We start from the raw sequence: 288358 nt of genomic DNA, 5'->3' as shown, positions 1-288358 counted from the left end.
CCTGTGGCCTTTTTGAAGGAAGTATGTCACAGTGAGGGGTGGGCTTTGAGATCTCCTTTGCTCAAGCTACTCTCAGTGTGGAACACAGTTCACTTCCTGTTGCCTGTGGATCAAGAGGTAAAACTCTCAGCTCCCTCTCCAGCACCATGTCTGCCTGAGTGCCACCATATCCCACCATGATGATAATGGACTGAACCTCTGAAACTATAAGCCAGCCCAGTAATGTTTTCCTTTTAAGAGTTGCCATGGTCACAGTGTCTCTTTACAGCAATAGAAACCCTAACTAAGACACTCTAGCCCAGGATGGTCTGGAACTCACTACATAGCCCACACTAGTTTTGAACTCTTTTATCTCCCTGTGTCTGCCCAGTAGGTGCTAAACTTTCCTACGAGTATGAGCCGTCATGCCTGGTCAAATATAAATTTTTATAAACAATCAGTGTGCATCACTACAATTTATATTAAAAGTCTATCAGGTTTATTTAAACATGGATTATGTGTCTGTATAACTCATCTGACATAACATGTTTCTCATGTGAAGTGGGGAAAGGAATGGATTTGCAACAGCTTTAGGCTGTTTTGGATTCTGAAAGTGCTCGTACCCCCATCTCTTAAAATCAAGTGCATCTGAAAAAGATGATTCCAGAACATAGTTTAAATTGCACATATTCTCTTGTTGAATTTTTTCCTCTACAAAACAACTTTGATGGAAGAAGAGAAAGGGAGAAGGGAGATGGTATGTAAATAATGAAAATATTCAACATACACAGACAGCTAATGAAAATAAGCGGTGTCTTCATTCACTTCACATTCTAAATAATGATTTTTTTTTAAATTGAAAACATCTTCCTGTGCCTGGGAATGTAACTCGGTTATAGAGTGCTTGCCCGATACACACAGATCCTTGGGTCAGAGCCCCAGCACTACATAAACTAGATGTGGTGGTGCATGCCTATAATCCCAGGATTCGGGAGGTGGAGGGAAGAGGGTTGCGAGTTCAAGGTCATCTTCTGCTACATACTGAGTTCAAGGCAGGCCTGGGCTACACGGGACTTTGTCTCAAGACATAAAATATTATCATGCTCTGATTTGTGCAGAGGCCGCAGGTTGATGCTGGGGTGTCCTGCTTAATTTTATAAAACAGGGTGTCTCCCTGAACTGGGAGCTTGCTGGTTTGACCGGTGGCCCCAGGATCCTTCTGCCTCTGTACTCTGCCCCCTGCTTCTAGGGTTATAAACATGAACTGCTGTAGCTGGTTTCTCATGTGGCCGCTGGGGATCTGAACGCAGGTATTCATGCTTGTCTGGCTAGAACTTTACCCAGTCACTCCTCATGCCCCTAAAACTGCCTTTAACCACGAGACATAATGCCTATATAGTGGCAGAGCCAAGTTAACATAGACATGACTGTTCTTTAGGAACAGCTGGATGCTGCTGGGTTAGGTAGGCTTCAGGCTGGAAGACAACATCACTGACAGGGCTGACACCCAATCTGGGCCTTGGGGCAGAACCAAGTTCCCACAGCTTGGTTTGCAGAGGGAAGCTGGTTTTCGTGGCTAGGAGTCATGGGACATTTTCTAGGTTACTAATGCTACAGGAAGAACAGTACCTGGAAGAAACCTTAGCACAAGCTGCGCTTGGCTGGCAGCACGGTTCAGCCTCTCACCATATCTTTTGGCGTGAGAACATCTGGGACAAGGTGAGTGCTAAGTGTGTATTAAAGAGCCGGCTTTAATCTGGACTGTGGGAGTGTGCGCCCTGACTAAAGGGTGAAGGTACAGAAAAATGGTCAGGACAAACCTGTCTCCTCAGCTCCCTTTCTCCAAGACCCTCCAGGTGACCAACTTTCAATCTCTCCTTTCTGAGGAGCTGGCCCATGTGCACTATGGATCGTAAAAGTTGGGTACTCAGTCCTGAGACCCCAGTCAGAGGCCAGCCCAACTATTTGGAGCAGAGACTTATGGGAATGACAGTCTGGAGACTCCTTAGCTCTCAGATGGGACAACATGCTGGCTGTGGAGGGCTACTCAGAGTGCAGAAGGGAGGCCATGCACACTGTAAAGCACTGTGCTCTGTGGGGGTGTGGAGAGGTCTGGCCTGCCTTTCTGAGGTCATCACAGCTGTAGACTCTCTTCTACCAAGGTCTGGTTCGTGCAGAGAGACTGAGAATGAGACAGAGAAGCAAAGACATTTGCTGACGTGTTTTCTTCCTATTCCAGAAGTTTCTCGGGTGGCTAGAACACCTCCTTGACAAAAATAAGTTTCCAACCAGGCAATGACAGAGCATCTTGTGAAACCTAGGGGTCATTCACCAATGGAGATGGCTGGCTCTACAGGGGTCACCTCAGGACCACAGAGGTGACACAGGTAAGGGCCCCAAATAGAAGGCAGATCTGTGAAAGCAGGGGCACCAGGAAGCTGCCTGCAGGTCTCTTCTTTAGAAACGACAAGGGCAAGCTCCAGCCTTAGAAGTGCCTGAACTACGAGGTGAAAATAAAGGAGCGGGGAGGGGACCCAGTTCAGGGGAGTCATGTGCCTGGCTCTGATTCCCGCCAGAGCTTGGCAGATAAAAGGCAGGTGCTAGGACTCCTTCAAGAATGGCTAACTAATGGTGAAGGAGAACTGGTGGAGGAGGAGGAGGGCTGGTGGTGAAGGAGGAGGAGGGCTGGTGGTGGAGGAGGAGGGCTGGTGGTGGAGGAGGAGGGCTGGTGGTGGAGGAGGAGGGCTGGTGGAGGAGGAGGGCTGGTGGTGGAGGAGGAGGGCTGGTGGTGGAGGAGGAGGGCTGCTGGTGGTGGAGGAGGAGGGCTGGTGGAGGAGAAGGGCTGCTGGTAGTGGAGGAGGGCTGGTGGAGGAGGAGGGCTGGTGGTGGAGGAGGAGGAGGAGGGCTGGTGGAGGAGGAGGAGGGCTGGTGGTGGAGGAGGAGGGCTGGTGGTGGAGGAGGAGGGCTGGTGGTGGAGGAGGAGGGCTGGTGGAGGAGGAGGGCTGGTGGTGGAGGAGGAGGGCTGGTGGTGGAGGAGGAGGGCTGGTGGAGGAGGAGGGCTGGTGGTGGAGGAGGAGGGCTGGTGGTGGAGGAGGAGGGCTGGTGGAGGAGGAGGAGGGCTGGTGGAGGAGGAGGAGGAGGGCTGGTGGTGGAGGAGGAGGAGGGCTGGTGGTGGAGGAGGAGGGCTGGTGGTGGAGGAGGAGGGCTGGTGGAGGAGGAGGGCTGGTGGTGGAGGAGGAGGGCTGGTGGTGGAGGAGGAGGGCTGGTGGTGGAGGAGGGCTGGTGGTGGAGGAGGAGGGCTGGTGGAGGAGGAGGGCTGGTGGTGATGGAGGAGGGCTGGTGGTGGAGGAGGAGGGCTGGTGGTGGAGGAGGAGGGCTGGTGGTGGAGGAGGAGGGCTGGTGGTGGAGGAGGAGGAGGGCTGGTGGTGGAGGAGGGCTGGTTGTGGAGGAGGAGGAGGGCTGGTGGAGGAGGATGGCTGATGGAGGAGGAGGGCTGGTGGTGGAGGAGGAGGGCTGGTGGTGGAGGGGGGCTGGTGGTGGAGGAGGGCTGGTGATGGAGGAGGGCTGGTGGTGGAGGAGGAGGGCTGGTGGTGGAGGAGGAGGAGGGCTGGTGGTGGAGGAGGAGGAGGGCTGGTGGTGGAGGAGGAGGAGGGCTGGTGGTGGAGGAGGAGGGCTGGTGGTGGAGGAGGAGGAGGGCTGGTGGTGGTGGAGGAGGAGGGCTGGTGGTGGAGGAGGAGGAGGGCTGGTGATGGAGGAGGGCTGGTGGTGGAGGAGGAGGAGGGCTGGTGGTGGAGGAGGAGAAGGGCTGGTGGTGGAGGAGGAGGGCTGGTGGTGGAGGAGGGCTGGTGGTGGAGGAGGAGGGCTGGTGGTGGAGGAGGAGGAGGGCTGGTGGTGGAGGAGGGCTGGTTGTGGAGGAGGAGGAGGAGGGCTGGTGATGAAAGGTTGTTGGTGGAGCCAGGCTGGGGATGGGCATGACAGACGGTGGCGTTGAGTGGAAGAAATAAGGAAGCAGCCGCAAGAGGCAGTGAGATCCCTAACAGCCTGTCAGAGGGCTCCTGTTCTAGATCACTGGGGCCCAGAACCTGGTGTGGGGGACTCAGGCTGAGGAAGCATGGGCCTCTTGAATATAAACTTAAGCTGCCAGCCTGCCTTCCGGACTGCTCAGCCTGTTCACCCCAGCAAAGCTCTGGAAGAAGATAAGTTCTTAGCTCTTGGGGCTTCTATAACAGGATTCTCCATATCAAGCAGTTTATAGACGACACAGGTCCAGTCCTCACGGTTTTGATGGCTACAAGTCAGAGATCAAGGCACTGACATATTCTGCACCTGGCAAGGCAGAGTCTTGATCCACACATCTCTCTGAGCATGGAGGGAGGAACCAGATATAGCCAAAGTCTCATTAGGGGACTAGTCCCATCATGGAGCCCAGTCTGGTGCTCAACTAACTTTTTTTCCAAAGCCCCTAGAACCATCTGACTTCGGGGTTAGGATCTCCACATGTGAACATGGGGAAACCATGCTTGTTGCATAGAATTTGTCTTGTTTCCTGACCAGGTCTCAGGTAGTCTAGTTGGTCCTGAAGTCAGCTGAGGCTGAGCATGCACTCAAGGTCCAGATAGCACTGGAGTAGCAGGGATCAGGTCTGTGTGCCTCTATTTTTCTATGGTATGCAATGCTGGGGATCTAACCCAAGGTGTCTGGTATGCTAGGCCAGCTGTCAACCCATAGAACTCCATCTATCTCCCAGTACAAGACAGATTATTTCAAAACAAGACACCCATCTGTACCATGCTGATGTGGGTCAACTCTCCATGATTCGTTCACTTCTAGACAGGCTTGGATGATCCCCAGAACAGCTCACTAGGCCTGGATGGGCCTCTGGTTTCACTGTGGCTTTGCATCAGGTTCTGAAGGTCATCATTAGACTGACTGATCAGGTGCCCCAGTCCTCAGTTGTAGCCTGTACAGGGTGTCCCTTGTGTGAGCAAGTGGCCCACAGAGCGCAGTCTGAGGTGGGTGTTCATCAAAAGGTGGAATCACCTTGCTGCATTTTGATCTGTGGCTTCCGAAGGTAGAACGGATGATTGGCTTTCTCTGGGATTCAAATGATAGGGACATCTCAAATGATGGTCAGGGGATGTCCTCTGAAACAACAACCGAAAGGAACCCACTGATGGATCTCTCACCCTCGCTGCTACTGGCAGGTAACCAAGGTCGATTGGTTAGGTAATAGATAAAGCTTGTGGCCACAGAGGACTCAAAAAATTAATCACATTTCATGAAATCGTCCCACAAGCTGCCAAGCCAAGGCAATCCTTTACGGTTGGTTTTCTTCCGTATTTAGACACGGAAGCAGCGGTGTGATGCTTGGGTGGGGAGCCAGGGAAAGGAAGCAGGCTCTCTGTGTGGCATTTTCTGTTTTCCTCGCCCAGAGCTAAGTGGTCTGTGTGCTGGGAGGGATAGGGTGGCATTCATATTTAGCCCTAATGGATTTACACAAGACGGTTGTCTTCAGCCTCCTAAAACCCACACCGTAATTGTCTCCGTGCCTGGGGGACTCAGTGGTACAGCTACAAACAGCACACCACATAACTTTGTTCTGTGAAAATCATTTTCTTTCTAAGGGTAGCATTGCTTTGGCTTGTAAAGTGGGCAGTGCCAGGATTTCCTACTCCACACCTGCCTTTGGAGGGGACTGCATGTGGGGGTTCTGTCGGGCCACCATGGGTGAGTTTGATCTGGGGGTGATAAGAACTGATGGGCTCTCAAAGCTTAGGGTCTCCTCTCCAGCGGCACTGGGGGGACACTGGGGAGTCAGTGTCAGGAGAAGTCGATAGGCTCGCTGTGATGGAGAAGCTGATCCTAAACGGTGGGCTCTTTCTCCAAGAACTCTCTAATCAGAATGGATCTCGCTGTCGGGGGTGGAGGCATCAGAAGTGAGCTACAGCCAAGGCGATTTCCTGGACATGCTGTCCAGGGGAGCTTGGGGCTCTCAGATTGCTTTTTTGGGGGAGGTCTAACAAGAATCAATATTTAAGATTATGCAATGTCCGTTCCAGCCCGCAGCAGCTGCCAACCTGAGGACGAGGGCCGGATAATTTACAATGCAAGGAATCCATTCTTTTTGAGAGGGGGAAGGGAGAAATCAAGATTTAAGCTTCTTATCCCAGGCTGAACTTTTCTCCTCCATTCTTAATGGCACTGGGCGTAAATAAACCATCCATTTTGCTTTGTAGAATGGGCTGGGCTTTGCACAAACCTGGTTGGAATCGACAGCTCAGGTTCAGAACCATACCACAGGTCTAGGCTGTGACCGATTTGTAAACAACACTAATTTGCCTTTCCCCTCTCTCATGTAGCCTCATCAGAGCCCGCCTTTCTATTCTTCTGCCCCCACGACCAGCAGAGAAAGGCTTTTTTTTATTGTCAGCTACTAATGGTTCTTCTGTCCCATATTTTTAATGTGAAGATTAAATATTTATAAATGCCTTGTCAATAGCATCCCATAACCAGGCCCTCCTGAAGCCACAAACCATGGACCCAAGCTCACTCACACGAAGCCAGAGGTCACAGGTCAAGCGAGCAACGAGCCGCGGCCATGGAGCGCATCTGCTGTCACGAAGTCTGGACAATTATTTACGGGGCAGGGCTCTTCCTTAAAAAGCCCACAGCGTGGCAGGGGATGTTTCCTTTGTCTCAGTCAAGCAGTTCCCGGAATCACAGCCTCTCGGCCATGGTGCAGGCAACTGAGCCTGGATGCCACCCACTTTGAAGAGAATCCAGGAAGCACCCAGAAGTGAGAGACACCGGAATGGCACTCCCTGTTGTTCCGGAAAACAGGGGTGATAAAGAAGATGGCACATGTAGACCTGTGCCCCAGGTTATAGACAGGGGTTGGTTGGAAACCAGTAGTGGATTTTAAACAGGGTGAGCGAACCCTCTGTGCGTTTGGACTTAGGTGAGCCTGGGTGGAAAGCGCAGATAGCGTCCCAAGCAGGAGAGGGAGCAGAGTCCAGCAGGAACCTGCTTGTGGACAACAGCAGGTACAGTGTCTCCAAGAGGTGGAGTCAAGAGACATGGACATGGTCACCCCATAGATTTGGTGGGGAGACTCCTTCCAGCTGCAGGTGCACCCGTTGGCTTTTCCATAGAACTGTCCCTGGTCCTTGGGGGTGGACATCTCTCTAGGTGGCTAGAAATTCTGAGTCCAGGAAGGGTGGGGCCTTGAGGAACTCTGGGTGGATAGTTCAGAGCCTGGAAGGGAAATACGGGAGAGTCAGATATGACCCAGCAAGCCACGCAATCTCTTGTGGGGACCCAAGTTTCTCCCTCTGCAAAGAGAGGGGCGGAAGGATTTTCTTGCTTGCTTTAGCAGCGACTGATATGACTTGAGACAGCTTCGACCAGAGTGGCATAAACAAACTGGGCAGGATACAGATGGGGACCGGGTCGGTGACAAAGAGGGTCAGTGTGGCCTGTGTGCTGCCAGCACTGAGGACATAAATAAACAGATGAAAGGGCACCTGCACCTATACTGTTAGCGTGGTGAGGTCACCTAAGAAGCTGGCACATTTGTCCAGCAAATTGGTTTTGAAGTAAAACCCAGTGAAGGCAAAAGAGCCGGGCTTACCCTCCTGCCTGGAATGTTCTTGCTCACTCTGGCAACACGCAGAGGGCTAAAGAAAGTGTATCTCCTTGCTGGCAGAGAAACCGATGCGGGGGTATGGCTTGTTTACAGGCCTCATGGCTGCATTGGTGATCCCAGTTCACATCAGTCTGGGAGAAGCCAGGGTCACAGAGCTGACGAGGTCAGGCCCAGTCTGATACAGGACTCTAGCAATGGTTTCTGTCCTCTAGCGAGCAGGTGACATATTCTCTCTTTCCTCTGGGGAGCATCACTGAGTTCTCATTGGGCAAATGGTGTCTGTGCAGGAGTTTGGCACACTAGAGCACTGCCCAGGTATGGAGAGCCTAGCCTGCCTGATTCCACACATGAAGGGATTACGGGGAGCCTTGGAACTCCTGGGGTCAAGAGCTGCCTCCCTTCCTCAAAGCGTGATGAAAAACACACACACACACAGAGTGGCATAAACCAGCCCCTGGAGCAAAGACCCTTAGCAGGATTCATACAGCCCTTGTATCCCATCAAGACCACAGAGACCCTACAAAGGAAGACAATGAATAGGAGCCCCTGGAATCGAAGGCTCGAGGGCGAGACGACATTTTTCCGAGATACGAACGGCAGACAGCTAAAATGCTCCTGGTGCAGGCGATTCATTGATAAAGTGATATTGATCATTATTGAGACAGAACTGGTAGGCTTTCCACGAGGAAGCACAAAACCTGCAGCCCAGCCTGGGAGCAAGTGTCCCGGGTGGGCAGGGCTCAGGGGAGGAGATGCCTCAGCATGGCCGAGATGATGATGAACACGTATTGATTTCTTTAGTGCCTCTCCTCAGCCCCTGAGCACTCCATGCACTTATTGGAAAGTGCCTGAAACCAAACTGAAGACAGGCCCAATGGGGAGCATCAATCCAACGCCGAGGGCATCGGAGGGCTTCCAGCCAAGGGGGGGGAGCAGGTGCTCAGCTGCCCGGCTCCACACACTTAAGGAAGGCACTCTGCCTCGCTCCGCTCGATAGCTGCGGCCGCCTCGCCAGTAAAACCCAAATTAAGAGGCCAGTGTGGACATACGGATGGCGCTAAGCTCGGCTTATGGGAAAGGAGGGCAATGAAGGAGGCAGGCTGCAGGCTGCGTGCACTAGTGTGTGCCCGACTCCCCTTTTAGAGCACACACGGGCTAGTGCTGGAGACGTGAGCCCAAAGTCTCCCCGGGGACGTGAGGCAGGCTTAGTGGCACCTACGCGGGCTGAGCTCGGTAGCCCTGTGGCTGGGCTGCCCTATGGCCCGGTTATCCACTATCCACAGGATGCTCTTTGAGGCACCTGGGGGCTGCCTGTATGGCTTGAAGGAGGAACATGTGATGCCCAGGTACACAGAAACCAAAAACCATTTTCTAAAGCCTTTTCACTTGGCAATAACTTCAAAGGCATAGGAAAGTTGTGAAAATAAGAGTATCATAGATGGGTGGGGGATATAGTTCAGTGGATAAAATGCTTGCCACACAAGCATAAGGGCCTAAATTTGGAGCTCCAGAACCCTTATAAATGCTTGGTGTGAGGGCGTGCATCTGCAATCTCAGCACTGGGGGAGAGAGACAGGTGGATCTCAGTGGCTCACTGGTCACCAACCTTGCCAAATTGACCTCTCTCTCTCTCTCTCTCTCTCTCTCTCTCTCTCTCTCTCTCTCTCTCTCTCTCTCTCACACACACACACACACACACACATGACTCCAATACCACATACAAGCATACATGTAAACAAACACAGGCACACACACACCACACAATGTACCATACACATCCATGCATGTACCACGTATGCTCATACATACACACACAAGCAAGCACACATGCATCACATATACACACACACACACACAAATAACATTACTAATATCCCATGTCCATCATATGGATTTGTGGTCTCTGGTCATATCATCACTAATACCCTTTTCCACCCAATGCATTTTTCTGGACTGCTTGGGAAACCAAACACAGCTATTTTCACACTTTGTCCAGAGTATGTTTCTCAGGAGGAAGGACCTTCCTTACCCAACCCTGCCACAGGTCCCAGCTCCAGCAAGTGTGATGTGGCAATAGCCTCTCTACCATTTGCGTTCCAGTTTTGTTAATAGCCCAAAGACATCCTTATATTCCCAATGCCAAGCAGGGAGATGCTAATACAATCAGAATATAATGTGTCCTCCTAACAGGCTCAGGTGTTCAGTCCTGGTCCCCACCCTCCCAGTGTTGTTGAGGGGCAATTGGATCATGGGGCTCTGACCTAACCAGGGGCCCACTGATGGATTCCTAATTTGACAGCATCATTGGTAGGCAGCAGGCACTGGGAGGTAGGGACTGGCGATGGAAGTAGATCACTGGTGGTTGTCCCTGAAAGGTCTGTCTTGTCTTAGCCTCCCCATCTCTCTCCACTTCCTGGCCACCATGGGAAAGTGGATTTCCCTATCTCTCTTCATCACAAACCTATAGCATTGGAGTCAAACGATGATGGGCTGGGAACCATTGAGCAACAGAACGTGTTCATTCTTTAGCTAACAAACATATTTCAGGTTTTCTGTCATGCCAAACAAGAAACTGACTAACAAGGCTATCAGTCTCTTTAGTTTTCCTTTATCTGGAACATTCTTATAGCTTTTTAATCTTTTCTGATACTGGAAACTCTGCAGAAAATTCCAACTTGCTTACTGTGACTGCCAGGCTGGAAGAGCCTTGACCTCCAACTGCAACCACACAGTGTTCATAATGGCTGGGATGGCCATGGAGTGCTGACTGGGGGCTTGCTTAAACCTGTGGTTGCTTGTCTGTCTCCTGTCAGGCTTAGAGGACAGTTATAGGCCATTCCTCTCCTATAGGGAGTGGTATTTAGCTGCTTGCTCTATGGCTCACAGATCCAGGATGTATACAATACCTCCTGAGGTATGTAAGTGTTTGTTGGGCCAGTAGTCATCAAAGCTTTGGTTAATCCTGACCTGGTTGGCAGGAGGAGATTAATTATCAACTGGATAAAGACCGATATTAAAAATAGTAATGTTTGTCTGAACAGACAGATCAATTGATAGAGCTCTTGCCCAGCAGGCACATTGCTCTGGGTTTGATACCCAATACAGCATGAACTGGGTATGGTAGTGGGTGCAGTTAGGAGGATCAAAAGTTCATCTTCAGGGTCGTCTTTGGCTACATAACAAGCCCAAAGCCAGCCCAGGCTACATGAGATCCTGTCAAAAAACAAAACAAACAAAAAAAAAACCAAACACCAACAACAAAAACAAACAAGCAAAAAGAAAAGGGATGTTAAAGAAATGACTGAAGAAAAGGGAGCCAGGGGATAAAAACCCAGAACCAGCATTTTATGGTTTATTATATAGAGTTCCTGGAACTAACTTCCTGATAGACTCACATAAACATCTCAGTACTGCTCAGAGCCTGAAGGGGTTTGAACCAGGTGGGTGAGGAAGCTGGGACTAGAAAGAAGACAGGATGAAAGGAAGGGAGAGAGGGAGGGAGGGAAGGAGGGAACAACCTAGCCAACCTTTATACAGCACTCCATTGCCGTTGCTCAATTGTGTATATGGCACAGCACTGGCGTTTAAAGGGCTGGCTGGCTTGTGCAGTAATGAACAACTGAGTAGAACCTGGGATCTGGAGATGCTTGCGTGTAAAATCCTAAAGCCTGCAGAGATAGTTTCAGAATCAGATGTTAGGTTCAGGCGGAAGAGGAGGTGAGCAGATCTGAAGTAGACATAGAAGGGCTGGGAGATGTTAGGAATAAACAAGGAAGGGATGTCATTATGAAGTGCTAGAAGAATCTTAAGTAAGCCTGCGCAGCATTGAACGCAGAACATCAAGAGTGCATCCGAGGCCAATGCAGAGATGGCTCAAAGAGTAAGATCATTTGCTGCTGATGTAGACAGCGTTCAGTCCCCAGAACTCAACTGCCTGCAATTCCAGCTCTAGGGATCTAACACCTTTTGGCTTTGACAGGCATACATATGTGGTATATATTCATAAGGACACAAACATAAATAAAAATCTAAAAATAGATCTTTAAATAAAAAAGGAAGAAACTGTACCCAAGGAACTTGTGGAATGGATGGAGATAGTTTTATTCTCTGAGTGTCAGTTAGCTTCATGTAGCGGATGGTGATGGGAATGTAGCTAGTAGATAACATAGAGGTAGATCTAGGACTAGAGATGGAGAAAACAGAATAAAAACTAGTTTTCCTGTTTTGACGAATGGGGGGAGAGCTAGCTGATGAAGAGCAGGCTTTCATGCTGTCGGTTTCGGCATTCGTAAAAGAAGACACAGTTCCAGAGTGAAGATGGATTCAAAAGAATGACCCTGAGGCCCCATCCTAGCACCTTGGAGGGACAGAAGGGAGTGCTCTATCTACCCTCAAACCAAGAGGAAAAAAGCATCGAGGGATGGGAGTGACCCCATCTCACAGAAGCCTGGCATATCCAAAGCAGTGTATGGGCTGTCTGGAAAAGAATCGTATTTTTTTTTTTACTTCTGGGGCTACAGGAGAATCTGGTGCAATCAGAATCTGGAGACCCAAGAACATTTTAAGAGGATGGTTTTAGTAAGATTACCACTGGTCTTGACTTAAAAAAAAAATGCTGACAGCATCCAAAACTGAAAAGCACTTCGCAGGTAGAGACACAGAAAGCTACCTGAAACATGGGTATCTTCAGAAAAGCCCCTCCAAGAGAAGAGGACAGAATGGAGACTTTAGTAACCACCTCCCGACTCTAGGCTATGTGCTACTGCAGCCCTTCCCAAACTCAGAACTCTAAGAACTGGTGAGGCCCTTGCGTCTCTCTCACCAGCCCTTTTTGATGGGAATGACTGTTGTGGTCATTCAACCCTGTTGATGGGGTGACTTGCTCTGTTAATTCAGAGACCCTTGGGTCAAGAAAAGTCACAGGAGAGGAGCTGTATATGCATGTCCAGGGGGACCCGATGATGGGCCCAGGATCCCGACCCGGAGCTTGACAGCCTAATTGGACATCTCCTAGGAGAGGAGAATTAATATAGTACATTAGCAAGAAAATAAATGATTTGTGGCCAGACTGTGGGATGTGATTGGTTGCTTCATAGCTATAAATTGTCTTTAAGGAAGACATGCCTTTTGCAAGGAAACTTTGCCATGTCTTCTATGGGTTTTTCAGTTGGGTTAAGGCTGGTCCAGTCTTGGTTCGAAGAATGTGGAAGAGGATGCTGTGTGTGTTTGAAGCCTGCCCTAGCTGGCCCTTGGACTTTTATCTTTTTAAACTTCTTGGCATGCCATACTGAGGCATTTATATAAGAAAGGAAAGTGTGTCCAACCTTCAGGAGGTCAAGAGAACACACTCTTGTTAACGCAGGTGACTGGTCATATCACCTCCTTAACTAGGAGGTGTCCTGGTTAAGATTAGTATTTCTGTGATAAAACACCATGACCAAAAGCAAGTTGGAGAGGAATGGGTTTATTTGGCTTTGCCTTAGTTAGTGTTTCTATAGCTGTGATAAAACACCATGACCAAAAAGCAAGTTAGGGCTTATGGTGGTTTGAAGGAAAATGGCCCCCATAGGCTCCTAAGGTGTGGCACTAGTAGGAGGTGTGGCTTTGTTGGAGTAAGTGGAGCCTTGTTGGATGGAGGCAGTGTGCTACATAGGATGGGATTTGAGTTTTTAGAATCTCAGCTCAGGTCCAGTGGCTCACTCTTTCTCCCTGTCGGTCTCAGAGCCAGATGTAGAACTCTCAGCCTCTCTCCAGCACCACATCTGCCTGCACTCTACCATGCTTTCCTCCACGATCACAATGGGCGAAACCTCTGGACTATAAACCAGCCATCAATTAAATGTTCTTCTGCATAAGTTGCAGTGGTCATTGTGTCTCTTCACAGCAATAGAAAACCTACCTAAGACAGGGAGGAAAGGGTTTATATGACCTATACCTCCATAACGCTGTTCATTATCAAAAGAGGTCAGGACAGAAACTCAAGCAGGGCAGGAACCTGGAAGCGGGAGTTGATGCAGAGGCCATGGAAGGGGGCTGCTTACTGGCTTGCTCATCATGGCTTGCTTTCTTTATAGAACCCACGACCACCAACCCAGGGATGGCACCACCCCTAATGGGCTGGCCAGGTCCTCCCAAATCGATCACTAATAAAGAAAATGCCCTATAGGTGTGCCTACAGACCAATTTTATGGAGGTCATTTTGCAATTAAGGTTCCATTCTTTCAGATAACTCTAGCTCGTGTCAAGTCGACAAAAAAACTGAGATAGCTTCACACACAAGGGAGGCAACCTAGACAGTCTAGTCTGCCAACCTCCCAGAGACAGAAAGACAGCTACCTAAGTGAGGTCAACTGCAACCAGTAAAGGAGATGCCCCATCACCCACAGGAAATTGAGGAGGCCTAAGCAAACCATTGTTGATCTAAGCCATGTGTTCTGGGATAACTTGTCCTGCAATAATAGGAGTTGAAGAACCCAGTGCTTTATCCAGATAAAACTAGATGAGCAGGAAAAATGGGATACTGACATCAGAGACGGAAAAGGAAAATGCTTATAGACCTAGTGAGTTACTGGGCACTACAAGCCTCATTCATTGTGGCCCACATTCAGTAACATAGCAGACATTGATAAATCCTGGAAATATAAGACTCTGTAGCTGGTACAAAATAAATAGAAAACATAAACAACCCTGCATTAGTTTTAAAATTGCATCTGTAGTCAAAAGCTGTCCCCAAAGACAGTTCTAGGCTCAGGGGACTTCACGGTAAATTCCATCACATAGCTAAGGAGCGATTGAAACTGATTTCACATGCTCTTTCAGAGAAGACAGGAGGCAGTGATACTTCCTGACACATTTGAAGAGTCCTGCATAAAGCTGAGCATAGAAACTTGAGAATGAAAGAGGGAGAGGAAGCTTTGCCAGTGCCAAAGTCCTTCACCATCTTAGTAAGCCAAGCCAAGCAATGTGTGAGCACACAGCACCATGAACGAGTAAATCTACTTAGAGACTTGGGGCTCTCTCAGTGCCTAAAGGTAGACTGGGGTTCACATTATCTGAGTAATGAGAGTCCTGGACAATGACCCCAACTGAAGACAAACATTCAATAAAATTCAACTGATTCATTCATTTTGTAACCTCCTAGCCAGCCAGGAGTGGAAGAGAATCTTCAATGAGATAAAACAGTGTCTACAGCATGAAAAACTCATGACTGACTTCATGCAAGAAGAGCCTGTAAGCCTTAAGATGAGGAACATGGTAAGAATGCCCATTCTTCTAAGTTATTATCAACACTGACTGCAGATTAAAACCAGGCAGATTTTATCTTGAGTTAAGGCAAGAAAAAGCAATGCAAAGTATCAAATGGGAGAGGGAGAAGGCTCCTTGGTGATATTTTTATATCCAGAGGAAGGCCATATTGCCCAAAGAAGCAAAACTACTAGCCTGGTAGGTTAAAAAATTAAACATCATCTGCCCTTCAGTTAGCAGGACCACATTGTTGCTGGTTTCTTGGTTTTGACGTTTGAATGGGCGGTGGTACAAGAGCTGATGTTATGGGATCAGGATGGGTGAAAACACAGAGGAGCTCTTCGTGCCCATCCTTGCAGCTCTTCTTTGGATCTAAAGCGACATCAGAATAGAATGTTTAAAAATCACAGGGGACAGCAGGGGAGCTTTCTCAGAAGGTGAAGTAGCAGCTGGAGCAGACACACAGCTTGACTCTTGGGGTTTGCATGTCCAGAAGTCAATCCTGGGGGCTCTGTCTCCTACAGCTCCGCCAGGCATTCCTCAGCCACTTGTTACCCAGAATCCAACTTGCTGCTAGCAAAAAGAAATAATAGGGACAGATAGATGGGAGAAAACTTTCCTCACATAAATAACCACAAGCAGAATCATTCGTAGGATACATAGAGAACACTTACAACTCAAAGATGGGCAATCTGCCTCCTTTCTCTCTATATCTCTGCTTGGATTTTCCGCCTGACTTTATTCTACTAAGCCATTGGTCAATGCAGCTTCTTTAGTAACCAATGGTAATAAAACATATTCATAGCATACAGAGGGAAATCCCACATCAGACCCAGATATGGCTCCGAACAACTACAGAAGGTACCATAGCTCTGGGTGGTAGTGCAGGCTACTTAGACCTGCATGGTCCTGGCAGAGGCTTTACCCTCAGATACTAACCCGATCCTATTTGGTATCCCAGGCCCCTGATGTGGGAGTGGCCCTTTGTGGTGCTACAGGCCACAGACATCAATACAGACTCCAGCTGTGATTGAACCATGGACCCAGACATGGTCCTTGACAGCAGCCTGGGTCCAGATGCTACCATGGTCTCAGTTGTCAGTGCAGGTCACTTAGAATGGCATGGATGACCCCTGGTGCGTGCCTAGATCCCAGGTATTCCCACTGCCTTTGATGGCAACAGGAGCCTTAGACACCAGTGCAGGTGTCTAAATAATTAGAAGAGCTTACATTTTCATGAAGATGCCTGGGGCGGCAGAAATCCTGAAGGGTGTGTGTTGCTCAGCTACCTGCATGTGAACCTGAGAACATGCCTGACCACTAGGTGAGTAAGGACTCTATTTTCCCCGTCTCAGTTATTGCATATGCTCGGGAGCTGTGGTTGGGACGGTCAACAGCTCAACTCTTAACACCTGACCTTCGGCTGAGGGCACACCCTATGTGAGCATCTGAATTGGGCTACCACATTCCCTCCAGCTGGATGATGTGCCCTTGAGACAGCGTAGAGCGAGAGAGACTTTCTAGGTGAGGTTGGCTGTCCGCTCTGTAGCCAGTGCTACCTCAAGGTCCCCTGAGCGACCAACTTTCAGAATCCACCCATGCAAGGTGATGGAGGATGGTGCCAATCAGGACAGGCTCACACACAGGGCCCGGGGGGGACTGCTCCTGATCCAGGGTCTTTACAGGGATAGTGCTCTATGCACTCTTCAGGGGCCACCTACCTCCCAGTAACTCCCAGCTGCCTTCTGGGTTTCTCTGCACACCGTTAGGGGTCAGGACCACTCTCTACCCCAAGGTTTGTCAAGTACTCGCTAATTCCGTGGGGCTATTTTATTCTTATAAACAGACCATTCAGGATGGCTATTAGATGTACAAAAAGCATAGTTTATTACTATTGAATTCGTTTGGATAATGATATAACAGCACTCTAAATGTTAAAACCTGCATGCTGGTTTTTTTTAAAAAATATTTTCTATAATATCAAGATATTATTATTGCCATTGATGTCACCACTGTCAGAGAACCCTGGACCATAGCAGCGGCAGGGATTAATTGGAGGAACTTGCACTGTCTGCAGAAACAATCCAAGGACACCTCTGTACATAACAGTAAGAACGCAAGTCTGACTCCAGGTTGTACCACTACTGTAAACCCCAAGAACCTTCCTTGAGGTTGCAGACCAAACTATATGGTGCCCACTTTAAATTCACTAATGACACAGAGCAGGGAAGACACAAAACCATATACTGAAGTTCAGAAACCTGGAGCTCAGAAGCTGGAGCTCAGAAGCTGGAGCTCAGAAGCTGGAGCTCAGAAGCTGGAGCTCAGAAGCTGGAGCTCAGAAGCTGGAGCTCAGAAGCTGGAGCTCAGAGGCTCCACCGGAGGTGGCATCCCCTGGGTACTACCCCCATGCTGTAGGATGAACAACGCACTCTTTAGGTGAGAGATGCAAGTGCTCACTGGCCAGTGGACACTGCCAGATAGAAAATGCACAACCTTGATGGTCGAGGATAGAAACCATTCTCAATCTCTTAAATCTACAGTGGTTGCGGGGTATGGTGCCATAAGAATGGTGGGAAAACCCAGCCTGGTATTCCCTCATTTTTCTTGCCTGGTTATTTATTTTTAAGATAATTGAAAAATATACTTCTAAGCTTTTTCTCTCCCTCAAAATCATTACTTACACGCAGCTTCTTATATGAGCCGGCAGCCCCGCATGCTGCTGCTGTTCAGTTTACTTACTTCTGACTTTCCTGCGAGAGCACAGAGCCTTCAGCCACGCACTAAACAAATGCTGGGCAGACAAAGTTATGGCCTCAGAGAGAGATGTCAAGTGACAGTGTGGACTAAGGAAGCAGTTCAATTATCCCCAGTCATTCCCAGATACCATCTCTACTCAGGGATTCCTCCAGAAGGCAATGGGCAGCTTGGCCATTCACCAGCTGAGGGACAATCCCAAGGGACCACAGCCTAAGACAGAGACACTCAGCTCAACCCATCAGATAAACCCAGTTTGGGGAAGCACCTTATTTCAAGTTTTGTACTTACTGAGACCTTATCCGGGTGTTCTACATATTATTATTATTATTACTGGAGTCGCTAAATTTAGAAAGATCTCTCCTTACGGAGATTTTCAAACCCGTAAACAGAATGATGGAACAAACACAACACACAACAGTCAGCTTCAAAACATGAGCATCTTGTCATCATGTGTGTGCTATCTCTGTGTGTGGGTATGTGTGCGCAGGTTGCATGGGGAGGGGAGTGCGTGTGCACACTTAGGTGCACGTGCCTAAATGTGCAGGTGGAGGCCAGATGACAACCTCCGAAGTCATCAGGTGCAATTCACCTTGCTTTCTGAGACAAGCCTCTCACTGGTCTAGAGTGTGAGAAGCAGGCTTGGGCTGGCTGTCCAGGGATACCTCCCAGTGTTGGATATTATTGTTTTTAAACATGGCTTCCGGAGACTAAACTCAGATCCCTAGGCTTGCAAAGCAAGGGCTTTACCCACTGAGCCGTCTTCCCAGCCCTGTTTGCTCTCCCCATTCTCATCTGGGCTTCCCACCCTACCACTTGTTACCACCTCCTTGGAGGTCGGATTCATGCGCTTTGAAATGCATAAATATTAACTGAACATGTTTGGCAAATACTAGGTACAGTCCCTCAGCCTGTGTGCCTGCCAAGAACGGATCTCTCCATACCCCCAGGAAGTTCCCTCATGTTCCTTCCCAGTTTAGTGCTCCTTGCCACCTGGGCAAGCATCCTTTGGCATTTGTCTTTCCTCATGTAAATAAGGTGAGTGGAAAGAACCTCTACTGCATTTGGCAGCCTGCACTCAGCACCGCGCCCTTGAGAGAGGCCCGGGGCGCACCTGTAGGTAGCTCATTTCTCTTTGTGGTAGCGTAGCATGTTGTTGCACGAATATGCCACAGGCTGTGTGTCCATTTCCTACGGGGTGCCAAGTGAGTTTTTCCCAGTCTTTGGTCACTATGGATACAGCTGTTGGCATCATCCAGTTTTGCCATCTCCCAAGGTTGATGAACTCCCCCACATTCTCCACAGTCATATAGAAAATTCCAACTATTATTTTTTTGTGTGCCAGTTTCTATAAGAAGCCTGCTGGGATGGTGATTGAAATTGTTTTGAAATTTCAGATTGATTTGTAGATAGTTGACATTTTGCCGATATTGATTTTTAAAGCCATGAATATGGTATATCTTTCCAACAATCTGGGGTCTCATGTAGCCTAGGCTGGCTGGAAACTAGCCATGAGCTTCTGATCATCCATGGCTTCACCTCCCAAGTACTCAGATGCCAGGAGTTCCCTATCACACCTGATTTTATGGGTGCTGGGGATCAAATCCACTGGGCAAGCAACCTACTATGTGAGCTCCATCCCCAGCACCTAGGAAATGCTTTCTTGTTCTTGGTTTAGAGACTGGATCCATCCCTCATCATAACTCTTTCCAAGAACATTGATTCCCCTCACTCTTAAACATCTGTGTCCACTTCTTTCCACTTGTCTGCTAGCAGCATGTAAACATTTATCAATTTGGAGCTGGAGAGATGGCTCCGCAGCTACGAGAACTTGCGCGGATACAGACTGGTTTATTCCCAGCACCCACATGATAGCTCACAACCATTTATAACTCTAATTCCAAGAAATCTGAGGTCCTCTTCTGGCTTCTGCAGGCACTGTATACATATGATGCAGAAACATACATGTGGGCAACAACAACACACATAAGAATAAAGATAAGTTGGGCGGTGGTTACACACGGTGTTTAATCCCAACACTTGGGAGGTAGAGACAGGTGGATCTCTGTGAGTTCGAGGCCAGCCTGGTCTACAAGAGTGTTCCAGGACAGGCTCCAAAGCTACAAAACCAAAATTAAATAAATAAATAAATAAATATTTAAAAATCTATTGGGCTTTTTTTGGGGGGGGGAGCATATATTGGATTCGATATGACCTTGCATAATTCATGTTGTCAGATCGACATTTTTTTCTTGCTGAGTCACTGGGATGTTCTAGATGAACAATGTCTTCATCAGCACTTAGGGACACTTCTGCTTTTCTCCCTTCCCATCTTTGTGAGTGCTGCTTTGCTTCATTGCCTAGGCCGACATGTTAGGTTCACCACGTAGGAGCCCAGAGGGAAGGCTTACTGGCTGCCCCATCTCCCAGGAAACATCCCCATGCATAGGGGCTGCCTTGATGTTTTTGGGAAGGATGGTCCCTCTTCTGTCCTTTTATCTGACAGAGGAAGTTCTTTCTTCTTGTTCTTGCTGAGGTTCATTTGTTAGGGAGAATGACCACTGGATTTTACCAAGAGCCCTTGCTAACCTTACTGAGATATAAATTTTTATCCTTTATTGTTTTAAATATTTGGCACACTTTAATGATTTCCAAACACAAAACTAACCTTGCATTCCTGGGAAAAACTCACTTAGCAATGGCTTGATTTGACTCTTTCTGCTAGTATTTTGTTAGGTCTTTTTGTGACTATGATCATTGATGGATATCATTTTTTTTCTCATTTTTTCTCTGGGTTTAAGGCATCAAGGCGGTTGAAACAATGCTTCCAATCTGCTTTATTCCAATGTAATTTTACAAAAGTTAAACATAGACAGCGAAGAGTGGGAGAAGCATCAACTTAGTGGTACAGAGTGGTGATGGGTTTGTGCCATTGAGAACATGGCTCTGGTATCACAGAGAAGAGGGGGTCAGCAAGACCCATAGTGGGGAGCAGAGGCTCAGGGCTGTCAGAGTGCTGGCAGGAGCTCTGGGGGGGGTATATCACCCCAACTATGTTGCCTGACCTTTCACCAAATTTCACTCAAAAACAAACGTAGTACATTTCAAGTAGTAATAGTTTTCCAGTAGCAATGAGAATCAGTGGGAAAACAGATTAAATGTAGAAAATGGTAAAACTGAGGCATATCAAATCCTATATGTAAACGTAGGGAGAAGCGGTCACCATACTTGGGTTACCTCAGCAGACAGCTGCCAGGGACCTGCTTGCATGGGAGGCACTTGCTGCTGGCTATAGACTGAGCAGTGACTGAGTAGATGTTGCACCTGCTGCTTAGAAGCTGGAGACGAATGGGCTGTGGGCTATTGTTAGCGACACCAAGACTGGACTGGAGATGCTTATAAGACTGGAGGACAACACAGGGGACAGGAGCGATTGATCCCAGACACAGAGCAGGGTTGGTGTAGGAATACTGTGACACCTTGTTGAAATGGGGACCTTAAGAGCTGGAGAAGGACTAAGGGATCTTGCCCAACCCCTGGACAAAGTCTACCTGCCCTCTTGACACCCCATCAGGTGGCCCTTAGAGCCACTGAATACAGAGGCCATTAACAACCTTATTAGTTACCATAGAAACCACACTTAAGTATAAATAGCAGAACAAAATGGATTAGGACCTCACTTGGTTAACTGCTCGCAACTGGCCGTTCAGCACTGACAACACTGGCAGATTTCACACACGTATATAGTTTGGGGAACAAATCCCGCAAAGCCAATTTTATCAAGGACTCCAGGTCTCTAGTTTGAATTAAGGTTACTTAATACTTAGGAGCAGGTCAAGCTTAAGATGGGAGGTAGGGACTATCTAAGTGGGATAAAGGACTAAGGGGAAAACTATCCTGTGTTATCTACACTGAGTGTTCTGTTTCCAGAATCTGGATTCCATCTTTGGACTTGCAAGGTAGCAGGATCTAGGAAACTTGCAGAGCAGATCAATGCCCAGCCCTCACCCTCTCCCTTCACTCCCGCCCCCCCTCATCCTCATGTCTCTTTGCTTTTCTGCCCTATTATCTGTACTTGTGGGGACTCTGCTCACGGCTAAGTCTTGAGAGCATGGCTGAGAGCTGGACCCTGGGAGCCTTTCAGCAATACAATGACATCCAAGACTGTCGTGCTGTGTTTCACAGATTTAAGGTCCCTCTGAAAAGACCTGCTTCAACCCCCAAGAAGAGACTGACAGCTCTCTAGGCTTATGGTCCAAATGCCTGATTCAACCCTTCCATTTGTACTCTCTACGCTCCTGGTGAGCTTGATTGAAAACCCAGCCCCAGTCTCTCTGCTATAGGCTGGAAGTCAGAGTCCCCTACCAGAGGCCCTGGGATGTGTGGGGTTCAGTGAGATGTGTCACCCCCTAAGGGAGTGGTTTGCTGGGGGCTCAGAGGCAGTGGTTTTTATTAGGGGATTTTTTTCCCACTTTGGAATAAAAAATAGATTGAATTTTTTTTTTTTTTGATTTTTGAGACAGGGTTTCTCTGCAGTTTTTGGTGCCTGTCCTGGAACTAGCTCTTGTAGACCAAGCTGGACTCAAACCCATGGAGATCCGCCTGCCTCTGCTACCTGAGTGCCACCACTGCCCAGCTGAAATATTATTTTTAAAACACTGCTAACTAACAGTTTCAATAGCAGCTGGTTAGGGAGGAGGGAATGGTCTTCCTGTGTGGAGGCTTTTACCTCCTAGTCCCCGCTCAGCCATGGAAGGAGGCGGTCCACTCCTTCAGGGAGCCAGTCCGCGACTTTGGAGATTTCATTTTCCTCTGAACTACAATTCCCAATGAATTTACCTTCAAGGGTTGGGTTCTCTTTCCTCGATTGTCACTTGACTTTGTCAGCGGGCAGTTTCCTGGGCTCCTTGGGCCGTCAGTGGTCCCGAAGTATGATGTGCCGCATACATATTTAGTACTGGAGGGTGGCGGCTTTGAGGCTTACACGTTGCTCTAAATGAGTCTGCTGATTTTCCATCATCTGCTAATACCTGCCACCAGAGGAAGAGGAAGGCTTTGTCACCCAGACCCTGCTCGACCTCCACATCCCCTCCACTTGAACTTGGATCCAGCATCCCTGTGCTCTCAGGCACACATGGTACCGTTAGACTGACCTACTGATGATACACAAGCTGAGAACTTGGTTAACCCATAGATTTGCCTTCCCCCCAAAGCCATTCTCAGTATCCTGGCTCCCCAGGGTTAGAAATGCCAGGCGCAGCATCTGTCTCGGGGCTGAAGGAGAGCACTAAAGAATAGCATCTATTGTCCTGTTTATCCAACATCTGCAGACAACATAGCCCAGGATACTGTAGGACCCACGATCACCCAGATTTCTGTGCAGTTAGGTGACAAGCTCAGCGGCAGGGAAAGAAGCCACCAGAAGGGCTGGTCCCAGCTTAAACAGTGGTGTCTCTGCACGGTGCCTGCCGAATACCCACTCTCCCAGCGACAGACTCTTGGGCACTGGGCTTGGGTGGCCATTACAAATCTAAAACCACCCTTTCTAGTACCCGTAGGACTACGTATGCACAGCTACATTATGGAAACCTGAAGTATGGAAAGCAACATACTGGTCCTGGCCCTGAGCATGAATCCCTCAGTGGATTTCCCCTCTAAGATTCAGAGTGTAAACAGTGAAACGTGGGGGAGTTTGTAGTTCTCACACCTACCATGATGAGCTGCTGAGTCGTCTCTTTGTTCTTCAATGTGTATGTGCAGTTCCTATGCATGTAAAAGGATGTTCACAGGTATGGGAGATACATGTGCTCCTACGTGTGGAGGCCCAGGCTGATGTAGACGGTCTTCCTCCATCGTTCCCCCTTTTATTTTCTGAGGCAGGGTCTCTCTGGAGCTTCCTGATTCAGCTTGCTCTCGGGAGTGCTGTGCCCATCTCCCATAGGTGCCACCACACCCACTTGGATTTTATGTGCACTGCGGGATCTCAAACTCCAGCCCTCATGCTTACATGGCAAAGGTTTTATCAACCGAGCCTCTTCTCGAGTCCCTATGTCCTCCCTTTGAAGCTCAGAAGTGTTCTGGGCTCCAGGCATCTTCCTGGTCAGGGTGCATGCTCTGGTGATGCCTGCTGCTTCTCCCAGGCCGGTGTGCAGCTGGAAGAGTTCATCAACAGAGCCCAGAACAAAGAACGAAAAGGCCCCAAAGAGCAAGTGTTACATGTCCCAGGAAGGATCCAGGCCATCCCATGAGGCCCAACCACGGAGACACTTGATTGATAGCACCAAATAATTATTCACGGTGTTGCTGTGAGCGCGCCTTCCTAGAAAGCCAGAGATGAATAAAATATACGAGGGTTCATCAAAATATACTGCAAGGACAACATATACAAACAGTACATTAAGCATTATGGAAGACAATAAAGAGAGCTGGAAAAGCAGATCAGAGTTAGCAGCTGGGCTCAGAGTCCACACGCATCCCTGCAAACGGGAAGCAGCCAGCAGACTTCTCTGTGGTCCTAGGGTCCTGGGAATATTCCGATAGTTGGTGAAATGTGAGCGGATCCATTTAAACGGCCTCCTCTTTTCTAAAGAATATGGCCCTGGTCCCCAGCTCAGCGACAGAGTGTGCCTGCCACCAGACTGGGGCTCCTCTCCTTGCAGAGTGCAGTGTCAACAGAAATGCTAGAGTGACATTTCTCTCTCTCAATTACTTGTAGGCTTCTCACCACCCGTATAAAATACATATCGTGCTCCGGTGAGATTCATTGTACCAGGGTCAGCGGGAACTCATTGTCCTTTTGCTGCAGAACAAGACAATACTGACATCTGTTAGATTTGCTGTAAGTAATCCAAGTGGTTCAGGTACAGAATGAGGGGCAGGGGAGGGCAGGAGAGACCAGGCTGGGAAGGAAGGGTGGAGGAAGGGTGGTGCACAGCAGAGGAGGGAGCCAGGGAGAAACCTGGTAGAATTTAGCCGCTATCCATCACCTGCCAGTTCTGAGGCTGCCTGGGGAAGACTTCACGGGGTAAAGAGCACTGTCTAAGAGGGTGCAACGCATTCTTCTGAATCCACACAAGACTACAATGGCCTCGATGCCCAGTGGTGCACCTGGCCTTCATCCCTGGCACAGAGGAGTCAGAAGAGCCAGGCCAGAGGGAGCCCGGTGGCACTTCCTGTGCCCGTCTTCAGTGGAATCACACAGAATCCAGGGGCATGGTCAGGACTTCTAATTGGGATGACAGAAGTCTATGATTCCGATTAGGTGCAATGGAGTTATTTACTTGACAGCTCCAATCAATAAGTTAAAACGGGGTGGGGGTGGGCCATCACCCCGCACAAAGACTCCAGGAGCAGAGAGGCCAGTGGGCGTCTGAGGTGTTGCCCGGCCGCTGGCCTTTTAAGTCAGTGTGTGAGAAAATCAAAAGCATGTTTGACAACCAGTCAGGGGGAAGCTCTTCTCCGAAGGAGAGATTTTTCATGGCAAAGAAAAGTTGGCGACAGGCAAGAGACTGTGCCTGGGATGACAAATGAGGGCAAGGAATCCTATTGGAGGCTCTCGGAGGTCCCACGGCCCGTTTCCTTCTTTACCCGCGTAGGAGGCAGTAGGCATGTATGTGCTGATGTGCATGTGTGGGTACGTTTATGTCTAAGAGGCAGACAGCATGCTTTCACATTGTGTGATTGTACACATGCACACATGCACGCTTGCATATGAGGGAGAGGTATGTTGAGATGCATGTACATGTAGGTGGAAAGACAGCATGTCACTGTGTGTGTGCGCGCGCATGCGAATGAGCATGAGTGTGCATGCAGATGTCGGAGGGGTCAGCTGAGCACGCCTGCACACATGTGTGTGTATCCAATACATCTTCCCAGCCTATAGTGTGGGACCCTGTCTGAGAAGGGATGTCAAGTGCTAGACCTACGTTCGGCTTCCGTCTCCCCTGGTGTCCAGCCACCAGTCACCTCCACTCAGGACATTCTGCTCTTAAAGACAAAGATCTCCCCAGCCTGCACCTTTGATCCCTTCTGTCATCTCCAGAAAGGCGAGCATGTGATTTCAATTTGAAATTAAAAGTCAGTTCTGAATAACAGAACCTCGCTCTCATTTCCTAATGCCCTGCTTTTTACTACTTAGCATTCAACTGTGAAAAAGTCTTTTAAAACTCGGAACAGCAGTAAAACTTGAATGAATTTTTGACCCATTATTGCATAGCGGGTGCGCCTTCCAAGTTGGAGAGACTGCCAAGTTCTCGCCACCTAATATTTCCACTTTAATTGTGCCACTTGAGAAATTTACGTGCCTCAAAATATGGCATGAATCTTAGGCTTATTGCAGTATCATTAGCAGCAGCGTTTAAGCAACATCTGTGTGCTATAGAACTAATTGAAGCAGCAGAAGTGGCAGCTGTAAATCCACAGGAAGATGGCAGTTTGTACCCGGCACTGCTGAGCTAGCGCCTAACCGTCAGCCTGTTCCCGCAATCTGCTGCCGAGCACCGCAGTACAGGCACACAGTGTCCAAAAAAATACAGCGAGGAGGCTAATGACCCTATTAACCACTTTGCTGCACCGATTTGGCTGTTTTTCCAGTTTTCCTGGTTGAATTTCATTATAAATTTTGCCATTTCTGTAAAAATGTCCAGCGTGATGTGCGTGCGTCTGACTTTCCGTGACTTACCTGAGAAACGCTCCTCTGGCCAAGCCAACCATTGATTTTTTTTTTCTGTGATTTGATAATTCTGTACACCGCGCCCATTCTTTTTCCCAGTGCGTAACAATTTGATCACACGTTATTTCCATTAAAACGAAACCACCAAAGATTTAAATTACTCCTAAATGTTTAAAAGCAATGTTTTTTTTTCTTCCCATGGACACAACACGTTCAATAATCAATACAAGATGGCAGCTGTAGTTTATTATCGATTGGGAGTTGAGGAAGAGGTATAGGGTGGTCAGATTATCTGAGGGCCTAGGGCACCTCTCCATTGACTGGCTGGGTCATTCACGACAGCTGAGTGAATCCAGTTACGTACTGGTTTGTTCTGTAAAGGCTTTGACTCTTTATCTTCCTTCAACAGAAAGAGACAGAGAAACGGGATTGAGCTGAGCTGGTAGCGAGAAATGACCCCAGACTCTTCTCTCTGATGGAGATGCGAGGACCTTGGAGCCCTTGCTTCTATTTGGAGCAATTCTTGCAGAGGGCAACAGGAAAAAAAATATCTCTAACATCTGTGAAACTCAGCCCAGGTTTGCTTTAAACTCTGCTCCTGACAGCTTTTGTCTTGACAGTGGATGGATGCTCCTCCCTCGGTGCCTGGCCCGTGCACAAGGATGGAATGGATATCTTTAGAAGCACTTGAGAGTGTTGGAAATACACAAAAGAAGTCCTCCTTCGATATGTGATGACTATGTGTTTGCCAACAACCTGACTTCATTAGAAAATTGGCACGTCCACCCGGCTGCCATGTGACACGCCGTTAACTGTGGACATTTGTCGTCTTAATGCTCAAGTACTCAGGGACTCAACTGATAAGGGAGAAACTGCTTGGAATCCACTGAACCCCACGCCTAGGGTGGCACACCACCTCATGGTATTGAAAATCAATAGCCACGTGACCACTCGGAGGTCAGAGGGTTCCAGAATTAACTTTCTGGTACTAAATTACAATCCCTTGTTTCTTGGTTTATTTCCTGACAATAACACATTTTAAGGGGGGTCTGGTTAAAAACCACTTATGAAACACTCAAGGAAAAAAAACACAGAATTGCTGGTGAACAGTTGCCAGGGTCTCCCGCCAGCTCAGACATCGCTAGGCTGAGAGGAGTGGGTACTGAGAGTCCATCAGTTTGCAGCTAAGCTTTAGTTTCCTAATGTTTCCATCTATCTATCATCTATCTGTCTATCTGTCTATCTATCTATCTATCTATCTATCTATCTATCTATCATCTATCTGTCTGTCTATCATCTACCTACCTACCTACCTACCTACCTATGCTCTTTGGGAACTGTCAGTCTCTCCAATATCAAAATAATGTTATTTGATAGCAATTTGGACATTATTGCCATCCTGGGATGCTGTAGTCTGAGCAGATAGCACAGACAAGGAGATCAGACTTCTGGTATTTCACTTCTGCTGCTCGCAGACTTCCATGCTTTTCTATGGCTATAACTCAGAATAAAATCTGGTGAGCATCTCTTCACACTTACACTCAAACATATTGGACTGCCCGGTCATAGATACCTGACTCCCATCTACTAATGCTAGCATACTGAAAAAAAAATGGAACTGGGGGCTGGTGAGAAGGCTCATTGTGGAAAAGCATCTGCCACACAAGCCTGATGACCTGAGTTCAATCCCCAGAATGCACCTCACGAAGTCAGATGTGGTGCACATCTGTAACTATAGCACTCCTATGACCAGATGAGAGGCAGACAGGAGAATCACCTGGAGGTTCAAAGGCCAGTTAGCCTGAAGCGCACAGTGTGGTGGAAATGAGAGACTCTGCGGTGACAAGGTGGAAAGCAAGAACAGTCTGTAGAAAGTTGTCCTCTGACCTCTGCATAAATGTCATGGTGTGTGCGTGCCCACGCACAGACATACACACTTACAATAATAATAATAATAATAATAATAATAATAATAATAATAATAATAATAATAATGATGATGATGATGATCATGATAAATTTAAAACAAAACAAACAAATGGAGCTGGGAAATCAAAACTACTTAATTCATGTGAAAATAGCAAAGGGCACCAATAATATATTTGTAGTTAAAAATAGCTATTTCCTAAAGAGAGGACATTGAAGCACTGCCTTCCACTCATGTGAGCTGTGAGGCTTGGCTTCACGGGAGAAGCCAGATCTGTACTGTCTCCACATCCAGGCCGCCACGATGAGTCCCTCGGTGGGTGCTGCTGAGGAAGGTCTGCCCTCGCATACCTGTATCTAGGAAAGCCACGACAATGCCAGCATCTTTCGGAAAGCTCTGGGTAGTCTTTGATCTGATGCCTGAACTGGACTACTGTGGCCTTGTTTTGGGTCTGCTGCAGTATGATCTCAGCCTGCCAGGAAAGTGCTCTGTACCTCAAACTCCATGGCTCCATCCTGTATTCAAAAGGTGTTTACCCATGTATGATTTTCTGTACCGTGACTGCCCACGGGAATTGTTGGTTCAAAAGTCTCTCCAGTGTGGACACATTTTACTACAGGACAGACATTTAACACAAACACACACACCTTAGTACAGATGCCTCTAACTACCAGGAAGCTGTAAAACTCACAGAGAAAGACACACATTTTCAAAAAAAATCCTAATTTTTGTTCAAAAACGTTAACTTTTACCAGTGGTAACAAATCCTCCTTGAAGGGACCAATTCCCTTCATATTTCAGCAAATGCCTACTGAGCACGAATCTTAATAACCATGGCCAGATGTTCATCTAACATTGAGACTGTGGAAGACCTTGGCCACATGGAAGGGTGCCAAGACCATCCCCAGGCAGCAGCCCCCTGACTTAGCCCATCCACCCACTAACGCTTCAGAATAATTCTGCCTTTGGCCTGCAGGCCTCCAGGTCGTGGGGTAAGTGACACTCATACCTTTTGCTCTCTGTGTGGCCTTTGCAAGTCATGCGGAAGTCTTGAGCAGACCTGCTCCTGGGAAAGCAGCAGTCTGAGGGTCCCACAGCACTGAAGGAAAACACCAGAGGAGGCTCCGGGAAGCTGCAGAAGCCCAGGGGATTCTCAGTGTGACCCAGGAGCTTGGGGGAGGCTGTCTGGCAGTTTTCCTGGATTTGGAGGATCACAATTTAAAAACAGAAAACAAAACCAAAGGTGTGGTAATGAATGCCTGTAATTCCCTAAACTGGGAGAAGGCTGAGGCCAGATTGTTACAAGTTTGAGGCCCGCCTGGCCTACACAGCAGAGCTCCAGGCCAACTCTGACTCTGTAGTAAGGCCCTGTCTCAAAAGAGAAAGCAAACAAGCACATGACAGTAGCAAATCCAATCCTTTTTAGACACGCATTTTACATGTGGTTTCTGTGAACCCTGCTCCCACAGGGCTGGGTCTGAGGGCTCAGCCACTGCGGTCCTTGGCCGTCTCTAGAAGAGGAAGGTGTCTGCTAATCGTGACACTGCCGATGCTGTCAGCAGCACTGCAGAACTCGGGGCGGGGTGGGGCTGCACCCCTGTGATGTTTCTCCTGGACTTAGAGGTAGCCCTGCTGACTGGCTGCAGTGTACAGGGAGGAAATAAGCTTCTGAGAAGACCCTTAGCCAACCATTCTCCTGCCCCGAAAGGTGCACCTTACCAGGAGCTGGAAAATGGTTCAGTTCCCAGCCCCCATACTAGGCAGCTCAGAGCTCCCTGTCATTCCACTTCCTGGGGCTTTGACACCTTCTTCTGGTTTCACAGGCACCTGCACACACATGGCACGCACACACAAGTAGCACACACATGCGCAATATAAATAAAATTTGAAAAATGTACATATTAGCATCATGGTTTAGGGAAATCAATGGTTTGCCATGGGCTCGGTACATTCCAAGGAAGCTGATACCCTGAGGAGCAGAAGGGAAACGCCATACCCACACGTGGCTCATGTGCCCTTGGATCTAGGGGTGGGCAAAGACTGAGGCTCAGCCTCTTTCTTAAAAAAACTTACAGCGAAGATCTCTTTTTCCTTAAGGAGAATGTACCACCGGCCAGAACCAGCGCCAGCTGGCCAGAACCAGTGACAGGTGTCTTACGACTTACACTTTCCAGGGAACAGCTTCAGACCACCCCACTTCCGAAATGAGAGCCCCGAGGACAACACACACTCGCAGAGCTGTCGCACAGCGTGTAAAGCCCAGCCCAGGGCCGGCCATGCCTGCCATACTTAGTTCCACCAACCCCAAGGAGCGGGCACCTTCCTGTCTCCTGTCACCAGCCCGGCACTTCAGCCCACCCGTACCCCCAGATCCAGCCAGGCCCGCTGCACTGCTGTGACTCCGTACAAGTGTCAGTACCAGGAGGACCCGGCAATTACATTCCACATCTGAATTTCTTCTATTTTCAAAGTGTTCTACACTAATTAGTGCTGTTAGCTCTAAGGATTAGTAGCCTCTCTAACAAGACACACGACATTAAGTGACTTACCTAATTATGTAAAACACAGGGATGGGAGAAGAAAAGGCAGGCTTCCCTCGGGCAGGGCTCAGGCCTACACTGCCCACTGCCGTCCCCACCCGGCTTCTGTTCTCCTGACTTTCCAGAGCCGGAGACAGATGGTGTGGTGTGCCTACCTCTAGATAGGGGTGAGTGTGCTCACCTCAAGGTCCTCCTCAGTTCATCCTTCCTGCAAGGACCAAAAGCGGGGGTGGGGGTGGGGCAAACATTATGTAGATAAAAGTGCTGCCCAGAAACAGAACCTGCCCGAGGAGGGTACAGGTGGTGCAGGATCAAAGGGCCCCCTCAGGTGTGTGGGTGTGGTTTGGTCTTATGTCTTTTGTCTTAGGGGTGCAGAGCTGATGACAGCCAGGTGCTGCTCTCCTCTTATTGGTCATCATCTGAGACAAAAAAAATTCCACATGTCCAGCACTAATGGCCTAGGGTCTACCTTCTGCCTGGCTCCCTATTATCTGCTGGTTCCCTGGTGGCCTCTTGCAGGGCTTACACCAACTCTGTCCTCCTCTTCTCCCTCTAACGTTATTTATCTATTTCTTTTGTATGTCTGTGTGTGTCTGTGTAGGTGTGTGTGTGTGTGTGTGTGTGTGTGTGACTGGAGGTCATAGGGCAACCTGTAGTGGGAGTGAGATCTTTCGTTTCCCACCAGAGTTCTGGGGACCAAACTCTGGTTGCCAGGCTTGGTGGCACGCACACACACACACACACACACACACACACACACACACACACACACCTTTACCTGCTCACTGTCTCGACAGCGTCTGCTCTTCCCAAAGGCTACACTGCCTTCCACTTGCAAGGCCGTCTGTCTTGCTCTGCTTCCACGGCAAGCTTCCAGTCCAGCGGAACAGCTATGCCTGGCCGTCACCTAGAGGCGAGCGGACCCACTTTTCCCTAGTTGTACATTCATTTCAGGAGGCGCTGGGCCAGCCCATGTCCACAGCACACTTACTGTTTCCCGTGAGCTGCTGTCACGTGTGATGGGGGCCAGAGACAGCCTTGTAGTGGCTGTGCCATAGGCTCACGCAAGTGTTCCTGTAGGATTTTTTTTTAACTTTGTTTGTTGTGTGTCTGTGGTGTGTTATGCACATATGCAGTGCATGCCTGTGCAGAGGGGCTTGCAACCCCCGTGTACTCAAATGGCAGCTAAGGCAGGGCGCTGGGCTTTCCAAGCCTGTAGCACTCTCTACCTCGCTTTGGGACAGGATCTCTCACTGAACTGGAAGCTTGCTCTTTGGGTGAGGCTAGCCGGCCACTGAGTTCTCAGGATCTGCCTGGCTCTGCCTCCCAGTGCAGGGGTGACAGCCATGCACAGCCATGCTTTGCTTTTCACATGGGTGCTGGGGTCCAAACTCAAGTCTTCATTCTTGCAGGGTCAAGTCCCCATTCTTGCAGAGCAAGCAGGTGCTCTTACAGCCTCACCTCTCCAGCCCCAGGAAGGGCCTTAAAAATGGATTACTATGGTCTTGGCCCCTTTCTTCCTAATATCACTCCTCTCTCTCTCTATGACTGGACTCCAGGGGTTCAGTCCGGTGCTGCCCTGTGGATCTCTGCATCTGCTTCCATCAGTTACTGGATGAAGGTTCTATGACAACAATTAAGGTAGTCATCAATCTAATTACAGGGGAAGGGCAATTTAGGTACCCTCTCCATTACTGCTTAGATTTTCTTAGCTGGGGTCATCCTTGTGGATTCCTGGGAATTTCCCTAGGGCCTGGTTTCTTGCTAGCCCTATAATGGCTTCCTCTTTCAAGGTATCGTTTTCCTTGCTCTCCCTCTTTGTCCTTCACCCAACTCAACCTTTCGATCCCTCATGTTCTCCTCCCCCTTCCTTTCTTCCCTTCTCATCCCCTACCACTCTCCCTTGTCCCCCATGCTGCCAATTTACTAAGGAGATCTCGTCTACTTTCCCTTCTGGGGCAGGGGAAAATCCACGTATGCCTCTCTTAGGGTTCTCCTTGTTTCCCATCTTCTCTGGGGTCATGGACTGTAGGTTGGTTAGGCTGGTTATCCTTTGCTTTATGTCTAACACCTACTTCTGAGTGAGTACAGACTGTGCTTGTCTTTCTGTGTCTGGTTATCTTACTCAGGATGGCTTTTTCTAGTTCTATTTGCCTGAAAATTTCAAGATGTCCTTGTTTTTTGTTTGTTTGCTTCTTTCTTTGTTTTACCACTGAGTAGTACTCCATTATGTAAATGTAGCACATTTTCTTTGGAAAACCCAGAGACAGCTGACTAGAACAGGTGGGACCTCACAGACCCCGGATTGACAGGTGGAGAGCCTGCATAAGACTGAACGTGGCTGACAGTTGTGTGACTTGGGCAGTTTGCGAGGCCAGTTGCCGTGGAACCAGGATTTATCCCAGGTACATGAACTGGCTCTCTGGAGCCCATTCTCCTTGGAGGGATACCTTGCTTAACCTAGGTACAGGTGGGAGAGCCTTGGTCCTGCCTCAAGTGATGTGACAGACTTTGTTGACTCCCCATGGGAGGCCTCACCCTCTCTGAGGAGTGAATGGGGGTGGGGTGGGGAGGTGGGGTGGGGAGGTGGGAGGATGAGAGGGAAAGGAAACTGGGATTGGTATGTAAAATAAAATTGTTTTAGAAATAAAAAAAAGAAAGAAAAATATGGAATTACTACAGGGCAGTTGACTCATGAATATCACCACTATCTCCACTGATGCTGCAGATAAGAAAATTAGGTATGATGTGCATTTAAACCCTCCCTGCTACAAGACATCTCCTGCTGTGTTAACCCAGCCTGATTCCAGCATGGGAGGGTGTCTCTCCCAGGACCACTTCAGGTAGCATTGTCTATCCAGTTCCTCTGCCGTTCTCAGAGGCTTCGAGGACCGCTTTGCATCTTTGCTGGTGACTGCCCTGTGTGTGTGTGTGTGTGTGTGTGTGTGTGTGTGTGTGTATACATTGTGGCACATGTGTGGAAGTTAGAGGAAAACTCTCAGTTGTCTGTTACCTCCTTAAACCCTGTAACATCTGAGGATGGTAATAGGCTGTCAGGCCTTTGTGCAGGCACCTCTATCCACCGTGATGTTTTACCAGCCTTTTCATCCATTATAGAAATATTCACACATGAAAACCCACTATGCCAGGATGGGGAAACCCACAGAATCAGGTGACACGAGCTAGTGGGAGCTCACTGACTCTGGACTGACAGCAGGGAACCTGCATAGGACCGAACTAGGCCCCTGAATGCAAGTGACAATGGTGTGGCTTGGGCAGTGTGTAGAGCCACTGTCAGTGGGACCAGGATCTAACTCTAACGCATGAACTATCTCTGTGGAGCCCACTTTCTATGGAGAGATACCTTGCTCAGTGGGGGCAGGCATGGTCCTGCCTCAACAAGGTGATGGGACAGATTTCCTTGAATTCCCAGGGGAGGCTTTTACCCTGAGGAGCAGATATGGGGGGTGGGAGGAAGATGGGGTGTGTAGGAGGAGAGAAGAAAGGGAGAACTGGGATTGGTATGCAAAATAAACTATTGTACAATAAAAAATAAAATAAAATCCACTCTGTTAGAAAGGTTGCCCACATTTCCTTGCCAGTGCCTTCCTTGCCCTCTGTCTCCAGTCATCTCAGGTCAGCTGGTTGAGGCTTTTCCCCTACAGCTCTGGAGCTCCTGCTCCTCTCCCCCAGAGACCTCGTGCACACACAGGGCACAGGTATGTTTTCACCCAACATAATACCAGGAAAAGCATGTTCAGATGTCTGAAGTCACCAGATTGGCTTATTTTCTGAATAGCTTGTCCAGCTGTCCTGACTCCCTGCAATCGCGAACTGAATGAAGCACGGTACCCGTCACCCCTTCAGGTCCTCTATGCTGCCAGATGGTTCTGGGACAGCCACACACACAACTCCCCCATTGGTTAATTTGTCTCTTTTAGATCAATCCTGCATGACTTCTGCTATGGCAACTTTAGGATTGGCTTGGTATCATTAATACTAAAACCTAGCGAGTTTGAGCAAAGATGTGTTCCCTAGGAGAACGGCAGGACCAGGCCAGGAGTAGTGTAGCCTTTTAGAATCCTTTTGTTAAAAACAAAACGAAACAAAACAAAACAAAAACAAAAACAAACGTGGCTCACAATCAGAGTCTTGCTAAAACCTCCTGTGTGCCCTGGTATGGACACAACCTCGCATGGCCACTGTGAGCTGTAACACCAGCTACAGGTTTGTTGGACTCAGCTGCGGCCTGACACCCCAGTCCTGGGGACTGTCACAGGTCTATGGGTCACTGTTATTGACCACATTCAAGCCAGAAAAGGAGAAATGGATTCCTTTTCATCCTGGGGTCATCCATCCAGCATCTCCTCTCTAGGGTCCTCTGGCCAGCAGGTGGCCAGGGAGGGAAGAGCAAGAGCATCTTGACATTTGTCCCTCTGGAAGGGCTGAATAGATCACCAAGGGTCCCACAGACAGAAGGCATTTGAACCTGGGCTTGTCCAACTCTCAAAACTGACTTCTCAGCATCTGGCACTCGGTCCATGCTGGGGGCTGCTCCTGGCTCTTGCATTGTGTGACAGGGCAGTGACCTGACAAGGGGACCCAGCTCACATCTTCACCACTGCCCCTCAGAGGCAGTAGCAAGAGTGTCCTGGGGCTGCTGCATCAAGTTGCACACACAGGTTCCAAACAACAGAAGTATACGCTTCCATCTCTGGAGCTCAGACGTCTGAAGTGGAGGTGTTGACAGGGCTGTGTCCCCCGGAGTGCTCTGGGGGCGGGGGCTTTCTGCTCTCTGGAACTCCCGTGCTCCACATGGGGCTGGCGTGAGGCTGCATGGCTCTTCTCTTTCCTCGGTCCTCCCAACACCTCCTCCTTTGTGTCTGTGTCTTCTGTTAATGAGCCACAGGAACACTCGTCACTGGGTCTAGGGTCTACTAGGGTGATGCAGGCTAATTTTACCTGGCACCAGTGTTCAAAGCAGGGTTTACAGGTGGGCTGTCTCTCCAGAGGTCCCTTTCAATCCAGAACGCCAACTATACCCACTGCGCAAGCTCTGAATGTTCGGACCACGGGGACTATTGTGGCCTCTGAATCTTCCGGGCAAGCAAGGGTGGGAGAACACAACACGGAACCAGGATCGCGTGGACACACAGCCCTGACAGCCGCAGGCCTAGCACAGACGCTTCCATCTTGTGCTGATGAGAATCCGCTCATCTACATCTGAGACCAATTTACTGGAAAGTACAGAATGCCTGTCACACTGCTTCCCTGCACAGAAGTGGGATGTTTGCATGCCAGAGGACAGACAGCTACATACCTCTCGGTGCTGTACTATTTAGATCTGTCATTCTGCATCTTGAGCAAGCAGCACCTTTAAATAAATGAGTGTTCTCAGCTAGTCCCCAGCCTGGAAACACGAGAATGCAGCCTTCCTCCTGCAGTGAGCAGACCTGCCCACATGGCTTCCTCAATGACACGCTCAAGTTCAGCACCGAGGTGCCTGCCAGACATGTGTCTCAGGGCTTTTGTTTTCAGTTACTCCAAGCTCTGTGTGTTTGTATGCTCAGGAACTTGGCTATGCCTGGCCTTTGGTTAGAGAATCCAAACACGGAACCAGACAACCACACACACTCAAACACTCACCAATCTTGAACTCTGTGCACACGGCTCACATGCCTTCTCTGGAGAGCTGCTGGGTCTATGCTCCTCTGTGGGTCACCTTTCAGGGAAGGGCAACACTTCTCATCTGCCCAGTTATTTGGGTCCATTGGCATAGGTGAAATGCCAGAATTTGGTGTGAAATCTTTCGCTCTCCCTCTCTCTCTTTTTTTTCGAGACCGGGTTTCTCTGTAGCTTTGGAGTCTGTCCTAGAACTAACTCTTTTAGACCCGGCTGGCCTTGAACTCAGAGATACACTTGTCTCTGCCTCCCGAGTGCTGGGATTAAAGGTGTGCGCCACCACCACCTGGCTTGGTGTGAAATCTTGTGGGAAAGGACACCGGAGTTTTTCCTTCAGGAGAGAGGGTGAGGCTTACCAATGGCAGCGATGCTTAGTTTCTCAATGACACCAGCAGATTCAACACCACTTTATACTAAGTACAACTTGATTTCCTCATATAATGATGCAGTTCACTTCAAAACAATGACCCACTTATGAGCTGGTCACTTCATTGTCTTTGAGTCGTAGAACACAGGCTGTTTGTACCACCATCTCCCCTGCTGTCCACCATTGCCCATGGGCCACGGGCACTGCACTGGCACCTACCAGGGATGGGGTGTGTGTGGTCACTTCTAGACTACATTCCTGTAAGCCTAGGCCATGAAGATCCTTGCCAGAGTGGTGGGAGCTAGAGGAAGTTGCATCAGTTTGCGGAGAAAAGCAAAGAATTCCAAATTGAAGCTTCATTGATGGCAGGGGTTCTATGCCTTCCACAGGCTAAAGCTTCCCCTTCAAGAGGGTAGGGACAGAGGAAGAGAAACTACCCCTGAGCTCATCAGATACACTAAAATTAATGGATCTACAGCTGTGATGCCAGTCAAGGGTTCAATCACATCTGTTGCTGGCTTTGAGGCTGATGGTAACCTGCGACCTTGCCCTATGCGCTAGTCAGGTGGATATTCCCGCTCTCCCTTAAGGCATCATCACAAGGCAGGGATTCCCCTCCTAAGCGCTCTCAAGCCAGCAGAATGCAGCCTTGGTAGGATCTGAAGCAGGGTGGCTCCCCAAAAGAGCCCATGAGAAGGCACATGTGAAACTAAGAGCCATCAGTTAGCCTGTGATTTTATGTGCTTCTCTCGCTTGGCTGGTGGCCTCCAGAGCTCTTAGAGTAACACAGTACCCCAGCTGGCCACAGACGGTGGTAGATATAGCTTGTCCTTGTTGGCTAGTGTGCTAACTGTGACATCTCCTCACTGTCCCTTCCAGAAACACGTGGAGAGACAATGAGGTTGGGGAGCACTGTCTGAACTCCCCTGGCACATTCTGGAATCCAGAAGCCAGGCTCTTAGCAGAAGCCATAGCAATGGCAGGAGCAGTAGAGACGAGGCCAACATGTAAGAGTTGTTGGTGTCCAGTCTCATAGACCCTGGGTAGCTTTGACAATGGGAGGGCATCATTGGAGGGGTGAAAGTCCCTTGTCCAGGATGGCTTGTGGCATGGATCTCTGCCAGCTTCCAGGAAGAGTCGGTCACAACAAGGAGACAAGACTACAGTACAGAACACCTATGTACACACAATTACATGTCCCAGGATGGAAACCCAGCCAGAACCTGTGTCAAGGAGGCAGATTTCTTCCGAGGAGCTTCTATAGCCCCTGTGGGTCTGCTGTCATGCACATGCGTGTCAGGTCATCCAGGACAGAGATTCTGAGAAAACGAGAGGCATCTTCCAGAGATACTCAAGTGAGTTCCACTCTGTTCCCGTGATGAAGCACTCTGATCAAAAGCAACTTAAGGGAGGAAAGGCTTACTTTAGCCTACAGCTCACTGTCCGTCATTGAGAAAAATCAAGGAACTCAAGCAGGAACTTGAAGCAGAAATCATGGAAAAGCTGCTTTCTGGCTCACTGATCCCCAGATCTATGCTGTTAGCTTCCTAATACAACTTAGTACACACGGCCTAGGGATGGTGCTGCCCATAGTGGGCTGGACCTTCTTCCATCAATTAACCACCAAGACAATCCCCCAAAAGACAAGCCTGCAGGAAAATCTCAGCTGGGTAATCCCTCAGTTGAGGCTCTCGTCTCAGGTAACTCTAGGAGGTGTCAAATTTACAGTTAAACCTGACTAGGATATGAACCAACCCCAAGGGAGAACTTACTTTCCTAGGTAGATGATTTGTCTGTAGTCTGGACTCTGGCTTAAAAGTATCCCTTTTCAACAATGTCTTACTAAAAATGTAACCCCCTAAGGGAACATGAGCTTGAAGCTCACACTCCAGGAGCTGTCCAGGCCTAGACGGCCATCCACATTACTTACTGCCAGTCTCTTTAAAGACACACTCATCTTCAGATGAAAATGAGCAGGCATGTCCTTTCTGCAAGGGAAGAGTTCATTTGTGGAGGAGCACAGGCTATCTCACCTGCCTGCCTTCTTACATCAACTTGGTGGTCGAGATCCCATCAGCTGCCTAAGTTGGAGCCCCTCATTTGGATGCTTCGTGGTTCTCATTGCTCCAGAAAGAGAGCAGTGGCTGTGGGAAATGCATGGGTACCACTTCTCCCCGTCACCAGGATTTTCTCTTACAGTGTTGGGCAGCAAGGGGTAGGGGAGCAAAAGGAATTACTGGGGATGGGTCCAGGTCCTCATGTGCCTGTGCAGTACTGGACATTAAGCCCAGGGTCATTTGCCTGTTTGGGAAGTGCTGACCACTCCCTGATATTCTCAGTCTTCCTACTTGTTCATTTTGAGAGTTAGATTTCTCAGGCTGGGCTTGAACTTACGTTGTAGCTCAGGCAAGTTTTGAACTTGCGATTACCCTGCTCCAGTCTCCAAGATACATGAAATGACCAGGTTTATTCACCACAAACAGCTGCACCAATTTTCTTTCCCTCTTTAAAAAAAAGTGCTTTTTAAATGCGCATGCATGATGTGTGTGAGTGTGGGTGGCACCCACATGGAGGTGAGGCTATCTTTTGGGAGTCAGTTCTCTCCATGCACTTGAGTTCTGGGGAACAATCTCAGATCATCAGGCTCGAGAATCACCTGGTGTTTTACTGAGACCTTTTGTTAGCTCTTATCCAATGTTCTTTGCAAAAATGAAGAGTCTGCCTGCTTTCCCTGACCATATAGTACGCATACAGAATGATGGACCATGTGCGCAGTCATGCTTATAGGCATGGTCGGTTAGGTATGAAGAAGGCAAAATTGCCTGCAGAGAGGCCATTAGCTACAGACATAACCACTGTAATCTTCTCTAAAGCCTTATTCAGTGTACACCATCAGAAGCCCACTTGATGCCATCCTGTTCTATCTTCTCCCACTTACCACTATGTAGGATGGGCCTCTTCCTGTGAGGATAGGAAGAGCCAGTTAGCCACACGGCATCCCTCCTATTATTCCAGGTAGACTCACACTGATTCTCACTGATAACTAGGTTAATTCCATTTCCTTGTCTGATAAAGAGAATTCCAGTGGTGTCTGGCTGTGTCTCTTATGACTATACTTTTAACTGCTTTTATCCCTTGTTTCCTTGAGCCTCTGATCTTTGGAGATCTTTTGTTAGCTCTGGCAATACCTGAGACTGTTACCACAGTCTCATTGGCAGGGATAACAAGGACTTTGATGGTGAGCTACTGGGGTTGGGAATCATTCCATCCTTATCACCTAACTATTCTCAGGGAGACAGAAAGATGACCCCATTCCCATCTTAGGAGCTTTTGTACAGGGTGATTACATCAAGGAAATATTGTGAGGAAAATGTTCAGCCTACAGAGGCCATCCTTAAGAGGTGGTAAAAACAACCAGGCTATCTTTGAGGTAACCAGCTTCAACTCCAACCTCCTAGATCCCTTCCATGGTCTTTGGAATCACCAACAGCCAACAATGCCCATGGTTCTCCTTTACAGCTGCCAGACCATTCTAGACTTAATCTCAGACAAACTTTCAGTGCCTCTGTCTTCTTAAGCTGAAAAGTATCTGGGTAAAGGTGGGACAGGGATGTTCCAGAGCCTGTTTTTTTGTTGAAACTCTAGGATACAGATGCCAAGTGTTGTGGGGTTTTTGAGCTGGACATGGAGATACTGGCCAGACCTGACATTGTGAAGCTGGGAAGGTACATGACTGGTTGCATTTGATGGAATGCATCTGGTTCCGTGGGTAAAAATACTGCCTACACACAACGGGTGAGAGCCCAAGACTAGAGCTGGATTGAGTGCACCAATGATATGGGTTTCCCCCCTGAATGCTGTGAATATGTTTTATTTAACCACTGGTTAATAAAGAAGCTGTTTTGGCCAATGGCTTAGCAGAGTAAAGCCAGGCAAAGTAAGGAAAAATAAGCCACATAAAGATGGAATAGACAGAGAGTCTGGATTATGTATACTATTGTGTTTTCTTTGAATTTTCTGACTACAGAGTGATATTTTATTCTGGGGGCTGCTAAGCTAAACCAGCACATATATATTTTAAAGGTATCTTGACTTCAAAATTTGGGTCTTATGTTTCTTTGGAAAAGAGGTTCTGCTTTTTGTGGATTCCTTCCAGGCTAATGTGGCTTGATGAAACAAGATCCCCTCAAAGATCTCCGTGAACCCTCAAAATACTTCCTTCAACAAACAGCAGTAAACAGTTTGAAGAAAACAATGGCCAAATCCCCAAAATGATTGTTTATAAATGTTTGTTTTCATTTTAAAAGGGTTGGTTAAAAAAATAAGGGGGATGTGCTATAGAGATGAATGAATACTTTGCATTGGTATGGATCTTGGTCATTTGATATAAACTTAAGGTTGACTTTGCTATATTGTATTTATGTATTTCTGCTCTTATTTAAGGTATTGTGTTTGCATAGCTCATTTAAAAATGCAATGTATAATTAAGAATTACAGATTAATGGATTAGTTAGGTTTTCTAGATATATATAGATATATTTCAGCTAGATAGGTAATCTTTAACACTTCAAAGACTTACAGAATATGGTATTTAAAATGTTTTAATAACTTAGGATTTTTCATGACAATGAGACACATATGCTCCTGGCAGCACCAATCTACTTCAAGAGGATGATGGGCAATGAAGAGACTTCTTAGAGTTTGTTAGCCATTTGGGTAAGAAACTGCAAGAAATTGCTGGAACTGCTTGATGGTATGTTGTATAAACTGGACATGCAGGACCCACAGAATAATGACTGCTGAACTTCCCAAAAGAGGTGAGATGGTCCTTCAGCGTTCCTGTCGAGAGTCTGCCAGACATTCTGTAGGATACAGAATAAAGTGACTGACAAACTGCCAATATAGGCAAAATAGTCTTTCAAATTTACTGCTTCATGGGAAAGTCTGCAAGATACTATGGGCCTGTAGGCTGAAGATGGATGACCCAATGTTACAGAAGAACTTTGGGTGACTATTCAGGCAGCAAGATGTCCCTATCAATTCTAGAGTTTTGGAAGTTGCTTACAATGCACTTTCTGTTTACTTAGGTAATATATTCTTCTGTAGTCTTTGATGGAGTTGAAGACTAGATAGTTATAGTTTTCCTTAGTTATGATAAAAGATAAATTAGATATAAAACTTTAGTCTCACAAAGATAGAAAATGGGAGATGATGTGGGATTTCCCTGTATGCTGTGAATATGTTTTATTACCATTGATTAATAAAGAAGCTGTTTTGGCCAATGGCTTAGATATATAAAGAGAGCAGGTGGAGTCAGGGAGACACCATGTAGCTGCTGGAGGAGACAAATGCCTGGAACCTTTCCAATAAGCCACAGCCTTGTGACAATACATGGATTAATCGAAATGGGTTAATTTAAGATGTAAGAGCTAGCTAGGAATCTGCATAAGCTATTGACCAAACAGTCACTTCCATGAAATGAGGCTCCTTCAGGGACCTTTGTGCCCTGAGTGGAGCAACTGGTCTGGAAGGAGCCCACTGTCCAGCTACTTCCCAGGAACAACCTACCAGAGGGGAGGACTCTAGTCAGAACTCCATGTCTGCCATCCAGGGTCACCACACAAAATCTTTGAAGTATATTAGCTGCCTGTATTCCAGAAAGTCTGTTCCATAGTAGCCCAACATGATGGCAGAGGAGAAGGTTACTTTAGTGAGAATTCTCATGTCCTGGCAACTAGGAAGGAGCCTTCTTAGGGACAACTTCTTAGACCAGGCAAGTGGGTGCTAAGTGAGGGGTTGGCTGCCTAGCCTCACATACTAGCATGGGCTGACCTTGAACTACAGGATGGAGGGGCTTCAGAGCCACCTTTGCTGGCAGGATTCCCAGGAGTCTTGCTAGCCTGGTGGGATGATTTGGATGTAGAAATATTCTTTGTCTCTCAGAAATTGGACATCAAGGCCTTGACAATGATCCCATTCCCTATGTACACCCTCACTCTGTCAGGCTAGACCCCAGTTCCCTACAGGGCCCAAGAAAGGGAGATTCTAGGGTCAACTTCCACTAGGTGGACTTCCTGATAGACTCCACTGAGTCACCCCACATGCCCCCCCACCCCTGCATAGCATCTGAAAATCTCACACATGCCCTGTAGCCATGACAATCCAACCACGAAAGTAGCACTTCTGCAGTGTCCCACAGCACTGAGTGTTTAGACACTGGTCTCCTCTCCAGCTGGGTTCCTTCTTATAAGTCAACAAATGGACCCAGAGGCACATATACCCCATGTTGCATAGCAGGGAGACCTGGGCTGCAGCTGCGTGTGTGCACAAGGAGAGACACGATTCTTAACCTCGCGGTTCCTTCCTCTGCCGTCCACCTCACTCCAGAGTTGGAATCTCTTGGAGGGTCACACATGTCTTGCAGAGCCAGCTTCGACACTCCGTGGGACTGGCCAGAAGCTCCTGTCACCTGGGCCACTCAATCAGAGATCACGGCAATGGAAAGGTGGAGGCTCCATTCGGTGTCGTCAGTGAAAACAGGTTCCCTGTGAGGCCCACCACCACCCTAGTCCACACAATGTGCCTCCTGCACATGGCATGGGGCTTCAATAACCCAGAAGTTGGCAGCCTGAAAATGAGTGTTTAATAGGGGAGTTTGCTTTCTTCTTTTAAAGGCTCCCAACAGCGCCAGCACCATACTGTACAGGATCGATCTTAATTACCGTCCATGTGGAATTTTTTTTCTTGTGGCTCTCTTCAGTGAAAAAAAAACATTAATGAGAAACTTTAAAGGCTTGTTAACAGTGTCCTCTCATCAATCAGAGGCGCTGTCAGGCTGGGCCCTGCTGTCAATTTGCACCTCCCGGCCCAGCATCCACTTCCTATTTCCTCATCTACTCTGGCCCCCAATCCCACCACAGACTCTTGTTGGAGAGGCCCTGTGTGATGGAGACCAGGCGGTTTTCATCTGTCAGCAGCTGGAGCCATGGGGTCCCGGCATTCTGAAGCCCCCGGATGCCCGTGCTTGGTCACCTGGAGCCATGTCAGAACCTATGGTTTCTCTGGGCTCTTGCTGGCTTTTGGCGATCACTTTCCCTTTGTTTTAGACGGACAGACAGACAGACAATGGGACCTGAAAGGAGCCTTTTACAGAGTCTCATTTAATTTTATCTAAACTGTTCAAGTGAAATTGCTAGGATCTTAATTCTTCAATTTTTTCCTTTGAATTTTTTGGTTGCTGTTTTTCAGTATCTCCCTCTGCAGTCCTCCCTAGCCTAAAACTGGTTAGGTAGACCAGGCTGGCCTCCATCCACCTGCTCCTGAAACTGGCTAAGTAGACCAGGCTGACCCTCCATCCTCCTGCTCCCACATCACAATTGCTTTTTTAAAAAAATGGTATGTAAGACATAGGTCTTTCTAAGCAGCCCAGGCTGGCCTTCAAGTTACCATCCTCCTGCCTCTGCCTCTTCAACAGCTGTAACTACATCCCGTGTGGCCTTCTGCACTCTGCTAATTCTAGACTCTTAAATACAGACTTTGATACAATGTTCATGAAGACAAAGGGTGTACAGAGATGGCTCGGAGGAGATCAAAAAATTTAGCTTCCCACCCAGGGGCCCTATCTGCCCTCTGTGATATAGTTGTGAGACACAGGGACCCAGACCGCTCCCAACAGGAGGAAGCTGCAGAAGTTTTCGCTTCTTGAGTGGACTTCCAGAAAAATCTTCAGGGTAACAGGAAGCGCTCCTTGGCTCGTATAGTAAGCCAACGTTCCTGTCACTCCAGAGTCCTACCATACAATGTCTGAAATCAAAGGAGCACCGGGCTCTCTGGAATGGAAGGGAAAGGAAGGGTTTCACACAGATGCAGTTGCCATCCCCTCATCACTCTGATAGCATTGAGGTCTGAGCTGACACAGATCCACAGAGACATTTTGTTCCTGAGGACTAGACCCTGGCACATGGTGGAATACATGCAGCATTTTACCTAGTTTTCAGTGACCCCGAGAAGCTGGAGATGGTCCGCAACCCCTCCCCTGCCACTGACAACACCTGCTGCGGGCTTTCTTCTCCATGTGCTCACAGGGGAACGTTGTCCTGACAGGGCTAAGGGCTCGGTGTGACTGTATCAGTGCTAGGTACACTAGGTCCCTTCTAAAAAGGGGACTTGGGGCAAAACGGCAGTAATAGAAAGTGGAACCTATGGAAGAGAAAGGTATACTGGAAGACATCAAGGAGTATGGATCTTCTACAGCCCTGAAGAACATTCCAGAAACTCATCCGGTTACCTCCCATGCAAGTCTGTCCTTTCCTTCAAAGTACTCACTGCCTTCACCTGTTGCTTCTAGAATCTCAAAGAACAACCCCTTTATCCAATAAAGTTTTTTTTACAGGAACATGGCTTCCAAACCCTGGACTGCCCTTACTCCAGGCTGGAGATTCCCTTCTTGGGGCAGAAAACAGGTTAAGCTTGCATTTTTGTTTCTTCCTCACCGGATAGGGCCACAGGACATGGGTAAGTGGGCAGTGTGTCTTTCATAATAAAGAAAAAAAAAAAACTCCCTTACTGGGGGAAACACATGCACTTCCGAGTTTCAGCCTTCTTCACAACCAATCTATTCTGCTGTCAGTGAGGTCTGAGTCTTTGGCCACAATGGTTTATGGAGGTGGCAAGATGACAGGGAGGCTGGCAGAAGCCTCGGTGCAGTGACAGCTGACACGCTGCGTGGGCCTCCGCCTCGGCATTCAAAGCGCAGAAGCTCAGGCCATGGAGACTCAATAGGTGAGGGGGACCCGGGGCCAAGGCCAAAGAACACAGCTTTCTTGTTTCAACATTTTCTTTTTATTTGGAAAATATTTTTTTGTAACTCTTTATGCCTTTCCTCTTCCTCTTATTTTCACAAGCTGCGCTGCAACCCTGAGCCGGAGCGGCTCCAGGCGACCGCACCGGCGTTTCATGTCAGCCTCTGCAGAGTTTATCCTTGGAGCAGTACATGGTCACTGCGGTGAGTCCTGCTGCTGTCAACGGCTACCTCGGGGCATCTAGGAACCTGTTATGACAGCACCGAGGAAACCCTCGGAGAGGACAGCAGACACGGCTTTCGTCCTGCTCCAAGGGCAGGCCCAAACACGCCTGCTCGTCATTCCAGGCTACCTGGAGCTGCCAGGTTGCCCTTGCCGCTTTGATGGGGTTGGTGTCCCGGGTGCATGTGGCTGTCCCATGCTGGGGGTTCGGCCGTGGATGTCTGTACAGCCCCAGGCTCCTCTTAGAGCCTGAATCTGTTTGGAAATGTAGCGATCACAAGGAAAGCTCCCATTATGTAGGCCGACCAGGCACAGGAGGCCTATATACAAGGCACTGGCCTGGTGGCCCACATGGCAGTGGAGAGAAGCTGCTCAGAAACCGTTGAGTTCAACCCTGACACCCACCTTTCAAATCCCTCTTAAGCAGAGAGGAGGCTGGGGTCTCCCCAGCACACTGCAGCCACGGTGCCCTCTGTTGGAACACGCACACACAAGGCGCAGGAGGCTGCAGGGCCCAGAGTAGCTCTTTGGTAATTCTGTTCTCTTCAGGACAAAGGCACCAGACAGTGACTTCTCGGTGCCGGAGAGACATCAATGTGGCATCACTCGGATGCAAGGTATTCCAGTCCTACCCACATGTCTTGCTGATCATGTCAGAAAAAGATGATCCTTTTAGAAAAGAAGCAGAAAGTGCCCTGGTGAAGCCAGATGGGAGGATGCCAGTGTGCATGCCCAGCCCTACCTGAAAATGCACAGAATACAGGGCTCACCATAAGAACGTGACCTACTTCGCTTTGTGATGACAGGTGACGACCAAACCCACCAAGTGTGGCATTCGTAATACCTCTTCAGAAACATACCAGAGTTAGTGCCGCTGGTACAAGGACATGATAAGTCGGAAACCAGGCCTGCGGTTTGTTTACGTGGATGCTAAGGTAGCATGCAGTACCAAGCTCATCAATGCAAGCTCCTTAGGGGGCTGTCTCTCCATCTCAGATGACATGGGTGTTTTCCACGCTCAGAGAAGCCGCTATAGAACCTAGCTTTCTGCTCCATGACTAGTGGTTCATTCCTCCAATCTCAGGCTGTTTCTTTATCCAGATTTTCCCCTCACTTTTTAGGAATAGTCCACTTTAGAACTGGAAGGCATCAGAAGGAGCCACGTGGTGGACTGGGCGACAGCCTCCAGTGCTGGCAGTCTCCATGGGATGACCACTATTACTGTGGATGACCTTGAACATACAGATCAACGTGGGAAAGTTGGGACCTTTACTGGTCCCGGATCCTTGACACTCCCAAAAAGGACCATGTCCCTTCCACCTACATATGATCCAGAGCATTTAAAGATGAGGAAAGCAAAAACAGCTGGGATCGGGAAGTGACCTGATGTGAATGCCTATGAGGGCACCAGCCCAGCCAAATTCATGCCCCGTGTGCTGTTCAGTATTCCAAATCATTTCTGGAAGATACTCCCTCCCTCCCCCAATCTCATCATGGTAGACCACAGTGCCACAGAGGATGCAAGACACTTTCCTGGCAGGTGGAGAAACAACGCAGACCCCAAAAAGGTATTTATCTCCTAGCCTGTCCCTCCTCCGGCCAACGAGGGTGGGGTGTTGGGAACGGAGTGGGGCCCGCAATCTCCTCAGGATAGATGGCTTGAAGGATGACTGTGGGGGGGGGAGGCCCCACTAGGGTGGGGTCAGCCGTGCGGTATGGACAGTCTGGGGTGGCTAGCTGTTGTCTGCAGGTGTCAGACGCATCTCCCTTCATGCAAAGGGGCCCTAAGTCTCACAAGGCCTTTCTCACTCTTACCCCCACGTTAATAGGCATTAAAAATGGAACGGTAACCATGTCAGAGAAGGGAGCTGATGACATCCACAAGGGTGGGTCGTTTCAACTCATTCTGCTGGAAAATGTAGAAACAGGAAAGGACAGCCAACTCCCGTCCCCCAGGACACATCTAGCTTTTAATATATTGGGACCACCTCCCCCCCCCCCCCCCGCTTCTGACACGCCTTCCAGTGCTGTCACTCCAACAGCCACTCATTTCCGGCCAGATGGCTGGGAGCTGGTGGAACCACGGGACGGCCTGAGCCAGGTCCCAGTCAGACCCAAGGCCTTGCAGGTTGGCTGCCGGGTTGGGATGCCCTCGTGGGTCAGAAGCCACTCCTTCACAGCCTGCCCTCCTCCAGAGTAATTGCCAAGGGTGCCATTGCTGCAGATCACACGGTGGCAGGGGATGAGGATGGGGACCTGAAAAACAGGAATGCCACTGTCAGTCTGGCTCGAGGCTGAGGTCTCTATGCTACTGACAAGGTCCTGCCTGTCCGGCACTACCAGGCTGATCTCCAGTTAGCAGGTTCCTGGCATGGCCGTCATGCTGATTCCTTCAGTACCCCTACTTTGTACCCTACAGAGGCCCTGAGCGTATCCTTTGTGGGGTGGACATCTGTTCTGAGGTATATGGGATTCTTCGTATCAAGGTTTAGGAGGACACCGAATTGCACCTGAGGGGTGACTGAACATGTGCCCCTACTCAAGTTATTTGTGTGTGTATATATATATATATATATATATATATATATATATATATATATATATATATATATATATATTTGTATATAGTTATATTTATATACCTGCATTTCTGAGTTCCACAAGACTTTCTGATGTCACCAATCTGTAACTAGAATCTTCAGGGATGGTGGCAGGCCCAGTTTACCCAAAGTGTTGGCAAACCATGGCTGTGAAGCTGATGTTACCTACCTTCTGATTTTGTAAATAAAGTTTTATTTGAACACAGCCATGCCTTTGGCTGCCATCTGTGGCTGCTTTGTGAACACACAGACTATTCCCCAGTGGCCCTGCACAGGAAAAGCTGGCCAAGCCAACTTACGCTGTGCCTGTGTATTGGGAGTTTTTCTTTCCCTTTTCTTTGGGATACATGGAATCTCAATGGCACCTGTGTCTATACCTTCCCCCAGACACAGTGCCATTGGCATCACATCCAGTGTCCCAACAAGGTCCGTAGACTAGGAAGTTCTTATCAGGGTTTCTGCGGCCTCCCAACTCAGATGGTCTGAGGTACCCATTTCTGTTAATCTGTGTATCGCCACATATCTGTGGCTTACTGGTTTAAGTTCCAGCGTCTGTCTCCAGGGGCTACATGGCTTCTCTTTGACTCCATCCTTCTTTCTCCCAGCATTCAGTTTTACAACAAAGCGTGGGAGATGGGGACACGATTTCCCACACCTCACACACCTTCTCCTGCTTTGACTCCGATGGCTACCGTGATGACGTGGACAGATGTGGTCTATGAGTAGTTTTAAGGACTACTGGCATGAAAATCAGGAAGGTGAGAGCTGACCATGCACCCGGGGTGAGAAGTGGCATTCCAGGTGTGCGTAGATGACAGCGTGTGACCTTGACCTTGAAAAGAGCCACGACAGGTGTTGAGAATGGAACGTTCTGACTGATTTATATAAGAAAAATGAAATACAATAGTGACAGAGTCAGAAGACTGTGAGGTGACACCAACCCTTCAGCTTTGGTGGAGACAGGCATGCCACGCCATCTGATCTTGCTGACACTGAGATGAATATTCCGCCATTCTACTGGATAGCAGATCTGACCTCTCAGCTTTGACGTTTTTCTTCCCTCTCAAGGGATTATGGGATAACAGAGTGAGCACCAAGCACCTCTCTCTGCTTCCTTCTGTGGATCAACGCAGAGTGGAGGGTCTGCCAGCACAGAATGCAGGTGGATGGGTGACGTACTCACACAGCTCACCTTCAGAAATGGACCCTGCTTCACATCAGGCTAGCAACAGCTCCTTATTGGGGCTCCAGTAAGATTTACTGGGGCTCCATCCATGGCCGTATGTGAAGGACCCGTACCACTGCTGCCCGGTTCTTGACAGCCCCTGCTGCAGGCAATGCGATTGCTAGCGATACTCAAGGAGCCCGTGGTATTACAGCTTCATTGAAATCTTCATGCTGTGAAATCTAATTTGTCCAATACCCGGATCCATCACTCGCGCAAGCCCTTTCTCAACTGCTATAAAACTTCCAAACCCATAGATTTGTCTCCAACAAAAATAACATGAAGGGGCCTTGCGATCGATGATGGAATCCCTCTGATTCTGGAACTGGCTGAATATTTCTTCCAACTTTGCCTTTGTTCTTCTGGGCAGAGGCCACAAGGGAGAAAGCTTGTTTTCACTCGCAGCCTCATCAATACCTAAATCCTGGTGAACGAGTGACACCGAGAAGTTGTAATCAATAGCTCCCGGTGCGTTTTTTTCTTCTGGTCAAATGGTTCAGCTCCACTGACAACCCTGACACTCAGAACATGATGCTAAATCTTTATCAACAGCCATCTGGGTGAATGGCAGAACAGGACTCGGGGGTCATCGGTGCTCACGGCAATCTGCGAATAAACTAACTCCTCAGGAATGTGTTTGTTTAGAAAAAGGTGGGAAACTCCCTCAGCTTGTATTGATCGCCTCTGAACTACATTTAGCAAATTGTGTCTGAGGATGTGGCAGAAGGGGGTTCTGTGAGTGAGCTAGTGTGTGTGTGTGTGTGTGTGTGTGTGTATGTGTGTGTGCACACATGCGTGTGTGCACATGAAAAGTCGTTGGGCCTGGGCATCCCTTATTCAGGGTGGTGTGGCACCCTCCAGAGGTTGCCCAGTCTTCTGGCAGGGCCAGTGAGTCTCACTTGGGAAACTTGGGAGAAGCTGAGTTCCTGGATGGAGGAAACTCCCACCCTGCAAAAGGCATCTCCTGTTCTTGAGGTGGCTAACCCAGCAATGGCCAGTTGTAAGGCCACATGGCATGAGGTTCCTGCCAGCCACCAAAGCAATGATGTGAGGTGAGGCCTCCAGTGCCTGGGGCAGTCTACACCTTCCTACCCCTCTTCTCGCATTTGTGAATAGCACTGCTTAGCCAAACATGAGAACTTTATCCTCCATAAGCTTATGCCAAATTGGCGGCTTTGGGGTAAGGGGGACATATACAGCCACCCCACCTTGGGCCCTGTCCTCAGTGGTGCTGAGGACACCACCAACACAGGCAGCAGGCAGAACCTACCACTGTCCAGGCCTTTTCTCCCTCAAGTCTCAATATCCCCTTCTCATACTCGTTTCTAGGGGTGCTTGATGGAGACTCATCACCAAAGTGGGTACGGTATGTGTCCCAGTGGGTACCCTGGGCAGCTGAGCTTGTTCTTAAAGCACAGATGTTAGCTGCACTCCAAGCAGAAGCTGTGGTGTTGGTGCCCACTGATGGGACCATCTTCATCATCATGTGAGTACACACGGGAAACTTGGAAAACAAAACAACTCAGTTCCTAACTTGAGTGTGGCTAAATACCAAACCGTTCGTCCTGCGGCAGGAGTCACCTGGGAAACGGCAACACCTCTTCCTCAGCCTCAGGAGGGATTCAGACCTGGGAGTGTGGTACAGAGAGACCTACTCCATTCAAAGGCCAGGACGGTTGGTGTGTGTTCAAAACAGTAGCTGCAAGGGTGCAGTAGGAGAAGGGTAGAAAGCGTTGGCCTCCTCTGTTCTCCAGGGGCATTAAACGGAGTCACAGAACAAAAGTGTATTGGAGCTGTTTCTTTGTCTATAACAAAATCTAATGCCTCATGGCCAAGCATGGTGATGAATGGCTTTAGTCCCAGAACTCAGGAGGCAAACACAGGTACCTCTAGGACTTCCAGCCTGGTCTACAGAGAGAGTTCCAGGTCAACCCCAGGGCTCCATAGAGAAACCCTGTCCAATATAAAAAAGAAAAAGAAAAATCTAATGTGTCAAAATCTAGCTGTGGCCCAGCCAGAAATGGTGGTCTACCAAAAGGCAGGAGAAAAGTTTTGCTGGGAGACCTCAAAAGTCATCCCCAAAGCCAGGTGTGATGCATACCCCTTTAATCTTAACAAATGGGAGGCAGAGGCAGGAGGATCTCTGTGAGTTTGAGGATCGCTTGGTCTACATAGTGAGTTCCAGGACTTCCAATGCTATACAGAGAAACCCCTTCTCAAACAACAACCACTACCTACCAAAGGAGGCTCAGACTGCCTGATTCATCAATGTCCCTTCCAGACAGGGTACACTTCTGATCAGGTGGCATTTTTCTGTCATGTTAGAGGCCCACACAGCTTTATCAACATGACAGCACACCTATACTGGCACAGAGAAGCTGCTCGGGACATTTAGGGAACCTGGAGGTAGTGTCTTCTTGCCCATCCAAGGCCCACGGGCCTGCAGGGCCTTGGCCTGGACTTTAGCTGTTCCGGGGGAGCCAAAATACCCACTGCAATGTGGGACCACAGGCTGTCTCTAAAAGCGTCACCTTCTTGTGGGCTGGGAACTTGGAGCTCAATAAACTCTGACAGATTTGCAGGAAGGAACATAAATAAACGCTGATGCATTCTGGGGGAAGAGCCGTTCCCTGTGGAGCTGACACCCAAGGACAGTAGACATCTATGATGCTAGGTGCCATATCTCCTAGGCTCATCATATCCCAGAGACCCAGGGAGATGGGGTTGTACTATTTCACCCAAAACCTTCTCAGAAGGCTGGTGCCACATGGGCAGGCCTCTTGTCTTCTGGACCTACGGCTGCATTTCCAGCGGATGAAAGAATGCTGCCACTCACCAGGCACCCAGTGTGGGGACTAGCCAGTGGGTGGTGAATGAATGGACCGGCTGACCTCTTGTCTGCTTGCCACTCTCCCGGTTTCCCCCTCTCTGGTAAGGGGTTGCTATGACGAAGGACTCATGTGGCCGGGACATGAGGGTCGGTCCCTCTCCCAGGAGTTGCCTCCCGACCCGGCCACACAGCCTCTGAAATACATTTATTCAAATGACACTCGGCTCCCAGAGTGGTTCAAAACCCAGCAATGGCAAATATCTAGCCTGCTGGCCATCTTCGGGAACTTACTGGATTGCTCCTCATTGCTCCTCCTACTGCGCGAGCCGCTTTGGGGTTGCCTGCCAGGGCTGCTAATTGCTGGTAAGAAACCATTTCTCCGAATTTCACAACCTTCAGCAGCTTCCATAACACCTGTCTCGTGAATGAATCTGAAAGAAAGAAAACAGAGTGACGTGATTTGGACCAACGGCTCCAGCGGCTCAGATATAAATAGCTGCCAGTTCCCCAGCAGAAAATACAATGACACAAATAGAGGTGTTACACTCAATTAAAACACAGGCCTCCACACAGCACCCTGTCACGGCGGCGGCATAGGCATAGAGCTGGGAGGGAGCCGGGCACAAAGCAGGTGGGCCTCGGAAGGCTTCCCACATCTTTAATTTCTTTCCGTCTTCCTCGTGGTCCATGTGGAGCTGTGTGGGATGCTCTTTCTGTGAGCAGGCAGGCACGCATTTGCACACAGTTCAATTAGCAAGCATGGGAGCCCCTGCTGGCCCACCTACGTAAAAGCCCTTTGGGCTGCTGGTTCGTTTCCAACTTCAGGTGAGATGCAGGAGGAGGAAGTCTCCAGGGATGGGATGGGACCCTCTTCTAGCTGTCAACACCCAGCAGTGGGCAGGACTATCCCCAGGGCTGCTCTGAATGCCAGTATGCCCAGGTTGGGGTGACCCTGGTTCCAGGCAGCTGCAGGCATCTTGACTGAGCAGTGCTGCAAAAATAAAGCATCTCTTCCCGTTTCCTCTGACCAGCCACATCAAGCGCCATGCATTTTGTGACTGCAGCAGAAATGGCTGGGGCGAGGCATAGCCAGCTCCCTGATGCCTCTGGGTTCTGGAATCATTCCTTACAATGTACCTTAAGGAGGGCAGAAGCCCAGGCAGAAGGATGAGTCTGGTGTCAATGGATTCCTATTGTCTTCCTGAGGGGACACACAGGATGGGGAGCAGGGAGGCCAAGCCATATCCACCATCCCTGGGGCTCCAAGACTTGGGGCAGGAGTTTCTGATGGGAACAACAGAGAGGGGAGGGCTCCAGGGGCAGAGATGACATCAGGGAGTGTGTCCTCCACAGTGCTGGCCACATGTGGTGCCAAGCTGGCGGGGAGTGTGATTCGGTCCTTACAGGAAACACACCCTTACATGCATGTTAAATAATAAAAATCACTTCTTAACTGAAGGGAATGATAATCACTTCACTGGAGGAAAAAAAAACCCTGTTTAGTCTTTATTATAACATTAAGCAAATTAAACATCAGCATAATCCAGGTGATACTAGAAAAGGGTCATCAAAGAAATTAACTTTGTTGTTCATTAATTTACATGGATTAGTAGAGGGCACAGACACAGCGAATGTGCTCTAGTTTTTTTATGATATAATTTCAAACTGTACAGCATTTGTGGCAGGAGGGTGACTTTGGGGTTAATCAGACTGATTTGTCCTTTTAATTGCTTTCTATTCAAAGAAAATTCATTAGATAATGTTCTCTTCAAAATTCATGAATCAATTTAACTGAAGAAACCGCATTAACGGCTCTGGGTTCATTAACACACGCCGTTTGAGTGGCTGGGTGCTGGGAGGGTTTCCTTAGGCAAACAAGCTCTGTTTACTGTCTTGCCCTCTGAAAGGGGCTCCGAATCACCTTGCTAATCGTACTTATTGTTACTGTTGTCTGAGAAAAGCAAAGGAAGCAGGCAGAGGAGGAGAAGGCAGGCAGGCCAGGGCACCCTGAGAAAGGCTTCAAGGAGCTGCGTGGGGAGGGAGCAAAGGAAGCAGCTCCATGCTGCAGGAAGCAGGAGCTGCCTGGCTTTTCTCAGAGGGTGCAGACCCCGTGGGCTCTCGCCAGTGCTGTGGCCCAGAGAGAAGGCTGTGACTGATGCTTCCAGAACAGCCTAGCACTTTAGTAACCTGCTGCGATGAAAGCAAAGGACAGCCTAACTGGAGCAGGTAGGACTGTGAGAGACACTGGCATCTATACAATGCTGGCTCCCAGCCACGGGGTCTCCGACCACGGACTGTCAGGTCACGGAGCATCTTTCTCCCCAGATGGAAAAGCATCTGGAATGAAAAGTCTATGTGTTCAGATACCAGTATAGAATCTCATACATGTTCGGCTTTTTAATACTTGTTTTTATTTTCTATGTAAGTTTACTTGCATGAGTGTACATATACCACATGCATGGCTGGTGCTCATGGAAGGCAGAAAAGGGCATTGGGTCCTCTAGACGGAAGCTGCAGGCTGAGTGTTGGGAATTGAAACTGGGTCCCCTGAAGAGCAGCGGGTACTGTTAACCACTGAGCCACCTTGACAGCCCCAAGTTCAGCTTTACTGTCAGTTTATCACAGGAAACTTTCTGTTTTTATCATTTATCCCAGACTGGCCTTCAACGTGTTAGGTGGCCTTGAATTCCCAACCCTTACATTTCTATCTATTAGTATAGAATTACGACAAGCCCATCACCGCGTCCCATTTTATACTGGGGATTGAACCAGACACTCTATCAATGCAGTTGCATCCCCAGGCCTGGTAACTAGCTCTTAACCAGTCCACAGTTCACACAGGGCAAGAGCCAGGTGGTTCTCAACCTTCCTAACGCTGCAACCCTTGAATACCTCGTGGTGTGCTAACCCCCAACCATAAAATTATCTTCATTGCTACTTCATGACTGTAATTTTGCTACTGTTATTAATTGTGATGCAAACATGCAACCCCTGAGAAAGGGCGTTTGACCCCAAAGGGGTTGTGACCCACAGGCTGAGAACCGCTGCACTAGGCAGTCTGGCTCAAAGAAAGCAGCGTTTCAGAATCAAGCACATCCTTTTTCAAATGTATCTGAAAACGCTTCTTCATGCTGTAAGGAGCAAATGCACTCATTAGTGGAAGCTGCTCTCAGAGACAGGCCTCTAACCAGACCTGGGCGCAGTGGAGATTTGCTTGCATCTACATGCGAGGAAGGGACTGGCACTTTTGCATTAAGAACCGGTTTCCAAATGTATGCGGATCTGCTCACATGAGCTCAATGGGAATGTGGAAAACACAGTTTCTGAAGGTTGATGTGGCCACAATAAACCCTCGGTGGCCGGCCGAGTCATGTTGGGTGACCCAGTGAAATCCAACCTTCCCCTGGGTGGCTCTCCACACAGTAAGTAAGCCAGCAACCCCAGAGCTATGGGAAGGAGTCCCTGCATGTTATAGTGCGATGTTCTTCAAGCTCGCCCGTCTCTCATGGCTCTTCTGAAGACTTCCTCTCTCCAGCACGCTCCTCTGCCCCAGGACTTTGTCAGGCTGATGCAGCCGGGGTCAAAGCTCTGACCAGAGGCTGCCCTGCCTTTCAGAGTCCCTCTCTGAAGGACATGGCTCTGGTGGCTTGTGCATATAATGAAGCCACCTAGGCGGAAATGAGTTATTTATTTCATACCACTTGGACTTGAGCTCATCAGAAGCGTAATGGATGCTGCTTTCCAGAGGGCGCTGTGTTGTAGACACAGGGAGTTTCAGACGTATGCTAAGGGAGTGGGAAGTACAGCCTTAAAAGGAAACACCACCCCCACTCCTGCACTCAGACCCAGAAAGCTCAACTACTTCTGATACGGGAGACCCCACACGGGGGATGTGGTGTGAGGAGGCAGTGGTCTGGCTCCGCCCACCTTCCTTCTGGAGCCCCTCCCTTTCTACCAAGCATTGCAGGTGCTTCTTTGACATCCCAGGTCTCTGTCCTGCACCACTTGAGTACGGGACAATCACAGGGCTGGCCTTCAAGGCGCGGCTTAGGCCCTACCCTTCCCCTGGAGCCTGGTTTATACGGCCAAGGGCAGTCCACACAGCTCTGACTTCCATAGGAGATGCCTCTCTTAGCGATGAGCCTTGAGTTCATCCTGGGCCAAGATATTAGAAGGGCAGAGGCACAGGTGCCATACACAGGGTCCTGCCCAGGGAGTGTTCCCTTGGCAGCAAGAGGTAGCTTGGAAGAGACTCTACCGAGGCTGGCACAGGCCACAGCCATTTGCACTCACAATGCACAAGCTTCAGAGACAGCCAGAGTGAGCTTTTGAGACATGAAGTTGAAATACAGGTTGGAAGGAAGTGGGCTCCAGCTCCAGATCACACTTGCCTGGTCCCTCCTATTCAAAACCTTTCTGGAACCCTGCAGATGTAGACAGCAGCTTAGTGAGGGGGAACAGTGATACTAGAAGTCAGGAGATGGGGAAACATCAAGATAATGAGCTGTTATAGATTCTTTTCATCTCAGGCTAGGCTTGCTATAGTTCCTGCACTGGGGAGAAAGGAACCCATTGACAGCCAGAAGAAGAGGGGGATCACCACTGTCCCCCCAAATGCTATGTTGATGCTGGGATATGGTGGGCCCAGGAACTTGCATCTTGAAAGGCAGTTGCCCCTTTCTGGTGGCAACAGGTATGAAGGTAGGCAAAAGCCCTTGTTTTTCCTTCCTTTTGTCTTTCTGCTGCTCGGCCTGGATCTGAGCTCAGGCATGAGGAGTCTTCAGCAGAACTTGAACAAAGCCCAGCTCAGGTTCTAAGGCACTGAAAAGGGATTCCCAAGAACTGGAAAGCACCAGGGGGACTGTGGAGAAGGTTTTTTTTTTATTCCATTTTATTTATTTATCTGGAGTGCGCCATGGCTTAGCATTTCATCCCATTCAGGATGGCCAGACTGTAATCCAGAATTGTTGAGTATGTGCTCGTGGTTAGAACCATGTCTGATGTCTAGGGAGAGGTGAGCCACGCTGGGGCTGACACCGATGCTGGACTCATTTGACAAAACCTGAAAGGATGTGTTAAAACAGATGCTGCAGGAAGGGGAAAGGCTCTTGAAACAAATGGAAGGCAGAAGGTCTTGTCAAAGAAATAGACGTTCACAAGAATGACCAAGAAGTTTAGCCCCAAAGTGTCAATAACCTGACTTAGAAATTGCTCTTCATGGGACCCGTATGACAGTATGTGAGGAAAAGGTCCAGGATCTGCGGACAAGCCAAGAGCATCCCGACCCGAGCTCTGAGAAATTCTATCTAGAGCAAACACAACTCTCCAGGAAGAACGGAAGATTCATGGGACATGGTCAAATGACCTATTATTCTTGTTTGATTACCACTAGGAGGAGAGAAAATGTGGAACGGAAAAGAACTTAACAGCTTTCAAAGAGCAGAGTAAATAGCAAATAGGACATACTCCGAGAAGCTCAGCTCAAGTATAGCCCACCCAGACTGCTGAATGCTAAAAACAGAGAAGCCCGAGGAGAAAGAACTCATTCTGCACAGGGTAGCAACATGAATGACCATAGGGTTCTATCGGAGACACTGGGTATGAAAGGCCATGAGGTTCTATCAGTCAGAGAACCTGGGTATGAATGGCCATGGGGTTCTATCAATCAGAGACACTAGGTATGAATGGCCATGGGTTCTATTGGAGATACTAGGTATGAATGGCCATGGGTTCTATTGGAGACACTGGGTATGAATGGCCATGGGTTCTATTGGAGACACTGGGTATGAATGGCCATGGGGTTCTATCAATCAGAGACACTGGGTATGAATGGCCATGGGTTCTATTGGAGATACTAGGTATGAATGGCCATGGGTTCTATTGGAGATACTAGGTATGAATGGCCATGGGTTCTATTGGAGATACTAGGTATGAATGGCCACGGGTCCTATTGGAGATACTAGGTATGAATGGCCATGGGTTCTATTGGAGATACTAGGTATGAATGGCCATGGGTTCTATTGGAGATACTAGGTATGAATGGCCATGGGTTCTATTGGAGACACTGGGTATGAATGGCCATGGGTTCTATTGGAGACACTGGGTATGAATGGCCATGGGGTTCTATCAATCAGAGACACTGGGTATGAATGGCCATGGGTTCTATTGGAGACACTGGGTATGAATGGCCATGGGGTTCTATCAATCAGAGACACTAGGTATGAATGGCCACGGGTCCTATTGGAGATACTAGGTATGAATGGCCATGGGTTCTATTGGAGATACTAGGTATGAATGGCCATGGGTTCTATTGGAGATACTAGGTATGAATGGCCATGGGTTCTATTGGAGACACTGGGTATGAATGGCCATGGGTTCTATTGGAGACACTGGGTATGAATGGCCATGGGTTCTATTGGAGACACTGGGTATGAATGGCCATGGGTTCTATTGGAGACACTGGGTATGAATGGCCATGAGGTTCTATCAATCAGAGACACTGGGTATGAATGGCCATGGGTTCTATTGGAGATACTAGGCCAGAGCAGCATTTTCAGCACACAAAAGGGAATATTGACAACTCAGAATTCTTTATTTTAAATGTCCCGAGGAATGAAACTAGCATATAAAGAAGGTTTCAGGTAAAAGAGAAAAGCTGAGATCACCTCTGCCAAGAGCCCCCATCTTCAGTGAAAGGAGGAGACACCGAAGGGAACCTGGGATTATTACAAGGCCAGCAGGATAGCCAGATATGGCGAACAGGCCTGATTCCAGCTAATGAGAAGGCTGAAAGATCCTGGGCTATGCAGCAGGATCACGTCTCAGAATAAAGTAGGAAAGGGCTGGAGGTGTGGCTTGGATAAAGCATTTTCCTAGCATTCAGGAGCCCCACCCCGAGTTCTCTGCCCCACACCATCAATTAACCAGCAATATGCAGGGTGGGGACACAGGGAGCACATGGCTAGACAGCAGACTACTCATTCTTAAGGAGAGTTTATTTATTTATTTTTTTAAAAAAAAACATTTGACAACTGCAAGTATCAATGGTCACAAAGAGCTTTTGACATACCCAGGCATAAGATACAAGACGTTAGGCCACTGAGAAGGTCCTACACCTGTGCTGAGAGGTGACCAGGGCAGTGTGTCTCTTCTGTCTGACCTGGAGCCAAACCCTGTTTTTCCTCATTCCTCAGATATGAGGGTCTCTGTGGGGATGAGGTCTCTATACTCCACTCAAAACAGTAAAAGGTTGATTTTAACTTGACTGGAAATGAGTGTTGCAATCTCTGTAGCAGTCAGGAGAAAAAAAATCTACAAAAAGGAGAGAGAGTAGGAAAGCATATAAACAAAATTAAAACTTTCAGTGTTGGTAAATTAGCCCCAAACGAGGGGGAGAATAGAAAAGGGGTACAAAGAAATCGAGAACAAATAAATGCGGAACCCAAATCCAAACATCACTAACTGCATCAAGTAGATGTGGTTTTAGCACACCAATAAGAAAACGGGTGTGGCCAGAAGAGAGAGCTCAGGGGTAAGAATACTTGCTGCCCTTTCAGAGGACTAGAATTTGGTCCCAGCACCCAGGTCTGATGGCTCACAACAATCTGTAACTCTAGTTTGATGGGATAGGGAACCCTCTTCTGGCCACTATAGGTACATATGTGCACATAAACATAAAAAACATAAATCTAAAAGGAAAGACAGACACTCTTGGTACAAATAAAAGCAGTAATGCCCACTGTCTAACAGAAACCCACTTCAAATGAGAGCCATAGAAAGGACAATGGAAAACAAATGCCAGGACAGTTAGTACAGAACTAAGAAGCCTTAGAAGCAAAGAATGTTTCCAGGGGGAAGTTTTAAAAAGCAACACGAGGAGGCAGCGACCTCCACTGGATCAGATGTTATGACTCAAATGGACTTAACAGACATCTATAGAACATTTCATCCAAAGATTTTAAAAAAGAATATATATTCTTCTCAGCACCCCATGAAACCTTCTCAAAAATTGACTACATACTAGGTAACATATCAAACCTCAACAGATACAAAAAAATGGGAATAACCTCATGTATCTTATCAGATCACCATGGCTTAAAATTAGGATTCAACAGCAACATTAATTTCAAGAAAACCCACAAACATGTGAAGATTAAACAATGCTCACTTGAATCATCAATGGGTCAAGGAAGAAATAAAATACTTCCTAAAATTCAATGAAAATGACCATACAACATACTCAAATTTATGGGATACAATGAAAGTAGCATTAAGAGGAAAATTCATAGCACTAAATGTCTACATAAAGAAGCTGGAAAAATCCCACACTAATGAGTTAAAAGAACACCCCCAAACTCTAGAACAAAAAGAAACAAACTCACCCAGGAGGACTAGATGACAGGAAATAAACAAATTGAGAGCTGAAATCAACAAAATAGAAACAAAGAAAACAGTACGAAGAATCAATGAGACAGAGTTGGTTCTTCGAGAAAACCAACAAAATAACAAACCTTTATCCAAACTAACCTAAAGGCAGAGAGAATATATCCAAATCAACAAAATCAGAAATGAAGGACATAACAACAGACATGGAGGAAATCCAGAGAATTATTAGGTCATATTTTGAAAACTTGTACTCCACAAAATTAGAAAACTTAAAGGAAATGGACAACTTTTTGAATAAATATTACTTACCAAAATTAAATCAAACAAATTAAATAAACCTATAATTGCTAAAGAAATAGAAACAGTAATCAAAAGTATCCTAACCACAAAAAGCCCAGGGCCAGATAGTTTCAGAGCAGAATTCTACAATACTTTCAAAGAAGAACTAATACCAATACTCCTCAAATTGTTCCACACAGTCAACATCAAACTAAATGGAGAGAAACTCAAAAAGGATCCCACTGAAATCAGGAACAAGATAAGGTTGTCCATTCTCCCCATAGTTTTTCAATATAGCTCTTGAGGTTCTAGCTAGAACAATTAAGACAACAAAAGGAGATCAAGGGGATATAAATGAGAAAAGTAGAAATCAAACTCTATTTGCTGATAATATGATGTTTATATAAGGGACCCCAAAAATTCTACCAAGGAACTTCTACAACTCATGAACACTTTTAGTAATGTAGCAGGATACAAAATTAACTCAAAAATCAGTAGCCCTCTTTTACACAGATGATAAATGGGCTGAGAAAGAAATCAGAGAAACATCACCTTTCACAATAGCCACAAATAACATAAAATATCTTCTAGGACGTCTAACCAAACAAGTGGAAGACCTGTATGACAAGAACTTTAAATCTTTGATGAAAGAAATTTAAGAAGACACAAGAAAATGGAAAAAATTCCCATGCTTGTGGGTAGGCAGAATTAACATAGTAAGAATGGCAATCTTACCAAAAGCAATTCAATTCAATACCTGGCAAAATTCTTTACAAACCTCAAAAGAACAATGCTAAACTTCATATGGAAAAAACAAAAAATCCAGGATAGCCAAAACAATCCTGTACAATAAAGAAACTTATGAAGTCATCACTATCACTGACTTCAAACTCTACTATAGAGGTACAGTAATGAAAACAGCCTGGTATTGGCATTAAAACAGACAGGAGGAAAAGTGGAAACAAATCAAGGACCCAGATATCAATTCATACACCTATGAACACCTGATTTTTAACAAAGAAGCTAAACTAAAACATGGAAAAAGGAAAGCATATCCAACAAATGATGCGGGCATAACTGAATATCAACATGTAGAGGAAGGCAAATAGATCCATATCTATCACTATGCACAAAACTCAAGTCCAATGGATCAAAGACCTCAACATAAAATCAACTATAGTGAAACTCATAGAAGAGAAAGTAGAAAGTAAACTTGAATGTATTGGCACAGGAGTTCACTTTATCAATATAACCCCAGTAGCACAGACACTGAGAGAAACAATAAATGGGACCTCCTGAAACTGAGAAGCTTCTGTCAAACAAAGGACATGGTCAACAAGACGAAATGGCAGTCCACAGAATGGGAAAAGGTCTTCACCAACCCCACATCGGACAGAGGGCTGATCTCCAAAACATACAAAGTACTCAAGAAATTGGTCATTAAAAAAGCAAATAATCCAATAAGAAAAAATGGAGTACAGACTTAAACAGAGAACGCTCAACAGAGGAATCTGAAATGGTTGAAAAAAACTTAAGGAAATGGTCAACATCCTTAGTCATCAGAGAAATGCAAATCAAAACAACTCTGAGATTCCATCTTATACCTGTCAGAAGGGCCAAGATCAAAAACACTGATAACAACTTATGCTGGAGAGGTTGTGGGGTAAAGGGAACACTCCTCCATTGCTGGTGAGAATGTAAACTGGTACAGCCACTTTGGATTTCAGTATGAGAATTTCTCAGAAAATTAGGAAACAATCTACCTCAAGACCCAGCAACTTTTGGGTATATATCCAAATGATGATCAATTGTACCACAAGGACATGGGCTCAGTTATGTTTATAGCAGCACTGTTTGTCATAGCCAGAACCTGGAAACAACCTAAATGTTCTTAGACCAAAGAATGGATAAAGAAAATGTGGTATACAATGGAGTACTACACAGCAGGAAAAAATAATGACACCTTGAAATTTGTGGGCAAATGGGTAGATCTAGAAAATATCATATCAAGTGAGGTAACCCAGACCCAGAAAGACAAATATCATATGTACTCATAAGTGGCTTTTAGACATAAAGCAAAAAAAAAAGCTCACAATTTACAATCCTAGAGAACCTAGACAACAAAGAAGAACCTAAGAGAAACATATATGGATCTAATCTACAAGGGAAGTAGAAAGAGACAAGATCTTCTGAGTAATTGGGAGCATGGGGACCATGAGAGAGGATAGGAGGGGAGGGAAAAAGAAGGGAAGCGGGCAGAAAAAAAATATATAACTCAATAAAAACAATTAAAAACAAACAAACAAAAAAGCAACACGCCCATACTGTTTATGAACCTAGTAGCAAAGTTCCAAGATGCATTAATCCAAACCCAGCAAAAGTGAAAGGAGTATTAGAGAAATTCCTAATTACCTTTGGGTACTCAAACACTCTCTCAGTCAACCACAGAGTCAGAAAATCAGCAACAACAAACATCTCAGAAACAGACCCATAACCTTAGTCTTTTTACTGTCTTGATGAAACACTGTGAACAAAAGCAATGGGAGGAGGGTTGGCTTATACTTTCCTATCATGGTCCCCCACTGAAGGATGTTAGGCTAGGAACTCAAATAGCACAGGAGCCCTGAAAGAGGAGCTGATGCAGAGGCCATGGTGGAGTGCTTCTTACTGACTCCTCATGGCTTGCTCAGTCTGCTTTCTTATAGAACCCAGGACCACCCGTTCAGGGGTGGCTCAACCCACAATGGGCTGGACCCTCCCACATTAACACTAATTAATAATAATGCTCTACAGGCTTGTCACAGACCTATCTTAGGGAGGCATTTTCTCAATTGAGGCTCTCCTCCTCTCCAATGACTCTCGTGTGTTATCAAGCTGACATAAAACTAGCCAGCATACCCAGCAACAGAACAATATTTATTTGACATAAATATTATTTGAGACATTTATTTGAGGTTACTGTTGGTAGCACCAGAACACACATCCTTTCCAAGTGTCCACAAAACCATTGATCCAGAGAGAGAGGGCTTGCTATATCCCGCATAATACATTAAGCTGTAATACATGCAGAGTAAATAAAACCAGACAAATTACCTCTCTGACCATTAGAATAGAAACCAATTAAAAGGTAGCAGGAAACGCTCCAAACTACCAGACAGTAAAAATCCCACTTCCACCACAGACAAAAACAGTAAGAAAAATATAAAAAACACACTGGGTAAGATAAAAATGAAATGAAACATTGAAGTTCATAGGATACAGCCAAAGCAACACTCAGATGTCAGCTCATAGTATTCAGCACCCGTGTTTAGAAGAGAAAGAAAGGTCACACCTGAATGATCTCAGCTCCTGCCTTAAGGAACAAGAGTGAAAATAACTCAAACAGCCTGTAAAGGGGAGGATGAAGGTAGAAGCTGAACTCAACGAAACTGGAAATAGGAAGATTGGGAAAATCCAATAAAACGTTTGCTTAAAATAATTGGTAAAACTGAGGAACGTCTAACAAGATGAATGGAGGCCAGGGAAAGAAGGAGGCCCCAGGGGGTGACAAGACTTCAGATAAAGACATTCAACATCAGAGAATGATGACAATTCAGTAAAACTCACAAACTACGGAAGTTCTATAGATGTCAGTCCATTGCATTGTAGAATATTATAGTTGTCCATCTCACATGTAAAAATCAATAATCAGTCGATCAATCTTCAATCTAGCTTAAATGTGTAGGCTTAGTCGTAAAGATACTATAGTTTCTTTTAAAAACTCCATTTGCTAAGAGATTGTTGTATCCCTATTTATACTCTTAGATTAATTTAAATATATTCATTTGGACTTCTCTTAAATCTTAACTATGTTTCAGAATAATTTTTAAATTATCATTATTTTTTTAAGATTTGAGTCTTTTGCTGTAAATAGAGTAAAACAAAATCAGCACCACCAACCCCTCTGGTGCAGAACACCTACCTCTGTGGTACCCATCCTGCTTTGCCTTATTGAACATATCTATGCCCAACACAGCAGCCACTTTCCATCTGGTATCATATGAGACCTGATTACTGGAGCCCACCCTCAATGCTAGGTGCTGTGCGTAGAGCTGAGAATACAAAAGCACTTAGGAAAAGTCCTACTCAGATACATGGTGCATGTAAAACAATCACAGACATACTCTGAGATGGGTGTCTACACCAGGATACAGATCCCTGGGAGAAAAATAAACCCAAAGAAGGGCATCCACCCAGGTGAGGGCCCTGAGGTACCTGAAAAAGTGATGAGGAGATAAAAACACCAAACTGGGCCTGCTGGTCTGTAATCCCAGGGACTAGAGAAGGTGAGGCAGGATGACCCAAGGTTCAAGACCTATCTGAACTAGAGAGGGAGTTCAGGGCTAGCCTGGGCAACTGGGTGAGATGCTGCCTTCAAGTGAAAGTGAAAGGAGAGATGGGAACTATAGAAGCTGAGCGATAGAGTGCTAACTTGGGTCCTAATGCACCCCAAAACCAAAACGCAGAGAAACACACATACGCTGAAGTAGAACTACAAACCACGAGAAATCTACAGTTAAGGAGGTTGAGTTTGTGATTTTAAACCTTCTGAAGATGGCATCTTTAGGACCACTGATTCCTACCTTACGATAAAAGAAGAAACATCAACACCAGCTTCCCAAGGAAACAGAAAAAGATATTCCTAGGTATGAAATGAGCGCATCATGACCTCGAGCAGAGCCAGAAAAAGAAATCAAACAGAAATATTTCCAGTCCCTGAGTCTTGGAGGTGGTGGGATTAATACAGATATTTGGTTTAAGACTGAGCATTCAAGGCTCAGGGAACATCTCAGAAAAGGAGGAAAGAATTTAAGAGCTGGAAGATGGGGAAGAGGCCATGGGCTGTTGCTTTTGGGACATGCTGTGCCATGGTACTCATGAGCTCACAGCAGCCATGGCTACTTGCATATGATCAAATCATACCAAATCTCAGAATATGTGGGGCAGATGAGTTCCAAGGTCCACCCTATACTGAGGAGCTACTGTCAATGGGCAGAGCCTGGGGAAGGAGAATCACTCTCTTAAGGATGTGGCCACTGGTAGGAATCCCATGCTTTGGTGGCTGGCCCCAATCCCATGCACATACGGGCATCACTGGAAAGCCCCACCCTTATGCATGTATGGGCAGCACTAGCTGGATTTAGTGGGTCATAAAAAGAAAGGCATAAAGTTGGAGGGGAGGAGTACACTTGGGGTAATACAAGGGCCATGTGGGTAGATATGATCATATTTCATTTTATATGTGTATGAGTTTCTCAAAAATAAAGAAAAATTTAAAGTACTGGCTATTAATTCAACTATTTCTGTTAAGAACATGGATATAAAAATCCTCAATGAAATATTGGCAAGTCAAATATAGCATCTTACAGACAGAAAAAGACATCAGGATTAAGCAGGGTTATCCCAGGAAAGCAAGGCTGATTCCCCTTCTTAAAATGAATCCATGCAAGGAGCTATGTGAACGGACCAATGTTGGGGTGAGGATAGGTGCATAGGTCAATGAAAGAGACCTACACAATGCGGTCACTGACAGAGGGGCAGAGGCTTAGTGGAAAAGGACAGCCTTTAGCAATGGGCTCTGGACAACCATTAGATGCTTATGTGGTCCATCTGTCCCTACATCTATAGTGTTGGATCTATCCTGTATCATTGTTAGATAGCTCTATTTCCACATCTGTCTTTATATTTATCTATCTGGACACAGACCAGACTTTTTAATCAAAAGGAACCCAAAATGTTCATGGCTACAAACCTGACTCTAGAAGGCACAACTGGAGAAATTTCAGAAGACAACTGTGGAGGAGATACCGGTGACCATATGCTTTGAAGAGTTCATGATCCATGCAAGAAAAAGTTGGGTAAGCTGGACTTTATCGGCATGGTGACTGTCCACACTGTAAAAGTATACTAGATTTCAAAAAACAAAACTCCAGGCTGAGAGGAAGTATCACAAGACACACATCGGACAAAAGCCTTGCATAAGTCTGAACAGACACTTTCCCAAGGCACATGCTATGAATGATGAGTAAGAAAACAGAGAGGTATTTATAGCGTGTCTTTGGAGCTGCATGTTAAACAGTGACACATGACTACACACTCAGGAGTCGAGCTAAAATCCCCTCCCTGCTGATCATTTACTGCCGAATCACGGAGTAAGAGGCATGTTCCTGCGTTGTAGTGGGATCACAGGCATGGTATAGTTGCAATCAAAGACAGTTGAGAACTTCTTTTCTTTTCTCACTTTACTCCTTTTAACTTTTTTCTTTTTTGAGATAGGCTTTTACTACATAGGCCTCTGGCCTTCAACCGACCCTCCTCAGTTGCCTCAGCCTCCAAAGTGCTGGGATTCCACGTACGCACATCATACCTGACCACTTTGGTGTTTTTTAGAACAGAGTTAAACAGAACATTACCATGTGATCCAGCAATTGCATTCCTAAGTATTCGTTCCATCGGCTTGAAAACTAATGTCCTCATAAAAACTTGCCTGTAAACATTTATAGTGGCTTTGTTCATACTGTCACACACTGTAAGCAATCAAACACAAAGTGGTGATACATATGCACAGCCCAACGTTATTCAAGGAGCTAACAGACTGCAGAAAGACACGAAGGGAGCTTCAATGTGGAACTTAGAGCAGAGGAAGCCAGTGTAAAAGGTATGGCCAGTGTGTGATCCTAACCGCAGGACAGCGAAGAAAAGCCCAAAGTACACAGAAAGAAAAATGAGCAGCCGAGTCAGGGCACAGGGAGTGGGGGAAAGGAGGGTGAGTGGGTCGGGTACCAGGGAACATCCAGGATGGGGACATGATTATATATGGTTCTGTCATAATGGAAAATGTTAGGCCATGAATATCAGACCCTATGAAGACTTCAAGCAGTGGCCCTACGCAATGTGTATAAGCTAACAAGGACACAGTGGTGAGGAGATTGGGGTCCTGAATAAGGGTTGACCGTGAAAGGAGAGTCCAGTCATCTTACTGCATGAAGCATCTTCACTGTACTGTGCACAAGGGCCTAGGGACTGAGTACTGAGTTCCTCAAATGGAGCTTTGGAAATAAGTGGGGCCTGTAAGTCCCCACAGACCAAGACTTTCAAAACAAGGGTGGCATACCAGGCTCATGGAATATAACTCTCAGCACTCACAGACTTCAATTCTCTACAAATTGATCTGAAGATTTCCCACCATTCCAACAAAACCCCAAGAGGCTTTATTACAGATTCAGAGCAGTGAATTCTAAAATTTATACAGAAAGGCAAAGGGTCTGAAAAGGCCCAAATATTTCCCAAAGACAATAAAAGTTGAAGTCCTACTGACAGATCTCAAGGCACACTGAACTCTTGCAGTAACTGCAGCATTGAATTTTGACCATTGGCTCAAGTGTATTTAGAATCACTTAGGAGACACACTCTTCATGTGTCCGTGAGAGTGTTTCCAGAGGCTTTCAGCTGAGTGGGTTGGGGTCCCAGAGTGAACAAAAGCAGGAAGTGCCTAGCCGAGCAGCAGTCCTTTCTGCTTCCCGACTGCTGATGCAATGGGGGCAGCTGTCACACCCCTGCTCCAACAGCTAGCAATGCACACACACCTCCTGCACACACTTCCGCACCATCCCCATCATGATGAACTGTATCCCCAACCTGTGAGCCAGAGGAAACCCTTCCTATCTTACCTTGCTTTTGATACAACATGGAGAAAAAGACATTCCTGTGCTAAGCCTTTCTTGGGCCTGTGGAATGAGTTTGTAGGAGGAATATGGAAAAAACTGGGAACTTCGGGCTGAAAAAGCCTGAAAATGCTGTGGGTAGAACTTAAGGGGCCATTCAGACTGGGACTTAGGGAGACCAGGATGCCAAGGGAAATGTGGGTGGGGGAGGCCTGGCTCAGGAGGTTTCAGAGGGAGCCTGGTTGAGAACTGGGCCAGGGAACATCTGTGCTGCACTCCGGCAAGGAATCGGAGTGCCTTCTGTTCAGGTCCTAACGTTTAGAGTGAGGCTGAATTAAAAAGTCATTACGTTATTTGGTGACTGAAATTACAAGACAGCGTAACAGCTAGGCTCTAGCATGGTTACTGCTCGCTGCCCTTAGACTTACAGTGAGAGAAAGAAGAAAACCGCAGTTTGGTCTAAAAAGGAACATGGTTCTCTGAGGGCAAGACCACCCACGGAGCACCAGCTTGTAACAATACAGACTCATGGGAAAGCAGAGAACCTGCCCCAGCAATGCCATACAGCGGTCCTGTCTCAGAAAGTACAAAACAAAAAAAACAAACCAACAACGGCACCCCTGGCAACCCAAGGGAGAGTTTTCTCAATGCCTAGCCTCTTAGGCCACGTGACCATGGGGACTCTTAGAGTCAGAATGAATGCATTTTGCATCATGAGATTCCATGAGTCCACGGGAGTCAGGGATGGAATGTTCGTGTTTTAAAGTGGTGTGTTTTGGTCTAAAGTCCACTTGAGATGGACTTGTCACAACTGATTTCAGTGTCAACTTGTCTAGATTTAGAACCACCTAGGACACTCTGTGAGTGTATGTCTGGAGATATTTAACTGAAGAGGGAAGAGCTCCCTCAGTGTGGGCAGCAGCATCTTATAGGCTGAATGAGAAAGGAAAAAAAAAGGAAAGCTAGCTGACTGCCAGCATCCTCCGCTCTACTGTTTCCTCACTGCGGACACAGTGAGCCCGAACACCTCCCGTCCTGTTCCCCGTGTCTTACCTGTGCGGATGGGCTCTACCCTGTAAGCCTGAACCATGACGAATCCTTCCTTAACTCACTTTTGTTCACAGCAACGAGATAAATGTCAAGCACTCGCAAAGGAGCACACACCCGGATCGACAGGGTAGGACAGGCATTTCTAAAACAGACTCCCATGCAGAAAAATAGCTTTTCTCTGTATAAGATGGGCACATGTGTGGGAGCGTATGACGTGCTCATGTGTGTACGAGTACAGGGGCACACAGGCCATGGCATGCGTGCAGAGGTCAGAGAACAGCACGGGGTGTCAATTGTCACCTTTTTACCTTGTTTGAGACCAGGCCACTTTGCTGCTCACCTCTGTGTACGGCAGGCTAACTGACCTGTGACTCTCCAGAGATTCTGTTTCTGCCTCTCACCTCACCATCGGAACGACGGGATGACAGATGCACAACTTTGCAACCATCTTTGGTCCACCGTTTGTGTGACAAGCACTTTAGACCATCTCCCAGCCATGTTAAAAATATAGTTTTACATGGATTATATTTTCCATGCTAATTTTGACCACAGCTATTCATTCTGTACGTTCAAGGTTGCTACCGTGAAGCGAAGGTAGAAGGTTGAAGAGGAGCTAGAAATATAGTTGGCTGTTGCTTTGCTTTATGAGAGCAGGCAGAGGATTACGTGTCAAATTCTGCTACCTTGTATCCAAATAAAAAATCCAAATGATAAGAAATACTGTTTTTGATGAAGCTCTCCATTTCGATAGGAAAACAATGGTATTTTCAAAAAGCGGTGGGAAATTGGCTATTCACTGACAGAGTTCAAGTCTCTAGATCTCAGGCCTTGTTAAAAATTAACTTAAAATGCATCACGTATCTAAATGTAAAACGTCAAACCAAAACAGTTGAGAATAAAATACATGATGAATCTTGGTGACGCAGGGTAGGCAAGCAGCTTTTAGACATGGTACCAAAAGCACAATTCATCAGAAAACTGGACTTCTTTTCTTCTTAAAAAACAAAAAAGTTCTGTGAAAGTTGGTGTCAAAAAGACTAGCTACAAACTGGGAGAAAATACGTGGAAATAATATATCTAACAAAGGAGTCATATCTAGAATATGTGAAGAACTCTCTAAATCAACAGTAAGGTAACAAATCACCTAATTAAAAGTGGGAAAATACTTAACATTTTTCAGAGAGATATATACACTGGTCAAACACCCCCCTCCCCGCACCCCACACACACTCACTCACTCACACGATACTTAACCAAACTGGCCATTAGGGAACTGTAAGTTTAAAACACCAAGAGATACCATTACATTTCTACTAGAACAATCACAACATAAAACAGACAGGCGTTGGAGAGATAGCTTAGTGGATAAGAACACTGGCTGCTTTTCCAGGAGACCTGGGTTCGAGTCTCAGTACCCACATGTGACTCACAGTGGTCTGTAATTCCAGTATCAGGGGCTCTGATGCCTTTTTCTGACCTTGTAGGTAGTCCACGCACACAGTACCCATATATACAGGCAAACACCCTTACACAGAGATTTTTGTAAATTAATTTTCAAAAAATCTAGATAATTTTGGATGCAAAGATGGTTCAGTGAGGAGAGCACTCGCCTTGTAAGCACGAGGACCTAAAGACAGTGGAGCATTCTGGAACTCTTGTCACTTCAAGTGTCTGGGGGTGGATCCTTGGGACTACAGATGGCCGGATTCTCAGGCCATGAAGACATCTTTGTCTCGATAAAAAAATGGTGACAGCACCTGAGAAATAACAACCAGGGCTGTTCTGACCTGTGCGCTCCCACCCTCCTGCACACGCATACACACACACCCCTGCACACGTGTGTGCACACATAGACACACAACACCAAATAGGTGACTCGAGATCCATTCACACCATTGAGCACACTCTACTTAACAGTTAAAATGTATGCCGCAGACACGTGCGAAGCTTGGCTAAATCTCAGAGGCACTAAGCTGAGTCAAAGGCGGTAAGCTCCAAAGGCTAAACATGGTGACTCTGGGGCTGTGAGTGTGTCAAGATGTAAAATCCTAGTGAAGGAAAACTAGAGTGAGGGAGCTCTAGTGACAGCCACTCTCTGCATGTGGTGGCCACAGAACCAGCCATGCACTAACATCCATACAACTGCCTACCTCAAAAGACAACATCACCATGCTAATAAAAAAAAAAATAAAAACCAAACCAACCAACCAACCAAAAAACTTTAGGAAAGATGAGGTGAAACCGATTTTCCACTTAACTTTCCTCCATTCAAAGAGAGCTTTATCTCAAGTTCAAGATGCGAGGGAACAGTCCTTCCCATTCAAAATGGAATCGGGGCTACACTTTCTGCATGATCTTTTCCTCTAACAGTCCCACCTTCAATGACCTCCCCCAACACTATCATGAGCTGTCTGTCAGATGCAGCTCACTGAGGGCAAAGTGTTGGCCTCATGGGAGTCATCTCAAATGTCAGCTCTGGGAACCAAAATAGGAACTGACTGGATGGGTGAGAGGGTGGTGGGAGGCAGAGGGCACTCACTGGACAGCACTGATTTCTGGAAGAGCAGCCCTGGCCCGGAAGGGACCCCCACACTTGTCTTTATCTTCCAGCTTGACCAGGAAGAAACTGATGGGCCTCTTGCACACACTAAAGGTTGTACATGCCTGAGGATGCCCATGGCTGAGGAGGTGGCCCCATCAGGACCCACTGCTGCTTCAGATCCCTAATGCTGCCACCCACCAAGGTCATTCACCTACCTTCATGGTGTAGGAGCGGCGGGGCTGTGTCCCACCACCTGGCTAGCTTTATACCCGAAATAATTACATGGAAACTGTATGTATTCTTTTAATCACTGCCTGGCCGATTAGTTCTAGCCTCTTATTGGCTAATTCTCACATCTTGCTTTAACCCATATTTAATCATCTGTGTAGCACTACAAGGTGTGGCTTACCAGGAAAGATCTTAACCTGCATCTGTGTCCGGTGGGAGAATCATGGCGACTGACTGACTCGGCTTCTTTCTCCCAGCATTCTGTTCTGTTTACTCCGCCTACCTAATTTTCTGTCCTATTAAAGGGCCAAGGCAGTTTCTTTATTTAACCAATGAAATCAACACAAAACAGAAGACTTCCACATCACCTTCAGCTACCCACTGCCCGGCCCAGTGTTGTCGCCCATGACAAAGTGGAGTTTGAGCAAAGGTACACATTATGTGAAGGATACCTAGGCCTCTCCAAGTGATGGTGTCTTATTACGAGGTATGGTCCGTGGCTACTTGTGGTCATTCCAATCACCACACATCCTTCACCGTGGTACAGGGTAAGGACAGGAGCTTCATCAGACCCTCTGGTCCCTCCTCTATCATGCTATCTACAGGGGGTCCCTCTCTGGCCTTGGCCTATACTCTCTGTCACTGCTGGGACGAGAAGTCCGCACTTGTAACTGTTCTGGGCTGGACACAGCTGGTGAGCGGTACTCTCAAGTTTGAAAGAAGTAGACCCAAAGTGTCTAATGTGCGGCTGATCTCAGAAGCCAGCACTTTCTCTGGGACAGGAACTCAGCGTAGAACTCCACACTCGCTTTCTACAACTGAACACACTGGGCTAGTGGATGATACAAGAATCCTCTCTGAGGACTGTGACTGAAACTGGGGCTGAGTTGGGGGAGACTTGTGGGCCAACATGACTGACCCCACACCAATGGCAATAGTTATAGCATTTCATCTTGGAGACAAAGGTCTAAGCTGGCTGGATTTGGGGTGCAGGCCAGCCAGTACTAAGGGAGGACACAAAATGACGTGAACCTCAGTGGTGCGCATCTCCACAAGGCGCCATCTGTAAACCAGCAAGAGGGACGTCGGCTGTGACGTCAAAGTGTAAAACAGCATTTAAAGGGGGAAGAGCCATGTCTGACATTTAAGAACAGTAGTTCTCAGCACGGTGTGGGGGCCTTGAGGGAGGAGTTGTGAGGTCTAAACTGTCTTCACAGCCATCCCTCTCCCAGTGTGTGGTGCCATCTGGATGCCTAACCTGCCGCCATCACAAGCAGGAGGAAAGAAACTGGCTTCTACCATCAAGTCGGACAGCAAAGATGCTTTGATAAGACCTGCAGAGATGGAGAACAATACAGCCTTTCTCAGGAAGCGAGGGCAAGGAGGACAGCCTCGCAGACATCTACTGGGGAGTGAATTTAGTGCCATTTTAAAATACAGTACATGATTATCAGTTTTTTTGAATATGCTAAATGTACATATATTTGAAAAAAAACACCCTCATTTAAAAAAGCCCCCAGGGCTCCTGAATATTCTTAAAGAGTGCAGTGGACTCTAGAAGAATCCATGGTCTCAAGGTTTAAATTGGGCGCTTCAGTTCTGGCCAAGCTATGCAGAACACAAGCACTCATGGAGGGAGGTGCCCTCTGGCCTGTTCCGTCTGGTCCTGGTGCCCCAGACACAGCGTCTGAGCTCATCTCACAGACAGCTCACAATCGGCCTCTGCCTCAAGGAGGAGCCAGGAAGCAAGGGGTCTCACCTGCAAGCTGTATCCCCAGGAGGTGAGGCAGGACAGCCAGCTCCACCTGGGTGGATGTGCACTTACCTTCCAGCCCCCTGAACATACTTAACAAAAGAATTATGCCTAAGACTTTAAGCGCAAACTTCGGGAAGCCCACAGAGAAATGATTAAGCTGTGACTGTCCGGGTGTGAATAATTATACGTTAACACCCTCTACCACTCAAATAATTGTCATTCAGCTCAACAGCCGAAGGACTGACTTCTGAGCTGGGGTTAATGGCGTCAGAACAGTAGCAGAAATACAGAGAAGGGCATTGGGTGAAACAGTCTAAGAGGGCAGGAGGACAAGGGGGAGACAGGTATTAGAGAAGGGGGACTTGGGGTCGGTACCGCATTACCAAGATTAATCACAAGACAGAGGGAAACTCAAACCAAATCTAAGGTTTGTTGCTGTAATGCCATTTGATGTCCTGACCCCCCTCCCCTCTCTGGAGGGTCTCTGTGGGAGCACATGGCTTCTTTCCCTTCCTTGGGATCCCAGAGTTCCCACAGAAGGATGATGCTTCTTTGAACTCTAAACCGGTCACTCTGGAGGAGGAACTAACTTGCCTTGTACAGTCACTGGTCCATATACAGAGTCAGTGTCCCGGTCCCACCATAACCAGAACAATCTTCTGTAGAACATCTGATTCAGAACAAGTCTTCAACGTTTTCCACCTCCAAGGTTCTTAGCTTCCCCATAGACAATGATAGCAAGGCCAGAGGCCACCATCAAATCATCCTTTGCTTTTGGGGTTTCAGCGTGTTCCAAAGATGAGCACTGAGTACTGACTCAGGAACTTAAAAGGTTTTGAATACACCAATGATGCTGAATGAAGCTGAGGCAGGAGGACCTTGAAGTTGATGTCAATCCAGGCTAGACTAATATCTTCTTTCAAAAACAAAAAGAAAAACCCTAAAATAAAACAAAACCATGTCAATGATTCCCCACCTAGCCCCCCCCCCCCAATATATATCAATTCCTCCCCTTCAATCTCATGCATTCTATCTGCCACCTCTAGAAGCTTCTCTGACTTTGAATTCTGCTCTCCTGGGGAGAAGAGACTGCCACCATTGCCAGCTGGTACCTCATACTGTAACTCCAAGCCTCAGAAGAAGCTTCTTGCAAACTGGGATAGCGTCTGACCTGCTCTCCTGGCCCTAAACACAGACACCTCCCAGTTCATGTCACCCAACTTTATTTCCAGGACACTGACAACCCCAGAGAGGGAGGATGAGTGTCTGGAATGGCCCTGAGGTATGTTGAATAATTTTTCATTGATAATCATGCCGCCGTCGCCATTAGCTAACTTTTGAAGACCAACCCAATGGAAAGGAGCCGGGCCCTTAATTTCTTAATGAATTATTCTTCACCGTAGGATGGGGATTACGCCACGGAGCAGGCATCTCATTACTGACAGAGCTGTCAGAAGGACAGGCGAAAGGAAAACTGGCAGCTCTAATTTCTCTGCAGAGAAATGAGGGGCTCTTTGGGGATTAATCTCAGTACCAACATTGAGCCTCTGCCTCAGGGCAGCTGAGGAATTCAAAAGAAGTTGTGACTGAATTCTGAGCGATGGAAGTGAGCTCAAATGGGGCAGCAGACTTTGGTTTCTCACCTATTCAAATGAGGCAGAGGTTGTGCAGGTGAGGTGGCGGGGAGGGGGCGGTAGCACACAGGGCAGGTAGCTAGCAGGGTGGCGGGCGGCTGGGAGGGGGGTGCACATGGTCTGAAAAAAGCCCACCATGCAGAGGAGCCTGGCAGATACACGGTGGCTGGACTTGGGTCCCTTTACTTCATTGCAGGGATGGGGTGCAAAGGCCATGTGTGGAGGTGACACCCTGGTCCCTTAGCTTTTCTACTAGGCACCATATCCCTTCCGGATGCTGGCCTTCATTGGGGAGGAGGGAGATTCGGAGCCTGGACTTCCTCTTGTGCCCGAGGATGGCATCTTCCGTTCTGTGGGGTCCTGTGGTTTTTGGGAGTGGCTCACGAGAAATGGCCCTTCCCCTGCAGAGGCAAGGGGACTTAATGAACTCATTTCTCAATATCACGTATCAATAAGCATTCTCCGAGTGGCCCCGATATATTGACATCTGACATGTTTCTGCTCTCCCAGAGCTGTGGAGGAGTGGGGTGTCAGTGCTGGAGATCCTCACGACTCAGTGTGCCAGGACCAGGAACTTATGAATGAAGGGATGCTGGGTAGGGGCAAGGCCAGGGACAGTGCTTCTAAGCAGGTAGCCTTGGAGAAGGGACTTGCAGAAAGTGGTGTTGGGAGGGTTAATGGGCCAGAGTGTCACGTGAGGGGAGTAGGTGGGACCTGAGGGTGTGGCAGGTCTGGTTTTCAGTCGGGCTTTTACATAGACAGGTGGTAATAAGAGACTCAGGCGGGAGGGGTTGACGCTCTTATCATACTCAACTGAGGGAAAAGGTTGAATTCACCCATGGTGACCACTGGCTAGGGAAGTCTGCTATGGGAGCCCAGAACCGTGGGGTTCACTGTCTTGTCTCAGCTCTCCAGGAAGAACCACCGTAAGATCAGTTACTGGCCCCACTCATCCCAAGACCACCTCAGGATGCTCCATTTGAGTTAGCATCCCCAGCAGGCTCTCCTTCGGCCTCTTTCCTCTCATTCCTATGGGTCTCTCCATCTTTTCCATGGCACTCACACCTCACATCCTCTCTCTGTCTTCATTATGAGGTGACATGGGAACTCCCAACCACTGCACTGTGGATCTGCAGTGTGTCCCCAAAGGCTCCTGTGTTGCTGTCTTGGTCTCCAGTCTGGCACTACAGGGAGCTGGTATTAGCTTAACAGGTGGGGTCTTTAGCAGATGGAAGTTAAGTTATTGGGGTATATCCCTGGAGGCGAAAATGGGGCACAGCCCCTTCTCTCTTCTCTCATCTGAACCCTCCTTCAATGTTCTTTGTTACTATAGCTCGAGTGACCATGGACTGAAACCCCTGACATTGAGCTAAATGCATCTTTATTCCTAAGTCATCTTCAGTATGTGTTATAGTGTCAGGAAGATGACTCACACAGTAGCTCCATGCCAGTCCTGGCCCAATCCCTCCAGTGTTCAAAGTCCAAGGTACCCCACTAACCAAGCCTGAGCCCAGGAGCAGGAGAGTGAGGCAAACACACTTCTGTCCACACACTGATTCTGTGCAGAGGTTTCAACACGGTGGTGGGAGGATGACCCAGAAAACAAAGTAAGCCAAGTGAAGTCCTGGGAATGTCCAAGGAGTCCTATGTCCTTGGTCTTGGCCGTGAAGGCTTGACTGGTTTCAGTATCTCCTTATCACTATGGGGAAAGCAAAGACAGATGGATGAGTCAGATATGGGTGTGGAGCAGGCCAACGCCAATAGAGAAGGCAATAGAGAAGCAGTCAGATAGCCAAATGTGGCATGTTCAAAAGGTCCAAGGTTGTGCTGGAGCAAGAAGGAGCATAGTGCATGCACGCACGTGCACGTGTGCACGCGCACACACACACACACACAGCACAGAGGGGTAGGAGATGGAGAGATAAACTGGGAAGCACTGGGAAAATGGCCTTTGGAAAGTCAGGAATATGTGAACTCAACAATCAGAAGAAGAGAGTTCCAGAACAGCAGGCGGGGACAATACTAAGACACAGTCCTTAGTAAATGGCCTTATTTGTTTAACTCTACAGCTAGAGACACCGAACCAGCACCAGTACAGGCTGGGCACCTGAGGATGTAGACTGTCCGGGTCCTCTGACAGCAGTGGTCATTGTAGGGAAAGCCAGGGAGCAGTGCCAGGTGAGATGGTGACACGGTCACATACCCCTTACCCAGGCTAACAGAACAGGCTACAAAGAGCAAAGGCCTAGCCTGGCTGCTTCTTCCTCGCCAGAGACCAGCTCAGACTACCAAGTGGATGCAGAAGACCCGGTGCTGATGCTGACCGCCCCAGGGACAGATCCAGTGCATGCTCAGGACCTCTGCTGTGCACCCCAGACACCAGAACCCAAACCTTGACCTCACTGACTCCTTAAATTCCACCCCCCACACTGAAGGCACAGGTGTCCTGCTGCAGCAGGCCCACATGGCACTCAGCCCTCTACCTTTTCAGTAAGTCTCACTTGTTTCTCAAACAGGGTCCTGGCATCTCTGGTATCTTCTGCTCCTTTTTCACAGCCCACAGGGCCCACAGCCAGTGTTTATCTGGCAGTCACGCGCCACAAACACTTAGGCTATGGCACCTGGGAGGCACTCTTCAAAGCTCCTGCCATCTTGTTCTCTCACCTGCTTGGTGGTAGTTGTCCCATTTGGGCCATTTCTAGAAGTCATTATACTTCTCAAACACTTACATCTCCCTGCCCTCTGCCTGGGACTCTCCCCTCCTCGATTTTAGTGTGGCCATTGCCACCACACCCTTACTTCATGTCATCTGTCAGGGCTCTGGCCCTAAGAGGCAGCTGGCCACTCTACCGGACACCTACTTGCTTTCTTTTGTGCTGTTGTGTAGTGTTTTCTGTTCATGTGTTGATTACTGCCAGCACGCTTGGTGGATGAGAGCCAGGATGCTTGGCCACCTCTCCTCCATGCCTGTGACATCAGGGTTGGCAGTAGAGGTCTTCGAGACATATTTCTTTTACAAGTGACTTTGACAAACATGGCCATGCCACACGGACTTCAGTTACTGTCAACACCCGTTTCTGCCACCCATATCTTTAACAGTGCAGCGGGAACGGAGAGAGGTGTGCCAGGCACAGACCTGAGCACAGCTGCTGCATCTTTCCTTGGGAATTGGAAGGCCATGTTCGTTCTCTTTCCCCCAAGTTTGGTATCTAGAAATAGAAGTCCGCGACAGCCCCTTCAAACGCACAGAAGATCTGAGTCTTCCAAGGGTTATGCGCACAGCTCCATCCGACCGTCCAACAGAGCCTGTGCTTGCTCCGCCTCACTCTGGCCACCCACTCTACCTCTCTGCTCACCTTGAAATTTTCCCACGTTTCAAAATCAACTGAAGACAATCAGTTACTCTCAAGTTAGCTCCTATGCCATTAATTAAGAGTTCAATGTCAATTTAGTTCTCTCTCTCCTCAGAGGTAACATTTGTATACATGGAAACACACATCATCAGTGTGTTCCTGATGAGTTCTGACAAATACATGAACCCGTGTAGCCCACGCTGTTAAGAGTTATGCTGGGACATCCCTCAGGCCTCCTTCCCCGGCAGTTGCTGTCTGCACACCCCAAAGGCAGTTACTTCTTTTTCCCCTTGCCCTGATCAGCTTTGCTAATTGTAGAACTTGATTCCGTGAGTAAAAACCAGACAAGCTTTCTGTGCCTGGCTCCCGCGCAGCATACAAGCAAGACAAGCTTGTGTGGCGGGCGGCTGCGGCTCATACTTTCCTGTCATGGGACACGCAGACAGGGACTAGATCTCGGTGGGCATACCTCCATTAATCCAGATTCCCCCACAAATGGACACTGGGCCACCCAGCTGTTGATAATTACAGGTAATGCTACTGTGAACAGTTTTCGTGCATTTGCTAAGAGTGAGAACACAGGGTAAGAAGGCATGCGAGCACACCTTAGCCTGCAGATGTTCTACCACTGGCTCACCAGTGTGCATGGCAGCGGTGCTCCACAGCCGCACAGACATTTGGTACTGTGAGCTTTCATCTCTGCCATCTGGGCCTGGGCACACATCTTTCATAATGGCCTTAATTTGGATTTCGCCAAAGACGCTCAACAATTTCATGCGCCTTCAGGCCAATTTGCACATACTGCTTTGTGAAGACAATGTCCTCTGCGTATATGTTGATGGGGTATATGTTGATGTCCTTGAATTTTCACGTCCTGCTTACAAACTCTCCAATAGATGTTTTCGTAGAAATTTCTCTCCCTCTATGATCTGCACATTCATTTTGTTTTGGTTTAACTTGTTTGTTTTTGAAACAGGGTTTTTCTGTGTAACAGTCCTGGCTATTTTGGAACTCTCTTTATAGACCAGGCTGGCCGTGAGCTCACTGGGATCCACCTGCTTCTGCCTCCCAAGTGCTGGGATTAAAGGTGTGCTCCACCTCTGCCTGGCCCATTCATTTTCTTAATAGTACTTTGACTTGCAACAATGTTAGCAATTTCTTTCAGGACTTTATCTCTTGGGGATACATGAAACACCTGCCTAGCTGGTCCCAGCATTATTCATACTTTTTCTTACAGCCACAGGATGTCAACTTTATATTTAAACCTATCTTAGAGTTTATATTAATTTTTGTATATGGTGTGAATATGGCAGGAACCAAGCTAGGTACACTGCTGAAGAAGGTCATCCAGTTACTTTACTGTTGAGGTGTCTATTTCCCACCTAAAGATAAAATAACTGAAAGACGTATATTTCAATTATGTGTGCATTATGAGTGCTGTTTCTGTGGCGGCCAGAAGATGGTATCAAGAGTTCCTGAAGACTGTGGTGTTAACGGGTGGTGGTTTTGAGCTGCCTGACAAGTGTTCTGGGAACCAAACTCAGGTTCTCCGCCATAGCAGTATGTACTTTAACCACGGAGCCATCTCTCCAGCCATCATGGGTCGCTGTTTTGAGTTTGGATTCCTATCACAGTGTCTTGGACACCATAATTTAAAGGAAGTTTTAAAAAACAGGTAATCCAACTTTACCTTTTGTCTGTCTGTCTCTGTGTGTATGTATGTATTTATGTATGTATGTATCTATCCATCCATCCCTTCACTATTTCGTACATACATATGATATTCTTTGAGGTACCAGAAGAAGAGGAATCAGAGTCCTCATTTTTATTTTCCAAGATTTCTTTAGATAGTGTAAGCTCTTTACAAATAACATTAGTGTTTGTTGGGAGTTTAAAAGCCTTGTTGAGCTGAACAATGAGAACAGCGTAGAGAGAACTGGCCTCTTTGCAGAATTGGCAGCTTTAGGGATAACGTACATCCATTTATTTTCTTGGTTTTGTTTATATAGTTCAGTGGAAAAGTGTTCCATATATTCCATTAATGCCAAATACTTTACACAGGACAATATTATAATTATTTTAAATTTGTTATTAACATTTGCTACCATAGAACTTATAAATAACACCTTGTTGAATTAATGTATTTAATATTTTCAAAACACTTTGAGATAGTCCATGTATCATATAACCTAAAAATAAAGATAGCTACATTTAATTCTTTCTTATATACCCCTTCTATTTCAGTTTTCTATGGTATTATTTCTTTCATATTTTAATGTATGTGTACATGTTCATGCATGTGTAATTATGTGTAAGTACACATACATACACACACACAGACACAACACACGGAGAGGGGTAGGGCCAGAGGTCAACTTTGGCTGACTTTCTCAATCACTCTCCACCGTAGTTTTTGAGACAGAATCTCTCACTGAACTTGGGAGTCACTGATTGGTTAGACTGGCTAGCTAGAAAGCACCAGGAATCTTCTTATCTCTGCCGCTCCAGTTGTGGGATTATATATGCACACTGTAGCCTGACTTTTTATAGCCGAGGGAGGCAGGCAGTTGTGTTCTCATGCTTTCTGACAAAGAATTTACCAATTGAGCTATCTTCTCAGCCTTTCTTTCTTTCAAAGTATGTATGTCTTATAGAAAACATTTAGTAGAGTCTGGCTTTTTTTTTTTAGACAAGTCTGCTCATCTATGCCATTTTACTAGACTCTTATGAACATTTACATTTAATGTAATTATTGACATGGTTGGATTAGAGTCTTCCAACTCACTACTTTTCCATTCTCATTTCTTCTCCATCTTTGGTTTTCTTTTCGATTTGCTTTTAAAATAAGCATTTTGTTTTGAGCTATACATCTCGGTTTTCAGTGGCAGACTAGTATTGCTAATATGCATCATGATTTATCACCGTCTATCCTTAAATAACGTCCCACGTGCTCACAAGAACATAAGAAACATATCACAATGCATTTCCAGTCCCCAGTCCTATCTTCTGTGCTACTCTTGTTACCTATTTTACTTGTACATATATTATAAAACCCCAAATAGGGAGTAATACAAAATAAATTTTACTGTGAGTAGTTGATTATTTTAAAAATAAGAATGCTGAGAAAATATTCACTACCCTCGCCTATATATTTTCTGGGTCTAGTTATGCTCAGTGCTCTGGGAACACTCAACGTTCAGCTTCCCAGTCGCTCTGCTTCTGGCTTCCAAACACACTCGTGACAGTATTCTGCATTAGGCTCAAGGGGACACCAGACTCCTGGAATTCCTTCTCTGCACAGCTCCCTCTTCTCCAGCACTCTGCCCACAGACGGCAGTCAGCTGGGACAATAGACGCATGGCTATAACAGACACAGCGGCCACAGCAGCAGTTTTAAAGGCAAAGCCTGAGAAAAACCCACATGACCACTGACAGTGGACAGGGAGAAAATGATGGACATTTGTAACAGGGATTCTCCATGGTAGCTTAAGAGATGGATGGTCTCTGTAGGACTCCAAATACCTGTTCTCATAAACACATGAATCAGAAGAAGCAACTCAGGAAGACACTGATATTCTACTCATTTAAATGACAGGGAAGGTGTTGGAAAGGGGAGGGGGAGACTGGGCCAGAGGGGGCCTTCATAGCACTGGCTGGTGCATGTGGCTTGTCCTTTGTTGTTTACATCCCGCATGCCCATGTGACTACTCTTTGGCCTGAGGTAACATTTCATAGTAAAATAACAGAAGCACCCATCTCCGACCCACATGCTCTAGAACTGCTCCAGCAAAGATCCCAACACTGATGCTCCTGCATCCTGACAAACAACTACTCAGCAAGCACCTGTGCGACCTCTTTCCTCCCTGTTCAGAACAAGAATGGGGGTATAGAAGAGACACTAACAAAGCTGGTGCCTGCACTCCGGGGGCCATGGGGACAAGAGTCCTGCTGTGTGCTCATCTTCTGGGGACATTACACAGTGTTCTGGGAGAGAGCTGGTACCCTGTGTTGTTCACTGTCAGGTTTACAGCTTCTGCCATGAGTCAGACACTGGGCTTTGTGCTTCGATAGGCAGGAGACCATTTCTAGACATCCCCGGCAGTGGGCAGGCTCCTGGGTTGCAGAGCAGCTGGCAGCACTATGGCTGAGTGAGGTAAAGCTCAGTTGAGGATTACGTGTCCCTCATCACTGCTTCCCCCAACTCAGTCTGTCTAGTACACACTGAAGGATGCCTTACTATTGAGGAACTACCTATGAGGAGTAAACAAAGAACAAAAGGCAGGAGCAGAGAGAGGAAACGTACAGGAAAGGGCTACACACAGGCTGACTGACTACAGGCCCCTGCAGAGTCGGGGAAGAGTAAGTGGGGAAAGTACGAGTGCATGCTGAGTTGGAAGACAAGCCACAGCGGCAGCCACACCAGATCACCTTCCGTGGCCTGCCTAAGGGGCAAGTTCTGACACTTCGAGACCTTCTCATCCTGGAGTCCAGCAGCCCCCTTTTCAAACAGCCACTTACATTTTAGAATTGTATATGCGTCTGCATGCGTGTGTAGGCATGGGCACGCCAGGGCATGAGCGTGGAAGTCAAACAACAACCTGAAGGAGTGGCTTCTCTCCTTCCACCATGTGGTCCCGGGCATCTAACCCAGGTCACCAAGCTTGGCAGCAAGGACGTTTATCTGCCAAATCATCTCACAGGCACTTGGGGAGTCGTTTACTGTGACCTATGACTTTAACAGTATACAGGGAGATGAAGTTAGAGGTGGTGGGGTATTTTTTTCCCCCAGTAAAAGTCATAATCGTTGCCAGTTGAGGGGACTGTCTGCCAATGCTTTCTGCACAGCTGCAGGGTTGTAGAAGTCACATTCCCTATAGCCAATAACACACAGCAAACACAGGAGAGACTTAGGGAGGCTCACTGGAGGCGCTAAACAGCTTCTCAGCATAGACGCTGAGTATTCTCTGCCCTCCAGATCATGTAGACCTTAGTGCTGGGTTTCACCCTTGACTGTGTTTACTGGGAAGGACACATCGAGGTCATTAGCAGGTAGGCCTTGTGCTGGGTCGCCACAGCTTTCCACAGTACAACTACTGCACTCACTCAGGATGTCAGTGACTTGGGAGGTGTTAGGGCTTGAAGGAAGCCCTGCTAAAATGAATAAATCCAAGCCCCTCCCCCAGGACCTCAGAGCAAAGTACATTTGGAGATAGTCTTCTGTGAAGTGAAGAAGTTCAGAGGGTTCTGACGCTGGGCTCTGATCTGACCTGGCTGGTATCCTCAGGAAGTCAGAGAGATACTAGAGACGAGAAAAGATCACAGAAAGATGGCTGTAAAAGCTGGACCTGGGAAGAAACCAGTCCTGCGGACACCTTTATCTGGGGCTTTCAGCCTCCAGAGTTCTGAGAAAATTTCTATCAATCCGCCCAGTCTATGGCACTTTTTATGGCAGTCCAGAGGATAGAGAGATTGCCTGGAGTCATCAGGAGGTCAGGGACAGTGAAGGCACTGTTACCACACTCCACACCACACAGCCTCACCAATGGGTGCAACTCCCAAGGACTTTGCTGAGAAGGGCAAAGGTGGTGTGCTCGGTTCCCAGATATTTGGACAGGTACCTGCTAGGAGAGGTTAAAAAAGAGTGTGTGTATGGGGGCATGGCAAATGCTGTTGCCTGGGCTTCACCTCAAGAGCCAGGCTGTGTACTTCAAGACAAGACAGGAAGTAACAGTGGAGGACTGTAGTTGCAGAGGCAGTGGTTCTGGCAAATGTGTGAAGACTTTTCTGGGGAGGACAAACAAGCGTCTACCCACCCTAGATAGAGTGCCAACAATAAGCCAAAGAAATGACCTCGCTCTAGTCTAGTTCGCTGAACCCGTGATTTGGTGTTGCGTACAGGACCATGGTCTACTTACAAGTGACTCTATTTACTAAGGAAACAGTCTCTGTTAAGCACCATTAACTGTTTCTATAGTCTCTGGCAAGGACAGGCTTTGTGAATGCATTCTTGCTAGCAACCATCAACTGCCTATAGATGATGTGGGATCCCCCTCTGTATGCTATGAATATGTTTTACTACCATTGGTTAATAAAGAAGCAACTTCAGCCTATAGCAGCACAGAATATAGCCAGGCTGGAAGAGATATATATAGAGAGAGTAGGAAGAGTCAAGGAGACACCATGTAGCTGACAAAGGAGAACATTTACTGGTAGGCCAGTCTCATGGTGATACACAGCTTAATAGAAATGGATTAATTTAAAATGTAAGAGCTAGCTAGAAAAACACTTAAGCTGTTAGTCAAACCTTATTGTAATTAATATAGTTTCTATGTGATTATTCAGGTCTGAGTGGTTGAAAAATGAAAAAGCAGTTTCCTTCTACAAAATGGTGCACCTATTTGGAGCAACTAATCCACATAAAAACTCAGAGAGGTTGGGAAGAAATTCTAGACACCAAAGAACAGAGTTAAGCATAGCTTCTTGGTAGCTGCATTTTTTTTTTCAGATAGTCTCTGTTTGCTGGCAGCAAGCAGAGGCTTCTCCTTTATGAGAAGTCTTCCTGACTCATTGTTAACAGGAAAAAAATTGCATGGCTTCTTTAAGATCTGGCTTCCTGGTTCGTGCTGGCAACAAGAACTGGTCTGGTCCTGTTACAGAGCATTTAAATGGGGTATGTGCATACCATGTTACAAATTGCTTAGTGGAGACCTAGACCTGCTGTGTCACTGGAGCTGGGGCAGTGAACATGCCTCTGCCATGTTGTATTAGGCGGAGCAAAAGTCTTTAAAGAGACAGTAAAAGTAATACCAAAGAGTACAGTCATAGAATAAAGGAGTAAAGAAAAATAAGCCACCTAAAGATAGAATATACACAGAGAGTCTAGATTATGCATATTATTGTGTTTTCTTTGAATTTTTTAGCTGCAGAGAGATAAGTATCTGGGAGCTGCTAATTTAAAACAACATAAAGGTATCTTGACTTCAAAATGTGGGTCTAAGGATATGTTTCTTTAAAATAGAGGTGCTGCTTTTGTTTCCACAGAAGATGAGAACCTGCTGATTCCTTCCAGGCTAATGTGTTTTGATGGAACAAGACCCCCTGAAAAGTCTCCGTGAACTAATAAAATACATCACCCTACAAACAGCAAGAAGCAGTTTGGAGAGAACAACACCCAAATTCCCAAAATGAATCTTTATAAATGTTTATTTTCATTTAAAGAGGCTTGGTTGATTATAAATGGTTAAATGGTTCTAGTCAATCTCTTTCTAAAAAAAGAAGGCGGGGAGATATGATATAGAGATGAATACTTTGCATTGGTATGGATGTTGGTCTATTGATACATATTTAAGGTTGATTTTGTTACAGTGTGTATATGTATTCCTGCTCTTGTTTAAGGTATTATTTGTGTAGCTCATTTAAAAGTGTATTTATATAATTAAGAAATACAGATTAATAGACAGTCATCTATAATAGTCAAACTGTAGGCATGTTAGTTAGGTTTCCTAGATATACAGAGATATATTTCAGTTAGACTGACATCTTCAACACTCCCACAGACCTACAGAATATAGTATTTAAAATGTTTTAAGAACTTAGGACTTTTCATGACAATGAGACACATCTGCTCTTGGCAGCACCAATCTATTTCAAGAGGAAGATGGGCATTCTCTTGCCTTGATGGTTTGCTGTATAAACTGGACATGCAGGACCCACAGAAAAGTGACTGTTAAATTTGCCTAAAGAAGGTGAGACAGACCTTCAGGGTTCCTGCTTCATGAAAGAGTCTGTCAGACATTCTGCAGGACACAGAAGACAGTGACTGAAGAGACTGACAATTTAAATTTCTGGCTTCATGGAAAACTCTGCTGGATACTATGGGCCGTAGGCTGAAGATGGATGCTCCAATGTTACAGAAGAACTTTGGGTGACTGTCCAGACAGCGAGATATCCCTCTAAATCTAGAACTTTGGAAGTGGCTTACAGTGCACTTCCTGTTTACTTAGGTGATATTATATCCTTCTGGGGTCTTTAAAGAGTTGAAGAGTAGATAGTTAAAGTTTTCCAGAAATTAAATATAAATATTGTAACTGTAATTCTTGCTTGATACCTATTTTTTTTATATGTAATATTACTATGTTAAAGTTAAAACCTTCCTTTTAATTTAGACAGAAAAAGGGGGAGATGATATGGGATTCCCTTCTGTATGCTATAAATATGTTTTATTATTATTGATTAATAAAGTAGATACTTCGGCGTATAGCAGGGCAGAATATATCCAGGCTGGAAGAGATATATAGAGAACATGGGTGGAGTCAAGGAGACACCATGTAGCTGCCAAAAGAGAAGGACACGCTGACTGGAACCTCACCATCAGTAAGCCACAGCTTCATGGTGATACACAGATTAATAGAAATGGGTTCATTCAAGATATAAGAGCTAGCTAGAAATACACTTAAGCTATTAGCCAAACATTATTGTAATTAATATAGCTTCTGTGTGATTATTTGGGTCTGAGCGACCGGGAAACAAAAGAGCAGTCTCTGCCTACATACAGATCCTTAAGGGAGAAGAGGGGTTTTGTGAGCCCCTCCCTGCTCCATGATAGAACACAAATGGACCCGGTCTTATGCAGGATTTCTATTGAATATTCAAAATGGCCATGGCCATGTCATGCCTAGAGGACAATGTCCTACAATGGGGCAGCAGCTTCCCCTCACCGTGGCACCGTACTTCCCAGTGCCTTTGTTAAACCCTCGCAGCCTCAACATCATGAGGCAGAACTCTAGTATAAGACTGTTACACAGAGCAGGCAACCCCGAGTCTCTCCTTTGCCTTCTGAACCACACCTCACAGCCAGAGTCAAAACCTCCTGTGGATGTGGGGCTGCTCGAGCAGAACAGGAGGCTACGCCGGTCTTGTACTTAAGGGCTCTGTAGAAGCCGCAAGTGTTGGCCTCAAGGCCCATGTGTCATCCCAGAGGCCAACCTAAAGTCAAGTGTTACTTTGTGGGGTCACGAGTGGTCAGGCCGGTCAGCCGGCTAACACAGTTGGTGCATCTCCCTCGATGCACTGGGTTTCCAGGGAAGCCTCCTGAGGAGCACGGCAAGGCTGCTCGGCTGTCAGTTCATGGTCAGCCCCAGGCTACAGCTGGGAGCAGCATCCCCCTGCCTTGACCCTAGCAAGGCCGGCTTTTTAAGACAAATTGGACCATTAACTAATATTGAAATGAATCAGCTTTAACACAAACGACCCCCCCCCCCCCCGCACACACACACCCTGGTGAAATACTGAAAACAAAAGTCTGTTTTCTAAGGAGAGAAGCAGGTATCATGGCCTCTTGCTGTCTTCAGGTGGAGAGGTGATCCCGGCCAGGTGTTCGGTATGAGCCACCATGGCTGGCCATGCAGGGATCCCTGACGAAGGCTGTAGTGCACATCAAAAGGTGTTAATGGTTTCAATATTTATCTGCTGCAGGGAAACACTCGAAAAAGAAGACTGGAAAAATATTCTGCTAATGCCTGTGTCTTTGCCATTAAAATGAAAAGCTTAATGCATCTTATAATCAGAGGACAATTTGCAAATCATTAAGAGAAATGTAAAATTCCATTAAAATACAAATCAAGAGACTCTCCCTGGACTAATAATCTTTTTGATATTATTTTGCATTTCACCATTTCTGTCCCGATACCCGGGCCCCGCAAATGATCAGCTCTTGAGCACACTATTTACCGCCGCCTACTTCTTTAACGAGAGATGGAGGGAAGAGGGATCTGCTATTCAGAGCAGGTACTAATGAAGAATTCCATATATTCTGAAATTTAATTAAAACCCCAAAGATTTCAAATTAGATGCAATTTGAAATGCCTGGGGCAGAAATACATGCACTCGCGTGGCGAGGGTATCACACTGAAAGCTGATACCGTAATTGGTCTTGATGTATTTTTGTGTTGCTGGGCTGAAGCACAGAACTCATAACCATATAAAAATTCTCTGTAGATTACCTGCTCATTGAAAATGCCATCACTCAGGTAGGCCGCTACTAAATTACCGTGCTACTGAGATGCACAAAGTGATTCGCAGAGTACAGTGGCACAGCTGGTCGACGCTGCCAATGAGTTATGCATGCGTCAACGCCGCCTTTTTTCTTAGTAAAATATGCTCAGTTGAATATTAAAATATAATTGGCATTCAACCTAAGTAGCTTAAACCATTTTGTTATCTTCTTTTAAACCGATTTGGCTCCTCCACGGTTATTTTCAAGAATGCGACGCACAAACTAATGATAGCATCGCATTCGGCTAGATTTGTGCTGTTTTACATTCGGCATAAATGGGTACGCTTTCCACAGCCTGCCAGGGCTGGCCTTTAATATTCGCTGCTCTTGAACATCAAAGGCCCAATTCTTGGGGAAGGAAAAGGGGGGGGGATATGCCATTTATGTTCGTTCTTGCATATTTTATTCCGAGAAGAGGAAAGAGATGCGAATTTCTATGAAAAGTGTGTCTTGGCTGCAATAAGCCCGTCTGTCATCCTGGCTCAGTTGCTAGGTCTTCCCAAAGCCATTTACTTAAGGAAGGGCTCAAGAGGAATATCAAACTGCTTGGAGGGGTTACAAGGGGCAGAGGAACCCAGTCCAAGAAGGAGTGTTTGTTTACTTTTTTATTTAAAGGCAGACAAGGTGCACACGTGAGATCATAGCCAAGTTTATGAATGGGTTCCCTTCACACAATACGCATTTGTGCCCAAATTAACAGTAGTCGTCAAGGAAAGAAAAGTAGTTGCCATAGTAACAGACGGGATATGTTCACCCTGGCTGAGGGACAGGGCTCACCTGCGACTCCCAAGCACTGTCAATGCCTGCCTGAACACTGGAGGAAGCAAACCTCCAGGTGAACTGAGCTAACAGCAGAAAGTATTTATGAGCATTTGAAAATGCTTTTTCCCTGTTTTGTCCTTCAACTTTCTTCAGAAGTAATTTACTATACGGCATAAAAACATGGCCCAGGGCAGGACACACCTGGTGAGCTCCCAGGGTCCACAGTCCTGGGGGTTTTCCCAGCATCACAAAGCCGTCAGCCATTCTGGTGGCTACTGACCCTGGGAAGGAGGGATGCTTTTTTACTCTAAAAATCTGACTTTTCCTTCTGCGAGAAGACAGCGGGCCTTTAGATAAGAGACTCATAAATCTCATATTTCAAGACTGAGTGAACATAGGGATTCAGCTAAAACTCAGCAAAACATTTAAATTAAGGAAGAGTTTTCACACTTCTGTCTCCTACCATTAATTTTTTTGACATTATTCTTAACTGTATACCAATACTTAATATATTGATAATGTACAGTCCAGTTCTATATTTAAAATATTGATAATATGTAGCCCAATTCTGTGCATGCTTTAGTAAAATATTCATTTATATAGTTAATATATTCCACTACAATTCCAAAAATTTAAATGACTAAGATTATCTGTAATATATTAACATACAATATTCTAGGATAACGAACTAAAAGATGTGACCAGTCTTTTTGGGAATAGCATATGTTTATCTGGTCCTAACAGCAGGGAATAAAACTTTAAAAACCCCCTTTGAAGTGAAAAGTCTGCCTTGCTTTCAAAAAAAAATAGTGATTTGATAGATCATTTGTGTTTTCAGAGCTCGTCTCAAATGTAAAAACTTCTACAGAATGCAGTGAGACAATGTCTGTCTTTTCATGTAGAAAACTGAACATCGGCTGCCTCTGGAGAAGAGCCACACCCGAGGTCCAGCATCAGGATTCCGCAGACAGTCCCTCTACAGGCTGACATAACCAAAGGGGATTTAATTTTCATAGACACTTTCAGAGATTCACTGAGGAAAATCTAGAGGCAAATTGTAGTTTTTCCACAAAAGTAGCACTCACAATATGACTGGGGCAGGGGTCCTTGGGATCATCAGCTTGAACGTGACTGGCTTTTGCACGCTCTTCTGTACCACCTGCTAGACTTGGTAGGGTTGCATGGTGGAGCCCTGCCTCTTGGGGCAGAGGTCTATACAGGCTCAACCCTCTACTCATGGAGACCTCTGAAGACCTTGGGGATCAAAGCCTGGACTGCATCTTTAGCTACAGACCCAGCTCTCTGGTTGCTAGGTTCCCTAGTGCCTTAGCAACTGCTGACTGGTCATGGGCTCTTGTGCATAGAGGCATCCTGAACCCCCACAATTTCTTGGGGGGTCTGGCTGGTTGTGATTTTGCCCTGAGATGGCATTGAGTGTATGCCAGCCTTCAGTGATCCCAACACTGGGTCTACCTTACATCATATTAATGGAAATCCAGGCTCAGAAGCAGCCTTCCTTCTCTCTAACTGCTTCTGGACACCCCATGATAGTTCTGGTTAGCTGTGGTAACCCTCAACAACTATGGTCTCCTAGTCATGATCTTGAGATTCCCAGGACATCTTCTAAAAGACTGCAGTGACTTGGAAGTAACTGGTAATACACAGTTTACACCTTAGCTAACTGTTCTCAAGACAAAAACAAATACCCATGTCCTTGGTCTGCTACGTGCACACTCCTAGACGTATGTACACACCGCCCAGAGCTTCACCTGTCAATAAATGGCAGCACACCACCCCTTAACCTGCCACTGTTACAGGTTCCAAAAAATTATCAGGGACTATCAATGCAACACAGGGTGAAACATGCCGCAGAAAGAACTCAGGAGACTTGGAAACCATTTTCTTTTTTTGCAGGGGACACTGTTGGGGACTAAACTCATGCCCTTGCCAGATAAACACTGTAGGATGGGCAAAAACTGTATTACTGTACTGAGTCATCTCTATGCCCCAGAGCTAGCTCAACAGTTTCTTGTAGAGCATAATTCTCAGGTATGGTATGTGTTTGTCCATTAGGGCTTTGGTGTCTTCTGGGGAAGGGCAGCCAATGCCGACAGAACTCTGTAAACACGTAGGGAGCCCGAGCAGCCTGTGATCTATAGGACCAGTTCTGCAAAGACACAGCCAGAGGGGATCAGAAGACCCAGAGGCTCTCAGGGATGTCTCCCCTGAAATGCTGCTGATCTGGGATTCCCCTCTGTATGCTGTGTATATGTTTTATTACCATTGGTTAATAAAGATTACCATTAGTAAATAAAGACGTTGCTTCCAGCCTAAGACAGGGCAGAGTAAAGCCAAGTGGGAAATCCAAACAGAGATATATAGAGAGAGTAGGTGGAATAAGGGAGACACCATGTAGCTGTCAAAGGAGGACACACAAGAATCTTTTTGGTAGGCCACAGCCTCATGGCAATACACAGATTAGTACAAATGGGTTAATTTAAGATGTAAGAGTTAGTTAATAAGAAGCCTGAGCTAATAGGCCAAACAATATTGTAATTAATATAGTTTCTATGTGATAATTTGGGTCTGGGCAGCCATGAACAAATGAGCAATCTCTACTTAATGCTGCCTTCTAGCAATACACCTGGGAACTCCAAATCAAGAGAACCCCCTCCCCAACTATCAACACTGGAGCACACTGGGCTGGATGTGACTTGGATACTCAAATGCTCAGATGTCCTGGGCAGTCAGTCAGCCAGGAGAATGGATGGAAGGCTCATGGGGAGGTTGCTACGGGTACAGTCCCAGAATCAGGTACCATCAGGAGCCTCTGGACCAGTGGTTCTCAGGCTTCCTAACGCCACAACCCTTGAATACAATTCCTCATGTTGTGGTGATCCTCTAACCATAAAATTACGTCATTGCTACTTCAGAACTGCAATTTTGCTAATGTCATGAATCATAATGTAAATATATGATTTTCCAGGGTATCTGATAAACGACCCCAGTGAAAGGGTCGTTCGACCCCCTCAAAGGGGTCTCCCTTATCCTTCCTTCACCACCGTATAGGCCAGGCTAGCTGGCTCAGTAGCTTCCAGTAATTCTCCTGTCTCATCAGAGATTACAGGAGCACTGGGATAACAGGTATGAACCACTTCATCTGTCTTATGTGTGGACACTTGGAATCTGATCCCAGTTAGTTAGGCTTGGACAACAAGCACAGCACCCACGGAGCCATCTCTCCAGCCCATAAGTCTCTTCTTCTAAATACAGGTTGAAATGGACAGATCAGGACCAAATCATGAGGAATATGGAAACAAGAAAGCAAAACAAAAATAATCCACAACAAACACTGCTCCTCAACCCCCAAGAAAAAAAGACATGCAAAAGCATAAGACAAATCCAGAAATCAAAATGCACAGAGAATGGAGCAGGTAAAGGAAATTTAATTCCATATCAAAGTGGACCCATTCTTCCTGCTCTGTACAGATTGGTCTAGGGTCCCCCAGGTTCCAGAGGACACTGAGATATCCCAGGATGTTTTTGGTGAGACTTTCCTTCTGCTCTTTTCTTGGCATTACAAGATACAAACTGGACACATGTGGAGTGGACCCAATTAATTCCATGTAAGCCAGGGTGCCCTAACCAACCCTATTCCTCCTTCTCCAGGCTGTAAAATCTGCACACCTGGTCTTTGCCCAGGAGCAAATGACTACACTAAATTAAAAACACCTGGCCTGCACATGCTAGGGCGTGGGAAACCCTGGCCCCCACAGCAGCCACTAACTATCAGGGGCAGGCCTAGTCCAGGCAACCTTGGGAACGGACAGCCTGGGTCTTAGATTCCTAACACACCAGGAGGAAAGAGCCTCCTGCAGAAGAAGCCTTGCCCTATCTAATTCTGCCAGGGCGGATCCTGTCTGTCTGGAAGCGCTCACCTATACTGCAGAGCTGGGGGTGGCCCATGGCTTCACTCTATTCTGATGGTTCTATCTTCCTGGCTCCAAAGATCCACAAGAACCTGCTGGCACAGGGCACTGCCATTGTGTGGGCCTGGTGTGGGCTCTTGAAGTGCTGGGGACATGCTTGGGGATTCTTGGGATCTGGCACCTCAGTCAGGAGTTCACTGATATGCACGGGAGTGGCAGAGAGTGTGGCAGGGCTCCTCTGCATCTCTTACTGCCCAGGAATCCCTGGCTCTTCTAGTGCCACTCTTGGTGGGCACCCTCCACTGACCATGAGATCACACTCACACCACACTTCAGGTCACTGGCCTGGTCTGTGTAAGGGCGAGGTACAATCTGGACCCTGGTGGCACCAGGCCAGCAGACCCCACTGTCTGTCTGGCTTGCCAAAAGTGAGTCATTTCCTCACAATTTTGGCCTCTACAGTTTTCTTTAAGTCATAAAACCATCTCAGGAAAGGTTAGGATTTTACAGGCTCATTCTTCATCTACTACCTCATGGGATTATGGAGATAGCTCTGCCTCTATAAGATAGTTTTCTATCCTGAGACCCTGAACTGTAGTGCGTTCTCTCTCTCTCTCTCTCTCTCTCTCTCTCTCTCTCTCTCTCTCTCTCTCTCTCTCTCCCTCCCTCCCTCCCTCCCTCCCTCCCTCCCTCCCTCCCTCCCTCCCTCCCTGTGCTGGGCAGTTGGACATGTTCAACAGTCGCAAGCAGTCCCTTCAGTCACTGCTCTCAGTCCCCCCACAAAGCGTGGGCAGGTACACAGACAAATTCTCTTCCCCAGTGGGTGAATGATGAAGATGTGGTCACTGGATTCACAGTGTCCTGCAGATACCCATCCACCTCTCCCAGAAACCCTCTAACAAATTCTGGCACCCCTGCTGGGCACAGCCTTCCAAAGACAATCCTAGACAACACAGGGGTGAACAAGGTGCCCATTCATTCCAGCTGTTCTTTCAGTTTATTTGTATAAAGTAGATTCTCATGTTTTAGCCCCTCACTTGTCTGACCTCGTTAGTGAACCTGGTCAGGCAGCAGCCTGAACTTAGAGGGCTTCTGACCTTGTTTTTTTTTTTTTTCCTCCAAATTCTCCAATTTCAAGTGTGAACTGAAAAGCAGGAACAATTCAAACATCCCTAAATTATAATTAGAAAACACCATTCTGAACCTCAAGATTGCTTCACCATAGCTAAAAAAATATTATAGTTTCCCCTTAAGGAGACACACGTATTTGAACGTGTATGTCTGAAAGTGAATATATACTAATTTATATGGAATGATTTCTTATAAAAGTCAGTATGCAGACGAAATTTCTGCTATAGGTCCGGAATGATCTTAGCTGCAGTAATTAATTTCTGTGCTGAACAGATCCAAACAAGCTTTAGAAGAAATGAGATGTTTTCTTAGATTACTGGGAGACCTTCAGTGCCCTTAGCCAACTATATTTAAGCAATGCATTTAAAATTCATCGTTTAGAACACATACATGGTAAGCTGGAGAAATCAAAACTTATCTGGGAAGATGCAGTGGCGGAGTAGCCTCTGAAGTCACTGTTACCAAGTCACTTCAGAGAAGTGGCTAACTGTCCAGATAGAGGGCTCGTTCTCTGTGCGGTTGGCAGGCAGAGAGTTCAAGCTAACAATAAGCTTATTGAAGAATTTACTGCCATTCAGATGTGTTCCCATTTAAACCTTTCAGCCAAGCCAGAGTCAAGAGTTGATCTGCATGCATCATTTTTACTGCTTTTGCCAAGAATTATGGGACCATGTGCCAAAACTAACACAACCACTCGGAGTGGGCGGGGTCATGAGCTCTTAGCCTTCGGCCTTCAGCTTGGCCGCATGCCGCCTGTGTTTAGACGGAGTGAAAATTCCAAGCCTGTGTAGTCAGTAAACGAGCTGTGATGTCAGCCATAGTTAATAAGTCAGGCTCCCCAAAGGGAGTGCGGTTACCGACCTTGCTGGAACACAGGGTGATGGAGAGCGGGCAAGGGGAGCCCCTCTGTGGCTGCAGGTTCATGGAAATAGGCTTCCAGCCAGGCTGTGCACTGCACCAGGGGTTCTGGTGGTCCCTCCGGCCCACTGAGCAACTCAGGACTAGCTGGGGCCTCTGTGGGGCTGCAAAAGGGATAAGAAGCCCAGTTACCACACACATGAAAAGCATACCTACTGCAGCTAATGGAGGGAGACTGTTGGCCACTCTTCAGGCTGGGTCTTTGCCAGACGCACAGAGACCTCCAGATAACAGAAATGACCACTAAGGGACGCTGGGTGGGAAGGCACTGCAGTGAGTCCCTGTATTTACTTTTCCAGCCCCAGGCTTATTACAGGCAGGGAGGGTTCAAAATGTGGATTCCAAGTTTCTGCAGGCATAGTGCCCGGGGATGGGAACCAGGAACTGACACATAGGAACATCCCATGCCCCGGTTTAGGGCTTGAGAGTCAGCATCATCAGCTAACCACCGCCCAAACTATTCTCCCCAAACATCAGGTAATCAGACTGTACCATCCACATCCCACATCTCACCCTGAATCCCCACAGCAGAAGGTGACCGGTCGCTTCTCTGGGCCACACCTTTGGAAGCTCCTTAGAGTATACTGACCCATGTTCCCTAGCACCAGTGGCAAGTGACATCACCGTATGAGTTTAGTGCTTTGAGGCTAGTGGGGGTGACTCCCTCCTGCCTGGGGTGTCTAGCTGGAGGTGCTTAGTAACAAATCCTCCTGCTCACTCTCTGTGGTCCCCCTCCTTCAGCTGATGCCCTGGCGTTTAAAACTGAAATGTTTCATAGCCGTTTTGGACGGGTTTTTGCTGATCCTCCACGGAGACGTCTTCTGTTCCCTGATTTGGCCCTGCATGGAGCCCACTGTTCATGCTTAGTTGGGGTCTGCCTTTGAGGCTGTGCTCTACAGGCTAAGAGCGTACACTGCGAGGGAAGGCCACTTCTGTGCTCTGGGCTCTGAGCCTGGAGTTTTATGGCAGACTCAGTTTCTGTTTCAATTTTCTGGGATCCACACCCAGGAGGCACAGACACTGGATCTGATTTCTCTGGTGAGTTTTCTCCTTCTCTTCATTTCCAGCTCTAGACAGCAGCAGCTTCTGTGTGACTTTCTTGGGCCTGGATGGCACAGCTTCTCTGGGTCCTTCAAAGTTCTCATGGCAAGGCGGAAAGGCCTGGATGGTGTAGAGGTGTAGATTCCTTGGACTGTGAATCTCACCAACCTCTGTTGGCTCCTGTGTCCTGGGAGGGTTGGCACAACCATTCACTCCACAGGTTTGTGTCCACACATCTTGGTAAGGAGGGGAGGCCTTCAGTCAGCTTTGGAAATGGGGCCCCCCATAGGTGTGACAGGGCCTGGACTCTAGGCCTGGCTGCCTATGTGAAGTTGGTGGAGAACAAGATGGGTTCCACAGACAGAAGTCACCAGAGCTGCCAGGGGTGGGGATGGGGACAACAGTTTTGGATAAAGACTAAAGCAGAAAGCAACAGGTCAGAGCTTAGAGGTGGGGCAGGAAGGTCTCAAGCCACAGAGGAGCTGGTTCCCACAGCAAGCAGGGTAGGACGGTCCTATGGCAGGGTGTCCCATGAGCATGACCGGGAAGGTTTTGATGGAGGAGACACAAGGAGCTGGTGTGTGGCTCCTTCTTTGTTTGTGTATTGCAGATCTGACTCTCATAGGCAGTGGCAGGCTTACAGCAAGGTGAACAGGCCTGTGCAGGTGTGTAACTGCTTAGGACAGCGTCTTGGTGGGGGCCTCTGTGTCTCCACTAAGTCCCTGTATATTTCAAAGAAATGAACTTCCAGGCTTGGATGCAGAGCAGGGTTCCTTTGTATTGTTTTCAGAGAGAAACGGAAGTCATTCAGAAAAGGCCTTAGATGCATATGAACGCTTTCGGCCCTTAGGAAGGAACCAGAGGATTGATGGAGAAAGAAGCCATAATGCATGAGGATACGGGGCAGGAGTGGATGGCTGAGAGGAGACACCAGGCCTGGGAGGACGGGACAATAGCTCAGTGGCAAAGGACTGCCACACAAGCACAGCGATCTAAGTCAGACTCTCAGTGTCAAAGTGAAAAGGCTGGGACCGCAGCATGTGCTTGGACTCTCAGCGCTGGGGACGGGAAGACAGCCTAGCTTGCACGGTGAGTGCCGACCCAGCGAGAGACCCTAGGGTCTAAAGATGGACAGCACCTGAGGAGTGACACCAGAGATTGTCCTCTGTACCCCCAACTTCTATACACACACAACCGGGCCCTGAGCTGCCCAATCCTGTGGATATCACAACTGCTCTTTCTGAAACCGCTAAGCGGGGCCTCATTCCACCCTGGGCCCCAACAAACAGGTATGATGTCCCTCCCCACCTCCGCTGCCTGTACACCCCAGGTGGGCCCCAGGGATGACAGCTCGCTCTGCATGCAGACTACAGGCCTCTCTTGGGAGTCTCCTAGGGAGATGGAACTGTCTCATTGCCCTGATTGCTTTCCCTATTAGCACTGTCTGATCGTGGGAAGGGAAACTTCTGCCCGTGCCTGGCTTCGATATTACTCAATTTTAGAGATACATGCTCCGTCATTTTATTCTTCCTCTGTTGCTCACTAACCAAGGGGATGGCGTGTCGAGGATGTCTAAAGGAAGAGATGGAGAAATACATAATGCACTTTGCCCTCCTGGTCCCTGGCAATGACGAGGGCGGGAGAACTGAGGGAATAGGGAATAGGGAATAGGTGTGGTGTCTGCGGGAGGCAAGCAGGTCCCTTTAGAGCAAGGCAGCCAGCAAGGAGCCTGTAGTCTTCAGGGTTCATTCCATCTGCTCAGACAGGCAGTGACTAAAATCCATGTCTATGTTTACAGACTCCCAACCAAGGACACGGGAGGGATGGGACTGCCTTTAGGTCTTGTACAAACTACCACCTTCATAAACATGAGTGGGGGGTGGAGAGGGGTAGGTACAGATAAAACAGGTAGTTAAGGCTAGTTAGTACCTCAACACCAAGGCCAGGTTAGTGTGGGTGCTGATGGGTGCTGCACACGGGGGTTCTGACGGACATCAGTGTTCACCATATGAGGGAACATTTTAAAGCACGAGTCTGGGCCTTCTGTATTTCTCAGCGACGGCTCGGAGGCCTCTGCTGCCCATGTTGGCCTGCCTTCCACCTTCCAGAGGGCGAGCCGTGTTTCCTAGCATTTCCCACTCTTAAAAGGATATGTGAAGAATTTTTATAGTACTAAAATTCATCTTAAATTGATTTTTTATGCTTGTGCTAAAGATCTCACCTCTGATTCACTCCGGGGTTCTCTTTTTAACTCTTTCCCCATCAGCACTAGATAAGTAGCCATGGGTGAAATGTAATTAAAACAGCTTTGATTCCGAAGCAAGGATTTATGGGGCTACATTTAAAATGAATGGCTTTAAACACACACATAAAACCAGATTTTTAAAGCCATGACACAAATTTCCATTTCTACAATAAAATGAAATTTATTCTTTTTGCCCTGCCCTCTTCCGCCAGCCTTCCCGGCTGTTCGTCCAGGGAAGAGCTATGGCGTGACAGCGGTGCTAACGGCTGTTCTTACGATGGAGGTGTTTCTCCAGACCTCCCCACCGACGAGTGCTGAGACTCCAATAATTAGAGGCTCTGTGCCCCCACTCTTTTAAATGCCAAACTCAAGTTCCTCGGTACCAGCCCAGAACAAGCTGCAGACCCCTGAGAACCACTCGGTACAGTGCTTGGTATTCCTTGGGGACACTTATTCCAATCTGAGTGGTTGACATGGGTCCATCTCTCTAGGCCAGCACGTCACCTACCCCCATGGAGGACTCAGGAGGTGAAGATTGTGATACAAACTCCACTTTTGCTCTTTAATTTGGCTTTGGAAGATGGCTAGGGGCTGAAAAAAAAAGAGACCCTGTTTCCTTTAGCTTCTACCACAGGAGGAAGTATGAGGCTAGAGTATGAAGGATCTTAACACACTGTGGGTGGGGTCCACAAGAAACCCGCAACTGTTGATAATTCCAGGTCAAAAGCATCTTGCTTCCTGGGATTCCAGAGCGCAGGATGTGCGAAGTGGTGCTGTGGCTCGTGACTTCGAGAGGGGACGACGGCTCATGGTGCATGGCAGCTCTGATCATTTCTGCACAGGGCAAAGACGAGTGGCTCCAAAGCCCCAGTCCAGACTTCTGCCACACGAGCAGAGCTATTCTTTCTGTATGAAGCTTCCCTATCAGGACATAGACACCCTTAGGAACAGAATGGAAGACAGACCGGCAAGACGAATTCAGCCAAGCCTAACGGAGATGGCCCCAGTGCAGTGTGGGGTGCCCATCTTGTCTCCTGGATCCTGCCAAGTTATTTAACCACTGAATGGAGACCAGACATGGCAAGGCTCTGGACAGTAGGTGGTTCAACTCCACAGCCTTCTGAGGGAGCCTTCCTGGGGTCTCGTTCTTTACCAAGCGGTGCCATGTGCATGCCATGCTACAAGGGAAACATAAAAGACACAGCTGCCACCACCTCCTCCATCTTTCCCGGAGTACAGATTCACCCAATAGTTGGAAACATGGCCCAGCCCATGGGAGACTTGGGTATACGGAATCTGGGATGCTTCAGGAGGTGCCTTGAGGAGATAATCACCTAAAGGCTCATTTCTAAATGACGTCTACTTCCCAAAGAAGTAAAACAAATGTATTTACCTTAAACATCATTTGCTATAAGAAAACAGGCTAGGACTTCTTTAGAGTCGTTCACATGTGTGGGGGCCACGTACGGACAGTCACCCCCAAGGTGGGTGATGCTATGGACAATAAGAATGCAGAAGGACAAGGACCATGTACTCATGCCATCTCCTCTGTGACCCAGTCCCTTTCCACCAGAGGGTGACTTTGCATCCTATGATTTGGGACCATTAACTATGACACTAGAGGGTCATACAAGAATTCTACAGATGAGATTTCTTCCAGACTCTGGCAAGGAGCCGATGTAGGCTGTGTCCTTCAGCAAGGTGGAGAGGAAGCTGTGTGGCAACGTGTGGTGTTCCTGGCAGGGCTCTTCACAGGAGGAGGAGCCTAGAGCTGAGGCTACACGCAGCATACCGGACAGCCTTAGGTGAGGAACATTGCCTCCTCTGGCTTCCAGTGTGTGGTGCGGAGGGCGGGGGAGCCTCTGGGACTCTGGGATGGAGTTCCGGACTTCACAGGCTCACTGAGGCACAACTGCGGCAGAGGTGACTTTCGAAACACCGTGCGGAGACTTTTGCTCCGCCGTGCTGGCACGCACACAATTATGTCTAATTTAGAAGATCTCTAGCCGAGTGGGTTGTGTTTGATGGATGTGTCCTGCATCTAATTATGCCTTCTCACTAAAACCCGGGCATTTTTCTTCCAGGGGTAGGATTGAAGACGAGAAACAAACTATGCTACCTGCTATCAATAAAGACTGCTTTTTAGAAAAAGGCAGACCGAATAAAGCCTTTAAACTTTTTCATTCCAATTCAGTGACGGTCTGATTCCATTCACGGCTTACTGGGGAGCGTGCCCACCTAGGTGGCCCCTTCCTCGGGCACCTGTAGCCAACTGTGCAGATAGAGGGGACGTGAAGGTGAGGCACGCAGGGCAACGGCAGTGGCTCTTTCTTAGATGCCTTTCAAACAACCCTATGCTGGAAGGGGGTTACCAAGGACTCTCCAGCCTCATGCCAGTCCATGAATGGACAGTGAGTGACGGCTCCATAGCACTGCCTGGGGGTGGGAGCTGTCCAGGCAACACTCGCATGCAGGCTTGGCAGCTCACCTTTCCCAGGGTGATTTTAAGATATAGAATAGAAAAAGGGGTGAACGAAAGAGCTGATGCCAACGATAAGAAAAGGCAACCTCAACAAGGAAACTGAGGCAAGGTGAAGAGCCATAAAGACACACTGGTAGGCGCTTGCAATTGCACTGAGGTCATGCTGCTCAGCAACAGCTCACGAACAGAGCTGTGCTAATGACGTCACCACACACACACACACACACACACACACACACACACACACACACGAGCTATTCTCAGTGACTCACAGGTCGGCTATGTCACAGATTTTCCACCCGCCCAAAGGTAAGTATAAGCATAATAACAATTAGTATCACAATTACTTTTTGCCCACTTAATACATGGGAAGTGGGAATCTTAATTGAGGAATTGTCTCCATCAGACTGGTCTGTGGGCAAGTCTGTAGGACATCTTCTTGAAGGCGGATGTGGGAGGGGCCAGACCACTCTGGGAGGTGCTGCCCCTGAAGAGGTGGTTCTGGGTTATATAAGGAAGCAGACTGAGCAAGTAAGTCAGGGCAGGCGAGGCCATAAGCAGCCTCCCTCCATGGTCTCTGCTTCAGGTCCTGCCTCCAGGTTCCAGCTTGACTTCCTGCCCTAGTTTCCCTCAGGGATGCTCTGTGGTATAGAAGTGTAAGCCCAATAAGCACTATCCTCTCCCATGTTGGTTTCATCAGTGTTTACTACAGTAGAATAGGAACACATACCACTCACAAGAAGAGAGCTTACAGATAGCAATAAGAGCCTTGTTACAGTACCTGTCTGACTCTGAAATGTCTTCCAAAGGCCCATGTGCTTTGATCACCAGCCTGTGGCACTATGGGAGATAGCAGAAGAGGCCTAGTTGGAAGGAGTTAGGTCAGGGTCAGAGTCAGGGCCCCTTCCTCTTGTACTCTGCCTCCCAACTGAGTGAGGTGAGCAGCCTGACCAAACATGCATTTCTACCATGACACACTAGAAGGACAGAACTAGAGAGCCTGCGGGGAAGGCAGTGACACTCTACAGTCACAGCAGAGGACTCTGATGTCCTCTCAGCACTGTTTCATTGAGTCCATGGCCCTTCGTCCCTGACATGAGTTCTATTTTTATAATACCATCACCAGCCATGAAATGATATGTCCCAGAGTCAACAGTATGAGGGAACTTTATGAGTTTTTAGCAACTTTCCATTTTGATGGCTTTAGAAGGTCATATGGATGCTGCAAAGTTGGGTATCAATTTCCCATAAGCATACCAGTTCTTCAAAACTGACGCTCACTAAGACAAGTGGGGCAGAAGGCTCCTGATTTCAAGGTCAATCTGAGTTACACAACGAGGCTTTACCTCAAACAAAATTTGAGGCTCAAATAAATTCCAGATCCGAAATAAAACCACAAAAGGATTTATTATAGCATTTTAATACATCCACAAAAATGGAGAAAAGTTTATATAAATTTTAAACTCTTCCCCATAAGGATTACATATTTTTCTTAAAAAGATAATTGTGTGTTAAAAACACATCAGCAATTAAAACCATATTGTAAAGGCAGTTTAAATAGTACACACAGGCTATTAGAATATCTTAAAAAGGCAATATAGACCTTTACACCTTTAATGTAAGTCATTAAAAGAAAAATTCTATTTTATCAACACTTTAACATATCATTAAAAGTCTCCAGCATTTGACAGATGAAGATAAAAACACCCCAAAACTACAGATGAATGATCAGGTCCCTAATGATTCCAAAACAATTATAGGATGCAGAGCAATCTAGTTAAATTTTATTCAAAAGCTGACTACACTTGTGTTTTCTTTTATTTTTCTATCAAGAAACCCATGAGGCTTAAGCACAATTCATTATGTATGAGACCCCACTTGCAGTGCTCGACTGTTGATTAATAGCAAAGTTTGCTGTATGTGCGCCTGCAACATTAGACGCATACAATATGCTAACTTATTCTTTCGCTGAAACTAATTATTTACAAAAATGACTACTTGAGACTACAATTTATTAAATGCATGCATCCAGTCTCAATTTGGCCCCCAAAGACAGCCTGGAATGAAGATCTTTTACTTGATGTGACAACTTCTGGAAACACTGTTATTAATATTGTAAATGCAGCAAATAAAGAGTTCAAATAGCCGTACGTCTATGTTGCCTCTGCTTCCTACCACCAAGTAGCAAACAGAGAGGCTTTTTAATGTTCTAGACACAGAAGGTACTTGCCTCTCTCCAAATTTAATTTAGCATCTTAAAATAAAATGCTTACACATCCATAAAAGTACAAGAGTCCCTCTCTGGCTCATCATATTGAGGGGACTTCCAAAAGGGTGTTTCCCAGAGGATTTTGGGGCCCGGATAACAACTCCCTTTCTTAGCTCTCGAAAAATGAACATCAGTGTGTAGACTGACAACAACCAGGGACTACTACTAAATTTTCTTCGCAGGGATCTCAAATGGGCATCTGGTCAACCACTTGTATCTTCTCCTATGACTAACTTCACGGTGGGATACATGGCTGCAAACAGAGCCACTTGTTATGAACATCCTCTGTCTTTTGGTTTCTCTGTTGGACTAATCTATACACATGCGTGGTTTCATCTTCTGGTGCCTCCACAGACCTGGCCTCACTCTACCCGGCTCAAGTGTGCACAGAGCCTCTCCGAGTAAAGAAATCACTTTCTTTCTTTTCCTGTTGAAATAAAGGCAATCAATATTTGCTCAAGAGGCAGGATGAAAGAGCAAAAGATTGCTATGTGCTGAGAACTAACTAGTCTGTGCTTTTAGGGGTTTGCAAGACCACCTAGGAGAAGATGCCATGAGTTTCAAGCAAGGGCTTGCTTGAGAACATACGGTGTTGGGGACTGGAAATGAAACCATACTCAGTGGGCCTTTGCTTTCCACAGGAGCAAGTGTCAAGAGGTAAGAATGAGCAGCAGAAGTTGGGGAATCTCAAGACAGCCTTTCAGAGGGGTAAAGACAGCTGGTTTAGTGCCCTATAGTCTAGCTATCTAGGTTATTAACAGGCAAGGCAATTGACTGGGAGGTCTTATTGGCAAGCCCCTCCATATCATATAGCTCTATCCCCCAGAGTAGCCTTAGGAAGGTAGGTCCTTCAAAGATTAGGGCTCATTGCATCTAGGGAAACAATCTAAAACAAGCCCCTTGTCCACATCCATTGCTTACTATCAAGGCTTAGCACGTGTCAGGCATGTGATTTAAAAGTCGTTTGGTGACCTGTCCACAGAACACAACATTCCTTTCCACAAGAGGTCTTATTGTGTAGAATTAAAGAATCCCTCCTGAAAGGAAGGAGGCTCTTTAAGGCTCAGGAAGTTCATGAAACTTACAAGGTTCAAGAAGCTGAGAAAGAAGATCCTTGAGGCTCCTTCCTGAGTTTATAGGCAGTGAACAATTACTGGGCGGGGAGAAGACGCTTTAGTGGAGAAGCCTACAAGTTGATCAGAGAGCCCCAGAGATGGAACTTTTTTGAGCTGTCACCCATTCTGGAGCTGGGTTTTTGGTGACACAGTTACCTGAGAGTCATCCAAGATTTCTCTGTGGAATTATAATAAACTCACTGGCTCATCAAGCTAGACTTAGTCAGAACTTTTTCTCTGGGCCCATCCTTGGTGGTCTATCTGAGGAACGTAGTTGTTTATTGACATCTACCTAGGAAAAGTCACACAACAGGCCTATCCCCAGAATGCCTCTGACCCACCACCACCTTCCCAAATTTTTACCCTCCAGAAGGTAGGTCCAGAAAAGTAGAATGACTAGGCCATAACCTTTTCTATACAGCATGACCGGATGGCAGGAGAGAGACAGGGCTTTAGACAAAGCATGGACTTTCCACCAAGACTGTTTTGGGAGAGCAGACCCAGCCTGTTGATCCTTCTAGCATATTCTTGGAACACAGTATTTGCCCAATGAACTAATTGATTATGCAGGTGCAAGGTGGTTAAGGAGACGCCCTTATCACACCATGTGTTCCTAATGTGCCTGCTTTCAGATTCCGTTTCTTCAATGAATAATTTGCTGAGAACCATTCTGCAGTGAAAATAACCAGAGGTTTTCTAGACAGCAGAAGTTACATCTTTTCGCCTGCCTGGACCTGGATGCTAGGTCAGCTAACACCCTGGGAGTGGGCCTCCCGTCCAATTTCACTTTAGATGGACTCTACAGTTAAGAGCCTGGAAATGGTGCCGATTTGAAGCCAAAAGATGAAGGGGCTTTCCTTCCTTCATGTCTGTTCATCCCCACTGACTACACGATAAGGAAAACAAACAAACAAGCCCAAAACAGCAGGTAAGAGTAAAACCTTGAGCTGTAGCCTCCTGTAAGTCCAAAACCATACTGGATTCCATCAGGTCCAAAGGTCCCAGATGAAGGTCACATTACCACACCCTCAGTGTTTCATCAGGATTCTCAGCCTCACAGAGGAACCCACTGAGTTGTTACCAGAGGAGACTGACGCAGCCCTACTGAGGAGACCACTCTCAGTACTCATGGTATGCACCAGAGCCGCTGTGCAGGCACCAGCTTCCCTAGGCCAGAGGAGACCCTGAGGACCACGAAGAGGAAGCCCACGTCTGGTCCACAACTTCACATTGTCCACTCTCGCTGGAAGCCCAAGCCTGGTCCACAACATCACATTGTCCACTCCTGACGGAAGCCCATGGCTGGTCCACAACATCACATTGTCCACTCCTGACGGAAGCCCACGGCTGGTCCACAACATCACGTTGTCCATCCTTACTGGAAGCCCATGGCTACTCCCACTGGGAATGTGGGATGTGAGGGGAAATGGAGATTCCCCAGAGGCAAAGCACCTGAAGTGGCTGTCAGGACCCACTCCAGTCCCAAAGGAAGGAGAACCAGGAGGTCAGGTCCCTCCTTAGCTTCTCTTCCTCTCCCATGTTTCCTATGGGTCACCTTTGTGGAGAACCAGTCTTGCTTCTTCCCTTGAGCCCACACAACAAGGAAAAATGCATTTGATATTAACAGGGAAAAAACCCATCAACCCAATTCAGCTCATGGACTCCATCTCCATGTAGTTTACAGACTTTCTGCCACCATGCGTAGTAAGGAGGAGGCCGCTTGTTGGTTCCTGACCACTTAGCTCCGAAATAACTACACAGACATTGTATTAATTAAATCACTGCTTGGCCCATTAGCTCTAGCTTCTTATTGGCTAACTCTTACATCTGAATTTAGCCCATTTCTAGTAATCTGTGTATCGCCACGTGGCTGTGGTTACTGGGTAAAGTTCCATCTGGCTCCAGTGGGGCTCCATGGTTTCTCTCTGACCCCGCCTCCTTTCTCCCAGCATTCACTTTAGTTTTCCCTGCCTTGCTCTGCTCTTTTGCCCTATCAAAGACCAAGACAGTTTCTTTATTCATTAACCAATAAAAGCAACACATAGACAGAAGGCCCTCCCACACCAACCATGCCATTCAGACAAAAAAAAGTTCACTTTAACAGTGGAGTTTCTGACTTAAAATTTAAAACAATAACTAAATATGCCAAAGACGAGGCCTCTTTTTATTTTACAAAAAGATTGGATTAGATGAGGATTGACCTCTGAAGAGTTTAGCCCCATTAACTCATGTACTGGCCTTATTAATAAATAATCCTGCCCCTAAATTACCCGACTGGCAAATTGGTTTGTACAGTTCTAAATAAATAATAGATAGTTCCCTACTATCAAACACAGGGGTGTTTTCACAGAAAAGCCCAGCTTGTGATAGGTAACAGCACACTTTTCCAGTGGACACCGTTCTGCCGCTTACTTCTGAGAAGACCCTAGTTTCTCCTGTGAACTGCTGCAGCTGGGACATGTTCGCTGGTCACGTTAGCTGGTCAGTGGAGTAAAAAAATACTGTATTTAATATAAGACAAGTATATTGAGTATGCATTAGTGGCCAAACAATCTTAAGCAACTATTAAATGGACAGTTAATATAATTGTATTTTAAAACACTGAGGTCATATTTAATTTTGAATTGAAACTCTTAAAATGCACTTTCTGGCAAGAATATAGAGTAATAAAACAACATTAACCACAGGGAAAAAAAAACCCTGAAACTCACATTATTAAAATAAATCTTTCTTCCAGAGCACTAATATTTGCAAGAAGTGGATTACAAGAAGCAGAAAACATTTGTGCCTTTTCAAGAAGTATTGTCACTGGCAGGAGAAGCCAGGGTTTCAACCCGGGATGAGATCACGCTGCGAACAGGGCTCAGCTGCGTGCCCACCCTCCCTTTCGTCTTGACTCTGGCCGTTCTCCCAGGTCCTGTCTTTCTTCCAGTGACTCGAGCTTAGTTCAGCTACACCCTCGGCCCTTCTAATCGAAACTCCACCGAGGGAAGAGTCCCGATATGTTCCAAAGCAGGAAGCAAGAGCGAAAGGGCTGCGAGATGCCTGTAGAACACACCCCACTTCAGAGCAGCTGAACTTGGCGCTTTAACAACTGCCAGCTCCTGCCCATGCTGCTTGCAAAGCCCTATTTTATATGCCATCTCCTCCTTTTCAAGAGTCCCTGTGGCCCTCAGGATGCTGTCACATCTCAGGCAGCCTGATCGGACCATGGGACTAGTTGCTAGTCCCAGGGGAGGGGTCACAGGGCTTTCTAGTCCAAACAACCAGGCACTTATGTATAGCTGTTCTGACAGCGAACTGAGGAAAGACCCCTTCATGTAAGCCCCAAAGCCTAGGGTAACACTTTTAAGCTCTTGGATTGACACTGGGACTCTGCTGCTGGTACCAGTGATAAATGGAAAGGGAGGACCATCCTGCTGAAGATAGTTGCCAAAGGAACTCTGGTACAGATGTTCCTGCCTCCCTCCACCTTGTTTCCCTGCACCAGCATGTGCATCCCTTCACAGATGCCTGTTCTTGCAGTCAATCCAACTTCCAGTCCCTCTGTCTCTCCGTCTCTCCCTCCCTCTTTCCCTTCCTGTCTCTCGCTCCCTCCTACCTCTCCCAGACAGGGTCTCATATATTCCAGGCATGTCTCGAGAACTATGTAGATGGACATAACCTTGAACACCTGAACCCCCTGCCTCCACCTCCTGCATGCTGAATTTATGGGCACACACTACCACACCCAGTTTTATGTGGTGCTGGGGCTGGAACCGAAAACTCTGTGCATCTAGGCAAACACTCTACCGAGCTCCATTGCCAGCCTTAGAAAAGGGACTTCGTATGCGAAATTATCTTCCAACTGCAAATCAATGCCACAGAGACATCTTTTTACGTTTATATGGGCTGGATGTTTAAGATTTTAACCCTTGCATGAACCCCAGTGCTTGGATCCTTGGAAATAAAGACTCTACACAGAGAGCATGGTCATGAAGGAATGACTGCATGTCTAGCTATTCGCATTCTGGAGCTGCAGTGTGTTAACGCTGGCTTAGGGGTGCAGATGCAAATGTAAGCATGCATGACGATCTTCTGGGAAACCCTTTCACAGACACAACTCCTCTGCGATGTAATAGTTTAGCTCTGTGCACAGACCTTAGGACGCTCACTCCATGTCCTACTCAGCTTTGTCACAGAGCTGTGCTCACCCTGGAGTATCTACCGGATGCTGCTTGGCTCCCTCCCTGGGGGCGTAGATGGGGAATGGCCAGAGGAGGAAGGCCCAGCAGCAGACTTCAAAGCCTCCTTAGCACATGCAAGGGACAAACCCGCCTCAGGTGTCTCCACTTGCACCAAAGCCACTTCATGGCTTCCTTCAGAAGATGCTGAGAGCTTTGCTCTCCTTCATCTTCCTCAGCCCTAAGGCTACGAAGCATCTGAGCCCCAGACTCTCTCGGACCAGTAGAACAGCTGCCACTGGATTCCCACCCCCTCTCACTCTGATTCCCTTTCGTCCTTACACAGGATTCCCAAGGCTTCCCTGGCCAACAAGCCTCTACAGGCTAAACCTGGCCGACTACCTGTCTTTGTAAACGAAAGTTCCATCAGCATTCAGCCATGCTTACTTGCTTCTGGATACAGCTCCAGAACTGGTTAGTTCCCAGGTTCTTCCTCTGTGATCTGATCCTGCACAGGAGGCTGCTGGGACCCTTGATCTAAACTCATACAGACCTTCTGGTCTGCTTGGAAGCTTCAACTTAAGCTAGGCTTACCAAGAGGCTGTCATTCATTATCCCTCGACTCCCTACTGCTGTTAACAATCCTAAAATTCTCCAACACTCTTGCTGGGTCAGAGTCAGGCATCTCCCTCCTTTAGTGTTCACTATTCTCATGGTAATCATGCTTGAAAGTCAGAAGAACCTTAGAATGCTCCTGTCCACACTTCAGTCACACCCAGAGAACCTCCACAAATCACACATATTCCTGGATCCCGTGGGGGTCGATGTTTCTGTCCTGTTCACTATCTCTCTGCAATGCCTCATGTGCACAGAGTGAGGGTCCACACTATCTGACACCAATGTCCTTGGTGTGGGCGAGGCTCTAACACACTGAAGGGTAGCTCCTGCCAAGTACGAAGCAGCCTCTGGCCTGCTTCCCTCTCAGGTCTATACCTCAATCATGGCCAAGCACACAGCATCTCCTAGCTGGTGCCCCAAGCTTTGTACCCTGATCTTTGCCAAGCTCACAGTACCTACCCTCTGGATGCCGCCCTCCCAGCTCCCTACCCTGACTTCTGTCAAACACTGTACTCCTTGGTTGGTACCCTGCCAGACTCTACACCCTCATCTCTGCCAGACACACAGCATCCGTGGCTAATTTCCTGTCTTCTCCATAGAGGGCACACCAAGGAATCTGCAAACATAGCTGAATCTCACCTGGAATAGTTAGGTACTCCCTGAAGAACATGTGTGGGTGAGCTCACACACTCTCCCTGCCTTCCTGAGGCAAGGACAGCCCATCTCCAGTCAGCTCTGAACCACTCACAGCAATTGGCACCAATAGTTCGTGTGATGTACATAGAGCCATTGGTGAACTGTCAATGAGGGAATGCAAACTTCAAGATAAAGATAGATGGGAGGGAGAGAAGGGAGTGGGTATAGTTAAAGGGAGGATTTGGAATGAGTCTAAGCACTTTGATGCATTCTGGGGCCAGACTGTGTAGTAATGAGGAGTGGTGAGCTGCTTGTCGTCCTGGCCCCCGGCTAGCTTATGCCCGAAATAATCACATGGAGATCTGTATTAATTAAATTGCTGCCTGGCCCTTTATCTCCAGCCCTTTATTGGCTAACTCTCACATATTCATCTAAACCATTTCTAATAATCTGTATTGCCACTTGACTGTGGCCTACTGGCATGAGTCTAACCAGCGTCCGTCTGGGAGAGGAGAGCCATGGCGTCTGCCACACTTCCCTTCTTCCCAGAATTCTGTTCTGTCTTCTCCATCCACCTAAAAGATGGCCTATCAAAAGGCCAAGGCAGCTTCTTTATTTAACCAATGAAAGTAACACATAGACAGAAGACCCTCCTACACCAAGACTGCGTTCCCAGTAGAGTCTTAGTGTTTTCAGTTGACTTCATGCATTCTCAAAAGGCCGCAGCCTTGAAGTTCTAAACTCAGATTGACTGAGCACAGGCTGCAGCATGGCAAGAACATTTCTGAGTTTTGATTAAGTGCTTACTACCCACCTCTCTGTTTGGATTAAAACTTGAACAGTTAAGAACTGACAGTCTGAGTCACATTCAAGCACAAAAGGGTAGTTTCAGTCCTACCCAGAGTCCAAGAGTCAACATGGATTCATGAACCCAAGACCTGTCTGCATGAGTCATAAAGACTTAGTAATATCTCCCCGTCCCATGCTATGGGGCCAAATTAATTTAAAATACTGCACGGTTTCAGATGGCTCTTGGCCTGTCATCTCTCCTCTCCTGAGCATTGTTTTGTTGGTTTGGCACAGAGACCACCAGAAGGTCAAAGCACCAAGATCACACTTGCCAAGTCCCACTAACTGCCTGGAGGATGACAGTGAGCTGAGCCAGAAAACCTCCTCAACTCCTCCAACAGACGTGGCCCTCTGCCGACAAGCTCAAAGTCTCCAAGAGAAAGGCAATGTCACAGAAAACAGACAGGAGTTGTAGAGGAGTGTGAGCGTGTGTCAACCATGGGGCTTGCTCAGCAAAGTGCCTGCTGCACAAGCGTGAGAACCTGAGGTTGATCCAAGTGTGCCTGTCAACGCTATGTACAGCACTTCACATCTGGAATCCCAGAACTGGGGAGGCCCAGAGAGCAGGATCCCTGGGCCTCCTTGGTCAGTCAGTCTAGTCCAATCAAAACATCCCAGGTCCAGGGAGGGGCCCTGTCTCAAAAAAATGGCAGAGAGCAACAAAAGTGAGGTTGACCTGTGGTCTCCCAATGCACACATATATATGTGAACTCTCTCTCTCTCTCTCTCTCTCTCTCTCTCTCTCTCTCTCTCTCTCTCTCTGTGTGTGTGTGTGTGTGTGTGTGTGTATGTGTCACAAAGAATAACTCCCAGGCTCCCATAGGCCCTTTTCCCTACTTTAAGATTGGATGTCTTACTGCTAATTTGCATATGACTAAACAAACTTCAACTTTTTTTTTTCCAAAGAAAAAAAATCAAATCAGAATTGAGGGTGGATATGGAGTTTGTGAAAATATAGTTGTCCTGCTTGTTACTTTCATTAAATATTTTACCATGTAAAATGAGATAAAAAACACAAATGAGAAACGAGTGACTTGACCAATAACAAAGTAATTCTTCAGATGATTAAAAGGGAGAAAGAGAGAGAGAGAGAGAGAGAGAGAGAGAGAGAGAGAGAGAGAGAGAGAGAGAGAGCGAGCGCCTGGGTGAGACCTTGCTCCATCAATGAAGTACCTGTAAGGACTTGTGTTCAATCTCCATTATCCACATTACGGGGGGGAAAAAAGGTTTCATGGAGACCCCATTTGTAATCCCAGTGCTGAGTGAGTGGAGACAAGTGGATTCCTGGGGCTCACTGGCCAGCCAGCCTTGCCTACTTGGTGAACTCCAGGTCTGCGAGGGACCCTGTTTTAAAAACCAAGGTGAATGTCATCTGAGGAGTGACACTTGAGGTTTGACCTCTGGCCTCCACATACATACAGGTGCATGGGTATCCAAATCCACATAGGTACCTACACACACACACACACACACACTGAATCAAACACTCGGCCTAGAGGCCTCACACCAGGATGGCCCTGAGGCGACAGCTTGCCTCCTCTTACTGTAGTGCCTGTCCTGAGGCCAAGGCCAAGAGCTGCATCTATACGGTCTGACAGACTAATCTTCGGCCTCATCAACACTGGCTGGATAGCACCTGCTGGCGTGACCTTCGTGGTAACTGGCAGTGCTTACTCGGTCTTTCTTTATCTTGTCCTTCAGACACACTGTTCCCGTTTCCTGAAATACTGTTTGTTTATGAGATCTCACTGATAACAGGCACAGAGAAGATACCAGCCTGCCTCCACCTCCCGAGAGCTGGGATTGCCCCATACGTTGATGAGGTACTGGGGATCACACTCGGGGCTTCATGCACGCTGGGCAAATGCTCTAACCACAGAGTGACAATCCTAGGCTGGAGAAAACCCTCACCCAACGACAGCATCAAGCTCTCCTTGTTCTCCATCTTCCTGCTGGTCTATCCTGACGCTGCCATGGGATCTGAGATGTAGTTACAGACCTTTGATTTTTCTAGCTCAATTTATCAACAAAGGCATAGGCTTATCTTTTTCTCTTTACTGTTTAACACTCATCTCTGTCCACAGTCCAGGCTATGTCTCCCAGTGTCTGCTTCCCCTTCCTCGGGTGTTAAGTTGGAAGAGCTGTCAATTTTCTTAGAAGAGATCGAAATAAACCTCTGATGCCAAGAGTCATTTTCCTTATAATTGACATTAACACGTAGCATCAAGGAGAGGGAGGATGGTTGCTAAGCACCTCTGCCACCATGCATCCTCCTAAACTTAAGAATAGTTGAGAGCAAGGGAGAAGTAAGGTTTATGGGCCAGCCCTCCAAGCTGGAGAGGGTTAAATATGACTCTGCATAAAGAAGAGCAGAAGTAGAATCATTTCTCATTCAATTGTGTGCAGGTAGGGAGAGCCACGCAGATCAGCAGAGGCGTGCCTTCAGTGAGATCTTTGTGCTCATTTCAACAGCCAGGAGTGGGTTCTTGAGAGGCCACTCATGGTAGGTGTGAAGGTCTTATTGACATGCGCTCTTTGAAAGAGTTCAAAGCACAGATGGGAATTGGAAAGGTATTATTTTAAGAATCCGCTTTGTGAATTCTTGATATGTAGCATTTGGTGGTGGGCATAGCTGGTCAATGGGGAAGCAGGCTGAGCAGAAGGGGTCCTTGGGGAGGAGCCAGCATGTGCCAGAGCCTGCCCCCTCCAGGCACAGATGCTGAAGAGGCAGAGGGGATCCCCTGGGGAAGGTAGGTGAAGAGAGATTGAGGGGGACAAGCTTCTTTGGAGGTGGGGTACAGTGGTGGGAAGACAGGGTTGGCTCTCTGCAGAGCTGGGCTGGCAGGGCACAGGCAGGGCTGGGAGGAACCAGCAAGGGCACTCACGCCAGAGAGGAGACTCAGCAGAGTTTGTAGCTAACGGCCAAGCCCCAACAGCCTAACTCAGGTCATCACGGACTCCTGTTAAGGTTGAGACCTCCTCTTGGTCATCATACTTCAAAATCTAGTACATTCTGAAAGTCAGCGAACTGAATCATGATATAGTATGTATAACTAATATTATGATAGACATCTAATCCCATTCATTGTGTAAATATAGTGTGTAGCTAGATCTCAGAGTGTTCTGGAAACCTGGAATGTGTCTGGATGTCAGGACAGGTATGCCACAGCTCTTCCCACATATCATTTCCCCAGCCGTGGCACTCAGTTTCCACACCCAGGATGTAGTTCCCTCCTCCGAAGCCTGCCACGGTTACTCCAGACGACGCATGCTCGGAGTTTTGCTTTCTACAAATCCAGGCAAAGCCACTACGATCTCTTAGCATCTGTATAGGAGGAAAACTTTAGGGCTGTTCACCTGGGGCCCCGAGCAGTTCTCTATGGAAAGCTCTGTGCCAAAGAAACATTTCTATGTTTGTGCAAAGCCTAGACATGGGGGTGTCTAGTTTCCATCTCAAGGCTCCCTTGAGATGTCTCTCTGACCCTTGCACCTGTTCATCAAGTGTCACCTGACACTCATATGGCTAGGCTGGTTCCATGTCTCGGCAACGGTGAATAGGACAGTCGACGTCTGTAGAGTGCTGGCTTACAGTCCCTCAGGAGCATGCCGGGGAGTGGGGCAGTGGGTCACATGGCAGTTCTCTTTTTAACCTTGTGAGTGCTGGTTCCCATACTAACGCTAGCACCCTGCACTCCCCCAACAGAGCATCAGCCCCCCCCCCCCTCTTCAGCCTCACCAGCATTCAGTGCCATTTGTTTTCTTGACGAGAGACATCCTGACTTTGGTAAAATGGAATCCAAAAGTAGTTTCAATTTGCATTTGGATTTGTGTGTGTGTGTGTGTGTGTGTGTGTGTGTGTGTGTGTGTGTGTGTGTGTTTGAGAATTATCTCTTCAGTTCAGTGGTCTACTTCTTGATTGGCAGTTTAGTCTTTTGCATGCATGTTTAGTTTTCACATTCCTTAGTGAATAGTCTAGATATTAGCCTTTGTCTGGAGTGTATCTGGCAAGGCTTCCGCCCATTCTGTAGGCTGCTGTGCCCTCTCTTGATAAGTTTCTTTCTCTGGGTAGATGCTTCTTAATTTCATAATAACCCTAACTGTCAATTTGGGGGCCATTTTCTGAGCTATTGGGGGATCTGATTGGAATGTTCTTGTCTGCACCTACATGTGAAAATGTCATAAGGTGGAAGGGGGGCAAGGAAAGGGCAGAGAGAAGCACAGATGTAAAGGAAGAGCATGTGTGGGCACCCCTCAAGGGAAGCACGTTACTCTGTATGCTAACTAAACCATAAAGAGAAAAAGACTGAGATCTGAAGAGAGAACAGATCCCATGGAAGATGTCCAAACCAGGTGAGGCTCTGGGCTGTGCAAGAGGAAAGTTCATCTCTCTCCTATACAAGCCTCCCACACATTCCTCCATAGCCCAAGGCCCCCATGTGCTAGAATGCCTTGCTTCTTCACTGATCCCAGAAGGAAGTGGAGCTGATGGGTACTACATAGGACTCATCATTCATTGGCTAGGGTAAATAAAGGCTCCCCAGAACCTTCGTTTCCTTGCCAAGCTTGATTTATGCGCCAACCCAACAATAAAAATGCGGCAAGGGGCGGAAACTGTAAGAACACTTTGGCTTTCGACACTAGGTGAAGTGGTCTAGATAGCTGTCACTAACACCAAGGGGTTTATTAATAGGCAAAAATTAATTGTATGTAGGCTGAATTAATGAGATGGAAAAACATGCATATTTCAGCTAATACAGAGGGGACCGGCCTCTGCCTAGCACTGGTAATGAAGTGTCTGGGCCACGAGATGTGGCACGGAGCAGCTACCGGCAAGCTGGGGTCCTTTTGTGATCACGGGGGCTGGAGGTACTGTTAAAAAAAATACACCGTGAAATGTAAACATCAGGCAACTGTTTTGAGCACAAAGTTGACCCCCGACGCATCTTCTGCAGGCTGCCATCTACGGATTTATAAATAAATGATTAGATGTAAAACCTCAGGAGGATTTTCCTTTTCCACAGCAATTACAGGAGCAGGTTATTACCATTCAAGTGGGCTCCAGTGAAAGTTCTTGACTGGCAGGAATCACTCTCCGCTGTCCTCCTGCCGTAAGTCACCATGACAAGAAATGCAATGCTCGCATGTACGGTGAACACTCTAACAAGCCGAGTCAATATGCGCCGAACGGACACATCCTTGAGTTAAAATATATTACTGTCAATAAGCGGCGGAATTAAGAAAGCACAAGTTTCAAATGTGATCACTGTCAGGAGGACTCTCCACACTCGGTGCTGAGGGTGGCCCTGCACATGCAGTCTGAGGGTCATGTAGGTGTTTACGTTTGGCTGCTCTGAGCCAAATCTTTAAGCCATTTAAGCGCGACTCATTTAAGCATATTTAAGTAATGAGGCTAATCACACAGTCACCAAAGGCACAGTAGCAAGCTTGGAGTACAGTTTCCTAGTCTCAGAGTTTCTTTTCCTCTTGAACTGAAACAAGAAACCATCCCCCTCCCTCTGACAAAAAAGTCTGCTTTTATGACAAGATTCACCCCTGCTGATAGCAACTGTGAGGTGCACACGTGGGGGACCTTTCCCCACTGACACAGCACAGAGTCCGGACTGTCTCCCACTCTTCATTACGCCCTTCTAAATTTAAAATAAAGATATTATTTGGAGCATATTATTGTGTTGTCTGTGTATCTGTAAACTCACCGCATGCGTGCTTGGTGCCTGAGGAAATCAGAAGAGGGTATCAGATCCCCTGAAACTGGAGTTATGCGTGCCTGTGAGCTACCATGGGGGTGCTGGCTACTGAACTTGGCTCCTCCTTAAGAGCAGCAAGGTGCTTTTGACCACTGAGCCATTTCTCCATCACCCCACCCCTCCTTTTAAGATGGAATGGCATACGGGAAGGAGGAATTCTCAAAGATCAATGTATTCAGAAGTTATTTAGGAGACATAAGAAAATACCATAAGAAAAATGAGATCCCCAGGTCTGCCATTCTGCTTCCCTAAATACAAGTTCTGGCAGCTTCACAGGATGCTGGCCAAACCAGGACACTGACATGGTCATACCACAGGTAAATAAACAATATATCTGATTAAAATTTGTATTTGCTGAAACATTTGCCCCCCCTTAAATGAGATTTTATTATACTCTAGGTTCATATATACATAACCCCAGTAGAATACTGAACTGTTCAGTCTAAATAGTCCCGTTCTCTCACTGTTCCCGGGGCTTCTGTCTCTCTACCCCAGTCACTGCAAACCACCCACCTACCTCTTCTCCATCACCACACACTTGTTAGCTTGCATGTTCGGCATAAATTAAGTCACAACTGGCACCCCTCTCAAAGTATAACGCAGGTGACAGTTTAGCATGTATCAGTCGTTCAATGCTTTTTATTGTGCCTTAAAAAGCATTATGCCTTTGCTTCTAGGCTATCATAAGACCAAAGGCGCAGAATCACAGGGAGCTGAGAAAGTTCATGCCATAAGGAAGAACCTCCTGTTCTTTGGGGTGGCTCTGTAAAGTCACAAAGATGCTATGGTTTGTATGTCCCTATTAACCACGTTTAATCTTCTTTGTTAAGGTGTCTGTTCAAATAATTTTGCTTATTTTTTTTATTGCAAAGCTTATATTCTTACTGCTGAGTTTCAAGCATTTGTTGGCTGTTCTGGATACAAGTCTTTAGAATCTAAAGTTTAGATGGATATGGGATTTCAAGGCATCTTGCTCAGTCTCTGGGGTCTATGATCATCCTCTGACTTCTGTGTAGGGTCTACTGTGGGCAAAGTTTAGGAAGAGTTGGCTTTTGTTTTCTACTCTTTGAAGTAATGGAGTTTGACGATCCTTGCAGACTCTCATTGTGGCAAACGTCCAGGATGGCTAGCGTTCCTCCGTCCGGAATGGTTACCTCTGCCATCTGGTACCTGCCCTGTCAGATAACCTGGGAGTTCTTCAGGATGTTCTGTCTCCACGGGGCCAGGGGCTTGACAAACCTCTGTGGTCTTCCAGGGAAACCAGATTTCAGGAAGAATTCTCTTCTTGTCACAATGCCATTTAAAAGACAATTCATATGACCAGTTCACAGGAGAATGTACAACACCAGTCTTGCACATCTGTCAAGAAAATGTTGATGTGTAGCTGTGGCAGACGAGTATGGGGGCACAGCTGGCCCCGTACTGATAAACATCTGGTCTTCATGGTGATCCCCCCCAGGGTGGAGACAGCAGGGAGTGCTCAATCCTGGCTCTCATAACTGCACAAAGCATGTGAAACAGAGCCTAGGGTAGGAATTTGGTGTCAAGAACCGCCATCAGCATCCCAGTTACCCACACTTCCCTGGCATCAGTGGGGACCCTCCGGATAATGTCCAGTGAAAGAATCAGGCAACAAACCCAGGAAATAGTAGTACTGTTATGTAGGAAGGCACCCCAGGTGGGGACCTAGGTTCCTGTACTGGTGAGTGAAGGTCACAGGTACCTTACTCATATGTGTGTGTGTGTGCACATGTGTATGTGTGTGTGCATGTGTGTATGTGTCTGTGTGCATGCATGTGTGTGAGAGATCCCCATGGGCTTGGTTGAGAGAGTTTGAGGGGAAGAAGACAGGACATTTCAGATTCAGGACAGAATGTCAGTAGTTCAAAGAAGGCCAAGTTCAGAGGCACTGAGGAAAGCCTACTTGCTTTGCTAGAGTCCTATGGCAAAAGGCCATGGAACACCTTAGGGAGTTGGGATTCCCTACAAGATGGTGGTGGGGGGTGGGAACTAAAAAATGAAAAGAAGCAAGTTTAACAGTTAAAGCAGGAGAAACAACCAGGCATGCAAGTGAGGCAAGAGATCACAGTGCCCCTCACAGGCAGAGGTCCTCATTTCTTAGCAGCGTTACCACGTACCTGTACCCAAAAACAACCTCCAGCTTCACCTGCACCCAGAAACAACCCCTAGTCTCACCTACACCAAGAAACAACCCCCAGCCTCACCTACACCAAGAAACAAACCCCAGACTCACCTGCACCCAGAAACAACCCCCAGCCTCACCTACACCCAGAAACAAACCCCAGACTTACCTATACCCAGAAACAACTCCCAGCCTCACCTACACCAAGAAACAAACCCCAGACTCACCTACACCCAGAAACAAACCCCAGCCTCACCTACACCCAGAAACAAACCCCAGACTCACCTACACCCAGAAACAACTCCCAGCCTCACCAACACCAAAAAACAAACCCCAGCCTCACCTACACCCAGAAACAAACCCCAGCCTTAGCTCATGTCTACAGTCTTGGCTGGGGGAAACCTAACACAACTAGCCCATTGCTGGTTCCCACAGAATATTTGTAGGTCCTATTGCTGACTAAGTCTGGCTGGTGGGCAGCAGGATTTAGCTGGATTGTCTTGGTTCCCCGCAGCTCGCACACATAATCCACCAACCTAAATGACTGAGCTGGGCCATGTGGGGAGAGGGGGAGGAAAAGGAAGGGGGGGGGGGACCAGGTATAGCAGCCAAGAAGGCAAAGGGACAAAAATGGTAGACAGCCAAAATGTCTGGATTATTTAGGAAAGGGCCTCTGGGAGGGGCTAGCGAGTTCAGGGTAGGGGTGGGGTACACCAGCCATATCCAGTAACAGGCAGGGGCTGAGGGATGCTGGGAGAACCTGGCTGCCAGATCCAGCTTTGATGTTAAACAGGCACCTCAGCCTTGTCCTGGGTTTGAAACTTACCACTACCTTTGTATTGGAAATGTGATGAGCCCACTTCCTACTCCTGCCATTTAAAACACCTTCTGCTGCCACACCATATCTATCCACTGTTATGCACTCTATCCTGGAGTCATAAGCCAACGTAAACCCCTTTCTTCCTTAATTTGCTTTTGGTCATGACATTTTATCACAGCAACAGAAGAGTAAATAAATGTAGGTTTGATTCTTATGCCTAACCGTTTCCTGTCAATACTGAGGGAGAGCATTACAGGGTTGCACATCCTCGGGGCGCCAATACTGGAAAGGCGAAGACAATCTTTCATTTGGGGATGAAAGTAGTGTGGATGTATTTGCTGAGCACAGCAGCCACCAGCGACAAAACCTATCAAAGTACATCCCAACTCTGCACTCCCAGGACATTCTGTGGCTCCATTCACATGGATAGTACTTAGAAGGTTATGCCTTAGAAATATTTGGTCATAATGAGGTCTAGTTCTACAAAAAAACACCCACAATTCTCAAAACCCACAGGCCTCTAAAGTCACATACGATGTCTACAACATTTCGGGTGGAAAGGGGTCTGTTGTCATGACACAGTTTGAGATGCCATGATACAATGACGCTCTGCTCTCGGATCCATTCCAAGTCCCCAAAGGTCTTCAGGGTGAAGGGTTTGCTACAGGATTTGGTTGACATTGCCTGGACCCTGGGTCTTGTGCGTACAAGAAGATGACTCTACCATCAAGTTCAGGCTTCAGTTCTCTCTCTCTCTCTCTCTCTCTCTCTCTCTCTCTCTCTCTCTCTCTCTCTCTTCTCTCTCTCTCCCATTTTGAGAAAAGGTCTTACTAAGCTGCCGAGGCTGGTCTGGAATTTACAGTCCCCACATCCCAGCTTCCCGTGGACCTGTGATGACAGGTCCACACCAGTAGGCCTGGATCTGCCCTAGTTCAACATCATCAATCCAGACTTCCCAAACTGCTATGCTTTACAATTCCCAAAGCAAAGTGAGGTTTCTTAAAGTTTGGGAAATAGATAAACCAAAGGGTAAAATTTAACCAGTAGGTTTTCTACACGCACACACACACACACACACACACACACACACACACACACACACACACACACACACACATCATCATCAGTCCAAATGGATGATTGGTGAGATTAAACCTAACAACATTTCCTTTGCACTAAGGAAGTTGCATTTCACTTTAACAATCGTCAATTGTGGCTTTGGGTCAAATGCATTAAGCCTTATTTATATGTAAATACTAGACAAAATATGGTGGATCTATTGTTTTACCACACAAGTGATATTAAAGCAATAGGCAGTGGATTCCCTCTAGGCCCTGAACATTTGACTACATTTTTACAAACGTTTTAGGTTTTGAGATAAATAATTCAGTTTATCTCCTGGTACCTCAATTGTCAAGTAGATGTCTTGGAAAGATGTTTATTTGGTACGTGAACTGTCTTTTAACTGGAGGTCACATTTGGCCTATCAAGAGGATGATCAGCTGAATAAGAGTGGCCAAGCATTGACACCATGCTGGCTCCTATAAATCACATGCTTGAGGCACGTGTTCCTGCTTACAGAGGGAGCTGGCCAGGCTGCACTGCCTTCTAGAAGCATCCTCTGCTAGCTGCCCTCTCAGGCTATCACGTCTACAGGAATTAAAAGCAAAGGGAAGGCCAGGGCAGTGGCTTCATTTTGAACCTTGCAATAAGGCAGGTCTCTAAATAGTAACCTGAAGCCCTTTCTTCCCGCTAGAATTAGAAGTAATGTCTTGCCTTGTGGAGCTGCGGATATGTTCTTTCCTTCTACCTCCTTTGAATTTTACACCTACCTCCCTGAAATGAGTGTTTCAGCCCATAATGAAGGGGGACACAAGGCACCTTCATGGTTAAGGCAGGCTCAGTATTCACAGCCTGTCAAGATCGCTTTATGAATTCACAAAATCTGATGTTGAAATTCCAATAATGACCTGCGGACACCAAAAGAATCCTCATTTAACACAAGTCCTCTTAGGCACACCATGGCCCCATTCAGAGAAATGGAGATGAGAGATGGTCTCAGAGCCTCACAGATGGCTACTCTCTGCAGTCCAGAGGCACAGACAAATGGGGATTGGTTGGTTCCCAGCTTGGAAACTGGGCGGACAGAGCATGTGATGATGCAGGCCATACCTAGTCAACACAGAAGAAAAGATCATCTAAGCAGCAGAGTCGGGGATGGAGTGTGGAGCTGAGCAGGCTGAGACTCCAGCAACGGCATTGTGAGAAAAACATGGCGAGCATCAGAAACAAAGTTGGACTCCGAGGACCGGGCACAGAGAAACTGCCACTAAACCCAAACAAAAGCACATTTGCTCAGTTTGTCCAAACACACAGGTTTCATGTCAAGTGACCCCACTTGTCTGTGGCATGAAGACCTGCTTTCTACAGTGCCTTCTTCTCAGGACAAAGGCTGCCGAATCAGCCATGCATCTCCCCTCAGGTTGCCATCACTAACTTACTGATGATAGTTTTCAGGCCCCGACTTAGCTACTTAAGAAATGGTGACCACTTTAGACTTACCCACATAAGATTAACAGCTCTGGTTTTTTTCAATAAACCACTGATCCAGGTTAGCTTTCTTGGTCACCCTGACACAGCCTAGAGTTATCTGAGAGGAGAAGCCTCGGTTGGGGAACTGCCTGCTTCAGATCGGTCTGTGGGCATGTCTGTGGAAGACTGTCTCCATAACAGAAAGCTCCACTCTAGGCAGGTGGTCCTGGGCTGTATACAAATGCTAGCTAAGGAGCTGGAGGGATGGCTCGGCAGTTCAGAGCGCTTGCTGTTCTTCCAGAGGACCCAGGTTCTGTTCACGGCACCCACATCAAATGTCTCACAACCACCTGTAACTCCAGTTCTGGAGTATCTGACACCTTCCGGCCTCTGAGGACCTCTGCACATACAGGCATCACATATCACATAAACTCATACAGACATACACATACACACACACATGCATATAAACATGCGTACATACCACACAAAGCAAAAGACATAAATACAGAAATCTAAACATACGGTAGCTGGTAAGCAGTCTTCCTCCATGGTGTCTGCTTCAAGTTCCTACCTGAGCTCCTGTCCTTACTCCTCCCAGTGATGGACTGACCTGCAAGGGTGACACATAATCCCCCTCCTCCCCTAAGTTCTTCTGGTTAGCGTGTTTTCCTCAGTGCTACATCCTATATGAAATGCATCCACCCCACTCAAACACTGAAGGAAACGATCATTTTACTTCCACAATCTTAATTTAATGCGTCTGTTTGCATATTTACCAAGAAACCCCCAATGAGACAGAAGATTTCATTTCCTCGTGCGCTCTTTCCTTCAGAATGGTCTTTCAAGATAATGTCTTTATTTAAAAGAATCAATTCATCAATTTAAAAGTGATTATAATTATCAAATGGTTCCTTTCTTTATTAAATAGACGAACTCCAGCTGCAGGCTCAGTCTGATAACAGAGCCTCATGCCACCACATCCCTCTCTCGAGATATCATCTGGTGGATGTGAGCCCCGAGTTATCATCTTGTGGATGTGAGCCCCTTCCACATGACCCTTCACACAGAGCAGTGCTGAAGAGAGAGGCCAGCTGCTCTTGCTTGTTCTGTGTGGGAGAACCCCCCTCCAGCTATCCCTCCACAGAAGATCATGTCTCAATGAAGTCTGAGGATAGGCGCTTGGGGCCAGGGCCACTAATGCCAAATTCAATTAGGCAGCTCCTCAGGAACTCATGTTCTATGTCTACAGCTGGAGCAGGACAGCCCGTCACCAAGGACGCGGGGCCAGAGGTGCCGGCAGGGTAAAAAGGAAAAGCCAATGAGGACTATGGATTGATTGACACATGGCCCTCTCCTGGCAAAGGGCCACTGTCCCATTGGTTCTCACCAAGAGGCCTCACCTTGTCTCCTGCCTGGGCTAGGTCTAGATGGGCTTTCTGGGAGGTCAGTGGGAGACCCTGTGGCAAATGGTCTGCAGGAAGCCAAACTGGTGACGCCAGGGAGGAGACACAGGCTACTGAATAGAGGTGAGGGACTATGTTGATAGCATACAGCTGAGCAGCGATAGGCATCCAGGTACCACTCCAAACCAGGTGACACGGAAGCTATGACTCACTGTGCAACTTTGGAATTAGTCAGTGTGGACCACATACTTAAAGGATTAGTAACCTCAGCATCACCATGAAAAGCATTTCAGTTACCGAATTGGGTGATATTGGTCCCAAAGCAACATGCATTTATGTCTTAATTCTTGAATTTGATTTAATCAAAAATGTAATAGAGACAGCTTCCTACATGTTCGAGACATTTCCCTCCACCAACTTTCACTTAGATTTACAATATAAATTCTATTCAGTAAAAACCTACTTAGCTACATTCAATGTCACACAAAGCCGGTTTGTATGTGTGAATACTGGCATTCAAAACATTCCTACTGCCCCTCCCCCTGATTCAGGCCAAGAGAACCTGCAAGCCCATTTCGTCATGGAGATGATTTAGAACCAGTGGGATGCATTGCCCACCCCCACTCCCTAACCCAGCAGGAAGCCCAGGGCAGAGGGCGGATGACAGCCTCTGGTGCAGGTGCTCAACACCCACTGGGCTGCCTTGCCTGAGTGTGCAAACCATCATAGCACACCATGCCAACACTGGACTAAAGTACGGCAAACTGCAACACTTAGGATAAACCCCAGAAGGGGTGGGCTCTGGGCATGTACTATTTCTAAATACAATGCAGTTCACTGTACACTTACATAATTTAACTTCCAGAAATGAGTGTGTCTGACAACAGGTTCATAAAATTATTGTTAATTAAAAAAATAAAAAGCAATGAGCTAATTTGAGCCCCTCTGGGGGGCACTGGTTTGCTACTGGTCAACACCTTGAGTCACAAAGAGATTAGAAGTGCAGAAGGATGGAAAGCCTAAGAGAGGCAAAGCTCTTGACTACTGCAATGTTCAGCCTTTCACGGTTGGCTAGACCAAGGTAGAGTAAAATCTACCTTCCCCAGATGTACACCTTAGTGAGCACAGATCTGTGTCCCACTGCACTACACCTAAAGCAATGAAGACATTGACCCCATGACTTCCAATGATTTTATCCATTGCATAAAAGTTACTTCACATATGTGTCTAATTGTTCATAATACATCCTCATTCACCTGTCCATGTCTGTAGGATCTGTACTGATTGCCCTTTTCAGTAGCAGTTTGGGTGGTTTGTGGATATTTGCTTCAACAGTCTAGGGGAGTTGTTGACAAGAATGAAGAAAGAAACACAGGCTGGATGTTTTGCCAAAATGTCATTCTAAGCTTCTTGGAATGGAAAAGGCTGAGGATGAGAAACGGTTCTGTGTTAAAGACATACAATGACTAAAGCACATGGCGTTTACAATAGGTAACATTTAAATCCATCATGTAGGTCACCACAAATCCAAGGAAGTGTATAGAAAACCTCTGTAGAGAAAACAATTCTAGAGAGTGGTCAGTGCCTCACAGGAGAAAGCCACTCAACACCGTCAGAGATATGATGATGTCAGTACTTCTTAAACCAACCTACACTGTCCATCAAATCTTAATTAAAGAAAAAAATATTACTTCAGGGCTGAGGAGATGGCCTAGAGATCAAGAGCACATGCTGCTTTGGTATCCAGACCCCATGTTGGGTGATCATGACCACCTCTGTAACTCTAGCTTCAAGGGATCTGATGCCCTCTTCTGGCCTCCAAAGGTACTGCACTCACATCCTGCCCCTCCACCTTACCATACACATATAAAATAAACCTCAAAGAATTATTATAGTATACGATAAACTGGTTTGGAAAGGTTTATGTTATAGGGAATACCTGGCAGAGAACAATGAGAGCATTTCCAGAAGAGCGAGCAAGGCATTTTCTTTGTTTCGCATGAAAATCTGCTGTAGAGTGATGGTCATTTAAGACCCCGTGGCTTGGCAAAAGAATAAAACATGCAAATCAGATGGACTAAGGTCACCCACTGTCTGTGGGATTTAGGGAAGAGTGGTCACTGCATAGATGAAGAGGCAAAAAGGAACATCTTAACACATAAACATGTCCCTTTTTAGATGGTCTGGACCTAAACTAGGCAGACACACTGTAGCTCTAGTCCTGAGAGAGAAAAATCTCACCTCTAACAAAGCAGACCACAGAAGCCTGTAGGCCACCGACCTCCAGAAGCTAAGGATGGCTTTACAGTCCTAAAGTCTGTGTTACAAAAGTGAAATGGGCATGGGAGGGAAGATTTGAGGTCCACAAAACAAAAGACAATTAGAGGAAAAAGGTTGCCGATACATGTCCAAGAAAATGACTAGAATCTTCCTTGCAGTTAGGGGAAACAGCACCTCAAAAACCAGACATGCAGAAAATCCAACCACCTAACACTGCCAGTTTCTGTCCTATGACACAAAGAAGCCAAGGCAAGCCAGTGAGCGTAAGGAATTCCCAGCCCTCATAACCAGCAAAGGGCTCATGCTCTCCGTAAGTCATCAGGTAAAAGCTATTTCGTTAGGAACAAGGACGAAGAGCTGCATTAGAACAAATGCCATAAATACACGTTCAGGGTCTTCATCACCAGAGACACGCAAACCAAAGCCATAGTGACCAAAAGAGCACAAGCACACAAAGGACGAAGTTAAAACGCTTATGACACCTGAGGCTGGCATCATCGTGGAGCCATGAGGACCTTCAAGTACCGATGCTGACAGGACCGTTAGTGTTTCAATCAACTAAGGTGCTAGTGCTACTGGGAGCTGTAGACACCTCAGAAGGAAGGACTGGTAGGAAAAACCCGGTCCCTGGGGCATACCTTGGAGGGGATATTTTGTCCCTGGCTCTCCGGTGCCTTATTTGCTCCCTGACTGTCATAAAGCGAGCAGCTCTGCTCCCACCACAACCTCCTGGCCATGTTATTCTGCCCCAACACAACCAACACCATGCAACCGTGGCCTGAATCCTTTACAACAAGCCTGTGTACACCTTTCCTCCTGAGCTAACTCTGCGCTAGGATTCTTCTCACAGCGATGTAAAGCTGACAATGTAAAGTGGTCAGTTTCTGTGTATTCTAGGGTCAAAGGTCTGGCCAGATGCTTCACCCATTTTAGAAGCTGACTCCTCTGGAGTTGGGGACAAAGCTTGGTTGTTGGAGTATTTGCCTTGCCTGTGGCCCTGGGCTCCATCCACAGCTCCATGAAAGAAAACCAAAGGCATAAAATCCTTGCTCTAGACGCCTGCCCCCTATTCTTCTATCTCCGACTGTTCTAATTATCTTGGCTCACTCTATTTCCCTGCTCCAGTCCTGGTCACAACCATTTATCCAAGTTATACAAGATAGAAATAAGCTTCTAGGCTTTTGCAGCAGACACAGATAACAGAGGTGTGAGTATACACACACTTTAGAAAGGCCATTCATTCCGACAGCACCAAACTCCACTTCAACCCCAGGGCTTTCCCTACCACCTATTCTTCCTGCACCAGTGCCCTGCACATCAACACAGCTCTCATTTGCTTAGCCCATACATACAGATACCTAGAGCAAGTTCACAGCAAACATGAGTGATGCCTGGAGTTGCCTCCCTTGTAATTATATGTAGTGCAGTATCTAAAGGTGACTCACAGGGTTTGAAAGATGGTTCGTTGGTGAAGGGCATTTTATGTCAGGGCAAGTGATCCAAGTTTATCCCAGGAACTAACACGGTGAAAGGAGAGAAGTAACTCCCTCAAGTTGACCACTGACCTCCACAGGCATGCCATGGCATGCATGTGGGTGTGTGAGCATGCATGTAAGTATACACACACACACACACACACACACACACTACACACAATGTGAAACGAAAGTTTAAAGGATTTATTTTTTTTCTGTGCAGGTATATGTGTGTCTAAATATATGTATGATTACATGCATGCCAGTGTCCATGAAGGCCAGAAGAGGGGACTGGAGCTGGAGTTAGGCTGTGAACTGCCCATGTGGGTGCGGGTGCTAGGAACTGAACTCAGATCCACTGCAAGAGGGGAAACATCCTTACCACTATCCAGCCTCTCAAATGGAAGTCTAAGTCACCTGTATTCAGTTATGATTGTCATCTGGAGTGCACTTAACAGGCCAGGTGTGGTGGCATACACCTGCAATCCTGGTATTTGGGACGCTGAGGCAGGAAGATCACCGTGAGTTTGAGTTCAGCCTGGGTTGCAATCAGTTTTAGGCTGGCCAGGGCTACAGAGTAAGACCCTGTTTCAAATAACCCAATCAACCCTAACATCAGACTACCCTTGCATTCCTGGGCATAAACTTGACTCAGCTGACGTCTGCCATATTATTAATGTGTTAATGCAATCTCATCACTTCTATTTTACTGTAAGATTCTGCACTAGTATCCACAATATTTACCATGGAAGATGAATATTTATTTTTATTTTTAATGTGTAGTATCTTTATCAGGCTTAAGTTTCAATGATACGCATTACACGTAGTTCACGAAATCATTAGGTTCTCTTTTTTGCTTGTGTTTAAACAATTCATGCAGCATTAGGACTTTTTGTCAGGCAGGTTTAATAAAATTCCCTCATGCAAACAATTGGGCCCAGACCATTTTGTAAGGTAGTTCCTTGAAAACGCTCTCTATTTCTCCCACGTAAATTGGTTTATTCAAGTTTGCTGTCTCTACTGGGGTTAATTTTAGTAAAACTGATTCTTTCCTAATTATGCACTTCAAATGTGTTTCAATATTTATTTGCAAATTAGTCTCTTGTGCTTTTAAAACCTTCTTCTGTATCCTATTTATTTTCTTGTTATTATTCCTGTTTTGTATATTTGTGTTTTTTTCCTCCTGTAATAAAGTGGCTAATAATTTGCCTCTTTTTTCAAGAAAACTGGAATTTGGTTTATTGACTTAATAAATGATTTTTCCCTTCTTGACCTCAGCTGGCCTCCTGTTTCTGCCACCGCGCCTTCCCAGCCTTCTGACATCCCTTCTCCACCTCGATGGAAGCTCCACCCCCTGGCACCATGAGCTGGACCAAGCTCCACCTCCGTTTTAAACCACTTCTTTCCAGGTGTTTGGTCACAGCAGTGATAAAAAGTAACTACTATACTACTCAAACGGTTCAGGTAACATCTGACCGCAAAAAGTGTCACTGGAGTGTGACCTGAGGACCAAAAAGAAATGATATTACAAGAGTGCTAGACAGGAGGTCACAGTCACCACTGGGACCAAAGAGCAGAACCTGGTAATAGTAAAAAAAAGGGGAAGCCACACTTGTTAGTTCTCAGAGACCTACAGTTGGCGGAATGTGCTGTGGCTTCCACATGAAGTGACCCCCTTCATCCAAGGTCATGGCCCAGAGGTTTAGTTGTGGTTGGTGGTGTTCCAAAGGAATCTGTTCAGTTCCTGGATGGCTTGGTTCCCTGATGAATTCATTCTGAATGGGCCACGAGGAGGTGGAGCTGGACGCAGGAAGGAGGTCATGCGGCATGTTTCTGAAGGGTACAGGTCTCCTGGTCTAGTACTCCCGGCTTCCTGGCCACCATGAGGTAAGCGGTTTTGTTCTACGCCACTCTTCCTCCCAGATGCCCGTGCTGCCTCGTCACAGGTCTGAACACTGGAGCCAGCAGCCACGGACTGAGACCTCGGAATCACAAATCTGCCCTTCTCCAGTTTCATTAGTTTCTCTATCACAAGGGAAGAAGAGCTGACACAGAACAGAAAGCAGACCAAGATTTCACATCACGTGATTGCTGGCTTTATCAGCCACTCTATGCTGCTGCAGTAAAACAGCCCTGACCAGGGCTGATGTATGGACTACTTTAGTTTATCTTATGGTTTTAGAGCAAGAATCCGTAATGGTGGGAGAAGCATGGCAGCAGGTGGCCAGAGCAGGAAGCTGACGGATCATATCTTCTACAGCAAGCACAAGGCAAAGAGAGTGAACGGCAAGTGGGGTGAGAGTCCTCTCTCAAAGGCCCCCACCCCATGTGAGGTGCTTCCTTTATCAAGGCTCTACCTCATAAAGGTTCCATAACCTCCCTGACCAGCACCACCAACTCAGGGACCAAGTGTTCAAATGCATGAGGTTCTGAGGGTCATTTCTCATTCAATCACCACAGTCACTGTTGGAAATCAAGAAACGTAGGCCTGAAGTGGTTCTTCACTGTATAGGCAATTAAAAAGAACATGGCCTCAAATGCTGGCAGTCATGATGCCACAGAGGTCAGGGAAGGCACAGCAAGGACAGGAACACCTAATATGCTTCACTTGCTTGTGTCCAAATCTCATGTATATATATTTCCCACTGTTCAATTTAAAAGAGTCTCTTTAAATTGGACTTCAGACTTTTTAAAGCTTTGGCTTCATGGGCTGGAGAGATGGCTCAGCTGTTGAGAGCACCGGCTGCTCTTCCAGAGGACCAGGGTTCAATTCCCAGCACCCACATGGCAGCTCACAACCGTCTGCAACTCCATTTTCAGGGAATCTGGCACCCTCACACAGATGCGCATGCAGGCAAAACACCAACCAACATATGACAAAAAGAAATAAATCTTAAACAAAAGTAAAAACAAACAAGGAAACTTCTACTTTGTGTGCCGCCTGACTAATGAACGATACAACAACTTCACAGTTTTCTCGACGTTTACTACTCTTTCACAAAAGCGTTCACTGCAGCCACTAATGGGATATTTTATGTTTAAATTGCTCATCAGAAGTTCATAGTCATTCATAGTTAAGTAAATAATGTTGTCGGTCCTGGAGCTCACACGTAGGATGTGCATCTGCCAGGCATTTCGTCAGGGACACAGATACTCTTCTCCATGCTCTTGGGAGAGCCTGACTCAGCCAGCCACCCCACCACGCTGGAGATCTGGGATGAGGCCTGTGCACCCATAAAGAAGCTGGCAGAGAGGACTTTCTGAAATGGCAGCAAGGTGTCACGTCATTGCCGCAACAAGAAACCCAGGGCATTGGAATGAGAAGTGGGCTGTGGTTGCCACAGACTGATCCTCAGGTCACAGCAAAATCACAAGTACAGATGGGGACCCATGAGGCTGAAGCTCTGGGGTCCACAGGGGATGCTATGAGCATCCCCTTGCAGGGTGGGGAGGGACAAGCAGCCAACTGGCTGAGAGCGTCCCCACAGGCCTAAGGAGGCTGGGCAGAAGAGGTGCAATAGCAGCCCACTGACTTCACAAGCAAATGATAATCAGACACGTGGAACTATTTTCATCTCATTCACTTACTTTCTTTCAAGGTCGTTTCTTCCAGGACATGCCAACTCCTTGTGGCCCTCCAGAGAGTGGGGAAATTCCCTTCCTTGAGGGCAAGCGAGCTCTATTTCCCAAAGTTCTCCACTGGGCATTTGAATATGCAGAAACATATATCCATTAATGTGAAGAACACTAACTTTCCAAGCCAAGAGTTGAATAAGCACTGGGTTAAAAATCTTAATTAGAATCAAATAAATTTCTAATGACATCAGCAAGCCAGCAGCGCATACCAGTCCTACTAAGTGTCACCCGGTCAGCAGATATTCTGGGGGGGGGGCTCCTCTCAAGGTCCACTGTATGCAACAGGTACAGCAGATGGTGGCAGGGCAGCGAAGACTGTTGACCCTGACGGGGTGATGAAGCCAGGCTGCTGTAGGGCAGAGTCTCCCTCCCACTCCTCTGGGCACAGTCACCTGCTGTTACTCTCTTGCAGTGGGAGACCCAGGCGCCAGACTTCCATTGAGTTTTTAAAGGAGGGTTTCACATAAGGGGAGAAAACTCCACAATCAGATCTTCAAAAAGGAAACAAAAACACAGACCAAAAGCAGAAAGGAAGCGGTAATAGGGCCGGAGAGATCACTTTTTGGTGTTGAAAGACCCCGGGAGATTTGATGATCTTTAGGACACAAGGAAGAAAAATCTTACCAATTTCAACACTACATTAAATACACTTTACAAGAAGTCTCTGAGCCAAAGAAAACAGTGCAGAGATGCCAATTAGGGAAGGGTCATTACAGCCTTTCATTCCTGGGAGGTTCTGAATCCAGAGAGCGGGAACCTCCTCCATGCTCAGTCGCCATGACAACCGGCACTTCAAGAAATCAGGCCAAACTGAAGGTCAGCGGGAAGACTTTGCATACAAGGTGTCCTCACAGGATGGGAGAGGTCAAGTCCTCTGTGAGCCCTTGGCCTCTCTGTCTCTCACTCTTGCCTTATGATTTGGGTACTCGGTTTGTATGAGCATTTTTCATGTTGATCTTGCCTTTCTGCTGCGCACCCCTGAAAGATCATTTAGCCCTGTTAGGGCAGGGTTGTTTCCATTTGTGGAGGCCACATAGGTTCTCATTAGATATTAAAGTTAACTAAACAAGCTGGTAATCCCCTGACATATTTTTACAAAAAGTTACCCCAACACCACGTTCCTCAAATTTGAATGAAATCTAGTTGGTAAGTGTCTTAATGACTTTCCTATTGCTGTGATAAGACACCATGACCAAGGCAACTTACAGGCTTTATTTATACTGGAGGGTCAGAGTTGATGACGGCAGAGCGGAGGCAGCAAGCAGTGGGGAGCAAGTGTGACGACAGGAGCAGGGGCTCACATCCTGAACTGCAAGCACGAAGCAGAGAGCAAACTAGGAATGGTGTCTTCACACACTCAGAGCCCACTTCCGGGGACATACTTTCCCCAACAAGGCCCCAGCCCCTTCACAAACATGAGGTACTTAAGGATTGTTGACAGCACTTCCTGCCCCTCGCAGTGCTCTGTAAAGATGCTGAAGTCATCAGGTCAGGCTATAAGCTGTGGAAGGCCTTGGAATGTTTAGGAACACAGGCTGATAGATATGGTGGTGGGGGCACCCGACATCCCTCAGATGTCCTACACTGAAGGGGGATGCTCTTGGGAGCCAGTATGCCAATATCCTACAGACTACGGTTTGTTGAAGACAGGCTTCTGTCTTTCATTTGCTCTGTCTTTCTCCTTGGGACAGAGGCGACAGAGTCATCCACAGACGCATGCAGGGTCTCTCAGAGGGGACATGTCCTGCTCTCACTGCCTTTTGATGAGGAACAGCTATGCTACTACAGTCTCTGCTATGGTACGGGAACAAACAAGATTGATGGCATCTTCTCTCAAATCACAAAGCACTTCCTAAGGATGGCAGAGTGTACTCACCTTAGGCATCAGAACCCCTTCCTCTAGTTCACTAGAACTTCTCAGTCCTGAGACCCTCAGCCAGGCTCAGTGGCAGAGGCTTCCTAGACAGGGCTGAGAGTCTGGCTCTGGGAAAGGGATACAGGGTGTAGACAAGTGTCTTTCCTGGAGTCATCCATCCTGACTTATGGCCATCACAGGAATGGAACTGGCTGTTTCTAGACACCATCAGCTTCCTTAGAACTTCCTTTCACACTTGACATTGGTGGCTCTCACTGGCATCAATAGGATGGCATTGGAGCCACGTCACTGCCCGCCCCCAGGGAACACCTTGTAGGTTTTTGGTGACCTCACTCACAGAGGACATCCAGTTCAGTCTGGGGTTGGTGTGGCTTAGTCATTGGAGTCTATATCATTTTTTTTTTTGCTTTTATTTTGATCACAGATCTCAAACTGTGGGATTCGCACCCAGCAGGGTAATTTCTTTCGTTTGATGGGTGAATTTTGTCTTTAATCAAGCTATGTTCTAAATGAGAAACATCTGGGGAAAACAATCAAAAGGAGTGGGGGGATGAAAGTTCTTCTTGATTTAAATGACCTGTCTGAATCCTATATGTGACGACCCCCCCATCAGTCCTGATGCTACGTGGCTCATGATATCGTTAAATCTGTAGATAATGTAGGTGGACAGTCGTGTCAGGCTGGGCGCAGGGATGGTCACCAGTAGTCTGGAGACGGCGAATTTGTTCACCATAGTTAAAACCACGTATACTTTACCAAAGAATAATTTCATCAAATGCACTGGGAAAAAACCCTAGGTTTTTGTAGAACCAAATGACCTTTGAAAAACTCACCCACACTAGTTCTTTAATTTACTGGTCACCAGGGACCGCCACGATGCTCATTAATGTGGAGCAAAGGCAACCGCAAGGAGCCCATAATGTATGCATGAGCATCCAGAGTCAGGGTAGGCCCTGGTTAGCCTGCCCTTTGGCAGGATCTACTCAGACTGAGGTACATATGGCCCAGGGTTCAAGGGGCATGTGTACAGCTGTGTTGAGTCCAGCTTCAGGGAGAGGCTGAGGAATCTCTGCCAGCGAGGGCATCCAAGCAGTGCTGAGAGAAAAGGGCCTGGTTCCAGGTAGAGGGGGGCATCGTGGAGTTGTGCAGGAAGAGACAGAATGCACATATAGGTTCAGGGATCCTTGAGTCCTAGCCATCTTCAGAACAGGCCTTGGGACTATCCCCTTCACAGTGGAGGGCACACATTAATACAGGCCATAGTCAACTGCAGTGTCAGAAGGGGTCCTGGCCATGACACAGACATGGACGTGGGCAGGCAGGGGCACCTAGGAGGGAACATGTTCTCGAGACACTTACACAAACACATTTCTGCTCTATTGTCAGGTACACAAAGGCTGACATGCTTTTCCAGCTGTCACCAAAGGGGTGTCTCCCTATTAACACAGACTTCAGAAGCTGGGTCTTTCTTAGGAGGCTGTGTCTGGAAGGCTACGCTTTATAGGAGAAACCCAAGTCCCAAGATGGCGCAACAAGGCTGGTTCTTGCACTGTGCTGAATCCCCTTAGGAGGTGGGTCACCAGAGGCCAGTGGAAAATGCTGACTGCGCCACTTACAGCACACCCCGTGAAGTAACTGGCAGCCCATAGCGCCCTCCCTCTAAAAGGAGTGACGGGCTCAGCAGCCAATGGTGATTTGTTTATTTATTTTGTACACCAACCATACTCAGCCATCCACCACATGCCAGCACTGTTTCAGGCAGCCAGCTGTAGACCTTTGCTAGGTCCTATGAAGGGCAACATGGAGGTTGTGGCCCTAGACTTGCGGTTGACCTGCTCCGCTTGCCCAGTTGAGATAAAGGGAAGAGTGGCAATGTGTCCAAAGACACCAGATCTCCAGGACATCTGACTTGCATTAAGGGGCCGTATGAATCCAGTCAAGTCCATACGTACATCAAGGTTAAGATACACATCCAGGGTGAGCCCAGTCTACTGGTGGTCTTCAGAGCCCTCTTGCAGAATTGCCTGTTGGTTTCTGTTGTTGCAATAAACAACGATGACTAAAAGCAAGCTGGGTAGGAAAGGATTTATTTTAGCTTACGTGTTATAGTCTATTACCAAGGGAAACCAAGGCAGGAACTCAAGGCAGGAGCCTGAGGCAGAAACCACAGAGGAATGCTGCTCACTGGCTTGCTTTCTCAGTCACCTTTCTTATACAGCTCAGGCTAGCCACCCCACCCCCACATAAACTAGCAATTAAGAAAATGACCCACCAAGATGTTCACAGGTCAATCCAATCGAGGCATAACTCAGTTGACTTACGTATGTATCAAGCTTCCAGGAGAAGCTAAATACACCACCTCCATGATCACTCACAAGTAGAGGAAATGCCACTCTGGCCACCACCAGCCCACCATAAGCCTTTGCTTTGGTTTATTTTACAAATGAACAATTATTTAATATTATGGAAATTGTTTCTCCCTGTAACCTCCAATGTCTGCAATGTCAGTCTGCATGAGACACAGATTCCAGATGGCAAAAGAGAATGAGATTAACATGAAGGGGGGAGAAAAGGAATCAAGGCAGGCCAAAGGTGGGGAGATAAATAGCTTAAATATTGTAATTGCTATAATGATGCTGACAAAATTCCTAACAGAATAGCACTCCATTTAAAAAAGAAGAGGACATATCATTCAGCATTTTTATTGGGTAACTTTTGCCGTTTGCTACGTTGTATTGACACGTCTATTAGCACCTACTCATATTTCTCACATGCAAATACTGCTTCCTAACACAACTTCCTCCTACTAATGTTCCTTTATTTACACTGTCCAGATTTATGACCCTGGGCGCTGTCATGGGGCTTCCGAGGCAGAGCCTTTCAGCCAGAGGAGATGCAACTCAGACTGCACTTGCCAGGTGTGTCTTTGACGAGTGACCAATTACATTTCATAGGTCCCACAAAGAATTATCAATCGATACCCACTGCTCCCACAACAGCCTCGGCCTCCCACCACCGCAGACAATAGCTGCCTGACTTTCTCTCAACTTCTATTTTATAAGCAACAGAGCTCCCGGTCCCCATCCCAGGCTTTAAAAACTTCCAGCATAATTTCCGTTTTATTTTATTTTTTAAAGTTTGCATCACCTTGCTGCCAGGATGAGAGACAGCAACCCAGAATGGACATCAATCACAAAAAGTGGCCCAGCTGAAGCCATCCACTCGACACAGTTAAGGGGGCAGAAAGCTTGTTCCCAGTCCCCTGAGATGACCTGGCTGCAAAAACTCAAACAGATAACAGCCGAGTTCAGTCACTTGAAGTAATCCTTTAGTGACAAAATGACTGGAATGACAAAGCAGGGGGCTGTGATTTACGCTTCTGGACATTAATAAAACTGAGTGTTCTATTGAAGGGCAGACACAGAAAGGGGTTCTGAGAAATCCTGCAGCCACCAGGAAAGGCAGAGGAGGACTGGAAACGAAACCCTGAAAGCGTGACAGTTTGGCTCCATCTTCCATTGTGTTCAGACCTCCTTTGCCCAGACCACGGATGCTTTTAGCCATCTTTGTGGGGCATGCACCATGGTGCCCAATCTTCTCTTAATTAATTCAAAAGGCCAAAGTCTTTGAGGAGAACCGAGCGTTGGGAACAGTGTTCAGAGACTCTCTTAAGTGGCATCTAAACCCAACATCTGGTTGGAACACTACTCAACTGCTTTCTAGTCCAAAGGAACATAAAAATAAAATAGGCCAAATCTTTCAAAATATAGAAGGGCAGCCTTCTCCTTGGAATGAAGCAAAAAGAGGGGGTGGGGTTCAGGGGAAGTAAAAGAAACTTAGCTGCAAAGTCAGAGTCGTGTCTTTAAGAAATCAAAGTGAAACCGAACTACTGAAGAGAAAATTCATTTAATTCTTCCTTGCATATTTGTTATTAAGCTTCTAACAGTCACTGCTTCTACAGACATACATCATACACATTTTATGAATCTGGTTCTGAGCGCAACTTAAGCAAGAAAGGAAATTACTTTCAACATAAAAATTTGAAATGCAAAGTCTGAAAATTGAATTATGGGTTCATTTAAAATGGTGTCTCGGAGGAATTAAGCTGTAAAAATTACCTGCAGTAATTTGGAAACATTTAGACGCTTTAAATGAATTGTTTTTTATGCATGGTTTTACACAGGCAAGATTGTGCTACCTTACACACTATATTCATTTGTGTGAGAATATTGAGGTCAAAATCTCTACAGACTGGAGTTCGCGGTGCAAGATGAAATATTTTCCCTTGACAGCAAAAGGTGGAAAGTGTAATAAATAAAATATTATGGAGATGTGTTTCTAATATTGTATTGTCACAATCAATTTCCCATTACCTATCTAGATTTTGATATATACTATATTATTTCTTCCAGAAATTCACTTTATGAAGCAACTGACTCCAGTTTACATATAAACTGCTCTGTGAGCTGAAGGCTTGAAGGAAATGAAAAGCCTATGGCTATATTTATGGAATGAAAAGGGCATTTAAATTACAATTAAGTTAGTATGTAAACAGCGCCGCGCATTTATGTTTCTTCACAGACTCACAGGCTTTATGTAAAAGAACATTTTTTGTCATTTTCAGTAAAACACTGCAGAGGGAAATTGAATCAAATGGGCTGCTAGCGAGCTGATGAAATGAACCGTTCTGTCAAATCAAAAACCATAAGACATGATTGTCATCTGTTGGTAAGGGTAGGAAAAAATCACCTGAAGACACTCGTGTGTCTGTTGCTGCTATTTAAATCGAACAGACACAAATTAGACTCTATAAAGGGAGATGAACTGTGTTTTCTTCTTGGATTTGCAAAGATTATTGTTTGAAATAGGCTATTATTTTCTATTAAGAAAAACCCACCCCTGGCTGATGTCTGCAGGCTGCTGACAGAATTCCTGTTCTCAGATTTCAGGAGGAACTGGCCCTTGTTACGTCCAGCCCAACATTTGGAATTCAACTTTGGTACACCAGCCGGCACCACAGGGGGACTGTAGCTGACCCCTGGGCTCATTTCCTAGTGACACACGCTGTCACAGTGTGTCAAGCACCTGGGGAGCCTCATGGCACTGCCTTTAATTTTATGCATTTAACGCATTTCTTGATCTCCTGTGGCAAGCTACATCCTCGAGTGAGGGTGTGCACAGAGGGGGCTTGGATGTCTGGGGGACTTGCAGCCCCTTAGTCCTTCCCTAGTTGCCTGTAGTATTGAGCCGGTGACGGTGACCAAAGCTAATGAGAGCAACCACCATTTCGCGACACCTCCACAGAGCAGGTGAAGGGCCTATTAGAGCCATCACTAGCAGAAACCCCTAGTAAATGAGACTTGGCGTGTTGGCTACTGGAGCTGTGGAGCCTGGCAGAGACACCAGCTTCCAGAGGGAGGCGCGCAAATTGACACGTGCCCAGAAGGAATCGCCAGGAGGAAAATGAAAAGGAAACATTCATTTCCTCTTCTCAGGTCTAATCCTAGCCTCCTAGGTGCTTAGCCACAAGACAGGGCCGGAGGGGAAGGTGGCAGCCATGTCCACAGCTTACCCACACTCTGCTGAGCTGTCCTGCACCAATGACTGTCCAGCAGCTGTTTGGCATCCCACACCTAAACAAAAGGAAAGCCAGGCTCTCACCTCTCAACTCCCCAGAGCCGGTGGGTAAGCTATCAGACACTGAGCTTTCTTTTCTGTTCTCCTTGCTCCCCAGAAAATAACACTCGTTGGCCACGGGCTTCTGGAATCAATACAAATCCTTGGTTTGCATTGCCAATTATGCTGCAGGACCAGCAAGGATGCTACAAGAAAATCTGGACGCAAACTTCTGGGTAAGGTATGCGCTGGTATTTCACATCTTCTGATGCTAACATCCCAAGACCTTCAGAGAGGGATAATTATAAGTGTGTTCATTTCAAAGCTTTAGAAGGCACCCATTTGGGACACAAAATTCCTTTATTTGGCTTTGGTTACTTAAAATTACTTAAGGTTCTTCAAAACACAGAGGTTAGTATACAGCTGGACCTCTAAGTGTATGTGTGTGTGTGGGGGGGGGGGGGTTGAATGCTTTATGCCCTCGCTCTGAACCCAGGAGAAATGTCACTGCTACCTCTTGAGTTCACACAGTACCCTCATTTCTGTCAAGGCAGAAGCTGGATATCTCTAGAGGCCTTTGGCATGGGCTCTAACCCCTTCTGTTCCGATGTGTGGATGGCAAAAAGCTCTTCGTGGGATGAGCTCTGTAGTAGGCTTTCTTTTGGACCACCAACCAGCTCCCAAATAAAGACATGGAGACTTAATATTAGTTATGAATACTCAGTCTTATCTTAGGCTTGTCCCACTAGCTCGTATAACTTATTTTAACCTGTTTCTCTTCGTTTATGTTTTGCCTTGGGGATTTTACCTTTCATTCTGTACATCCTACTTCCCTGCTTGCTCTGTGTCTGACTGTCTGTCTAGCCCCAGGTGTCTCCCTCTCTTTTTCCCTGGTTCTCTTCTCTCATCTCTCTGTTTCGGTCTCGCCTGGATTCCTCCTCCTACTTATTTTCTCTGCCTGCCAGTCTTGCCTATCTTTTCTAGTGCCTAGCTATCGGCTATTCAGCTTTTATTAGATAAATCAGGTGTCTTAGGCAGGCAAGGTGAAACAAATGCAACACACTTTTACACAGTTAAAGTAATATAAAGTAACATACACAGATGTAACACATCTTTACATAGTTAAAGTAATGTTCCACAGTGGAGTTCAACATACTTAGAAGCCTTGTGAGCGTTCACATCCACATTTCATAGACTGAGCTGGTGCGCACTCAATACACACTATGAGTAAGGACTGAGCATGTGCTATGGCTACAGAGGAAGGAAGCAAGCATCCAAGATCACAAAGCAAACATGGAGGTGCCAGTGAGCCCAGCAAAACTTAGAACCTTCAACAGTGAAGATACCACTTGCTAGCTTCCAGGTGGATGTAAGCTTCCTGCCGCATGAGTCCCATGCCTGTACTCCTGGTCCAAGAAGAGGTCCTGCCCTGTCCCTTGGAAGGATGCCTAGGAAGGTGGAGTCTCAGGGGCTGCTCACCTTTCTCAGCAAGTCTGCCCTGCCCTAGCTCAAACGGGCTCTCTGCCTTTGAACCCTTCCCGCTAGCCCTGCCAGCCCCCAGGGAGTCACGGGCACATCAAGATCATGAAACGCAAACCAATGCCACTCAGAGTTCACTTTCTTTTCATGTTTTAAACATCTGACTTTCTCCAAACTGCTTACTCCAGTTTTCCTTCCTGAACCAAACTCTCAATTCTCTGGTTGTAGCCACCATGCCCAGCTTCCTCCATCGGCACAAAGCCTTACCTGGACAGTGGGTAAGATGAAAATATGTCAGGGGATATTTTTCTAAAGGCTTTCACTTAGGTACAAAGCCCTTCTGTGGTCCCCAAGTCATCAGTAACAACTGAGTCTATGAGACCTCCGCGTGTTCAGCCTGCTTAGCTTTCCACATAAGTCATGGTACCTGCCTCAAGATGCATATTGTTCTTGTATTCATCCTGCACCATTTAACCGTGGGTCAGCTGCGACACACAGCACCATGTGACTCTGTCACTATGCAAGTGTCACACAAACATAGATGACAATAACGTCATCACATGATATGATCCTCGGGACAGGCTATGGTACACAACGTTCCGTTGGCAGAAATGATGTCATGAAGCATACAACTCTGTTTTTAGGACTTCTGAACTCTGGTTCTTAGGGTACCTACAGGATATTCAGACACTCACGCTGGTAGACTGAGGGCTTCCCTGGGCATTAGTGAGGCGGACACAGCTCCTAGAAGGCACAACTCTTATGCCATGGGCACTTCTAGATGAATCCCTGAGGCAAGGCACTTCCGCTCATCATCCTTTACCAGCCTAGGTAAAGGATGCCTACACCCTACAGACACCCACAATCTTGCCAGCCTGAGATATCACTATCAGTATTTTAGCAGATTTCTTTCTGCCTACCCTTCCTTTGATACATTTAAGTGTGGTGCTTATAATAAGGATCAGAGTGGTTACAAAGATTCCTGGGAACTTTGCTTTCAAACACTGAAGGATAGTTTCATTTGGAGAGAATCCTGGATTTACTCAAGAACTTGTTTGTGGGAAAGCAAACTGTCCGTTTTTATTCTTCCCTGTGAAGGCACAGGGTGGTAGGTGACTGAACCACGCTGCGGTCCTGTAAGAGCTGCAGGCAGTGGCCAGCTCTGGATTGCAGAGGACAACTTGGTGTCATGGCCCCCAGCTCTGTTCTTGTCTCATCTCAGATTCAAGGTCCTCTTCTTCAAAAGTGCCCTGCCAGGATTGAGAGCAAAGTGCCTAAGAGGAAATGAGCCTTCATTTGTCTTGCAAATTAAACTCTATTAACCCCACAGGCTGCTCCTTGAACATGCTTCTAATATTAGCGAGGCTGCATACATTATGCAGATGCCGTGTTTGGAGCACTAGGTTGGATACAAAATATTTTACCGTCCTCAAACCAGAAAAATCGCAATGGTTCAATAGCAGGAAGTTTGGAGGAAGAGGTTGTTACTGTGAGGAAGCACAAGGACATAAATTGTAACTGTCAGTTAGAGACAGCATCAAGGAAAATAACCGTAATATGTAGCTTCATTTGCGGAATGTCGGCATGTACAAAAGTCTTGTAAGAGATGACCTCAGAGATCGTGACATCTGATTTTAGCGGACTCCTGAAGGTACCACACGATCACCTATTTAATCATGCACTCATCTACTTGTGGACAGCTTATAAACAATCTAGCTTTCCCATTCAATTGTCAGAGTAACCCATCAACTTTTTCTTACACACGCACACACATGCACGCACACGCTTGTGTGATGGTGGGTATGACACAGCCTAACAATGCGTGTAGGGTGTGCGTGAACTGGGCATGCAATAGCCTGGCACGAGTGTGGAGGTCAGAGCACACCTGTGGGTGTTGGTCCTTGCCTCCCACCTTCTTTGATAGTCTCTTTGTTGTTTTCCTGCTGCGTTGCCAGACTAGCTGGCCTGAGAGCTACTGGGTGTTATGGCCCTGTCTCTGCTCTCATCTCCCTAAAGGAGCACTGGATTCACAGATGTTCCTGCTATGTGTTCGGCTTTTATGTGGGCTCTGTAGATCTGAATTCAGAACCTCACACTCGTGGGGCAAGTGCTTTTATCCACTGAGCCACCTCCCAGACCCCAGCCTGTTAATTTCTTCACACGAGTCTGCTGTGAAATTTTTTCTTTTAATGGGAATGCTCTATTTGCATTTATCAATTCCAGGAGAATGGCCAGCATAACAACACTGTACCTTCCAATCTAAAGAAGGGATGATCTCTCTAATAACATACACTTGTTTTATTTACATCATTAAAGTCTTTTGTTGTTTTCAGCATGCACATTCTGTAAATATCATTGGATGTAAATTTGTTCCCAATTCTTTTCTTTTTTTTCCTACTTCAGGAAAAAAAAAAGTATTCCTTACCCAGAATGTCTGGGACCTTAGTGTTTAGATCTAGATAATTCTGTTTGAGTTTTAGAATATTTGCTTACATTCTACTAGCTGAGGATCTCTGAATACCCCAAACTTGAAATGAGATAAACTCATGAGTCTAATACTGTGTGTGTCAATGCTCAAACACATGGAAGCATTTGAAATTTCTGGATTAAGAATGTTCAACCAGAGCTGGAGGGATTGTTCAGTCATTAAAAGCGCTGGCTGCTCTTGCCGAGGACCATATTTAGTTCCCAGCATCCACATGGTGGCTCATGAGCATCTATAACTCCAGTCCCAGAGGATGCTTCTCACTTCTGTGGGTACTGTGTATGGTACACTTACATGCCAGCAAGCCTTGTGTCATGAAGAAGGACAGACCAGATTCAGAGGATGCCTTCTCACCTCTGTGGGTACCACATGTGTACGGTGGTGCATTTACATGCCAGCAACACTATATCATGATGAAAGACAGATCCTTTTTCTGAGATCACTCATTCATTCTTGATTTTCCTACTGAATTATGAGTTGATTTTTTTTTTTTACATTTGACAGTCCCTAGCTCAGGTTCCTAAGAGCAATTCCCCTTGGTCATTATTTGTTCCCCCTTTTATATACATCTGTCTTCCAAGTACTGTCCCTGAGGGCCTCTGTGTTTGTGTTCATGGGACAGACTCTTGCTTCTATTTAATGCATTTTCCTGGTTAGAGTATCAGGATCATGTTGGCATCACAAGCAAAGACAGAAAATACCTCCTTACGTGTGTTGGTCTGATTTCTTCTACAAAGCTCTCATTTATTCCCCCAACAAAAGCAGTTAGGCTGAATTTTTCGTTATGGAAAGGTTGCTTTTATGCATCCATCGTTATGAAACCAACCTTGCTCCCTTTCAGGAGATGAGGTAGCTTAGGCTGGCCTTGAATTACAGCTGAAGATGACCTTGATTTTCGGATCCTACCTGTCTCTACTTCCAAATCCTGGGATTACAGATCAGTGCCTGGTTTATTCGGTACAGGGGACTGGATCTAGGGCTTCCGAATCTGCTAGGCGAGGACTCTACCAACAGAGCTCCATCCTTCATCAAGAAGTCGATCTTACTGCTCAGTTAGTGCGACAGGGTCCCATCCTGAGAGCATCATTGTTCTTGCAGAGTGTTAAGTATTAAACAGCTCTGAGGGGAAAGGCCACCTGCCACTCAGGAGCTTAGGAACACCACAAAGTCACACCACACAACAATCCACACACAAGAGACTTATTGGGAGACACACAAGAGGGGGCTGCCCCTGCTCAGTCAAGAAGCAGCAGAGAACTGAGCAGGAGGCAGACTTTACATAGGGGTTTTATTTCTTTTGGGGGGGGGGAGCTTTCTAGGCTGCTCTGGGATTGGATGAATTTTATAACCTGATTTTGGTGGGATTTTGTGTATTGATCTTGGGCTTTTTTTTTCCCCCTGTAGGGCAGGGCCTGATCACAAGGGCCTGGAAACTGACATTATGGTTGTTAGAGACCTCTGTGGGGTGGGGCTTAGGGACTTGCACCTGAGGAGAGTACACCAAGTAAACTTTGGGCTTTTGAAATTGACCCAATTTTCTGCATACTCCAACATCATGCACAATCATTATTAGTATTGTTAATTTTGCCCACTCGCTTTGTCTATTTTGGTAGAAATTTAAAGTTGAAACATGTATTTCAAAAAATTGTTTTTTTAAACTTATTTATGTTTTCTGCTTTCTGTTTGATCTTTATTATTTATATTGTGATGGATATGATTTCCTTTTATTTTATAATTTTTAAAGATTTATTTTCGTCTTTAGGTGTATGTGGGTACACGTGAGTATGAGACTCCAGAAGAGGGCAGTGGATCCCCTGGAGCTGGAGTTGCAGGGAGCTGCTAGCTGTTCGGTGTGGGCACTGGGAACTGAACTCTGCTCCTTTGCAGGAACAGCAGCACTCTTCACCACTGAGCCATCTCTCCAGCTGAATTTATGTTTAGAGAAGCTTTTAGCGTGGATTAAAACTGTTCTGTCTTCATGAAAACTTAAAGCTATGAATTTCACTCAGAGCACAGCTCTAGCTCAGCTCAAGACCTGAGAGTCTGTGGTTTCATGTTTATGGGCTTCCCAATCCTTCCTCATTTCCCTGTGAGTTTGGACTAGATTGTTTAGAACGCTCCAATAATGTGCCCTCTACTTTCTGGTACTGATTCTTAACTGGACTCTACTAGAGTTAGAAAACACTTGATACAATTTAAGTAATTTAAAATCTACTCAGAAATTTTGGCCCATCTTGGAACTGATAATAATTATGATTGAAATGAAGGAAGCAGACTTAGCTTTTGACACATTCAAATGCCTGCTACAGCAGCATGGTGGGCCATCCTGTTTAAACTGTCTGTATCTTAATGATTCGAATGTTTTTTTAATCATTGAGAAGCAGTTGCTCAATCTCCACCTATCACCGTGGACTCACGTATTTCTCCCTTCTGCTGCAGCTTCTCATGTTCTGAAATTCTGTTGTCAGGTATGTACCACTTAAGATTCTGGTCACCCTGTCATGCCCAACACCTCTCCTCATCTGTCTGTTCCTAGCCTGCTCCATCGGATACTAACATTGCCTCATCGGGCACCTTCTGATTGCATGGCGTGCTCTTTAACTTCTTCATATCGCAGCACAGTCTTTCTATCTTAAGTGGGCTTCTCATAAGCAGCGTGTACTGAGATCTCAGTGCTCCACTACGCATAAATGGCAATTATGTTTCCTACTTGGTAGGCTTAGGGTGCTTATTCCTTATGATATTGGTGAGGTTGGCTTGAATATATATTTTTTAAAACTTATATTTCACCTTCCTTTCTTTCTTAAGCTCTTCTCCTTGTTTTCTTCCCAACTTTGTTTTTCCTCTCCCTTCCTTTTCTGTTCCCCATCCTCTCACATCTCCCCCTTTTTCTTTCCTCCCCCTCTTCCTCTCCCTCTCCTCTCTCCCCTCCCCTCTCCTCCTTTACTTCCTGGTTTTGGATTCAGACTTTTCTCACAGTTTCATGTACTATCAGCTGTTGTGTTATGTTTTATACTCTGTAAAATGTTTAAAATCATTCCCTTAGAGATTTCCCATCCTTAAATTCTTTACAAGCCTGAAATAAACCTAAGGTCCCACATAATGCCAGATTTTAACCAGCTAATTGTGTCCAAGATTATTTCCACCTCCTTTAGTGAGTAGACCAGGCTCTCCCTGAGTGCTTGGGCCCACCCCCTTGCCAGGTGATGCTGACCTCACAGAGGTCACACTCATGGTACTCGGGTCCGTACTCACTACTTGTACTTCTGGTGGAGCCATGGTGAGTTGGAATAAGGCCCTTCAGAAACAGGAGAAATGGCTAGGGGTAGAGTTCAGTGTCAGAGCGTGTACCTACTGTGTACAGGCACTGGGTTTAATCTCCAGCACCAAAAATTAAAGCAAAACAAAGAGGGAGAAATCATCTCCAAAACTGAACTGGGTTTTGTAAACACTGCGCTGTCCAATTGGTTTTACAGTTTAAGGTTGATCTGAGCTTTCTGTTGACTGAAGTTACATTTTTCTATAAATTATGTGACTTTTGTCTAGCCTTCAAAGTTTACCTATGTGTTTCCTTGCTGTTCTGGAGGGAAAGGCAGGAGAAAACACCACAGGACCGTCACTTTGATACCATTTCTCCTACAGATGACCACTCCCTTGTGCGCACTGGCCCTGGTGCCCTCATTTTCTCTTAGAAGGACAGTATCAGACTGGATGAAGAGCCACTCTGACAACCTTACTGATTTAAATACCTTGTCAAAGACGCAGTGATACTGTAAGATACTGAACACCCAGTCCCCAATTTATGCATCGTGGGGGTAGAATTAACTCACACAAACCAGAATGGGACAGTTCCATTTTTAAATCCTGTCCTAGAGACAGACCTCTGGCCTTGTTTCATACCATCCCTGCCCTACTAGGTTACTCATGGCTACCTGCCGTGAGCCCATGGCACATGGTGACAAGTGTCCACAAGGCTGAGTCCAGGCCATCCCAACAATGGCAAGGCCCTTGGCAGGAATGGCCTTAGGGGAGGGGCATGTGAGAAGCCGGACTGGCTCCCGCACTTTCTGAAGGCTCCTGGGACATAAGCTCTCCCACCTGCTAGCAGCTTCCTTTCTAGAGAAGCTGGGTCTCCTGTGACCGACCACTCAAGGCCCTCCACAGGAGGTGTGAATCCGACTCGGGTCCCATGGAGCTTTTCAGATAAGCCCGACACAGCCAGCCACACTGCAATTCTTAGTGACACAGGTCGTCTGCCTACACAGGCCATTGAGAATGCACAACCTGTGGGGCCATTGCCGCTTTTACAACAGAGGCTGAACCGGACTCCTTCAACACCCGAAGTGAGTGTGCATCGTCAACGGAAACCGGCACAGACTCGAAGCACGCCTTTCAATGTTCACTTAATGAGTTTAAAATCTAAACAATAATGTAATTAATTGCTGGGTGTTTTCTCAACTGGACAGCTTCTGATTTACTCAACAGATTGCTTTTCTAATTTGTCCTATTCACAGAAGTTTCCTCTTTTCTTATAAAAGCAAATGTGAAAATGGCCTCATTAAAGGAAGATACTCTAATTTCAAAAGGGACTCCTGCCAAGCAATCTTTAGAACTCACAGTGACCCAGGAGGGAAGTGCTCAAAGACGTGTGTGCATTTGTGAGCACATGGGTGTGTGGCTATGCAGGTGTGAGCACGTGTTGCACGTACATGTACCTCTGAACATATGTGTGGAGGTCAAAGGTAGATGCTGGGTGTCTACCTCAGTTGCTTTCCACCTTTTTTTTTTTTGAATAGTGTATCCCACTGAAATGGAGCTTGCTGATTGACTAGTCTGGCTACTGAGCCCCAGGGAACCTCGGATCTCCATCTTTTCCCAGCACTGAGGTTGTAAGTGCACGCTGCTACCTCACAGCATTTGAATGTGGGTTCCTGGGAGAGTGAACTTAGGTCCCCATGACTGTGTCGCGTGGAGGTTTGAATGGGAAGGGCTACCACAGACTTATATATTTGAAGGTTTGGTTCCCAGTGGGTGGACTTTTGGGAAGGATTAAGCTGTGTGGCCTTGTTGGAGGAGGTGAGCCACTGGGGATGGGCTTGAAGGTTTCAAAACCCCATGCCTAGTCTCTCTTCCGTTGCCTGCTGCTTATGGATCAGGTGTAAGCTCTCAGCTACTGCACCAGAGACACATCTGCCTCTGTCACCATGCTTCCTGTCAGGATGCTCATGGACATACACACCCTCTGAAACTGTAAGCAAGATCCCAATTAAATGCTTTCATTTATAAGTTGCTGTCTTAACCAGTGCTCTATGGCTGTGAAGAGATACCATGACCAGGGCAACTCTTACAAAAGAAAGCATTTAGTTGAGGCTTGCTTACATTTTCAGAGGTTTGGTCCACTGTCATCATGGCAGCAGGCAGGCAGACATGGCACTGGAGAGGCAGCTGAGAGTTCTACATCTGGAACCATAAACAGCAGGGAGAGAGATAGAGATAGATAGATAGATAGATAGATAGATAGATAGATAGATAGATAGATAGATAGATGATAGATAGATAGATAGATGATAGATAGATGATAGATAGATAGATGATAGATAGATGATAGATAGATAGATAGATAGATAGATAGATAGATAGATAGATAGATAGATAGATAGAGAGAGAGATAGATAGGGAGAGCGCACACATACTGAGGCTAGTTTGGGATTTTGAAATTCCAAAGCCCATCCCCAGTGACACACTTTCACCAACAAGGCTGTATCTACTCCAACAAAGCCACATCTCCTTATGCCACTCCCTGAACCTTCAAATATATGAGCCTATGGGAGCCGTTCCTATCCCAACCTCCACAGCTGCATTGGTCAAGAGGCCTCCTCACAGCAACAGAACAGTAACTAAGACATGTGAGATGCCTTTTACCAAATAAGTCATCCACTCAGGTCAGAGTCTGACACTTAAGCTCAGAAACAACATAAGAATGATAAAATCTATTCAAAGCTTCCCATAATGCCCCAACCATGGAGCTACGGGAAGGAAAGGAGATAGGAGGAAACACTGGCTCCATGGCCTGCTGCAGCGATGGAGGTTCAAGATGCCATAAAGGTACCTATTATTCCCATCTGGGATGGAGCAGCAGGTGAGACGCCCTCAGTTATGGACTGGGAAAGCTCAGTCAACACCAAGTGTCTGAGGCCCAGGCCCATGCTGGTGACACCTACTGCAGCCGTTCTTAAGACAGCCCTGAGATGGCATCTATACCAAAGATGGTAGATCCAAGAGCCATGCTAGACTCAGGAAGGTGCCAATGTCGCAGGCCGAAGTACAACAGGCACCTTGGCGTTCTGACCCAGAGAGCTGTAATCACAGCATGAACTGTTATACTGATAAACGTCTTACACTATGGGTGAATAGAAACCTTACAGACCCTAACCTATGGAGAAGGAGAAGAAAAAGAGGGGAGGGACTAGATAGTGGCAGGAGCCAGAGGACAACTAGGCTCTACCTTTTCTCTAGCGTATTGGCCAAGAAGAGAGAGATTCTAGACTCAAAGTACACCAGGCTTGGGGCAGTGAGGACACAAATCTGCTCTGGATGCAGATTTTGTGTTGTGTACAGCAGAATTCCCTTGCGGCCTCTTTCAGGAGAGTGGCTCACTCTCTTCTCTGAGAGACAGTAGCCTGATCTTTGCACTCCATCCCGTCTCGCATGTGTAAGTTACTAATGTTGGGCACATTTGGTGCTAAAGCCTTCACCAATAGATACTCATGACCATGAGGGGCCTCCCTGACACCAAAAGGTAGAATTAATTTCCAGGAAGCTCACAGTGAGCAAGCTTTTATTTATAACTTCCTGCAATGACTGTAAATTGTTGCATAAATTAAATTGTATCTTTATTTTATTTTTAAAAGCATCTAAGTATACTGTTATTTCCAAGAAAGACCAAGTATCAGCCACAGGATCCCACTCTTCACCTAATACCAGAGAGAAGAACATAGAAAAAGTTCTAAAACATTCTGCAAGACAGATGAACCAAGCCTAGGGAAAGGTAGGTGCGAGATGACAGGAGACCTACCGCCTCCCTGAAGGTTCCCAGGCAGGCTGTGTGTGCTGAGGGGTCCTGGGAGGCCAGCAGTTAGGAGCCTGAGTGACTCAGGCAGGCAGTCTGTGGGGCAGATGCCTTGAGAGAGATATGCTTCTTGGAGAGGTGGCTGCCGAGCTCTGTGTCAGGTCCCTGTGTGTACTCAGCAGACACACATGGGTACACTCACAGCAGGAGAGTATCCCAGTGGGATCTGTCGATGAGGACAATGGAGCCATGACTACAGGGCTGAGATTATGCCTGCTCGCAGTAGCTGGACTGGACAATCTTACTCACTGAATGCAGAGGAGAGTACAACACACTAGTCTAACAAATGCTACGTAGGTGCAAGATCCCAAAGAACAAAATAGTTTATTATTGGAACAAAATTTGTGTCCAATAATAATGTAAAAAATTATATATTGTAATGAGAAAATACCATATACCCAACCAGATAGAATTCACAATGCCAAGCATCCAACTGATGCTTTAATAATACATCTCCCCCAAGCCGGTTGTGGTGGCACGTATCCATAATCTCAGCACTTGCGAGGCTGAGGCAGGAGGATCTTTAGTTTATAGACCAGCCTAGGCCACATGGTGAGACTTTGTCTCCCAAATAAAACCATCAGTTTTTAGTTGAACAGCACTGAGATAAATGTTAAAGACCATTTACCACTTTGTTCCTGTCTGCAAAGGCTGTTTAGGAACCAAGTCCACCAAGTCTCAGATCTGCCTATTCCAGGCTGTGATGGGAGCTGCTTTCTTCTATTGTTTATGCCATTTTTATAATATAAAGTTATAAGTTTTGAAGGCAATTAAGCTGTACTACACAAAAAGTTTAGAAGCAGACAAAGAGAACATGAGCCTCCCGGTCTGCAGCCCTCTTTAGAGCTTGCTTCCGGCGTCTCTTTGCACACAGCTACAGGCCCAGTGCACATCTGCCAGCTCCTTGCTCTGCCTCTTCACTCAGAGCACCTGTCCCTGTCCACAGGGGTCAGATGCCAAGTGCCCAGTGAAAGAGATGCAGCCTGACCCTGGAGGTGATGTAACTATTTCTGCACATCTAATCCCATCTCCATTCTATTCTCTGTAGAGGAATCGGGGATAGATAACACTTCCCCTATATTTCAAATCTTCCTTAGAATACATGCAGACAGAATATTGTATACATAATAAATAAATATTTAAAAAAATTCTTCCTTAGAATATATTTTTTAAAAAATGAGATTTTTCAAATCCAAAGGTTTTAGCATCATTTATGCCTGAGTATCTTCTATGATCAGATGACAGTATACAGTACCAGCACCATAGAAAAAAGAAAAAATAAAAGAACAACGAAATATCCATTTCTATCCATCCTTGAAAAAACAATATACCTTTACTTACATTACCACCTAATTTCATGGTGAATAAAAGCATTTTGCTTTATTTACATGAAATCTTGTTCAAGAAGTATCTTGAGATATGAGCTGTAAAGCAGTTATTTTCAAAAGATGTATTTAAGTGATATTCACACTTACCTGACTTACTGTGCTGAGCCTCTCTATTTCTCCATTACACATTCCATTCCCTTGGCATCGAGATGCAAGGAATCAAGTCTCACCAGAAGGCTCACCTTGATTTGACCTTTGACATCATGCTACCCAGTCCCTCTCAGAACAATGACAAGAAAAGATGGAACACAGCTTGCACTGGGGCTGGGTACACTGCTCTCTCCGCCAAGCCCCAGGATGAACACAACCTCTCTTGGAGGTTACCAGAAAATTGCCTGGTCTCTTGACAGAGGGGTTGACAGGGCATGTCTTACTCCTAGAGCCAGGAGAGGGCCTGGTGCTCCCTGAACACAAGTATGAGTTGCATAAAATAAGGAACCAACTTCCTGACCTTCTATTGTGTGCTTCTATTCACACTGAAGAGGGCTCTATTTTGAGAGACAGACACTCAGTGCTTTCTGAGTCTCAATTTCTCCTTTTGTAACATAGATGACTATTGCCCACTGGACAGAGTTACTGCTTCAAGCACAAAGAGAAAGAACATTAGAAAGTACTCCATCACACTGAGCAACCCAGCAACCCAGGCACTTGCTTATAGCATAGAATAGCAGTCGAATTTGGCATTATAAAAAGTAAAATTAAAACCTGGGCATGACAGGGACAAACTTGGGGTCCCAGTATTCAGGAACCTGAGGCAGAAGGGTGCTGTGAGTCTGGGGCTAGCCTGGGCTCCACAATGAGTTCAAGACTCTGTCTCAGGTTATCCCAAAGTCTTAGAGAACAGTGTATGAATGATGGGACATCCCCAAGCCAGCCGGTCAACAGGGAAAGCATTTGACTGTATGTTATAATTTGTCTGTGTGACTAGACAATGTGCAAAGAGTGAGAGGCTATGAACATTCAATTCCTAAATGTCTTTATCGAACCCATTCTCTTAAGGCTCAAGGAATTTATACAGAAGGGGAGGCAGAAAAATTATAAGAGCCAGAAGTGGTGGAGGACAGCAAGAAAACATTAACTTCCAGACAAAACAGGTCTGGTAACACACATCAACTCCCAGAGGCTGTGACAGCACACACCAGACCTGCAGGGGTTCAGACCAGACAAACTCCAGCACTGAAAAGGGGAAGCAGACACACATCCCTTCCCTAACCAAGGAGCTCTCTGCAACTGGTACTTGCTGGAAAAGGGAGAATCAGTTTTCTTCCCTGTATCGTCACTGGGTAGATACCTCAACCACACTCTAGGGCAGGGCCCATGCCCAAGAACAGCTGAGCAACACAAAATGCATTCCATGCTGTGTTTTGTGGTATGCGTGTGGGGGGGGGGACGTTTTGTTTCATTTTGTTATTATGTTTGTCTTATAAACATCTTTTGTGTTTTGCTTGTTTGTTGTTTGTATGTTTGTTTTTAATTGAGAGTGAAAAAACAGGAAGTTGGATGGGTGGGGAGAATTTGAAAGGAGTTGGGAGAGGAGAGAGAATACAATCAAAATGTATAAAAACATTTAAATAAAAACTTTAAAAAGCAATTCATTTGGGTTGCATAAAAGGACCCACCACAACAGAATGAGTGCATCAAGAATTCACTCACTGGTTAGAGTTCTGTGCACTGACAATAAAAAGAAAGCCAGGACTAATAAAGTGTTAGTGAATAATGTTAGTGACAGGAAAGTAAACAATTTTCATTTCCCACTGTGAACAGGAGTAACTCATATAATCTCACAACTTATAAAAACATTTATGCAAATATGCCAGCTAGCATGACCGGTCCAACCTGACACAACTTAGAATTACCTCCCTATGGTCTGAATGAGGGACTGCTTGGGGCAGGTTAGCCTGAGGGTGTGTTTGGGGGAGTTTTCCTCACTGTTAATTGTTGTAAAAGACCTTGCCTACTGTGGGCAGCACTATTCCCTAGGCAGACGCTCTAGGCCCATGAAAGAGGGACCACAGCTAGCCGAAATCAAGCAAGCAGCAAGAGTGCCAATGTTTCATGACTAGCTGCTTGATTCCTGTCTTGATTTCCCCTCAGTGATGAACTCAACATGGAATTATAAGTCAAATAAACCCCTTCTCCTGTAAGGTTGCTTTCGGTCTGTTTTGTTTTGAATATAAGCAACAGAAATGAGACTAGATAGGAAGTAAAGAGTCATTCATGACACACTTTAAATAGCCTCACATGCTTAAAATCCACAGGGCATCTTAGCGGGGCCGTCTCCTCATCTCCAGGCTCCTCTTTGTATACCACACTCTTTACTGCAGCTTATGCAATGGCAAAACCCTCCTCCCATCCCTACCTTCAAATGGGACCATGTCAGTCTTAGGCCTTGTTGCTACAGGAATTACAGTTTCCTAGGTGAAGTGAAATCTTTGTCATTTAAAGTCACAAACAAAGTCAGTGTTCCTCACTCACAAAAAAGAGCGACAAAATAAAGCCTGGAAAATGGCTGGGAATGCTCCTCCTCGTTACCTTGAGCTGCTGTGGTACCAAGCAGGACAGGAAAGACAAAGCATTTTTCTTTTATTAAGAACAAAACACACAGACCTGGATTTGTGGACAAAAAGGTACCTCTTTTAAAGCATTACAAAACCAAGCAGTGAGGTGTGAACGAAGTGGTTTTCTTTAAAAATACACTATCTGAAGCCAACTGGCCACTCTGCCCAGAACGAGCCTGTTCCAGCAACTCAGTGACAGTCGCTGCCCTCCTCACTGCCCTTCGCAGCAATGGCTATTTAGCAGCTCTTGCTCTTGCACCATTTAAAGCATTATTTTATTGATCACTATACCTTGGGCTAGTGTACGGCTCTGCCAATAGAGTCCTTCCTTGTTTCCTATCATTTCCCTGGGCCGTGCCCATCCAGGTGCTCCCCTTCTCTCAGGCACTAATAATGTCAAGACAACTGGGTCTCAGAAAAAGCTTTAAAGAAGGCAGTACGTTCATCTTCAAGGGCCTAGGAGCTTTGTAAAAATGGGGATGGGTGGGTTGACTCTGAAAGCAGAATGCAAGCAAGGCCTGGCAGACAGCTTGTTGCCAAGGAAGGGTTAACATCTTCCCGCATCCAGCCATGAGCTACACCAAAGAGCTCCTCACGGCATGAGATGGGAAGACATTTCACTTGATGTTCTCAAATCCAACTTTTAAATTGCCCTTCAGAGGAATCTCCAGGCAGACAAGCCGACCTTCTGCAGAGAGATCAAAGAGAGGCGCAATCGTAGTGGCCAGGCCCTTTCATCTGGACAGACAACACCAGCACCAGGTACCTGTTGCTCCTGAGGGGGTGAGATGTTGAGAGAATCTCAGATTAACTAGGCGCATCGGGCACCTGGTGCATACAGAGGGTGGAGGCGGACAGCAGGCAGGAGACATGCTGAGACTTGACAGGACACAGCACATCTCACGAGATGTCCTTTTCTTCTTCTATGTATAAATGGGGGGTGGGAGATGAGACAGGATCTCACTCTGTAGCCCAGGCTAGCCTCAAACTTGTACTCACTGTACCACCATGTCCGGGTGGGATGGCTTTTTGAAGCCACTGCTCTGGTATTGATGTAGGCATATGCGGACATGGGCAGTTTTGTGATACGTTACTTGATATCTCGGCGGAAAGAACCAACCGTTTGAAGGCTCTTTTTGAACCAGCCACATTTTCCCTTCTAAGTCTTCTGGATCACAAACAGGATCAGGCAGAATTACCCCAAACAAAGAACACCACCTTCATCCAATTCATCACACCTTCCTTTTCAAAACTCAAAGCAGCCAGGCGGTGGTGGTACATGCCTTTAATCCCAGTACTCGGGAGGCAGAGACAGGTGGATCTCTGTGAGTTTGAGGCTAGCCTGGTCTACAAGAGCTAGTTCCAAGACAGGCTCCAAAGCTGCACAGAGAAATCCTGTCTGGAAAAACAAACAAACAAACAAACAACAAAACCAAAACCAAAAAAAAAAAAAACAAAAAAACTCAAAGCAAGGCAGACCCTGTGAGCACCTGCACCTTGCCTCTGAGCCACTGGAACACAGCCCCTCAGACTGAGCTGAGATTAGCAGTGGACTACGGTGGAAACACCAACTGATTTAACTATCTATCTCTACAGATGGAGACGGAGACCAATCCCAGAAGCCACCATCAGTGCCCTTCACATAGCACTGACTGCATCCTCATGCCTCCCCGAGAAGGACTTGAAGGAAAACAGTCTCGTGTGTAAGGCTCTACCCTCGACACACATAGCTTACAGTATGCGGTCACAGAGCGTTTACAGTGCTCTGGGATCTATACAGCTCATGCATGTGCATTTTAATAGACATGACATGAAGATTTCTAGCAAAGCAACACATGTCTCTGCCCAGATCAATACTTAGAAAGTTGTTTCCATGTTCTGAAATCAAGGAGTGATGTGGGAATGATTTTTTTCTAATCTGTTGCTTTCATTGGTTAATTAATAAAGAAACTGCCTAGGCCCATTTGATAGGCCAACTCTTAAGTGGGAGGAGTAAACAGAACAAAATTCTGGGAGAAAGAAGCCGAGTCAGTGAGTCGCCATGATTCTCCCACCCGACACAGACGCAGGTTAAGATCTTTCCTGGTAAGCCACCTCATGGGCTACACAGATTATTAGAAATGGGTTAGATCAATATGTAAGAGCTAGCCAATAAGAGGCTGAAACTAATGGGCCAGGCAGTGTTTAAAAGAATACAGTTTTCGTGTAATTATTTCAGATATAAAGCTAGCCATGCGGGCGGCCAAATGCCAGGAACATAGCCCGCTGCTCCTATTATTACAGAATGGCGCCCAACGTGGAGCACGAACCTACGACCCTGAGATTAAGAGTCTCATGCTCTACGGACTGAGCTAGCTTGCCAGGTGGCCGCGTGCCAGAAAAGCAGCCCCGCCACTCTTATTTCAACAAAGGAGAGCTAGGAGTTTATAGGGCAGCTTTCATAGATGAGGAACTGGCTCATGTAACTGAAGTATGTATAGGATCTTCAAGATAGGAGCCCATTGATGGGGAAACCTAATGTTTAAAGTCCAGAAGGGTGGGTGGAGTGTGGGCCAGAACCTTCTGTCCTGCCTCCCATCCAGGGTCTGTCCTTGAGGAGCAGGTCACACTTGAGGACAGGCAGACATACAGGTGCCTGCAGGAGAGCAGCTTGAAAAAATGTGAGCTCTGGGATGCCCTGGAAGGGTAAGGGTGTGTGTGTGTGTGTGTGTGTGTGTGTGTGTGTGTGTGTGTGTGTGTGTGAGAGAGAGAGAGAGAGAGAGAGAGAGAGAGAGAGAGAGAGAGAGAGAGAGAGAGAGAAAGATATGAACTGAGCCCTGAAAGTGTGTCTTTAGTTCTGGTTATTGCCATGATTGCCTATGCACCTTCTTGAGAAAGTCGAGTCCACCTTCTGAACAAACTTCTGGTTCCATCATGATTTTGTATCTTTTGAAAAACTAGAAAATCAGAAGAAAGGCAATGACTTTGATTGATCTTTTGTAGTGTTGGAACTTGAACCCAGAGCCTTGTATGTTCTACGCTTGCACCTTGCTGCTGGGCTTTATTTGCAGCCACTAAAACTGAGATGCTGAACAGAATTTCTTAAAGCATTGTAAGAGCCCAGAGCATCCCACTTTCAAGCAGTCTAGATTCCTTTGGGCCAAAGAATGCTTTTTACTCTGGGATTCAGACTTCCAGGGGTACAGCAGCCTACCATCTTGGGCTTGTCATGAATGCAAATAATATGTAACAACACAAATAAAACCCACTGATTTTGTTCTGAAATGTTTTTCTCAGCGAATGACTCCTAAAATGATAGGCTTAATGCAACGGACAGAGGGCACTCAGGAACAGGAAGAGCCCAACAGAAAGCTATGGCCACCACAGCCTGCCTGTGGACAGCTTGGCTTAACCAAGTGCCCAGAACACTATGAACTGGAAGCTTAACACCAGTTGGATGCTAAAAATTGATAGAACACTTAACCCCCAAGGCTGTACTTATTGTTTCCTCCTATTTAAAACATAAAGGAAATATCTAAGGCTTTTACAAAAGAAGTTACATTTAACTTTTCACAGAAACAAATTTCAGGAAGTTAAAATTTCTGAAGAAGAGATCTGTTTGGAAAGTGGAAAGCAGGACAATGTTTCCAAAAGCATCTTATGGGTCAATGGCATGGCTCAGCAAGTAAAGGTGACTGCTGCCAAGCCTGGTGACAGGAGTTCAATCCCTGGGACCCACATAATGGAAGGAGAGAACCAACTCCTGTGTATTGTTGTCTTCTGACTTCCGCACACAGGTACATACATACACACATGCACGTGCATACACACAGAAACTGATTCTTAAAAAGGGGCACCTTATACAGAATATATCCAAAACCACCCAAACTGTTTCTATAGGTGGCATTTTATCTGTATAGATAGCACGATCTTCATTAATAGACCACCAATGAACTTGTCACCAGGTAGGACTGACATGAAATGAATCTCAAGTAGACTCATTGTCACATTGCCCCCTGCTCCAGTGACTTCCAATAAATGCTAACTCTGAAGTTTCAAGAAGTCTGTGCAAACACAGGAGATGGCAGCTATGGAGCCAGCTCCTGGCACCTGCTTGGAACAGCGCCCTTGGCCCACTGTCATAATATAGAATCTCTCTGCATTTTCTCCTGGCTGTGGGAATAAAACAAACCCTTAAATGACAGTCGAGTGTCTGCAAAATCCGCACCAGTGATAACTCAGCGGAGACGTAGCAGGTGTTTGTACCACAGAGAAATATGAAGCGCGACAGAAGCACCAACAGGCTAGCAGGAAGGTGCTGTTTTTATTCGGCAGTGAGGAAGGAAGATGTGGAAAGAGCCTGGGTGCATGGGGTTCTCCTGATACACAGTGCCAAGTGTCAAGGGCTGAGAGCTGGAGGAAGACATTAATTAAATAATAAAAAGTCCCATACCGGAACACAAAGGGTCACTCAAATCATACAATTTGTGGTGAGGTCCTGAAATCTTGGCTACTGCATTTGGTGCGCTGTTGGGGCGGGGGTGGGAGGAGCAGGATTCTGTTTCATTCTGTATATTTTTGGGAATGTTATGAGTGGTTCCAGAGGTCCTGGTCACTCTTTAAGAATCTCACCTTAGTAAAATAGAGTCTTTCACTGTCTTCACTTCAGGGAGCCACACACTGGACAGATCTACCTGACAGAAATGGTCACCCGCGTCTGTAAGTATAGTTTCATACCCAACATGCCTCATCTGGGATTATCATTTGATTTCCCACTCTCAGGTGAACGTCTAACCACTCAAGGGAGATGAGGATGGATCTCTCTGGCTCTACTTTCTGCCTCTGAGCAGGGTCAAGTTTGGGCAAGCTCCCTTAGAGCCCACAAAAGCTACTCTGACATCTGTCACAGCTGAGGATGTGAGAAGGTGAGATCGTGGCGACCACCCTTCACAGAGCAGACAGCATCCTTGTATCTTCTGGGAGGAGGGGCACAGGGATCCTGACCTCATTCCTGAGGTCATTCCCCTGCTTGTAAGGAGGGAAAGCCTACCCTGGGATCTGCTACAGGAGTGAGGTGGAAACTCTGATGTGGGTTTACTCGGCTGACAATTCTAATTTGGGAAGCGTGATTTTTATGCATGTTGTAAACAAATTGTAACACCTTACACTACATGCAGTTCCTCACACAAAGTCTGTGAAGTCCTGACATAGGTATTCCTGAAGCTTAGACCGGGGCTCCTGGGCCAGAAGTAAGTTAAATCAGGTGGGGCAAACATCCCAGAAGACCCAGCCCAACATTACTGTGCCCAGGAACTGAGAACCCCAGATCAAATACTGTCCAGATCAGGAGGATGGACATGAAGGTCAGTGCCCTGCAGCCTCTCAGGGGCCATCAGATGCCAGGCTGCCTTGCCAGTGAGATCTTGGGATCTGCCTGCTTCTGTATTCCTCCCCTAACCCAAGGCCAGGGCTGAGGATACACATAGCCACGTTTGGCTTCTTTATGTGAATGCTGGGGATTTGAACTCGAGTACTCATGCTTGCAGAGCAAGCGCTCGGCTTCTGAATGCTAAAATTCGGTGATACAGTTCCGGTATAAACCCACCCGAAAAGCACACATTGCTCTTTAAGGTGGAATCGACAGCCTAGAGCTCACCCAGGCTCATAAGACACTGGTGGTAGCTTTCATTTCTTCTGTGTCTTTGCCTGATCATGGCACAGCTGGTTTCAGAAGCCAAGCTGCATGGTAGAGTCTTCCACTGGCATTTCTCTTCCTTAACTGTCTGATAAAATTCGATGCACTGGCCTGAATTTTCTTAGAAGGAAGATTGTTAACTCTCAGTGTCTTTAAAGTTGGTTGGCACTACTTGAAAGGGAATTCCCTCTCGTGTATCTAGATTATAGACTTGGTTACTGACTATAGGCATCGTTACTGACTCTGGACAGTTCAGGAACCCACTGGCACCCTGTTTCTTTTCTCTTATTTACTCGGGTCCTCCAGCAGTGCATGAAGTGGGAAGCTCTGGGTTCTACCGCCGTCCATTTGCAGCAGCTGACAACACTAACGATTTAAGATTTACCTTCTGGACTTCAAACCTGAGACCATCACGTGAGCAGAGAAGGGCGCTGACAGCTCCCGGAGCAGCACCAAGGCAGGGTAAAGGTGTGCAGGTGACAGCCACCCAGACTCAACAGCCGGGGCAACAGCAGGGTTCCCTTCATTCAGATACCCACAGTCAGTGTCCTGCCCTGTGTTTCTCTCCCAGAGTGAAACGGAAGACCAAGCCGGGAAACTTTCAGCACCTTCTGCTAGAGGACCAAACAGGGAAATTAAGCGAATCTACATCATAAACCACCACGCCTAATCAACAAGCCACTGTAAAACAAGCCACTCTCTTAAAGGGATAATGGATAAATACGAGAACACATAAAAATAATCAACTTAACATCGTGGTCTGCCGTCCTACTTAATAGATTACAAATTCCAAATAGACAGCTTTCCTCCCGTGCACGGCGGTTTGCGAGATGCACAGGAAATCGATATTTTCTAATTCAACTTAGGCATGAGGGTCTGATTTTTAGTGTCCATAATAGTTTCTGAAAATCAGACTGGAGAGCGGAGGTTGTGAAAATGTGGGTACTTTAGCCGACAGCCAGAGGGCATTTCATGGATAGCTGGGTTAATGAGAGATAGAAAAGTACACTTCTGAAAAGGCCCCGAATCTGACCCCTCTCACACCTGCGCTCCTCCCTGACCCTCACCATCCCTTCGGCCCCCTGGGCCACTTCAGCCACGGACTGGTCATTATTCCCTAAGCCACCCTGCCATCCACAGGACATCTAAGTCCATTAAAACCTTCTGGTGGCCTTCTAATAGACTTAGAAGATGGAATGAGTAAATGAGATTTTCCTCACTTTCTGCTTTATCCTAAATTATTTATAAACAATTGGAAATAAAAATAAATTAGGTATTTTGGAGTCTGTAACACGGAGGTGAACTCATGACGCTGGGATATGAAAGACAGTGACGGGCAACCAGACACACGGGGACACCGCTCTCAGTGTCTTCTCTTCAGATGCAGTCCCTGAAGGCAAAGCAGAATATCAGAAATGCTACGAGTCTCACTTCCCAATGTGGCGACAACCACTCCCTCCTGGATATTTATTCTTGATTATCTGAATTGATGTAATCAAGTGCCCATTTCCCTCAGTTATGCCAGCGACACATCAAGTGCTCCAGAGCCACATGTGGCCAGCCGAGGCTATCCTGACAGTGGAGACACAGCTCAGTGCATCGCCGCAGGATCTTCTCCTGGGAGGTGATGTCCCGGGCTGAGGACTCATGACAAAGGTAGAACTGAAGGCACAGAGATGTGAAGATGGATCAGCAAGATGTCACTTAAGCCAAGAGGGCACCGGGACATGGGGTGGCAGGGAGGGAGACTGAAAGGTGAAAATGGAATGCCATCTACAAAACCATAAACTCCTGTCTCCACACGCATGGGCATTAAGCAGAACATGTCAAATGAAAGGCAGGCACCAACTTTAAGGTAATGGTACCTCGCTGCAACACCTGAAAAATAAACAAAAGCACAAGAAAGGGACCAGCAAGATATCTCTGCAGGTTAAGGCACTGTGGCCAAGGCTGTGGATCTGAATTTGACCCCTAAAATCCATGTGGTTCTAGAAGGAAAGAACTGATTCCCACTGTCTTCTGAACACACACACACACACACTGTAAAACAACAACAACAGAAAATGTACAAACCAAATATTGTTGTGGAATATTATTTTAAAATGTGTTATGATGTGGAATTCCCCTCTGTATGTTGTGAGTATGTCTTATGACCATTGGTAAATAACGAAGCTGTTTCTTGCCTTACGGTAATAAGACGTTCACAGCATACAGAGGGGAACCCCACATCGGTGCCACATTCACTGATGCCGTGACATATTTGTTTAATGATGCAAGGATGTGTTACATTCTTTTATGTTGTATTTGTTTAACTCTGTGAAGCTGTGTTACTTTGCCTGACTAAGCCACCTGATTGGTCTAATTAAGAGCTGAATGGCCAATAGCGAGGCAGGCGAGAGATAGATAGGAAGGATTGCCAAGCAGAGAAAATAAATAGGAGAAGAGAAAAGAGAGGGGAGCAAGAAAAGGAGGAGAGAGGACACCAGGGGCCAGCCACCAGCCATACAGTCAGCTACAGAATAAGAATTAAATAAAGATATATAGAATAAAGAAAGGTAAAAACCCATAGGCAAAAGGTGTATAGAATAATTTAAAATTAAGGAAAGCTGTCTAGAAATAAGCCAAGCTAAGGCCAGGCATTCATTAAAAAAAAAAAAAGAATAAGTCTCCATGCACTCATTTGGGAGCTGGGTGGTGGGCCCCTCAAAGTGTAAAGCAAAAACCAACTATAAAAGACAATCACATAAATCAACATCAGATGAAACTAACTGCAGGCTAAGCAAAATTACCAGGTCAGAGGAATACTTCATATTCATAAGGAGTTGAGCTATGAAGAGAAAACAGCGCTGGGGAGCAGCTCGACTGGTCAGAGTGCTCGCAATGAAAGCATGAGAATCCAGATTTAAATCTCCGTGCAGACATGGTCATGATGCCCATAACCCCAATGTTAAGGGGCAGAGAGATCAGATCCTAGCAGTTCACTGAGCTGCCGGACTAGACCACACGGCAAACATGGAACTCAGTGAAAGACTTTATAGAAACAAAAATCTAAGGAAGAAAGTGACAGAGGAAGACATAGGTACATACATTTACACACATGTGTGCGTAAGCAGACCACGCCCACATGCCCACATACATCAAGGGAATACAGGAATCCTAATGATTATGATACTACTGACAAGTCCTCAAAATATATAAGGCAAAGATTGATAAAACTAGAATAGAAAGACAAAGGGCAAGATATACACTTGAGCAGTTAAAAGCACCATCTGCTCTTGCAGAGGACCAGGCTCAGTTCTAACTCTTATAAAGAGGTTCACAACACTTTGTAACTCCAGTTACAAGGAGTCAGACTCACTCTTCAAATCACACACACACACACACACACACACACACACACACGCGCGCGCGCGCGCACACACACACACACACACAGAGGGGGGGGTTTGAGAAGAAGGGAGGAAGGAGAGAAAAAGAGAGGCAAAATAGACAAATAAAATAGATTTTTAAAAAATAGAGGAAGACAAACCGGTTCTTCACTTACATAAGAGGGTGAGAGATCAACATGGAAAGAGAAGGTAGGTCAGAGAAAACATGAAAAACCCAAGTAGCATATTCTACCAACCTGACCCCAGGGAACTGTGGAAGGTGGCACTTCACAAATGTGTACGTAGCGCCTGCCAACATGGACCACACTCACAAGTCAGATAACCCCACAGGTGAAGGCAGGAAGCGTGATGGAAAGTAAGATGTGTAAAATACATCTAAATGACCAAGAACATCAGACCACACTTGTAGGATGCATCTCCAGCCATACTTAAAGGGTTACTTTATAGGTTTAAAGATTTATATCACCAGATAAACTCAAAACAAGGACCAAAGTTTTAACATCAGAAAGTCAGGACAGAATAAATTATAGAGAAAAAACAATACCGAGTGTCAATGAGGAGAACAGAAGGCTGAAATGAGAAGAAGCCAAGCCCCTGTCACTGGAACAGATAGGATAGCCAAACCCCAATAGGAGCGATCTAGAAGGACAGAGGGAGAGAAGTACTAAATCATGAATAAAAAGGAAGCAAATTACAGAAACCCAGCTATAAGGAAACAGACAATCTAACTGTACTGAATCAACCCTTAAGTAGAACAAGTAACAAAACTGTTACAAAAAAAAAAGCAAAACAAATGCCATCAAATATTTAGGTTAGGAACAAAAGCAATAGTAGACAACTGGGTTAAAAAAGGAGAGGAAAAGGGGATGGAGAGATGGCTCAGCGGTTAAGAGCATTGCCTGCTCTTTCAAAGGTCCGGAGTTCATTTCCCAGCATCCACATGCTGGCTCACAACCATCTGTAATGAGGTCTGGTGCCCTCTTCTGGCCTTCAGACATACATGCAGACAGGATATTGTATACATAATAAATAAATAAATAAATAATTTTTAAAGAAAGAAAATAGTAAAAAGGAGAAAGAGATATCTCAAGGCATTCTTGAGGTCAGCATGATATCAAAAGACATCACAGGACAACTGCACATCAATATTCTTCTGAGCAAAAGTAATTTTACAAATACTATTGCAGGTGCAACAACATTGCTTAAGCACTGAATACTTCTCTGCATATGAAATCATACATACACAGAGAGGTATCCAAATATGCTTGATCTTAAACATTTATCACAGGCATGGAAGATTTGTTTAACAATGGAAAATAGCTAATGTAGTTTCCCGTGAAAGACTGAAAGACAAAAACACATAAACATTTCAATGGAAGCCCAAAAGAGTGGAGAGGCAGTTCACTTGATTGCCTGCTTGCTTAGCATGCACATAATCTTGTTGGCCAATCCCAATAGAGAAGAGAAAGAGAAACTGGGGGTGGGAAGAGAAGGAAGGAGAAGAGAAGAAGAAATAGAAGGCAGAAGAAGGAAAACGAGAGGGGAACGTACTGGCTAATTTTATGTCAACTTGACACAAGCTTGAGCCATTTTGAAAGAGGGAACCTCAACTAGAAAACACTGCCACTAGATCGGCCTGTAGACAAGCCTGTGAGGCGTCTTCTTAATTAGTGGTTGATGAGTGGAGAGCCCAGATCATTGTTAGTGGTTCTACACCTGGGCTGGTGGTCCTGGGTATTAATAAGAAAGCAGGTTGAGCAAGTCAAGTAAGCCAGTAAACAGTGTTCCTCCACGGCCCCTGCTTCAGTTCCTGCCTCGAGTTCTTGTCCTGACTTCCCTTACATGATGGACTGTAACCTAGAACTGTAAGAGTTTAAAAATAAACCTTTTCCACCCAAAAGCACTTTTGTTCATGGTGTTCGGTCAAGGCAATAGACAGGGAGGAAGTAAAAGGAGAGAGAGATAATGATCATTGTAATGTTGACATTTGTGATGATTTGCCAATCTTTATATCTTAAACTTATTTTGATTTAATCACTTAAAATTGATGCATTATCTTTATAGGAAAGTGACAAATGTGAGCAATTTCCAACTGCATCATGAGATTCGGTTGTGTTTTATATAAAGTTAAAGCCAATGCACTCTTGAATTTCTCAGAAACATTGCAAGGCAAAAAAAAATTCTTCAAATAAAAATGATTTAAGTTGAAAAAAAGCATATACAGCCATTTATAAGAACTCTGTCAACTAGGATATAGAACAACTTCTTTAACTTGAGCAAGGTAGTTTACATAGAGCCTGAATTTATATTTAATGGTAAAATATTGGGTGTTTTTCCCCACCTCCCCACAACAAAGAGCAGAGGAGAATGTCAATTTTCCCATCGCTGTTCATAGTGTGGAGATACTAGAAAGTGCAATATGACAGGGAAAAGGGACACAGGGAGAAGGACTGAGAGGGCAGAGATGCAGACATATCTCTGTCTTCTCAAGAAGGCTGGGCTCAGAAGACGAAACACCAAAGAACCCTTGAGCTGCTGAACTAACACTCATGCTCAGCAAACTCACAGTATACAAAGTGTACTTACAAAAAGGCTTTATTTTTACTCACTTGTATAGAAATACTGAGAACTAAGAAATAGTATTTATTAGAATCAAAACACATGGGAAATTCATATATAAATCTAAGAATATAGCTAAAGAATATAGAAACTCAACCTAGAAAACATTGAGGTATATCAGTCACAAAAATTACTGAGACCAAGCTCTCTATAAAGAACATAATCATAACCCCAAATCATAAGCTTAAAAAGATTGCATTTACTTATCTATTTGTTTAGCTATTGGGGGAAGCACATGGCACGGTGCACATGTGGTCACTTCTGGATGTTGTTTATCTCTTCCTCCTGTGGGTGCCGGGGATCAAACTGTGGTCACCACACTAGGTGGCAAGTGCCTTATCTACTGAGTCATCTTGCTGGCCCTGATCATAAAATGGCTCATACTGAGTGACAAGGCAGGGCGCTGAAAGTACCAGCGTTTGCTCTGTGGATTGGCTGAGTGAAGAGTCAAAGAGCAGAGATGGAGTGGGGTGGGGTGGGGTGGGGTAAGGGAAATGGGAGGATACAGACTTCACTGCTAAGAGGCCGTAGAGAAAACTGGATGTTGGAAGACACTCAGGGACTATCGCACAACAAACAAGGCTCCAGAGAGCTGAGTTATAGAGACTTATCACCGTCCGAGTGAATGAGGAGACTCTCCAAGATGTTGACTGCAGTGCTGGACACGTTCTAGGTTTGAAAGTTCCTTGTTTAGGGGAATGGGTGACTGTGTAGGACTTCTAAGATGATCTCTGGAGAGGATGCAGTGTAAGATAGAGACACAGTGGTTGGGGACACGGTTACTGAGATGGACAGTCACCATGTCCTAAGCCAGCCTGGCCCTCCCTCCTAGTTCCAGAGCTCAGTTTCTGGGCCTCAGCATCTTCCTTCTACCCTGCTCACCCCTGCCTCACAGGGCACATCTCACCCTACCTTTCATTAAAGCACTCTATCCTGAGCTGGCTCCTTGCAGCCAAACTCTTCACACATGCCCAGGGCATGGGGTCCAACAGGCGCCCAGGTGGCAAGACACATGTCCCTTCAACACTCAACAGCAGGGCCCCTGGCCCTCTCGAGATGGAGGCCCACCCTGCATGCTATGTCCTTTGCCTATCGGTGGTTATCTCGATAACTGGATCTTCACTTTCTTTCTTTTTTTGTCCCTATTACTTTTCCAGTGGTCCCTCCCCTCACACAAAGGGTTCTATCTTCAAAGCCCAAGTCAGGCTGCTGTGCTGGAACTGAAGCCTCAAAGCTATCTTAGCCTTAGGACAGCATGCACTGTGACACCACAGTGAAACTGGCTGCTGGAAGGTAAATGCACGCAGGGCTGCATGGTCAGGGCTGGGGTGGGGGTTGGAGAACACCTTTCCAGTAAAAGCGTTACCAGGGAGGCTGGCTATGTTGAAATAAAGCCAAACAAAATTTCCTATGAAAAAGAAGCAGATGATAGAGAGTTACTGACATCAGAGACTTCTGCCAACCAGCCCTCAGATGATATAAGCTATTCACAGAAAGTTCAGGGATCTGGATAAAATCACCACTCCAGTCCCCACCAAGAACAGTGTGAAGGAAAAGGAGAAAACTGTACACCCTTCGCACTCACCCATCAGGCCTCATTCAAACCTGTCTATGTGTGTGTGTCCCATTCAAACTTGTTAGTGTGTATTTGTGTAAGATGTACACCCTTCACATGCACCCACCATCAGGCCCCATTCAAACTTGTGTGTGTGTGTGTGTGTGTGTGTGTGTGTGTGTGTGTGTGTGTGTGAGAGAGAGAGAGAGAGAGAGAGAGAGAGAGAGAGAGAGAGAGAGAGAGAGAGCTCCTGCCACTGATACTTTTTCCTTAAACAATGAAACTGGACCAAACCTAATTTCTAGGAATTTGAAACAACTGGGAAACGACTTTCCCCTGAAATCCTAGCTGTCAATGTATGCCTTCCAATCTAGGGTAGAAAATGGTGCTTGAGTTAAAAGACAAGAAATGCTATCAGTTTCTTCTTCCTGATCTCTATCAGGTCTCTCCCCATGACCTCCCCCAAGACACACCCTAAAGCTTTCTTTCTTCATGCACACACATTCTAAAAGCTTACAAATTCCTTCTCAACTGAAGGCATTAAAAAGAATCACAAGTGAGGTTTAAGACAGAGATAGGGGAGGAAAAACCCAGCAGCTGAAGTTGGGAGCATAAATGATGCAGGAGACTATGCAGGGCGGCAGTGAACACGTCCGAGAAGTGCTCCTCACCACACGGTTAAGCCATGGGCGCCTCCAGCATGGCCTGAAATGCACACCACACTGTAGCCTGGTGTCAATTTAAATGCATTGAACACCAGAAAAATGCCCCCACTAAGGCTTCAAACTTGTACAGCACATTTCCTCTCAACCCAACGAGATTGCCTGTCACAGCTGACACGGCTCGTCAAAAGTTATCCTTCACTGCTCATGGGCAACACGGAGGGTCAAAAGACCAAGTACAATGGTCTAGCCCATCCCCATTTTTTTCTCCTTCAGAGCAGCGGATATTGAACTCTAAAATGACAAGACAGAGCAGGTTGAAACGGCTGCCAGAGAAGCGGAAGCTGTCCAAGGCTGCTGATCTTTGAGGGAGAAACTAGCCACACGTGTATGTCAGGGCTGGGATCATACTCTTGACAAGTGCACACAAAGAAGCCGCGGCCAGCACGGGGACACTGCAGGGCCCTTGGTTCTGGCAGCACAGCCAACATGCATGCTTGGAAACTGCGCATGATTGCTATAGACACCAGGCCATGTGTCTACACTGTACCTGCAGCACAGGCATGGGGTGAGGATGGGCTCCTCACCTGGAAACTGTTCTTCAAAGGGCTGCTGTGATATAGCCTGACAAAAGAGGGGAATGCAGAAACCCCGCTGAGTCATGATGGATCTGGAGGACACTGTGCCACTGAAATAAGACTGGGCCACCCCACTTGGTCGAGGTTCCCAGACAGGGCTGATTCAGAGGGCAGAATGGCAGGCAACTGAAAAGGCAGAGGTGGCATTTGACGTGAATGGTCTTGGCTTGGAATGGAGCACTCCCAAGTGATGGCTACATGACAAAATGAACTGAACGTGGTTAATGCCAGGGAACCACTCACTTACTATGGCTAAGAATGAATTCTTTCAAAGTAGCAATATATTCACTGTGGTCAGCAGAGCGGCCAGAACAGAGGTGCTGATTCTACCTGTAGCTGTGTTTCCCCCCTGCACAAAAGGCACCCAGGTCTCTAGGAAGAGAGAACTATCAGCCAGCTCTTCATTGAAGATGCCCAGAAAGGCTGGACAGATGCCTGACCATGTCCTGGGGAACACACGTGTGGGCCCATGGCAGCACCTGCCCTGAAAATGGCTGTGTGAGAAACTATTTAAACAGCACATTTGGACCTTTTAAATTAGAACAAATACTGAAAATCTGTGGAGGTTGAGGAAGCACATATCCCGACAGGAGACTACCTTCCTTCACAGGATTGCCTAAGGTGACACCTGAGAGGGAGGTGACCTTCTCAGACACAGAGATGTCAAGACCAGCCGGATACAGGCCTGCCTCCCATAGGATATTCTGTAATAGTGGTTCTCAACCTTCCTAATGCTGACACACTCATGTTGTGGTGATCCCCAACCATAAAATTCTTTTCATTGCTAATTCATAACTGTGATTTTGCTACTGTATAAATTATAGTGTAAATATCTGATATGTGACCCCTATGGAGAAGTCATGCCACGCCCACCAAAGGGTTGCAATCCGCAGGTTAAGAACCAGTGTTCTAAAAACTTGAGGGTGGGCAACCGCCCCAGGACAGGGCCCACCTGTGACCAAGGACACCCAATCTAAGGGTAAAGACGGGATACTGAAACCACCCAGCAGAATGAAGGGCCAAGGACGTCCCTCCCTTTTGTACCATTTTTAGTCATTGAAGCCTGTACCTACCTGAGCATCTGGACTTACAGGACACTTTCAAAGACTTCCTAACAGGCCCCAGGGACCACAGCTCCCACGTTAGACCTAATAGATTAAGGCTCTATTTCCACCCGTACCCTCTAGAACAGATTCTCAGACCTGGCTGGTTATGCTCATCCCAGCATCCTAAAACAGTGGGCAACACGGTTAGACAAAATACAGTATTTTAGATGGACCACGTCTACATGGTCTGTGGTGGCAAGTCTGCACTCAGTTTCCTTCAATATGACCCTATGTGCAATGCACACGCCAATCCCCGTTACCAGGTATGACAGCTCTGCCTGGCACAGAACAAGCCTTCAGCACTATTCCTCACAATCGCTGCTGCTCTCCCCCAACCCAGCTACCAGGAGAAGGCTCTGATAATGGCCGAAGCCCACTGTTACTTTCCATAAGACCTTCCAAGAACTGGCATTCCCGGGCCTCCCTGATCATAAAAAGAATGGAAGTCACTTTAATAGAATTATTACACAGTGGTACCTGACAAAACCCTTTCCAGGACCCGCACTTCACACCCAGTTTCTGGGTGGACAGCAACTCCATCCTTGTCGGAACGACAGTGAGAAACATCTGAGCCCAGACTCGGACCCTTTCCAGGACAGCTGACTTTGAAGCTTGGCTGCCATGAGGACAGCAGGCCTAGCCTCCTCACATCCTTTTGGGATGTTTCTAAAGTCCCTTCAGTAGCAAAGCTCTCTGTAGGGCAGGCAAAGACCTTAACTGCAGCCCAGGCACCACAAAAGCCCTTGTTTCCTTCTGTCTAGTCATGCTGTGTGCTTCTGGTTATAGGGGAAGACTCAACAGTCACTTGCAGGTAGCTATCTATGTACAAGTGCCTGTTTCCAGGGAACTTGCGCTCTGGCTTCTGGGATTCAATGCACCAACTTATGCTGTGCACCATGAAGTCCAAATATTTCCTGAGGACCTAGTTTGTGCCGGTACACTGTTGTGGGCCCTCGGTGCAGCAGTAAGCCAGCCAGCCTCTATGGAGGCTATAGTCTAGTGGAACAGAAACAAATGAATCAAGATAATTGCATGCTCCTTTGAGGCTTTGCAAACTGTTTCCTATGGGCCACACAGTCCACATAAGGCTTTAGGTTTGCAGGTCAGACTGTCTTGTTGCAACTCTCCCATTCTGATGTCGGAACAAAGCCCGGCCGCATGTGATCAAGTGTTCATGGCTGCGTTCCAACAGAGCCATGTTCACAAAGCAGTGGCTAGACTTGAGAGCTGCTGACAGCCACCCCCCACCCCCGCCTGCTAGGCAGTGAGAAGCAGAGTGGGAAAATGAAGGGGAATGCTATGTCAGGGATGGGGGACCAGTTACATGATGGCCTGGTACACGGCAAGCAAAGCATGGGGTGGGGCAGACTTGATAAGGAGACCAACATGGTAGGAGCAGAGCGGCTGAGGAAAGGGGAGGAGGGAGGGTCACAGAGAAGGGAAAGATAGTTTTGGCCTTGTGGCCTCACCAGCAGCCTTTTGTAAGGTCTCTAGCTTTAAAGCAGTGTTGGTGACAATTATGGACAATGAAAAGATATTGCAAGGAGATCACACTGTCTTAAGTAATCAACATGTCCTAATGTCAAATATTTTTAAATATCCCATATCCTCAAATGATCCTACCTTATACATAGACTAGACGTTATTCTGCTAGATAAGAACCTGCCACGAGAGAAATCAGTGGCTAGCTGTGCCTCAAGAAAAATACTTCTGAAGCAGATCCCAGTATCAGCCTGTGGTTTTTGATGCCTCTTTCTTTGCTTTTCAAACCCCAATGCAGAGTCCTCTAGTCTCCGAGTCTCTGCACTGTCCACGCTATCACCAGCAGCTCTAGCATGCCGTGCTGGGTGGCCAGTCCCCAGGCACAGAGATGCCCATTTTGCTCTCTGGATACCCTCTGCCTCATTCAGTCTGCACTTTCAATATGATTCCCAAGCTCAGATCTTACACCAGTGCTGAACGGAAGGAAACATTGGTCAAATGCTTTGACCCGTATGCACCCTGGTGTTCATGTTAGTATCATTGCCAGAAGGTTTGCTGAGGACAGAGCAGGACTCTCTGGTTCTTCTGTACCACATGTGGCCAACACATGCACCATCATCCGGTTAACCTGCACAGAAAACGGAGTGGTAACAAGAACTCCATGCTGTCCCTAGACGATGCATCTTACTCACTTCTGAGAGTCATCTCTTGTTGGGGCTGTCACTGTGGTCCCAGCATAATCCTGCCCTGTAGCCTGCTCAGCACCCCTCAGTCACGCCTGTCCTGAGAAGGCCTAGGCACTAAGTGTACAGAGAACACAGCATCTTATAGCCGCCAGCAGCCAACATTCAAGTGCGGACCCCAGACGGACACTATGTTTGTTATGCATGCTTTATTTCATTTAATCAACTGTCATGACCCGCCCTACACAGACAGCAAGTGAAGTCAGAGACATCTCCGGACTTCACGCCCAGTATAGCTGAGGAAGTAGGACGGCCACACAGGACAGAACCCAAGTGAGTCTCATTCCTCTTGGCTTCAAAAAGTTCCCACATTCCCCATTTAAAAATTACCAAAAGCTGCTGAGATAATTACCACACTTAGGAATGTGTTTAAGGAATACCATGAAGAAATGGGCAGAAAGGTGAAGGAAGAGACGATTAGGTAGAAATGCTAAATTGGAGTGCATTAAATTACATGCAGAGATTAGCCTTGTTTTTAATACAAATAAAACATTAAAAGCATAAGATAAAAAGGCATGCCCCAGTGCACCGGCTTTCCAACAGAACGCGCTCAATCCAAGTCATCCTTATAATTTCAAAGCAGTGCTATTTGCTTTTTCTGAGACGTCTTATTATTTATACATTTACACTGGGTGAGAGTGAAAAGGCTGTAGTACATCTTGTAATGAGAAATCTGCCCCACCGATGCGGCTACCCAGCTAACCCGGGATTTCTCCCTGTCTACCTTCCATTACAACCCAACTCCATGTATGACTAACTTCAGCAGGCCCCTCTGTGTAGAGACTATTCCACACTCTGCTCGGGGCTAAACATTCTTCTGTGTATATACTAGTAAATTCAACAGCCTCTTTAACATCTGAGAACGAATTACTGACAAGTCATTTTTTCCGTCCCGTATTGCGAGTCAACGTGGCAACCCTGTTTTTTTTCTATTATAAACATGTACTGTACCCTGGCTCCGAGTCGTTCTAGATGCTGATACAAGATTCATAATGGCTGTCAGAATCTGCAATTTTCCTTTTTGTTTTATGAGGTCAGGCAATATTACATGCACTCATATATTCCATTTTCCCAGCTGAAAACCTTCTCATTTGAGCCCGACAGGTTGAGGGAGCCATGATTTCGCAACCTCGTGTGTGAAACACGGCACAAGGGGGCAGGTGGCTAACCCCACATTCTCCTCTTGCTCTTGTCCACTGGCAACAGTAAATTAAACTGTCAAAACTGGAATTGTCCTGTCATCAACAAAGCTATAGCTTCACCAGCACCACAACATCAGATATATTTCTAATTCTGCATTTCCCTGCACCTGTAATTTCATCAGAAATTCGCACTGGACCATGGTGAGAAGCTGTCCAAGGGACACTGGCATTGTGAATTCCTTTAGAGGTTCGACATGACATTTCAAAGGCAGAAATTAATGAACAATTCCCGCCATTTGTAATATATATAAAAAGGGTGTTCAGCGCAAGGTCTTGGCCTTCAGCGGACCCTTTAAAAGGGCAGACGTGCTAACGTGGGTATGACATGCCGTAAGGCACGTTGGGGAGGAAATTACACGCCTTGCTCTGGAAACAAAGCAAGGCGCGGACACCCTGGTAGCAGCAGGTAACCCACCTGCAAGTTACTTAATGGTCATAGTTTGGGCACTGACCTGGAAGGCTGTAAGAACCGTTTGGGGTCAGGAACAGAACATGGAAAGACCTTTTCGGATCGCATTCACATGCAAAGTAACTGGCTCTTACACTAAAATGCTACGGGACAATTCACTGTGCTTATAGCTGTCAGTCCTTTTGTGCTGTATGCAGGAGTACATATGCACATGTGTGGACAAGCATGTGGAGACCAGAGCAACATTAGGGGTCTCCCTCTGCTGTTCTCCACCTAATTCTTATTTTGTGTGTGTATGTCTCTCTCTCTCTCTCTCTCTCTCTCTCTCTCTCTCTCTCTCTCTCTCTCTCTGTGTGTGTGTGTGTGTGTGTGTGTGTGTGTGTGTGTCCACAGAGGCCACAAGAGGGTATAAGATTACATGGAGCTGGACTTGTAGGCAGTTGTGAGCTACCTGCTGTTGGTGCTGGGAACCAAATTTAAGTCCTGGGAAAGAGCAGCAAGTGCTCTTAACCTCTGAACCTTCTCCCCAGCTTCTCCACTTTAGCTGGAAGACAGGGACTCTCACCCACCTGGAGTATACTGATCCAGCAAGGCTGACTGGCTAGCAAGCTTCTGGGATCCTCGTCTCTGCCTCCTTGACGCGATGCTGGGATTTGAGGTCTGGACTACTGTGCACCACTTTTTACATGGGTGCTAGGGATCCATACTTAGGTACTCGAGCTTGGCCAGCAAGCACTGAGTCACACACACACACACACACACACACACACACACACACACACACACACGTTCCTGCATGCATGCACGCACGCATATGTTTGTGTGCACACAGTATTCCACAGCCTATCTTATCACTCCTAGGTAATTCTTCCTCAATGGTCCTTAAAGAGCAGAAGCACCCTCTTCTTTTTCAGGATTAAGTTGGGTGCAGGTTCCTGAACTTCAAAAATTACTCCTTATTGTTAAAAAAAAAAGTTAGACTCCCCTCGGTGCCATAGGCCTCCCCAGAAGCAGCTTAGGACCTTCTAAAACCCAAGAATGGCCTGTGCCTTTTGGTCCCACAAACTTGGCAATTGAAAAGGAACATTTCTGACCCTCTCCAAACAAGATAAAGCCACAAGTCCCACTGTTATTAATGAAGTGCTGCATTCAAATACTGTTATGTGTCACCCCTACAAAAACCCTCTGCTTATCAATCATTCTGCTCAAGACAGAAAGTTAAATTGAGATGAGGAATCATTTCACAGCTTAATACAGTCAAAGCGACTCAATATTCCTTTATTAATTCTCATTTAATATCACTTTAAATTGCTGCCATTATTATCCTACCGTAGACGAAAGATTCTGTGTAATTAGTCTGTATTAAGCCCTTTTTATTTATAAGGAGCCAAATAAACAAACCCACTTTAATTACCTGGGCTCCACAATATTGATCTGAGCATCAAAATTTAATATGACTTTATTTCAAATTTCCATATGACTAGTATTTAAATTTGTTCCAGCAATAACAATTTTGCAGGCACAAATGACTTTTCATTCAAAGTATGTAAATTACTGCCAGCACCGGGCGCGGAGCACTTGGTGCCCACAGCATGTTTACGGAGACCTCAGGGGCCTCACTGCTGTGTGAGCTGCTCTCTGGTACGGCAGGAAAAGCCACCAATTACCAAAAGAGACAAAAGTCAACGAAGACAGGGAGTCTTCTCCCTCCCAAACCATGTTCTCTCCCACTTCAGTACATGGTGTTAACGACATACAAATTTTGAGGTCATTAAGTATAAACAGGAATGGAAAGGCAGACAGGAGGAAGGCGGGGTATGCTCACGTCAGCATTTCAAGTACCCTCTTAATCCCACAGTGCAAGTTCCAGCATTATTGTCTCAATTTAACTTGCATTAGTACCTAGCACCTTGATTACACTGTTGGGTGGTAATCTTCGCCGGCACATGCCGTCATTACTTATGTCAAGCCTCTTGAGTTGTTATGAATACTACGTTGTTTTACGAGAGAGAGGAAATTAGTGCCAGTCCCCTAGAGTTTTGGGTGCTTAACACACAAGCACTGCGCGGCCCTCGCAAATCCCACAACAAATCCTTGTTTAGTGCCACGCGGAGATAAGGACTTTGCAGCAACGCTGGAGCATAAATAACTCATGTCCCTCTTTATTTGTAAATGTCAGAAAGAAAAAAAATCGTTGTTCTTTAATGTTGCTTTTCACACAAACAAACACAGCAGAATGTGTATGGCTAGTCCTGTGTGTGTGTGTGTTGCACATATGTGTGTATGGTGCATGTATGTGTGTACCCACCCTCGGATATACACACCAGTTGAGGAAGATGTTTGGGGTGAGGCCTCAGAACCATGCACACACAAAACAAAGAAATATCCACAACACACGTTCGAGGATTGCTGTAAAATGCTGTTTTGGATGTATTTTTAATAAAAATGAACTTATCAAATCCAGGGGAAACATGTGGCCATAACACCAGCCTTTCCCGGGAGGACAATAAAAGTGGGGAAACGCTGCTGCACACGGAGTGCATTCTCCAGGATTTTTTTTTTTAAAAAAATATGATCCACTGTGTTGTTGAGAAGAATTATTTTCTGGTATTGTAGGGAATCCTCGCATTGTCTGTTTATTCTGTTTACACAGCAAATGAAACCTACACCATGAATAGGTGAACTCTCCGGGGAGAAGTCGGAATTCAAAAGATGTACAGATGGGGACAGGGGCCCATGAAAACGGAATATAAATTAACGTGCCCTCCACAGTCACATCTGGAATGGAACAAGCCAAATAAATAATTTTGACATTAAAAGAAATTAAAAATCAAGCACCGCAAATAGTAGAGTAAGTTTTTTTTAAAGAAATAATACTAATAAGTTTACAGTATGTTTGAAATGGCATTTAAAATAATCAGTAAACACAGCCCCCAAATGGGGTCTGGCTTTCTTTCTTCCTGTCAAGGACTAAAAATAAGCTACTTAAAATATTGCTCACCCAGAAGTCCTCATCTTGCCTTTTACAGCTTTACTTTTCTAGTTTAGAAACAAAACATGCTCAAGATTTGCATGTTGAACCTGCTCATGTTTAATTTAGCCAAACATCACAAGAGTCTCAGGAGCCAGAGAAGAATTAACCATAGGTTTACTACATAGTGGAGAAGCTGGGCCCAAATTGAAGGGTACCACACCCAAACACTGATTAGGTCGTGTCTTCTTTCTTGATCCCATTGCCATCTTTGTTTATGCAGCTTGGGGCAGACTAAACAAAAAAGGGAAGTCTCTGCCAGCCTCACTGGAGACAGCTGGAGATACCCTTATGAAAACACTAGAAGGCCTGGTGGTCACAGCCTAAGCATAGGGCAGACTTGGGGTATATTTGAGGCCTTACTAGGAGCACCCCTTCTTCCCAGCAGATTCATTTGGGTCCCCAGAGCAGGCAGAGCCCGAGAGGGGGCACTCCTTTCAGGAACCACACAGAGAAAGTAGCTGCCCCGATAGGTCTGCAAATGACGCCAATTTTGAAAAATGGCTTCTGACAGCCCTATAAAACTTGCATGAAGTGACCGAGTGGGTGCTCCCGAGTCCACAGACTGACCACCAGCCGCACGTCTGAGAAAGCACACATTAGCTGCTGCTGATCCTATAAGTGGAGTCCTTGGCAGCCCAGGCGGATCTGCTGCCACCAAGCCTTCACTGTCCACTGCATATGCAAAGAATTTTTTTTTTCAGAAGGTAAAATATTTTTCTGAGTGTAACAACAGGCATGACTTATTTCAGAATTAAGTGCTAGGCTCTCGGGTGCTTGGGGAAATGTAAACTACAATTTTTACTTCAAATCCACAATCCACTTCACTAGCTTGTGCTCTCCAAAGGCCCCGAGCAGCCCCTTAAGATGATGAGCATCGTAGAGAGCGCTTTGGTAAATCACGCAAGCAAGGAGCAGGGAGGAGACAAAGCCATTTCTCTCCCCATTTCATAAAATCAGCAAATTGATTTATAAACTGCTTTGGGTAGCAAATAAATACCAAGCTACAAATGGATAGCACTGACTTCTCAAACCCAGACCTCCTGCACTTCCGTCAGACGAGATGGAGGACACCGGGTACCCCACCTCACTGCCAGCCCTCCACAGCGCACATTAACAAAGATAAGGAGGCATCGGAGCACAGCGCAGTTATCACAGGCGATCAGGTCGTATGAGCAGCACCTTTCAAACTACAGAATCATCTCAGTTTCAAATTACATAAAATAATTGGTGATTCCAATACAGCACTTAAATAAAAGAAAGTTTGCTGCCTTGCAGTGTTAGTGCTGGTATTTTTTTGTGCCCAACAAGCTGCCCATACAAGAGGCAGTGTGCCTAATATTCTTGCCAACAAAGGCATTTGAAATTAGCAATTGCTTTTAGAAACTTTAATTACAATTTTAAAATGCTATTTCTGCTCTATAATAGATTCCAATTGTTTCAGAATTATCTGGCTTGCAAATAAAATCTACAGTAGATGACAATATTCCCAGGATTAATCACTCTTGAAATTCTAATATGCTCTTGAAATACCAAATAAAAAAGACAGCAATGTTGTTGATGTACTGAAAGCTTCTTGCTTTTTGCAGTTGGCTATTATTATGCATATCCAGGTAGAAAGTTAATTAACCCAAAGCTTAAGCTAATTATGATAGCAGAATGCTATCAACCCAACGCGCTCAGTCAGACAGCTGTCCGGAATTTCATTTGCTAATCATTTGTCTTTTGGCTGAGCATATGGAACATTTTCATGCTATCAGAGGAACAACAAACAGCTGAAAATCATTAACTAAAAACAATGTGCATAAAATCAGAAGCAGTTTTTTATAAAGCTTTGTGTCAGACAAAAAGCCAGATCCTTGCCCTATAAAAATTAATGATTATTTTGGTTCTTGTCACTAAAAAAATTTCAGCTGATAGCGCAATGAATATGTGATAAGAATTTGAGTTTTATCCATTTCTTGCTTATGTGAGCCTGCAAAAATATCCTAAAGTTGTAAGGGGCATTCTAAGAACTGGGTTTGGGGAAGATTATGAAATATTATTAGTTTAATGCTCACTGACTCAAAAATCACCTCAAAAAGACCTCTTTGTCTACTTCCTGTCAAACCTCAGTTTCCACGTACTCTATCTGGAAGATGACTCTGAGTTACAAAGTAAAAATGTGTGAAATACATTTGTGGACATTCCCTGAGCAATGTGTGACATTTCCGAGACCATCCAGAAATCCGTGCAGACACAAAAAAGGCACATAAATCATAGCAAAAAGTTCACCTCTGCATGGAGTGAGAGGAGAGGCCTGGGTACTTTTCTCTGGTTGCTTCCTAGCACGTTATTCTTTGCATTCCAGTTGCGACGACCTGGATGCTGGATGCCAAGAGGAAATGCTGAAGACAACAGAGCGCATTGTCCCTGGCTCTGTGTGGTCACCTCAGCACCGGGATCCTTCACCACTTTGATGGTGGTGCAGACTTCAGGCTGACCTTCCCAAGCATACCTTCTCTGAATCTGCTCGGACGAGACAAATGGACATATGACCTTCACCCAATCTGTGAATCTCCCCAAACCTGCAGGGGTCTACCTGGGCGGGCTGATGACTTTAAGATACTGTGGTCCTGGAGCTGCCATACTTATCACACGTGAAGATCAGAGGAGGCACGTTCTTCCGACCCTACTGGGCAAGGGTGTTCTTTGGCATTTTCCTCTGGTCATTGACATACTTCCCTTTATTTATTAAAAACAGTAGAGACGAAGATTCAAAAATGTACCGGTGTCGCTAACAGAAACACTGGGCCAGGTAGAAGAAACTTTTTTCCCTTCCAGGAGAAGGCTGAGGTTTAACTTTTCGCATGAGGTGACACATGCAACTGTCGCCAGTCAAAGGCTCAGCAGAGTCTGATTAATTGTCGGCCCACGGGGACGTCTGCTGGTCACGGACCACTGAGCTGCAGGGAATTTCCATGTCTGTAATATACCACCGTGACAAAATCGACTCTGGTTTTACTGCGGTGACCATGGGAGCAGTGAGAGCCTGGATCCCTTGTCTCAGATCTACTGTGATGCTCAGGAAGACTTGAGTGCCAGCTTACTCTTCTTAAGGTTACATGGGAGATGGCTCCTCGATGACATTAAGTCCTCGGTGACATCTTCAAGGACTTCTGTTTATTATGGACCATATTAAAGGGAAAGAAAAGGGACCCTCACCAGGAATCTAACACTAGGATCCAGCACTGTGTGGGCCCCTCTATGCAAGCCTGAAAGGAAGACCCCTTGGTGCCCAAAGCCCCTCATAAAGGGTAAGAGTCAGACAGGTGCTGGTAGTGCCTTCGTTTCTTCCCATGAAACTCACCTTCTAAGGCAATTCTGAGCCCAGGGTCTAATGCCCCGCCTCCAAGTCACTAGGAAACCTTAATAAAATAGAAGCATTCAGAAGCCCAAGCAAAAGCCCCGGTTGTACCAGCACCCACCATCCTTTCTTTCAGACCACACCCACAGGTCTGGAATGTGTTTGCCAGTTACTCTTTGCAAACTAGCAAGGACCCTGCCTGCTGCTCCACTGGGAAGACAGGGCCAAACCTATTACTTCAGTCATAAAGGTTTAATCATCCACAGTTCAAATGTTGACGCCTCTTCCCAATGCGTTGAATTTTTTACATCTAAGTTTTTGAGTTACAAAAATGCTTTCAGATGAAAAAGGAAGGCATGTGGGGGCTACTTAAATCTGGTTCTCGGAGCTTTTCCTTTCCCTTCCCAAAGGCTACATGTTCAACACTGATATTGATATTAATATTAATTTGTCATTAATACTAATGTTTCACTAACCAACTAGGAGTATTTTGAAATACCCAATTTCTATGGATAGCTAAACCTCCAGTTTGCTATGGAAAATGTTTTCTAATTATGGCTTCCCAGGAAGTCATCAGACAATGCGGCTAGGGTCCCTATTAATTCAGAAGTTGTCTGGAAAATGGACCACATCTGAGGTGGCCACCTAGGCAGGTCACAGCCAGTTCCGGCACTCAGGATGCTATAAGGCAGCTGATAGCCACACAGGCCATTCTGAGGGCAGCCTGTCTGGGCAGCGAGAGGCAGTGCACATGTCTACTTAATCTGATTAATTTAACTTGGAAATGAATGGTTCAAAGAAAGGAATGGGTGTTGTTCTTGCTGGTTCACAGAACATAAAGAAAAGTGGAAGGACTGCCTAAAGGTCCCCTTCTTTGAAGAACTGCCTCCCCAATGGGCACGTCCTTCCCAGTCGAACTGCCCAGACCACACTTTCCCAGTGTGTTCACGTCCAGTGAAAATGCATCACTGTTGGGCACACTTCCCATTGCTCCTCCCATCTTGTGAGAATTGTCAAAAGCATGCTGGACCAGCTGCCTCCTGGTCTGCCATCTCCAGCACCTTCTAGCTACCTTCCCTGATTTCCCACATGTAGCTGGAACCCAAACCATTGAGTAACTGTGTAGAACATTTCGCCACAGACCCCAGCAAGGGGTTCTCCAGGACTAAAGCTCTGCACAAGATGGTAGTCATGGGTGTGTGGACAGAGAGGTGTCAGGCTCAGAGATGAGGCCTCGGAGACATGGCCGAGTCACAGGCTATCCTGCATCAGGGCGGACAGAGATCCTAGGCTGAGACGCTTTGATGTATTATATAATACTGTAGAAGTTGATGGAAAATGGCTTCTCCCAGCCTTAAGAAGAGAAGAAGCAGAATTGGAGCAGGCACTCTGAAGAACAGGCACTGAGAAAGAGCAAGACACAGAAAGATTGAATGCACAGACGGAAAAGCAGACAATGTGGCACTTTCTCCCTGGTACCCATCAACTCACTATTCTGGGGCAAGGAAGGGAGGGCAAGATGAGAACTGTGGCCACTTTCATGAGAGGCAATACAGACATGGCCTCTTAAAGGGGAACACAGACTCGCCCTCTCATGAACCTTTGGCCTCAGCCCAATGGAAGCATACAAGTGGCATGTAAGCGTGCAAACATCTGTGTGGGTTACCGAAGGGTTGTCTGGGAGGTGGGGAGGGGAATATTGCACATTGCTTTAGAAGGGGAGGGAGGAACAAATCAGACGGTGGTCAGAAGTACTTTAATCTCCACATCCTGGGTTATTATGTAACGAAGAGACAGGACTGTGTGGAACGAAGAGTCGACTCCAGGGAAGATGAGTGAGAAAAGGTAGAAAAGGTGTGTCAAACAGATAGCATGATCCCGCGCCTGAAGACAGCATTAGAACCTTGCATTCACATCTGCACGGGAAGACTCGGAAGTGAAATGAAGAAGCGTACCAACTATACAGAAAGAGAAAAGACAGAGGGCTAGGGGGCAGAGGAGAACAAATCTCACACACAAGACAAACACCCATTACAGCAGCGGTTCTCAACCTGTGGGTCGCAACCCCTTTGGGGTCGCATGTAGGACATCCTGCATATCAGATATTTAAACTGCGACTCATGAGGAACTGTATTAAAGGATCACAGCATTAGGGAGGTTCAGAGGAAGACACTAAAATTACTATGAGGATAGTATGGAAATGGCCAGATTACACAGCAGGCCACTGATCCAGCACCCCACTGCTTTCCTGTATGCACTTCTAGACTGTTCTGATTGCTCACCCCAGAGGGGAGTGCCCACCTTTAGCTACTGAGCCAGCAGTAGTAATGTGGGAACACAACCACCTCAAAACCAGGCCTGGATGCACCAAGCCTGAATGGCCTGCCCTGTGGTGAGGAACCCTCTTGTCTACTGTGTGAAGTAGGTACCACTTCCCCCTTGCAAATCGAGGCTATCTTGAACAAAGAAGAAAGGACCTGGCCAAGGTTTCACTGTGAGAACGGGGCTGGCCAGAGCTCAGTCTCAAACAGCATGGACTGAGTGTATCAGGGACTCCATGATTCACTAGAGAATCCAGCCCATTTCTGACTGGAGGCTCTCAGCCCTGTATCCGTGGTGAACAGGGCCTTCGCCTTCCTGACAGGCTGGTCCTACTATACATGGGACGTATGTTTGGCACTTAGCACACATCTCCACGTATGTGAGTTGACTGCAGGGTGGAACAAGTGCCAGGCCCTTGGTCATATTGAACTACAGCTGGCATCTAGCCAAAGTATCCGCTGAAGAAAATCCACCACACAGCACACATCTACTTCATCCTCACTAGAGACGGTCACATATTACTTTTCAAACATGAAACCATCAACCTCCTTTCAGTCTCCACTCATGACCTTGCAAAGCAGTATGGGTAATCACTCTTGCACATGGGGCCAGGCAGGTAGTGATCTCTAGTAGTTCTTCTTTTTCCTTTCCCACAATTCTCTAAGAACATAAAAACCATGCACTGCACCCTGACTAGACAGAGGTGGGCAGGTGGCTGGATGTAGCTCTAGAATGTGGTTTGCTCTTCTTTCCTCAAAGGCAGAGAACAAGGCCATAAGCAATGAAGGTGTCACGTCACCCTGGGTCTCAGATAACCCAAGACAGGAGCAGAGCCACTGGGCACTTCACATGGATGACTTCTCATTAAATGATATTCCCAGAGATCGTGACGGTGCTTCTGCCTTTTGTTAAAGCTGACCTGAAAAATAGCAATAAAAGCAAACTAAACCCTCGCTTCTTCCACACAACAAAACGCGAGTGAACAGCACCCAGCACGTTCACTCAATTCTGACTCCGCTGTCTCGGGAAGTCCCCAAAGGTGTCTGGCTTTCCAGTGGCAGCTCTGCAATTTCACGCGAGGGTGAGATCCAGATGAACTCTCCACCAGAACGTGGCCACGACAATGGTGCAATTTGTAAGGCAGGTTCCTGTGCAGCTCTGGAGCTCAGGCATGTGGGACTCCGTGGAATCTGAGTCCCAACAGGGTATGCTGGACGAGCCTCGCCCGCATGCGGTTCAAACACCCTTGCTGTTCAGCACCTCCCTGCATACTCATCTCAAGGGCCAAGGGAGAGAATACTTAGATAAGCATTAAGGGGAAACAATTGGAAATGCATACTGGGGGCCCCCACGATCACAGCCCTCCTCTCTTTCTCCAACTGAAGCTCCTGTCTGGTGACACAGACCCTGTGATAGCATCTCCGTACCTTGGTAAGTGACAGTTAACTTCAAGGTTATCTCAACCCTACTATGAATCAGACTGTGGGAGCTAAGAGATTAGGAAGGAGCCTCACAATTCCACACCAAGCAGGTCCTGAGATAAGTGGCAGCCTGTCCTAGTATCACACCCAGAGTTGGGCAACTTCAGGGAACCCATTCTCTTCGTCTTGAGTCCTTCGCAGCAACATCTGGCCTGTTGTTTCCGTGGTGCACTGGCTGAGGTGAGAACATTTTCCATGCTCATGACTCTTCCCCAGGAATGCACTCTTCTGCATGCAAGCAGAACTCGAAGAAGCTTCCAGAGCCTCACCTGCTCATTCCACATAGGAGCCACTCTGATAGGACATTGAGGAAACCTCCACAAAGAAGAACTCGTTCCCAGCTCATTTACGTTACCTTTTTTTCTTATGCACAAATTTTAAAAATCACAAACACTAATGTAAAATATAAAACCTAAATGTTTATCTACTGATGACAACAGCCACATTCCTTGCCAGAATCTAACCCTAGCACGGGTTCTAAAAGTGTCTTAGTGACTAGAGCTCCACTGCGCACATTTTCTCAGTATTCTGATCTTCTGAAGCCCCACAGAGATGGCCCGTTAAGCTCTGCATGCAACATCCTAGGCTTTTCTATGACAGAGTCCCATATTCATCCTCCTTTGCCCTGCGAATCAGTTCCAGAAGCTTACTAAGAGTAGCATGGTCTGGTTTCTCACACCATCACTCCACTCCTGGGACCAGTTTCTTGTACTACCGTTATCACTGCTGGTACCCAGTATCTAACAAGAAGCATCTTAGAAGAGGAAGGGTTTATTTTGGTACACAGGATACACAGGATACACAGATTCACGATGGGGAAGGTATAACATGTGTTATACATTGTAGGCAGAACAAGGAGCAGAGACTACCCAAGAAATGGAACTCAGTTTTAAAACCTCCAGGTAAGCTTCCCCCAAGGTTCTGCCTCCTAAAGGTTCTACAACCTTCCTGAAAAGCACCATGAGATAGGGACCAAGTGTTCAAACACATGAGCCTATAGAGGCCAGTTCATATTCAAAACACAACAAGGTTATATTCATATCCACACCATAGCAGTATCCTGGTGTAAAAAATAATTCCACTGAAAATACCAAGGCAGTAGGACTTATTTTCTCCTAGTGTTGCCCTCACTGTAGTGGTCTGGGAAAGTGAAGAAGGACGTGAGCTTCCTAGTGCACTGGAGGTCCTTCCCGCTAACAGCTGGATTCTCACTTATTATTCTGAAGTAGCTATGACTTCTGCTGGCTTTCTTGAAGTGATGATACTGCTATCGGTTAGTTTTTCTTGTCAACCACCCATAACCTGGAGCTACTGGGGAAGAGGAAACCTCAAATGAAGACTTCACCTCCATCATGCTGGCTTGTTGCCACGCCCATGAGGATTAGCCTGATGGATGACTGACGTTGACAGGGTGCAGCCCAACCCACCGAGACGTGTATTCTTCCTTGGACTGTTGGTCCTGGGCTGTATAAGGAAACTGGTAAGACATGAGCCAGCATGAGACAGGAAGAGTGAGCAAGCCACTGGGCAGCCCAGAGAGGAGAGCCACTGAGAGCCCTAGGAGCTTTTTATGCCCATCTTGATTTCCTGACCTCACTTCCCTCAGAGATGGGCAATTTCCTGTAAGTGATTAAATAAGCCTGTCTTCCTCAAGCTGCTTCACCATGGCAACAGAAAAACAAACTAGAATGATATCCATCTTTTTTTTTATCTTTGTATGATGTGGGAGTGTCATATATCAATCTGTTGATTTCATTGGCTAAGCAATAAAGAAACTGCTAGGCCCATTGGATAGGCCCACCCTTAGGTGGGTGGAGTAAACAGAACAGAATGCTGGGAGGAGGAGGAAGTGAGCTCAGACTCCGCAGCTCTGCTCTCCGGAGCAGACGCTTCAGAGAGACGCCATGCTACCTGCTCCAGGGAAGACACACGCTATGAAGCTCTGACCCAGGATGGACTTAGGCTAGAATCTTCCCGGTAAGACCGGTGCTCACAGATTGTTAGAGATGGGTTGATTGGGATATCAGAATTAGCCAGTAAGGGCTAGAGCTAAGGGCCAAGCAGTTTATAAAAGAATACAGTGTCCGTGTAATTATTTCGGGGCATAAGCTAGCCGGGCAGGGCAGGCAGCTGGGGTGTTTGGGGACGCAGCCCCGCTGCCTCCCCCTATTACTACATTTGTATGACTTTCCCAGAAAAAGACTTCAAAGGTCAGAATTAAATTCTAAAGGTGGTCTTTCCATTGGTAGAGCCCAAGGCAGGTGAGGCTCCCTGATATCTCACCAACAACAGATTGACTTCCAAGTTTCACATTCAGGATGACAGTTTTAAGTGAATGGATGTGGACAACATCAGAGAGTTATTGGCATGGAAATTTGAAACTATGGAGGGGTGGCTCTAAATGTGTGTGTGTGTGTGTGTGTATGTATGTATGTTTGTATACAGATACATGCATATACACACATATGACAACATACACACATACATACATACACATGGCTACAGAGGCACCTTTTGAGAACTTTAAGGAAGCTTAGGGCCTGTCCTAAGAATGCTGGGATGCATACACCTGGACACTTAGTCACCACTTCTTACCTCATTCTGGGTAATTCTGGATCCTCTGACGATTACGAAGACTATAGTTTGAGATGCTGGTTCAGTTTTCATGACACTGTCAAGTGGATACACAACAGAACTGGGCCACATATCACCCATGGCAGATGCAGATGCCAGCATGCACACAGCTGCATCACCTGCACAAATTTCCTCTGGGAGATCCCCTAAACCTGGAACACTCCAGAGTCCTAGCTCAGAAGAGAAATTTGAAGGACTCACATGATGGGACAATGGCCCATACTTAGGAGATGGAAGCCAGGTACATCAGGCTCCTTGACTGTAGTGACCAAGCATGACCATAGCAGAGACTTCTAGATGCTCCCTATGTTTGCTGGCCTTTCTGCCTCAGTGGTCCTATAGAAGATCTTAATAATACACACTCCTGTGTAATGTTCAGAGCAAACCAACACTTGGCCATAGAGCACTAATCAAAGTCCAAGAATATCAGAATTCGTATACAACAACTTGAGGATACCTTGAGGATGAGAAAGGAAACATACACTGCTTCTTCCCTTCTCCCTCCTGTACCAAAGACACAGGGGCCTTGATAATTTACCAGTGTCAAAAGCTACTGTGGAGGCAATACATGCCCCAAAACCACAGTATGTTTTACACACATCACAACACCAACAGATGCTGTGGTCCTGCTCAGCAGGGGTGATGGAGAGACCGGTGGTCGAGGATGACATCCTTCAGGGACAGATCCTGGTTAGGGAGCCTTTCTACACCCAGCAAACACTCTGGAGGCTCTCAGGTTGGCAGACCCACCACTGTTCTTCTAAGGAGTCTTATTACTGTATGAAAGGCTGGTAATGGAAACAGCTCTATCCTTTCCCCAGTGCATTAGCAGGAGAGAGACATGTGTCCTGAGGCCATTTAAGCGGTACTGGTGCTGTCTGGGTCCATTTTGAGCAGCGGGAAGAGACTGCATGAGACTGGGCAGTGAATGAACAATAGGAATTTGTTTGGCTCACAGTGATGGAGGCCTGGGACATCCATGAGCATTGTGCCAGCAAGTAGCAAGGGCCTTCATCATCATCCCATGGCAGAATGTGGAGAGGCAGGTGGCTGTGAGAGCACCGTCCAAGGGCAGGATAAGCCCACTCTCACATTAACCAGCACATCCCTAGATAGTAGCAACTAGTCCCAAGGAACCACACGAAGACCTGCCTCCTATTGCTTCAACATGGAGAAGTAAGCTTACAATGCATGCACTTCAGGGGCCATGACAACCAGATAAAAACATGTCAGAGCATTACGAAGCGGCTTTCTAAGGCAATGCCCTCTGCGCCTTTTAAAAGAATAACTCCAAAGTTCAAAGAATGCAAGAGAAACAGCTGAGTGCCTCTTCGCATGTCTTAGCAATCTGATTTAAAAGAAGCTCTAAATAGACTTTCAAGTCACCCCTGCTTGGGTTCTTTGCACCAACAGAACACAGACGGCCTCCTGGTTCAGAACTAAAAATGTCCACTCGGTGTTGATAGCTCACCTTTAGAAAGAAGAATGGGGCCAATCTTTCTGCCATTTCCTGGAGCTTGAGAGTGCCAGAATGTGATATAACAGGTCTGTTTTTTTAAAAAAAAAAAATAGCCAAGGATTCAAAGCAGTTCAGCACCATGGTCTACTGAGAACAGGTGGCAGACATCCCCCTCAGATCTGTCAGCACCCTGGGGGGTCTACTTGAGGTCTTTGACAGACAACAGCTCAGTTGCTAAAGGTAGGAGGAGAAATGTCAAACAAAAAGGAGAGGTTTGGAGGACACCTCCCAAACAGCTGCTCAAAACTCACTTTTCTCGGATGTCACTCAGAGTCTTTGCGAGCATCTGACTGATTCCTCTACGTTTTAGCAATCCTAAATGACACTGCCTTCAGTCCCTTGACTTGGTGAAGGGCACAGTGGGACCAGAAGGGTCTTTGGTACACCGTGGTCCACGCTCAGGGGCCTCAGCTCCTTCCCCATCATCTGTGGGCTGTTTGGATGAATGCCAACCAATGCTGCAGACCATGTCTTAGTAAAGCCACAAGAACGGGCTAGTCTGTGTGTCACACAGCGACAGGGAGTACCAGAGTCTAAGTCCTCTGATCTGGAAGGCTTCTGCGGAGACACATGCACGTGAGCACTGACATTTGTGCAGACCCATGGCTACTCCAGGGAAGGAGTCCAGATGACAAAACTGTGTCTGCTACCTTGGAAGCTCCCCAGGCTTCCAAGCTGTCCAAGATTATCTTTGAAAATGCTGCTTGCACAAGGTCTGTGGGGCAGCAAAGCATCCAACCTTGGGCACTGCCAGCAATAAACAGTAAAATATGAAAGGGATGGTCCCTAATGTATAACCAGAACACTGCCCAGTTTTCCCTCTGCTGGGAGTATCACGTGACTGACTCCTGAGGCTCAGCTGCCCAGCCCCTCTGGTTCCACAAGGGCTTGATCCCCTGACAGAGACACTGACTAACCTGAAGTTCATTCAGGTTTCCCACCACTGTATTGTTTCCAGAAATTTGGGGGCCGAGTGGCCATTCTTGAGGGAGCAAGGGCCCTTGACATTGAAAAGGGTAACGGAGCCCCTTTCTTCCCTCATCTGGGGGAGGAGGAGACAGCACTTCCGTTTGCTAACCTGCATACAAAACCAACATATTCCTCATAAGGGGGTCCCTTTTGGTAATAAAATCCAGGTTGTGATTAGCAGCACAAGATTCATGGCGTTTTGGGTGCCTGTAAACTGGTGGCGGTGAATCCCTTAAACGCTGTCTACCCTAGCTTGCTGTCTCCTAAATGCTGATAGCGGAATTTTTATAGAGAGTTCCTAGCCTCTCTCAGTTTTTCATTAGACTGTGAATGGTAAATGACACACTTTTTAAAGTTTACGTTCTCCTTCCTGGCTAGATCCACAAAAATAAGATTCATACCTTCTTGCCTCTGCCAGCGATTCCATGGCGAAAAAAAAAAAAACCATTCATTGAAAAATGGAGACTCTTATTTTGCTCTGATGGAGATTCACAAAAGATACAGGCAAATTTGCTCACAATGTGTCCAGCCTCCTTACTAGAATTTAAATAGTGCTGAGTGGACCATCTAATGAATGAAAATTCCTCACTGAAGAGCTCAAACCATGAACACCACGGGCTTTAGGCGTTTTTCCAGGAAAGAGCCAGAGAAACACATCACAGTTTACAAAACACACTCAAGTGTCTATAAAGTGAACTCTTAGTTTTACTTTAAACCTATATCAAAGAGGTGCCGCCAAGCAAGGAATGGCTGGCAGGCAGGTGTGGCCCTTTGAGTGAGAGGGAGTGTAAAAGGTGCACGACGTTAGCTTGACTGGGCTTTATGGTCACCAACTGAGGATGAGACCTGAATCATGGCAGAGCAGCTGCTAAGGTGTCAAAGACATGGGTCCTGCCTCAGAGATGTGCTCTTGGTAAGAACACCACCACATTGCACTCAGGTGTGGGGAAACCTTGATCTGGCCCTTAAAGGGGAGAATTTTACAGTATGTGAAATACATCTCAATAACTCTGTAAGGTTAAAAGGGGGAAGTCTTATAGAAGAAGGGAAAGAAGAAAGTAAGAGGCTCTATGATGTTCGGTACAAGAGTGTCGCCCATCTTTACGTGCTGGAAATGACAACTCACCACTAGTGAGTGAGGCACTCTGGTGAGAGCAGGCCAAGCAGCCACCATCTGCACACGACACAAGCCAAGAGGCCAAAAACCTGTAACTCCAGAGCCATATCAGCATTAACCAAAGGGCACAGCTCCTTAGGGTTGCCCTACAAGAGGTCCCAGTACTACGGTTTCTAGGGCCAAGAAATGTCTCTGTGGTGGTGCCCACTCCGCCAGGTAGGTGCACTGGGTGACCTCTTTCCTCTGAGTTCAGCACTTTGTCACCTTATCCCTTTTGATTTATCATCTTCCTCTTCACTGGAGGTTTCTTGGCTCTATGACTGAAGGCATCCTAGAGGATGTCCTCTTGGCTGCAGAATCTTGGTGTGGTCCAGCCCATCTTCTTGGGAGTAGGTTATGCCTACTCCAACTTACTCACATACATATTCTGAGACTCATCCTCTTCAACCTGGTGCTGCCACAAGCAGATAGGCAAGAGTGGTAAACATACTGGGCTTGCAGGTCAAGGACACAGCCATGGGTATAGGTGCCTCTCATCTCATCCGAGGGCTGGAAACTCCCTCACTTTTTAAAGAAGGCAATCCTGAAGAGGAGGGTAGTACTGACACACTGCACAGGAGAAGCTTGCTGCAGAGTCAGGGCCCTTCACACTGGCTATGGGCATGTTGACAATAGGCATATGAAACAATTCTAGAGAAAGTGGACAGATAGCTCAGCACACAAGAGTGTGTACTGATCCTGCAGGGAGTCCAAGTTTGGCTCTTAGCACTCAGGTTTGCTAAGAAACCCTCATCTGGCCACCGGAGAAACCTGCACACAGATGCACATATCCACACATACACACTCATATACAAGATTAAAAAGAAAATAAATATTGGGAATTAAGCTAGGCATGTTGGTGCACTTTGATCCCAGCACTCAGGGGGCAGACACAGGTGGGTCTCTGAGTTTGAAACCAGCCTGGACTATAACCAGAGTTCCAGGCCAGCAGGGCTATCCAGTGAGACCCTCTATAAAGAAAAGAAAAGAAAAGGAAAGAAAAGAAAAGGTATTTTGGCAAAGGAAGGTTGGGCTCCAAACTCTACCCTGGAAGGCAAAGGACCCAGTCGCTATGAATCCACACTTTTCAACCTTCCTAGGAAGGCAAACCTGCCTCTCCACCCTTCTCCTTAATTCTAAAAGGCAACACATAACCCAGATCCCACACAGGCCCAAATTTAAGAAAAAGCAAATGACGAAAAAGTACCTGCCTGACAAAAATGTCTGATGGGTAAAAATAATTAGCTATGCATGCCCCTCTATCAATGTCCTGGGGAACCAGAAAGACTACCTAGGAACACTGGAATTAGGTCTTCAGATGGTAATGGGTCCTTCCTTTGTCTTTATTTGTATGCTGATGTTCAGAATCATTGTTTATTATAAGCGGGTTAAATGTTTAGCTATCTGAGCTTTCATCTGATGCCAATTTAACTCACTACTCCGAGCTAAGTCAAGCACACCCAAGGCGGTTCCCACCGCTTCTGACACACAGCTTATTAGGCTTTCTTTATTTGCAGAGGCCAGGAAGACCTCTCATCTCCCTGTTGTTATGGAGAGGAGCTAGACAGCCTATCAGAAAGATGTAAGATGTTCCCCCTCACGGTTGTTCATCTTTTGTGCTGGCAATCCGTCTTTTAGGAAAGATGGAATAAAGCCGATATTTAGGTATATCAGGTGATTCACCGCGAGCATCTCTCAAAACCATGATCAATATTCTCATGTTTTTAGTACTGTTTTCAGTCATAAATATCTTCCCTCTAAAAAAGAAATCACTCTCTAGGGCGACAGGACCTGCAGTCAATACGCAGGCAGCAGAGCGGCCCTCACGGTGGTCAGGCCTGGCATTGGGAAGGAGCCAGGAGCCCACGACTGCGGTAAAATCCATGAGCTTCAGAGGGTCCAGGAGGGGGCCAGTGGGAACAGGAAGAAGCTTTCCATACTGGAGCAAATGCCATCAGCACCAGGGTGCTCTTCCCTCTTCTATTTTTTTCCTCTTAGCTCCAGCAAACAAAAGAAGAGGTCCAGGACAGACCACATGCACAAATGCATTCTCCTCCAAATGCCAGAAACACGGGCTGCAGGTCCACGGACACAGAGACTGTGGGTCTACAGAGCTCACAGTTGCAGCTCCTAAAGCACAGCCAATTCTACACATTAAGAACTGAAAATACAATGTTTAAATGCCTGTCAAGCCCTATCCTAAACGCAGTCTGTAAATGTCCACTGCGGTGCCTGAAATTGGCAAAAAGAGGTCACTTGGAACAATCACTGTCAACAGACCACGGTGCTCACCAGCACATTCAAATCAGTGCACAACAGTCACACAAGTTCTGGAGCAAGAGGGGAGGGCACCATTAGGCAAGAGGCCAGGCAGGGGCCTGGGCTTTGGGGACCCATGGCCCAGTGACAGGTGAGCAGTGGGAAGGCAGTTATGTTGAATGGCACCCATTATGATGGAACATACTAACTCCCAGCTCTCCTGTTCAGAAAGGAATGGACCCAGGTAAGAACCAAGGACTCACATCCCAGGGCCCACCTGACCCCAGGGTAGCTCTACCAAGAGAAGTGCATGGGGGCTGGGGGTTGGGGACGCCACATCGCTGGCCTGACAGCTACATGTACAGACAGACAAAGCACCTTCCACAGATGACCAGCTTAGGTCTATGAGCTTGTCAGTGCGACTCTCTAGTCTTCACGTTTTCTATGCATCAACAACGGACTGAAAAGATTGGAGCTAAACTGAGAAGTCACACTTCACCAAGAGTCCCTCCTTGAAGTGGCCTGGCTTCCTGGAGGATCTGTGTCACTGTCAGAGCACCCACACTGTTATCTGTAGGATGAGGCATTATGACAGGGACTAGCTGGGCAGGGAGTAGTTCCCCTCCTCGACAGAGCAGAGGACACTTGCAGACTGGACTCATGGAACTTTGGATGGAAAGAGGAAGAAGGGAATTTGGAGGACAGTCTTAGGACTTTGAGAAGCTGCTGGGCTCAGGCCAACAGGCAATGCAGTCCCTGGCACTTCTTCCCAAGTGTGGGTCACTAAGACAGCATCAGATCTAAAAACCCTGGGAGTAAACAGCGCCGCTCCCACCGCTGCTAAACTACAGAGGTAAAAAGCAAACCAGCTCACTGTGACATGAAGGGCAGACAGAGCTGTTTACACAGGGTTTTCTGTGTGCCCTGGACACATGTCTTCAGTTTAAATCACAAGGCACCTGCACCCATCACCAGCATCGGCACGAATGAAGCTATTGCCTTTTTTCAAATTGTGTATATGCTCATGCTTGTGTGAATACATGTGTATGTCAATGTGTGTGCGCATGTGTATGAGGAAGCCAGGGGGATAACCTTGGGTAGCATCCTTAACACGACTGGCTAGCCAATGAGTGACAGGGATCTCCTTGCCTATCTCCCCAGCATTGGCATTACAAGTATATAACACCATACCCAATATTTTTATGTGGGTACTGGGGGTCAAACTCATGTTTGTGAGGTAGACACTTCACTAACTGAGCTAATCCTGAGTCAGTTTCTTTTCCATTATCTTTTATTTTTTACAGGGTCTTTCTTACTGTGTAGCCCTGGCTAGCCTGGAACCTACCACATAGACCAGATGGGCCTTACATTCAGAGATCTGACTGCCTCTGCCTCCATAGTGCTGGGATTAAAAGTGGGTGCTATGGTGGTTTGAATAAGAATGCCCCCCAAAGGCTCATATATATAATAAATATTTAGTCATCAGAGAATGGCACCATTTGAGAAGGATTAGGAGGTATGGCCTTGTTGAAGGAAGTTTCAAAAGCCCATGCCTGGTCCAGGCTCTCCCTGCCAATGGATTAGAATATAGTTCTCAGCTACTGCTCCAGAGTCATGAGTGCTGCCATGGTCCCACTAGGCTCCATGCCATGATGATGATGGACACACCCTCTGTAACTGCAAGCAAGCCCCAGTTAAATGCTTTTTTTTATAAGTGTTGCCTTGGTCATGGTGTCTCTTCACAGCAACAGAACAGTGACTAAGGCCTCATTCCCGGCCCTGTGTCACTTCCTGATTCTATAAAACAGAACCATTAGTTCCTCCTGATGTCACCGATGAGCACTGCACTATGACAACCCCAAACCCAGCTTGACTCCTTCAACCTGTCTGACAAAATCTCAGAGGTGGCCCTAGAAGAAAAAGGGTATGCATCAGAATAAGGATGCCCTCATCAGGACCACTACCACCACCCCTGGAAATATCGTTATGCTGGCAGAGAATTCCACGGCTTTCACTGAACAGTCTCTGTAACAGGGTCTAAGGGGCAGTGCTTCCTGGAGGGCCTGGATACTGAAAAAGCACAAATGGATGTGACTACACCCCATGTTTGCTGGGTACACTTGAATTTGGCTTTCATTACCTGTCATAGAATCTACATTGCTTAGGTTAATATCTGAAACACTGACCACGTGATGGCAGCCGGAGTAACTCAGAGACCATGGGATGGAACCAGAATCCCCACGTAGTGGGTCTATTCCTACTTGGCCTTATAAAAATGATGAAGGTCCAAGTACGTACAAAGCCCAAGAAAAACACCCAGCTGTCAAAGGCCATCTGCAGCAGCAGTTGGATGGTCAAATGATGCTATGCTGACCCTAAAGATGCTGGCCCATGGGTAAGCTGCCGAGCGTCTGGCCACATACCCTAGCCCCAAGTGTCTACACTAGCAGTCAACACACTCAGAGGTTCTAGTGTAGGCAGAACAGAATGGACACAGGATTGGGTGACTGAGAGGGCATGCTACAGTGTTGAATTTCCACTGTGGGTACATATGTAGGCCCAGGCAGAATGGCCATGTTTTTCCCCTTCCATTTTGGACACTGCTCCTCTCACTGATTTAATTCAATGTAGAAAATTGGGAAGGTTTTTTAAGTCCCCCTTTTCTTTGTTCTTTAGAGCAGGAAGCCCAGTGTCAGCATCCCTGGACCAAGAAACAAAGCACACTGGCTTACAAGTCCTGGCCGCCATTCGCAAGCTCCCAGCATGGGGATGATGGATCATAAACACTCCTACAGAAGACAAAGTTATGAGCTGGCCTGCATAGCCCAGTTAGGAGCAGGAAAACAATAGCGAGGCCAGAGACATTTCTCGGTTACAGGACTTAGGCTAGTGCTGGGTGAGAACCCTCAGCCAAGGGCCCTGCACCCGCCAGAGATTCCACAGCTGTGCCTCCTCCTGTCAACTGTCTGTTGGGAGTGTCTTTGATGAAAGAACTCAGAGTGAAGTGGAAAGGGTGGCTTGGAAACAGGTGGGGGGGACAGTGACGGGTCACAGTTCCTAAAGCTAGACAACTATGGTATCCATACCTATAAGCAAGTCCTAGAGCGGTGGTTCTCAATCTTCCTAATGCTACGATCCTTTAATACAGTGCCTCCCGTTGTGGTGACCCCCAACCGTAAAATCATTCTTGTTGCTACTTCATAACTATAATTTCGCCGCTGTTAAGAAGCACAAGGTAAGCGTTTGTGTTCTCCAATGGTTTTAGGCAACCACTGTGAAAGGGTTGTTTAACCCCCAAAGGAGTTGTGACCCACAGTTCATGAACTGCTGTTCTAGAGTGAGCCTGATCAAGGCTGAGACCCTGCAGGAGCAAGGCCCACATGAAGCTCTCAGGTTCACATGGCCTGAGATCAAAGTCTGGCCTGCAGGACAACCTGCTTCTGGTTTACAGGGAGGCAGAGCCATGACGGAAGCAGTGTCTGTCTGCAGAGATCCCTTGCATGGCCTCCTGATGGCTCAAAGTGTTACAACTATATATATATGTATAGAGAGAGGCTTGCTAGGCCTGCCAGTGTATGGCTGTATTCACACACTTGGGAGGATGAGGCAGGAGAACTGCCACGAGTTCAAAGCTGGCTTGTACTGCACAGTGAGGCTCAGGTCAGCCAAGGCTATAGAGAAAACCCCTACTTCAATCAATCAATCAATCAATCAACATCAATCAATTAATCAAAAATTAAACTTATCAACAAAATACAATTAAGTCATATAGACACCAAAATACTACCTAATATCCTGGACGAAAGCTTTCTAATGTTTCTCCACAAGTAGCTCAGTATGGGAGTTTACAGAGAACTGAAGGCTGGAGTGAAAATTAAAGGATGAGTAAACTGTGAGCAAAGAGAAGAGCAGGCGACCTGCCACAGGCAACACTCAAACCATGGGCCCAAATAAAGAAATGTGGGTTTAATCCTAACACCTTTAAAATGATCTTTCAAAGTGGATATTTTTTTCCCCCGAAAAAGTCAAGAAGCCACAGGTGGAGCTGAAACTGCTTACTAAGAATTCACCAGGTGCCATTTATCCGGAGATGGGAGTCCCCAGTGAGCATAGTATCTTCTGCAGCAGCCAGCACCACAGAGACAGGCCGGGACCGGATGAGGGGTCCCTGCAGGAACAGCAGCACCCTCTAGGACACTTGCAGAACTGTCTGTGAAAGACGCGCACTCTCCAGGACAGGCCGGCACCTTCTATGGAAGGCTGACATCGCAAGGCCAGTCTCCAAACTTGAGGGATTATTTGATTCTGAGCCCAGGACATTTTTCCCTCTACCTGTCACTGCACACCAAAGTGTCATACCTAGTGAGGGTTTTCCACCTCCTTCAAAATGACACAGAATGACTTTCTGACACACAAACCTGATGGTTTATAGCTAAGACACATGGAAGTATCAGAAGAGAAATGGTGACAATCCAATGGCCTTAGAAGGATCGGTACATCAATACTGAATGGCACAGACGTTCTCACTCTTTCCTGGAAAGATTCATATTAGCGATCACAGGAGAAAAACCCTGGCCCAGGCTTCTAACTGACAGCAAAGGCAGCAGGCAGCATTGGCTTCTGCTGTGAACTCCCAGAAAGGGGAACAGTTCCTGAAGTACTGACATGTGAATTAGCATCTGGATAGAGATAACGATGGGTTCTGACCAAACACCTGGCTCCAAATAAATAAAACCAAAGAAACAACAGAAAATAAGAAGGGTGGTTGACGTCATCATCTACAGGGTCTCACGGCTGAGAGTCCATTGTGGAAGCATGCTATGATAATTACAAATCCCAGAAAAGATTCAGACCTCAGTGTAGCAATTAGGAAGTGCGCTGATGTTTCAAACTTCATATTGACAAATGTAACATGGTTGTATAAACTGTCAACATTAGGTCACACCACGAGATGGCTGCATCAGAGATTTCCACACAATCTTTACAACATTTCAATAAATCTAAAACTATTTCCAAGTTTAAACATTTCAAAACATCTGGCTACAAAACTCAAGTATGAGAAAAAGATCCCACAGAAAAACTCAAATTAGAAGTGACCATCTTTAATATGTAAAAAGCTTTTATTAATCAATAATAAGACAAAATAACCCAATTCAAAAATAGCCAAGGGTTTTGCCAAAGAAATCCCAGTGAAAAATAAACAGGGTAAGATGTTTGAATACCAGAAATAAAAGTAATGAGGAGGCAAGTTACATATAATCATTTAAATATAAAAATCTGTTTCTTGGGATTTATTTACACAGCTTGCCAAATATAGAGATGTCTACAGGAGGGTGTGTGTAATTAACTTCGATCAAAATAGCTCCAAACAACAGCAAAAAAAAAAAAAAAAACACTGATAAAAACCCCCCAAAAGCAAAAACAAGAAAACATCCAAGAAGACGACGTTAATGGGAGCTTGTCAGGATCAATGTTGTAACATTTCCAGGCGGGCACAGCAAAAGCAGCTAAAACAACGGTCAGAGGACACAATCCAAACTGTCATAATTAACTTAGACTTAAGTTTTAACACATTTTCCTACCCGAACAAGATTTACCATAAATATCTCCATGAACTAAAAAGAGCTCCAACTTGATCTGTACCCGTTTATTCCCAGACATCAGCACCCACAGCGAGATCTGCACACTTCTCTCCGAGGCTCCGTTCAACACTGTGAGAAACTCGCCATGTGCAACAAGCATGCTCGTGAGTCCTGCCCTGTGCATGGTGGCCAACTACCTGACCAGGATGGCCAGTGATTCTGTGGAAGGTTGCTTTGAGAGGACTTTCTGATAGGATCAATTAAGCTGGGATTTCTGATAACCATGGACATAATAAACTTTGCTGAAATACACCTTATCTGGAAAGCCCTGTTAGTTCATAGTTTGAAGGTAAACTGTTGAGGTACATAGCTTAAAACACAGAATAAGAGGGTTTTCAGGGCAAGTTCTGTTAAAATTAAATGTCCACCTTCTAATTAACTGCAGCTCACATAACTCGGCTGCAGATCCCCATGAAAAATTTAACTGGAAATTAAATCAATGCCCTTTATTTAAAACTCCTATATCGGCACCAATTTTTTAAAGCAATCTTTGGATTGTAAGCATGGTTTGGATGTGTTTATCAATCCCAGATGTACCGACTGTAGGAAGATTATAGCTTAATTAAAACCCTGGCAGGGTCAGTAATGTTCATATGCAAGACATTTCTATGGAGTGTCACTTGGGTACAATCAATTAGAATGCACCGCAAATTGTTAAATGCAAAAACCCAAACCAAGAGGCCTGTTGTCGCGCAGAGGGTTCTCGCATGCATTAAGAGGTTAATTTATATTTTGTTCTGATGCATGCATATAAAAGTGATATTTATATCAGGTATTCATAGCTTCCTTAGATGATTGATATCAATTTCTCTTCATAATATGACCAGCAAATAAAACACACGGCGGTTCTAATATAAAGAAATAACATGTGACAGGGCTCCCTAAAACATTTCTATTTTGGACCTCACAAGCTAAATTGCTTTTGCTGGCCCCTTCCACCTCTCAGCATGGTTGACAGACAAATTGATCGAAACATTGGAAAATAATATGCTTGCGAAATTTCTCTGGGTGAGTTTCCAGTCTTTTGAATTTTTCATACAAGAACAAAATGAAAGATTGCCTCCTTGATTTTCCCTCCATTATGCGGCCCCATCTTATAGTACAGGAACATACAATACTTCAAACAGCGGCCAGACGTTGTAAACAAAACGTGTAACATTTTTCATAAAACACCCCAGCCCTGGGAAGTTAAGGGAGTGGGGAGCAGGCATCTCTGCCCTGAAGATTATGTGGTTCAATTACAATGAATTCATACATTTGAAGTTGCCTTAGGGCCCTCATTAGACTTAGGGGTGTTTATTACAGGAAGTACTGTGTGCATCGTTTAAGAAGAAAAGAGGCTGGGTGATTTGATTAGAAATGCTGACAGTTGAGGTGTGTAAGGAATCTGTCATTCACGCGCACTCTCCAACTTCGGTGTTCAGATCCTTCATCTTTCATGACTTCTTTGCAGCCCCCTTTGAACTACAGATGGGGGGGTGGGAGTAGAAAGTTTCTGCCGCACATTGTGGTTGCTAACGGCTGGCCTGGTTTCCAGTTACTACTGAGCTATACTGAGACCAACCACTTCACTAGCAGAAAATACTTCAAAAGATTAAAATCCCCACCCCCAGATCCTAATGGTGCTTGGGCCACACCGAACCAAGAACGCAGAGAAACCACAGAAACCTGTGTCCTTCCTGAGTTACCTGTGTGGGGTATGCCTACCTTAAAACCCCTGCCTCCCCTGTGATCCCTGCTCAGCCACTGTGGCCCGCAGGCCCCTACAGGATTGGAAAATGAAGGCCTCTGGTAGCACAGGCTAGGCAGATTTCCTCACACACTTAAATCCACACCTCCTGAAAAGTGTTAATAACTAATTTTTTCCCCTCAATACTAGCAGGTCAAGAATCGATGAATAGTCGATTTTTTTCAGTCAAAATTAAACAAATCATAAATATTAGCGTAACTTTCAGAACTGCAGATTAGATTTTTGTGGGAAATATCTGCCAGATATGAAAAACAGAAGTCATTATGTTACACTAAAATAATTTTCACAGCAGTGTTTCTCTCCTACTTCATCAGCTTTACCAGTCCTGGTGAGCTCGCTCCAGTATTTCGCAGCAATGCGGTGAACACGGACTTTTTGGCCCTCTGTCCAGATTCCCCGATAGGGTGAACCCTGTAGTACTGACTGACGTGGGTGGATGTACCCTCCAGTCACACCTCTAACCTGAGCCCCTCACTGAAGTGCCTGCCACCAAACTGTATGGGTGCGCAGTGACAACAGCAGGTTGATGGGTCCTAAATCGCCACCCCAACAAAAACAACAGAAACCCATGTTTGTTTTGCCTCTTCCAAAAAAAGTCTAATTTGTGGTAGGGGAGATGTCCCAGTGGATCAGATATTTGCCTTGCAAGCAGGAACTGAGTTCAGATCCCTAGAATCCATAAACAAACTGGGTAGGCTCAACAGCGTCCTATAACCTGACACATGGTACACAAAGACAGAATCTACAGGGCAAGCTGGTTAGCTAGACTAGCTGGAACGGTAAACTCTGGGTCCAGGAAGGGACTCTGTCTCAATAGGTAGGGTAAGGAGCAATCGAGGAAAACACTACATGTCAACTTCAGGCCTCCCTACACACACACACACACACACACACACACACACACACACACACACACACACAAAATATACACACTGGCACACATGCAATGTCTAACCCAATCATCCAGAGAAATGTAACATCCTTTAGTGCCACTCGTTAAGTGACATCATGGACTCCCTGGACTGCAATTATGAGTTAGTGACAAAAGGATCAATGGTGGTCTTCAAACGAGGCACCTATGTGTCCCGGCTGCGGAAAGACACTTGCTGGTGCCTGGGGCATGTGAGGGACAATAGGGATAAAAATAAGTAGATGAAAAGAACAGAGGTATCAGCACAAGTTCAAGAGCCAGTACACAGCTCCAGCGTAGGATGCATTCAGAAGCAAAGCCATGAAGTTCCCAACAAAGTCAAAAGGGGAACCAACTCTTTGGGGGAATGCTTTGTGGCCTTTGGAAGCAAAAACCACAACCTTCACCCCCTTCAGTGGTACAGTCTCTTCAGGAACGAGACACCTATGTCTGTTAGGACCAGATGCCCAAGGGTACTAGCCTGCCTGTGGAGGCAATGCTCCACCAGGACTCTGCGGACACAACCCAAAAATATGCCTCCATCTTCAGTCCCTTCTAACTCCATCCCACCACGGTCATAGGAAGTGACGATCTGCTTCACTCATGTGTTGATGACCCAGTGATGTCATGGAAATCGGATCTGATACAGCAATTCTCTCATGGTGGAAAAGGTGGCAGCAGAACCCATGGTTCATCTGGTCTGATGAAAAGCAAAGGAGAGTTGGGGTTATCATGGGGCCAGCAATGGCAGGGACTGGGAAAAGTGGGCACGATACACAAATTTTGGAATATCACAGACTAGAGAAAATTAAGTTTCTTTAAGAAAGACAGTGATTCTTGAGGGCTGGTGTGTTTTGGATTCGCCCTCAGCTAACCACAAGCTAATCTCAAACATGATGATGGCAGCCAGCAACCCTGTCAATACCTCGGCATCAGGAGAGTCTGGAGCATTTGCATGTCATTTGGATCACACACCCGCAGGTTTGAACATGCAGGGGATGTACAAGGGCCAACTTTAGCAGAGGAGGAAGCCACAGTTCCAAATTACACAACAGACAGAACTTGGCAGAAATAGTCAGTGGATGACAGAGTTGGACCGTCACCTCTCCCAGCTCAATGTCAGGCCAATCTCTTGCCTCCTGAGGTCAAATGCTTGACAACTCTGCCGAAGTCTCCAAGTAATGGGACATAAAAGCTCAACGTGAAAAGTGGCCTAGAAGACACTACTCATCTTCTATGATGGAAGGCAGAAGCGGACCACTCTGAAAGCGAAGACCCCAGGGTACTTCCTCTGGTCCACAGTAAGGGGAGCGCTGGATGAAACGCTTCAGGCTTCAGAGAGGTGATAAACTGTGACACTGGAGCTAAGAGGTCCAAAGGAGAGCCTGTGTCTGCTGATGCAGGGAGCCAGACTCTTCCAGGCTTGGGTGTGGAAGCTGCAGGATGAGGTAGTCTTCTGTATTACCTCCCAGAACCTTCATGACATTTTTTAGGACACAATCTCCAAATTGGTCACTGTGTTGGGTGTTACTGACTGTCAACTTGACAAGCTTCTGGTCATGTGAGGGAATTTCTTTTTATTTATTTATTTATTAAAGATTTCTGTCTCTTCCCCACCACCGCCTCCCATTTTCCTCCCCCTCCCCCAATCAAGTCCCCCTCCCTCATCAGCTCAAAGAGCAATCAGGGTTCCCTGCCCTATGGGAAGTCCAAGGACCACCCACCTCCATCCAGGTCTAGTAAGGTGAGCATCCAAACTGCCTAGGCTCCCCCAAAGCCAGTACGTGCAGTAGGATCAAAAACCCATTGCCATTGTTCTTGAGTTCTCAGTAGTCCTCATTGTCCGCTATGTTCAGAGAGTCCGGTTTTATCCCAGGCCTTTTCAGACCCAGGCCAGCTGGCCTTGGTGAGTTCCCAGTAGAACATCCCCATTGTCTCAGTGTATGGGTGCACCCCTCGTGGTCCTGAGTTCCTTGCTCGTGCTCTCTCTCCTTCTGCTCCTGATTTGGACCTTGAGATTTCTGTCCGGTGCTCCAATGTGGGTCTCTGTCTCTGTCTCCTTTCATCGCCTGATGAAGGTTAATATTCAGGAGGATGCCTATATGTTTTTCTTTGGGTTCTCCTTCTTATTTAGCTTCTCTAGGATCTCTAATTATAGGCTCAATGTCCTTTATTTATGGCTAGAAACCAAATATGAGTGAGTACATCCCATGTTAGTGAGGGAATTTCTAATTGGAGCCATTCCAACTGTGGGTACCTCCATCCTGGACACTTGGGTCCTAGGCTAAACAAGAAGGAGAATATGGACACCAGCATTCAATTGTCTGCTTCCTGACTGTGGATGGAGCGTGAGCAGCTGCCTCCTGCTCCTGCTGCCATGCCTTCCCCACCACGACGGAGTGCATCCTCAGACTGAGAGCCAAAGCAAACCCCTCCTTCTTGAACCCGCTTTTGTTATGCACTTTGCTGCAATGATGAGAAGGTGAGAAAAGGAACTAATACCAGACAGTGATTTCCAGAGCATTCCCCATACAGCCCAAAATTCTAGTTTCTTTCCTTGAATATATCATATCATCAACTTTTGGACCAAGATCAATTTTTTTTTTCTACTTGGAAAAAGAGCACCACGAAAGCTAGTCAGAGTTCCCTCTGGAAACATCTGATTCTTGCCACTCAAATCCCAGGATATTTGTCCCTGCAGAGGGCTCCCCAAATGAGGCCTCCTGACAAGGAAGAATGCCAAGAAAAGAGAGGCCCCATGACATCACCATTGTCCTGTGGTGTACACCTGCTCCCATCATGGGGACACATAGGTAGCATTTTGAAATTCAGAACTAACATCATAATCATAGTTCACTTTTAAAAAAAATGTGCCATGCCAGGAGAAGAGATATGCAAACCCAGAGCTTACGGTGCCAAGTGTCACCCTTTGGGAGATTAACACAGGGCCTCGCCATCTAATGCCACAGCTTTAGGTGGCGTCTCTCTTATAAAACAGCCAGAGCTGCTCTACCGGGTCCCTACTTCCATGATTCAGGACGACTGGTTTGCATTTAAAGCATAAGCACGTTTCTCTCAATTGTTTATTTCATTTTAACGTGCCTTAAAGTCCAGTATTGTCTAATGTCTTATATAAAAGCCACAGTGTGGAACAGTAGCGTGCTTAAGTTAGGGGTGACAAATCCAAGAACAGCTCTACAATTTGGCTTCCATATCTCTGAATTGGTATTTCAATGACAGATGTTTGTTGCAGCAAAAACCTCTGTCAGAACAAAATTAGGTGATCTATCATTTTAAGATATGGTCTTCATATACGGTTTACTCGAAGATATCACTTGCCTCAAGCCAATTTTGACCAAGAACATTTTGTGATATGGAAGTGATTTGTATATCATCATTTTTGTGATAAATGTGCCTCTTGAACACAAAATAACCCACCATTCCACAGTATTACAGGGAAAACTCCTAGACCAGTAAATCTGTAGTAGCTTTATTGCCACTAAGATACTGAGTCTGGACTCCGCCAGGCTTTTTTCTTGAATAAGGTTGCCACTGGCTGCCTCATGACTGCCGACAGGGTTTTTAATCCCCGAGAAGTACTCCATTCCTACTGCTGAGTCTTCCTGGGGATACAGGTTTTTCTTTTGGTGGGGGGGCTTCTGAGGTCGCAAGTACCCAGTGGCACTTGTTGAAGTCTTGGTTACTCTCTGACAGACACATGTCTCAGCCAGAAAGGCCTCTGGGCTAGCCAGAGATGTCTGAAGTCCTGAGTGTGTGGTGGAGATATGGTATGGGGTAAGTAGGAGGAATTATTCCTGAGGCCACAAACTGGAGGCGGCCAGCCATGTGTCATGGGCAGGTTGAAGAATGGTAGACCCAAGGGGTCTGACGGAGTTGTCATGAAGAGACAAAAGAGACAACTGGATTCTGGTACCAAAGGAGGACAGCAGGAGAAAGGGGCCCTGTTCCAAAGTCTCACACACACATACCATGCTACCCGCACAAACATCAAGGATGTAAGGGATACAGCCCAACCTTCTAATGGAGCAAGCACATATCAGCTCCTTTTGATGCCAAGTTTCCCACAAGCAGCTCTGGACAGAGCCAACACCCCTCCTCTCCTTGGAGAGCCCAAAGAGCTTTGGAAGTCTAGAAAAAGAACAAAGGAGGTCACTGAAGGGCCAGAACATGCTGTGACAGAGGTGTCATCACTTTCTCTGATGTGAAGTCCACCAAACTGCTCCTGGCTCTGATTAGTCACTCATTAGACAGGGCACGAGGAACTGCGGAGTGTCTACCGGCATGCTAAACACACCACGTAAAGACCCAGAGACAATATGCCAAACCGCCATGGGCATTTCCTGACTTGTGCCCTTCAACACTCACTGTGGGGGACACACGACAAAAAGAGGCACAGCCTGGTCATTGCATCTTTCACAGTGCCAGCCTGAGCCTGACACAGAGAGTGATAGAACACACTGTATGCATGCAAGTGTGTGGCGCCTCCGGGATTCACACTGCCACGTGAGGAACTGGGATTTGCAGTGCAAAGATGATCACAGCTGGCCAGTGCTTCTGACCGTTGCCTGAAGACTCACTAATGGCTGCAGGGGCGCATGAGTAGGGCACTTGTAGCATTGAGAACTGGCGGGATGGTGCGTCTCTCAACACTCACATGGGTGATGGTGAGATTCTTATCCTCATAGAGGCTGGCAAAGGCTCCCCCACCTGACAGCTGTAGGATTTCAAAATGATGTGAAGCCCAAGGAAGCACAGGTCCACCCTCCAGCAGCATCAGTTCTGCCATCTTGTAGTGGTCAAGTGAAGTCTCTAAGTCAGTCTAGATTCAAAAGAGAGATCAATCAATTCCATCTCTTAATGAGCTGCACAAAGAGCTACCAGATGGCCCCAAACTGCCATCCTCAGAAAAGCCTGTAAACAAGGCTGACCCTGACTGGTATCTGGGCACATGGACTTGGACAGAGCTCTGTCCATTCACTGACAAGATGGGCTGGCTCTCTGCAACCGAGCTGTTTGTATAAGCCATGTGGTCTATATGGACAGCAGCTTCTCTCCAAGGCATCAGGACCACAGTTCTACACTGGGCATAGTGTCTCGATGCAACCCATCAATAAAGAACCTGGGTGGTGTAGCTGTAGGCAGTGTTCTGGTAGGCAACCCTATGCACGTTTCTATAATGTGCTATTAGAGATCTGGTACCTAATGGAGACCATTCTAGACATTTCTGTCATTGTCTCAAACTTCTTCCCATGCTCCTTATTCCCCTGCTAGTTTGGTTTTGAGTTCCTTTCTGGAAAAAAAAAAACCACAGCCATAGGATGAACCATATGTAAATCCCATGAATCACTGACTGTGAAAGTGGATCTTGAAATCTCCAATACAAGTATGTGGAAACAATCGCATGCCAAGAGTGATTTCTTTGTAGGTAGCAGGGCAGGCTCTGTGGCAATCTCTGCTATACCTATGCCTGAGATAATGACAGGGCTGCTCTACACAGAGGCTGTCCAGAGAGACAGAAGAGGGAATGGAGAAGGAAGTGACAGAGCAACAGCATGTAGGAAACAGGTAAGTAGAGTCATGTGCATGGACACATAGGGCCGAAAGGAGAAAGAGAATCTATGCTGAGAAGCCAGGTAGCTGATGGAGGAAGGTTATTGGTTAAAAAAATAAAGAAACTGCTTGGGTGGCCCTCATAGGTTAAAACATAGGTGGGAGGAGTAAACAGAACAGAACGCTGGGAGGAAGAGGAAGTGAGCTCAGACTCGACAGCTCTCCTCTCGGGGACAGACGCCTTAGAGAGACGCCATGCTCCGCTCCAGGGCAGACACACGCGATGAAGCTCCGACCTAGGATGGACGTAGGCTAGAATCTTCCCGGTAAGCGCACCTTGGGGTGCAACACAGATGATTAGAAATGGGCTAAATTAATATGTGAGAACTAGCCTAGAAGAGGCTAGATAGAAATGGGCCAAGCAGTGTTTAAATGAATACAGTTTGTGTGTTGTTATTTCGGGCATAAGGTAGCAGGCAGCCGGGGTGCTGGGGATACACTCTTATTACTACAGGTAGCTCCCACTGTCCACTAAGGCCTTGTGAGGAAATCAACTGGATGGCTTCTTAATCACCTTTTCATTATGGTGACCAAACACTTAACCACTTAACCCAGAGTACTCACAAGGAAGGAAACTTATTTCAGCTCACGGTTTCAGACTCTTCAGTCTGCAGTCAGCTGACTCCGTGGCTTCTGGGTCCATAATGAGGCATAGCATCATGGCGGGGAGCATATGGTGAAGACTGTTCACATCACAGTGAACAGAAAACACAATGACGGACAGGAAGGACAAGTTAAGGGCTATCTTTCTAGGACACTGTATGACTGACTTCCCTGAATCACACCCACCTTCCACAGTTCCATCACCTCCCGGGAGCTATTTCCGAAGCGAATGTTGAGCCTTCTGAATGTAGTCATGTCCCCAAAAGCTACACCACTGCACACTGCTTAAACAGAGGATAAAGAGGAGCACACCTTCATCACAGGAGGTTTTCAGCAGGGGATGGGGGCCAATAGAAGTCTAGACCTAGGGCATCTAAGAACAGGAGAAAGATGAGACCTGACCCTGAAGAGGGACTGTCATGCAAGCTGGGGACAAAGTAGGCCCACTTGTCAGGAGCCAAAGCACAGCTGGGGTCACTGTAACCTTGCCACACCTAGAGTGAGATCCAGCAGAAAAGTACCAGACACTAGGAGGTGACATCCTAACTGCACCACAAAATGAGCCACTTCAAGTGATACTCAAGTTGAAGGAAGGACCTTGCATTTGACCCTAAATCCTAGGGATGCATTGCCTAGGGCTCATTTCCACACACACTGTTTTCTGTTCTCTTGTGTTTGTGGAGAAAGTAAACAGGCTGAGTCAGAATTTATACACCGTATCACGTGGGGCACCTGGCATAGGTGCATGTCTGCCCGCCGTATAATTAGCAATGCGTCTACCTCATCTAAAGGAACAAGAAATTATAGATGGGCCCAACCACTTCTAAATTTCAATATTTTATATTCATTTTCGATATTTCTTTTCTCTCAGGCATGAGACACAAACAGTTGTAACCTACAGTCGCATATCCATCACTCAGCAAGATCTATTACAGCCCTCGCCAAAGAGGCTGAGGGGTCCACACGCCAGCATCGCATTTTTCTAACACCCGATGCATATTATTCAAAGTGATGTTTTCATAGCCTTGTAGATCAGTTCAGAGGGTAGATTGTATCTTTCACTATTTTTTTTTTTTACTGTCTTTTGCCTGTCAGTAGCTCAAGGTACCCATAATTCTTTAGCTTCCACATGAGGCAGTCACATGATGATGGTTCGTCATCGTTCTGTTGCTGACTACTGTTCTCTGCTGGTCCTGGTTTTAGACAGAGCCCATGGAAATCTACACATGAACCAGGAGGTTTCCACTGTGCCTGCTTAACGCTTCCTTGTATCTGCTGAGGTCCAAAGCTCATCTCGAAGTGGCAAAGTTCCAGGCTGCCTTGCACTGGGCTTTTTTCTGTATGGAAGCGCTGTGCTGGGGAAGAAGAAGCAACCTTTGGATGCGTGAAGGCCTGTGAAAGGTTATGAGCTCTACCATCACCATGTGGGTGAGACTGAGGGCAGCAGCAGGTGGGATGGAGAAGGTGCAGACTCTGGGATATAGGAGGACCACCACAGGACAACGCGTGGCTACTGAAGCCATACCCTAGGTCAGGAAGAAGTCACTCTCCAGAGCACTGGGAGCTAGTCCCCGAGACTGCATGTCCTTATCCACATCCACTCTTACTTCTCTCGGCACTCAGCCCTCCTGCTCACAGCCTGGCTTCCCGCTTCTGACAGAGGCAGTTTCCAAAGAAGACAGCAGTAGCCATGGCAAGAGTGGACAAAAGAGTCAGATTCCATCTGGACGCGCTCCAGGCAGACAGAGAGGGAAAGGTCTCAGGGACTGGGGACTGGGCACTCAGACCAATACAGCAGTCTACTTCCAACACTATAAGGACACTTTGTCCTGGCTAAGACTGGATCACAGGCCTGGCAAGAACAAGAAGAAACTGTGACTCAGAGTCAACCACGTTCTGGGTATTTAGATGTTAAGTATACTTAATTGTAGTGCAGTACTCCATGTTAAAAATCTATGAATGGCAAATTGCCTTCACTGGCACCATGGAACACCCAACCTTTCCTCTGAGCAGGAAAGAGAGACCTGAAAGGAAAGATCATACAATATCAAGGCTTCTGATCATTTCCTAGAACTAACATTTATGGCATATATATGTATATATAAATATACATGTATATATGTTCTATAAAATGCCCAGTTATATTAGTAAAGAAGATCTTCTGAATGTATGAACAATAAAATAAAATCCCAGAGGAAGTGGTGGTGGTGGTGGTGTTGAGATCACAATGCACACAGAGAGCCAGCTCCTCAGAGCATTCATGCAGACTGTGTGTGTGAATGCAGAGAAGGGAGCCAGCTCAAGGCAAAAGCCCTGAACACCACCACCACCCCGGCTTCCTCTAGCCACATGTATGCAGCACATGTCACCAGTAGCTACAGAAGTGATCCCGGAAAAGTCACCCTCCATCAAACCCATCTCAGCCGAAGGCTCCCATGATCTATCTTCCCTTTTCCAAATACTCAAGATGTGTGTCAATCATTTTCACAAGGCTGGACACTTGTGCAGGTTCTAGAACGTATCAGTGACAGTATGAGCTTAGCTCAGCCTCCTTGGGCCCCAAGCTAATGTTGTCTCTTTAGCTAAAATTGTTGCGATGAATTGCGTTTACAGAGTAGACTCAGATGCACCTGAACTGAGACAGGCAAATTCCTCAGGAAAAAATTTTAAAAAGTCAGAAAAAAAATGAACATTCAGACCTACATGATGCTTTCAGGATTCAGGATTTTACTTGTGACAAAAATATCTGCTGAGTTTAATGGAGTTATTCGGGAAGTTCTCTTTGTCGGGTAACCTGTGACAAGCCTCGCCAGGAATCACCCACATGAAGGTATGCACAACAGTCAGGACTGTGGTGCCCTGGCAGAGTCAGTAGGTCAGTGACTGTCAGAAGCTGGGTTAAGCCAGAGCCATGTGGGATGCTGTCGAGGAGCAAGCAGGCCCACAATGGCAGCCCCAAAGAACCCCACGGCACAGAGTTGTGTTGTTAAATGCTGTGTCAGGAGACTCACAGGTACTTAAACCTAAGCTGTCGGGTTCAGAGGGAAGCAGTGGCATGGCGTTCCAATGAGTTTGGGTCATGAATAGTATATAATTTTTTACAGCAAGTCTTGCTCCAGTCATAAAGTACTTTATTCACCCATACCACTGCCCATCGGGATGCAGCCCACCACTGCTACAGCCCCACGGACCTCTGCAGCCCAGGGCCTCTCTTATCTGCCAGCTAAGCGGCTCCTGGAAGGCGCAGTCTCTTCCTGCGTTCTGTTGGAGGGTCCGTATTACACAGCTCATTACAAGTGTTCCTAACTCTTAGACAATGACTCCGTGGAGCCCGCGACGTGGCTAATGAAGTATAAGGCTGTAATAACAAGTCATTTACAAGTCCTGGCACGGTATTTCTAATGGAGGAAGTTTTTAATCATAAGCAAATGTAATCATTTATGTTAAGCAACCCATAGACCTGGCCAATGTAGCACAAACAGCCATTAAGCAAAAATTATGACGATAAGGAAGAGAATGGTAACATTGCAGACGAAGCAGTTTGTGCTGTCTGTGGACTCCGAGGAACTCTGTCTGATCAGAACCCTTCCCGTGCATAATTCTAGGCTTGAGGGTGGACCCCACTGTCTCCAAAGACAATTATAACTTGGGCCACAGGGCAACAGGGAAGATACTACTTAACTTTCAATTTGATAAAACTGTCAGAAAGAATGGCAAGTCTTTAATGTCCGAAGTGCTGTGACACTGGCAAGGCAGCGGGCTAAAAGAGACAGGTCATGCTCCGCTCCTCCCCTAAGTCTCTGATGGCTGCACTGGCACCATAGCAGGGCTTGACGGCCATCGGCCATGCACTTTTTTATGGGTCAGCACCCGGCCCACCTCAGGCACTATCTGTACTGACAGAGGCAATACAAGGGTCTCATGTCAGGCAGGGCATAAGTTAGGTAGTCTTCTCCTCCACACCAATCAATCACACAGTCAGGGAATCATGCGTCATCAGATGGGTTGAGCGGAGAATGACGGGATGACCCTCAGGAATCAATAATCCCAAGTACCAGCTGGAGGCAGGTGTGCAGAGAACGGCCCCAGCAGGTCAATGCTTGTCCCAGCCCTACCTGCACAGAACCTGCTAGATGGGGCTGAGACAAGAAATGGTGTTCGAGAGAAACATAGGAAAAGATTTGTTCCTGAGAACAGATACTGGGGGTTCCACACTCAGTGCAGCGGCAACAAAGACAAAGAAAGGCAGCCCCGGAACAGCTTCAACTCCAGCGGCACCAGGCTTTAATGGCTGAATGAAAATAATCTGTCAACAGGCCACAATAAAAGATGTTCGGCTGATGAATGTGTCAGCGCTTAACTGCTTAATAATTTATATATTTGTGTTGAACTTTAACACCGAATTGACAGGACACATAAAATATGCAGGTAATTTAACTCGAAATCTCTGACTAGGCTCTGTGTACATAGTAGGCACTCTGAGGCTCTCGTGAAAATAAAAAAGAACTATAGGGGGATCAACAAACAGACTGTTTTTCGCAAAACAGAGTCCAAGAGAACAGTTAGTGTGGCCATTAACAGAGCACTAGAGGGGCTAAAGGAATCCCGTCAATATTTACATATGGGGATGTCCACTGAGAAACCTGCCCCCACCTGGAGCACCTCTGAGCCTGACACAGCCAGCTGCACCAGCTGCACACTGAATGCTGCCACAAGTAAACTGGCCTGTAGAACTAACGTGTGAAGCACGCACACACATCCTCATATTTCCTGCCTCATGAGCAGCCTTCAGACTCCTAAGGTAAATGATCCTATGAAGTGTCTCCCTGTCCTTCTAACCAAGGCTCGTTTCTTTACATGGGAGCCTGCACACAGAGCCTGCAACCTTGCCGTGCGAGGTCCGTGGATTCTGGTCAAGAGCACCCCACGTTCTCTCATCGAGATGATTAATGCAGGCACCTTTCTCACAGAATGTCAGACTCTGCCTTTTTAACAACTGACCTTTCACAGGATACTCCTGAACCCATAATTCCACTTTTGTTCAGTTTCTTATTAGTGGAGTTAAAATTAATACTTATGGGAATGACGGCCGGGGTGATGTACAGTAAATCTTGGACAGATCAACCTTCCTTGCAGACTGTCCGATGATCAGCCCTGCATCCGTGTACAGAAGTGCATGCCCACGAGTGAAAATGCTGTCCTTCCCAAAGACAAATGAGGGCCGTGTGCACACCACTTTGGAGAACAAAATGTATATGTTGAGATAGACCTTAAAAGTTTGTAGGGGTTTTTTTTCTTCTTTCTTGTTCTTCTTTCTGAGGACTTGATAAAATTCCTAATTCCAATCATAAATTTGAAAAAATTTACCCTTCCTCATCTTTCTCGAACACTCTTGATGACTAGAATGATATATGACACAACACACTCTGTGGCCCGCATTCATCTCCGAGGGGTGACAATTTAATAAGCCATCAAGGCAACAGGAGATGCCAAAACCACTTACCTTACAGTGGGATCACACAGCAAGGAAAAGAGATAAGCTGCTAATACTCAAGAAATCGCCCTAAAAACACCAGGAAAAAGCAGTTGGGAAGGCAGAGCTGGGGCACAGATCTCTAATTATCACTGGGAATCGCAAATTACTTAAGGACTCAATTTTTTTTTCCACCATACCAGCCCTTTTCATGTGCAGACATACCTAATTTCTATGAAGCCCTCAAGGGCCGAAACCAGTTTTAGCTTCCAAGATCTTATGGGATCAAGGGGCAAGGTAAGAAGGCTACTGCGCATTCAATTATCCATTCTTATTAAGTATTTCAAAGAAGCCATCCTGAATAAATACTGGATACAGAGTACACAGGCCAACCCATGCTCTGGGTTGACAAAACGCATCCTGTTATTTTAATCATACAGATGATCCAGGAAGTCTGCCCTAAGAAGATACAGGATTTAGGTGGACAGGATTATAAACGAAGGTGGCAACAAACAGTCCATCCTAAGATGCCCAGCACCATCCTGATAACATCTAAGAATACTATCTAATAACGATAGGTGTGTAAGGATTCTCAGAGGTCTGGGGTAGCCTCTGACTATCACGCAAATGCCTTCAAAGACCCAGCACAGCTCACCTGAATCTCACATTCCAAACTGGATCCCCGCTGGCCATCATCAGGCTGCGAGTGAGATGCAGCCATTTATTTACAGCAACGGGAGGAAGGCCTAGCATCAAGCTGAAAACCAACCAAGAGCATCTGAGATGGAAAATGAAAGTTGAAAGAGAAGGAAAAATGCAGAACTGATCGACACACTTTGAGCAAAGCTCTCAACTGACTACAATTTCACAAAGCAATAGGAAGTAGGATCCTGAGAGAGGACGACGAAGAGCGGCACCCGTGCCTCTCTTGGGCAAGGCGCGGGGTAGCAATAACAAAAGTCACAGAAGATTGTCACAGTCGCCAGCGAAGAGCTGAAATGGGATTTCCAATCTCCAGATGGAAGCACTGAGGAGAGGGAAAACGGGAAATTAGCTGACTCTGGCGAAACGGCACCTCGGCGCCAGGCGATGGGCCGCACATCAGGAAGGTGAGCAAGCAAGCGCCCTTGAGGCTGGGGCCACACTGCATATCTCGTAATAGACACAGACGACCTGAAGAAAGGCCATAAAACATTGATATTCCTCACTTCTGTGGAGAGAGCGACAACTCGGGAAGAAAACACACACACAAATCTCCCCATTTGCATTCCATAATGTTCCCTGCGAGCTTCAGGCGCAGGGTCTATCAGATTCACTCAAATAGGCAGTATTTCAATAAGGATTTCCCAGAAAAGCCCACCTTCAACTTCATCACAGCCTATTAACCAAGATGTTATCATTTATATTTGGCCGTTTATCAAAAATGGATAAGCTTTCAATTTTAAACGGACTCTGAAGCCCAATTCCTGGAAACGCCCCTCCCACATCCATGCATCCTCCAGGCCTGCGATAGCTCCTGGTACTCCTGCTTGCTGGAATAAGCCTGGATGCCTGCCAGAAGGAGAGAAGGCAAATGTCAATTCGGAGCCTCCATCTCACCTTATATGAGTTCATATTCTTGCACTGGTAACTTAGAATATTCATCTTTGTAAATATGTAAGTCCATCCTGTTCTACGGCCTGAGAACCAATCCAGGCTCCCTCTTTCCTAATCTAGTAATTCACTATTGAAAATGTCTAGAGATGGAGCTCTCACACTCTATGTGTCCCACCAAGGCAACGTGGGGGGGGGGGGGGGAGTTGTGATGCTTTTTCACCTCATCTTAAAAGAGAGAGAGAGAGAGAATAAAAAAAAAAAGAAAAACTTTGCAATGGTCACCAAAACCTGGTAGATACTAGCTGCCGTCACCATGATGGGAGTAGAATGCAGCCAGGTGCTCCGCAGCCAGGGCAAGCCAGAGCTACGTGAAAAGTCAGACACTTCTGAATAATCAGAATCACAACACCAATTAGCCAATTAACATTCACTAAACTCATGAGTTACAGCTGCTTCTAGTATGCAAGATTATAGGAAAGCGCTGGAAACCAACTAATTTCTAGTGCGTAAGAAACATGCGTCACACACAAACCTTTAAGCATCATGTTCAGGACACCAAAGACACCAGATTCCAACGTCAAGTCCCTGGTTGAGACCGACATGGAGATGCCAGAGGAACAAACCCCTAAGAAGGTGGGAAGATGCCCAAGGAAAAGGCTCACCAATTTTCCCAAGTAGACCTTGTTGCAAAACAGCCCCGGGGACCAGCCATGATCTAGGACCTTCATCCAGGATGGCACTCCGCATCCGCTCCCAGGGGCAGACTCGTACAGCAGGCTTTCAGAAGGGAAAGAAAGCAATATATTTGTATATATTGGGTATTTGGAAAATGAAGAGGTATGGGGTGTATTTCCACCGCTGGGACCACAGAGTAAAAAAGACATATGGAGAGAGGCAGCAGAGACTACCAAATACCATGCTTTGCGGAAACACGGGGAAGTCACAGTTATGCTCATATTCAGCAGACTAGACCAGTCCTGACCTCCGTCCATGGCAGTGCAGTCTCTAGACCTCTCTGAAGCCAGTCTATCACACCCGGAAACACCACCCCAGTGGACCACTGAGGCACAGGAACAGTTCATGAAGGAGAGGAAGGGTCTTGCCAACATCAGCTCCTACTCTCAATGAAGTTTGTATGCTTGGAAAACAGATGTTTCTCAAACTTCATTTTCTTACTTAAAACTACATTTTAATTAGGCTCAAATAGCCCATATCCTGAGGTCCCAAAGGACCTACCCAGTTTAGACAACAGTTTTAGGCCCAGAAGCCAGAATAGCTGAACACCTTCATCCCCAGTACATCTCCATGGCAGTGAGGAAAAAAAAATTCCTAAATCCCACAGTTACGCAGTTCCTGTATGTTTCAACCATGGGCTAGGGCCACCTTATCATGCCAATCCATGTGTCTGTGTCCACCTCCTTTCACAGGGACATCCAGGGTCGTGTGCCACATTAACATATTCTGAAATCCAAAGGGTTGGGACTTCAATGCAAGCGCTCACACTGGAACCAGAGCAGGTGCTAGGACCATTAAACTCCACTTTGCCTCACGTGATAGGTGAAGGCAGAGGGTAAACTTGTCCAAGGGTCCTTTCGCATCATCATGGTCGTGGCAAGAGTCACAGGGGATCTGAACTATGCAAAACAGACCCCAAGGAAGCCACCATTTTCACAGCTGACTTTCATTCCCAAGGCAGCAGATGCCAAGGCTGGGGGTGGGTAGTTCCCACGCTGAGAAGTCCCAGCTCCCGCTTGGCTCCCTTCATCCCAGGTGTGGCTCCATCTGCCTTTAGAGGCTCCCCACCGAGATGCCGACCTTGGCAGCTCCTGCTAAACTCCCTGGCTCCACGTTCATAACTGTGCCACTTCTCACAAAGAACACTTTCCATCAACCCTGCAACAAATGAATCTTTTTGGCTCTCTGGAGCACTGCAAGGCTAGGCCCAATGCTAGCCCAACACCAGCCTTAGGAACCAAGAAGAAGAGGTCCCACCCAGGAGCAGCCAGCCCCAGAAGAGGTGGCCCAATTTTAATTTCTTCCTTCCTGGAACTTCTACAAGAGAGCCATGTGCTTCTGGGTCCTCAGCTCCCATGCCCTGGGTGAACACTGCTCACCAGGCGCTAGGGCCTGGATCCCCTCCCAGGATGCACACGACTTCACTTCATTCCCACAGCCAAAGGGACGCACTTCCCAGTGATGTCCATCACCACCTCTGTTCCACCACAATCAAAGACAGTGTGACGGCAAAAACAATCCATCTCTCTCTGTTTAGCATAACCTAATATCACTAATATTGATAAATTTAGCTCTAGATACTATGCCACTCTCCAAAGAAAGAGTCTTTGACCCAAAATATCAGACGCTATTAAACTGAGGGATGATCTTAAATCTGTTTGCATGTGTCTACTGAACCCCATCAAAGAAATGAAATGACAAGGGGCGGGAGAGCTGCCGCGCATGGTTAGGAAGAGGCATCATGGAGGATCCAGGCTCTGTGTCATTAACTTTCCCATTCCACTCATTAACAAGTAAAATGTTTTTGCTGCTTGAAAAGTTTTAATAAATAGAAAAAAGCAGGGTAGCTGACATAGTTCTGAATGTAATATACAAGGGCTTTTAATATTTTTACATAGATTAACAAAAAAGCCAGAAACGAAGCTAAAAGGTTACCTATGTGTGTAAAAAAAATAAAAATCATGAAATACCTACAGGCTGGACCCCAGTGCCTCTGGTGTCTACAGGGTGGTCTTTAGGAGATGTCCAAAGACAGCTGAGGGCAGTGGCCTTACTGCCCCTCACTCATCACGCCCTGATGTCCAGAAGTCCTGGGAATGCAGGTTCTACACAGCGCAGCATGATGCTGCCCATCCTCAGAAGGCTGCACACCCACATGAATAGTTCAGCAGACATAGGTCCAGACAGTGAGGTGATCTGGCTGATTCCTCATGGCTGACTGCCTGGAGGTTCAAACTTTCACAGAGTCAACGTCACAGAGAGCCACACACAACATAATGACGTGTGGACGGCAACAGACACCATATATGATGGTGGTCCCTCCCCTCTCATCATGACGGACTAGAAGCTCCTCAAGGCTGCTTCCCTATGTTCAGACAAGCACCCACTAACTCCTATTTAAGAACAGACTATGCAGGTCAGTAGCTGAGAGCCCACAATTACGGCTCAGGCTGTGGATGTGGCTCATTTGACGGAGTGCTTGCCCAGGAAGTCTGGGGCTCTATGTTTGATTTCCAGAGGTGCCGACACTATGTATAGAGGGCACACCTGCACCCTTGCACACAGCAGGTGGAGGCAGGAAGAAAAGTCCTCAGCTACAGGCAGAAGTCGAGGTTATCCTGGGTTACACAAGACCCTGCCTCAAAAACAAAACAAAGAAGAATCCCCGGTCGTGTCCCTGGGCACTCCTAATGACTGTTTGATTAAGAAAAGAAAAGAGTATCTTTTCAATTCCGTGGAAAGCGATAGGGAGCCGCAGGTGAGGAAAAGGACCAGGGCAGAGTAGAGAGATGGATCTGCTCTGACTGGAGGAGCCCAGCCGCAACATCTAGATGTGCTGTGTGCTTCCTCCTCAAGTTCTTTCCATTCTGGGGCCCGAGGCTGTGCCACCACACCAGCGACTCCCACTGTATGTGGGGGAATGTTATTTTCAGGTGTGCGGCTGTCGTTTATGCTGCATTTGTTTAACCCTGTGAAGCTGTGATTCTTTGCCTGTCTAAACCACCTGATGGTCTAATAAAGAGCTGAACGGCCAACAGCGAGGCAGGAGCAAGGATGGGTGATGCTGGCAGGCACAGAGAGTAAATAGAAGGGGAAACAGGAACGAAGGGAGGAGCAACGAGAGAACAAGGGGAGGAAAATGTCTGGTGCCAACCGCCTAGCCACCCGGCTACCCAGCCAGCCATGGAGTAAGAGTGAAAGTAAGTAAGATACACAGAAGAAAAAAGTCCAGAGGCACAAGGTAGATGGGTTAATTTAAGAAAAGCTGGCAAGAAAGAAGCCAAGCTAAGGCCGGGCTTTCATAACTAAGAATAAGCCTCCATGTGTGATTTATTTGGGAGCTGGGTGGTGGGGCCCCCCCAAAGAGTGAGGAGTGAAACAACCACACCAGCTGACCCTCCTCAAAGGTCTGCGGCAAGACCCTCTCCCATGGGACAACACTGCACTCTGGCCAGCCGGAGCCCCAGAGCCTGGCTCCAGCCGCTGCAGCCCAGTGCAGTCTGCATCACTTCTCGGGCAAAAGGTGTCACATCTCAAAATATTATTTCCAATAAAAGTTTTGTTTACCTAGGGAAGATTTAAACACACCAAAAAACTTTGAAGGAAACAAGTGGCCCAGTTCTTTTTAATAAAACCCGTGCTTGGATACACAATAACTCTTGCTAGCAGAGCCAGCAAACTGGATGAAGTATGGGCCAGAAACTCCGTATTTTCGCAGATGAATTTAGAATGGGGAAGCCGGCATTTGGGGAAGGTTACCTTTGGGGTATGTAATAATTCAGAAGGATAAACAACTTCTTCTTCCCTAGCATAAGTGTGCACTTTGAGTAAAGGGAATGAACAGGCAGGATAGAAACTTCTAGAGTACAGTCTCATGTGTATACACACCACCATGCGTAGGGTACACGCCATGGTTTCCTAGCTGAGAAACGAGTAACCAGCACACCTCAAATCTCTAGCTTCCTGTTGTAATGGGCTGTCTTAAAAGCTTCTCTCTTCATGATGACACCCTTCGAAAGCCTTTCTATTCTGTTTTTAGCTGGGCTAAATACCCAGGCAAGACACTGCGGCGAGAATGATCACATCCTGCTTGGAAACTCCCCATCGGGGGCCCTGTATCAACGTGCACACAGCGAGGAGGACACTGTGGCACCACCTCTGCTTCCAGAGAAGGAAGCAAAGGGTCTACTCCTGACGGTGTGACCTCAGCCCTGTCACCATCCAGCCCACTGACTAATACAGGCCATTCTGAAGGTGGCTATGGGAAGACAAGGTCACCCGACTCAGGGTTAGACGCTGCCCGGTCTGAGGTTGAAGATATGCCCCGAGGTCCCCAGGGAACAGCCTTGACCCGTGCTGCACACAAAAGGGAGGACAGCTTTCTGTGTGTGAGAGGGAGGTGACAGTGAATCCACCAGCACCCATCTGTGCAAGAGAACCGTGACCTCAATCAGGGTTACAGGTTGTATGTTTACAACCCGAGCCCTCGGGAGGCTGCGCAAGAGGATCCTAAGAGCTAAGACACGCGGGGCTGCAGAAAAAGACAGCATCTCAAAAAAGAAAAGGAAGGAAGGGATGAGGAAGAGGGGAAGAAAGAAGGTTCTATGATTTTGCACTCTGCTAGCAAACACTGAAGGTTAAGATTGCCTTAGGGAGGACAAATGCCCTTCTATGGCTGCTCCAAACTTGCTGGTGAACTCTGGCAGTGTGACATGGAAGCCGAATTCCTTCTTCGCAGCACATCTGTGTGCACACACATGTTGGTGGGAAGAGGAGAAGGTTTCAGGACTGTTTAGGGAGGGGTGGATGAGGTTCCTGGAGCCACTCAGCCAGACCAGAAGAGCTGGTAAGAGGCAAGGCTGTTAGAAGTGGGAGGCCACAGAAGAGGGGACCGAGAGAGCTGTAGAATGGAAGTGGATGCTTCTCTCGGGGGCCCTGTAGCCAGGACTCTGACTTTACTTCCATTTGGGGAGTGAGTCAAGCCAGGAGGAAACCAAAGTTCCTCAGAGGAGGAAAACAAGATTTCTCCAACAGTTCTTCCTAGAACACTGCATCCCTGACAACCCTCCCCAGGCTCAACCTCCGGAACACTTGTCCGTACAGAACTTGGTTCCTTCTGGAATGCTCTACAGCTCACCACAGGTGCGACACGTCAACTCTGGCTTGGATGGAACAAAAATGACTTCTACCTCAGAGATGCAGTGGGCAGACATTGCTTAGCCAAAGCCAGCGTGGCAACAATAACTAGGCACGGCACACTGGGCTCCAAGAAGGCCGGTGGCAGGGAAATCTTTTTCACAACTCAAGAAAACCTGATCTAACTTCAAGACGCGGGTGCAAATGTCCCAAAGCTATCTCACAGAAACACTCATCTGTTGCCTCCACCGGCCTCCAGACACCCTATCCCTGGTCTCTGCCCTTGATTGTTTTCCTTCATTCCTGTCTGGGGCTTCTTGGTGGCCAGTAATATGGGAAAATGACCCTCCATTTGAGGAGCTTTTCTGTAAGACTCTGTCCTAGGAATGTCAGAAGTTACACCCATAAATTCTCATCAACATGTCTGCCTAAACATGAGCTGAACAAGGACTATAAAAACAGGCAGCTAAAGTGGATAGGGAAAGGCCACAAGGCCTCAACCCTATACAAGGAACTACAGACAACTGAGGAATTCTCCGAGTGGGAAAAACAGTCTTCCCCATGGAAGAGCACACCAATTGATTACCCAACACCAAACAGTCAACCCAGAGAGGGTACATACAAGTAACACTATACATATACAGACTGAGCAGTTTACAATTAGGAAGAAGTGTGTGTGTGTGTGTGTGTATAAACACATACACACAAGTTATAACAATTAATGAGACAGCTTGGAAGGAGGAGAGGGAAGAGGAAAATGTTGAGATTATATTATAAACTCAAAAATAAAAGGAAAAAAAATGACCCTCTGCACCACGCTGGCTTCCTTGGTATCCCTTGCTTGCTTCTGCTCCAGTCTTTAGGGAAAGCACCACTCCTCAGCTGCCCAGCCAAGGCCCACCTCTGAACACCATCCCTCTGCCATGCCACCTTCATCCAATCCATCAGAGGTTATGGTACAGCCCCTATTGCAGTTCCCGGCACCTATCCCCTGAGCAGGGCTGGGCTCCCTGCAGGCCAGTGCTGTGTACTCCTTGCTGTAGCATCCTCCGTGCTCCGCTGGGGCCTGCACAGTTCACAACACATGTGAGATCCCATGTTCTGAGAATGAGGAGATAAGGGCAGAAGTCCTAAGTGAATCCTAAATGTATTCAATGTTTTTATGTCGAAAAGATTTACCTTTACTAGTTGATGGGCGCCTGGATATAAAAATTCTAAACAGACCCACCATAAGAAAATGCTTCAATTTAATTCAAAATTTTAAACCCATTTAACCTTCAGCTCAATTAAAATTCTGAGCTAATGGCGTGTAGGAGCTATCCTGAACATCTGAAACACACAGCCCATCTAATTACCGTTAGAGTCTTAAAGGAAATAACGTAGCAAACAAAGTATGCTTTCAGTTCAGAGTGTCAATGATATTAACATCCTCAAAACAAAACTGAAGCTTACTCGCTAGTTACAGACCACTGGAACAACAGAAAACACGGAAGGTACATTAAGAACAAGAGAGAATTCTCAAACTAGAGTTCAGTCCGATCTAAGAAAGGGATGCGTGCCTCAGACGGCACACAGTTGTGCCACCTTGGCTGGTGGATGGTGCCCGTGTCCATGGAGCACAGGCATGGCTGGACAACTCCCCTGCTCATCTAGCGTGAGGCGTCATCACCTGACGACAAGCTTCAAACATGCTGTGGCTTACAATGACATACAGTGAAGGCGAGTGAGCCCACTCCCTCCCTTCTGAGTCATTGGCACTCAGCTGCCCAGCATAGAGCTTGCCTCAAGTCTACTCCAGGGCCCTAACATCTAGGGGATGAGGGGTTCAGAAAAAAGGCCACTCTGTGAGTGGCAATGTGACAAAAGATTCAGATAAGTAGAGGGCATATCTGCGGCTTCCTTAGAACTCCTCCCAAGACCCTGTCACCTGCCTCTCCCTGCCACTTCCACTTCCTCTCACTGAGGAAGGATTCAGGGCTGCAGCAGAGACAAGTGAATGCTTCTCGATGGGGCGGGTGCCAAGGAGCAGTCTGTGCTACCAGAGTCCTAGCTCCTGGGTAGATGGGGACCTCCCTCCCCCACCTTACAAAGGGCAGGAAAAGAAGACAATGGCCTCTGGGTGTTATAGTTACCATGTAAGCTGGCCTTGGAGACTTGTTGGAATTCATTTACGATACAATTCAAACAAGCCCATGTGGCGGCTAATCTTCCTTGTCAACTTGCCTGGGTTTAGAATCACCTAGGAGACACACCACTGGGTGTGTCCTTGAGGATGTTTCCAAAGAGGTTAAATTTAGGAACTACCCTGAATGTGGGTGGTACCATCCCATGAGCTGGGGGTTCCACACACAGACAATGGAGAGAGGAGTCCAGAAGCCTACTGATTGCCAATATTCCCTACATTCTATCTCTCACTCCACCCAGATGTGAGCAAGTAGCCTCTTGCTACTGCGGCCACAGCTGGCAGTTACTCCTGCCATCAAACCTTGCCCACCATGATAAACTGTGCCCTCATATAACAAGCTAAAAGCATTCCCCTTTCCTTTCTATGGCTTCCTGTCAACTTCTAGTCACAATGGTAAGAAAAGTAAGTCACACACCTGCTAACAGAGTTCTCACAGCCACAGCTCATGAGAAGGAGGAGATGGAAAAGAGTAAGGGACACGAGAGACCAAAGGCGGCAATGGGGTGACAGCAGGCAACTAGAGGGCACCAGCACATGATCACCAACTGGAGAGGACTGCATGTTTAGGCCAGCATGGTCACACCACCAGCTCTACAGCTGTTCACACCACAGGCACCAAGGGCCAGGGACCAACTCCAAAGGGCCCCGGCTAATCAGGGCACAACTAATCCCACCAGGAGTGGCTACAGAAGGACACAAAGTCTGAGAAGAGTCTACGTCTGAGCTACAGACCTCCGAGAACCTGCACACAATCCTGGAGCCTTCTCCTGGGGTGAAAGTTACTGCTGAGTGGAATCCTGGGAATGCCAGTTCTTGGTCAGGAAATATTATCTGGTAACCTGTGGGTATACACAAGTGCTATTCCCACAACCTGTGACATACGAGCACTGGACAACGGTGGCATAAACTTTCCCTTCACTGATGGCACATAGTATGATTCCTAACCATGATCAGACTGTACCCAGCCAATGCAGGGCTTGCTTTGGTAGGTGACAGGGACAGGTGCCACTTCCTGCCAACTTCCCCTTCACATGGGTACAAACACCAGTGTTGTAAGACTCCTCTCAAAGAAGCTTATTGTTATGAGCGAGGGATTTAAGGATTTCTATCCTAACATGCCTTAGAGGCACAGAACATTTACCCACCCCTGCTTGAAGCCAACCAATTTATCTCTGTTACCCTAAAGTACATACATCGCTCCAAAGTTTGGAAACTCAAAAAATATCCTGGGCTGACAGACAGTTCGTATTTTAGACACACACATTTTCTTAGCTGTCATTCAACCATCCTTTTCTCTCGTCAAGATGAGGTCGGCAGAATGAAGTAACTGGCTTGCTTCTGACACACCAACACAGACATGCACGTTTGCCAGTCCTGCCTTCTAAGAGCAACAAAGTTCAGAGAGCAAAGCTTTATGGTTCTGTCCTTTTGCCAACCTGGGTCCAGAGCTTAAGGGCTTTCGGGTCTGAGTATAGCCCATCTCTACCTTCTGTCTGGCATCAGGTAAGTACTGAGTAGGTAGGGAGCAAGTTAAGAGGCAGGTTGGGTATCAACCCCATTTTCTAAATCAGCAGCAGGACAGCGATGCACTCTGCCCTTCTGTAACCACCCAGCTCTATCTAAAAACCTCGGGCCAACCACGAAAGGACTGGCATCGACAGGCCTGGTATCCACTGTCTCATGTTCACCACTCACAAAGCACACGAGACACTTGCTCGTGAGGGTGGGCCTGAATGACTAGGTAGACACTGTATGATCCTCTCACAGAACTCATCCTGCTCAACCCGCCCCCAGCAGCCTCCACACTAGAGCTGGCCAGGAAAATGCCGCGCCAGATCTATAAACATCACAAATGAATCGCTGCCAGGAGAGTTAGTTAAGTTACACAAAGTAGAAAATGGACTGTAAGCAGTTTGTACATTCAAGATACAGAAGAATTTATATGAGTTGGGTTGGTCGACATATAGTTTCCAGTATTACACTCCTAAAAGTTTATTACAAGGTTTGCATTCAAACAGAAAATGAAGGGGGTGCAATCTTTGACATGGTAAGGATGAGCCCCACTTAGTCTGCCCCAGTGCCCGAGAGCCAAAGTCTACCTGCTGCTGTCTGTGAAGTCTAAGTGGGACTCACCGCACAGCCAATGTTTCAAGTAATCAAACAGTGTGAACAACATTATAGGATGCTAAGCATAGCTCAACATCGTATAAGGAAAATAAGCAGACCACATAACCCTCTTGCTACATCCCTGAGGAGGTCAGGGCTCCACAGCTACAGAAGGACAGCACGGAGGGTATCAGTGAGGGGGGGGGAGTTAGGCTTGCACAGAAACATGGGGAATCTCTCTGCAGACAGGCATCAGTAGTCAGCCTATGTGTCAACCACTAAACAAAGCTACAGCCCTTGGAGAATGTAAGAAACGCCTGTGGAGATCCGCAGGTCACATGGGAAGGTGAAAGCAAGTGCCCTGCACAAGATCCCTCGGCTGCTGATCAGCAGTACAGGAGGCTGCAGATGTAGCCTGGTGGTCAGCAAGGGCTGTGTACGGCTGTTATTCCACAGTAAACTCTAAGCACGAAACAGCACACCAGCTGGCATCTAGGGTAGACCCCAAACCATCCCATACCTTGCTTTTTCCCAAAACAGAGGAGCACTTCCAAGATTGTGCATGTTGTCAGAAGCACCCCAATTCTAAAACCCCAGAGATACTGGTATACTTCAGTAAATAAATTGATGCAGGCCAGCATTTCAAGACTGACTTAGCATTCTAACATGAACTCACACCCTACCACATGTATAGAACATGAAATAGAAAAATGACATGGGTATGTAAGCACACAGAGAAAAACCATTTGAGGACTCCCACAAGTTGCAGTCTGAGAAACAATGCCAGGATGAAGGCTGACAGAGGGAGAAACACTGAGGTGCCCTGATACTAGGGACAAGGGAATGTCGCCTACTGGGATGTAAGATATTTAATACATGTCTTATTGGTGGGTGTTGACAGCACAAACACAAGGCATGAACATCACACGGGGAGCAGCACACTGTTTCTATGCCGAGAGTGGATTCATACAGCAATTCTAAAGAATTGTTATCCCCCATTCCCCAGAGGGAGCTGGCTCCAGGGCGGTAGGCACACCAACACCCAGGGATGCTTGAATCCTTCCTTCACAGAAAATGGCAGTACCAGAGCAGAGCCTACTCACACCCACCCAAATGCTGTACATTCAGAGACTGCCTATAATACCTAATAAATGCTATATGAGCAGCTGTTTAAATGTTCTGCTTAAAGAATAATGACGGGAAAATAGCTCGTACAGGTTCATAACATATACAGTTTTCCAACAACCCTGATCCACAGTCAACCGAATGCACAGACAGAGAACTCACAGAGAGGGATGGCCAATAGGCAGCCCCCCACCCCTTATTCTCAAGGATGCAACCACAAACCCAGGTGACCTGAAATGGGGGGTAGAATCAAACAAAATAAGACTGCTCCTATATGCCTAGACTAACTTATAAACCTGGAGCAGTAAGAGATGGGGGGTACAAAACCAGACAAGCACAGCAACCAGCTATGCAGCGTCACATCACTGCAGGCTCTCTGCTCTAGTCATGACGAAGGCAGAGAATTCTTAAAGGAAGCACTTCGTAGTTTGTCTTGGACATATCCAGATCTCCAGATTCTTGTGCTTTGCATCATTATAAAGTAAAAAAGGCTGCTTGAGCAGAGCGTGGCAATAATGCCAGGTGAATCTAACAACTGACAGAGTTACTAAGCGACTAGGAGGTGGGCAGCATATACAGAGTGGATACACCGGGGGAAGGGGCCACATCCCAAGCTGACGGGCCAAGCAAGACGTCATCATACTAGACAAAATGGCGCAGACTTACACGTCATGACGATTTCCTTTCGGAACTTTCCAGTTAACATTTCTGGACTTGGATTCTAACTGACCATGGGTAACAAACAGGAAAACTAAAACCACAGAGAAGGGTTGGGGAGGGTCCTGTGCATGCATTCACAGAAGTCTGTACGACATAAGATCAACACATAAAAAAATCAATGGCTACAACCTGCAGCGGTAATTTAAAAGTTAACAAAAGTTTTAAGCTGATTTAGAATACTATCAAGAACAAAGTACCTAAAAATCAATCCTATCAAAGACATGTGAGGTCTCCATGCTGGAAACTACAAAACCCTGCTGAGAAAAATGAAAGAGAACTCAAATAGATGCAGAGATAAATCACACCGCAAATCGACAGAGTCAATACCAAGACGCTGTTAAGCAGCCAAGGATGGAAACGGACACTTCTCAATCAGATGTCAACAAAAAGCTGTGCAAAATCAGATACTAAAACTGGCAGGATAATGTGCAGAATGAGGAGACCTAGGGCCAGGTGGTAGATGAATGGAGGCCTAGGTGGGGGAGGGGATAGGATAAAAATATACTGTGTGTATGTATATGTTTTTTGAATAAATAAAAACATAATGTTAAAGAACAAAATTAAGATCTGGAAACTTGCTCGAAATGTTGCGCAGATGGTGGAGGGTGTCTAACAAGCACAACATCCCAGGCTTGACACCCAGCTCCTCATAAACCAAGTGAGGTGGCACTCGCCTCTAGTCACAGACTTTAGAAGTGGATAAAGGATGAACAGAAGTTCAAGGTCATCCCTGAGTTCCACGCCAATCAGGGCTACATGAGATCCTTTCTTAACAACAACACAGAGGTGGGGAACACCCAAAGGCCAAAGACAGCAGTTAGAGATATGACCTAACTATTCCAGGCTGTTTTCTAAGGCAGGGTCTCACTATGTAGAACTGGCTGTCCTTGAACTTCCATAGATCCATCTTCCTCCACCTCCTGAGTGTTGAGATTACAGGTGTGTACCACCACAGCCAGTTAGTTATTAAAGACAAAAAAAAAAAAAGCAAAATGTAAAGGGAAAAAAACTGATCAGCTGACTTTCTCAAAATCACAAACTCATTTAAAGAAGTTTAGAAAAACAAAAGACAGGCAACTTAGGGATTGTCTTAGTTAGGGTTTCTAGGCTGTAAAGAGACACCGTGACCACCGCAATTCTTATAAAAGAAAATTTTAACTGGATGACTTACAGTTCAGAGGTCCAGTCCATTACCATCATGGGACAAGGCAGCATGCAGGCAGACATGGAATTAGGGAGGTAGCTGAAAGGTCTACAGCTTATGTAGGCAACAGGACGTGAATTAAGTGTCACACTGGGCTTGAGCATAGGAGACCTCCAAGCCCACCTCCACAGTGACGCACTTTCTCCAACAAGGCCACACCTCCTAATAGTACCACTCCCTATAAACTTAAGGGGTGCAGTTACATTCAAACTACCACAGGGAGGAAATCACAGTTTAAGCTAGGCATGGAGGTACATTCCTGTAATATCAGCACTCAGAAGTCTGGCTGTGAGTTCAAAACCAGCCTGGGCTAGAGAGCAAGATACTGTCTCGAAGGAAAAACTGAAGGAACATGCCTGATGAAGCACTTGTACCAAAACCCATAAAGCAGTAACAGAAAAGAAAGAAAAGAAGGAAAAGAAAATTCGAGTTAAAATGTGCCAAAGGTGGTGAAGAACAAATCTTAAAAATTAAAACCACAATAAGAGGATACTTCCTACCTACCTGAGGAGCCAAAACCTTAAAAGCTGACAGAACCAAGCGGTGAGCAAACTCTTACAACCGTAAATGTTTATATGCCAGGGAATCCAGCCACTCCTTACCTTGGAATTTACTCAAGAAAAATGAAGATGGAGGTCTTGGCAAGTTTGGCGCATGAGTCCACAATGAACTTTCCAGAGAGTTCTACATCTTGCTTGGGATGATCTCTATATCCCAGGATGCTTTTGTCAAAAGTTACTGAACTTGGTGGTTGAAATTTAAATATCTCTATAAAAATTTTCACTTCAGCTTTTTAAACTGGCAAAATAAAAATGGTGAATTCTGGATATTGTTGAGGTTTGAAATGTCTCATAAGATTAGCTATATAAATGTTGTTGGCTGCTCTCCATATGGGTTACTGGTTTGGTTAAAAAGTATATATATATATGTGTGTGTGTGTGTGTGTGTGTGTATATATATATAGTAATATTAAGTTTATTGTGACTCATCAAAGCAGGGCATGAGGCAGCTGGTCACACTGCATCCTCAGTCAGGAAGCAGGGACAGACAAATGCTGGTGCTCAGTGCACTGTCTCCTTTTTATTCTGTCCAGGACCCCAGCTCATGGACTCATGCCACCTACATTCAGGGTGGATCTTCTTAATTAAGCCAGTCTAGACAATCCCCCGCAGACAGGGCCAGAGATTTGTTTCCATAGAGGTTCTAAACCCCACCAAACCTGACAATCAAGGTTAACCATCACACCCTCCAAATCCAGCTTCCCACTGCTACTCACAGTATCTATCCCTAGCATCAGGGTTATCCCACAGATGCTCTCTCCAGAGTCCTTAACTGACAGAGAAGAGAAAGCACCAGACACTCCTCTGGAAGGGAGGCACAAGCCTTCTCCCCTTCACTGGTGGGCAGGCCTGCAGCCTCAGGCAGGGCCTAAGTGGGGAACGGGGAGAATGGTTAGGAGGAGATGGACTGCCAGAATCCCAACATGGGCAGCCTGGCCTTCGCTATCTACACACAAGTGCCCGTGTCTGAGGGCAGCCAGCGGCAGCTCCACTACGGGGTTCTTGTTTCCACGGTCCAATCTAATCCTAACTCAGCCTCTTTGTTCAGTTCCCACAATCTATAAGACATACTTACACAAATATACCATTTTCAAGAATTAAAAAATGAACTATGTGTATTTGTGGAGGAGGAGGAGGCTGTCCACATGAGGGCAGGTGCCCTTGAGGGCAGACACACTGGATCCCCTGGAGCTGGGATCACAGGCAGTTGTAAGCCACCTGACACAGGGGACTCAAACTCGAGTCCTGTGCAAGAGCAGGACAGGATCTTAACCACGGAGCCAGCTCTCCAGCCCCTAAATATATCTCATAATGCCTGCTTTTTACATTTTCTTCCCCAAATTTACAGGAAGGAGCGCTTTACTGTTTCTCCAAAAGAAGCCAACGCATAATTTCTGTGATTTATGGAGCTACTGAGCATGCTAAGAGACAAAGTGACAGTTGCCCTACAAATTATTTGGTGCCTGTGATTTTCTGAGCACCACAGCCAGATGGTTCTCACAGAAACTGAGAGGAGCCTGTTCCCGCAGTTCAAAGGTTTGCTTATTTTTCAGTCCTGAAGTCTTAAAGACGATATTGATTGCAGCACTATGGCTCTACAGGAGGAGCTGGCTGGGGAGGGCCACGCTGGAATTTATTACCAAACAATGCTCATTATGGCTGTCTCTGACAGGGGTCCATTAAAATCAATTTTTATGTTTCTTATGTATTTTCTTTATCTAATGTTCTTGGCATTGTGTTTATTAGCCAGTTAAGACAAACACCCAGCATAGGAGTTGGTGCTTTTTCTTCTCTTTTTTTCGTTTTTTTTTCTTCTCCTCTCAGAAATAACAAGAATTGCCATTTTAATGTTGCCATTCCTGGCCAGCAAACAGAGGAAGAGAGGAAGGAAGTCCAGTGCTACATTTTAGAACGAGATGTTCGGGAGTGCTTCCAATTTGTTTTTGTTTTCTTTACAATTAGAAAAAGGTGGTAAGGACGATGCATAGAGGAACACATGTTCTCCAAGGACCTTGTGCTCTGCAGTGACCTGGTTAAGACTCCTTCTGCACCTTAGCAGTGATCACTCCTGGCCTGGTGCCACCTCCAGGAAGCAGCAGAGTGCCCCAACAGAGCCAACGATCTGGACCAGGGAGAAGTGGCTGACAGACCCTGCCAGGCTCGATTTAAAACCTCTGAGGTAAGTCACATGATTGAGAGACCTGTTCATGCCTGTATATCATGTGTTCAAGAACCAAAGTGTTCAACGTTGGTGGTGAAGATGGCTCCGTCAGTAAATGCTTGTTTTATAATCGTGAAGAGCTGGAGAATCCATGTGAGAAGCTGGCACTGTGGCACTTGCCTGGAATCCCTATGCTGGCAAAGTAAAGACAGGCAAACCCCCCCCCCCCGAGGCTTGCTCACTGGCTAACCTAGCCTAATGAGTGAGCTCCGGGCCAATGAGAGACTCTGTGTCAAAAAACAAGGTAGGAAGCACCCGAGGCTGACCTTTGGCTTCCATAGGCACACACAGACATGTGTATCCACAGGGAGACACTTAGACACAGATACACACACACACACACACACACACACACACACACACGCTCACTGTTCACAGAATTCAACACCTCTGCAAACAAATGCATGAATCAAATGCCTGAAAGCTCCCATCAAAGTCATGCCCCCAGGACTTATGAGCTAGTCCAAATTACTGGGCAATAATATATGAGTTGCCAAAGACACCACAGCTCAAAGATGGCTTTCGGAGATGCTCTGTTTATGGTTGGTGGCACCAGGCTCTGTATTACCCCGTGACCAGTGGAAAAGATCCAGGGCTCCTGCTGGTTCCTGCCTTCAGCACCGGCCACTCACGTGGTGCCCATGCTTACTGCCCACACTTACTCAGTGCTTGGGGTCTTTCCATGGAGGAATCGTATCCCATGCAGGCCCCGCTCACAGCCAGACAGCTCCATCTTCCCCAAAGGGCTGTCCAACACTGTGTATTTCATTTTGCAGGTCTCAGCCATTCTGCCAAGTTCCTAGAGAGAAGCAATTTTTAAGTCGAGGAAGGAAGTGGTCATTTATAAAGCACGATAGAAGCACTGGTTACTTAACACAGAAAACAGGTTCCAAAGCTTCCCCTCCTGTTGGGATTTAATCATAAGCTACTTTTATAATACAGCCACTTTCCACAATAACCGGGGTCACCCAACTAGTGCCTACTTCTCTTTGGTCCTCTAAAATTACAATGCCTCTATTTCTCCCTGCTGTCCTTAACTAAAGCAGACTTGGAGGAGGCTGAACTAGTGTAAGATTTTTTTTTTTTAAACTACCTGAAACTCAACAAGCTTTGGCTAAGATGACTACGAGAAAGACTATTCCATATTGTGAATAAGGCACATCGGTAAGTGAAGCAGGGGCTGGGGTGGAGCATGAGGGGCTGGGGTGGAGCATGAGGGGCTGGGGCGGAGCATGAGGGGCTGGGGCGGAGCATGAGGAGCTGGGGTGGAGCAGGAGGGGCTGGGGCGGAGCATGAGGGGCTGGGGCGGAGCAGGAGGGGCTGGGGTGGAGCAGGAGGGGCTGGGGTGGAGCAGGAGGGGCAGACCACTTGTCCAGCCTGCGCCAGGTTTAGTTTCATCTTTATATGACAGATTTAAAATAATGAGAGAGACATGGGAACATGTATGAAATGTGTCATAGAAAATGATGGGATGAGACCTGGCCCAGGGGGGACACAGGACACCTGTGTCAGCAGGTGGATGGACCGTGAATGAATGAGGCCATGAAGAGGAGCAAACTTGACTTCAGCAGAAACTGCAGATGCCAAAGAGCTAAAAGCTACAAGGGGTATTTTTGTACTCCCTTCAAACTCCTTTTCCTTCCAAATTCCTTGTCTGACTCCTGGAAAGGAGGACTCTCATTCCCTTCCTATCCACCAATGATTTCCAGAGCCCCCCCCCCCCCACACACACACTACTAAGGAACCTGGTGCCCCTGGCCCCAGGCTTGAGCGAGATGGCTTGCTGCCTCTGCTTCTCTGGCCTAGAACTACCTCCATTTACCGTGCCCAGTCAGCACCCTCCCAGAATGATCTACTTTGCGTGGGTTATTACAGAATGCATCATGGCTTATCCATCTCCTAGAATTCCTTCCCAGGTCACACCCTCATGCACCTGAGCTTCCCAAACACTGGATCCTGGTATTTCTAGCTCCTTCGCCCCATTTCATTGGGGCACAATGCAGTGAATGACACAGGCCTCACCTGGGAACATATAGACTATACAGAACAAGTCAATTGCTGATGACTTCCAGGGGCAGAACATGGTCAAAAGCCATAGCCTATCATCCACATCTGGCTGACACTGCCTCCATTCCAAGTCCCCCCCCATCTCTCTGTCTTTATGTCTGTCTGTCTGTCTCTCTGTATGTATGTATGTATGTATCTCTGTGTGTGTGTGTACTTACAAAACAGGCATTGTCAGAACATGGCCACACCCTCCCCACCTTCGTTCACCTACAGTCCATGGCTGCTTTTTTTTCTATTGCCAAGTTGTGACAGAAGCAGGGTGACCTCCAAAGCCCACCACACCTATCCTTGGACCTCAACAAAAGAGGTCTGCTGACCCTTCCAAGGTCCATATACCCCACTGCAGCAATCCCCAAGCTACAGGTTATCCCCACGTGCAGTATCCCTTTGCATCCTCTCCTGCCTGTCCGCTAGGTTTCTGTGCTGCCTGGTGCTTCCTGGGATCTTCTGTGCCATTCACATGCTTCTGACACCACTGCTTTCCCCACTTCTCCTCTCCCCTTCAGCCTGGCCAGAACCAACGCTTCCCAAACAAGACAAGGCATTCCCAAATAATACTCCGGCCTTAGCATCATGCCCCAAAGTTTCCCTGCACAGCACCCCACTTCCTAAACACAAGGCAAGAATTTCAAAGGGCTCTCTCTCCTCCAGGGCCTCAGGGTATGAGCCTGCTGGGGGATCTCAGCCTCAGGCCACTTGTCACAGTTTACAGAGGCCCCTCCTGTCCATATGCGGCTTCTGTAACACCCACTCTGGAAACAGCCCACTGACTGCAGGGTAAATACGAAACTCGCAGGGCACAAGCTCAAGTTGATGGAAGATGAAACAAGCTATCCTGAACACAAGAACTCAGGCTTGCCATCTTGAAGGCTGCTATCTGGACACATGGGCATACACCTGGTATAACCAATATCCCAGTCAAATCCAAACATACAGGGTCCAAGCTTCTGAATGCAAAACTGGGGAGACTCAGAGGCGTACACCCGTTAGAATCAGGCCCAAGGAGCTATGGTGGCTCCAGTAACCCAATATTTTATATCTGTGCTTATGTGCACGTGCACATAAGTGCACAAAAGATAGTGTCAAATCCCCCTGAGCTGGAGCAACGGGTGCTTGTGAGCCAACAATGTTGATGCCAGAATCAGAATTTAAGTCCTCTGGAAAAGCAGCAAGGGCTTTTAACCACTGAGCCATTTCTTCAGCCGCCAACAGCCTACTTACTTTGAGTGTCTGCTGACAGCAGTCGCCACAGGAAATGCGCGCATACTCTATCCTGCAGTTCTCCAAGGATGGCAGTCCTAGGCACAGTAGCTTGGTTAAGTCACCTACATGGGATATCCCCGTGGCTGGTCCAGAACCCAGCTGGGCTAATTATAGCTCTCCACTTGGCACAGAACCCAGAGTGTGGCTCCTGTACCTACATTCCCCGCATCATCACTGTGGCATCCACCAAAAGCCACAAGAGGGGCTGACATTAATTGGTGGCAGAAAAAGAATCGATTTTCCACGGCTATTTGGAGACCTCTGAAGAATGAAGTGAATTTCTTTTCATCTCTCCCTTTAACATGAAGGGCGTTTAAATAGCAATGTTCTGAACTAAGCAGCTGGCGCCAGAGGCCAGTTCCCACCAAGGTATTAAAAGCCAGGGACCCACGGGCAGCAGCTCCCTTCCCTCTCTGCTCCACCTCACCAGGCCTTCCAGAACTGTCTTCGCTGCTGCACTGAACCTTCTCCAGTAAGTGTTTCCATGCGACTCTCAGGAGCAGGCCCAGGCCTGCCAGAAGCCAGGGGTGTAGGAAGTAGGTGCTCTGCTAGTCTGAGAGGGACAACAGGGACAGGATCAAACCTCAGGTCCTGCCAAAGTCAGTGGGGAACAACACAAAGGTCCCATAAGGTTTCCCAGCCAACAGGGGGCTAGGAAGGAAGCACCAGAAGCAGAATTAGTCCCCAGCTCCCATATCCACCTCAGCAATAGGTACAGGGAAATCCCAGAAGAGAGCAAACCATGCATTCACGTCACCTGATCCTTACAATCCGGGTTAAGACCCATCACTTCATGGGGATCAAGGCAGGAATGAAAGCAGCTACCCATATTCAATCAAGAGTGGAAAAAATGAATGCATGCACACCTGATGCTCAGCTCATTCTCATCAAGTCCAGGGCCCCAAACTAGGGGATGGTCCCGCCCACAGTGGGTTATCCCACATCCATCAACAGTCAGTACAATCCTCCACAGACGACAGGCCAGTCTTCTCTGGCCAATCCCTCACTGTGAGCTTCTCCCCAGGTGACTGGAGGTTGTGGAGAGTTGACAAATACCGAACCATCACAACACTTTCCAGAGGAAGAGGCTGCCATGTTCATAACTATCCTCTGGCTGTATCCTGTTCCTCGTCTCAAGCTTGTCGAGAGGTTCAGGGTGTGAAACTATAAGGTGTATTGCAACAACCCTTTTTGGTAGCTGGCACTCTAATGGGGAAGAACATTCCAACACCCAGAGCCTTGGCAGCTAAGAATTGAGGCAGACTGAACCCGTGTAGTTATAACCCAGAAGCAGCTCAGACCTACGTTCATTAAAGAATCCCGTCACCTAAATAACAGGTTAGGACTTGTTCGCTGGTCTGCAAACCAAGGTCTCTAGATTCAAACTGGTACCGTCTACACTTAGAAATCACACTTAAAGTCCAGTTTCCAGCCCCAAATGTCACACAGGTGCCTCCCTGGAACTGAACAGGAGCAGATAAGTGAAGAGCCTGCTTCTTCCTCTCACAGTGGGAGCCAGCAAGATTAGGCAGCAGAGAGAAAAATCAGCACCCCCCCCGTGTGTGTGTGTGTGTGTGTGTGTGTGTGTGTGTGTGTGTAGCAGATCAAGCTAAGTGCAGCAAGTGTGCATGTGAACAGAATTAGCAGACTGTTCCCAAACTCCCCCAGAACTTCAAGCACTTATGAAACCCCTTTCCAGACGGCAGCTGCGACTGTTTATCCACTGAAGCAGCTCAGCTAAACCACCTCTGCCTCTAACTGGAAACGGGTATGGGAGAGCAGAACCCAGCATGGAAAGGTGTCTAGCTGAAAGCGTTCCAGTACCTGTTTCCTTCGGGGGCTACCCAAGAGGTTCTGCACCTGCTCACATTCCTGCAGGACAGGGACTCAGTGTCCCAGTGGGGCTGCAGAGTCACAATCATGGGCTAAGAGTTCTTAGCTTCTACCTAGTTACTCATAGAGAAGAGGCATTTCTATACCAAAACTCACTTTTTTAATTTTTTTTTTATTTGAAGGAAGGGTCTCTCTGTAGCCATGGCTGTCCTGGAACTCACTATGTAGACCAGGTTGGCCTCAAACTCAAGAGATCTACCTGCCTCTGCCTCCCAAGGCGCCTGTCTACACAGAGCTGGAAAATCACATTTGAAATGGTAAAATGGGACTCCCTGTGGGCAGCATCAGACCCAAATCCTGGGTGCTTTAAGTAAACCTCTGCTCAGACATAACGTGGCTTTTTCTTTGTTTTGTTTTTTGTTTGTTTTTTGAGACAGGATTTCTCTACAGACATCATCTTCAAGAAATGACGGGGAAAGTTCTTTCTTAGGCCCTATGTAATTTCCTAGAATCAGAAGCTGAAATCCAGTCTGAAATCCACAGTGAGGCAAGCAGTCACTATCATTAGACGGAGCATGCCACTCTGCCAGCTGACTGCTCAATCAGCATACGCAGAGGAAGCTAGATTGCAAAGACCAATGAATCCAGACCTCCAGCAAGAATCTCGGAACGAAGAGCAGGACACTTCTCCACAGGCGTATGAATGACAGGCTGACAGCACCCTTCACCCCAGCCTTCCCAGTCAATGTGACCGAGGCCTGAGGCCTGGGCAGTGAGGCACATCCTATGAGGGACCTTCCACAGCACCCCCTGCTGCCCTGTAGGGAAAGCAGCCCAGCCTATGGCAGACAGTTGCCCCTCCTCCTAGGACCCCAGGCCCTGGAGTCACTGGCCAGCAAGGCTGTGTGTGGGACTGAGTTCCTCCAAAGATACTGGACCTCAAGAAAGACAAGGACCCTAAAATCTCTGGTTTGAACCTGGGCTTCCTTATAACAGCTCTGGAAGGAAGACTGACAGCCAACTATCTTTTGGCTTTAAGACTCCTGCTGATCTGTCTTTCCTATGCTCAAAGGGGCACCAGGTTCAGCAGAGTGCCCACTTTCCCCACTTTTCTCCTCCCCTAGCAGGGCCCAAGAGACACCTGGGAATGGGGAAATCGATGTTTCCACTCTCTCCTAAACAGCCTGTGCATGGCAGGGAGTTCTGCCACAGGCAGTCTACCCTAACCCCCAGCACCCAGGGCCTCACACACTCCTGGTCCCAAGATGCATCTGGAGTCCTGCTCAGCCCCTCCTCTCACGAGCCTCACAGGCCAGCAGGACTGCAGTGTTTTAAAATGTTGCTTTTCCTGGGGTAAAAGAAAATAATCAGAAGGAAGAACTCCACGCCCTGACAACTCAGGATAGAGTCAGACTCCATAGAAGAGGGCATCCAAACCCCGTGAGACCTGAGAAGCCTTGTCTCCTCGGAAACCTGGCCAGGACACGCCTGGAGATCCACAAAGACAACTCAGGAATGGCTGACTCAGAACCCAAGATGCCCAGATCCCGAGGCATTCCTGAGTCCCGTTTTAACACTCTGAATTTCTGTCCTGATCAAGAACGACTCCTTTATAGTTTGCTGTGGGAAAAAAAAAAATGAGAAAATACCTAGGTTTCTTCCATTTGAAATTCCCCCCCACTAGAGCTTGATAGCATGAAGCCTCTCGTGGGGAGAACAGGAGGCTCCCTGGCTGGTTGATCTGCTGGGATGGGGTGCACCCAGGGTCACCCCATGTGGCCACACATCTCACGCTGCCAACAGCATATTCCTCATGGGCTGGGAAACTAGCACTTCAGGTCCCACTAACGACAGAGCTACGTATGACAGGCTGTCAGGAGGAAAAAGGGTGGCAGGCTGGTGCTCGACATGAAGTGTCAGCTCTTACGGTTGCCATGACTCGGGATGCTTCAGCTTAAATGTGTCACAGCACAAAGTTCCCACCCTACAGTGCTTTGCCAGCCGGGAAGTTAACGGCTGCTTTGGAAATTGGCGGGGAGAATGGGCAGAGTGAGGTCTGAAGGAGACATGACCTTTCCCAATTAGGAGGGTGCTAAAGCTGGGGAGTCCTGTCCCACACAGGGAGAAGGAGTCTCTGCTGCCTCATCACTGGGAAATCCTTATCGAATTGTGGCATGGGTAACACATTTCTACCCTCTGCTGGATGGCAAGGCTGGTTAAAATCACCCATGTCCAGGAGAGACCTTGCGGATGCAGGCTCATGTGACTTGCCTGCCGGCCTTCACCACTACAGATAGGGTTCTATGAAGAACACGGGGCTCCGAGCCAGATGACTCACCATGGAGGCAGCTACAACTGGGGGCCCACTAGAATGCACACCCCAAGCTCAATAACCAAGCCTGATGCCATGGGCTCCTGGGAACAGTGACACTGGCTAGTCTGTGCCTCCACGGCAGGGTCTATCGCAGCCTTCACTGGTCAATCCCCAGCAATATGCCAAGGTAGGACAGGAGCACAGCTTTGGGATAGCCATGCACACACTTTCTACTGCCTGATAAAGGGGGTACTAGAAGTTACATGGCAACCTTCCTCTTCCCCTCTCTTCTGCAGCTTCTGCAAGGTGCCTACTCCCCAGCACCACTAGGGTGTGTTCTGCAAAACCAGGAAGTACTTGAAGGCCACGTAGGGCTGGCCAAACTCAGATCTGCTGTCTGGAATCACACCTCAAGGGGCTTGCCATCTTCCACTAGCTTTAGGTGACTCTTGTAACACTTGACCATGCCTTACCTAGAGCTCCTGGGTTGTGGGAGAGGTCCTTGCCTAGAGCTCTAGGTAAGGCATGGTCAAGTGTACACGGTCCTGTTGGTATTGAATCCAAGGACCTCAGTGAAGTACCCAGGCCTGTCCGTGTCTGCACAGTCCAAGCCACTAGCTAGCTCCTCTCCCTCCCGACCCACCAAGCCAACTATCACTCAGGCCCCAGAGCCCAGCGGCACACGTCTCTTATCTACAAGCCCCAGTTACCTCAAGTGGCTGCCTGTGAGGCTCTCCAATCTGTCTCTCTCCCACAGCTACGTGAATTCCAGGTTATCCCTCAACAAGGTCCCTAACTTTCTTGAGTTTCCTCCATTCCTGGTGGAAAGGTCTGAAAACTGGAGGCAAAGCCACTGGCTGCCACCTGTATCCCTAGTATACACGTCAGTAAAATTAAGTCCTCTTGCCCTTAATAACAAAGTTCTCAGTGGTTTTGCAGCAGGGGATTCTGGGAACAGATCCTGCAATCATTTATGACTTGGGATCCTAAATGGAAGAGCCTGATCTCCAGACGACCTCAGTGACTATGACCACACTAGGCCCTGACAGGCCCAGCTTACTCTTTGAGGGACAGCCACCACCGTGCCCTAAGTCCACCCTGCCTCGGAAACGCACTCACTGCCAAGTGATTAACCCAAGACTCCAGTCACACTGCAAGAGATTTCATGTTCTAAATTAGTTACATTATACTCAGAGCCGATCAACGGCTTGATAACTTGAACATATAATTCCATACCTTTTGCTCTTTGAACAATAATTCAGTCTAATCCTGCTGCCGAAGCCAAGATTTCCACACCAAAAGTGCACTTTCTGTTTGATTAAACACTAATAAATGCAAGAATAAAACCCCAGTCTTTTATCTTACAGTAAATTCTTCAAAGACCATACACTCTAGCAATTAATTTCTTCTCTAGAGAAAGAGACAGGTCCTTCCTCCCTCGGATAGTTTCACAGTCTAAAGTCTTAATTACAACCGTTAAACGTAATTTATTATAGTTCAGGGTTTACAGAAAAATGACATCATAGCATAGGTTCTTGGGTTCCTGAGGTGACCTATCAGTCAATAGGTCTCTGGCGGGGTAATCTAGACAGTCCGTGGTGGACAGACTCATCGTGCTTCTTCCCCATGTTGAGAACCTGTGCAGAGTGTCACTCCTCCCCAAAGTCAGTTGCCGCCATGCAAACAGATCTATACACAGAGAGAAGCATATAAAAACCTTAGCATTTTCCCATGTGTGGTGCATAATTTTAAATTTTACAAGGTATTTTCAGGTTTCATATATAAAACAGAATGTATTTGGGGGGGGGAAGTGATGTCAGAGAAAGGATGTACATGTCACAGGATGAAAAAGGCTGGGGTTCCATCATCTTAGAGTATGGAACCAGAATGTGGGCACTGGATCCAAGACCATATGTATCTTACACGTTCCTCAAACAGACGGGGCACCCAGGATGACCTGCCACAACTCACCCATAGCCAGAAGAGAGTGTCCTCTTATTTGGATCCCCCAGTTAAGATTACAAAGAGGTTAGATGATGGAGGAAGGTCATTGGTTAAAAAAATAAAGAAACTGCTTGGCTGGCCCTCATAGGTTAGAACACAGGTGGATGGAGAAAACAGAACAGAATGCTGGGAGGAAGAGGAAGTGAGCTCAGACTCAACAGCTCTCCTCTCGGGAGCAGACGCCCCAGAAGAGACACCATGCCCCAGCCATGCCCCGCTCCCGGGCAGACACACGCGATGAAGCTCCGACCCAGGATGGACGTAGGCTAGAATCTTCCCGGTAAGACTGGTGCTCACAGATTATTAGAGATGGGTTGATTGGGATATCAGAATTAGCCAGTAAGGGCTAGAGCTAAAGGGCCAAGCAGTGTTTAAATGAATACAATTTGTGTGTTGTTATTTCGAAGCAGAAGCTAGCCAGGCGACCGGGGTGCTGGGGACGCAGCCCCGCCGCTAGTATTACTACAGTTAGATACTTCCTAAAACAACAAGACATAAGTGTTCTAGAACCACATGTCAGCTACAACAGTCTCTGAACAGAGTCCCATTCTCTCTACAGGTGACAAAGACAACCCGTCCTATTTAAAGACTGGAAAACTTAAAGGAAGATATCATTCAAACAGACCTGAGGTATATGAAAAATGCATCTACCTGGAGAAAGAGTGGACATCTGGACATGGATAGAAACAGTCAGTTGTGAACTTCTTCTTACTTAGGACAACAGAAATGGAATATGCAACATGGAACCTTACCTATTCCGAATTATGGGTGCGTCACAACCATGGATGCTGCTCCTGACAGGGGCCTTGGCACCCAGGGGAGGAAGGGCTTTGGACCACACACCTGCCCTGCACATGTCTTTCCGAGAAGACCTCATAGGAAGTTCTGCTGGTGGGTTTGCTACTGGATGACAGACAGCGTATCCTCCTGAATCTCTTCTGTCCCTGTCCTCAACTGTCCCTCTGTCCCCCAGCTGCTACAGGAAGCCAAAAGATAGAGAAGAACCAATCCCAGTCCCTCCTCAGGCTTTGGTAGACTGCTAGCTACAGTCAGAGTGGATCATTGACCAGCTCCGGCAATGGTGTGCGTCTAGGCACCTCTGGGTGGGACACACTGTCTGTGCCCTTAACAAAACCCCAGGGAATGACGCTCATAATCAACTGAGTTCCCAATTCTGCAGGGAGTTATTTGAGGGTTAAGGTACCCTCAAACTTGGGGTCTAGTGAGGGCTCATTTTCCCATCCGTGTTCCCTTCCCATGTGCCTTCGTATGTAAGAAGGGGACCCACTTTAGGGACTCTTTCATCTGTGTACCAACCCCATCCTGAGAGCAGCAGTTTGTGACCTTTCACCTCCCAAAGGCCTGGTCTCCATTCTGTCACCTTAGAGGTTCCCCTTCAACATATGAACCCCGGGAGACACCAACGTTCACACTGCCATTCACTGTATGCAAACGGGATGGAGCTATCAGATCAGATGAGGAGGGGTTTTAGTGCTTTAAATGAAAAGTTTAATGTTTAATGTAGAAAAAAAACTGTCTTATGCTTTTTGATTTGAGATAGTTGCTATTTATGTGGGAAAGAGACACATAAAAACCACAATCATACACAGCATCTACATAGGAATAAAAACAGACCAACCTGTAACTTTATCAGCAAATGACACGGTGACTAAAGTAGTAAGCAAATATTTTTCTTGGAAATAGAGATCACTACAAAATTATCCGTAAGCTATACCCCATCTTAGTTCAGGTAATTGAATAATGTTAATTATCTCTCCCTTACACTAACCTATCCTCACTATCAGAAGGGAAACCCCAATAGGATATTTCAAAACTAACAAAAAAATGTAAACTTTGAGGCATTACTGCAAAACCTAACAGCATTTTTATCTCCATTACTGTAGAAATCACATTCTTCAGACAAGATTTACCAATGGAAAACCTTACAGACCGTGCAGTGTTAATTTCAAAGATAACTTGAATTAGAAGAAGCCAGACTTCAGTGGTAAAAAGCTTTGCATGTGATTGCTTCTTTAAACTACTATGCTGGATTTCCGCACAAGGACACAAACGTTCAGAGGGACCTGAAACACCAGCTGCAGCAGGGCACACAGGCACGGGAGGCATCTGCACCAGGAAGACAGAACGTGCTCTCCAACTTACTTAGGGAGAGAGAGAGACAAAAGTCCCCATGGCATTCACCAGGCTGTCACTTTCTCTCACTCGGGGACACCTTTACAAAGTGGAGATGTTTCCACTCCCGTGGTCTTCCCACAACGAGCCCAAGGCCAGGGTATCTTGGAGAAATTCTAGAGAGTGTTCTGCCCTCAGTGCCCTGTAGGAGGAGAACCCTGACCCCACAGAGTCCCAGTGCCTCCAGGAGACACCTACTCTCACAGACCCCAACGTCCTCCAGAGGACCAGTACCCTGCAGGGAATCCCTTCCCCTACAGACCCCCACTGACCTCCACTGGAGGAGGGAACTATAACCTCACAGAGTACCTACAGGGATGAAGTTGGGGTTCAGACAGCTATCTTGTTCAAGAGACTTCCATACTGTTGACTGGTGCTAAGTATCAAGTCCATTAGATATAACTTTCTAGACAAATCTTCCATTTCAAAATAGGAAATACAAGTTTGTATTGTGACAAAATGCAGATATGTACACACACACATACATCATGCTAACCATTTTGTAGATATACTAATTCACAAGTATTAAACAACCTCAACACATATTGTCATCACCTCTGTCCATGTTCCAAACTTCTTCATGCCCAGGTGATGCCAGATCTCCTCGACAACAGGTAGCCTGGGCACCACAGTCCTGACTCCCTAACTTTGCGTGCTCTGGGCCGTCATGGAAGAGCCCTCCTACAGTAAGTACCTGCCTTTTCATCTCTGGCTTTGTCACTGAGCGTGGTATCTTCTAGGCTCACCCATGCTATAATGGCTAACTCTAATCTTTAAGGCTAAAGAAAATCTCATCACATAAACATGGCACACTTGGGTTAGCTACCACCAAGGGGTGAGTGCTTCTGCCTCTGGCTGATGTGGACAGAATCCTTAGAAGCGGACATACGTGGAGACACTCCTTTCAACTGTCAGCCATACTTCCAAAGTCCCAATGCTTCACCTACTCTTGCCCAACAAAATCTAGGGTTTTCCTAAGAACTGCCCCTTGCCTGTGCTTGTCATCAGCCATGGTTTCTCTGAAGGGCACTTGCAGGCCCTCCTGGCAAGTGCTGTGCCATGACATAGTCCTGCCACACTGTACAACATCAACTCAGCAGATGGTCTTCCTCCCGCCACCCACAGACCCGAAGCCAGCACACACCTCCTCCTGCTCCTCAGCACCGTCTAGGAAGAAGGATCAGAATGGGGTATCTTTCCACATGGGGCACAGTACCACACACCAGGTCCAGTGCTCTCTCTGCCTAAGATATGTGTTGTGCAGAGAGTGAGAGAGAAAAGTTGAGAGAGGGAAATATGGTATTTCCACAGCACTCTGCTGAAGACTAGGTCCACCCTAACCAACACGGCCTTCTCCTTTGATTAAAAGAAAACTTCTACAGAAGTCATACAGGAGGGCAAGGCAACATTAATGTGCCAGGCAAACAAAAAGAGAGAGGGCCAATGGAGCGTGGGGGAGCGCGAGCTGCGTTGCACTGTGCACAGGAGTGCGGGCAGATGCAATTTTGAGCATGGTCTCCGGGGGCAGACACTGCCATGAGTGTCATGTGAACAACAGCAACACACTATGGGAACGCAATAAAAATTAAACCATCGAGAGAGGGAACTTTATCCCGCAGCTTAAAGCAATATCTATTCCAGACACTTTTGCGTAGCAGTAATAAACATCTCATACAGGAAAGTGAAAATTTCAACCCAACAGGAACAAAAAAACCAAACAGAAGCCTTGTTAAAGGCAAGAACTCCTGGCTTCACAGTGAACTTGCACAAGAGCTTTGGGGTCTAACCCTCAGACCTGCTCTTTGGAAATAACTGATCTCATTTTACAGATTATTTCATACAAGTAAGTAAGAGGTAGCCAAATTCTCGCTTCATGACATAAGTCCCCGGAGAAGCCTGTACCTCTCATTCTGGCACATGTGGCTTCCCCTCAGAAAGCTCCAAACCTGATCCTTACCTCCTAATAAGCAGTGTTTGGCCTGAAGGTCACCTGATGGTCACTAACTTCCTTCCTACTGTCCTGTTCCTTCCTCCACTCCCAACCCACTACTTTCTCCCCCTTCTGCCTACCCCCTACACCGCAGCTCCCCCTTCTGCCCACCCCCTACACTGCAGCTCCCCCTTCCACCCACCCCCTACACTGCAGCTCCCCCTTCCGCCCACCCCCTACACTGCAGCTCCCCCTTCCACCCACCCCCTACACTGCAGCTCCCCCTTCCGCCCACCCCCTACACTGCACCCTCCACTTGCCACTTGTTCTAGCCTACTTTCTGCTGCTGTGATAAACACCATGACCAAAAGCAGCTTGGGGCATGAAAAGTGTATTTGGCTTACACTTCCAGGTCAAAGTCCATCACTGAGGAGAGTCAGGGCAGGAATCTACACAGAAGGCGACTTGCTGGCTTGTTCTCTGGATTGTTCAACTAGCTTTCTAATACACCGCCGTCCACCCAACTGCACAGATCCCTGTGAACCCCATCCCACCTGTACACAGCAGGCTGCGTCCTTCCACATCAATCACCAATCACGACAACTCTTCGGGTATCCCTCCCTGCTCAGGTGAGTCTAAGGCAGGAAACTGTTATTTAAAGCCAACCATCTTACCATCCATCCAAGGGCTGCTGTGGATGCCCTGTGGCTTCTGAAGGCTGAAGATGATGGGGCAGCTAGATTCACTTGAAATATTCTTCTGTATTAGCTATTTTTCCTCAGTGCTGTGACAAAATACTTGACAGAGTCCATTTAAAAAGAGTGGTGGGTTTGCTTTGGCTCACAGTCTGAAGGTAGGACAGTCAATCATGATGGGGAAGTATAATGGCAGGGACGTGACATATCAGGTCTCCACAGACAGGACAGTCACCTCTCTCTTTTTTTTTTAATTCAGTCTGGGGCCATAAGGAAGATGCCACCCACACGCAGGCCAAGTCGTCCCACCTCATTCAACCCAAGCTGAAAAATCTCTCTCACACACATACCCAGGAATGTGTTTCACAGATGACACCAGACCCTGTCAACTTGGCAATCAATACTAACATCACACCTTCTTCACTGCAAATCTGGGATCCAACCCCTGTGATATTTTGCTATAGGAATGTTATTGCCACCTAAAGCTTTGGGGCAGATAGGATCAGAAGGAAAAAGTAGACTACCCTATCCAAGAGAAGGCAATTTTAGTGAGAAAAGCTGGAGGATGATTCCTAGAAAACAAACAGCTCACATAACTTCTAGAAGGCACTCCAATCCTGCCTAGGACTTAATATCCCACCCTGCATCTCATGACCTAGTAAATGTTTCATCTCAATTCAAACCCTAAAACACAGTAAGAATATAAAGAAGCGCTTTAGACTTGTTTCCAGGTTCTTCAAGTTTAACAGATAAAATGTATTGAAAGCAGATCCATATTTATTTGGGAGACTGAAAGGTTTCTTCATCTCACAGGGAACTAATACAATCAAAACACTAGCAAACACAGCGGGGTGTAAAGAAATACAGTGTGAGGCTGGACAATAAAAAGTTACACAGAAATCATTTGTCATTTTGGTCCACTCACCAGAGGCTCTGCAAGCCTGCTTCCGAGAGCTCGGGTCATAAATCCCCATCCTGGGCCCACTCCCAGGACTTTCTTCCCCTGGTGGCAGAACTAAGACTTTCCAGTTATTGAAAAGAACTAGAAAGTTTCATGCGTGTGCCCACATCCTCGGCTCAATAGGGCCCCCCACTTCAAACAAGCAAATTAATTTCCTCCATCAGGTGTGCCCCCCCCCCGCCACACCTCAGACAACCTAATGAATTTCTTCCATCAGAGTCTCTCCCTGCCCCCAGGATCCTGGCCTCAGGCTCAGTAACCGACTTCTGTGTAGTCCGGGATAACTATAATCCAGGCAGCCCAGAACCTGATTAGAAACACTAGGACCCCGCCATAAAACAAGACCCACTATTTCTAGCCTCCGTCTGCCATTGGCATGAGAGAGGGAAAGTTTAAATCGACATTAAAAGAACATAAAACAAAACAACCAAGTATGATATCCTCTGCCTGCAAGAAATTAAACCATGATCTAATGGATAAGAACACACATTGCTGGTCTGATAATTCATAATTATAGTTCTATACTAACCAAGACCCATCTCATCTTGTCCTCACTGGCTCTTCCCCACCCCACCCCCATGTCCTCACTGGCTCTTACCATCTTTTCCTCACAAGTCTCTTCCCAGGTTGTCTTGCCTAATCCTTACAGGTATAACTTCACCCAACAGTTCACTGTAAACCACAAATCACCACAATATTTAGAATCCATATTTTAGTGAGAACATAGAGGCTTGGAGATCCCAAACAGCAGAATCAAGGACACACAGCCTCTGAACTGCAGAGAGGAGAATGGAATCCTATTCAGGACGTGATGGGACAACGCCATGAGCACATGCTGAGATGACTGGTACCTAGTATCTTAACTACTACCATATTGCAAATTAAAGGCCCGAAGAAACATGTTCCACAAGGATCACCAGAAAAACTAGATATCCACATTTAAAGACCAAGACATTTCAAAGAAGAGGGAGTTTTCAGAGATGATTTGCGTTTAAGAGAGTAGATAAAAGTAAAAACAAAAAACAAAACAAAAACAACAACAAAATTATAAAAGCACAAAGCAAAGCAGGGACCATGCAGTTCTACAAGGACTCCCGGAAACAAAACAAAGGAACTGGTAAGGCTGGCTAGGGCCTAGCAGCCAGTCCCGGGCAATCAGAAGGGCCAATCAGGAAAGTAAAGGGGCCAGGTGAATGCTTAGTGGTCAGCAGGAGCTCTGAGACCAGAGGATGAGCCCTCCTGCCCTAAAGAGCTACAAAGGCAATGAGAGGCAGAAGTTTCAGAAAACTCACAGAACTGCAAAACTCTTGCTGGGAAACGAGGGGTTTAAGACAAAGAAGGAATCAAAGATAGCACCAGAGGACTTCCACCCAAGACAGGCAAGGAGACAGGTAGGAGTCAGGCGGGGAGACAGCTGAGCTTTGAATGCATACAGAATGAATGGTCTCAATTGCAGCTTGTTAACATCTGGGACTAGATCCTTTTCTGTCCAGGCCGAAGGATGGGGGAAGTTGTCTTATGCATAGTTGGGTGTTTACTGGCATCCTGGCCTCTACCACTGAATGTCAAAAGCAATCCCTCAAATGATACAGCTCAAAACATCCCCAGTGAGAATGAATCCACCCCATCTGGGAACCATTAGTCTCAGGAAGAGACTCTGCAAACGGAGACCTCAGGAACTAAAGCACAACGAACGACGAGGAGGGCAGATTTTGCTAAGCTTCTGGATGTTTCGTGAAACCCAGTGGGGTTGGGTACTCAGAGACACACGAAGGAAGCACAGCTAGTCTGGACCACATACAGTCACTGCAAGCTTCCTGGTGTGCTCATAAAAACAAACGGTTATCCAACTACAACGTCCAGGATAGTGAAGGAACCAGAAACACACGGGAGCAAGTCAGCATGAGCAAGAACAAGCACACACAAACAGCCAGACCCACAGACTTAGGGGTTGGCTTTATCAGCTATGGACAGAAGGTAATACTGAACAATTGTAAAGAAACAGGGCTGGGGTGAGCTCAGTGGCAGAGTGCCGGCTGAGCATGCAGGGAGCCCAGCCCAGGCAACCTTAGGCTGACATCTGGGGCACTCTGTGAGCAGGTGCAAAGGTAGGCACTCATCAAGGAAGCACCTAGAAAGCAAGATGCTGATCTAGTCACAGCATAGCTGGTGTGGCAGCTCCTGAGTTCTCAACAGAGGGTATCAGAAATCTGGGGGACTCTCTGATGGTTCCAAAACCCGTGTGAGCTACTGACATGTAAATGATAGGTATCACATCTGGCATATGGAAGACAGAGCCTATCTTCAATGTCATCCTGATCTTGTTATTTTCCATCGCCTGTAACACATTCCACTCTCAAGTCAATCAGAACCCAAAGCGTAACTCCACCTAGCACAACACAGCTCGTTGCTTTGATTCACAAGGTTTTCCAAGAGAGAAGCTATGTGGGTTAGGTCCTGTTCTAGCTATGATAAAACACCCTGACTAGGGTAACTTAAGAAAAAGGTTATTCTGGCTTCTGGTTCCAGTGGACTAAGGGTCCTCCTCCATGGTGGGTTGGCAGAGCAGCAAGCAGCAGGCATGACAACAGGAACAGGAAGCTGATCGCTTGCATGTCATATTTTCAGGCACATACAGAAAGCAGAGTGCAAACTGGAGGTGGCTGGAGACTTTTAATCTCGAATCCTGACCCCAGAGATATCCATGCCCAGCAAGACTGGTGTTCAAGTCTCCAAGCTTATGGGGAATATTCACATTCAAACCACCACACCAGGTTTTTCCTCAGTGAAACGATAAACTTCATATGCTTTGGAAGCTGACATAAAGTGGTCTAACCACTATTCTGACGGTTATAATGTATGCCCAGTAAAGGAGTCACCTACATGGGGCGCTGCAGTGCACCAGGTACACACGGCCAATGACCTTGTGACCTCGTCCCACCCAGCGTTGCCCGAGCACTCCTACTCTGAATGTGTACCAATATAACCTTTGCTTTTGCCTTCCTTCAGGTTTCTCATTGAGCAGTTCATGTAATTAGTATCCATGAATTTCATTTTCAGGGATGTAAAGGGAAGGTCATAAAATGCACATTATAAAAATGGTGAATGCAAATAGGATTGAACAAATCATTAAATAAAAAAAAGACTCAAAGTTGGGGGGTAGGAAGATGTCATATATCCCTAATCCAGGCACTTGGAAGGCAGAGGTAGGTGAATCTCTATGAGTTTGAGATTATCCCATTCTACATAGCAAGTTCCAAGCCAGCCAGAGCTAAATACCTTTTCTCAAAAGCAAAAATAAAATATTTTTAAATAACAATTAAAAGAATTTAAAAAGGGATGATGGGTTACACCACTGAAAGTCATCTGTCTACAATAAACAATTTCCTAGCTCACATCCTAGGAAAGAGAAGCAAACATTTCCAAAGGTCTTCCTTAAAACTTTACTAACTACAACAGTTGGCCTTTGATGTCTAAATACAATTTTTGTAATGTCTTAATTACCAAAAAAGAAGGGAAGAAAAAAGGTCCATTACATTCAGACCAGGAGAGCTGCTAACGGGAGAGAATAAAACTCCCAAGCCCCTGGGTCTGTCAGAATTCCACACCGCTTCCACTTACGTGTTAGGACTGAAGCCTGAGCGTCTAAATGACAGGAAGTGCAAACAGACACAACACAATAAAAGGTATTAAAATCTTCAGAACCCTCAAAATGCATCATTGCTGCCAATTATAAGAATCACTTCAACTTAATTTCAAAAACACACCCCCCCTCTGCAGAAAGCCCCTTTTTATATTTCAAAGAATATCACATTAAGGTACTAACTCACCTTCCAGCCATAATCTCACGCTCTCTTATTGCTACCGCGCATTTCACAGACACTTCTCATCCACGAGGCACACTAATTCAGGTTAATTTTATTGTATTTTGGTGCTATCTCACATTCGTGTGCAATTACCTTTATCGTTTTATTGCCCAGACAGAAAGTAATCAGAACAATTATTTGAAAATGGAGGTTTATAAATTCTAAATCACAGCTGCTGGCACCTTTGATAAAGCAGCAGCTTTATCTCAGGAAGTGGCAGGGCTATCAGATAAATCATACATCAGTCAAGTGCAGCTGACCCCCAAGTGCATTGCAGAATATCACACGCGCTTCCAGAGAGACTCTCCTGCCTCATCCATCATTCTTCATAATCCTAAAATAGCCACACACCTGGAAAACAGAAGCCAGAGGATAATAAAATAAAGAAGAAGAAAAAAACAAGTAGTGTGGGCGAAACCATTAACTGCTCTCCCTTCCAGACTGTAAGACAGGGACTGCAGACTGGACCGTGCACATAAACGTGATTCCACCTAACTCTAAATATCTGTATTCATAGTCTTCAAGTCTGTTCTAAATACAAATTAAACCTGGGGGAGGGTCACAAAGCAAAGGAGAGTTTTTGAACTGCAAGCATTTTCCACCCTGCGTGGAGTGGCTGCCCTTCAACTCAGCTGTGGCTCTTGCGTCCACGGAACAACACACAGGACCACCGTTTCCTGACATCTGGGTCTCTCGTTATTGTTTCACCCTACAGCTATTGCCAGAAGAAGAATGAAGACTCCATTTGGAAGATAAGAGGAAAGGGAAAAGGTCAGGACTCACAATGCTCCCCTGTACGGCCCATCACACGTTCAAGGCCAGTCTGGGGTACATGGTAAGTTCCAAGGCCGACAGGGCTGCACTGCAGAACTGTCTCAAAACACACAAAGCGAAATAAAAGAGGAAATGGCTGAATCTCCATCCCCATACCTGTTTCCCCCAAGGTTAATTATGCAACAGGGGCTATGGTAGTTTAGGGAGCAAGGGAGGCTCCTCTTGGTCACCCATCTTCCTTTGGGACCTCAATAGCAGATTTCCTCCAGGAAGGAGGAACGACAGACAAGGCTACTGGCAAACACTATCCACACCTTGCATTAACTCGCTTTTGTAAGATGAAATAACTGCCACCAGCTATTTCCTTTTTCATCTCTTCTGTACCCACAGGCAGGCAACCTCTTGCCACTGCGTCATCTGAGGTTGGGGACATGTCACTCACCCATGCTGGCTCTGCGCACAGGCTCTCTGTGTACTATCTTACTGTGCCCCTCACATCTCACCTGACCCAGCTCAAAACTGCTGCAGGAGTAAAGCAGAGTGGTCAAGGGACTTATCCAGAACAGCCTGAGCGCCCTCAGTCAAGTCAACACACTCATGCCTGGACTTTGGCCGGGACTCTCCTCCAGGCTGAGTGGAAGGGATTGGGGTCATCCACAGTAACAAATGCCAATGCAAAGCCGCGGGGTTCTGGATTCACTTCCAGAGCAGGGCTTTTATGTAGTGTCTTTGAATCACAGGCTGAACTCCATCTCATCACATGACTAAACAGAAAGAGAGAGCTTGGAATCAGATCGACTGCCCTAGACAAAGTTGTGAAGAAGAGACACCCAGCTCAAGGTATTGCTGCCACTGGTCTTCCAGTATGCAATCCAAGTAGTCCTGAGCAGATGGGTGAGTACTTCCTTCCAGGTCTACCAGGATGATGCTGGGAAGCTCCTAAGTTACTCTCCAGAGTAGGAACTTCACATCAGCACACCACCACTTCCCAACCTGTGAGTCGAGGTCAAGAGCTCTGACTATTTACCTGGAAGCTAAATAGAGACATGAGAAATAAAGAAGGGAAAGAGAAGGACCCAGTGAGTGCTCATGAACGAATGAAGTCAAGGGGCAGATAAAGAGGAGCAACCACTGTGGAAACCAAGCAGAACACAGTGACTCAGTGAAGCGGCTATAGATTGTATGATACTGCACAGTTCTAGGAGGACACCCCATGATTGTATGATACTGCACAGCTCTAGGAGGACACCCCATGATTGTATGATACTGCACAGTTCTAGGACACCCCATGATTGTATGATACTGCACAGTTCTAGGATACCCCTATGATTGTAGGATACTGCACAGTTCTAGGACACCTCATGATTGTAGGATACTGCACAGTTCTAGGACACACTTATGAAGCACCCAAAACCTGGGCAAACAGACCTTTCACTTCCCAAAGGAGTAAAATCTATGGTCCCACTTTGAAAGTGATTAGTTACAGCCATCTTTTCGTAGACACCGGTTAACCCCCAGCCTAGAGAAAGCAAGTGTGCTATGCCCTACTGGAGGCAAAATGTACCTGAGACAATTTGGGGAACAAGGGTTGAGAACAAGCAGCAACACTGGGCCCATAACCTAAACCTCATGGCCACTTTACGTATAAACATGGTAAACCAGTCAGCTAGGCTCTACTCACTGAGAGAAGAGTAAGCAAGACTCTGTTTGCAAAGGACCCAGCCTCAAGAGTGAGCATGGAGTCTCTTTCTGTATTATCACACTTCAGTCACCGGGAAGCCACTGAGCAAAAATCAATGTGTTTTTTGTTTGTCTCTAAAACTATGTATAACCCAAATTACTCTTCAAGCCGACTGGGTCTCAACTGATGTGAAAGCTGCCAGTGAATCTAGAACCAAGCTAGTCAGAGCCATCAAACTCTTTGGGTAAGGTTAACACAAAATCTGACACATCCACAGCTAACGCTTGTAACGTTGATGAGTTAGTCCCTACAACAACACACCCAGGGAAGTGACAGAATCCAGCAGAGAGGATACCAGCATGGTGCAGTTGAGTGAGGTGCCTATGGGCACATTTTGGCTAAGGTAGGAAAAGCCAGAACTCCAGCAAGGGGCAGGCCTCCTCACCACCCTGCTCCTTAGTCACCCGAAAACTCCCTTAGACAGCTCCTGTGGCCAGTATGGCTTACCAGACTCCATCAAAGTACCAGTCTGAGTAGAAAGGGAGGGGTTCTTTTGAGCAACTGTGCCACTGGCAATCCCCTGTGTGACTTGCAGAGTTTCAAAAACCCCAACCCGGAGACAAGAGAGACATAAAATGTTTGCTACAAATAACAACCTGAGATCAGATCCCTAGAGCCCACATAATTAAACAAGATGCAGTGGTGTACATTTTAAACCCAGAGCTCCTGTGAGAAGATGGGAGGCAGAAACTGGAGAACTGCCGGCAAGCTTGCGAGCCAGAGAGTAGCCGTGTGAATGAGAGAGCCTGCCGGAAGCAAGGTGAAAGTGGCGCCTGAAAAGCATCCTCTGACCTCCAGACAGGCACCATGGCATGAGTGAGACCCCAGGCCTATACTTGCATGCACATACGCACACACACGACTCAAAACATGTTCACAAAATTTTCAAAATACTAAAACCTAAATCCTTATCCTTTATTCCAGCCCCAAGAGTTGTAATATTGGCCCGTTCTTAAAAGGTTTGTGCCAAAAAAAGAGGGCAAGAAAAATGAAGCCATGCTTCAGAAAGAATGAATTAGGGAATACCTAACCTATTAATATACAATAAGTGAATTTTCAGGACAATTAACTCCAAATTATTTTTCAACTGTTTCCAGAAGCGAGATCTAGTCATTTCACAAGTGTTCCCAACGATGCGCAATATCCAAAGGATGACGGCTGGGAAGAACCACTTGTCAGTCCTCGGCCACCAGCAAACTCAGCCAAGCCAAACCTTCAGGGAGCCCAGGTCTTCAGGGAGAGCTGCCACCTGGCACACACACTGGCCACATACTTTAAAACGTCTCACCGTGATGCTGCCATGATGCCACGGCGGCATGGAAACCACACCCAGAGTTTCTGATGCTAAAGAACAGCCAGGCTCTTGAAGGGCTTTGTGTCCATAGAATGCATTTTCATTATTTCTATTTGTGACAAAGGAAACGAGCAATCAGCGACTCCCGGGGAGGTAGACGGGCACAAATTCTACAGGTTCGGGGGTAATGGAAAACAAAAGAACTTAGGAGAAAAGTCCTAACTTAGAGAATGCAATGGAAACTTATGATTAATTTTTCAAGTAAAACAACCAAGGACTTTAGTGTAGCTGTGTGGATATGGGAGAGATAAGCTTATCAGCAGGTTCACCTACTTAGAAACACATCACCTATTTTACAGCAGAAGGATTTTGTTTTCTGGTCTATTTCAAATGTCAACAGAGGCATATTAGAGACTGAAGTCTTTCCACCCTATGAGCCCAGGAAGTTCTCAGCTTCCAAAACAGTTTTATCTGCCAGGCTACTGCAGCTAGTGACAAGAATTTACTCGTCATTTGAAAAAAGCTGCTGCTATCTACGTAAGCATGCTGAAGGGCATCAGAGCCTCTTGGAAAAGGAACAACGGACAGGAAGGGTATTAAAACTGGAGGCACTGGGATGAACCGGTGGTGGTTACCATGAGTGCAGAGGGCAGATGCAGAAGCAAAGACTGCTATGTGTACGTGTATAGGTGCTTCAGTATGCGTAGCCCTGTCCACTGAACAGGGCTAGGGACATGAGTACATCGGCCGCGGCCAGCACGTCTCCACCCAGGTCTTCATTTCCAAATGTCATTCTCCACTAAAAGGAACCAAGGACAGTAGTGAAAAAAGTAAGATAAACCTAGAGTGTTCATTAATACCTGAAAGAAGAAAATTTTAGAAAAAAGATGGGTACGTCACAAAGACGTAGGACCCAATCTCAAGAATCTCCCCAGGGAGAGAGCAGGCATCATCTGAGTTCACAATACAAAGATTGATGGCATTGGACCAGCAGCTGTCATGAGGAAATTGCCATGACTCATACTAGGGAAATAATTTGGTACATAAATAGAAAAGAGAGTGTAGCTCTCCTTAAGAACATCTTCAGTGAGTAAATGGTGAGGGAAAGGAAGAAATATAAGCAATTCCAATAGCAGGAACTGCCACAAGAAGGTGCCATGGGGGCCAAGATGAGTGGGTGAGCTCCTAGCAAGAACTAGGACCATCTCAAAAGGCTCCTTGCAAGACACTAAAGACCAAGGGAAAACAGAGACTTAGTAACTGAAGGGGGAGGCAGTTAGAGGGTTGCAGAGATGATTCCGTGGGTAGAGTGCTTGCCGCACAAACACACACGCCTGAGTTTTGATCCCTAACACCCTTGTAAAAGCCAGATGTGGTGGCATGCAACCCTAAGTCCAGGGCTGGGGGTCAGAGATAGGCAGATCCCAGGGTCCTGCTGGTGAATCAACCGAGGTAAAACAGTAAATTCCAGGTTCAGTGAGCGACTCTGTCACAGAAAATAAGACAGAGAAGGAGAGAGGATGATTCTGGATATAAACTGCTGGCCTCATGCACATGTAGATGTAGCTACAAGTACATGTACACACATATGCATATACAACACATACACACAAAAACACATACACACAATGTCTGGTTTAGGGTTTGTTGTTTAGTTTTGTTTTGCTTTTTGAGACAGGGTGTCTCTAATTCTGTAGCCCCAGCTGATCTGGAATTCACCATGTAAACCAAGCAGGCTTTAAACTCACAGAGATCGGCCTTTCTCCCGATACCACCACCTGATCTAACATACGTTTTTTTTGTTGTTGTTGTTTTGTTTTGTTTTAAGCAAAGAAGCATGCTAGGTTTCTCTTACCCAGAATATCAAGGTGACCAGTAGCTGTAGCCATCTGATGGAAACAGACACCTTGAAGGGGAGTTTCTGAGGGTGCTATACCCAAGCTGCACAACTTGTCTAATGAGGGCACACTGATTAACCTCACGGGTGGTTGAGGCAAATAACAAATAAATAAATAACCCACTAGAGCTCTTCAAAGAGGTCCAGGTTGTAGAAAAAGAAAAACTGGCATGAGCCAGGCATCTCAGCTCGTTCATTAGGCTAAGGCATGAACCTCAAATGTGATAGTTTTTAAATAACAAGAATTCACTCTTAGGGCTAGAGTTCCAAGTTGAAGATCACACTTGGAGAGTGAATGTCTATCAAAAACTCCCATCCTGGCTTGTGGGTGGCACATACTCCCAGAGACGCCACATAGTACAGTCCGTTTTATTAGCACCATCCTTCCATGGAACTCCATTAGTTTCCAATCATAACATCCTCCCAGTGGTTCCACCTTCTGATGCTGTGACACTGGGATGAGGGGTTAACACAGGAATTGGCGGGGGGGGGGGGGACATTTTGAGATCACAGGAAAGGAAACGGGAGGAGCCAGCCACCGTAGTGGCAACTGCTCAGGTCACTTAAGCTGCTGACACCGAGTGAGACTGGGTGGAGATCTAAAGTAGAGACTTTCTGCACCAAGCTACAACCTTCCTGAGAGTTCCAAACTATCTTGAGATGCAAGAAAGAAAAGGAAAGGAGAAAATGGAAACAGATAAAGAAAAATAATGTTACAGCATCCATTCTCATCCCAAAGACCTGGCTATGCAGAAGCAGAAAGTGGGACAGGAGACAGATAAAGAAAATGCAGGGCTCTCCTCTGGTCCCCTTGCTGTCTGATGGAGGATGGAGCTGGGGATCAACTGTCAGGGAGGACCACTGAAGCCCCAGGATGCAGGGACACTGCCCTGCATATTGCTTCTGAAACAGGTCGTGTAGGGTTGGGGGTGTGAGCTGTGGCTAAGAAATAAAAAGGTTAAACAGATCATAAATTAAGATTAGTGTCAGCTGGCCAGCGGCTTTAGATCTCATTATAAATTACATCAAGAAACTCGGCTCCCCATTACCTTCAGAAACCAATCCCATTATCTGCTCCATAGCATCCACCCCAAAAGGTTTCTCATGCAAAAAAAAAAAAAAAATTAAGAGAGAAAAAAATAGAAATACAGTAAAGACCCCTTTTACCGTTTAATAATTAGAGGGGAAAGGTGAAGCTTACATATATTTAAAAGAACTCTCAACATTACCTACACCTTCTCTCTGGATTTTCCCAAAAGCACCCAGGCCAGATACGGCTTGCCAGCTTCCTCAGACACTCTCCATCTGCACAGGCTGTGGGGCCAGAACTCGGGGATCTTCTGTCCCAGCTGTGCCCATCCTGAGCAGGTTCTGGGTCGGGGCGTGTGGAGCAGATGGGAATCCTGGGCAGACGGCAGCTAGTATTTTATTTAGACATTTTTATAAGGAAGCCAGAGGTTGCAAGCACCGTGAGAATAGCTATACAAATTCTGATTTTACTAAAATGTTATGTCCCTTGAGCCGAGGTATTAATCTTGTTATGAAAGTAGCCCTCTTCTTGCTGGCCATTCATTAAACTTTCATAAATTTTAAAATGTACTTATTTTTATTGGATCCTATGGAAAAGGCAAATAGAAGGTACAGGAAGGGCATGGAGGCAGGAGGCCACTCAGCTTTGGTGGGGTGGGCAGGCTGCAAGAAAATGGGCTTATAACCAAAATTCCCAGTGTTGGGGTTTTCTTAAATTGTCCTGAAAGTTTTCAGGGTATAATAGAGTTTGATCTCAAAAACAGACTATTCTCTGTTTCCTTTGTTTAAGGATGAAGATAAATGAAAAAGAAGACTCCAAACAGCAAATATGGAAGCTGCCCACTGCTGTGTTCTCGGAAGACAACTGTGTGTACGGGGAGGGCTTCAGTGCCCACTCCCAGCCCACACGGGACCAGGGAAGCCGAAAGCCATATCAATCTTGTCATGTGAGAGGCATCATCCTCAGCCTACCGGACACTGTGGAGGACAAAGAGCTCAGGCCAACAGGGGCTCTGGGACTGGCCTGGCGTCTCCTGCCGCTGACCCGATATGGGGCTCTTTCTGCAGAAACTTACATGGCATGACGTGCTGGTGTCATTCGAGATGTGTGAAGGAAGCAGAGGCTGGTGGGAAGAGATAAGACCACCACAGGCCAAATTCCAGACGCATCTGACAGGGAAAGCACACACCCACGACACTGCTCCTCAAGCTGCCTGTGTGACACCGAGTGAGGCTGACTCTGTAAGGGTTGCGGAATTCTCTAGCAGGGCCTATCCAGAGAGAAGAGCGCTCTACATCTCTGCGAGCAGACACAAAAGTGAGAGTTCGGGAGCCCATCTATCAACCACATACGCCAGGGCCAGCAGATGCAACACGCAGGCTGTCTCTTACCCCTTATCCTGTAAAAGCTTCAGCTCCATGGGGGGAGAAAGCACTGAACTTTAATAAGCACTCTGTTTAACAAATAAAACCAAGCACCTAATTACCAAGCGACTATTTATAGTTTCTAAAGTAACTTAACCCAGTTTTACAAAGCAGATATTTTAAGACTCAAAGAAAAGTCTTTGTCAATGGCGGCATTGGGGACCGCCTTAATTCTGCCTAGACTCAGAGGATCCTGGGACCCGGACTTGCAAGCATCTTCCTCCTACCACATAGAAACCAGTCTCATTTACAAACAATAACATATAAAGAAAAGCATGATCATAACATTAAATTATTTTTGGACAAAAAAAAATCAAAGCCCTGTTTGAGGGACACCACAAACCAAACAACCGAGTATGTGCCAGGTCTGTGGTGGCTTCATTGTTTTATGTGTTTGCAACACAGCTGTCATTAATAGTCTTTTTTTTTCCCTCTCCTTCAGCCTGTTATTAGTGTCCTGTTGGGGGAAAAAATCACCTCACTGTGGGCTGCTCTGGGGTACAGATCCTAGGGAGACACCAGAGGGGAAAGCAGGGATCCTGTGACCACTCCTGGTGCTCAGAGCCGTCCTGACTAAAACAAATTATAAATACAAATAAGCACACAAATCCAGTCTCTGTGAGTACGAACAGAATGGAGATGATGAAATACCATCCGATACACTCCAAATGCAGGGGCATCATCATACTGCCCGCTGCCCGACACAGTGGCTCTTACCCACATGTGGCTCCTCAGATTTAAATTAATGACAACACAATAAAGCTGAAAATCTGACTTCCAGCTTGCACTGGTCACACAGCAAGCACCCAAAGGTCCGAGAGGCACCTGACTACTGTATACACAGCACCGTCCGTTCCTATCATCCTCCTTAGAAAGCCCTAGTCACCCATGGAATTCTGCCTACGAAGGAAACTGGGATCCAGGAGGTCAAGAAAAATTGAGTCAGTGATTACCCGAGAGCCTAGAACCCCCTTCCTGCCATGGAGAAAGTGGTTAGTCTCCAAACATGTGCTGCAACTCAGCCCTTTGTAAGTACAGACTCCATACAGCAAGAGACCAATCTGAGCTGCCCTGAGTCAGAACCTCACACACACCCCATACACATCTGACTAACCCAGGGGAGACATGACAGAAAAAAGGAAAGACTACAACATTACTGGAGGTGTAAATGGCATGACTGGTGTTCAGCAAGATGGAGAACGTGGTTAGGAATTACCTGACCTGGGATTACAGAGAGAGTGCTCTTTTAGGAGACTCACGTTCTGGTCCCAGCACTCACTTCAGGTGGCTCACAACCATCGTTCCACTTCAGAGGATCCAACGTCCTCTTCTGGCCTTTGCAGGTACTGCATGCAACTAACACTCTCTCAAAAAAAAAAGTAGCAGGATACAAGATTAACTCAAAAAAAATCAGTAGCCCTCCTTTATACAGATGATAAATGGGCTGAGAAAGAAATCAGAGAAACATCACCCTTCACAATAGCCACAAAAAGCATAAAATATCTCAGAGTAACTCTAACCAAACAAGAGGAAGACTTGTATGACAAGAACTTTAAATCTTTAAAGAAAGAAATTGAAGACAACACCAGAAAGTGGAAAGATCTCCCATGCTCTTGGGTAGGTAGAATTAACATAGTAAAAATGGCAATCTTACCAAAAGTAATCTATAGATTCAATGCAATGCCCATGAAAATCCCAGCAAAATTCTTCACAGACCTTAAAAGAATGGTATTCAATTTCATATGGAAAAGCAAAAAAACCAAGGATAGCCAAAACAATCCTGTAACAATAAAGGAACTACTGGAGGCATCACAATCCCTGACTTCAAACTCTACTACAAAGGCACAGTACTGAAAACAGCCTGGTATTGGCATAACAACAAACAGGAGGACCAATGGAACTGAATCAAAGACCCAGATATTAATCCACACACCTACAAACACCTGATTTTTGACAAACAAGCAAAAAATATCAAATGGAAAAAAGAAAGCATATATAACAAATGGTGCTGGCATAACTGGATGTCAACATGTAGAAGAATGAAAATAGATCCATATCTATCACCATGCACAAAACTCAAGTCCAAATGTGTCAAAGACCTCAACATAAAGCCAGCCACACTGAACCTCATAGAAGAAAAAGTGGGAAGTACACTTGAATGCATTGGCACAGGAGACCACTTCCTAAAGACACCGAGAAACAATTAATAAATGGGACCTCCTGAAACTGAAAAGCTTCTGTAAGCAAAGGACATGATCAACAAGACAAAACGGCAGCCTACAGAATGGGAAAAGATCTTCACCAACTCCATATCAGAAAGAGAACTGGTCTCCAAAATATACAAAGAACTCAACAAATTGGTCATCAAAAGAACAAATAATCCAGTAAAAAAATAAAAATAGAGTACAGACCTAAACAGAGACCTCTCAACAGAAGAATCTAAAATGGCTCAACATCCTTAGTCATCAGAGAAATGCAAATCAAAACAACTCTGAGATTCCATATTACACCAGTAAGAATGGTCAAGATCAAAAACACTGATGACAACTTACGTTGGAGAGGTTGTGGGATAAAGAGAACATTTCTACATTGCTGATGGGGGTGCAAGCTGGTACAGCCCCTTTGGATATCAGTATGGTGATTTCTCAGAAAATTAGGAAACAACAACCTTCCTCAAGACCCAGCAATACCACTTCTGTGTATATATCCAAAGGATGCTCAATCATACCACAGGGACATGTGCTCAACTATGTTCATAGCAGCATTGTTTGTCATAACCAGAACCTGGAAACAACCTAAATGCCCCTAAACTAAAAAATGGATAAGGAAAATGTGGTACATTTACACAATGGAGTACTACACAGCAGAAAAAAATAACGACATTTTGAAATTTGCAGGCAACTGGATGGAGCTAGAAAACATCATATTGAGTAAGGTAACCCAGACACAGAAAGACAATTATCATATGTACTCACTCATAAGCAGTTTTTAAACATAAAACAAAATCAGCTTACAAATCACAGTAACTTTTATAAAGGAAAACATTCAACTGGGGTGGCTTACAGTGTCAGCGGTTTAGTCTATTATCATTATGGCGGGACATGCACACAGACATGGTGCTGGAGAAGATGAGATGTCTACATCTGGATCCACAAGCAACAGGAAGTAAACTGGGTACCACACTGAGTGTAGTTTGAGCAAAGGAGACCTCAAAGCCCACTACCATAGTAACACACTTCCTCCAACTAGGCCATGACTACTCCAACAAAACTATACCTAACGATGCTACTCCGTCTGGGGGACATTTCCTTTCAAACCACACTAGACTCTTATGCAGGCCTACAGTGAGAAAGAGCAAGTGAGTGCAGAAATACAGAATGTACATTTTGGAGGGGAAAAAGGGACACTGACGAGCTTAATGCTACAGACAAGGCTTGTGTTGGAAGAAGCTGCAACTGTTAGTATATTCGCACCATTAGGAGAGACCTGATTTTTACCAGAACAAAGGGAAGGGTGTCCACAGGGTAAGGTCCCATCCATTAAAACTCCCAGATTGGGAAAGGAAAAGGCTTAAAGAGTTTTTTCTGCTCCTAAAAAGCAACAGCAAACACAGGCCACTGCAAATGTGGTTCCGAGGTCACAGGCTCCACACCCCAAGCTGCTACTGAACTTGGCAGTGTTGTCCATGTGGTTCTGGCTTTAGAATCATTAGGATGCACAAGGAAAAAGGTTGTGGAATATTCTTCCACAGTTTCAAAGAGAGAGTCCCAGGCCAGATATGTGGCAGGGGAGTCAGCCTGAAGGCCCTGAGGGGGTAAGAAGCTCTGATAGGCCATGGCATGAAGCTGTGCAAATGAAGCCTGGGTTGCAGCAGAGGCCCCGAGATATTGGAGATGTTGGAACTGTGAGCGATGGGACCCCAGGTCCCAGGTGATGGCATCCACCTGCACATGCATCTGTGGACACTGGCCTGAACCTACCTAGGAATTGATTTTAATATTACTTTTCACAATCTTCCAGGTTTTGTCTATATTTAACTTATGGTAGCTTTAGGCAAAAGTGTATCAACCCATTTCTTTTTGAGGAAACTGGATTAAGGCATTCTAATATACCAGATATTGAACACAAGACAATTTTAAAATTTATGCTGACTGGTCTAGCAAGCAGGAACAATTTAGGGAGGAACAAGGAGAGGGAGCCAAAAGGAGGGGATAGAAGCACAGTGTGGTCTTGACAAGTGATGGCTACAGTTATACCACCCACACAGAGACTGTTGGCCTTCCCCCATTCTACCACAGAGGCAGCCCAGATCCCGTGGCCAGTGAAAGGGCATGGCTGAATGCTGCCATAGCGGCTCCAGGGACACAAATGCCAATAAGGGACATGAAGAAAGCATCTCTGACCAAGACCCTCAGGAATCAAGCTGATGAGACTCAATCCAGATGAGTTTAGTCAAGTCTCAAACCAAAAAGTACCAGGATATCATTTAAAAGAGGTGCAATAATACAGCAGACAGGTTGGAGCCCATGCTGGAACACAGGGTTTCAGACAGTTAAAGGTACCAACATAAAATAGGAAATAACTGTTTATGAAGTACGTAAATAAACAAAAGTTAATGATGGGAAAAAGAATGAACAGGGAGCAACAGGAAATCAAAACTGCTCACAGTAAAGAATTGGATTTCCACTCCATACCACAGATGAAAATTAATTCCAAATGGTGTATGTACTTGAATATGAAGAAGAAAACTGATATTTCTACAAGAGAACATAGAGCAGCATTTTTATGGGGGAAAGGGATGGGCATTTTGAAATAAGACCCAGAGTGCACAAGTTTTAAAGAAAGTCCAAAGCCAATTACACGTGACTATATTAAAACTAGGGAACCTTGCCATTAAGCCACCATCAAGAAAATGACGAAGTAAACTATGAACTAGGGGTCACTGGAAATGAATTATAATTCAGAATATATACAACACTTCTACAGATGAATAAGAAAAAGACAAGTAATGAAAAGAATACGGGCAAAGGGGTATGAATAGGAGAAGGAGACATAAGTACATCAGCAGAGTGCCTGCCTGTCCAGCATGCACAGAGATGTGGGATCTATCTCTAGCACCCGTTCCATCTAGGTGTGGAGGCAGATGTATGCAATCCCAGCCCTTGGCATGTGAAGGCAGGAGGATAAGAAGCTCAGGTTCATCCTTGACTCCATGGCCAAGCTGGGTGTGAACAGGCATTTCACAGTGACAAGAGTGGCGAGGGGTGAAACTCAGCCTCAATGATGGGAGAAATGCAGGCGAGATCACGCGGAGGTGCCACTTCCCACGCAGGTCAAACTGAGATCTTCCTTGCTCCACAGCAGGCCAGCAAGCACCCCTAGTTGAGTAACCCTGAGACCGAACCATCTGCTTTAGCTGTTTTCACAAAGCCGCAACTGTCTTACAGCACTAGCCACTGAGAGGCCAGCAGTGCAACCTGAGCACACACAGAAGAGACCGTTCCACTTGTGTGCTGGAGACACACGCCAGGCTCATTCTAACCTTGGAGCCCAGAAAAACCTGGGACGGGTCCAAATGCCTGCTAACAGGGGGACAAAGAAGGATGCCACCAAACCAAATGACAGTCACAGAGGGCAGTGTCACGGTACGCAGCGTGCACAACACTGGCCAAAGACAGCTCTGGATGAAATTCAGAAAGCCCGAGGGAAGAGCGAGTCTCTGGTTCTCAGAGCAGCACAGCGCCCTCTTCACTGCTGAGACACAAACATGCATATAGGAAAACCTTATGACACATCATCAGGGTGGGGCCAGGCAGGATGGGAAGTGGGGACCGCCTCACAGGACAGGTGCTGTGCAGGCCTCCAGCCAGGCTCTCAGAATTTATATCATTTCTATGTTCTCTAGCATGCCTGAGACCATGTGTGATTTTTAAAAACAGATGAAAGAAGGCAAAGGATGGAAATGAAATGAAGAAGAAAAAATAACGGAGGAAAGCGGTTCAGGGGGTAGGGGAGGCCAAATTCAAAAGCATGGCCAAGCCAAATTCTATAAAATGAGCATTTTCTGGGACCTGATATTTAGATATTTTCATTCTCTCATCCTTCCCCCCCCCTCCCCCCTCTCCTCACATATATACACAGACACATGTAAAATTTCTCTATTAACAATATAAAATTTACATGTAATCCAAAACCTTATAGAGAATACTCTGCCCTCCCCCCCCCCCGCCTTTTTTAAAGCTCCATAGCAATGAGATATACAATGTCATAGGCATCCATGGCTAATGACAGTCATGCTCAGAAAGCTGATTACCCAAGCGTGGTAGCACAAGCCTGGAACCCCAGCTACGGGGGATGAGGGCAGGAAGGCAGTCAGTTCAAATCCTGTCTGAGCTATACAGTGACGGTGATGGTGTAAGAAGCTGAGAGGAGTGGGAAGAAGAGGAGGGAGGAGAAGGGGGACAAAAAATCTTCACCATGACTGTGTCTCAGCAGTGAAGAGGGCACTGTGCTGCTCTCAGAGCCAGAGACTTGCTCTTGTTTGGCTGGGACAGACTGTGGGGCCACTGGCATTGAGACGAGGATTTATCCCTACTGCTTGTACTGGCTTTTTAGAACCCATTCCCTTTCCCCTGCTCAGCCTAGATATAGTAGGGAGGGTCTTGGTCCTATCTCAAAGCAATATGCTAGACTTTGTTAACTCCCCATGGGAAACCTTACCCTCTCAGAGGAAAGAATGGGGATGGGGGGATAGAGGGAACAGGAGGAGAGGACGGAGTGGGAACTGGGATTGGTATGTAAAAGGAGAAAAGACAGCATTTAAAAAAAATTTAAAAACCTTCATCACAAGGAAGCATTCTATAGCTCATAAGGCAATAATACATCCTTTTTAAATATATATTGATCTGTTTACGTACCTATTTATTTGTGTGTGATCTATAAAAGAAAGTCACTGCCCAACTGTCTGACTAAAGTGTCCTGGATGAAAGCTTATTCTAGGCCCACCTAACAATGCTTAAAATTGGGCCTTGAAAGGACATAAGGTCTTCATGTGCCGTATCTTCCCCAGAGCAAAGTCCTTTATAAAACCTAACACTCAAAACAACCAAACTGTAAATGTCCAGGACCTGCTAACACACATATAAGGAAGTGTGTATACAAGGCCCACAACCAAGAGAAAAATTACTCAACCGAAAAAAAAAATCCATAAAGAGAAAGGACGAGAAGTAGGGCATATAAATGGCACTTACACAAAAATAAAACAAGAAACAGCAGCTGTGATCAACAGGTGAGAAAAGGCAAAAGGAAGGTGAGTGATGACGGTCTTTTTTAAACTAGTCAAGCCCTAAGAAATAATGAGATGGAAGAGACACACAGATGTCACTGGGATTGGACACAGGGCCCCGAAGCTCAGCAGAGACTGTGGATCTCAGGGTATAGAGGGAAGGGGCAGTAACTGCTGAGAAGCCTGACCTCACAGACCCCAGAGACTCGATGAAAGCCAAGCAGAACTGCACCAAGCAAACAATCACACTGCTAAAAACATACAGCACGGACAAGTCTGAAACGCGGGTGGAGGGAAGGCACGAAGATAAATTCCACACTGACGGACAGGATGAAGAGGGACAGCAAAGTGACCATCTGGAACTATGTAGGGCAGGATGTGGTAGAAGATCGCCCCAGCACTTCCACCCAGAGTCCTGCGAGCACCCAGGACTGCAGGGATGGAAGGAACACTTCGGGGGTGGGGGGGGGGACAGAGCAAACCACTCGCCCTGCAGACCTGCATCAAGGGCCAAGCAAATTCTTCAGCTCTAATCTGTGTGTAACATACACATGTATATGATGCATGTACACATGCATTACACAGATATATACATACGTTATATATACACACATATGTATACACACATACTAGATTGAGATTAGAATCTACGCAGAGCTAAAGTAGTAGAAATTTCCCAGTAAATGCATTTCATATTTTTAAAAGATGACTACTAGTTGGGTATATTGTCCCAGCACTCCAGAAGCAGAGGCAGGAGGATCTCTGTGAGTTTGAGGCCAGGTCTCCATAGTGAGTTCCAGGACAGCCAGGAAACATAATGAGACTCTAGCTGAAAACAAACAAACAAACAAACAAAAATAAATAAAAACAAAAAACAAGGGGGCGACTGAAAATCCCCACACTCATGAAAAAAATAACAGAGGAACAGGCAAGTAATTTCAGCCAATAAATTCAACAACTTATGTGAAAGGGTCAAATGTCCTGAAAAATACAAAATACCAAAAAAGTCTCAAGAAGAATAAATGGCAAGAACAGGCATATATTAGGGAGAAAAGGGGTTTTTTTTACTGGGTTTGCAGTAAATACTCGGAGAAGATTCCATGCTTAAACAGCTTCCCGGGAAAATTCCAGAAGACATTTCAAGGTAAGACATTGCCAGCCATATGCACAATGATGCAAAAGTGCCAGGGGCTTCATCCGGGCCCTAACCACACAGCAGACAGACACGGAGAAAGCTACGGTACCACGGCCTTGTGCGTGCAGGCTGACACACAGAGCAGGAGGATCATAACTCTTCAGGCCCAGGTGCAGCCCAGTCAGGAATCCAAAACTGCCCAGGGTGGTGTGTGGCACTCACATCATCACCGCTGCAGGAAGGAACAGGTAACTTCGGACTGATCAAGGAGCCCACTCAGGCAGGTTCCTTCGCTGTGGCAAACTGAGATACCAGCTAACACGAAGCAAGGGCTTGGCTCTCTTCACACCAGTAAAGGGGGGGGGCATTCACTTTACCACTGAGACTTGACCCCGATAGGCTGGGGTCCCACAAGCCCCTTTAGGGCACATCCTCAATGTCGGACTAGGGCTCCTTCCTCTGGGCTCCATCTCTTCAAAGTCATGTGACCTACTCGTGGAGACTTTCTAGGGACTTGAACTTCCACGTGTGCACTGTCAGAGTGAGCACCTAGAGACACCTAATGCTAAAGCCACAATGAATGAATGGTAAAAGATGAAAGACGGGAAGGGGCGGGATTTTGTCACCAGACTGCTACACTTCAAAAGCCTGTCACATGGCCACCCATGCTGGGGCTCTAGGATTGCCACGGCTGAAAGTATTCCACTGAGCAGGGGCGGCTTCTCGGCAGGCCTGAGTCAAAGCTACACATCCAGGAGACGGAATGCAGAAGCAGAGCCGAGCACCTAGCTGCCGTCTATGCACTCAGATATTGAGGAGGTCTGAAACAAAGGCGGATCAGTAACACGGCTGCTGCTAATTGCTTTTTATGGAAAATAAAACTGCCTGCCACTGAAAAATGCTCTTTATGCAAAAACTGAATGGGTTATGGTTGTTCACATGAATTAATAAATACTTTCCAATTTCTCAATGTTTTAGCTCTAATACAGCAATAGAGTCAGCTATCTGTTCCTTCAGGATTTAAGCCACAAAACTGGAATTTTGGGGAGAATATTACGTGTACCAAACATATATAATTTTTCCTTATTAAATTTCTTTATTTAGATAGTTATGTTGCAATGGGTGTTTTTAAAAATTTAGAGGGAGAAAGTGGGGGAGAGACAGGGATCAAAATATATAGTGTACATACACAGAAGCACGAAAATACAAAATTGACTAATAAAGACAGAGAAATAGCTAAGTGATTCAAAGCCTGGTGGGAGTGGCTGGGCTCTGTGCAATCATGGTGTTTCTTTATGATAAGGCTCCCAGGATGCTGGGACTCCAAGGAGGACCTGGAGCAACCATGCCAAGGAGACAGAGCAGCCACCCTATACTGCTCACAAAAGCTCTTAAGAGCACAGACAAGTTCTGAGACCAAATTAGGGGTTGCCTGTCATCTCTACCACTCTGTAACCTACAACTTTTTAGGGACCCAGTACCCTGACTGAGCTCTGGGGGAGGTACCCCATATCTTCCACTGGAGAGGGACAAGAGGGTGGGGGTGGGGAGTTGCCTGCTGTCTCAGGAAGATACCCGTCATCCCACTTCTTAAAAAGCTTTCCAAAACCTCCACCACCATGTGCACAAATTTTCCCACAAAAATTTGATTAAATCTCTCTGGGAGGCAACTTCATACGGCTCCACGAGAGAACGCCACCATGCCAAGCTGAAGCTGGGGGTAGAGAGAGTCCTGTGGCAGGATGCATCAGCAGAAGAGCACAGCTCCATATGAAAATGCTTAAAATACATTAGATTTTTGGTCAAGATGAAAGACAAAAGGAAAAAAAAGCAATCTATTCTAATTAGGTTCCCATGGTAACTGTACAATTGGGTTTTTCAATATCACATCCCAAAGGCCCAATGCACACTTGTAAAATATACTTCCAACAGTCCGGATTGTTTTTACATTGCGGCACTCCCAGGAAGATCAATCACTATACATCCCCGCCCTAACTATTAGTGGCGGGAGAATTCAGCGGTACTTGCCATATTAACGTAAGTCACGTACTGAACACTACCTATCAAGATGATTATGTGAACATAATCACACACTTCAGGATCACCAAACACACTCTGAGTAATAAGCCAATAGGAATGCTATCCTAGAATGATGTTTATGAAATGCAAGAAATCAAGTCCAAGTACATACCAGGCCACTATAACTCCCCCCTTATTGATTCCCAGGATAAGCAGAGTCATTAATAATTACATTAGAAGATGACCCTCGGGGTTCATCATACTCTTGTCAACTCTCGCTGTGGAAGCAAACAGCAAACAGCTGCTAATAAAAATAATAAATAAATATAAAAGATAACCAAGAAGAAAGAATTCATATTTATAATATTTATAGTACATTCCCCAACTAGGATTCTGGCATCATAAGCAGTCCCTCTGTGAGCCACACTGGGCCCCCAACATAGAGCCCTAAGGATATGGAGATCATCTAGACCATGGGTAGAGAGCTGGAAGTACTCAGAAATGCTATTTAAAAAAAAAAATTCTTATACAACAGCCCTAAAAGTCTGCATAGGTTTAGAACCCATAAATGGTGGGGCGGACAGGCAGGTTTAACGGCCTCCAAATTCCACAGGTCCCCTGTAACGGGTCGTGCAGATGCAGAAGGGGCCCGGTGGTGCATCAGCAGGAAACACATACTGAGTTCCCCACCTCAACAAAGACCTAACAGTGTTCTCAGAGACAGCCCAGCCTGAGGGTGGCCACTGTGTTCCTGAGAACCCCAGATCATGTTCAAAGACTAACAACCATGTCTTGCAATACCCTGAAACCTATGGAGTCAATGCTGGCCACTCTGCATAGCCCTTCCATACGTAAGATTCCCCCAGCCATGGACTTTGCTGTCACCTCTGCTTCCCAGGGAGTCAGGGAGTCCTGAGAGCCCCAACAAAACTATTCCTTTCTCCGCTACCCTGCTGGTACTCCTTGTCCTGCTTGCTGTACTCATTTCTGCAGTCCCGGGGGCTTCTGATGACCAGCCCAGGTTCTGTTTTCATTTCCTCCGGTGCACATCCACATTCACAGGAAGTCAGGGACTCGGCTAAGAACAAGGATTGTGAGTATTATCACATAAGAATGAGACAAGCCAGATGTGATTAAGCACACCTTTAATCCCAGGACTTAGTAGACAAAGGCAGGTAGATCTCTGTGATTATGAGGCCAGCACGGTCTACCTAGTGAGTTCCAGGACAGCCACAGTTAAGACTATGTCGTCTCAAAGAAAAGAAAACAAAAGAAAAGAAAAGAGGAGGAGAAGTTAAAGGGCAGAATGGGGGTGAGGAAGGGATGGGGGTGGAGGAGAGCAGAAGGGAGGGGAGAGCTTGCACCGGACTAGAGATGGCTCAGCAGTCAAGAGTAGTTAGTAGCTGTTCTAGAGGAGCGAAGGCCAGGCCCCAGCACCCATCTGGGCAGTATACACATGCCTGTAACTCCAGCTCCAGGGAATCTAACCCCCTCTTCTGTGGACACTGGGGCATGCATGCACACAGATATACCCAGGCATGACATACACACACATACACAAGAGTAGACACTGAGGGAGGAGGTTGCTACAGGATTCGTGCATGAAATAAACCGCTTAGCCAGTCTGTAGAGAAAGACTGGACGCCTTCCTCCTCTGAGCTCCATGTAAAGAATGGGGCATATGCAAGAAAAGCCAGCAACATGGGAGATAGGTGGTCTACACAAATGCACTCTAGAGGGTCACAGGCCGCCTGCTTCAGGTTTTGGGGCCTTTTCCCTCAGCTTACTAGCCCACTCCTCTTAATAAACTGTCTCATCCCCAGTACTCTGGACATCCCTCCCTCTTTCTCTGAAGCCCTCCACTTACCCCATGTCTCTCCATAGCTGACATGCAGGCTTTTGGGCCCTAACTCAAGCAGGCATGGCTTTTCCTCTCCCTCTTCACCAGCTCCTACCTCACAACAGTGGCCAAGATTGGTCTGTCCTGTTGTTTTCTTTACATAATCTAGTGGCCCTCGAACTTCCTTCTGAATCTGTTTATAAATTCATTTATTAATGAGACTGAGAACCCACAAGAAAGAACCCCAAATTTCCCAGCAACAACAGATCTATTGTCATTCCCAAACTTGAACTTCATGCACGAACACCATGTTTTATCAGCTCTGGCTGACGGAGCACAATGTCACAAAGGGTGGTTTAAATGACAGGCATTTATGTAACTTTGCACAGACCAGACAAAAGCTCAAAAGCTCAGTTACCTAGGCTCCCGCACAGAACTCCTTCCTGGCAAAATGACAGAGCATCTACTGCCCTCCTTCCAGGGCACGCAGTCTGTGGGACTGGGATCCACCTCAGTCCTGTGACCTCACTTTACCTCAACAACCTTCTGAAGGCATCTTCTCAAACACAGCCTCATCACACACGACTGCAACAAATGACCCTGGGACGCAGGGAAAAGCACAGAGCCTGTGCCAGCAAAGCGTAGCTTTGGTCAAGTCAACCACAGCCCAGGTCTCAAAGGCTCCTGATCCAGCATTCCAACACTACAGGATGAATCCAGCACCAAGGTGAAAGAGAAGAACAAGGGAAGGTCAGGAAGGAACCCAGGGCTGAAGTAGCTTCTTGAACTTGAGATTGGAAAGGTCTGAGTATGGGTCCAACAGCAGACTATGTCTGTGTGTGCATCTTGGGACAAAGGAGGTCTTCAATGTACAGAAAGGAAGGTGACCCCCAGACCAGCCACACACACAACTCTGTGGCATGGGTGGACAAGCAGAGTCTGGATAAAGTGCCCACTGGGTGGTCCAAATGAGCCAGGCACTGATGCCTTTTGCCTTGGATCTGAGCAGGAGGGTCAGCTAGAGTATGCCTGAAGCAACAGAAGAGTGATGGGAAGCAGAAAGAGGCCAGTGATCGTGTCTCTATGCCAGCGTCCTTGCTAAGCAACACAGTGTACTGGGCAGCCACATTCCATGCTTGTATTGCGTTTGTGGAGTCTGGCATTTCCAGAGGCTTCTAGCTTCTAGATTGCAGGGACAGAAGACACTAGATGGGAATGAAAACGAGACAGTGAGGCTAGAGCACAAAACAGCGTTGTCACTTCCCCCTCCATATTTCATCCCACACAGTGCCCAGGCCCAGTCAGCTCCAGACAATCCCCAGATTCACACAGTCCAACATCCACAGAACCCTGGAGTCACGGGACCTTAAGATGCACACAACCCCTAAGGCCCATTGCACACGGGGCTCACAGGACTCCAAGGCCCACAGCACAGTCTGCAGGGGCCCACAGCTTACCTACAGCCTACCAAGACTTAATGCCTCAGGCAGCCTCATTCTGAGCCAGGTAGAAGTGGTCTGAAGGTTCCGACACCCATGGGTTCCTAGATATGACCCTTCCTAAGTCACGTTAGACAGCCCGAGACAAAGATAACACCTTCAGTTGAAAAGCACAGCTTGACAGAATCTAGACTCATGTGGGCCCTCTACACCTTCAAATAATTAAACAAACCAGTAAACAAATGAGTGACAGAGCTGGAAAGATGGTTCGGTTGGTAAAGTGCTTCCTCTGCAAACATGAGGACCAAGTTTGCCTCCCAGAACCCAAGTAAAAAGCCAGGCCTGGCATGTTATGTGTAATCCCAGCACTGGAGAGATGGGGACGCACAGATGCCTGGGGCTACTCGCTGGTCAGCCTAGCCTACCCAGTAAACTCTAGGCCAGACTCTCAAAAACACAAGGTGCATGATGCCAGAGGAACAATACATGTGACTGACTTCTGGCATCCACACAACTGCACATATACACGTGTACCACTGTAGGTGTATAATGCATGTACACATACATGCACGCACACACACACACTGATCAGCAACATAGACTGGCCATACAGTTCCTGCTGGCAGCCTCATTCTGAGCCAGGTAGAGAATACAGAAAAAAACAAACACACAAACTACTGCTCGAGACTCAACGCCAAGGGCTTTCCAGCTAGTGGCCGAGTGACAGCAATCATGTCCAGAGGAGCTGTGAAGTGACAGCTGCAGAATACGCAGCCACCCCCAGTGTGTCTGGGATGTACCTAGCTTAGGACTGAAAGCCTCACTTATGCCTGGTCTCTTGAACTTTAAGATTCACCCACCTTTCCACCTGCTCATCTTTCTAAGAAAACTTTCTGGCTATCTGTCAGAAGTAGCATTCTGGAAGCAGTCTCCCCTAGTCTCCCGAGTCTGACCCAAGGGGACTCAGTTCCCACCAACAACCACCAGTCACTTCTCAGAGCCCTGCGCAGCCCAGAGACGGATGGGCTGGAGGAGGGGAGGCGCAGGGGGCCTGTTAATCAGCAGACAGGCCACACGACGCCCTGCATCCATCTGACTCGACAGCTTAATCTGATGCTAACACAATGGTGACAGAAACAAATTTTTTTCTGCACAATAAAGAATAGTACACCTGGGTCTTCTTGGGATAGCTGGCTAAATTCAGTAACTTTTGGAAATATATCATTTCTTTTCTTTGCCTATTATTCTAGAAACTTCCCCTTGAGTGCTAAAAGCCTTACTAACAAGAACAGTGGCATGCCCAGAACAGAGCGTCTACTACCACTGTGCTAAGGACGTGACATGCTTGCTCATTTGATTTCCTGTCATCTGACGCCGGCATAGGAGCCATGGCTGGCATTATCTTAACTAGATGACAACCCAGGAACACTGAGACTCTCAATCTCTGTTCCTGAGACTTTCTGTGAGCTCTCCATCTACCACATAAAGGGGCCATGCCTCTAAACATGTCTGTTCCAACTCCTCCACATTACTCTGACCCCAACATGTGTCCATCTGACACATCTACCCTACGACCCAAGATGCCACCAGATGCAGTTTCTGCCCCCCAGGGATCCCCCCGTCATGTGGCTACCTACCTCTCATGACTAAATCTCTACTCAGATGCCAATTGTTCAGAAGGGCTGCTTCGAACTGTGGTGGTTTAGCTGTGATGTGTCTGCCAACACTCAAGTGTTGAAGGCCTGGTCCTCAGCTGGTGGTTCTAATCACTAGGACACAACTGGCTCCTAGGGGCACTGACTTGCTCGATGGATTCATCCACTGACGGATTTATACTATGACAGTACTAGAAGGAAGAGCCTCATTGGAAGTAGGTCACTAGGGGCATATCTTGGAAACACACTGTGACCTTGACTCTCTCCTATCTCTCTTTATCTCCTTCCTTCATTTCTCTCTGTTTTTGCCTCCTGGCAGCCATGATTCTCTATGCGTTAGAGGCCCAGAAACAATGGAGTCATACACCACGATTGGAGACCTCTGAAAACACGAGCCAAAGTGAATGATTTCCTGAAGTCGTTTTCTTGGGCACTTGGCCACCGAGACAAAGATCTAACTTACACAAACACACTACGATTCTCTTCTGTCCTCCAGACACCCTCGCCAGCACACAGGATACAAATCCATCTCACCTACCCAGCTGCATGTACCCAGACCTTCAAGAGCACAGCCCTTGAAGACAAGGTTGGCATAAGCCTGCGAGGTCTTTTTCTAAAAAGTCATGGACTAGGACAATTCCACTGTGCAGTATGGGAGGGCAGAGCCCAGTGCCAAGGCTCTAGACTATGGGGGACAATGGAGCCAATAAGGGCCTTTCTCTCAGGAAGGGTCCAGTTATCACAGGACTCAGCCTCTTGCCTGCCCTTCTACTCTTCATCATGTGTTAAAGCAACACAAAGTGTACCTGGAGGTTTCTCTCCCACCCACCACTTCCAAAGAATCACTCAGAGGCTTAATATTAATTACAAACTGCTTGGCCTTAAAAGGTTTATTAGCTATTAACATTGATAGGCTTATTAGCTCAGGCTTATTATTAACTAGCTCTTACAACTTAAATTAACCCGTTTCTATTATTTTATATTTTACCATGAGACTCATGGCTTGTTACTTACTTCCCTGGTGGCTGCTGGTGTCTCCCAGACCCTGCCTTCCTTTTCCCTTTATCTCTGCTTGGATTTCGCACCTGGCTCTATTCTGCCTGGCTATTGGTCAAATCAGCTTCTTCATTAACCAACGATAATGAAACATATTCACAGCATACAGAAGGGCATCCCACATCAACAAGTCCCTTACCAGATGCAACCCTGATCTCCAACATCCCACCTCCAACGCTGTGAGCCCAAAAGCTCTCTCCATACACATCACCCAGTCTTGGGTATTCTGTTACAGCACTGAGAAACAGGCCTCTGACCCCACCGGCCCTCGGGGACACCATCTTCCTACACTGGCAACCACCAGAAGAGGCCCCACAGGAACCTACCACCCGGTGAGAACTTCCCATGGTCTTTATGTAAGCAAGCCAAACACACAGACTCTTTTTAATTTGCATTCTGATGTGACTGTACACCTAAAATTTGACAGTGTGATTTTAAGGATGCCTTGGCTACCTACAGGAAGTACAGGTTGCCCCCCACAGAGCTCAGGCTGGGGGTGGAGGTGCCTGTTAATGAGCCACCTTCCTCCCTGCTGACATCTCTGCCCGAATGAGCAGTTAAAATAAGGTAATCTCCCCGCCTCAGAGCCCAAATGCCAGGCAAGGCAGACAGCATGCTTCTTTAAAACCCACATTAAGTAAAAGCACACACACCGAGCATTTCCTTCTTCCAGAATAAGAAGAACGACCCTGGCTAGAGTGTTCTCGCCTGTACTCCTACCCCTTGGAAGGTGGAGGCAGGAGGATCAGGAATTCAAGGTGAGTGTGCCAAGCCAACCTGGGCTACATGAGACTGTCTCAAAAAATCCAAACAAAATAATAAAAGAACAAAAAGAAACAAAGAAAAATGACCCTAATGACCCTACAAGTAGTTGTCTTTTCCAACTAGCCCCTCTTCACACTCACGGGAGGCTCCCAGGCAGCGGACAAGGTTATTCCCATGACCTCCACAAGCACCAAACCTATAGGCCAGAACACAAATGACCGCCACAGGCACCACCCCCTCACTGCCAGACCCCACGTGACCTCCATAAGCACCACCCCCTCACTGCCAGACCCCACGTGACCTCCATAAGCACCACCCCCTCACTGCCAGACCCCACGTGACCTCCATAAGCACCACCCCTTCACTACCAGGCCCCACGTGACCTCCATAAGCACCACCCCCTCACTGCCAGACCCCACGTGACCTCCATAAGCACCACCCCCTCATTACCAGGCCCCACATGACCTCCATAAGCACCACCCCCTCACTGCCAGGCCCCACATGACCTCCATAAGCACCACCCCCTCACTGCCAGGCCCCACATGATCTCCCTTAGGCACCACCTCCTCACTGCCAGACCCCAGTGCTGAACTTCTTTCCTTCCCTGCTTCTTGACAAACAGGCAAGTAATGACCTTCAAGAGATCAGCGCAGTGATGCAATGATCTGTTATCTCCACACCCTTCAGCATGGGACAGGCCTCCTGGAGTTGCACCACCTACTGTGCTACCCATCCTAGTTAGTTACCCCCATTCTCTTCTCAAACTGAACTCCCTGCTGACAGGTCCCACAAATGTACCCCAAAGTTCATGCTCCCTTCCCCCTACAGATCCAGTGTGTTTGCTCTCAGCTCACCAGGGGGTGTGGGGCAGAGAGAACCACAAAGAGCAAAGCGCTTAGCAGGGTCTTGTCATTGTGTCTGCATCACACTCAACCCCAGATAAAGTTCTGCATATTCCTGGTGACATCCTGAGAACCATCATGTAGGAACGGACGCAGATGTATGCTTTTCTTCACGGCCAAGGACGATGCTCAGGGACACTGGCCAGAAAGGCTTCATTGAATATACAAGCCTGTGCTTGCAGGCGCCATGTTCTGCCCCACAAAGGCCTTCCAGAGCCTTCTCAGTCTAACCATTGCAAAGAAAGCACGTCACGATAGTGAGAAGCCTGCCTGTGGTCGGCAAATAGATCTGGTTTATACAACTCTACTATAGGCCCCATGTACCTCTGAAATCTTGTTTCCTTACTTGTAAAAAGAAAAAGGAAGGAAGGAAAGAAAGCCACTCCTTGCTTATCCCTCTTCAGCTAATCCTGAGGATTTGCTAAGAAGATCTAGGAGAGAGCATGGCAACCTTTAGCTGGAAAGCCATGCAATAGCTTTGAAGGCAGCTCAATACAACATCATGTCGCAATGTCAAAAGGTTGGGCACCCTAGCTAGGTAAAGCAACACAGACTGTATCCATGATGACATGAGCCACACAGATGAAGAACCACTCAAATAAGACCCATTCCTTCCCGCCCTAACATGTCTGCCGAGCTGATATGCTCGGTATATTTACTTTTCTGTTATGACCAAATACCTGACAGGATGCAAGTTAAAAGGGGCAGAGTTTATCCTACCCACAGTGCCAGGGGATGCAGTGTTTGTGGTGGGGAAGGCAGAGTGGTAGGAGCTGGAGGTGGCTGAATCCACACTGCAGCCACAATCACGAGACAGAGCAACAAAGGTCAGGGCTCACCTGACTTTCTCCTTTTTACTCAGTTTTTTACTACAGACCATGGGACTATGTCACCCACATTTAAGGTAGGTCTTCCCATCTCAACCCAATCTAAAAATTCCATGCCCACAGGGTTGTTTCCATAGTGATTCTAAATCCCATGAAGTTGACAATCAAGATTAAGTGTCACATACTAGATGTGGTGGCACATACCTTTAATACCAGTATTCAGGAGGCAGAGGCAGGAGGATCTCTGTGAGTTGAAAACCAGGCTGATCTATATACAAAATTGTAGGCCATCCAGCCCTGCCTTTAAAAAAAAATAACCATCACAAATGGGTTTTGAGACAAGTGTTTCATGTAACCCAGGCTCCCCTTGAACTCACAATGTAGGCAAGGATGGACCTGAACTCCTGTTCTTCTTGCCCCCCTTTACTGAGCACTGGGGTTTCAGGTCTGCATAACAAGCCCTGCTTCAGATCACTGATTTTTGACAAAATTTACCCAGCAGACCTGGGTTACTATGGTATGAACAGTCAAAGGAGGGAAAAGGCTGGACAAGCTAGCGTCACCTCTGACTCCCAACCAGAGCCATCATGTGGGATCATGTGCCTGGTTCTTTGAGATATCCTTCAACTTAACAGACTAGAGATGTCAAGCCTGGGGCTGGCTGGCACTGGCAGTATATTGGGAGCACATGGGAAGCAAAGCCGCCTGCTCTTGGCACCAATAGTAAATATATACTCTCTCAGGGCACAGCTGACCCTGGCCTCCTGAGCAGATGGACCATGAGGCCAAGCACTTTTGAGAACTCTCAAGCACAAAAATCGGAGCAGACAGCAGAGCAAGTCAACACCACAAATGAAACCTAAGAAACCTGGGCACTTCAGCAAGGGGGAACCACACCCAGCAGCCAGGCAAGCTGGCCTCTCAGACACGGTAGACAGGGGCTCCTGCAGCCTCGAGTCCTAGTCCACCAAGAACAGCTTTGTAACGGTCAACTGATGTCATTCCCGAACAACTATGATCACTACTCACGGCTTGTCAGGGCCCGACCTCCAGGATCCCTCATATCCCACAGCTGCCATCAGACCAAGCTTTGGAAGGAGACGTCACCTTTCTCAAAGTCACGACAGTCATCATGTCTCCAGGGACTTTTATAGGTGACCACTGTGCTACTAACCTAGATGGTGACACTCGGGGGAGGTGGGTCTGTGCTACGGGTTCTAGTTGGAGTCAGGAGAACAAAGATGCTCACTGGGCTGACTGGGTTGCAGGGGAATTAGGATGTGGACTGGACTGAAGGGCAATGTGCATACGGGCTGACCTGGAAGAAAATAAGGCTGTCAACTAAGGCTGTGCTTTCAGGAAGCGCTTCTACCCATGCTGTGTTTTTTTTTTATTTATAAAACAAACACTCATTTATTACTGCATGTGCTTCCTACCCAGGTAGACAAAGTCATTCAATCACTCTCATCCAGCAGACAAGGAGGCACCTGAGATGGGTGCCTGTTAGTTGCTAACTTCACTCAGCTAGTATCCGACTCCGTCAACATCACATCATTGCTCGCTCCACACGCGGCTCTAGCACTTGCTATATAAAACCCCTTTCAGCACCACAGAAACACATTTGGGTTTGTAGTTGAAAGCTGGCCCTCACCTGAGAGAAAATGCTACACACTCAAGAGAAGAAAAACAACACAACCTATTCAGAAGGGCACTGTGGAAGGAGGCAAGTCACGCCTGCCCAGGCTTCACACTTGGACATAAAGCTAACGCCAGAGTTCTGGTAGCATCTGCATCTGCCATCAGAATCACAGAACGGAAAGTTAGAACGTGATGGTCACATGTTGGATTGGCAAGCTGAAGAGTCATGCGTCTCTAATGAGTTGAAAACATGCACAGATCCATGAGCCTGGGCAACTTATGCCAAGCACAGATGGGTCCAGCTGGAAGAGGGCTTTGGAGCTGGTGGCAGCTGGAACATTCTCTTTCCTGTCTTACCCTAAAGATGAACTCAAGGGTTTGAGCATTAGAGTAACCAGAGTCCTCTCAGAGTCCACAAAGCTGGAGCTCCGTAGGCTTCAATCTTGTTTTGCTGACATAGGGCCCTATAGCCCACCTTGGGAACCTAAGTTATCAGAAATTCTGATACCAGCAAAGTTCAGAACACCTTTGTGGCAACCCATGAGGACCCACTCATGGAGAGTAACAGGTTGCCATATCTGGTCTTGTTGGAGCCCCTGTAGGGCAGACCTGACCAACCCTACTAAGAGCAGACCACACTGAAGGTGACATTCCTGGCTTCCTGCCTTTTGCCTGGGTTATAGTTCAGCTAAGTTTATAAATGAGACATAACTGTCTGTTCTTTACTCCATGTCTACATTCCCAGCTCCTACTTTGTGCTGAGAGCCATTCTCTCTCCTCACCCACCAATGCGCTAAGATTCAGCGTTGGGCTCACCCAATCTGTCAATCGGCTAAGAGTGTTCTGAACTACTATCCATATGACTCAATTTGTCAGTAAAAACTGCCACCAGCGCTGTGCTTGCAGAAAAATGTCCATAAATGCATTATTGCAACTGGCAGATCGATGTCTATAATAAAAACAAATAGATTTAACAAGTGCCTGCTTTTACGAGCCATGCCATTGGTGGACTGGATGTTTGGTGTCACCCTCGGACTTCTGGGAATGGGCCCCAGAGCCGGACTGGATACAGAGCTGACTTCACAAGTGTTATGGGTAGGAAATTATTCTAACAAGAAAATTTTAGTAGCAGAGTGGACACACCAGGCATTTATCTCTCTTTCACTGTTCCTTTTGTGCTTCTGCATGACAGCGAATAAAAGCTTTAAGACGTTTCTGCAGACTGTATGAGCTGGTCTAACTTGTATGTGGCAGGCCAAAATGAGTTCTTGCCACCTGCAGTGCACAAAACAGGTTTTAACCATGACCAAGATTGTCACCACTGTGTCTGTGGCCTATGGAGACGGCCTGTCTATTTGGCTACTTCACACTGAGGCAGACTCTGGAGCAAGGTGCAAGAGGCTAGGCTAACCCAGGGATGCCTGGCCTCTTAGGAGACCCAGCCTATGACCCCTCCACATGGAAACCACACCTGCCAGGGTACTGATTCCTTCAATGTCACAGGAGGTCACCAAAGGAGTTAGCCCCCTTCTTAAGGCCAATCATTTTAACAGCTACAGGATGGGGTAAGCCCCTCATTACACTATATATAATCATTGCGTGGCTTTCCCCAAACCACACAGCCCTCCTCAGTGAGCCCTTTAATACTGCTAATTTTTGAAGCCAAAAGGCTTGGCTACTGCCATGGGCCAACGGCTAAATAGCAAGGACACACGCCACAACATACTCAGGCCACAGTGCTGTGTCTCCAACCTTTATCTATCTATGCTTAGCACAGGCCTCCACAGCAAACAGAACAAGAAAATCCATCCTGTCAACCATGGCAGAGCCAGCCTCCAGCAAAGACCTACTAACTCCCGTGGCTTCCAGCTCAGACCCAGAACTGGTGTAAGCCAGTTTGTTTATCAGTATCTGTAGACAGGCTGACAGAGGCCACAGGTTGCCCAGTGAAGATGGTCTATAGGTCTCTTATCTGAACCTTCAGGCTTTATTTAAATAACAATCGGCAGTCAAATGCCAATGCCCTCAGTAAGAACTTGGGCAAAGCCATCCATCCACTCACCCAAACAGGGCCAAGCATAGCTGTGGCAGCAGCCAAGCCAGGGTCATCCAGAGTCTGAGATCCTCTCGTGTGATACAGACCCAACCAGAAGCCAAGACCTGGGGGAAAGTGGATCTATTGGCGAGGGTGGGGCATGGGGGTAGCCTGGGATAGGATGGATACTTTACACTGGGGTGGGATATTGGCAAGGCCATCATGGACTGTCCCCAACTTTCACAGTGCACCCAACTTTTTGTACTTTCCCACAGTACAAAGCATTAAGGACTCAGCAAATGGCTTGCATGGTGTTGAATTTTGATCTTCTCCAGAGCTAATAATGGTCTGTGAGCCTTACAGCAAAGAGAAGCCACAGAAACAAGCAGACCCATCCAGCCTGTGCCCAGTGGGTCACACATGGCTGAGGACAGCTATGGATGTGGGCCAAGAAAAAAAATTACAAACTTACTAAAATATTAGGAGATTTTTGTGAATTTTTTTGGTAATTCATGATTTTCAATTGTGAACTGTATAGACAACCATGTCACACATGTCAAAAGCTGGGGTGGCATGTGAGTCCGTGGTGTGGCATGCTGTGCTGTTGGGTGGGGGCTATTCAGGGGGTCAGTTTGGTGATGTCCTTTTTTGATTTATAGTGTTTTCAGTTTCCTCAGGGGAGGGGATAGCCACATCCCAGGCAGAGGAGCATGTGGCTAGTCCACCGAGAAGGAGAAAAAGGAATTCAGACAACAGTTACCCTTCTGCCGCTTCCTATCAAAGCCAGACTGAGCAGCTAGGAAAGACATTGACAAGGAGCTGGTCCTGATGGTCTGACACCTCCCCTCACCCCAGATCCTAAATGTGCTCATCATAAATTCAGAACAATTATGACAACTTAATTGGGTTGTCCAGTTCGTTGGCTGATTGTGTTTTAGAGACAGACGTTCACCCCGGTTCAAAGTAGCCTGCAACAACTGTGTAGTGAAAACTGGTCTTTAATTCCTAGCAATCCCCCTGACTTGGCCTCACAAGCACTGGGATCAGAAGCTTCTCAGGTACTAAGTTTAGCTTGAGGCACCAAACTCAGCTTGCACCTATCAACAAGTTTGGAGAACAGTACAGTATTTCAATCTCCAGGGAGAGAAGAAAGAGGAGCAATTCTGGTGTGCCTCCTGCCTGTGACCCTGTATTAGGGAAAGGGGGCCTTGACTGTCTAGACTGGGCAGTATTTCTGTAAACGTGACATGAGCTCAGATCACCTAAGAAGCAGGAACTTCAACTGAGAAAATGCTTCAGTCAGACGGGCCTGTGGGTTTGTCTCTGCTAACTGATAAGGAAGAGCCCAGTCCACTAAGGGTGCCCTGGGAAGGTGGTTGTGGGCTGTACAAAAAAGCAGGCTGAGCAAATCATGAAAAGCAAGCAGGTGAACAACATCCCTCTGTGGTCTTTGCTTCAGTTCCTGCCTCCAGGTTCCTGCCCTTCTTGAGTTCCTGTCCTGCCTTCCCTTCATGGTGGACTGTCTTCATGTAAGCCAAACAAACCCATCCCTCCCCAAGCTGCTTAAATCATTGTATTTTAGCACAGCAATAAAAAACTAAGACAAAGGCATGCTTGTGAAGGCAGGCCCAGTGAGGGGAGGGAGGAGAGACAGGCCCAGATGAGGCCTACTGACCTAGAACAGGACCCAGAGATTGGTGACTTTTGCTTTCCACAGGAAGGTTGCAGTCTAAGACACGGTTGTCTAAGCACTGTACCTGGGGCTCTGCTTCTTAAACCTTCCATAATAAGAGACCACTTCAAAGCCATGCTTTGTGGATTTTTTTCTTTTCTTTTTTCCCCCAGTGAAAAGGAATACTTCCACAGAAGAGTATCGTTAGCATAGCAGAGTTCTTGCAGCCTGGTTCCCACAAACCTCAGAAGGTGAGGCACAATTTCCCTGCCAAGTTCTAAGTCAAGACCTAGAGGGAGCCCAGGAAGGAAAGAAGCCTCAGGCAGGCCAGTGATGTAGGGCCATTCTGCCCAGCCACGCTCAGGCTCTGGCAGATACTCAACAGGTCTAAGTTTACAGGACACTGACCACAGGCCAGGCTTCTTACACCTCCACAACCACCTAGGACCGCATCACCGCAAGTATTACAGCCATCAAGAGACACAGGAAATCAATAAAATCATCTGGGACTACAGGTCAGGGAAGAAAGAAACGAGCAGGCCTAACACAGATTTTGCAGGGTGTATTATATCTTTTTCACAAGCTGTTTCCTGAGTCTGAGGACGGACGGATGGACAGACAGACACAGATACAGACATACAGACAGACAGACACTCAAACCTTGCTTCTCAGAACAAGACAATCAGTTTCTGAGTGAGGCACCTAGGAGTAAAACTGCTAAAACCTCACAGAACAAAGACCTAGACCCACTGGTTGAGAAGTTCATGGCCTGGAGTCACTGTACTGTCCCCACTTGGCAAGTGCCTGGCTGTCTGATTCCTGTCCACTCCAAGTGTTTAAGCACGATCTTTTGACCAGATGGACGTGCCTGACACCAGCCATGATGCTGCAGGATCCTGGGACTTGGGTACTTTCTCTTAGTCTCTAGAAGGAAGCAACTATGAGAAGCATGGGTCCGCAGCACTTCTTGAAGCTTCCCTACAGGGAGGTGAAGGGGTTCCTCAAGCCCTGGTCAGCAGTGAAGGGAAAGAGGATGGTTAGGGAACCCACAGGGCCCGGTAGAAGCTTGAAAAGTGTTTGGCACTTGGAGGTGTGGCAGGAGACAGACACAATCACCAGGCAGGCTGGCCCACTGTACTCCAGGCCCAGGAAAAGCAGGGCCCACTCAGCGCAGCCTGTTCAGGAGGGGCAGAGGTCCTGGAGAAAGGAAGGAGCCCTTAGGATAGATAACTCAGCAGCGGCTGTCTCCCTGGGCTCCGGACTTTCGCTTTCTCCAGCGAGGGCCCCACACTGTGCCCCGAAACTCACCAGCTTGCAAACTATGCAGACACTCAGCAACTCGCAATGGTGGCTAAGAGCCTGGACGCCAAATCGCTAGGCTCTAGCACGGGTAAACGTGGGTCGCGGGACACGCACGAGCTGGGGGCGGGGCCTGGTACTTGGGGAGGAGCAAGGCCTGTGCGCGCGGGGAGGAGTCAAGTTACTGATGGCGCTGGGTTGTGGGGGGTGTAGTAGGAAAGTGGAGGGTAAGCCTAGCACGCGGGGGCGTGGCCGGGAGTTGCCGGAAGCGGGGCAAGGAGCCCAGAGCGGGCTGTCTGCAGCCAGAGCATGCCCAGTATGTGATGCTGGGCTGCAGTTCTGCGCAGCCTCTAGATATGGGCTCCCACGCCAGGCCTCCTACTTCAGATCTAAAACCGGTTCCCAGCCCACCCTAGAATTTGTGCTGCATTAGCCCTCCGGTTACCGGTGCCGGGCCTCAGCACGCCATGCTCCAGTTTAGCCACTGTGACACAGTCACGAGCTGTCTGCCAACGGTATATACCGAGGGAGTAGTGGAAGCTTTAGGCCTACTAGGAATCCCGGTCACTGCCGAACTGGGGCTGCACCTGCAAGTTGGGCCAGGGCTGTCTTTCAGGTCTTCTTGGCACTTGCAGCCAAAATGGCTCAGTCGCTGTTCAGCTAATGCGGATATGCAGCTCTGGTGTGAGGTAACAGGAGTGAGTTTTGTCCACCAGGAAAGCCTTGCTGAAATTCTCCCTCTGTACTTCAGAATGTGGCCTTATTTGGGAACACGCAGAGGTGACACATGATGACGAAGTCACAAGTTAGGAGAACCCTAATCTGATAGAACTGCTGTCCTTAAGAGCCGAAAGTGAACTGCCAGGTAAACCTGTGGCTACCAGATGCTGAAGGAGGCGAGGACTATGAGCCTCCTGGCCTGTAAAGAACTTCCTATTAGTTCAAGCCACCCAATCTTTGGTACTTGATGGACAACGTTCTTAAGGAATGACATCACCCTGAAGTTTCAGAGAGACAGACATACGTGGTGGTAATTTCAGGGGTCCATCCCAGATGTACATGTATTAAGACCCACGCTGTGATTCTCCTGGGGTTTGTTTGTTGATGCCTTCCCCTTCCTGGTGTGTAGCTCCCCTGCTTGGATTTGGCCCCAATACTAGTATCCTGGAGGAGCCAACAAATTAACACCTTTAGGAAATGTTGCTCAGAGAAACTCGTCAATGTTTGTTGTATGGTGAGCCCCAGTGACTCACAGTGGCCATCATTAACCCTTTAAAGCCACTCCTCCTCACCTCTAACGTCCCCTTCTCTGGACATGCTAAGAGAAACTACTGATAGAGGATGAACTAGACTCCAGTGTGCATGGGATGATCAAATCAACCCTTGGAGTCCTGTGATGGCTACTCTCATCAACTTGACTGGATTTGGAATTACCTGAGAGACCCACTTCTGGGCCTGTCTGGGAGGGATTTCCAGAGGGTGAACCGAGGACCCTCCCTGAAGGTGGCTAGTGCTAACTCTCCAAGAGCTGAGGTCCCAGGCTAGATGAAAAGAAGCAGAGGGGAACACAAATGGAGCACCAGCATTCAACGCTGTCTTTGTCGTGCTCAGTGGCTTCTGCTGCATTGCCGCGTGCCGTCCTCTCCAGGATGGACAGCATCTCTCAGCCCTTTCTGACTTGCACCCTTTCAGGTACTTGGTTACAGTGGTGGGCGGTGGGCGTAGGAGCCAGCACACCTCCTCAGCACTGTGCTCAGACAGACACGAGTATTTATGCTCAGGGAACAGAGACATGAAACTGTTTATCCTGTGTCCTGCCCTTCCTTATTAGTTCCCTAAGACTCTTTAGGAAGCCCTTGACTTCTTGGGTCCTTAAGTTCATCATCCATACAGTAATTTCATAAGAATCTATGCTGTGCACGTGTAAAGCATACTTGCATATTGCTCGTGGGATAACAATAGAATATTGAGTAAGGATGCTATTTACCAGATTCCATATAGCCTGACACGACGATGACCCAATTAGAACTGGGATCCTAATAGAACTGAAAATGAGAAACACCAAAATTAAATCAGAGTTCCTGTTGAGATCCCAACAAGTACACTCTGAAGCAGATACTATTAATGTATAATTAAGAATAATAAGAATCTTAACATGTCTGTCTGGGTTACAGAACTGGAGAGATGACTCAGAGGTTAAGAACACTGGCTACTCTTTCAGAGGACCTGGGTTCAATTCCCAGAACCCACATGACAGCTCACAGCTGTCTGTAACTCAAGTCCCAGGGAATCCTATGCCTTCTTCTGGTTTCTGTGGGCACCAGGTACACATGGAGTACAGACCTATATGTGGAGAAAATACCTATACACATAAAATAGATTAGATAGCTAGCTAGATAGATAGATAAATAAAATCTGGATTTTATTTTAATAGGAATTTCAGAGCATGGCCAGTCAGACTTTTCTTTGCTGTGACAGTGCCTGAGAAAAACAAAGGGAGGAGCTACTGCTTCTGGATCACAGTTTCCATCCACTGTAGGCTGACCTTGATTCTAGGCTGTGATGAGGCAAGGGGATGTGGCAAGATCAGAGCCAGCAGCTTACTTCAGATTGGACAGGAAGAAAAAGAAAAAGGCAGAGGACAAGAGATGTTTCCTGCAGGGCACCCTACCCGCAAACCTACTTCTCAAATCCAGGGCTTCCCTCTTACAAGGTGGTACCACTTCTCAGTGATGCCATCAAATCAGGAATCCAGTGTAAGAGTGATGTGGTAGCTCAGTGGGTAGAGGTGCTTGCCTCCAAACCTCGAGACCTGAGTCCAGTTCCCAGGACCCACACAGAGGAGGGAGAAAACCAACTCGTGCAGATCGTCCTCTGACTCCATACATGTGAAGAAGTAGGGCACACACACACACACAAGAGTAAATGGAAAAGATATGAATATATTAGAAGATTATTCCATTGATTAGGTCAAAGCCCTCAGAATCCAATCACTTCTCAGAAGTCTATCACCTGACAGCAACACCCAGTGTATGAGTGAGCCCGTGGGGACATTTCATGTTCAAAGATGCTGAGAGTTGTTGGGGCAGGGGAAGAAGATGGCAATGAGACCGGTAGTGACATCTGAATCCCTGTCCTTCCTAATGCCAGATGGAAAGGGTCTCTGTGACAGCAAAGCCATTGAAGTAGATTATATAAGATTGAAAAGGAAAGAGAAACAAAACAGGGCTGTCACCCTGGGCAGGTCATAGATCTAGCAGAACTCAGTGCTCCTTGCTGGGAAGGAGGTAAGGACCATGCAGGACCAGGAACTGAGGGGAGAGTGGAAGAAGGCACTGTTCTCGGTCCACTGGGCCTGTGGAATGAAGGGATTCTAGTATGACTTCCTAGATTCTTCCAAGAACCAAGATGAAATCCAGTCTTCCTGTCCAGGCTGCCATAAGTACTTCTCCTCTGTGAAATCATTTCCCAGAACCCAAATCATTCCCAACCAAGGGCCCTGGCCTTTTCTCCTTTATCCTTTACCCAGGTGTCCTCACCGACTACCCTTCCTATCACTAAGGAATATAGGTTGCTCTAACTGGAGCAGTATCCTGGTGGGAGAAACAGCAAGGAAGACACGCTAGGTCAGGACATCTGAAAGCAGGTCTCCTGCCCTGCCTCTCACAGAGCCACCTCTGACCTCACTCACCATAGGAGGAGGCTATCTATTGGCCCGGATGAATGAGATTCTTTTGGGGTTTCCGATCTTAGGGTTAACAGACATATTCTTGTTCTCCTCTGGGCCCACATCACCAATGAGTTTGTTTGTTTTTCTGTTTGTTTGTTTGTTTGATTGATTGATTTTTTAGAAGACTTGAGAAAGCCATAGAAGTTGTGTTCGAGTCTAGCCTGAGTTCTTCAAGGGACTCCCTGGCTTTTCTCTCACATCAGCCAGCTCTGCTGTGGGCACTGGGAACCATGGCGATTTGCATAGTTCCTCTAAGCATCTAAATGGATACCTTTCAGGTTAAGCAAATGAACTTGACACGGTGGGTGATTGCTTCTAATGATTTGTAACCCAGGAAATTTGTTTAATAAGCCTCTCTTCCCGAGCTATTCTGTGACATTAGAGACCATTTACAACAAAGCTGTCTTCAGTAGTCAAGCTTAATCCTTACTACCCTGCCTTTGGGAAATGAAGGGATTTTATAACGATCACATAAAACCTTATGTGATTTGAAAGCCCCGAACTCTGGACAAACGTGCAGTGGTCGTGTAACAAGAAACACGTCAAGAGCTCCCCACTTGACGTGTTTTACATACAGGCTGCCTTTACAAAAGCATTTCCAGTGGTGAGCTCTCGATTAATACAATCGATTTTCTCTGTCTTGGTGTTCTTGGCATCAGAGCGTCTGGCCCGGGGTGAAGCCTGGATCTAGTAGATACTAGGCTGGGAAGAAGCCTGAAAGGGAGAGAGGACCATTAGGCCCAGAGTGGGTACCATCTGACTACAGCTACACCCCTGTCCCATGCTGGTTCCTATTGATTCTTGGCACAGCTGAGGGCATCAGGGTATCATTGTAGCAGAAAGTACATACACAAATGGGCAGCGTGCCGTGAGAGGATGGCCTTCTTAGCCCTTGCTGTTCTACAAAAAGGCAAAAATCATTTCGCCCAGGAGCCCATGGGAGTTTCTGGAGCCATCTGGAAACCCTTCAGTACTGGGTTGGGTTGGAAAGGGCAAAGAAAGGGCTCTGCCAGTGTATAAAGGAGGCAATCCAATGACCCCTTCAAGATTTTGCTCTTTTGGTGGCCTGGTTGGTGGAAATCAAAAATTAAGGAGACATGTTGCAATTCCATGGAGCTCATGGATGAGTGGTACATGAACAAGGAAGTATGTGGGGGTCAAGTGGAGCAGTGAGCATCTCCTTGGAAACATGAGTGTGTATGTGGGGGGCTCTCACTGTGGCCAGGCTCCTTCTCCAAGCTCTGGTCTCCAGCCACTGTGTGATCAGCTCTATGCAGTGGGTGTGGTGCCCAACATATCTCCAACCCATAATAGCTGGGGTACCTTCTAAGCTTGGAAGACTGCTGGAAAAAGAGGACTCCAAGTAAGCAGGTGTACACACAGACATATAGGATTCCTGTTAATTGTGGAATTTGGATATAGTTGCCTAGTACCTCTCAGACAGAAAGTCATCCCAAACCTCATATTGCTCTTTTTCTAAAACATACTGTCTGTGGAGCAATGAGTATCCAGGATGGTGTGCCTGCTATGTAAACACGCAAATGAAAGACAACTCTTCTTACCCAATATATATGTATTGGGTAAACCTATTTACAGAACAACTTCTGCCCATGGAAATATTTGGGGAGAAGTTTTCCTATCCTATGTTGGGCTATCTGAGTGTCAAACGCCCAGAACTGGGAATTTTGTTAGATTATACAGCCCTTTCGAAACCGGCTCCTACACTCATTACAAAGTGTTTTTGTTCCATTTTCGGGAAGG

General features: G+C 46.7%; 1 protein-coding gene across 1 annotated transcript; it reads right to left on the bottom strand.

The window, feature by feature from the left end:
- Positions 1-45641: 45641 nt before the first annotated feature.
- Mgmt (O-6-methylguanine-DNA methyltransferase) lies at positions 45642-283002 on the bottom strand. Its single transcript, XM_075974882.1, has 5 exons — positions 282877-283002; positions 230677-230813; positions 96159-96319; positions 52783-52922; positions 45642-48092 (listed from the first exon to the last, which is right to left on the bottom strand). The coding sequence occupies exons 2-5, from the start codon at positions 230799-230801 to the stop codon at positions 47883-47885; spliced, it is 636 nt and encodes a 211-aa protein (XP_075830997.1). The 5' UTR covers positions 230802-230813; positions 282877-283002; the 3' UTR covers positions 45642-47882.
- Between the last annotated feature and the right edge of the window lie 5356 nt (positions 283003-288358).

This window comes from Microtus pennsylvanicus, chromosome 5, assembly GCF_037038515.1.
Source record: "Microtus pennsylvanicus isolate mMicPen1 chromosome 5, mMicPen1.hap1, whole genome shotgun sequence".
Taxonomy (NCBI): Eukaryota; Metazoa; Chordata; class Mammalia; order Rodentia; family Cricetidae; genus Microtus; species Microtus pennsylvanicus.
This window is presented reverse-complemented; position numbering and strand designations above follow the sequence as displayed.

Bases quoted from the DNA above. Each gene is read 5' to 3' on its own strand.
- Mgmt (XM_075974882.1), bottom strand. From the start codon at position 230,801: ATGGCTGAGACCTGCAAAATGAAATACACAGTGTTGGACAGCCCTTTG. The intron at 52,923-96,158 runs GTCGGTAACCGC...TCTTTCTTTCAG, and splicing joins TCACCCTGTGTTCCAGCAAG to ATTCATTCACGAGACAGGTG. The intron at 48,093-52,782 runs GTAAGTTCCCGA...CCTGTTTTTCAG, and splicing joins GAGCAATGAGGAGCAATCCA to GTCCCCATCCTCATCCCCTG.